The sequence below is a fragment of the Octopus bimaculoides genome, chromosome 19, assembly GCF_046866305.1.
Source record: "Octopus bimaculoides isolate indiv1 chromosome 19, ASM4686630v1, whole genome shotgun sequence".
In the NCBI taxonomy this organism is placed as follows: domain Eukaryota; kingdom Metazoa; phylum Mollusca; class Cephalopoda; order Octopoda; family Octopodidae; genus Octopus; species Octopus bimaculoides.
Genome location: NC_142946.1, coordinates 21830342 through 22071508, shown reverse-complemented (window position 1 = coordinate 22071508; position 241167 = coordinate 21830342). Strand labels below are relative to the sequence as shown.

Below are 241167 nucleotides of genomic sequence, written 5' to 3'. Positions count from 1 at the left end.
ATACTGCAAAAGCCTGCACAATCTCCAGATTTTTGAATCTGATAGAAAGTTTCAGAAATGAATCAACATGAGTATTCAATAAGAGAAATCTAGAAAGTAGAGTAAATTGTATGATAATGTGACTAAAAAATAGGAAGAAATTCCCAATAATATGACCATCAAACTTATAGTTCTGTTTCAAAAAATTTCAGGTTACTAAGTCTTAGTGCTACATAATTTTACTTATCTTGATCTTTAATGAACACATTCCATTTTGATGAAAAACATTCTATGATTTAAATGTTCTTAAATTAACTCATAATCATCTGTTTTGCATTATTGATAGTGTTGATGATTGCATGAAGCTGAAATTTATATTATTTAGGAAGTACAATAGAATAAAGTTGGACAGTTGTTAATGGCATCATATTCAAAAGAGTAAAAAAAAATTTCTTTTTATTCATATATATATGAGAGAGTTTGAATTGTGATTAAATAAAAGGAAATAACTTTTAATCATCAGCATACTTTTGTCTTTAAATGCTACCACTACACACACACACATGATGGACTTTCACTCAGTTTCTGTCTACAAAATTCCAAAGGCTACAGTAGAAGATGCTATATTGTGATTTCAGGCATAAACTCAAAATCACATGATTGTGAAGGGAGCTTCTTAACCACATGATCCTGCCTGCACCTATGTATCTACATGTTATGTACACACACACACATATATAAAGAATTATTAATGAGGGATTATCAATCTGGGCAAAATATTTCTTAAGCTCTCTGCTAATACAAATATACCAGGCTAACAAAAGGTTTTTTGATTGGTATAAAACTGCAGATAATCCTAAGGCGAAATCTATAGTTGAAGTCCATCACCAGTCAACTTTGTAAATCCATGGTTGCATTCCTCCTCTGTTAATATGCTTCTACAGACTGATGTAGAAGAAAAGGTATAAATAATGTATTTTACATATTTATTTGTGCATTGTAGACTTTCAGCTGTTTCTGATATGCATTTTATACACATTCATAACTTCATTTACTCAGTCGGCTGATTGGTCAAATGAAAAAGTTGAATCATCTTAACAAATTCTGTCATCTTCAGATAGCATTTAAGGTCATTTCAATCAATCAATCAACCAGTTGAGTAAACAGATTTATAAATGCACACAATATTCATATAAGAAACAGCTGTAAGTCTATGATGCACAAATAAATAAATATGAAAAGCCCATTATTTGTGCATTGTCATATATGTGTATGTGTGTGTGTATATGTCCTTCTGTTTGTACAATCAAAGTGAGAAGAATATAAAATTAATCATTGTAAATGAAATGAAAATTTTTCCCAACTAAGAAAGTTATAACAAGAAATACAGATAGAAACTGTATAAAAAGCCCATGTACTACTGAGAAAACTCTTAAGTGTTTTTTCACGTGTGTAATTTAATTAATTGTAATTAATTTGTGCTAGATTGTTATTGTTATTAGTACTTGAAGGCATAATTTATTTCAGTTTAATGTCTGTTTATTTGTTGTTATTACACTCTCTTCTTTAATTACAAGTGAAATAGTTACTAACATGTCAGCTCAGAAATTTCTGAACATTTCAGAGGTAAAAGACATATTGATAAAATCAATAAAAAAAATATCTAAACCTATTGTTGTACTATGTTTGATGATGGCCATGTGATTCTCAAAATGTATGGAAATGGAAAGTAAGAGCAGAAAGAACTCAGCAATACAGCTTAACCAGACTAGGAGAAATAAAAAGGTATACATTCACAATGTACCACTTAGAAAAAAAAAAAAAGTACTTAAAATAGGTGATGATTTTAATGAGTGAACTTAACTCAAAACATAGGATTGAAAAAGTCATTACCCTGATATTTTTGGTAGTATGATACAACTTGGATGTGATCAGGCATGACTTTATGGTAAGAAATTTACTTCTCGACCACATGGTTCTGGGTTCATTCCTACTGCATGGCACCATCTTCTACTATAGTCATGGGCCAACCAAATCCGTGTGAGTGGATTTAGTAGACAGAAACTGAAAGAAGCTCATCATGTGTGTCTGTCTGTCTCCCTTCCACTACACTTGACAACTGGTGTTGTGTTTATGTTCTCACAACATAGTGGTTGGCAAAAGAGACTGATTGAATAAGTACCAGGCTTAAAATGAAAATAAGTACTTAAAGCAATTTGTTTGACTAAAGTTCTTCAAAGCTGTGCCCCAGCATGGTCGCAGTCTAATGACTGAAATAAGTAAAAGATAAAAAGATAACTAAAAGTTACCAGAGATACAATAAAAATAAAACAAAAATATACCAGAAGGAAGCTATTAACATTCAAAATTTATCTGAAAGCCAATACACCTTATTTTATATTCCTAAACAGAACAGAGGAAGAGGTCTCGTACAGCCATAGATTGTCTTTAAAATCTCTGCAATTTGACAAGCTCTGTACAAAAGAATGACACCCTGTTACAAGCTGTCATATCAGGAAGCAAGCTGCATTCATTGCTCATAGAAACTCAAATAGTTACTCTAACAAATCACTTCAAAAACCACAAACGCACTTAGCTTTAAACACAATATAAAAAGTTAATACTTGAAAACTTGTTAAGTAAACCATTCAAATGAAATCCATATGACAGTGATCTAAAGATGTATCCGTGTTTTGTGAAAAAGTTTCAAGAGCAATTTGAAAAAAACAAAACAAATGTATAGCTTTAGTGTACAGAATGGCTTCAGAAGGATAGAGTATGCATAACTGCAAGATAACAGTAGTGATTATAGTTACTAATTAAATCAAATTTCATACTTCTGTTCTATATTTAAGAGATGAGGAATTATGTACATTATTTACAGTTGATGGATATTTGTCTTCATCTTGTTTGTTGTTAACACAACGTTTCGGCTGATATACCCTCCAGCCTTCTTCAGATGTCTTGGGGAAATTTTGAACCTGGGTTCTCATTCCTAAGGTATTTTTCGATGTTGTTATTATTATTATTATTATTATTCCGGTCACTGCCTGGAATCGAACTCGGAATCTTGGGGTTAGTAGCCCATGCTCTTAATCACTACGCCATATGCCCGTGGGCATATGGCATAGTGGTTAAGAGCACCTGATGAAGGCTGGAGGGTATATCAGCTGAAACATTGTGTTAGCAACAAACAAGATGAAGACAAATATCTGTCAATTGTAAATAATGTAAATAATGTAAATGTCATACTTGACTAGTACTTATTTCTCCAGTCCCAGAAGGCTGGAAGGAAATGATTGTGCTAAATAATAATAATGCTTTCTACTATAGGCACTAGGACTAAAAATTTGTGTGGAGGGGCTAGTTAATGACATCATCCCCAGTGTTTATTTTATCAACCCTGAAAGGATGAAAGGCACGGTCTACCTTGGCAACATTTGAACCCAGAACATAAAGCTGGAAGAAATGCTACTAAGCATTTTGTCTGACGTACTAATGATTCTGCCAGCTCACTGCTTTTATGATAATAATAACAACAGCAACATATATAAGGGTCTATGACTTCAAGAACCAAGAGTCATTGATATATGAACTCTGAGCCACACAGCTTCTATTGCTCATTGTCATTCACCCATTTTGCTCCTGAAAATAGATTTTTATTTTTTGCTTTTGTTTGGAGATTTTTATTTTTTGCCTTTGTTTGGAGCTCCTAATCCACATCACTATTGATTAAGAGCATTAAGTTCCACTTTTTGTTACTCAAAGCTTCGGCAACTGAATACTTAAGTGACATATATTTTCACCTCATCAGCCATGCTTAAATGAATTCAGTCCATACTCTAATATATTCAGACCATACTATTATTTTTTATTGCTATCAAAGCCAGGAAAAAAATTAGCTAAACTTTATAATCCACTGTACTGTTCAATCTAGCATTGAGTGAGTTTATTCTGTCTGCTAATTGTAAAAGTATAAAATCTTTCTAAATATCTTTGAAACAATTTTATCATCAACTTTCAGTTGTAATTGTATATACAAGACATATGCTGATATTGCTACATATTGTAAAAATATAAGAAAATTATCAGGTTTATTTATTACTATTTTGATAAACAGAAACTTATGGAAAGTTTGTATTTAATTTAGCTTAAACCTTCCTTTAATTGAAATAGAGTTGGAGATGTTGGCATATTTGTAGATGAGCACATATAAAGAGACATCTTTGTTTTATATACATTCACATTTCTATTAGTATTGGCTTATACATATGACTCATAAAACCAGTAGATTTCTATGTAACCAACTACTAACGCATCATTCTAAGTTCTACAACTCTTCACCCTTAAGGGTACACCCCCCCCCCACACACACACAAAGTGAAAGTGAAGGAGAGAAGTTGGATAACTCTTGATTTTTTTTGTTGTTTTTTTAGTATAAAACTGCATTAATTGTCTGTTGCCCAAACACTATTGAACGTTTTTCTCTTTGACTGTTGGAAATGTGTAAGGTGATGGGATGCATTATAACATTACTTGTGTTTCTGACAGCTTTTACTTCACACTCCAGTAAACATTTATAGCAATAGTTAGGATATAAATTATCTTTTGTTAAGAGAGTGTCTTGCTCTCAAGTTACTAGTTACCATTACGTGAAGAACTTGAAATCAATTTTTGGTTTCATTTTCTATGACTCATCTGAAGTCTTATTGACCTGGATTGTGATAATTATTTATGTTGTTTTGAAGCTATGCTTTTTAAAATTTGAGATTAGTGTTAGGGTAAAGGAATTCCAATCACATTTTTTCATAAATTGATTTACTGAGAAATGGAAATAGCATTTCATTAAATGTCTCATTTTAATTAATGTGATATTCACTCCTATGTACTCAGTAAATTAAAAATTAGAAGCCTGGAAACAAGTTCGATCCAAGCTTTTTAAGACAGTATGATTTGGAAACTATGATATTTGTTCAGCAAATATTGTCGGGACAGTTCTATTATTAAAGCAGTTCTAATTGTTAAAAAAGTACATCTACCACAACTGGTAGATATACTTGGTGTAGTGAAAGGTGTAATGGTGAAAAGGGAAGAAAGAGAGAAATGTTGCTTTTATTGTTGAGATATTGTATAATTTGTCCATTTTCTGCTTCGAAATTACTATGTCTATTAACCAATCCAATACTCATAAAGATTAGATTTATATGTCTAGTTCCTTAATCCAGTATTTTACACAGTGTTGTACTGAATGTACTAAAAGATTACATTAAAGTTACAAGTATCTTTAATATACTTGGCCTCTTCTGCTGAAATACAGTGCATAAGTAGTTCTTTTCTCTGAAACAAATAGAACCCTCATTCATGAAAAGCCATGTGGTAAGGAATCTGTTGTGCAAACACATAGTTTTAGGTTTGATTCAATAGTGTAGTTGGGTCTTTAGGCAAGTGGCATCTTCAGTCAACCAAGGCATTATAAGTGAAAGTTTATAGATGTCAACTGTACAGAAGCCCATCAGATTTATGTGCATTAATGCATGTTTATGTGTGTATACACACTCATTCACATAGACACACATACACATATATCAGTGAATGGGTAGCAGAATCACTTGAGCATTAGACAAAATATCTTGTGTTATTTGGTTAAATCCTAAGTTAAAATCCCACTTGGTTCTACTTTACAGTTCCTCCTTCCAAGGTCAATAAATAAGTACCAGATAAAGTACTAAAGTCTGTCAACATAATCTGCTAAATCCTTGGAGGTAGTTCCCCAACATGACCGCAGTCCAAAGACTGAAACCAGTACAAGAGTAGACTGTCTAATATATTATGTTTTCGATTTTTTTATGTTTTTTTTTTATTTCTTTACTTTTATAATGTTTCTTTTTAAACTTGTTGAAACTAGCCAAAATAGCTGTACCACTATAAGTTAGTATTGATGAGTCATAAACCAATAGGTCAGAAAATATTGTGAAATCTATAAATAGTTACATTTGTCGATTTCATTATCTAACTTTCTAGTGCATGGTGTTGCAGCATTAGAGATGAATAACTGCAATTGTGATCCAGTATCAGTTTTTTCCATCCATTTAAGCAGCTAATGTTTTTTGGAAAGACATAAATGTTTATAAGATTGTAATTTTTCAAACAATTAGCCTTATCTTTAGAAATGAATTTTTAAAAAAATTTATGATTTATATTGGAATGATCTCTGCTATCTTATTGGCTGTGTACATAATACCTGTCTGATAACTGTTCTTTTCTAAACTAAATAAAAATGTTTTTATCCACTTATGTGTGTGGATTTCAGGTAGTGGATATACATATTCAAACATTTGCTTATTTTGTTTTGCTTTCAACAAATCTTACATTTCTGCCAAATGTAATGGGACAAATTTTTTCAACTGATAGAAGCAATATGATATGATAAGATAGATTAATCATCTTTCTGCCACATTTGTTTAGGAAACATTTTTAAAAAAACAGTAGTGTCTACTTCACAATTGAAAATATTTTATCCAAAATAAGGAATTCCCCCAGAAATAAGAAGCTACTCAAGAAAGATTTCATGATACCATTTAGGTATTTTAGTGTTTTTCTCTATCAGTCAATGAGCCTTTTTTGTGTGGCCAAATTCTATTTTATTTCTAACTTAAATGGATCATATTTATTACCGCCAGCATCTTCAAATTGTTGTTGTTTTTTGTCTATGCTGTCATTCATTGGCTCCATTTGCTATACTGTATATATTATTTCATGTTGGGATCCTTTATAGTTTCATTCATGAAGATTCACACCCTGAGATCTGATGTCACAACTTATATCAGTATAAAGCACTTGTTCACTCCGCATCCATTCTCATCTTGGAGACATCTTAGCACAGTTGTCTTTTCTGTATATATTTGCTTATATCTTTAATATTTAACTATACTATCAACTCTTTTTGCTCTGTCTGGTTAACATTGCACATGCAAACCATACTCCACAGATCTTTAACATTAAATACCCATGTCTCACTCTCATGCAGTATCTTACTTCTTGCACATGCTCTATACAGCCTATTTTGCTTATGGAAAGAAACCCTCTGTTGATAAGATGGGTTACATCTCCTTAAAATTATTTTTCCCCTTCGTACTTTAACTACTATACTTTCATCACAAAACTACAGTTATTCATGGTCATAAAAGTTACCAAAAAACATTTATGACTCTTTTGAGCTCGTATGGTAAATATTTCGAGGTTTACCTTGTAGCATGCAGACCATTATAGAATGCTATATTTTTTTTAGTCCAGCTCTACCTGGCCTTGTTTGTATAGTATTATCCTTGGTATCAGAAATCTCTTTCTTTCTAAACAACTTAGAAAGCCATGCATTTCTTGTGTTTTATCTTATATGAACAATTCAGCACACCTAACACTATTAATACTATGACCACTAAAGGGTTAATTCATAACATTTTGAATAATTTTGTGTTGCTTTTTTTAATTTGCTTATAACTTCTCTTTCCAAGAATGTTGTCTGACTATTAAAACAAAATGCTCTTTACTGTAACAGAATTCTACCTCTTTATCTACTGGTCTGACTTAGTACTTACCATACCAATTCATGGTGGTACCATTTATAAGGCGGATCTACTTATTCATGCTGAAATAAATACTAATATGATAGTTTTTTTTTAATGTACATTCTAATAATTATTGTAATAAAAGGAACTTAAAGGTCATCTTAAAAGCTCTTTGTTACAAATCAAAATTAATAATAATCAAAATAATAATTTTTTTTATATTGGCAAAAGACCATAGATTCAAAGAGAAGGATTGTAGTTAAATGAACCACAGTACATGACTGGTATATCTTTTATAGATTGTGTAGAGATGAAAGTTGTAATAATCCCAGTAAGACTTTAATTTGGATTAAAGAGAAAAATACTGCAAAAACATTTTGTGTGCTATTTTGCTATATTTGCCTTTACATTGCCTTAATACTACTACCAATAATAATAATAATAATCCTTTCTACTCTAGGCACAAGGACTGAAATTTGAGGGGAGGGGGCTAGTCAATTACATCAACCCCCATGCTGCTGAACTGGTACTTATTTTCTCAACCCTGAAAGGTTGAAAGGTAAAGTCAACCGTAGCAGAATTTGAACTCAGGACATAATAATGGTTGAATTGTCACTAAGCATTCTGCCTGACATGCTAATTCTGCCAGCTCGCCACCTTAATGATGATATTCCTAAAACTACTACTCATAATAATAATAGTTTTGATAATACTGCTACTAATAATAATAATGATGATGATAATCTTGATAGTAATTTGCACTGCAGAAACCATGATTAACTCTTTAGCATTCAGATTATTCCATCAAATGTAATGCTTCTTTATTCATATTGTTTTACATTCATCATTATCATCATTTAACATCCACTTTCCATGGGTAGGGTGGTTTAACAGGGAATGTTAAGCTGCAAAGCTGTTTCATGCGTAAATGTCATTTTTGGCATGGTTTCTACATATGTACACTGAGTGCTTTTCTCGTGCCACTGGCACTAGTAAGGTTGCTCTGTAACTTGCAGAGCAGAAAAGAACAGTGAAGGAGAAGGAAAGAGAGGAAAAAGTTCCCACTACTTAAAAGAAGTATTTGGGAGGGGAAGGTGGAGATGAGTGGCTTTATGCCAAGTGTTGAAAGGCTAAAGTATGATGGAGGGACAATCACAGGTGTCTTGCTACAGAAGAGATGTATGATTGAATGAGATAAGAGGAAGGTAATAATGGGGTGCTAGAGCAAACTCTCAAGGAGCAAGGAATAAGAAGGTAAGTATAAGAGAGGAAAAGAAAAGTGGACCATGGGAGGGAATGAGAGAGTGGATGCTTTCATAAGAGTGTGAAGAGGGAATGAACAGGTGGAGGTAGAGGTTAATGTAGTGAGTAAAAAAACAAGATTGGGGGCACAGATGATTGGAAATACCAGTATACTGAGGGGAGTGAGGTGAGAGACATAGGAGTGGCTCAGGAAGGAGAATAGTACAGAAAGTAGAATGATGTGTAAACCTCATTGGTTTGGCCATGTGATACATATAGATGAGGACAGCTGCATAAAGAAGTGCCAGTCGCATAAAGTGGATGGAACTCCTGGAAGAGGTAGACCCAGGAAGACATGGGACGAGGTATTGAAGGCAGATTTCAACATATTGAACATTGCGGGAGATGACAAAGGACCAAGAAGATTGGCTTCTTGCTGTGCTCAAGAAGACCTGCCTGTTACTATAAAAAGGAAACCTTATAACATACAGATATGCCTGTACATGTGAGGCTATGCCCCTCCCCCACTATCTATAGTACTACACTAGTTGCTGTACTCACCTGCAAGCAATATCATACACTATCAAACACGCCACCCACCACCCCCAATCACCATTCCTACCCACACCATTTCTATCAATCACCTCCTTTCTGAATTAATCATGTATTATCTTTTAGCTTCAATATCATTTATCTTTAGAATGACATTGTAGGGTAGGTATGAGAGACTGGATCTTGCTGGGTTGAGCATAAAACAGGTAGAATATTTGGGCTGGATGTGGCTAGTTTAAATACTAAAGGGTTAATATTATTATGTAACAGAAATTGACTTGCAAGTTTGTAAAGAGGGACATGCATGTGAACTGTTTCTCAAACTATGTTATTATTCTGACTCTTCATGTAATGTAGACAGTAGGCAAGCATTCAATATATTTACCCTCTGGTAGACACTGTTTCTAGTGTTCAGATTACTCTGTCAAATGTAATACTTTTATATTCAAATTGTTTTGAATTAATCATGCTTTCTCTTATAGTTTTGAGGTTTCAATTATGTAATTGTTTATTTTTAGAATGTCAGTGTAGATTAGGAGAGGCTAGATATGACCAATTTGAATACCAAATATGTAGAACGTTTGGGCTGGATATGGCCAGTTTAAATGCTAAAGGATTAAAAGGCATCGATAATAGATCCAAGAAGTAGTGATTCATTACCTCTGAGTACTGAACAGAGATGTCTTATGTGTTTTATATAAAGGTTTTGCTTCTTTCTTAAAAAGCACAAACAATGCTTATGAGGACAGTTTGAATTCATGTATGTTGCCTTGAAGTTTAGTATTAACTTGGGTTTGCTATACTAAAGACAAGTAATATGATGTGAGTATAAGAATGTTTTGTGACTGGGAAATGAGCAGCAGATAAAGTAGATTTACATTCACAAGAGAGGAATCGGTTGCATGTGATCAAGTTAGAAGAAAAGCTGTTACAAGGGAATTCAGTGAGCAATTGAATATAAAATGCATTGGTTTGTGAATTCAAGCAGATTTACTGTATTGGTATGGAAGCAGATTATCCATTATGTGAAAAGAGTATTCTAAGTTAAATGGAAAATGGAGATGGATATATAATTCCTTTATTGGAGAAAAAAACTCCAAGGTAAAATTTGAAGCACATTCTTCAGAGATGGTCTATTCCATACATTGTACTAAAACGTGATGTAATAAATAACCTTTTAAGAGTCAAGGTGAACAAGTTGGGCTCATATGATGAGAAAACAAAAACAAACAAACAAAAAAGTTTTTTTTTTTTTTTTTGAAACAAAGAACTCATAATTGTAGCTATAGTCTCAAATTAACCATCAGTTCAGTGTTACCAAGCATAATTAAAATAAGTTTTATTTTAAAAGAGAGAAAACAGAGGAGACAGAAAGTTAGAGAGAATCAAAAACAAGAATTACTAGGTTCAGTGATTTAGGGAAAAGAAAGGAAGTAGGAAGAGAAGAAAATGGATAGTTCTGAATTATGGTACCACTGTTGATTTAACAAGCATTTGAGAAAATTTATTGATTTTATAATTATTTTTCTGCTAGTTTCTTTTCCATGTCATTCTTGGCTCATTGCATTTTAATTTTTCTTCTCTCTGTATGTATTTATTATTTTTTTTTGCTTTAGTTTTATTTTACTTTATAGCTTTACTTTTTTTTATATTTTACTTTTCTGTTTTCCAATCTTCATCTACTGTAACTGCTGTAATTCTAAGAATTGATTCTGGATGTGAGTCATTTTTTAAAATTTCAAATAGAAAGTTATTGGGAACCAGCTTGTCTTTAGTTTTATGACAACCAGTTCAGCTTGTCATGTTTAAACAGAAGCTTTTCATATTTATTTATCAAAAGTATCTTTTTTGTGGATAGAGAAGACAAAGATTGGTAACATTAAAAATAAAACAAAAACAATGTAATACCATAGAAATAGGATTCCAAAGGATTTATGTATAGCTGAATCAGTTCTATGCCATATTTTTGAACATCAGGATCATGTTCAGTTTCTCTTTGTTGTTCTTTCTGCGAGATTTGGATGAAGAAAATTACTTGTTTCTTATTGTTTTGAAACATTTGTAGTTAGGGAATGGTTCCTGGGATATAATTAATTATAATCTTTAGTTGTGGTTTATAATTTTGTAAAAGGACAAATTGAAAGTTTAGACATGTGATACGAAATAAAATTCTCTAACAAGACATATTAAATACAATGTATATAAGTATTTTACAGTCAGTGTTGTACTCATTTCTACTTAGTGAGTCTGCTGAACAAATTTCCTAATAAAATATATAAGTTCCATGTTGTTTAAGAAAGGAAAGCCTTGGGTTCTCTGTATGTAAATAGTGTCTGACTGAGATTAGTTGTTAATATGAAATTAATTTTGTTCACTAACAACCACATCTTTAGAGAAAATTTGTTTTCTAATATTCACACATAGACTATAATCAGGACAGTATAATTTCCAATTATCATCTGGTGTCTTATTCCTGGTTGTGTACACAGATCTGGACTTGCAGCTATGTACACATTCAAGAATGAGATATCTAATGGCAACCAAAACATAGTGTAGATGTAAATATTAAAACAGATGATGAGCTTAATAGTCCAAAATGATTTATAACCATATTAATTGCATGTTTGCCTAGTAAGACATGCATGGTTAATTCTTATGAATGGGCTCCTTAATATTTTCCTCAAATAAATTGTTGTTTATAAATATATGACATTTAGTATGAGAGTGCAGTTTTTACCCTGTCACTGGCTTTTCTTTGTAGCTGGAATGGTAGGGACAACACGTTGCTATGAGCAAAACTGTGAAGTTGGCAAGTGGTTTATTAACTAGCAGTGTTAAGTTCAACTCCATTACTAAGTTTTAGACTTGCCCAATTGTCTCAGTTCTCTTTGTCATTTGAACTAGATTGTTGTTTTGATTATTTAAGAAATTAACCCTGAAAAACTGTTCAAATCTGGAATCTCAACAACCATCTGATAATATTTACAGCATCTTTCCAACAAATTTTGTGACATACCTTAGAAATTATTCATGGACTACACCAAAGCTATGCAAGACATTTGTTGCATAGATTGAAGTTAATCATTCATATTACCCCTATGTTTGGATCCAGATGGGAATGTGTATGTGTATTTCTTTACATGTTAGAGTTATTAAATTATAGTTAGAAACAAGAACAAATTTGTCACCTACTTTATCTCCAAGCATTTTTTTTTTGCTTTGCTCAGTATGACTGATATAGTTTTGGTAAGTTTTAGCAATTTGACTTCATCAATTAAGGTATTTTTCTCAGGTGTTTATTCACTTATGTCTTTGTCATCAAACAGGTTGATACTTTGATTCTCTATGGCTGTCTACTTTTCTTCTGTTTACTTGATTGATTGCTTAATATTGAAGAGGTATCTATTGTAATATTAAGGCCTGTAAATATGTTTTACATTTTAAAATAGATAAGGAATTGATATTGACACTTTAATTTTATTTGAAGTGAAACTATCCAAATATATTATAAATAAAAATGAAAACATTCTTGAAAATCACGTGAGTTATTATAGCTGGAATAACTCATAAATGGAAAGTAAAGCTTAATGGCAGGCCACCATTTAATTGCATAATTATGTATTCAATGCCTACATTTACATGTGGTACACAGTGTCAGTAACATTGGGAAAATAACCTAGTATTATTTTAATTCAAATATGTCGTATTAGTTAGCCATTTATCACATCTGGATATATCTTCATAATTAGCTTATTTTCTTCACAGGAATTCTTGTAATGAGCCAGTATTCATTATGATGTTATTAGTAAAAGATCATGGACGGGCTCAAAAGATGATCATCTCTGTTCAGTTTCCTTTTGTGATTGGTTTTAATCTATTCAATACTGAAAAATATTGATTCTTTTTGACATGTCCATTTTGTAGAAAATAAAATACAGACAATTGAAATGTCTCCAATATTTTAGTTATTCTTACTTTGTTTATTTTGAAAGGATAATTTGTTCCAAATGAGATATAAAGTTAAAACATTGAGTTTAGGTTCAGTAAAGCTTCTAGGTTGATTCCTAACCCTTTGAACTACCTAAGTGTATAAAAATATTGATAACAAAGGCAATTGTTATTTAGAGAGGTCTTTAGGATATTTCTGATAATCTCCTGCAGTGAATAAGTTGCTATAGTATGCTTCTTCTGTGCATATTTGATAATGATGAATAATTTAGCAAATTAACGTGAATGCCATAGAGTCTGTTAAGTCTGTTAATGATGTTAGCTGCATTTCCTTTCTCTTGTTACACTCAGATATAAATTGAGGTCACTGATATTTCCTGCCAACATTCTAGACATGATTCTGAGAATCATAAAATATTACTATTGTGTTTTAACTCCAAATGTTACATCATTATCCTGAAATGTTTAAATTATATAGCAATGCTCAGTTTAATAAAACCCCAGAATATTATATTCATTTCTACAATTTACAAGTTTCTTTGTACAAAATGAATTTTAGTAATATCATTTGTGATATTAAATAACAAATTATATTATTACATTTCATAACTGGTATTGAACATCCAGTTTTTCAAGATTTTCTGCATTAGCAGTATGAAGCAGAAATTCTAGTTTTGGCTTCTTATTTTCGTAAAGACTGTGTATGTTATTGAAACTCTTTTTAAGACCACCTCAGCCAAAACTGCTATTTGCTCTATGATACAAACTTCCTGTTTAAAGTAATTTAAATTTAAACTCCCTATCAAAATTCCATGTCAATTTATGTTCCAAACACCAGTTTTAATACCAACAAAGCTGTTTTACTAAATACTTCATTATTTTCAAAATTAAGTCAAGCAGAGACAGTGGATTTCAGTAGAAATTTGGTAATGAAGTGGTAAAATTGATTGTGTTGATGGTGGTGACATATTAGATGATGATGACAGCAAAGAATGACATTGACAAAAAATATACAGACCAAAAATGAAATACTAAAAAAATAATAATCCTTTCTACAATAGGTACAAGGCCTGAAATTTGGGAGGTGGGGGGGGGGGGCTAGTCAATTATATTGATCCCAGAGTTGAACTGCTATTATTTTATTGATCCTAAAAGGATGAAAGGCAAAGTCGACATCTGTGGAATTTGAACTCAAAACATAAAGCCAGAAGGAATGCCATGGAACATTTTGTCCAGCATGCTTTTAGTCTACTTATTGTTATCGGAAGATTAGTTGTTAATATGAAATTAATTTTGTTCACAAACAACCACATCTTTAGAGAAAAATTGTTTTCTAATATTTAGTCTTTTAGTCTTCTTATTGTTATCAGAATCAAATTAGACTCAACATCAAACTCAAGAAATTTTTCCTTGATTGACATTCTCATTAATATTTTTACATATTTCCATATCTGACTCTGGTAATTATCAGTGATTCTGATTAATCCCTAGATTTATTTTCAACTGATGGCTATCTGATGTACTTTAAAATGTTTTCTATATGTTTTACATATATAAATCTTGCATGTTTTCTCAAATTGAAAATAGTCTAAGCCACTCATATTTATCAATCACCAACCTTAAGATTTCCTCTCCTGAAACTGAAAGAGCAACATTGTTATTTGCTACAAGGATATGCAAGATACAACTTGACACACTTAACTCCTTATCTCAAGGGCCTAACAAAATTTCTGTCAGCCAATCTTTGTTTCAATTTAAAAGGATATAATAAAGAGTTTTGTTTTTTATGTTAAAAATTTGAAGTTTTCCTCATTCACTAGCTATTGACTTACTTTCAACTAATGACAAAAGTGTCAACTCTACAAATGTAAAGTGTTATCTACTTGGTATATGTTAAGTTAGCTGGTAGCTGTTTTTATTTTGGCTTTTACTGTCATGGAAATTGTAGAACCTTATGTTTACAACTAAAATCAGAAATTTTATTGAGGCAACTTTATTACTTTGAATGATATTTTATCAGAATTTAAATAAAATATAGTATCCTTACAATTATTTGGGGTTAAGCTGCCTTTAGATATTGACACTACTTCAATGTTAAATACCATAACCAAACAATTTTTTCTAGATCTGAATGAACTAAATTCTGCAACATATTTTGATGTGCCTTTAACTCACACTCTTTCAACAATACTAACATAATGAATCTCTATATTTAAAGTTGTAACAGCATTGAGTAAAAGTGTTTATTGTCACTTATAGCAGTTCCTTTTAATTTTTCTCAGTCATATAGACAGTATGTCTCATATCTACAGTAAGGAATCCATTATGATATTAAGATGAGAAAAATAGTTTGTGATTAGTGTTCACAATTATGACTTAGCATTTAAGAAATTAAACTGATAATTGTTTTTCATTTTCCTCACTACCTTGCTCCATTGATTACAAAATTTAATAGAACTATTTCTTTATTGCTGATTGGTTGCGTAAATGTGCATAAAACTATGTACTTTACTGAATATTATTCTCACTATTCATTGTTTGATGTCTTATTTTACATGCTGGCATGGGTTGGCTGGTTTGCTAGGCTCTGACAAGCCAAGCACTACATTGAGCTGCTTTGGCATGGTGTCTATGTCTGATGTCCTTCCTTATGCCAGTCACTTTACAGAATTCTTGCAAGACAAGATGCCTCAGCTGAGTAGAGGTGTAATATTGAGGGAAGTAACTTTATGCCTGGTGGGAAAAGGTTAGAGTATGAGAGAGGAACAAGTGTCTTGATGTAGAGGAGTTACATGGCTACCCCAACTGGAAAAAGATAGATGGTGATGGTGATGAGGTATCAGGGTGTACTCTCAAGGTATTGGAAGGTGAATGCAAGAGAAATGGAGTGGAGGATCAGACAGAATAAGTTGTTAAGTTCACGAGAGTGTGAAAGGCAAGTAGCAGGTGGATAGAGATGGGGATAGAAGTGAATGCAGTGAATGTTGAACATAGTCATTCTTCAAAACTTATTTAACTTTTTAATATTCATTTGTCTTCTCCAAAAAAAAAAAATCTACTTTGTGCCCTCTGCATGTTAGTGAAACATCCCTGAGACAAGTGGAGAAATTTTATCTCAGTGCCTTGTTCACAAGTGATGGGAAGCAGGAGGCTGAATAGGACACTAGAATTGCAGGTGCTGGCACAGTAATGAGCCAGCTCTTGCATTTAGTCCCCAGAACTGCAGAGGTTGAAAAAAAATGCCAGACTTGCTATTTTCAGTGCACTTTTCATCTCTATCCTTACCTATGGTCATAAATGACTGAAATAATACAATCATGAGCACAAGTAGCTGAAATGGGGTTCCTCCAAAAGATCTCTGGAGTAATGTTACTTGACAGGGTGCGGAGCTCAGAGATCAGGGAGTCTCCTGAGGTCAAGCTGCTACCTTTCTGCATTGAGAGGTTACAGCTCCAGTACTAGAGTCATGTGATAAGAATATTGCTGGGAAGAATTGCAAAATAGATTCTTCAAGCTGTGCCAACCAGCTGGAGACCTAGGGTAGGCCAAGAGTGAGACAGATAATATCCATGGTTTCAGAAAGTGTAATGACAGTTACATCTGATAGGATCCTATGGAAGAGATGCCTAAGGACTCCAATCCCTCTCAGAAATAGTAGGTGGAGATGAAGGCTGGATAGATAAATAGAATATTCATTGTGATAATTTTGACATCACCTTTCCATACTGGCATGGATGGGATGAGTTCTCAGCAGATTAATTTCTTATTGTGAGCTGCTTACATGTGTCATTTGTTTTGGTTTCTACGGTGGGATGCCTTTCCTGTCACACACTTTAGTGTGTTCCAGGTACCTTTTTCATGGCACCAACACCAGAGAGGTTTCATAAAGGGACTGCAGAACCCTACACATTTTCTACTCATTAGCCAACCACTTTACAATGTGTACTGGATACATTTTATGATATCTATACTAGAGGGAGATTGTCCTGCTCACCAATCAGTTGTAGTCAAGGGATAAGATAAAGAGTGGTTGATAATTGGAAATAGAAATGGTCCTGAGGGCGAGCGTGTGAAGGCTGGTAGTAGATAAAGGCAAAACTAGTAAAGAAAATGAACTAAAGAGAAGGAATTGTTGAGGTATGAGGATGATCCAGTGCAGTTTCTTATACATAAGTAGAGTGAAGGGATAAGGGTGGACCAGTGCAGTTTTCTGATACATAGTCCTGAGGAATTGGGGTAGAGATGAATAGAGAGTGACTGACAACAACACAAGTGGAAAAAGATAAGGGAGAGTGATGGGATAAGTTAAAGAGTAGATGATGAGTGACAACAGAAGTGACCATGAAGTGAGGAGAAAGTAAAATCCTGGTTACTCTCTTTAACCTCTGTATGTTGTATGCATGTATTTCCATTACATCTTATATCTAAGTTTAGACAGTTATAATTTAAAGCAAATATCACTGAAATGCTTTACTGACACTATATCTCAGTTGACACTATTGATTGGTGTATTAGTTTACTTGACAATCTTACTAGAACTTGGTCATATGCTGACTCAGACATATGATAATGACTAACACAGACAAGTTAGTGGAATATTTAGTACAAATCATTCCATTATGATTTTTAATTATTCTCCTTTTTTTCTTCTTTTCCTTATATCTCATCATTTTCTTTATTTCACAACCTATTTCTACTTCTTATTTCTCACATGTAATAATTAAAACTATCATTAAAAGAAACAGAATAAACAAAAAATCAACATCTTGCATTCATTGGAGTAACAGAAAAGGGTGTTGTCATAAATAAATAAAGTGGTGGAGAAATTACTGAGCTCACTAAATTTCTCCTCACTTATGCTCACCATCTGCCTCCAATTCTGTCTCTTTTCTTTTTTATATGTTTTCATGGATTAGACATGTCTATTTTCTTGGAGTAGATATTTTTGCAGCTGCAAATTTCTCATATGAATATTTTCTTCAATGTAGTTAGTAGTTATTTTCTATGTGGGCTAACCTAGGAGAGCCAAAAGATCTTGTCAAAGAACTTTTTTATGGCTTTGCCAGAAGAGAAAGAGGCACTGCTTATGACCCCTGCAGGGTCTCCAAAACTAATGGAAGGAGAGTGGAAGAAATCAAAACTTATGGATTGTTGTAGTAGGAAGCAGCACATCAGGGTATCAAATTATCCTTAGACCAGAGACCCTATATGAATGTTTGCTACAGGATGAACACTACTAAAAGTAGCCAAAAGCCAGGTTGTGAGATTAAACCAAATAACAGACTACATCTTTCACTTAGGAACAGATACAACAGATCAAGAGATTTTGACATAGTTTCTACTTCACTCATAGAGGTTATTCAAGATTCCATACAAATGAAACAGGACTATGTGATTGTGAAACGAACATCTTGGCCACAGAGCAATGCTTGTGTCCATAGTAAAGTGTCCCATTACTGTTAGGTTTGAGTTTCAACTTCCAGTGTGACTTACTGTATGAAAATAAAAATATACTGGTCAATATCTAATACAAAGGAATTATTAATTACACACAATTTATCTTTCTCTGTAGATTTTTTTTTCTGTAACTTACATTTTATTCAAACACAATAGCTATTATGTCATCTCAAGATTAATGTTGATATCTGTAATGCTAGTATAAATATCTTTTAAAGCATTTGATGGATTTTAGGGTAAAGGGTGTGTCTTTGTGGGACATAATATTTCATTGAATTTCTGTTGTTTTTTTAATTAATTTATGTCCTAAGCATAATTTTGCCAGCTCTAATAGGTTGGACAGATATAGACTAGTTGAAAACTATCCTTGAAACCTGACAGTTGTTTATTTGTCTTATGTTGTCCCATATTGTTCCTATCTTTCTTTCCTTTGGTAGCTAATATAATATTGTTATTGTCTTCCAGTTTTTTCTTGTTTGATATTACTTTATCATAACAAACAAAATACCATAGATCTAACTCATCATCACCTGGTCATTGGGTACCACGAGAACACACTCTTGCTAACATTTGAACCAATTTCCTTTCCTTCCACTCCTCTCCTTGTTTGTAGTTCTCTCTTTGTAGATATTCAGGCTGGTCTCACCTGCATTAGTATCAGTTGCTTGATTAATAATTGCCAAATAAAGTGATTAAATATTTCTACACCTATTGTGAGATAAATATATAACTGAGAATTTGAATTGTTTTTAAACTACCAGCTGCTTTAAATATGTATATGTGCCAGAATGTATCATGAGGATTTATTTTTAAAATAGACTCTATGCTAATTACTTAACATGTTTAAGTAGTTTTTGTGTTCTTCATATGTGATTTGAATAATATCAAGACTTATTTCAATGTGTAAATAATAAACCAAACATACTAGTAACTTGTAAATACTCTCACTTTAAAGCTTCATTACTAATGTTGTGTGATTAAAATCTTGATAATCTATTCATTTTCTCTACTCTAATTGACACACCTGCATGTAAGGTTATCTGACATAACAGTACCTTGCACAGCTTGTTTTAGTAGTAGCAAATATTGTTCAACTGATCAATTGTTGATTGGTAAATTCCACACGCACAATCCTGCTATGACATTAGCACTGAAGATTTTGTTTTGTTGCTCTTTGTTTTGTTTTTTGTTTTTCTTATTGCTTCTAGTTAAAAAATACATTGAATGGTTATTTATGTTATTGCTGCTGCTATGCATTCATATCAGGTTGAAAATGTAGCAGTAGCAACAGCAGAAGCAGAAGGAACTAGGCAGCTTAGTTACTTCAAATTACTCAGTGTAGGTAGAAATCAGAAAATCAATAGATTGTTGTTTTCACCATTCAAGACTGGCCGCCAAATCTGTGTGTATTTGTAACTGTTTGACTGTCTGTCTGTGTATGTTGGCAAAGTGTGCATATGGAAGAAAAATAGAGGAAAGAGTAATAATAAGAAGATTTTAGTACTATTCATGCACACTTATACCCACACCCATGCACAATCATGCAAGACACACATGTTCATTCAAACACAAATGTAAGAAATATCTAACTTAAGAAGAAAATCAACAAGTGTAAACAAGGAAGCACGGAGTAATAAATGTTGTGTTAGGAATCATTTTCATCCTGATGTTTAAATACTCTTAATCCATTCACTGAGCTAAATAGTAAACATAAAGCTACAAGTACAGAGTGTGGGGTCAGTTTGACTTGTTAGTACTGACCACTCCAAATGCCAAGATAGCATCCAATGTTTTTTTCCTTTTTTGATCTATTTTGTTAGTCTCATATCGAAATTTCAAGATGCTGCAGCATGTAAAAATATTAAAATAATATAAAAACTACAGTGTTTCTAGCTACACAACCAAAGGTAACTGTTTTAAATAGGCAAATATATTTTATGGAGCTTTCTGTACCTTTTGCAGCTTGGGATGAAGGTTTAGATAGTTATGGTTTATATTGTTTGAATAGATGTTAACGTGGCCGTTGCCAGTACCGCCTGACTGGCTCCTGTAGGATTTTCGAGCGAGATCGTTGCCAGTGCCCCTGGACTGGCTTGTGCGGGTGGCACATAAAAGACACCATTTCGAGCGTGGCCGTTTTCGTGCGGGTGACACGTAAAAGCACCCACTACACTCTCTGAGTGGTTGGCGTTAGGAAGGGCATCCAGCTGTAGAAACTCTGCCAAATCAGACTGGAGCCTGGTGTTGCCATCCGGTTTCACCAGTCCTCAGTCAAATCGTCCAACCCATGCTAGCATGGAAAGCGGACGTTAAACGATGATGATGATGATGATGATGATGATGAATACAATATAATGAAGACAATATGCCTATTCCTTCCTATTGTAAAGAATCTACTGCTTATATTTAGTCCATAATTTTGGATTAGCAAAATAGGAGTGTTGACTCAGAAAATATGTAATTACGACTAGTTAGATTCAGTAGCAATTGAAACCTACTCTGAACACATAATCAGCGTTAATATTTGTGCCTCTCATGAAATGCTGAAAGTTTATGTATGTATGTATGTGTGTATATATATATATATATATATATATATATATATATATATATATATATTGAAGAATGTGGTTGTGTAAGGCCGGAACAATGCAAGAAGGTACAAAGTAAACTACAAAAAGAAAAGAAACAGAACAAAGTTGCAGTTTTACCTTGTATTTCTATATTTCAGGGTGAAAACCCCTTCTTCTGGACATTTGGAAAATGGCTGTTGGAAAAGGTTGTTACTCTGATGTAAGTGTATCTGAGCAATAACCTCTTCCAACTACCACTTTTCCTAATGTCCCAAAGAAGGAGTCTTCACCTCAAAGTATAGAAATACAAGGTAAAACTGCAACTTTGGTTTCTTTTATTTTGTACCTTCTCACATTGTTCCGGCCTTACACAACTACATTCTTTCAAGTTATTCCTCACAATGCTTCACCAAAACTTCCTCATTTTTTATATATATATATATATATATATATATATATATATACACACACACATACACAAGTTTCATTTTAATCTTTTCTGATTTATGATACTGGATTCAGTGCTACATAAGCATTTTAGTAACATTTTTATGTGAATTTTCTATGCTACAATGAATAGTACTAGTTATGTACACAACAAATTTTGATTTGCAAATTTCAATATTGCATAAATTACTGGAGCATATATTTTAAGGTGAAATGTTCTACCACACTCTATCCATTGAACCATAAAATAATTGTTATGCCTACTTTCAGCTTGACTGACAATAACGTGTGACTATGTGACCTGAGAACTAGTTAATGTATGTTTTGAACTATTTATTGCATGCCTAGAAATATCAGTAAAGATTGTTTACTTTTGTTCAGTGAAGAATAGTTTAGACTATTTTTGCTGGCTTACAGTGCACCGGGTTGTGATAGTTGCTATTGTAGTTGATGTTTCTGTTAAATAAGAGAAGCACATAAGTAGAAGACATATCATAGAAATTCAGTTGTGCAGGGAAAAGATTAATCTTACAATAGAGAATAGGATGTTTCACAGTCATATTTAGAAGTCTAGATTTTAATATATTGTGCAGTAATATATAGATGGAGCAGTCATGAAGAAGGTTGAATATTTGGTGAAACAAAAATCTTTGCATGATTGGATTCAGGCAAAACAATAACCAATGTGTTATTGGGAGGGGAAAAATCATTTTGGCATAATTTATCACTGTTCAGTCTTGCCAAATCTCATAGTCTTGAACTTTTTTGTCTTTTTTGTATAATTTGTTACTTAATACTGAACTGCTGTTCAACTTCCCTCTTCCCAAAATTAACTCTCTCTCTCTTTCTCTCTCTCTCTCTCTCTCTCTCTCTCTCTCTCTCAAATAGGTTTGGATTTTAAAGCAAATTGACTGTTAAAAAATTTATATCAGTTGGAAGTAGCACTAATATTAAAATCAAGGAACAAGATGTATAAAAGTAAAATCTTCAAGTAGGTAACTCCAGTGTATAAGATTTAAACATATATAATATGTTGAGATATTTTGAAATGATAACAAGTCTTAATATAGGTGAATCTCATCGTAAAATAAATGTATCTATAGCACTTGGTGTAAATTTAGCTTATGGAAGCACATCAGTTCATCATTCTTTGATTAAAAAAAAATATCTATATCATCTCCACCGTCCTTTCTCTCTTTCCTGTTCTATTATACTTCAGCCTCTCACTGGAGTCAATGTAATCGACTAGTCCCCTCCCGCATAATTTCAGGCCTTGTGCTTTTAGTGCAAAGGATTATTATTATTATTATTATTATTCAGTAGTTTTATTTTTATAACGTGCTTTCACTTCACTACCGAGCGCAGCTCTGTGCGCCTTGGGTATGTGCTGTGGTTTGCTGTGGTGCTCTTATGTTTACTGTATTGAAAGTGTTTTGCGTAGAATGTGTGCAGTACCCAGTAGTGCAATTTTCTGTGTTATATATATTTGTAAGTCCTGCTATTTTTGTTATGTATTTGTCTGAATATTTTTTTATTATACCTAAGGCACCTACTATGATAGGAATTGTTTCTGTTTTTAGATTCCACATTCGAGTTATCTCTATTTCCAGGTCTTTGTATTTTGAAAGTTTTTCCATTTCTTTTAGAGAAACGTTGTCATCTGCTGGTATTGATACATCAATTAGAAAGCATTTTTTTTCTTCATGATCTTTGACAACTATATCTGGTCTATTTGCCTTAATTTCTCTATCTGTGTGTATTGGCATATCCCAGAGTATGGTTGCTTTCTTGTTTTCTGTGACCTTTTCTGGCGTGTGTTTATACCATCTTTTTTCTGTTGTTATTCCATAATGTTGGCATAGCTTCCAGTGTATATAGGTCCCAGCTCTGTCGTGTCTGTGAATATATTCCTTCTTAGCCAGGACTGGGCAGCCAGAGATAATATGATTTATTGTTTCTTGTCGATCTCCACATATTCTACAGTTACTTGTTATATTTCTTTTCATTATGTGTTTTTGGTAATTTCTGGTGGGGAGGCTTTGGTCTTGTGCAGCAATTAAAAATCCTTCAGTCTCTGCTTTGAGTCCTGAGCTTCTCAGCCATTGCTGGGATTTTTCTCTGTCTATTTCTTTCGCATTTAGTTTAGCCCAGTATTTACCATGTAGGGGCTTTTCTTGCCATCGTTTTATCATGGTCCGTTGTTGTTCTAGTTTTAGTTTGGATTTCATTTGTTTTATAGCTTTTGTTGTTTCTTCTTCTTCTTCGTATTTGTTAGGTAGATTGATTTCTTGTTTGTATTTGTCAGCTTCCTTAAATACTGAAAACAGTTTTTTGTTTTGCTCGTGTTTTGTGGCTATTTGTATTAGTTTCCCTTGCTTCTGGAGTAGGTATTTTTGCAGTCCTATGGTGGTTATTTTTTGTAATAGTTTTCTAGCTGTATAAGACCCCTGCCACCTTCTGTGCGTTGTATCAAGGGAGGAACAGGACTAAGAAACACTTGAAATCTATTTGTTTGGGTCTTTGAACTCTTTGGCATTTGATTATCCGGGCATGTGTTTGCTTTGCAAGTCCACATACTTGTATGAATGTTATTGTACAGGTGGATGACGCTGAGAATAAGGTTTTTGGTACTGGCACAAAGCCATAAACTGGAATCAACCTTCAACATATGAAGTATTTTTGTATTTCCCCCACCACCACCACCCCCATCCCAAATGAAAGACAAATTTATACTGGCAGGATATGGGTCTCAGAGGTACACAGTTAAAAACTGAAGCATTTAATCTAAAATTCTGTAATATCTGACATCTTATTTCCTTTGGTTATCTTAACATTACCTACTCGAGAGCATTGGAGTTAATAGGTGGCAAAGTACAGATTTAATGCATTTTTATTTTGATATTTAATTTGTAATCTCTTATTTCCATATTCAGTCCCAAACAGAATTAATCTTATCTTACAATCCTCTAGTGTTAATAAAAGAAATCCGAATATTATATTAGAATCAAACCACTCAATAAGATCCCTCTCTTACAGAAATTGAATGTATGCATGGTCAAATGAAATAAATACTAACTACTCAGCCATGAAGTTGAGTGCTAGTCAGAGAAGTGTGTAAAGAATCTCTCTCCAATGCTTTCAGCTAAGATTGGATCCATGAGAGAAAAACATGTAATGAAATGATAATGATTTCTTAGACAAGAAAATAAGTGTGTGCGATCGCCATGCCTTTCTCAGGTATATTATCCATGCAAATGAAATAGCTTGAATCAAAAATCAAAGCCAGATCTCTGTAAAGTTGCAGGCTCTCAATTTTACCTGTTTCTTGATTCCCTTCAATTAAGTTAAATTTACCATTTCCAAGATATCATGCTTTTCTTTTCCTAGTCATTTCCTTCTGGTGACTAGGTGACTGGCAGGTTTCCTGAAGTTAGTATTGCAAACCATAAGATCATTTGCATCGCAGAACTCCAGCAGTCTGGTTCCCTCCTCATTGCGGGAACCAAAGCCATAGCCTCCATGTACGCCATGGAAGCCCCCTGCATGTTGTCCAACATGTCCATTGAAATCACCAGCCACAAAGAGAAGGTCCCTGTCATTCGTCAACGAGGTAGTCTGCAAGAGGGTGTCATAAAATCGGTCTTTCTATCCATCAAGTAGCCCCAGCCTAGGGGCATAGGCTGAGATAATGGTTACTAATCCATGATGAAGCACTAATCTAATCTTAAGTATTCTGTCGCATACTCTGACTACCTCTATTACCTTATCAACCTATTTCTCCGCAAGAAGTATACCCACACCCCCGACCCTGTCAGTGTTCCCTGCCCAGAAAATCTTGTACCTGTGTTCTTTGCCTGTGAGGAACTTAGCGGAACCTCCTCTCAACCTTACTTCTTGGAGGCAGTACAAATCGACACATCTCCATTCAAGCATCTCAACAATATCTCCAGACCTACCTTTCAGCGTGCCGATGTTGAGAGTGCCAACCCTGAGGGTGTGAGAGGTGTGGACCCATGAGACCCTGGGGTGGGGGACAGCAGCGTCATGTACCTGAAAAGAAAGCTTGCATTTGGCACAATTCATAAACAATAGCCTTCAATTCAACCTGCATACACTACACCATCATATTTCATTTCATTTCAAAGTTTCAGCTCAGAGCTGCGGCCATGCTGATGCACCACTATATGATCACTACTTCACATAGGAGATAAATCCTAAGTAGGGGTGGGGATGGCGTAAAGCCTTTAGAAGTGTTCATGGGAGACAACCAAAGGATGGGAGAGGTTAGGAACTTCCGGTGTAGATGGAAAGAAGAGGACAACCAAAGGATGGGAGAGGATAGGAACTTCCAGTACAGGTGGGAGGGTGGGCATACCGCGAACTAACAAATTTAGACGAGAGCATCTTCTGGATACGTATTCTTTTGGTGGAGTTATTAAAAATCGAGTTGGGGAATCCGAGTGCATGCGCTATTTTATATATGGGGAGGGGGGGAGGGCTAGAGGAGGAAGTCTTGGCGAAGCGAGTGGTAATCGAGAGAGGGAGAGAAAGAAAGACAGACAGACAGAGTGAGGCCAAGAGAGAGAGAGAGACAGACAGACAGAGTGGGGCCAAGAGAGAGAGAGAGGGGGGTGCCAGAGTTAAGGTGGTCAGAACACGAGGGAGAAAAATATTCTTTTGGGATTTGGGTAGCATAATTTAACGAAACAGCAAATGTTGATAATAGTAAAATAGAATTGAAAAATCTGAGAGATTTTGGTCAGCCAATCTAAGACAAAATTAGAGAAATAAGTGACTGTGATAAACTTGAATAAATGAATATGTGGTGGTTAAGGATATGTGTGAACTAAGGTTATCTTAAGGCAACAACGAGGGACAATGACTTACAGCTGTTTCAGTCTAGAGGTGACATGTCTCATTCTATCTATATAACTCCAGTAGGCTGAAGTAATTGATAGATAAAATTATACATATACATATATATATATATATATATATATATATATATATATATATATACACACACACACACACACACACACACACACACACACACACACACACACACACACACACACACATATATAATTAATAGCACAGAAGCAGTATTTATGCCAAAAGGTAATTTTGATCTCCAACTTAATGTGGAGGTTGTGTTAGAACATAGAATACTGCGTTAGTTACTTTGAGAGAATCTCTCATAAGGACTTGTGATACATAAAAGCACTCTTGTTTGTATCGCTGACAGATGACAATCATCTGCTACAGCTGCCAGAACTACCAGATCACATGATTTCACTCTACTATGGATTCTTTAGTGGCAGGTGTCCAGCAGCATGATACCAGCCAAATCTACTGTCAGTGATAGATAGAATTTCAGTGTCTATTCAAGCACTGGTGTCACAGATAGCCAATGGGCTTATTAAAAAAAGAATTAATAGCAACTGAAGGAACTCCTAGCAGGGTGAAATCACATGATCTGGCAGTTCTGGCAACCGTAGCAGATAATTTTCATCTGTCAATGATATATAGTTACAAGTGCTTTTATGCACCACGAGGCCATATGAGAGACCCTCTCAAGGTAAACAACACAGCATTCTGTGTTCTAACACAACCACCAAACTAAGCTGAAGATCAAGATGATTATCTTTTGGCAATAATACTGCTTCTGTTGTTATTTTTTGATAGCCCACTAGCTAACTGCAACACGGTGCCTGAATATACACTGAGATTCTATATATTGTTGACAGTAGATTTGGCTGTTATTGCTCTACTGGACAGCTGTCACTGAAGAACTGACAGCAGGGGAAGATCATGTGATTTGGCAGTTTCAGCTGCCATAGCAGATGATTCTGATCTGTCAGCAATATAATTATGAGTGCTTTTATGCATCACATGTCTTTATGAGAGATCTTCTTAGGGTAAATAATGCAGTATTCTGTGTTTTAGCACAACCGCCAAGTTAAATTGGTGATCAAGATTACCTTTTGGCATTAATATTGCTAATGTCACTATTAATTGTATATGTTAATATATGTATCTACATAAGGTAGAGTAAACTGTGGCATAAATGGTTCAATTTAGCCATCTATACACAGGTTATGAGATGAACTGAGAGATGAAGGAATGGAAAGTATGTGGGTCCTGCAACAACAGCAGCTCAAAAAACTTGAGGGCAGAATCAGAATAAGCGCAGTAGTATCCTTACTTACACTGGAAGCAATATATGATGAGCAGGAGAGATCTACTGCTATCCTCAGACACATCTGCAGCGCAGGACAGTGGGAATTGAGAAGGAGTGATTGGGAGATGGGTAATAGGTATGGGTGAAAGAATGCAATGCATGGTGAAGAGAAGATGAGCAATAAAGGCATACGTTAGAGAGTGCAATGTGTGATGCATACATGAGAGGAAACCTATGAATACACATGTGGCTGATTTAATTATTTTCCCATTTTTGTTAAAAAAAAATTACCCGAGTTAAGAATCACCAATTTTAGCTTAATATTTACTTTGTAATATGGTGGTGAGCTGGCAGAACCATTAGCATTCTGGGCAAAACACTTAGCGCCATTTAATCCATCTTCAAATTCTGCTGAAGTCAGCTTTGCTTTCATTCTTTTAGGGTCAATAAAATAAGTGCCAATTGAGTACTGGCGTTAATGTAATCAACTTACTCCCTCTCAAAATGACTGGCCCATGTGCAAAATTTGTGCATATTTAACAACTTAGCTAATTGTTAATTGCAAGACGAAGATTGTAAAAGCTTCATTTGAGCTTCTTGCTCAATGTGGTCTTAATAAATGTTGCTAATGTTATGGTAAGCTGATCAGTGTCAAGATAATTACATTCTTATAAAGTTCCACTTTGGACAAGTTTACATCAAGTCATTGTAGAAGTAAATCTGAACTACCTTGAAATGAGATTGACATTTTTAATTGTTATAATCTCACTGACTTGATATTACTGAACACTGTGATTATACATTATAATGATGCAACCTTCTTATGTAACATACTCTTGGTGTTGGATCATCAATGTTAGTTTGGTTGTCTGGCTTCCAATTTCTGGATGACAAATTATTTAAGAAATTTTTTTATCTAAAAGCACCATCCGAACGTGGTTGATGCCAGGTCCGTCTGACTGGCTCCTGTGCCGGTAGCACGTAAAAAGCACCAACTTATCGTAGCCGATGCCAGTACCCCCTGACTGGTACTTGTGCCGGTAGCATGTAAAAAGCACCATCCGAACGTGATCGATACCAGGCCCGTCTAACTGGCTCCCATGCCAGTGGTATGTAAAAAACACCCACTACACTCTCAGAATGGTTGGTGTTAGGAAGGGCATCCAGCTGTACAAACAGTGCCAGATCAGATTGGAGCCTGGTGCAGCCACTGGCTCTCCAGACCTCAGTCAAACCATCCAACCCATGCCAGCATGGAAAACAGATGTTAAACGATGATGGTGATGATGATAAGAAATGTACAATGTTACAGTTTCCCTATTATCTCATATAATACTTATTTTGTTCAAAATTTCTTCTGAGCTGTATCATTCATGTTTTTTTGTTGCAAATGATTACTGTTAATTTGGATGTTAACGGACAAAGGAAATGAATTCCTCTTGATAATTATATTGTGTGTTTTCCATTGTTCACAGCTTTCAGAACCTTTACAGGTTTTGTAGCATTCTTGCAGAAAAAGTAATATAATATATCCTATTAAATATTGCTTACTGCTACAAAAGAACTGCTCTACTGTACCATAGTAGGAACAATTTTTAACAATAATTTACTTTCCCCTTTAGGTTAAACATTGTGAAAATAATTTTCTAAAATTCAGTATAAAATACTACTTCTATCAGTTACTATTTTCTATATTTCAGTATTAAGCTGTTATCAGATCATTGCAGCTAAATAATCATTGATACTAATTTGACTGATCATTTAAGAGATCTTGTTAAGTACAAAGAGAGTCGAGGCAATTACCTGAAGAGAGAGACATGTTTTGCAAAAATGTAAAAAATAGACCCTAGACCAAAAGATACTCAGAGTAAAAGATGTTCTAACAATCTGAACCGTTTAAAGGACAAATCTATTTTCTATATCTGATATGAAATACCTCATTTAGGTATAAATATATTGATTACAGTATTCATTCTAAATTCCTTCACAAATAACACTACTCTTGTCTCTAACTTAATAGTATTATTTTGAAATGTAAAAAATAAAATTCCACTCTCATCTCAGAAAATTCTCTACAATTGCATCTTGTGTTTTTATTTCTGCTGAAGAACAAAAAATATTGTATTTCTAGTTGACTGATTTGTTGTTATCTATGCTGTCTGAAAGCTTTTGTAATCAGAATCCAAAAGATCTCTTTATTGGCTACAAATGAACATAAGGTTTTTATATTACCATATATGTTATCATTGGTTTAGCAGTGAAATGGTTATAAAGAATTATATTTTTAGCAATTTCTTTTCTTTCTTTTTTTTTTACTCGGGATTAAATCAAATGTTTTCCTTGAGAAAACAATTCCATGGAAGTCTATTTTATACATAGAAAGAATTTTAAGAATGCTACTGTATTTGTACCTTTATGATATTTACCTTATTAGGACAATTAAAGTATAGTACTTTATTGAAACTAAATGGATGTTGTGTAAAAAAAATTTGACCACGTTAAGAATATTATTGATAAAATTATGTAACAAGTAGAATATGTTGTCTAAAGACAGCATTTCAAAAGACATAATTCACAGATTGTATATACCTTCTGAAGCAGACATTGCCCTTCTTTATTATCCTTATTATATTTATTTACAGGTCATATATATTCATGTGTAATACACATTTTATTTCTCGATTTGTAAACCAAAAAGCTTCGAGCATTCATGATTTGTGAGAAGTAAACGTTACTGATTTTCCTTGTAAGTGCATGGCTATGATCAGGATGGTATAACTGGAAATTAGTTTTCTGTTTTGTCCAAGCTGACTGATGTGAAATGAAGAGTTTAAATCTCTACAATAGTATATATTTTCCTATGATAGTGATAATACATTAAACGTCCATTGTATTTCAAAGTACCCATATGATTGTATCACTGAAGTTTTGTTGACTATTTTACTAAATGCGCTAAAAATGATTGAAAAGTAAAATGTAAAACCAAAACGGAAACAGCAAAATTGTAAACATGTTTTCATAGGTACCCCAAGTGTGTCTATTCAGTCAATATATCATTTAGTACACATGCAATATCTATTAACAAATTTTATCATCATTTCTTTAACATCCATTTATCCATGCTCGCATGGGCTGGACAGAATTCTGTTGTGGCAGATTTTCTATGGCTATATGCTCTTCTTGTCACCAACCTTCACATGTTTCTGAGTAAGTGAATATTTCCCATGGCCAGACATGTTTTCATGGAAACTGAAAAAGAAAGATACCACTTGCATGATGGTGACACTTGTTTACACCTATCACACAATGTCAAGGCAACGAAACAACAACACACATGAACTTGCATATATATATATATATATATATATATATATATATATATACATATATATATATATATATATATATATATATATACATATATATATATATATATATATATATATCACATAATTGGCTTCTTTCAATTTATGTCCACCAAATCCATTCACAAAGTTTTTGACTATAATAGAAAACACTTGCCCGTGGTATCCTGCAATAGGACTGAACCTGGAACCATGTGGTTTGGAAGCAAGCTCCTCACCACTTGTACCTAATTTATATAAAAATAATTTCAACAACTTAAAAGAGGTTGCTATGTATCTAAAGAATCCCTTCTGTTGAGAAGAAGTATAGTGGAGTAGGAGGTAGCTTTATGTGAGATTAATTCATGATAGAAGAAACAAGAACAGGTTTGTTGTTGTAGAGGCTACCCAACATTATTTGAGGGTGGGTTGGAATAAATGAGGTGGAGCTAGAATGAGGGATAAAGATGGTAGTGACAAGGTATCAGAGTCTACCATAAAGAAAAAGTGATGTATATTAGACACAAGATATATTTTTTCTGGAATTCCATTGCCCATAAAATGTTGTACATTATATATGAATACAGTGTTTAAGTTGTAAATAGCTGCGTGTCCATATAATAAAGCAATGTCTTATACCATAGCTTCAAGTTAACCCAGCTATAAAATTTGAGTTAACTGTAGATGGAAACTGTTGTATGGACTCTACCTGTAATTTGAAGGCCTGATCTTGTCACTCATTGTCATGCCAAATCTGCCCGGAGATTACATTAAGAGTACAAATGACTGAAATGTTCAGCTACTTACACCATCATATTGCAAATAGATGACTCCATTGATTGAGCTGCTGGAATTTTCATTCGCTGAAACAGATGCAAGAACTATAGAATTCATTAATTTAAGTGCTCTAAAATTTTCTAAAGGAATTCCTTGGATTCTTTTCCCACTTACCAATTTTTATGATTCTTTAATACAAAACTTATTCAAGTTGTTTTCATATATATCATCACATTTTAATGCAATCATTTTGCATCTGATATATAATTTACAACTTAGTCATATTGATTTATTGGATTTGCAAATGGTTTTGAGAGTTACTAAAATTTATTGCTTCTTAGAAAAAAGTTCTACTCAGAAAGTCTGAATGTTCTATTGCATGTTGATATTGTATATGTTGGTAAACAGTAGCCAACATTGTGTAAATAGAAAAGATAGCCTATATATTATCAAATAAATTATCAAATATCATTCAATTGAGAAATGATAGTGTTAAAGGATTTTATTCCACTGACTTTAGGATCTGCTCAAGGAACAGTTGTTATGTCTCACTGAAAAGTCTGACAAAATTTTTAAGGTAACTAAATTACCATACAAAATAGAGAAATGGATCTTAGTTTCATATAGCTGTTAAGCAGAAAAACAGTGCCAGGAACCTCATAAAATGTCATAAAGAGTTCCTTAAATCCCTAGATCAAAGCTGGAAAGTAAACATGTTTATCAAAGATTATGTAAAACTAGTTCAAGAAAACTGATAATGGTCTGCATTGACAAAAATTATGCAGTGAATTTAATGAGTTTAGATAAGTTTATGTGCTGCAGAGAGAAAAGAAATCTGAGGTTTCAAGATTCATTGGAAACTTTCTGTCTTCCTGGAGAAGGGTCTGTACTAAAATATGAGACTCTTTTTTTCTCTTCACAACATATAAACTTATCTGAACTCATTAATTTCACTGTATTATATAATGGCATACTTCTAAAGATGATGCGTTTAATGGTACAAAAATTTAGCCAACAAAACTTCCAGATGCAATGCCAGTGTGTATATTGAAATATAATTGCTAAATTCAGTTGTAATAAGTTTTTTTGTTGAGATTTCATAGTACTAAGAATATGAAAGATACGAATTTCTAATTTCATTGTGTTTGTCTGAATAAAGCTAGTTATTGATAAGTTGATATTTCACAAGTAGACTTCAATTTCCATTTTGAAGGATATCAGGTTCATCATTTGACAGTATATTATTAGTAAATACTAACTAATCATTTGATAATAATAACAATCCTTTCTACTATAGGCACAAGGCCTGGATTTTTGTGGGGAGGGGGACAATCAATCATATCAACCCCAAAATGATGAATGGCAAAGTCACCCTCAGCGGAATTTGAACTCAGAACATAATGACAGATGAAATACCGCTAAGCATTTTGTCTGGCATACTAGCAATTCTGTTGCCTCACCATGATGCTGATAAGTTGGCTGAGTTAAGAGCAAGATGAATTCATTTTTGAACATTCAAAGTTGTCATTAGGAAGAGGAAAATTACTAACATTTTATGGCAGTACTCGTTAATGGAAAATAATAATTTCTGATAGTAATGAAGAGATATATTGTAGGGTAGTGAAAAAGAGAAAAAACAAGTGAAGAATAGTTGAGGTGGGGTTACAAGACAACAAAACTTGAACAATAATCAAAGAGAGAGGATAATCAACAAAACTGTTGGCAAATTTGGAAAATTAACAGGTAATGATTAGGGTAAGAGAAGACAACTGGGAAAAGATTGATAAGAACTGTAGCAACTCAAGAAGCAGGAGGCAATGAGTGAGAGTAACAAATTTGTAAAGCCAGAGAGGCAAACCATGAGAAAAGAAAATATAAATATATAAAATAGGAGTTTCCAAACTAAAGACCTGGAAATCATTTAGGAAACTGAATAGAGTTCATTAATACCTATGGACAAGGTGGATCCTAGAATGGTACTAAGGTATTTTTCTCTGTACTATGGGTGTAGAATAAGACATCTCATATTGTGACTTTACAAACCAAGAAGTGATTCATTGAATGGCCTTGCTACAAGTTTAGAGAGTGCTTGGGTATTACTATGAAAATTGAGTAGATGCTTTCAGAAATCATCACTTAGATGGCTGCCAGTTTCCTCCTTGTATAGAGATTTCCAGCATTTATAAGTGATGCAGTAAATAATATTTATAAAGGTAGAGACCATGGTATTAGTGACCTGGAATTGTACTTGGAAGTTGGTTAACCAAATACTGCTGGATTTGAAGGAACAAGTGTAACATATAGAGTGGGAGTCATTTGAAAGTTTTGGGATGTAAGTTACTCTTGCTACATTCAATTTATTCATTCAATAGCATCAAGAAACATCACTCTCTGATGAAGGGTTCTATCTGAAACATTACAGTTTTTTTTCTAACACTCATAGCAAACAAATTTATTCCATCTTTTTTAATTGTTCTTACTAATTGTTGATGCAGACTATCAAAAGTTTATTAATATTTATGTGAAAAATCAGTTTGTGCAGGAGAGCATTAGAAGTATATTGAAGAAACATTACAGAAAGTATATATTTTGATGATATAATTTAGGTTATAAAACAGCTAAAATGCGTTGAAGAATACTAGAATAGATGGGATTAGTTCAGGGATAGTGATGTCTAATGTAATTTGAATACCAACTGTTTTTAATAGCTCATTTGTTGATATATGATAAGGTATTGTGAAAGAGCAGATGATATTTATTGAGGCTCTATGCATCCTTGATTTATCAAATAAATACAGTAATAACGCTATGAGTTTCTAAATTACATGGTTGACCTTTGAATCTAGTGTCCTCCATATTGATATAATTGAATAGGAGCAACATTGAAACCCTGTGTAGTTAAAGATAACATCTACTAAAGTTGCTAAAAATTCTTTGTTTGAATAGTCAAAACATTATAATCCTAAGTCAGTAAAATTTGTTTATAAGATCATTAGAAACATTCTTATTAATGTCAGATATCTTTGTCTATGAAAAAATAATAATAAAAAGAGAGCGTTGACTATGCCTTCAATAAGAGATCTGGACAAGTTGAAAATTTGGTTTACAGCAGCAAGTAAAGATTACACATGTATACTTAACCTAATTTTTATAGATTAAATTGAACTTTTAGTGAAGAAAATTCTCTCCTATAATTTTTTTTTTTTACTTAAAATTTAAAAACAAAACTTTCTTTTGATCATCTAAATGAGGTTTTACAATTGATCTAACTGAAATTCATAATGCTTCACTTCTTGCCCTATCCTTTACTTTAAATTTGTTTTATGCAGCTGGCCTCCTTATCAATAAATAATTTATTCTATATTCTGGGCAATAAATATTTCCAAACACTGCCATTAATAATCAACATTCTTTCTCTTGTGAGTTTAATAATGAACATTTTTCTAATTTGTTCAGTTTAAATCACTACATTTTTTAGATTTATTCATTGGAATCAATCGGATTTAATGCATCGCTTGACTGATATGAAAAGTATGGGGAAAAATGCAAAAATAATTTTAAATTATTTCTTTCTCTTGTAACATAACACAGTTCTTTCTAGTGGCATCTCTCCCTGGCTAACTGTTGCAGGAGTAAAATGTTTTACTTTCACAACGTTTGAGGTTGTAACTCTGTATGATAACTTTTTATTTTAAATTCAGATTCATTTTTACATCTTAAAAACTTTCCTAATTATATATTTTGAAGTCATATAAATGTTAAGTGGCTGATTAGAGGATGATATCAGTTGTGATGATGTAAATAGTGATGATAATGTTGGATGTCACTACCACCACTATCATGTAAATTTTCTTCAATAAGAATTGTTTCAAATTATAATTGCTGCATTGTTTTCTTTAGCAGACAGTGAAAACAATTTTGCTTTCTACAATTCAGATAACATCTCATAAATATAGTACGTCAGTGACCATCATTTTAATCTATTAGATAGAACTACATGGTTTGGAAGTGAAGAGGTGTTGTACCCACTCTTAAGCTCTTGGTTTTCTTTCAAAATGTCAAGCATTGGTGGCTTAACGTACTGAACTAATGTACTCTTGAACAAACAGGCTCTACTCTTTCTTTAACTAAGTTGTTAGCTTCAGGAAGGATACCAGCTGTAAAAACAATTGCTAATATAAAATTTCACTCACGAATATGGAAAAATTTAATTAATCAGAAGTGGGCCTGTTTTGAAGAAACTGACATATTGCATTCAGAAATTTTTCAGTTTTCATTTATGTTTTGCAATTCTCAAATTTGAGAGGTTTGTATAAACCTATGAGAAGTAAACTAAACTTGTATCTGGCAATAGCTATAAATGTTCTTACAATAGTGACATGTGTTCATATTTTCATATTTACCTAAGATTTCCTGTACTTTCTTCTTCATTAAGACATTTCATTATCCTTAAGGTAATGAAAATGGAATTGATATATAAAGTATCCTGTCATGCTGTCTAAATGAAACCATCAGACTCAGTGTACACTAAATGAAAACTTCCACCAAAAAGTAAAGGTTTTACTTGTTCTAGTATGAGGAGCTATTAATCATTAATTCAGTTTGGAACTGATTTAATGTTATACAATTTCCTTAAGATTCATGTCATTCCCTTTGAAAATGAAAATAAAATAATTAGAAGACCTTAAAGGTTTCCCTTAAATTTATGATGATGTCTGTACTGCAATAAAGTGGTAACTTCTCAAAGAAACAGATTCATGACCAAAATTTCAACTCTCTTTACTTGTTCAACAGCCTTTTAAAACTGTTTTACATCCTGTTTTTTTTTTTTTCAATAGCTAACTTTTTTTTTTAATTTAAGACAATTATGTATTACTGAAATAATAGTGGACATCTTTGTAATCAGTTGTAATATAGCAATAGAATAAAGTTGTCAGATAATAATTGAATTATGTGCATTTCACACGAACACAGCATTGATAGTTATGAGGTTTGAACTCATGACCATATGATTAATAATCCTTTACCCTAACCTCATACCATGGATACTACATAATCATTACCACTTCTAAATGTCCCTCTTATAAAAGTTTCATGCTCTATGTCAAAGCCATATGCTTACAGCTACTTATATAGCCTTGCTTGAAATAAACCTACATACAATTCTATATTTAAGAGATGAGGAATTATGTACATTATTTACATTTGACAGATATTTGTCCTCATCTTGTTTGTTGTTAACACAATGTTTCGGCTGATATACCCTCCAGCCTTCATCAGGTGTCTTGGGGAAATTTCGAACCTGGGTTCTCATTCCTAAGGTATTTTTCGATGATGTTGTTGTCGTCGTTGTCGTCAGAATAATAATAATAATAACATCAAAAAAATACCTTAGGAATGAGAACCCATGGTTCGAAATTTCCCCAAGACACCTGATGAAGGCTGGAGGGTGTATCAGCCAAAATGTTGTGTTATCCTTCAAATGTAAATAATGTACAAACCTACATCTTTAGTAATGTTCACATTTCTGTCAGTTAAAAATGTTTGAAGATTTGGAGCTTTGCTTAAAAATCAATCTCAGTTAAGATGAATCAACAATATGAAATTAATACTTTTTATTTTTTGTTATTGCATATACTGTAACATACAAACAATTTCACTGCTAATCTCTATTTGACAAATCAAGAACAATTTCTCCTAAAATTACAAGATGAACACTTAGTTTAAACCTGGAATTTGTACTAATGTGTTTGTTGTCTTAAGCACTTCAAAGAATTTTCTCCAATTATAGAAAACTGGTATTCATTTGATTTCAGTTGCCATTATTAAATCAGAAATAATCACTGGATGTTTATATCATGTCCCACAGCAAGCTTTCTCCATCATAATGAATTATCCATCTGAGATAACAATAAAACATGATGTAAACAAAGAATCGCCAGCTTTGCATTCCTGTCTATACAAAACGGATCAAAATTAATAAAACTCTCACTTTGCTATTTTTGTTGCAAATAGATTTCTTTGAAATTCAAACAAACTAATACTACTGCAGAAATATCTTAAGAATAAACTGAGAAGTGAAGAATTTGGTCTCTATTTGCTAAAATTCTCAGTCTTACTAAATAACAACGCATATATCTATGCATTCATTATTGTATGTTATCTTCTGGAATTTTTGTGATATTTAGGTTGGTAAAAATATTATCAAGAACCTACTTTTTTGTTTGCACCATCTCTAGGAATAAATATTCCTTGAAAATATAATCTCTCAGTGAAGATTCACATGTGATTTTCTTTCGTTTTTTTGTTGGGTTTTTTTCCCATCATTTTTATTGTACATCCTTTTGGGGTTTTAATCATAATATAGTCAAGCTATTTTTAATGGCCAAAATAATGAAATAATTATTCAGTCTTCTCATTAAATTTGTTTAACTGGGTCATGTTTTGTTCACTTTTGTTTGATGTGCTTTATCAAAATAAGAAACAAGTTATATAATTAATATTTGTAAATAGTCTGTATCAGGTTGTGAAACACTTGCCCCAATGAAATTGTCTGAATTGAAAAGTATGTAATTTTATACAAAACAAATATTCATTTAATTTTTAAAGTAACAGCTTTGTTTTAAATTCCCACTATTTTCTTAAGCATATAAGTATTCTCAGAAACACATTTAATAGTGGAGAAGGCTAGCCACTGGATTTGGTTAAAAAGAGACGATGAGCGATGGCTAGAGAAATATTGAGCTTTGTTTTAATAATCAGTTGATCTAGCAAGCGGGGCCTCATATCAGTGAGGGGGGCCGGTGCGCATTGATGCCGTCGAGAGGTAGGCTCCGAAACGGCACGCATTCTCTCCTGATGACCCCATACACTTGCTGGCTTCTGGTATGTGGAGTTCTTGACTGGTAGCACTTGCATGTGCAAGTTGTTTGCTAGACACATAGATTCATTTAACCCTTTTGATACCAACTCACCTGAGACTGCTCCTAGTTCTGAGGTACAAACGTTTTGTTCTGAACACCAACTTAATAATGTGCTTATTTGTCAAATTCTTCATTCTTTTTAAAATTAATTGAAACTAAGGCAATATATTTCAGCCAAAACATAAACAAAAGGATTAAAAACGCTGTGCAATTTCATTAAAAAAATTTAATTCATTCTATCAAACATCCTAACTCAAGTGATTCACTTTGTATTGCACGTATGTAGGTACACACCAGCCACTCTTGGCAATGTGAAAAACATGGCTGTTTGACACTCACTCTGAAATATGTATCCATGTACTTGAGAAGTTTACTTTGCAGCCATGTGGTCCCTGGTTCATTTTCACTACATGACATATGAAGCATGTAGTATTGAGTTTACCAATAACTCAAAAATGGCATTTGGTTGATGGAGACAGTGTAGAGGCCTGTCTGTGTTTATGGTTTAGTTATTAACATATCTGTGTTATGTCAAAAAGTATAATTTAAAAATTCAATATAGCTCAGTAGAATAAGTAGCACACTTATGTAAATATTGTGTTCAATATACTCAACTAAAACTCTTGCAAGCAATACTCCTCATAGCCACAATCTAATAACTAAAACCATTACAAGGTATACATTTTCAAAGCAGTTTATCCTTCAGACATTGCATAACATTCTTAGTGCATTTATTTCCAAACTTTCAACAAAATATTCATCGTTTCTACAGTCATTGAATCTTTGCTCAGTTGCAAAATAAAATATAGTTGTTATATATGTATGAAACATTATGCAGCAAGTTATTTGCCTTTTATAATTTTGCATACTTTAGTAGCAAATGAACCTGTTGTCAGCATACATGTTATTAATTTTATTTCTAGCATCTGATAATTAACATCAAACTAATTTCCTGGAGTTTCATGTTACCAAATATTTTTGCATTGTCTTAATTTCACTTAATCTCTGAATGGTTACAGTCAGTTTCTCTGAATTTCAGTTCAGCACACCCTTCAATATTCTCTCATTATTAACTTGGAAATATATTTTGTACCAACTAAATACACTTCTACCACATTAAATTTTTTTTTTTTACCATACTATTGCATTGTCCATAACTATTCTTCCAGGTCTTGTTGAATATGTTTTGATTTAATATTCTGGAGTTGAATAATATCTACTTTAGTTAAATTTATCTAGAACTTTTGTGAAGACTAAAACATTTAGCAATCAACAGCTATTATCTCAGCTTGAAAAAGATAAGATGTTGTTGATATTAGTAACTAAATTGTTCAGTGTATTAAAGGAGATGATCTTAGATGAACATTGTGGTTGAACTCATTAAACTGATTTCTACTTCTGAGCTGGAGCTCAAGTGCTGTAAAATTATTTCACCTTTGTTAATGGCTATGATTTTACATCCTAAATACTTCAAGAGATATAATTTATATTATCTCCTGAACAAAATGCATTAATAATTTATAATACTTTACATTTAAGCAGCTCTTAGAATTTCCACTCATGTTTTGAACTTTTACTTCCTTTCAGTTCGTGATGGAGACACAGTCAAGCATTATAGAATTCGGCAACTTGATGAAGGAGGTTTCTTCATTGCACGAAGAGTCACATTTCGTACACTGTCAGAATTGGTGGATCACTACAGCCGGGATGCTGATGGCTTGTGTGTTAATCTCAGAAAGCCTTGTACACAAGTATGTATACTAATTTCCTTCAAGCCAACTTAACTACATAACTCCTTTTGTTTTGTTTCTGCAGATAATTCTTTTGAACAATTAATAATTTGTTTGACCATTATTTATGTTTTTTAATAATGAATTAATTGTTTTTCCTATTCAGATTGAGAAACCTGTCACAATGGGTCTTTCCCATAATACTACAGACCAATGGGAAATTGCTAAGCATTCTCTAAAACTTATCAAAAAAATTGGTCATGGTCAGTTTGGCGAAGTATGGGAAGGTTTGTGGAACAACACAACTTCAGTAGCTATCAAAACATTAAAACCTGGTAAGTTACTTATAGTCTTTTAGATTTTATATAAAGGATTTCATGAAACCATTTTTTAAAAATTGTTAAGTCCATTAATAACAGAGATAAGTATTTGAAAGTATTATTTGCATGCAAGGGAAAAAGACATTATTAACCTTTTAGCATTTAAACTGACCATATTTGGCCTAAATATTTCACTTGTTTTATACTCAAACCAACCAGATCTGGTCCCTCATACTTATCCAACAATGTCATTCAAAAATACGCAATCATAGTATCAAATTCCCAAAGCTACAAGATAATGCATGATTAATTTAAAACAGTGGGAATAAATGAACATTATATTTGACAGTAATCTGAATGCTAAAGGGTTAAAATATCAGGTTGAGTAAAAAAATAAGCAATGTTTTGAACCATGAAGAATTTGTACTGGATGTTTGCAGAGTTTTAATTTTTTTTAAACATTTTTTGCAGTTGTCTGATATTACAGACATAGACTTTCCCAAATGCATCAATAAATTAACATTGATATTTTTTTCATTGTTATTACAATCATCTGAAATGGAACTGTCAGAGTATGATATTCAAGCAATTTTGCTATTCAACTTCAAAAAAGGATGTAAAGCAGCTGAAACTGCTCGCGATGTCAACAAAATGTTTGGTGAGGAAATGACCATTGAATGGTCAGCTCGAAAATGGTTTAAACGATTTTGCACTGGAGACCTGAGCCTTGAAGATTGTGAGCATAGTGGACGCCCATCTGTCATTGATGACAGTCAATTAAAGACCGTCATTGAGAAAGATCCAAATAAAACTACTTGAGCGGTCAATAAAAGACCGTCATTGAGAAAGATCCAAATAAAACCACTCAAGAACTGGCAAAAGAACTTCAAGTTAGCCAAACAACTGCCTGCAACCATTTGCATATGACTGGAAAATGAAAAAAGCTCAACAAATGGGTATCACATGATTTGAATAAAAATCAGAAAATGTGCAGATATGAAATTTGCTCGTTGCTTCTTCTCCATACCAGATCAATCCATTTCTTGACTGTATTGTAATTTGCAATGAAAAGTGGATTCTGTACAATAATAAAGAATGTTCTTCGCAGTGGTTGGACCAAAAGGAAGCATTGAAAACCTTCCCTGAACCTGAGCTCTTCAAAAAGAAGGTTATGGTGATTGTTTGGTGGTGTACTGCTGGACTCATCCACTATAACTTCTTAAAACTTGGAAAAACCATTACTGCAGAAACATATTGCTATGAAATTGCCAAAATGAATGAAAAACTTCTACTCTTCTGTCCCAGACTTGTCTACAGAAGAGGGCCAATCATTCTTCATGACAATGCTCAACCACACATTTCACTAATGATGTTCCAGAAGTTGAGTGAACTTGGCTACGAAGTTCTTCCCCACCCAGCTTATTCCCCAAACCTTTTTCCTACCGACTAGCACTTTTTCAAGCACCTAGATGGTTTCCTGTGAGTGGAGTTAAAAAATCAAACCGATGTTGAAAGTGCATTCAAAGAGTTCATCAGCTCCAGAACTTCTGATTTTTATGTTACCAGAATAAACAAACTTGTAACTCATTGGTAAAAATGTGTTGATTGAAATGGTACTTACTTTAATGAATAAAATTTCCACATTCTTGGAATATATTGTGATGAATTTCATGTTTCAAAATGTTGCTTACTTTTCACTCAGCCTGATATATTTGATACAGTTGTTGATAGTGAAATAGATGCAGCAACTCTCTTAAAGAAATTCTTATAGTTTTTCATGATAGTTTAAAATTTTTGTAAGCTTTTATAACACTGCAAGTCTTATGTAAATACCTACTATTTAACAAATTCATAGTGTTTTTATTTAATAACTGGATAAATAACAATCTTAATTATCTAGCCTGATGATCATTACTTTTAATTTATAAAAGTGTAGTTTATTATGATAGATTTTTATTCTTTTTAAATAAAGATTCCTTCAACTGTGTCTCATCAATAGCATTATACCAGAATAGGTTAACAGTATCAATTTAACTCTAGTTACCACCTTTATTCATAGCCAAAATTGTAGTGGCTAATCAATTTTTTTTGTTTTGTTAGGTATTAGAGAATGTGTGATAGTATTTAGTCAGTGGAAAAAATGTGAATGAAGCAAGGAATTAATTATACTAAATTACTTAATTCATTGTGTCCTCATTTATTAATTTAGGGACAATGGATCCCAAAGACTTCTTACAAGAAGCTCAAATAATGAAGAAACTTCGACACAGCAAATTAATCCAATTGTATGCTGTGTGTACCCAGGATGAACCAATCTACATTGTAACTGAACTTATGAGAAATGGTAGTTTACTGGACTACTTACAAGGTAATTCTTGCACATTGTTATTATTATTTCCCAGAGGATTAAGTATATTTTGTACACACAATACACATATACACACTCAACTTCTGCTCATTTATATTAGGTACAGCACATCCACACATGAGAAACCTCCCACAAACATATATATGCAAACATTTTTTCCTAAATTACAAAGGGATTTGTGATCAAGCAACAGCAGATAAGAATTTATTCTTTCTATCTATTCATAGATAGTGTACTCCTTGTTACTATGGCCAAGTTTGAAGGACATGGTCCTGGGCTGGAAGTTTTTTTTTTTTTTTTTTTTTTTTTTTTTTCTTCATTTATCTTGTTGGTCAGGTTTTATTCGACCCATAAAAAGATTTGATTATCTATATTGCAAATGCACACTGATCAGTAACCCTTATAGCTTGAAAAACTCCTCCATCAGTGATGAATTGGCATCAGCTGAAATGCCTTATCTTATTTATTCCAGCTCCTTGCATTCTGAGTTCAGTTCCCATTGAATTTCCAAGTCTATCTTTCAGTTTTTCATAAATAAAAGAACCATTCTAAGGTAATGGAACAACAAAATCATTAAAAGTATCAAGCAGGAAGTCTTTTACATTCTGAGTTCAAATCCCAGTGTGGCCTATTTGAGTGCTACACTTAATCCATTACCCAGTTTAGCACCACTACCTGGCCCTCAGTTAACTTTACTAGATTCCACTCTGTTTGTTGCAAGTTTTCAGAAACTACAAATATTCCTGAGTGCTACACTTAGAAATACTTGAGTGCTGCACATAGTCTAGCCTTAACTTTTCTATCTATTGTCATGTGACTTGTTTCATTTCATAGAATTATGATCATTTGAACCAAGCTATATGTTTCCTGATTTAAAAACCTGGACATTTAACTTGAATCTACAAAGTTCAATTTTTCTACTGGTGTACTCAGATTTTCTCTTCAAAAATAAGTACACAAGGAATTAATCAAGAAAAGTTAGCTGCAGTAGTATCTTGAACAGATTATTAACAGATATGATATAATTCTATTCAAATATAGTAAAATATATAACAGGTTTAAGGAATGTAACCCAGTTCAATATTCGAAATATTTATGCCTAAATTCCATATTTGAGCTTTCTATATTAATTTGCATATTTAATTAGATATTGAGCTGATTTTTTTGTTCTGAAAGATAGGGCTTAACACAAGTAACTATCATACTGAGTTTGACCATTGAGCTACTTACAGAACTTTTTCTCATTTTCAAAGGGAATGACATGACTCTTAGGGAGAGGGTATAACAGTAAATCACAAAATTTCATTTATGCATACTAAGTGAATTTAGTCACTTTTTTTTTTACCATCTCTGGTTATGGATGAAATTTTTACTGTACACTACATTTCCAAATGTCTATTAAACAAATACACAATAAGTTGCATATCTGATTTGTTCATTAACTGAAAATTAGTAAAAAGGGTGCCACTCAATGCATGTTTCCATCAATTTATGTCCTAAATTTGAGGTTTAAAATTACAAAAAAAAGACCAGGTTGTATTTATTTACAATAAATCTAGAATTGGTGTTCAAAGTATACAAATTTTGACTGAATGAAACATGTTATCAAATTTTTGAAATGTGACCAGTTTTGTACATGTCTTACCTGTCTGAAATTTTGTTCTACTATATATATCGTTGTTGTTGGCACTCCATCGCTTACGACGTCGAGGGTTCCAGTTGATCGATCAACGGAACAGCCTGCTCGTGAAATTAACGTACAAGTGGCTGAGCACTCCACAGACACGTGTACCCTTAACGTAGTTCTCGGGGATATTCAGCGTGACACAGTGTGACAAGGCTGGCCCTTTGAATTATAGGTACAACAGAAACAGGAAGAAAGAATGAAAGTAAGTTGTTGTGAAAGAGTACAGCAGGGTTCACCACCATCCCCTGCCGGAGCCTCGTGGAGCTTTAGGTGTTTTCGCTCAATAAACACTCACAACGCCCGGTCTGGGAATCGAAACCGCGATCCTATGACCGCGAGTCCGCTGCCCTAAACACTGGGCCATTGCGCCTCCACTTATATATATCAATATCCATCTATATACACACACACAAATTTTACTTTATGCAGAACTCAAAATATAACTTTGTACCTAACATAATATTAGATATGCAACAAATATATGTATATAAGCACAACCATTTCATTTTTCTATACTGATTATATAATATAATATATTTTGATGTCTTTAATCTCATTGCGTCATTCATCCCCACCTTTCTTTTTTTTACATAAAAATACTGGGTTATTTTTTCCTTTTGTTTACGATTTGTTATGATGCAACATGAAACAATTTTTAAAATATAGCAAATTTTTACTGAAAGAAATTTATCTACATCCGATTGTTAATAAAATAATTTGGGGAAATTGTCTCTCAGTCTAATTAGCAACCAGCAGGATATCTATGGTAATTCAGATATTATTATTATTATATTATTACTGAAAGTAAATGTAAAATTAGAAAGTCTGGACTATTTCATGCATTAACTATTTTATGTTATTCATGATAGTGGATTCAGTTTGTTGTTTCAACAAAGCTGATAGAATGCTGATACTTCACAGTTTGAAGAAATTATTATTATTATTATTATTATTGGTGGTGAGCCAGCAGCATTTCATCCATCTTTACATTTTGAATTCAAATTCTGCTGAGGTGAACTTTGCTTTTCATCCTTTTGGGGATCAAGCCAGCATCCAGTACCCTCTGTAAAGTAGTTGACATTAGAAAGAGTATCCAGCTTTAGAAGTCAAACCAAAACAGATTATAGAATCTGATGCAGCTCTTGGCCTTGCCAGCTTGTGTCAAGCCATTCAACCCATTCCAGCATGGAAAACGGACATTAAATGATGATTGAACACTGAGATCAATGTAATCAACTATCCCCTCCACCAAAATTATTATTATTAAAGAATCTCTTCCTTGATCTTTTTTTTTTTTTTTTAATCTGTAGCTTTGCCCATTTAGCTTTAGTAGACCTCTGTCTAAAATTTTACACCTTCAAGAAAATCTTCAAAAGCATGTTGGAACATTGCCAAAAAGAATATGGTAAAAAGTACAGGAACTAAAACAGCCCTGTTTAGTTCCAGTGGAAACAGAAAATGCCTCTGAACATTGACTGCTAGATATCACTGTTGCCATCCTTCCTTCTTGCTAAGATACTATTACCCTTATCGTTTTATCAAGCAGACCAACTTTTGGCAAAATTTTCCAAAGCACCTCATGATTCACTGTATCAAACGTCTTGGTCAAGTCAATGAAGCCCATGTAAAAGTCAGTATTTTGCTCACACAGGTCATCTAGATCATTTAAAAAGTTCAGATGTCTAAATTCCATTATAAAGTCATAGGCAAGATTTCTGAGGATTTTTTTCTTTGTTAATATTGCAACTCTTGATTGAGGCATTTTTTTTTTTATATTCTACATCATTAAAAATGTTTTGTTCCATCATATTAACTCTCATAGCCATTTGATATTTATATTTTCTCTTTAAACAGAAACAAATACATTCTGCTTCATTTTTAAGCAACAAATTTAATAGGAACATATTTATTTGAACTTTAATTTTGACATAGCTTTCGTTTGAATTCCAGGCTTCCTATGGTAGTTTATTATATATATATACTCATTCTTTGTTGCACCTGCCTCTATCATGTTTTTGCCTAATAAGAGAAGTTTTCCTTTCACTAAATAGGAAATAAAGAATTCATTACCAGGATTGGCAAGACAGAATTTTCTCCTTAAGTCTAGTAACAACTGCTACTAATTAAATCACATATTTACTACACTCTCTGAGTGGTTGGCGTTAGGAAGGGCATCCAGCTGTAGAAACTCTGCCAAATTAGATTGGAGCCTGGTGTTGCCATCCGGTTTCACCAGTCCTCAGTCAAATCGTCCAACCCATGCTAGCATGGAAAGCGGACGTTAAATGATGATGATGATGATGATGATGATGATTTACTGGATAAACTACTAAATAACCAAATCTCTCACACCTATAGAACACTGTTGGATATCAATTTGATGTCACATAACTAGAGTTTAAGCTCTCCAGTTTACTATCACTGAAAAATGTTATCACAACATAAATTGTTGATAACATATATAATCAGAAGAGAAACATATATTATTCCATGTTTTCAGTTGATATTTAGCAGCTGAGAGAATAAAGGATCAACCTTTGAAATGTGGCACTGTGAGCTTGTATTATATCACTGGTATTGGGCTAAGCTATAGATAAATCAGTTAAGCAAAAATAAAGAAATAACTTCTATTATTTTTTATTCTACCTATTAGGAAATTATCTTTTATTCCCATTTCATAATCGATTGCATAATGACACAAAATGCATCATTTGTAAAAGGTGTCAAAAGTTCATGCAGATATCCAAAATTGCTGATTTATCTCAAATGAAAAAATATCTAGATGAAAGCATTTTATATCAGTCTTCAGTTTTGGTTTAGACTTTCTGAGGCAATAAAAAGCTATGCCTGTGATTTCGTTAGATTATCCTAGACTGAAGATATAAGTAAAACCCAAACAATTCAAATTCAATTTGAATTTTTATCAGGTTAATGATTGAGATACATAGATATGTAAGTTCTAGGACTAGAGACTGAGGGTTCTACATTAGATTACTTCATATAAAGAAACTAAATATTTATTAATCCAAACCAGTGAATGACAATATTTATGGTATAGTTCCACATCAAAGTAACAGTTCTCTTTAATAGTGCTTGTCTTCAATTGTTGATAAGAACAAACAATTTGGGATGTTAACTGTTAAAATTTGAGTCATTTTTCAAATTGATTTCATTATATATACTTGCGATACACCAATCATTAAGTGATTTTAAGTGTACAAATAAACTAAAATTTTAAGTCTAAACAGAAAGAATAACCTCTCACTAATTTCCTTGCATCACAAATTGGAAACATTCTACATTAGACATGTATCAAATACTTTAGTTATTTCATCAATTAATTGAATATGCTAAAGTTTTATTTATTCATGTAAACATGTAACGAATCTGCATATCCATAGACTCTTTTGTTCACTGCCATTGTGCTTCACTTCTCCCGCATCTCCCCAAATTCTCTCTCAACGATGTATCTTATTTCGATATCAATGTATCATTTTCGCTTTACTTTTCAGCTAAAATGATTTATAGCTGCAAAATTAGATATTTTGTGGTCTCCCTGTAAACTTAGATATATTAATTAATATTTGAAACTAATTTCAAATATTGTTCTTTGTTGAACTTATATCTTTAATATATTTATTTTTTCATCATCAAAATATTTCCAATATTTCAGGTTCAAGATTTCTTTCACTAAAAGATTTTATTAAAAATTTAAATATCCCTTATCATTCATTTAAAAAAAAAGGCATTTTTTAAAAAAATATTTTTCAAGTTCTATCCAATAAACTTAAACTGATGACTTATTTCTCATCTTTTCACAAACAGTCTATGAGACATATAAACACATATTATTTATGCCATTTTATTTCTTTTGTTTTGTAAAGTGTGGACAAGCCTTTTTAACTACATTCTCTTTTCTTTTTTTTTATTTTCTTTTAATTCTCTAATCACCCTGATTAATGACGTATGATGATGGTTACTCACCTAGTGTCGGCAGGTAAGTGACTGTAGAGGTGTGATAACACTAAAAAAGTACTTAGCGCAGAAGACCAGAATAAGATTCCTGCTTATGCTATGAAAATCTACTACACTATAAGGTTTTCTCATTAAGTTTTGCATTGGAATTTCATTCTTTCATGCACACATAACATTACTTACATGATCTATAGACATTGCACTGCATTATATGAACAAAATCTTTATGTATTCTATTACCTGATCCAAATTACATTATCTTTATCTATGACATTATATAACAAATATACATTGCTCAACATCTATAAATTAGAATATTCCTATATTTTGTTGCACTATATTGTCAACATACATGATCTACATGCATCAAATTACATATATAAGCTGGTAGAGATAAACCTCTTAATAGAAAACATGATGACATGCTGTTGAATATCAGTTTTAGTAACATCTTGATTACCTATACATGTATATATTTTATATAAGTGTACATTTTATAAATGTGTTTTGAGAATCTGTATGATTCAATTGATAAATACATCTCACAGATTTGAAATCTTATGCTTATGTGAAAATTTCTTTGAAACTATTTACTTTATTAAAATAGCTTTTCAGAATAAAATTATTAACATTTAAATATAAATAAACAGGAAAAAAGAGAGATAAGAAAGGTGGGGGTGGGGAAGAAGAAGAAAAGGGGGAGGTATAGCAGCAGAAGATGGGAGGGGGAAATTGGCCACATACCCCAGAACAAATTGTGTGCTCAGCCGTACCCGTGACAGCATTGCCTTGGAGAATGGACAGCAACACTCACTGCAGCGGCCACTTCCATCTCACAGAGCTCATTACTCCAACAGACTGGCATTATCCCTATTTGGTGGAGGAAGTCAGTAGTTCAGGGTCCTCAAACATCTGACATCTGGATAGCAACTGGCTCAATCTGTTAGTGGCTGGTCAGGCCCTTATATTTATTGATCAAAATTATTATTGTAAATAATACCGTACTGATGCTTATCAACCTATTATTCAAATCTTGCAAAGAACGGCATAGTATAATTCCGACTTTGAGCTGAGATTTAGATGTTCAATTAACCAAGGGAAACTTTCTAATGAATGCCAGTATACATTATATACATTCTCATTTTAGATATATTTCTATGTATGTTTGTCAGGCTAAAAACAAAAGAACCACAATTTGACACATAGCTTTGCCTTTTTTCAAGATTAATCTTAAAAATAAGAAGGAACTTTAATGTGTCATCATCCTGGAATTTTTGCTAAAAACTTACCTAAATTTCAGTTCTTACATTGACTTTCAATTACATACAGATAAATAAAACAAATATACAACTTAAATGGTGCAATTACACTCATATGTACATGCAACTACAAACAGATAAAGCAAGGAAAACATGCAAACACCCATAATCATGACTATACAGATTAGACCAACAAAGCAAACATCCATACTAATACAAAGAAGAAAAAAAAGAAATGCCTAACCTCATATACATACTTATCACACTAACAGTAGTTCAAATGATTGTGCTTGTCAGCAATCACTAGTAGAGCTTTGAAACTCTAGTATAATGAGGTGTGTTTGTGTTGTGATAAACAACTAACTCTCAATCTCTGTCTTTCTTATCCAGCAGACAAACATTCAGCACGTTTTTTTGCTTATCTTCTCTTGCCAAACACATCTCAATCTTTCTCTACTGCTCTCCTTGTCATTATCATCATCATAATTATCATTATCAGCAGCTGTATTAGTACCATTTACATTGCTTCTTTGATTATTAGATTAATTAAAACTAATACACTCCTCATAATTTTTGCCTTTGTGATAAGATTGCTGCCAAACGAGTTTCTCTTCACATATTCTGAGAGTTGATCTTAAGTTCTTGTTAGACTTGAAACTCACTGAAATCTAGTTTGGCACAAAAACTGGTATAGTGTAACGGGTCCTCTCCATTTTACTGACTACAATTACAGACTATTAGTAGTTAAGGTAAACAAATAACAATGTTGACAATATGGTTATTGCTTGCTATTGTTAACATTGCTCTTTAGTTCCTTGTTAGTTTGCTGAAAATGAGCATATATTGATGCTGTCATAACCATAATTACAATTACTCTTTATCATTATAATCATCTTCAATGTTACAATTAGTGCTATCTTTAACAGAAATTCCCTCTCTTTAATGTCATTACCACTACCATCATCATCATCATCATTATCATTACTACTATTGCTATTGCATATTTTTGACACTTTATTTTATTCTGCTGTATTTTTTCCTCTCTTTTTAATTCTATTTCCAAGTTTTTCCTTGTTTTGGTTCTTTTGTCCAGCTTTCTTTTTTTGGTGATGGAATATTTTGATGAAAAAAATTTTTTACTTTAAAAGCCTTTATTAATCTAAACTGAATATTTGAAAAAATACTCCAAACAAAATATTGCTCATTAATCAAGCATTTAAATGATTGTCCCCTTAGGTTTGTAGCTATAGAAAAAGAATTTAGTTTAATGATATCATATTTTTAAAAAGTGTTGCATCATCCACTATACTTTTTCTTTTCCATTTAAATATTTGTACGTGTAGTGATGAGTTTCTGATTAGATTAAAACTGAGGTGCCATTTTGTGAATTAATTCTCATATTTTTCTACAGATATATAGGCAATCAATTGTATTTAATAGTATTTATGTTATAGTATTGTCTATTTAGTTATAGAAAAAAGATTAAAGAGAGAGTGCACAGGACTGGAAAGTCCCCATGTCAGCATTGAAAATCACCAGCTGAAATACTTGGGCACTTGTATAAGAACTTCCCAATTCTATCACCATTCGTATCAGGTCCCAAAGGGTGCATTTTTTACCAGTGAGATTTGAACTCCAAGTGTAGAGAGCTAGAACAGTTACATAATTGGTCCATACAAACATGTTGTTTGTATGAAAAACGTTAGTCATTTATAATTTCATCATATTCTTCAAAATCCTTTAGACTAACTGAGATTACTGTCATGGTAACTATTCTAGTGTAGCAGATAAGTAATTTAAGGGGGAAAGTTCATAAACTTGTGGCATAGGTGTAAACATTAATAATACCCAGTAACTAAGGCACCCACATTGCTTATATTAAAATTCCTAAGTATTTATAAATTAGATATAAAACTTCTTCATGCTGTTATTCCACGTTTTTCTCTTCCTACTTTATATTTGAATCACATACAAATTTTTATTTCCCTCTCCTCTGATTTTACCCATGCAAAAACCACTAATATAGTACTTGTTCTTTAAAATAGGAAAATTATAACATTTCCATTTAGTTTAGATTCCATAGAAGGCTCATTTTCAATCATCTTTCCAAGATCACTGGATGCTATGGAGCAACATTAAAATAGCTTCGCACGTGCATGAAGTGTTCTGTGATGTGGTAACTGCTTCTTGGTTGATGAACAGAAATTATTAACCAGGCATTCTGTGAATATTCCAAAAAAACTTCCATTTTTCAGATCTTGTCATATAAAATATGGTTTCTATTTTCAACAAGGATATCTTGATTTTAGATTGTATTTCTGGCCTGATTTTTATCTTTTTTTTTCTTTTCTTTTTCAATTAATCAATTATTTTAGTAACTTATTTATTTCAGTCACTATACCTTTAAATAATTGCCATCAAGAAAAATTAATATTCATTTAATAAAATTAATTAATTTCAAATATAATTTTGAAAAATAAAAGAAAGATTTTCCAATATCTTTAACTTTTAAAAGTTAAGCTTCTAGTAAGCCTTATAATTTCAATACATTCTTTTATATAACTTGAACACCATCGTGAAAACCTGAGGTTAATAAACACCTCTGCAATTAATACAACTAAGTATTACTGGTATCTTTAATTGGGTTTATAACTGTGAGAACTGATATCAATATTAGTAGTGAGGATTGGCAATTGTTTCAGTCAATTGAATAACTAAAAATGAAATGTAAACTAATTACCTACCAGTACTAGGATATACCAACTTTACTATTTTTTACTGCTTTCAGTTATTAGGCTGCAGCTTAATAGGACACTAGTTTTTAGTCAATTGCATTATCCTAGACCGTCTGCCAGCAATTAGTCTGGTACTTATTTTATTGACTCCTTGTGAAAAAAGAAAAGTCAATCATGTTTGCATGGAAGATAACTCAGTTGAACATGAATACTACAATATGTTCCTATTCAATGCACTGTTTTTGTTCCCCTCATGGAACTGTTAAATGCAGTTTGAACAAAAAAAAAAAAAAAAGATGACTTGTTATTGTTTTGCTTCACCTTTTGTACAGTTTCCACTTACCAAATTTCATTTACAAAATATTGGTGAAACTGAGGCTATGGTAGAAGTCACTTACCCAAGGTGCTGTGTAGTGGAATCAAACCCAGAGCCATGCTGCTGCTCATTTAGTAACCCATCTCATATTCTTAATCGTGTGTTGTTTACTTACTATTACAGTGCATAATTACCCAGAGTTTTTTCTTCAGTTACCTACAAGTAACAAAGTAACAACAAATAAGAAAACTTTCAATTCAGTTGAAATGTCTCCTTCTCTCTCTGTAAATGTCATAATCATTTAACATCTGCTTTCAATGCTGATATGGGTTAGATGGCTTGACTGCTACTGGTAAGCTGAAGAGCTATACCAGGTTCTAGCCTGAATTTGGCTTGGTTTCTATGGCTGGATGCCCTTCCTAACACCAACCACTCTGTGAGTATAGTGGGTACCTTTTACGTGTTGCCTGCACTGCCCACAACTACGATTTCACTTGGCTTGACAAGTCTTCTCTAGCACAGCAAATTAACAAAGATCATGATCACTTGTCATCACCTCTGTGAGGCCCTACATTCGGAGATCATGCTTCACCACCACATCCCATGTCCTGTTGGGTCTACCTCTTCCACAGGTTCCCTCCACAGTTAGAGATCAGTACTTCTGTATGCAGCTGTCTTTGTTCATCTCTCTGTAAATATATGTATGTGCGTGTGTGTGTGTGTGTGTGTGTGTTTCTGTATCTGTATATATATATATATATATATATATATATATATGATGTTTTATTTTGGTTGAGTTAGTCTCTTGCTACTCTGAGTTTCACTTGTAGGTACACAGAATTATAATTTCATTTGCTTAAGATTAATACCTCAGTCATTTCTACCACTTTATTATTATTAAAATATAAAAAATATTAATGCCGGTATTATCATAAAAAGGGGGATGTAGTTAACGTTTTGCTACACAGACATGCCAACATGCCTTCAAAAGATATTAGTATTACTAGTTCTTTGTCATTTGTTATTTTTTTTTTTTTTTTTCCCAGTGATGATTCAAACATCTCACAATGGTCAAATTTGGGGATTTATTAAATAATGGTTTTCTTTTTTTTTTTTTAATCTTAATTTTTAGTTTATTTTTATCTTTTGTCCTGATTTTGCATATTTAATTGTTAGTTAACATTGCAGTTTATGATGGTAAGTGTGCTATTTTGTATTTGTTGAGAACTAATCTAAACTTCAACAAGTTATTATTATTATTATTGTTAAATGCAGTTTGAACAAAAAAAAAAAAAAAAGATGACTTGTTATTGTTTTGCTTCACCTTTTTCACTGGCTTTTTTTGAAAGTTTTTCACTTGTTGAAAAGATGTTGTAACATAAGTTTTTGTTATTCATGTTTTCATTAACTTTGTTTTCCTCCATCAATATTGAAAAGCTTGGAACTGGTTTACTAACTTTTAACTTTTGTTTATCTCTCTTAGTATGAAACACTGCTAGAATATTGTTTTAAAATGTTTGCTTACTCATGTACTAATATTATTATATTCACATTTCTAAATTGATAAAATGTTTGTGCTTATTACCTCCTCTTTAATTGTACTTATATAGCAACTGTTATTATCTTCCTGGTAATTATAGGATGGGTTAGATAGGTTCAACCACTTGTCAATTATATGGAGTGGTGACTTGTTAAAAAACAGCATTCTTTTGTAGTCAAACGGGTATTAACTATATATTAATCCTCAAATTAGATTTTTGGATTTGTTTATGCCAATTGCCTAACAATAAAGTATTAACTTCCTCTGGGGCCTTATTTAACATCAGAACTTATGACGTAAAAAGAGTGTTTTTCATTTGTTTTTCTGCTACTAAAACTTTTGCAAATAAAAGGAGTCAATTTTCTCAATTTCTCCATGTAACATTTTCAAATGTAAGCTTCCCTTTTGTAATAATGTTTAGTTGTTTCACATTGTTTAAAGAATAGATCACAGGCAGTGGCATGGTTATGTGCTAAGAAGTTTTGCTTCCCAGCCACATGGTTCCAGGTTCAGCACCATTGCATGATAACTTGCAAGTGTGTTCTGTAGCCCTAGCCAAGTGTCTTCTATAGCCCTAGGCCAACCAGAGCCTTCTGGGTGGGTTTGGTAGATGGAAACTGTTGTGTATGTGTTTATATATGTGTGTGTTTGTGTTTTTCCCCTCACTCCACCGCTTGACAACAGGTGCTTGCTTGTTTATGTCCCTATAACTTAGTGGTTAAGCAAAAGATATGAATAGAATAGGTAACAGGCTTCAAAAATAATAAGTACTGGGGTCAATTTGTTCAAATAAACCCTTCAAGGCAGAGCCCCAGTATGGCCACAGACGAATGACTGAAATAAATAACTGGAAGCCATAAGCAATTGCATATTGATCACAACACCTATGTAAGGTACAGAAACGAAATTAAAATAAATTAGTCAATACTAATTGTATAAGCCTTGTATTTATAATATACACACTGTCAACTCATTGGGGATTTAGAGCATCAATATAATCTGCATGTAGTATCCTTAGGATATGTCAACATGACAGAACTCATCCTATGCTAATAAATCAGTAACGTTAGTGCTGATGATCTCACAATGAAAATAGTAGTTATTGAATAATTTTACAGTGAAAATCTCTTTCAGTTGCAGTCTTTTGCATCCTCTGCTCTCCAGTTTGCTATGACTAAAGGTTTTTTTGTTTTTTTTTTAATGTTAAGGTTAAATATTTATTCCCTGCACCAGAATGTTACACAGAATCAATTGCTTAACCTTTTGCAATCAGACATATCGTTCACATCTCAGTGCATTGATTTATGGAGAGGAGAGAAATATTGTGATACACATGCCTCCTTTCCTTAGAGCATTAATTGCACAAGCGAAGAGAAATAGCTTACAGGTGGGAATCAAGAGCCAAGTCACAAAAGCCCTATCTCTATTTTGCTGAAGCTACTAACTTATTAAAAGGCAAACCCTGATATCGGATAAAGAACACAGTAGTAATAAGAAAATCAATAAATAAGGCTGCTTTATTTCTTCTTCCCTCCTTTCTTCAAAAAATTCAGAGAGTTTCAAGAATCTAGTTCTTAACACTGATTCTACTTTGATCCTTTATGTACTGGTTTCTATATTTGGTCCATCTTTCAATTACTTCTCAAAGAGAAACATTACTGTTGAGAAATGTAAGGTATGTTTTCTAAATAGTTTATACTGGGTTTGCTGTTTCCATTAACTCTCTTCATGCAACACTATTGAAGTATCAAGTTCTTGCTAATAAAAGGGTGTTGGAAATGGTTCTATATATCCCAAAGTGCAAAATTGCAACTCATTATTTTTTTTATATTCTCTATAACACATACACTCACAGACTCTCTCCCCTTCATTTGTGTGTGTGTGAAAAAAAACTCAATATGTAGTATTTTTTAGCTTTTTATTACACACACACACACACAGAGTTTTAATGATGCTAATGTGGGAGGTTGATTCTATTGATGTAATACAGTGAACATTGTACCTAAGTCCCACCAAGGAGATATGGGTTCAACTTCCACCAGCTTTCACATTTTTATTTTATCATGTTTGCACTCTTTGTAACTGCATATTTCATTTTAAAACTTAAACACGTAAAAATATATATATATAATTTTACTTCTCTCTGTCTCTGTCTCTCTCTCTCTCTCACACACACACATACACACGCACACACACACACACACACACACACACACTTTCTCTCTCCACACACAACACACAGATGTACATACTTTCTCTCTCATGAACAGTGAAAAATGTGTTATTCGACTGAATATGAGATCAGAGAATATGTTAATTTCCATAATGAGCCTGGTGAGTCAGTCACATCCTGTATGTATGTGAAAGCTTGATGTAAATCTCTTTCTTTGTTATTATTCATCCCCTCCTATAAAATGATGCAGTGCCTTTTGGCTTTCATTACTTCTCTCTTTCTCTCTCTCTCTCTCTCTCTCTCTCTCTTTGTGCCTTTTAGCTTTCATTACTTATCTCTTTCTCTCTCTCCCTCTCTCTCTCCTTCATGTTATGTTTTTAAATCTATATATTGAAGGCTCCCTTTCCTTTTTATTTATTTGTTAGGCCTCAGTACACTATGTAAGCTAGTTGTTATAACACCTACCACATAACAAAACAGACTTAAAACATGGCAGTTACTCTCTTGCCCAAACACCCTGGATGTTATACACACACACACATCATGTGTTTGTGTGTGTGTGTATACATATATATATATATATATGCACAAATGTACCTATACACATACATATGCACACATACACTAATACACGTATATATGGTACATTGAAATTCATTCCTGAACATATATGAATACTTGCACCTTTATCAACTCCAAATAAAAAGTATGAGTGTGTATTCTAAACAATTGAAAAGTTCCTGGCCATTTGTTCAAAACGGTAAAGGTAAAAAAGCAATAAAGTGTTGAGAACTCATTGGAGTTCAAGGGGTCTAGTACTTGGTTTATGTCAACACAAGGCAATTGAAAAACACCCCCACTTTTTTCTGATGAAGTTTTCAATATAAACTATTAATTTACATTTTGTACACACACACACACACACTATCTGGATAATTAACTATTAACTCTTTGAGAACAGCTGTGGTTGAATAAGCCATCTGACATATTTGTTTTGGGACCAAGTGAGAAATGAAACACTTCCATTTCTGTTGTAGATGGGTGAAATACTTACAACCATGAACAAATGTATCTAATATTAATGAAATTTCTCCCATCAAATTTTTCTTTGGGGAAATTCCTCTCTTTAAGTATTTCTGAATCACTTTTATCTCAGATATAATGAAGAGAAAATATTTGCTTCACCTGTTGAGTGTGATTTTCAAATTTCCCTTAACAAATTCCTTGTCCTAAAAATTGTTGCAAGTTGGGGGGGGGGGTTCTGGGTTTTTTGAGGTTTTTTTAAAAAAGCAACAGATCACCTCACGATGGTCCATATAATGAAGGCTAGAATGTTTTTTTTATAAGGAAGTTCAATCTAATCCAACCCAATATGCAAAGTTATCCTATATCGGAAAAACTGGGTGTGGAGTTTGATTCTGAATAATATGATACCAAAAAGAAGATTTTTTGGTCCTTACTTCCTATTTACTATCATATTTCTATTCATTTTTCAACCCAAGTCAGTCCTACTGAACAGATCCAAGACCAAAAGCATTCAGTGACAACTATCACAATTTTTGTATATACAGGAAGAAATTGTTCAATGTTTCCTTCAGTTTTTAAGACAGTAAGATATGATTTGAAGAGAATCTGGCTAATATTTTTTGCAGGTCAAGCAACAGTTGAGAGGATCCCTTATTAATTTTGGCCTTATAGCTACTTTCTCAGCATGAAAATGACTTCAATTTCTGCTCTAAACCTGAACTCACTGGCTTTTCTTGTCTTCCTTGTAAATTAAAAAATAGTTCTTATCACTTTTATCAGTGTTACCTCTAAAGGCGTTCATTTTACTGTTTCCTAGACCCAAGTCATTGTTTTGTTCTTCTTTGTTCACATTAGTTATTGTTCTCTTCCTGTTCACGTGAAGGTCTATTAGTATTTATTATTTTATAGTAATTAAAGTAATCATGAGCCCAGTGTGTCTGAAAATGTTTATTAATAAACATTCTAATACATATATTACATTCTATTGAAGACAGATTGTTTGCAAAATAATGGGAAAAAGAGTGTCAGAGTAACTAGCTTTAAAAAAATGCCTATGGGCTGTTTCATTTCACAAACCCACTAAACAAATAGTGCAATCATTTTTTTTTCAAAACAATAGTATTAATACTTAATGTTCTGTCTTGTGACCTCATCGTTAAAATTTACCAAAATTTACTGTTAATCACTTTTAAACAAAAAGTTGTCTTCCATTTTAATTTCATAGTCCTTTTTTTTTCTGTTAGTCAGTGATGTAATAGTTTTACATTTTCATTCAAATCCATCTGAAATCTTTGTTTAATTTTCTGAAAATGTTCACCTTACAATGCAACAATCTGGTAATTTATTCTGATTCTCTAGTTTGATAACTTATCAGTACAATATCTCTATTTCTCTCTTTACTTGATGTCAAGTCTTTCTGTTAAATATATCATCTATATTCTATGTGAAGTTTAAATTTGTACTGAAGCTGTCCAATGCTACACCACTCCACAATAATCATAAAATTTTACAATAAACACTTTTATAAAAGAGTGTCTCTTCCAAGTTATTTGACCATCATCACGTTCCCTAGATACAAAGCATTTCAGATGTTTTGACGCTCATGTCATTCTCAAGAACCTAATCAATGCAAATTTAAATAAATTCCCTAAGTTTGCCTTTATACATGATGCAAGTTTTGATGATATTAATTGGAATCAGTGAAAATAAGAAGCTAGATTAAAAAATTGATTATGAATTTAGTTTACTAGGAACTGAACTATACTTTATAGAACTATATGCCCATTTTATTTAGTCCTCAGTCATGTCCTCCAGTAGTGCTTACAGCCACCTTGGTCTTCCATGCATCTTACTAGCTCTCCAGTTTAATATATCCCTGAATGTTGGTGTAGAACACCTCTGCTGTTATGCCCATGTGGTGGCTTCCATAGTACCAGATCTGGTAAAGATCATCTGGTGTCTCCGGCAACAATAAACCAGCCTCATTCTTATGACTGCTATTTTCTCACTCATCCTTTGTAACCCCCTCTACAGATGATTGTTGCTAACATTTTCATTCAGTTTACTGTTAACTACTGCGTGCCACATCCTGATATGGCATCCGTTCAGAGACATCTGCAGGGTAATCATCAAGGTCCAGCTATCACAGATTCTACAATTGCACTGAGGCTGAACTTGATATGGCCATGTCATTCAGAGCCTTTTATGCTTTTACCTTCCTCGCTTTGATGAGTTTTTTTGTCTGATAAATTGGCCCATGATCTCAGGTATTTGAATTCTGACTTACTGCAAAGCAGTGCCTCTTGTTGGATGGTCTGGGAGAATATTGTTGGCAATGACCTTGTTTTCATGTCATTTAACCCTTTAGTATTTAAACCAGCCATATCCAGCCAAAGTATTCTACTTCCTTTATGTTCAAACTGACCAGATCCAACATCTCACACCTACCCTACATTGTCATTCTAAAGATAAACAATCACGTCATCAAAACCTTGAAGCCATATGATAATGCATGATTAATTCAAAACAATGTGAATAAACAAGCATTACACTTGACAGAATAATATGAATGCTAAAGGGTTAACTGAACACCAGCCTTGGCACACTCTTTCTCCACTCTGTTTAGGAGCTCCTTGCTTGCTATGCCTATCAGACAGCATGCTGATGGTGTCTACAGAGGCCAGGTCCATAAAGACTATAGCAGGGAGTTGTCTAGACCCCAAAGGTATAATAATAAAGCAAAGTTCCTTTTACCAGGACTGCAATGAAGAGAATGTCTCTTGTAATAACCCTGCCAGAATGTTGTTGTCATCTGGGGTCACTACTTTAGTTCTTGTAGGCCACTGTAGTTGTGATAGAGAGAGAAGAAAGCACATCAGATAACCTGAGTTGTAGTGTGTTGCTGAAAGATAAATAAATGATTCAAAATTACTTAAAGTATCAACAAATTGTTTTCTGTTTATAAGAATAAGATATATGATGGTGATGATGATTGTGTGTCTATGTGTGTGTTCAACTAGTTATGTGTTAAGGTGAGAACAATAACCTTTTTTTAGTTATTTTAACTATTCCCATTTGATTCATGATTGATACATAACATGATTAGTCATTTAAGTAAATTAAATATAGGACAAGCAAAAAAACTGATAATATGATAAACTTTGTCTTTCAACAATAAAAACTAGATAAATTTTCCAATTGATCTTAAATTTAACATTATTTTAATATATTTTATATATATATTTTAATATATATATAATATATATATAATGGAAGTAATTGTATTAAGATAGGTAATAGGCTGTAGTGCTCTGACTGCTATATTATTGAAAGCATTAATTTGCTGCCTCTAATACTCTTGATTATACTTGGGTATAGGCATGACTCTGTTTAAGTACTATAGTTTACAACCCTGTAGCTCTTGGTTCAGTTCTACCACACTACACTTTCGCAAGTCTCCAGGTCAACAAGTACTTTTTGAGTGGAATTTGGTAAATAGAAACTTGCATGACAATTCATCATATGTATTTAGGAGTGTCTGTGTACCATTTGTTGATTTATATTGGCAGAGAACATAAACAGCAGTGTAAAAGCAAAACTGAAAAACAATTCTTTTCCAACAAAGTCCCTTACCTTGGGTTAAACACTCTGTCAGTCTTACTGTTAGAAATACTGAAAATCAATGATCAACCAATGATGTTAGTGTTAAAAAATCACTATATAAAATAAATAAGCTTTACTACTATCTAAACCATTGTCCTTGTTGACTTTAATGCAAACAACAGATTACAACCACTTAATTACAAATGATCTGTATTTTGTCTCTTTTACCTGCAATGGTTCTGGCTCCCCTGGATTTCCTAATTATATAGCACCTAAACTGAAACCTACTTCTATTCTGACTGCTTAGGAACTATACTAGACTCACCAAATCTTTCCTCCTTGGTTTTGTATTCTCTGGAATTCCTTCTCATGCTTTTATCCCCCCCCCCAACACACACGCACCAACCGTCAATTGTAAAAGTTCAAATTCAATATTTTACTAAATCGCCTCCAATTCAGCTTCTCTTATTCCCACAGCTCATAGGATAAGAAGATCCTTATCAAATTAACTTGAGAAAAAAGATCTTTTTTAGTTTTCTACTACTGGTATTCACTCTGTGATTGGTTGGCATTCCATTGAAGAGGAATTCCACCTCTCATTTGTTCAATACTGCAATTAATACCCAATTAGTACCTTGTGCCAGCTCAACAGACAGTCTAGTCTCAACAGTACAAATATACACTCACTGCTCATACCAGGGAAACAGTCTTGTGTGTTATCCTTTCTAGTTACGGACAACACTCCACTAAAACCCTCAAAAGTCAATGCTTCAACTCTATTTGCTGATCATCTATGAAACTTAAGACCTACAATAGAGTATGGCTCCCACACAGCACATACGTATCCTAAACAATATTATAACAAAACCTATTCAACTGACTGGCAAAGAAACTCTCAGCAGCACATTAAAAATGTGCCCCACAGATGTGCTGTCTTCTCTGTCTTTGTTACAATAGACTGGTTCTCTGAAGTAATGAGTTGCATATCCTCTCCTGCCAGGATCTCCCATTTCTCCTCTTTGTATGCTACGGCAAATAGAATGGTCATGGCTGGAATACTTTTCAAAGAATGAAACACTAACATTTAAAAACAAATAGATCAGCACATAGGGGGAAAAATTCTGAGGTGATAACTGTGCACAAAACAAAGAGAATCTCAAGTTAATAACAAAAAGAGTCACCCCAGCACCATAAGTCTCGCACATTTACAAACAAGCAACACATAGCATCAAGAACAGAAATATACTTTCAATTGCAACAGAACACACCACAGAAGTGTTGATATTTTCATCCTGCTAAAGTCTCAAGTTCCAGCCACAACAACAGTAAAACTAACAAACATGCAAATGAGTCAATGTAGGAGCCTATATATGGTTGTTTGCTCGGCAAGCCCTCCTCAAATATTGCTCTATTATCTTGAAAATGACTACATTGGAAAATTAAGTGAAAGCTACGTTCACTATCATTTAATGTCTGTATTCCATGATGGCATGGATTGGATGGGTCAACAGGATCTGACTAGCCTTAGGGCTGTATTAGTCTCCAGTGTCTGCTTTGGCAAAGTTACTATGGCCCTTCCTAATGCCAATTTCTTTACAAAGTATACTAGATGCTTTTTTTTGTGACACCAAGTTTATAAGTGAAGAGAAAAAAACAAAACAAAATACTCAAAGCCTGGATTCTTTTGATCATAAGTTTGTTTGATTAGGTCCAACATAAAGTCACACAACAATAAAAATAACCGACCTACAAAAACCCAAGCACATCCACACATACAGAACCTTATCCACAGTAGCCAATGGAAAGCATAACACCATAACAGATAAAAAGCTAAAGACATTGTAGACCCAAAATATATCGCCTTTATGAAATTGAATATACTTTAACACTACACACAACATTCACATAGCAGCAATATAAAAGCTTGTGCTACAAATCCACTCCATTACTATACCTGACCGAAGAACCTACGACAGATTGACTCTTGGTGGAAATCTCATAAATATGTAAAATAATGCATCCAGAACATAAATACCATAAAAAAAATAATAATAAACACTCAGACACTGAAAGAACATGACAGGACACTATAAATGCAAAGTACTAATTATGAAACTCATCAATATAATAAACATATGTATATATATTTGTGTGTGTGTGTGTGTGTATTACCATCTCCAACAAAAATTGCAATTACATCATAACTAAGCATTTTTTTTTAAACTTTAGAAGCAACCCACACCATGTTTCACTGAGCTAACTACAAAGTCTCCAAATCAGACATCATTTTCTGCATCACAAACTATTTCTTTGGCCAACTTGCCTGTCATAACAACACACACTCACATATCTCTGAACAAAATAGGAAAAAAAATCCTTTACAAAATTGAAAAATAAAATGGAAACATTTTTTTATCAAGAATTAGTTCAAAGAATCTAACAACACTATAATCACTAAAGTTGACACTGCAGTACATACATTCAGCAGCACCACAATCATCAACATACACGTAACAGTCTTACATCAACACTACCATCCTATGTTGTATAGGATTCTGCAGTACAATACATTCAAGACCAACACAGTCACAAATGTAGACAATACAGTACACCGCTAAACTTAGCAGGTGTTTAAGTAATGCGTTTGTGGATAGTTGATGGGTTGGGTGTGGTGCTGATGAAAGAGCAATAATTCTTGAAATATGCACATACACCCATTTCCTATTGTTTTCTATCTTTGATCACATTGTTTACATAGACATATTTGTATATGAAACATTGTAACTTGCAGTGTTGGCTCTGAATTCTATTGAAAATCTATAGAGATAAACTTAAAAATGAGTATATAAATATATATTCAATAACACTACATAGACATGTCTCGTATATGCAACATCACAAGCACTAGCATAGACACTGCAGTACATACATTCAACAATACAATATCAATGATAACGAAGATAATGCAGTACATATAACAACACTACTATCAAAGTAGCTACTACCTGCTAAAAATAGCAGCCAAATCTTTCTTAAATTATATTCATGAAAGACATGTTGGATGATATGGTTCTTAGTCTGAAGTGTGTGTTAAAAAAGTGGGGTGGTCACAGCTAGAATGCTTTTGGTCATAATTCTCTTTGATCTAGACTGAATTGAGGGCCAAACGATGATATAAACACTGTAATATATACATTTAATAACACCACAATCATCATCATGGGTTATACAGTATATACATTTAACAGCATAGCTACCAACACAGACTGCACAGTATTCAACAACACCAAATAGATACCACAGTACATACATTGAACAGTCCCACCATTCCCAGCACAGAAAGGTGTGCCTTTGATTTATAGGTCTACTTGATCAGAACTGACCAGGGGCTAAACAACAGTAACAAGGATACTACTACATATATTCAACAACACCTCATAGAAACTACACTACATATCTTCAATAATATTACATACAAGTCAGTACCCAAAAGTAACCAAGAAATGTTCTGTGTTGGTCAAGCTTGTTGTAGTTCAGGCTTCTGCCACTAGAAGCCACCCTCAGGCATCAGTATGCAGACCAGTGTCATCAAGTGAAGTCTTACTGCCACTTCTTTTGCAGTGCTTCTCCCCTGTTTGTCGATTTTTTGCAATGGCTGAAACAAAGGAACAGCCTGCTTCCATGAAATTCTGTTTTCTGCTGGGGAAAATGGCAGCCAAAACAGTTGTCATGCTTCAGACAGCTTACAATGATGTTGTACCATGAACAAAACACAAGTTTACAAGTGGTTTTCACACTTTAGGAATGGTCACCTATCGCTTAAAGACCAACCTTGTTCAGAGTGTCTGTTAACCTCCCGAACGAGTGAAAACATCAGGAAAATTCATGAATTGATCTTGGAAGACCATCACCTAACAATTGATGAACTTATTGATATGACTGGCATGTCCTGGAGCTCCTGCCAACGAATTTTGAGCGAGGAATTGCACATGAAAAGAGTTGCAGCAAAATCTGTGCGTTGCTTCTTCACAGAAGATCAAAAGCAGTCACAACTGAATGTGTGTTGTGAACTGAAAGAACAGTGGGAAGTTGATCTGGAACTCTTTTCGAAAGACATCACTGGTGATGAAAACTGGTGCTGTAGAATTTGTTGATGTGGAACAGGTGAGGATAAAAACAACAGAGGTGTTAAAAGGCATCACTTTACAAGAGTTCCAGCACTGCTTTGAACAGTGGAAAATGTGTCTGGACGATGCATTGCTTCGAATGGAGAATACTTTGAAGGTGATAAAAGTGTAAACAATGTAAAACTAAGTGAATAAAATAATACTGCAAAATTCTGGTTTCTTTTGGGTACCCCCTCATACACACTACCTTACACACATTCATGACATAGATTATACACATCCAACACCACTGTCACCAACATAGATGCTGCATACATTCAATACACCACGATTATTAGACAACGCAATACATACATTACATTAGTTGAGAGGGGATTGTATCTGATAGAAGAAAAAGTGATGTAGTACTGCAGCTGTAATAGAAAATAAATTGTCAACTATTCAGACAGCAGGTGAGCTGTGATCATATATTACATGTGTAAATGTATATCACTATAGTTTACATTGTATTTAAGTTAATTATAGTTCTGAATAACACGTGATCTGCAAGTGAGAATTATATAATGCTTAAAAGATATGTTACTTAGTGTAAATCAAAAGTAGTATTCACTAGAGTCTGTGTTTGACTAATTCAAATAAGCTTAGTTTTAGTCACTAACCCTACCAAATTCTTGGCTTCCTGTTAACAGCAAGAATATATAAGCATTACTAAACAATATGTAAATGTGTTTATATATACATATATATATATATATATCATTGTTGATATTATCACTTCTGAGAATGAATTAAGTTGCTTTGTATTTCCCTCATTTACAATGCTTTCCTGTCTGACAGTTTTGCTTCATACTTGTATATTTTTGCTTTTAACACACATTTTTTCTTACATTGGTCAATGCTGTTTGCTGATTTAGATTTTGGAATTTGGTTTTGTGTATAAATTTTCTCTTTGGTAGCCTGCTCTATTGTTCTATCTGTTTATTCTGTTGTAGGAAAGGGTCGTACACTGAAGTTGCCGCAACTCATTGACATAGCTGCTCAAATTGCTAGCGGCATGTCTTACTTGGAATCCCAAAATTACATCCATAGGGATCTGGCTGCCAGAAATATTCTTGTCGGCGATAACAACACAGTAAAGATTGCTGATTTTGGTCTTGCTAGAGTAATAAAGGTTTGTAAAATATTTCTGATTCTATTTTTGTTGTCACTGTAACCAATGCAACTGTCTAAAATAAATTAATCTTTTGATCAAGTTTGTTGACTGTGGCATTGCTGCAAATGATAGGTAGCTGGCTTAATATTCTGCATTACTTACATTGTTGTCACATTTCTTTAAATTCAACTCTTATGTGTTATTAACAATTCCAGTGTCAATATAATGTGTAACTGATGTACTAGTGTCGATTCTTCCTTTACAAAAATTAATCTTGTTTATATAACACAAACATCATTGATAAACTAATTAAGAAATTGTTGTCAGCATCATCTTTTTGGTTGTCAAATAGAGTTTCATCTAGAAAAAGGAATTGTATACTTTACAAAACTATAAACAGTTTTAATGACATCTCTTTGGCACACTTTCTCCATGGTCACTCATCCTGCTACAGCTAGCAGCTAAATCTTCAAATAATATCCTATTGTCTTAAAAGTGAAAAATATTTACTGAGTATGTGTTAGAAAGAGACAGGATGATCATGGCTTAAATACCAGTTGTACAATGTAGTTTTTCCACATGTGCTACTTTGCTACCACCAGAAGCAGTAAACATACAGAAATAGGCTTAACAATGGAGAAAATGCAACATTACTAAAGCATTCAGCTGTGTCTAGCATACAAATCACCTTGCAAAACTGACTGCCTAATGACTCCTATCTCTTTGGCCAGTGGTTTTGTTTGATCATAGCATGTGGTGATGCAGTTGTCTCTGACCTTCATACTACCAATTTTGGTGTAGCCCAAGATTAAGTTTTGCCCTCGCATTCTATCTACTTGAACACTAACAATCTATTTGCGCTCACCACCAACAATGTCCACTCCAAAACAATTGATATCTACTCTCTGTTCCTCCATAACCTTCTACATCTAAATGTCATCCATGTGAAATCCAGACAACTAACAGGGCCCTTGAAAACATTCTTTAATGCAAATCATGTTTCCTTCAATATTACAAAAATATTGTCAATAACACAAATCAAGAAATATTACCCAACCTTAAATATAAACAGCATAAACTAGGACCCTCGAATTTACAACAAATACTTGACCTCACCATCACTAAGGATCTTGCCTGGTGAATACACACCCTCAACACAGCCAAAACTGCAGCACAACGAAGAGTCTTCATCTTTCAGAGCTAAAAAATACTTTTTGACCTAACAAATGCTATTATTGCTTTACAAAGCTCAGGAAAGACCTATCAAAGCATACAACACTTACATCTGGGACAGTACTGCTGTTACACATACAGACATCTAGAGCTAAATTCAAAGAAATTTCACTTGACTAATTGGTGTGAAGTTTCTTGCACACACCTCAACCTCTGGCCGACAGACTGGCTATTTCCTTTTTTTGTTTTTCTACCATTATTACAGCAGCAGTCTCTCTTCTAAGCTGGCTGGTCTTGTACCACCTCTACTTAAGTACTCCTGTTTCATTGTTTTCTCCTTTCATTACCCATATTGTGACCATTCCCTATTCTGCACTAAGTTTTATGGCTGGTCCCTTTTGTTCCAAAGCAGGGGTTCCCAACCTTTTTTTGCTGTGGACCACCAAAATAAGTAATTTTTTCCTATGGACTACTTCAAATTTTAAATTTATTATAAAAGAACTGCTACTCATAAATATTAGTATCATTTTCACTTTGCAATGAAAGTTCCTTTTTCGTTGTTGTAAGGGACATCACAGAGAACAAATAACTGAGAACACCAATAACAAAACCAATTTGCAAATGCACATGTTTCTCAAGAAAGCTTTATTTGATAGAATTGAATAGAAAAAGTTACTGAGTCGTGGAAAAAAAAAGCTGTACAGTTGAAATATAACAATGTGAAGGGTAAATTCAAAAAATGTGAGGAGTGAAGTTGGGATCAGTATAAAAGGTCATTTCACAAATGCAGGAACATACAGTGTTGTTCGAAAGTGGAATACTTGCTAAAACTGAGGCAGCGTTTGGCACATTAGCAACTTTATATGCTTCAAGTATGGAGGCCTAATTAGATCTTCGGCCATTTCACAAATGCAGGAACATACAGTGTTGTTCGAAAGTGGAAAACTTGCTAAAACTGAGGCAGCGTTTGGCACATTAGCAACTTTATATGCTTCAAGTATGGAGGCCTAATTAGATCTTCGGCCATTTCACAAATGCAGGAACATACAGTGTTGTTCGAAAGTGGAATACTTGCTAAAACTGAGGCAGCGTTTGGCACATTAGCAACTTTATATGCTTCAAGTATGGAGGCCTAATTAGATCTTCGGCCATTTCACAAATGCAGGAACATAGTGTTGTTCGAAAGTGGAATACTTGCTAAAACTGAGGCAGCGTTTGGCACATTAGCAACTTTATATGCTTCAAGTATGGAGGCCTAGTTAGATCTTCGCCAGTGGTATGTGGGCGACCCTGTTTTGCTATTATGTACGAAATGTTATAGGATGCCTACAGACCAGAATGGTTGTTAGTATGGACGAGGACATTTTTGAGCGATGAAGATGAGACTTTTTTTTTGCGATGGTATTCTTCAAAGTACTCCTTTCGTTTGCCAAATAAACCAGGATGGAATTTTTGTAGATGATACAACAATTTCAAGAGTTTCATTGAGTCGTTAGTTAATACTTTTGAGCAGATAATACACTGTGGTAAAAAAGGATCTTCTACACTGGATACAAAACCATATTTGATATAATCTTCATGATATTGTCTACAGGATCTTTTTTCCAAGTTGGTGGACGGAGAATTAAGGGAACATTTTTCCATATCACTGACAGCAAAATTTCTACAGATTGCAATTAGACTAACACTTACGTAAAAATGTACGTACCTGGAGAGATAATACGATATGTTGGATAAGCTGTAAGAACTATGGTTTCATTAGTAATCCTCAATTCAAGTCAGGTAGAAAACACAATCACGTTGACCAGCCGAGAACACGCAATTTTTTGTGTTTTCAATGTGCGCAAATGTGGATCCGATTGTACATGTCTGTACCTGTCTGGTATGTGTCCATGTATGATAGGATAGCTAATCGTCTAATAGGCAATGAGTGTACTTGTATGTGCTCACACATATGTGATGAGGCATATTTCGTTTGCACGACGTGTGTATATGGAAAAATTTTAATTCTTCAGGTGGACCACTGAAAATTTTACATGGACCATCTGAATTTTCCTGTGGACCACCAAGTGGTCCACATGGACCAGGTCGGGAACCCCTGTTCCAAAGTGTTAACCCTAATTCTCTCCCTCAATATGTTTTCCTGCAGCCATCAATTGACAATTTCAAAAAGAACATTAATCATGTTGATTTCACCAGTCTGAGAGGGCCTGCAAAAGCCATAGGCACAACTCCATCCTTAAGATCAGTCCAGCAATAAAAAAAAATGGGTAGAATGGTCTTGATCTCAGCAGAGTTATAACTTAACTAAAAAAAAAATGGATCTGTGGGTTATACCTAGTTATTCAGACAGCTACTTGGATGCCTTAAAACCACTTCATCAGATCTGGCCTTGGTTAAGCAATTGTAGTACTAATAATATTTCTGACTCGCCTCCGTGCAGGTGACACGTAAAAGCACCCACTACACTCTCTGAGTGGTTGGTGTTAGGAAGGGCATCCAGCTGTAGAAACTCTGCCAAATTTAGATTGGAGCCTGGTGTTGCCATCCGGTTTCACTAGTCCTCAGTAAAGTCGTCCAACCCATGCTAGCATGGAAAGCGGACGTTAAACGATGATGATGATGTTGGCTACCATTTTCTGTATTAAGAAATTTTTAGCTATCATTTGTCATATAAAAGTATACACAGTTTGATAAGAACAATGTAAATGCTTATTTTTTATGGAAGAGTGATGGCAATTTGATATCCAATCATCATTATTGTTGTTGTTGTTGGCGTCCTTTTGTCTCGGGAGACAATAGGGTTGTGCATAAACTAATCCAGTCTGGTTTTTACATATAATCATCATTATATATTACATTTATTATGAATCATGACTGAAAAAGTTGTACCAATGCTACTTAATTATTGCATCTGAAGTAACATCGCTTCAAGTTTTTGTCTTCTGTGGAAAATAAATGTTAATGACTTGATACAAAAAAATTTAATCAAACATTTAAATTTTTTCTTCTTTTTTTTTTAAGTGAAATGAATATTGTCTTGCTGTTTAAATCATAGTTTTTATTTAGATTAAACAAATTTTTGTTAATTTTGTAGGAGGATGAATATGAAGCTCGTGTTGGAGCAAGATTCCCCATCAAATGGACTGCCCCAGAAGCAGCAAATTTCAACCGGTTTACCATCAAATCCGATGTATGGTCATTTGGCATTTTACTTACAGAAATTGTCACCTATGGGCGTGTTCCTTATCCAGGTATGTCATTTGTGAAAATTAATTTTTTTTCATCATTAAAAGAATGAAAAATATTTCATAAACCAAATTGTCACTTGGATTTGTTTGTTTCTTCGTTTAACATCCATTTTTTTCATGCTTGTATGTGTTGGATAGGGACTTATTTGAAGCAGATTTTTACAACTCGATGTTCCTCTTGACACCAATCCTTATCTATTTTTCAAGTAAAGTGATATTTTTATTCTACTGGCTATGAGTTTTCAAAACTCATAGCTGATGGTTGTAATATCAACAAGGAATGTAGACATCATATCGCCATTTCACTTAGGCGTTGACAAACGAGGTCATGGAGTGTTAACATGCATACACATACATATACTTGTATATGGATATTTATTATAATTTTCTTTTTCAACAAATTATTATGGCACAAACATATCTGTGAGGCTAAGAACTTTGCTTCACATCAACATGAAGGTATGGCTGATAAATCGGTGCTTCAGAGAAAAGTAGCTTGTAGTACTTATTCCATGTGAGTTGCTTTCTTTTTATACTGATATCAGAACAAGCCATTCAGTAAGTAGATATAAATCAATAAAATCAGTACCAGGTAAAGTATTGGGGTTGATATAGTCATCTAAAACTCCTGATGGTGCCTCAGTATAGCTGCAGTAAAAAGACACAGCAGTCAAAGAATATTATAATAAAATGTCTTTTTCTTTATGTTTATGCTTAATGACTCATTGGACTAATTATCTGGTGGGAAACAAAACTATTAACACTACCCTATCCCACCAATCTTTCATTCCCTGAGTATACTCTCATTTTAGCAAACATTTGTTTTGGAAAGTGGATGCTTGATAAGTAAATACATGACAGTCAGTATTCAGCTAAATAGAATATAAATATAGTTGACAGCAGCTAAAAATTATCTCCCCTTTTAATTATAAGCAACTATTAAATCAAGACTTGAAATATACAGTACTTGGCCACAGGTAATCTCTTAGGTTCCCTTATATGGTACATAAAGATTTTGGAAATAATATTTATTTAAAACTTAAAGAGAATGGCTTTCTATGAATACAAATGCATAACTGAAATTCAAAATCATCTCCTCAAAAAACTTTTTGAGTTATATAGTTATTTAAAAATTCAATAGTTTTATTGAAAATTTTCTCACATAATTTTTGATCTAAGCAGTGTGGCCTAAAACTGTGTTCTGAATAGTACTCTACCCTACCCTTACTAAATTTCCTAGTGTAGAGAAAATGCATTTATATTGTAAATACTACCTCACATAGGCCAGAAATGCTCTCAGAACAGTAAGGTTGCTGGTGATGGGAAAGGCATCTGCCTGTAAAAACCATACCAAAAAGGAGAAGGAATGAATGGGCATTTGTGAACTCCACAAGTCACAATGCAAGTAGCACATCTAGGAAAACGGCCACTCTGAATAAAAATATCGACATAAGGAAAAAGGTCTTCTCTAGTCTTACTACTGATATCCTCTCTCATGTTCAAGGCACAGTTGGATTCACTGACTCCTTATTATAAAATGGTTGGTGATAGAAATGCCATCCAGCCATTAAAAAGATGGCTAGTTTCTTCTGAATGCCATATGATAACAGTTAGTGATGAAGAGTAAGATGCTCTAAGACCATATCTGCATGGGGTAGGGGCATAAAATGATTTTTGTTATCTCTGAAATACCTTAGTGATAAGTTTTTTACAGTGCATATGAAACTGTCAAGATACACTTTGTCTTTCATCATTCACAAGTCATAAAATAGGTACTCGTGACACAAAATTGTATGGCTTTCAGTTGGTTAGAATCCTTTTTGTAAAATAATCAAAAACCATTTGTAACAAATAGACTGAACTATTTTCTTGTGTCTGGGGAGAGTCATTCTTTTTTAGTGCCTTATTAATTTAACACACTCACTGGTCTCATTTCCACTCATTTACTTATTTTACTAAAATTTTCATTGCGTCTTTGCAACCTTTTCAGTAGTCGTTGACCCTGTCCATTATCAGGACTGCATTCTTTCTCTTTTCTTTCTGCACATGCATGTGTGTGTATGCATATATATATTGACCGAGACCTTTGGAAATGTGCTGTGCGTGAGAAGACCCGGCAAGCCAAGTAAGATCGTTGCCAGTGCCCCTGGACTGGCTCTTGTGCAGGTGGCACATGAGATGCACCATTTTGAGAGTGGCCGTTGCCAGTACCGCCTGACTGGCTCCCGTAGGATTTTCGAGTGAGATCGTTGCCAGTGCCCCTGGACTGGCTTGTGCGGGTGGCACATAAAAGACACCATTTCGAGCGTGGCCGTTTTCGTACGGGTGACACGTAAAAGCACCCACTACACTCTCTGAGTGGTTGGCGTTAGGAAGGGCATCCAGCTGTAGAAACTCTGCCAAATTAGATTGGAGCCTGGTGTTGCCATCCGGTTTCACCAGTCCTCAGTCAAATCGTCCAACCCATGCTAGCATGGAAAGCGGACGTTAAACGATGATGATGATGATGATGATGTGTGTATGTATGCTGTATGTGTTTGTGTGTGTATGCATATATACATGTGTGCATGTTTGTATGTATGTATTCTGCATAGCCATGTGCTTGTGTGTTTGTATGTGCGTCTGTGTATGTGTTTGTGTGACTGTGTATGTGCGTCTGTTATGTATGGTTGTATCTCCATATGTGTCCTTGTGAAGTGTGTGTGTGTGTGTGTATGGTCATGTATTTCAGTCCTCATTTGTACATATGCATTTATGTATGTATGTGTGCCCATTTGTCCATATTATCTATTTGTATATCTACCTGTCCACATATATGTATCCATTTACCTACATATACATATACACACATACATACATATAGACATACACACACACACCTCATAACGGCCTACTAACAATACTGTCTGTGTGAATTAAAATCTGTTGATTTTCATTTCCCAGTATTTTTACTTTAACCAAAATCTAAACAACCATATTTCATTACTTCTTTTAGTAGATGATTTAAACTGTTTGTTATATAAGCATTATTTTATTTTCACAACTGGAATGTCATTTTAAGATGTAAAACAAATTATTAATCACCTCTGTGTGTATGTGTGTGTGTGTGCATGCAGTTTGTACACAGAGATATACATATGTATGTATGTATATGCTTACATTATTCCTATTTTACAAATGATCATGATATCTGGAACTATAAAAATCTCCAGAACATTCTTTAGGATGTTGGTTAAAACAAGATGCTTCCCTTTGCAACCTTGTTACCAAGTACGTGGCTGGTAAAAATCTAATCTTATTTAAAAAGAAAGAGAACACACGCATTCACAGAGTACCAGACCAATTATCCAGTAAACCTGGGACCAAAAGTATCCCTAGTTTTCTATAGACAGTCTAAATATATATATTTAGAATGTAAAATAAACCATGAAAAGTAAAAAAATTGTATTAAACAGATTAATTTAGTACACTCCCAAAGCAAGTTCTGTTTGATATTTATTAACCCATTTAAAATACTTTACACACTGTAGCATGTATACGGTATAATTTTTATAAGATGAAAATTAAATGAAGAAAAGTAAAGTACATGATTTTATTTAACAGATAAAAATTACTGAAAATTACTGCTCACAACATCGAGTTACGTCCCTTGTTTCATGTCCGTTCCCAGTTTTGTTGACGTTAACTCTGAACAGGAGTCATGTTTAGGCTCGTTATCTTCAAGATTTGAGAGGCTTCTCTTCTCTCCCTCATATTTTCCCTTCCGTGTAACTTAATGTTTAAAGAAATTGTTTCGCCTATGTGATAAACCCTAATCACATTTTTCTTGTAGGTATGACCAATGCTGAAGTCCTGCACCAAGTAGAACATGGTTACCGCATGCCATGTCCACCTTGCTGTCCTAAAGCCCTCTACGATATTATGTTGGAATGTTGGCGTAAAGAGGAAATGGAACGTCCGACATTTGAAACCTTGCAATGGAAGCTTGAAGAATTCTTTACCATGGAGGGTACTGATTATAAAGAAGCCGCAGTGGTGCGATAAAAATAAACAATACTGGCGAACCTGTCTGAATTTATAAAACTGTTTAATATATATATATATATATATATATATATATATATATATATATACATACATATATGAAAAGAAACATAATTGCTAAGGACTTTTTTTTTAATGTGTCATCTAAAAATCGATCCCCTAATCCCCTCATGAACAGTATTTTTTTGGTGGCTGAAGTGAATGTAATTAAACAGCTGACTCCATGCATTGCTATGACCTAGAACAGAGTATGGCGAGACATTCTGCCTCTCCTTTATCTTTCACCGAAGATGAAGAATGTTATTGAGACCTCACTACGAAGAGATGCGGTGGGTAGAGCAGCTGCGAGTTGCGTCCCTTGTCTTAGGTCTACCCTGTTAGTTCGTTGTCTGCCAGCTTTGTTGTACCACATCACTGTCGAACTGATTGTTTCTCAGAGATGAAGGATATTATACGTGAGCTAGTTATTCCCATTGTCCTCTCTGTTTTATGTTTCCTTCCATTTAATTAAAAGAAAGAAAAAAAAGGAAAAGAATAACCAAATACTATTGTATCTGACACATTTGAATGCATCTCGTATTTTTCTCTCTGAATGACTGTGTGCATGTTGGTGCCAATACCTGTTCGGATATATATATATATATATATATATATATATATATATGTCAGACGGATGCTTGCACTTTTCAAATGTTTGAATAAGTGTAATTAAATAATAAAAATAACAGGAAATGTTTTAAAGTTGTACCCCCACCAATCCTAAATAACAAACCCTAACCAGTTTCTCATTTTCTGAGTTATATCTCTTTCAACATGAAACATTGTTGTTTTCGTATGTCTCTATAAATTCCTATTGTTTTCATTTTATTTTCCAATTTTTTTTTCCAGTCATTTTTAATTTATCATTTTTATCAGAAGCTGATTTATTGCTGGTAAAATGAGAAAAAAAAAGTCTTTATTAGAAAACAATGTAGGCCTCCCAATCAACACAATCTCCATTTCTGTTTCTCTGTCATTTGAGATCTATTATCAATTTTAATATATTTACCAAGTGTTTGTTTTAACTGTTCCTTGGCTGCATACCAATTCTTCATAGCTTGATTCACATATAAATGGGGGTGGAATAACTGTAAACACGCATCCATCTTATATACCCTAACTAGAATACACATTCTTACATGACTGTGTACTACATATTGCTCCAGGGATGTTTGATATACATATTTCTAATGAAGTTAAATGGCTGGTGCCCATAGAGCTTGATTGATGATGATATCTTCTCATTGGATTAAATTTGCTACGAAAGGTGAGTCTGTGTTGATAAAGATAAAAGTGCAGTTGTTTTGTTTAAAGCATTGGAAAAACAGTTTTGAGGCATCCAAAAGACCAAAAATTACTTCTGCATTGTTCTCACATGCACTTGCTTTCTCTCTCCCTCTCTCACATACACACATTTTCTCTCTCTTTCTCTATCACTCTCTCTCTCCTATTGTGTCTTTAGTTGTTTGCTTACATCAGAAAATAGCAGTGAATTAAGAGCAGTATGCTTTTGATGTTTCAAATAAGTATATTGTGTATGCAGCACTCATTTCGAAGCTGGTTGTTAATTGATTGGGTGACAGTTGTCACATGTGACCTTAGCTCTAGTTATTAATTTTTAATTTTATTTTTAATGTCTTTGTATCTAGTTGTGTTTTGCTCTAAAATTAATTTTATTGGTCTTCATCCACTATAAATTGTTTTAAATGAGAACTATTTGACATGGGTTGAGAAATCATTAAATAAGTTCCTATACTTCTAACCCTTCTCAAAATTGAATGGGGAATAATTACAAAAGAGTCAAAATGATTTCAAATCTTATGTTCTTCAAAATTTTAATAGTAACATTTAGATTTGATATCTTATGACTGATTTTATTAATTGCTAAATTGCAGTTGTTATGAATTGTATGAAAGAGACTTTATTGATAGCAGAAATAATATGAATATGAGGAATGTAATGTCAGGTACATCATGTTACATATATATTTCTGGGCAGCAACCTGTGCATGTTTCACCAATATATATTCATAATATTGACAAACAGTTATGTGAACAAACAACCCTGCTTGTAAGATAGTTATATATAAGTTATAAGGCAAATTACTTCTGGTAACACCATGCACACACAAAGTTATTGTAAAAAGGAAAAAAAAAAGCAAAGGTGGCTTTATAAATACTGTTTATGTCATAATTTCAAAAAAAAAACGCTTTTAAATGATTAAAACATATTCCTGGTGATCCAGTTTTGCATCTCAAGTCAGAAATTACATTGAAAGAGTAATGAGAAAATAAACAGTGAAAAGCTATTGTATATTTGATTTTTATCAGCGGTGTGTGAGTGTGTTTGCATACATATTGCATCCATATTCAATTTAATGACATTCTTTTCTTTTTTTTTTAATTTTATATATGTATATATATGTGTGTGTGTATATATATATATATATATAAAAATATATATATATATATATATATATATATATATAATATTCTGCTGCCAATCAAATTGCAGTTTCTGCAGTAAAGATAAAATATATAAAAGAAAATGTTTCATTATTTTTTTGAGATTGCTGCACTGAGAACTTTATCAAAGGTCAACACTGATATATTTCAATAGGGTATATAGAAAAGGAAATTGCTGTTATATTCCACAATATTTGTATACATTCATTTCAGTTCATATAGATAAACATTTTTAATGTTTCTTTTATATGTTTATTATATATTTTTTTTATTTGAGAGCCTTACCATCCTTACAGACTCAATATTGAATAAAGATCACGTGTATCATACCATCTAATTTTTGTATTGTCATATTAATTCCATTTGTTGTATGAATGTGTTCTTTGCTTATTTTTGAAAAAGTCTTGAAGTTTGGACTTAGCCATCTTGCAGTTTTAATTATTCCCACCTATTCATTTCTTTAAATATAATTAACATGGAAATGCTCATAAATGCAAACAGTGATGAGCATTGTTTATAAAGTATCTTAATCATGATAAAGCAGTTTTCTCACCATAATCGCTCATAATCTCTCCATAATAGCTCACAATTATTACATTCTCTCCATAGCTGTTCATCATCACATTCCCTACATAACAGCACATAAAGATGTGTGTCTTGATATCAATATATATTATATTTGTGTATTTAAAATGTTGGTAGATTCATAGGGAGGTTTTCTGTAAGTTTGTTTCAATTGTTTTCTTTCTTAACATTAACCATTTTAGTTTCAGAAGAGGAAAAAAAAAACTATTGGTTAATTTTCTAAGTAGAAATAATAATTAGCTGTTCTGATATTATTATTTATATCTTTTCTCCAACGCAGAACAAAAAAATTTAATTTGAGCTGACCTTACAGTGAAACAGAAGAAAAAATAATTAATATTTTATAAACTAATATTTTCACTTAATATTGAATATTCCTACTGCAATATTTACAATGTAGAATTTGTATAGAGAAAAAGGATACTTGTTTATCTTTTTATTAATTTCTCATTGTTTTGTTAAGCATTCTCAAACGCATCTGCTGATAAAAGACCCTGTAGCATGTAAACAGCTAATGAAAGAAATTGACACTTATTTGTACGGTTGTCATGTTTTTAATGAGGAGCATATTGTCATAAGATTTGATCCTCATTATCAAGTTGGTGGAGGTTATACTTTGGGAAAGTTAGTGATTACATTAATGAAGTCAACTATATAGATGCTTCCTGGATTACTCATAAGTCATTTGGAAATTATTACAGATGGTTAAAACAGTAGAGAGCCAGACTATATACTTCATATTGAAATTTATCCAGAACTTTTACTACTCTTAGTTTAAATCCCACTAAGATTGACATTGCCTTTCAGGCTGCTAGAGTTTGATTAAATCATCGTTATCAGTGTTTTCCATTCACTTTTCCATGCTGAGTGGGGTAATTTTTCTGAGGCAGAGTTTTACAGCTAAATGTTTTTTCTTTTCATTCAACTCTAATAACATGCAGTGAACCCATTCTAAAACCGGGATGCACACAGTAACTAGGGTTTGATTCAATGTATGATAATATATTGCTGTCATCTATTCCTCTCCTTTACAAAATTTGTCCTTGTGTCCTAGTCTTAAAACATGTATTAACTGCTGCAATATTAAACATTTGCATTTCACTTTTTCCTCCTTTCTTTTGCATATATTTTTTCTTTGTTTACCTGATCACAGCATTTTTGCTTTTATTATTATCATCATCATCCTTTTATGTCTACTTTTCTACTTTGGCTTAAATTGGACAGGTTTCACAGCATCTTTCCACTTGTCACACAGTCTTTCATCATGTGGAATACATATATATGTATATATACATGTGTATGTGTGTACAGTAACAAAAAAAAAAACTACTACTCTTTGTGTGTGAGACAGAGAGAGAAAGAGAATGACTGAAGTAGGAAATGAATACATGAGAGTGATTTCTTGTTATTTGTCTGTTTCTTATTGGATTTAATTTGAAAACCCTACACACATCTCATATAAGCATACACCTGCATCAGATATAGAGAGATAACAGGAATGAAAATTGAAAGCCCTATTCATATGCTTATATACATTACATTATGATTTTGTATATCTATTTATATATTTATGTGAAATCTTTGAGAATTACATTGCTTATTTACTGCTGATTAAAAAAATTTTTTTTTTTCTATTAGATAGTGCTTTGGTTTTGAAATCCATTCAACAAACTTTTATTTTTCCAGTTCAAAGAAACTGTTCCACAATTTCACATAAAATAATAGTAATTCTTGTATTCAAGATTAACTGATCTTGCTTTGGGTTGTGACATTTTGTAACACTTTGCATACAAATCTTTTTGATACTACAACTATACTTGCTAACAGCTACATTTACCTGTCTTGTTATCTCTTCAATCCATTGTTAGTTAAACAAATTACAGTTCTACAACTGAAGAAAACCGAATATAACTGATAATTCAGCATACAAACCTTAGCTATCTTGCTTATGTTTAACACAGCTTTCTGTCATCATTCTCTCATCAAATTAGTTAATTTCTACTTTCAGAGTCATGAATAAATATTGCTCTTTACAAAAACAGTCATTCCTTGAAAGTTTTTAACTGATCTATCAAGACAGCTTAAAATTAGTTGTTTCTCTTACAATGTTACAATCAATAAACTGGTTCTCTGTCTTTCAACAGAATAGAGATATCTTGCACACTTTAGCTATCTGAAAAAACTTTCTAAGATACCACTAATTGAAGGGATCCTCTATGCAGTATCTAGTAAATGGTTTGGTTTAATAACTATAGAGGTCTCATGCACTGCAACTATGTAAAGGTATCCTGCAAACAGTTAAATGAAGGGAATTTAGATTCCCTTTAGAACACCATTTAGGAGAGCCAGTTCAACTCATTATTAGAATAGACTGTCTGCTTTGTTCAAACTTAATATTGCAAGTTCTATAATTTTAAAAAATGTGCTAAGCACCATAAATTAATGTGAGAATCATTAACTCTAGTTCAATAATTGATAAATCATCTTTTACTCACCATGAATGTCACAGGATCTTATAAATCTAAAGTTATTGTTTAGCCTCAGGCCAACAATAATTGAGCAGACCTATAACCGAAGACATTCCTGTCATGACCATCACATCTTTTTTTTTTTTCTATGTGCAGGGAACACAGGACCACATTACCTAATGTGTCCTTTTTTTTTAACATGATAGTGTGAGATTTCGCTGCTATTTCTAGCAGATCAAGTGACCTATAAAGTCTCCTTCATTGGCTCGAGAAATCTGATGTATTTGATTTTGATGAAAAATTATTGCCTTCAATTATGTTGAAGCCCTGGTACTAAACATTGCTTCATTAACAGTGCTACTGAGTGAGCTTCTGATGTTTACAATAAATAACATTAATGTAAATGGATGAAATAATTCAATCTTCGTTTGTGCATTTCCAAAAGTTATGGATTTACCTTTGCTTATCTGTCAACACAAAATATTTATGTTTTTAATACTTATTCTCCATAATTTTACTTGTTGATGTGTTATACAATTCTTATGGGTTAACAAATATATACGTAAATAATACAGATGATCCATAAGATTTGGATCAAAAGACAAATCTCATTAGGCCAATTAGTTCACATTTCTTTATGTGTGTGTCTCAGTATAAATATATGTGTGTGTTTGTGTATTTACTATGTTGATAGACATATATCTGTGAGGATGTCCTATTTTTATGATTTATGTCTATTTGTGTATTAAACAAAATGTCTGAATAACAAGATGATTATTATCAAGACAAATATCCCCTTAAAGATTAAAAAAAGCCAACTGAGAAAGATATAATTCAGAAGTTATTAATCAGAATTATTTCATAATGGCTACTGACAATAACATCTTTTATTTTTTGGCCATGCTGGAGCACTGCCTTGAAGGGTTTAGTCGAACAAATCGACCCCAGGACTTATTTTTTAAAAGTCTGGTCCTTAATCTGTCAATCTCTTTTGCTGAACGCTAAGTTATGTAGATGTAAACAAACCAACAGTAGTTGTCAAGTGGTGGGAGGGAGCAAACACTGAGACACACACACACATAGTTTATAGATCTAATATAGGTAGAATCAACAAAACAAAGTACTCCAACCTGTGAGAGATAAATATCATTTTAATACACATGCCGAAAGAACTACTAATAGTTTCGTGCTTTTATGATACTTTAAATAGGCATATTTATAAAATTTGCCTTGTATCTCCAAGTGATTTTTCAGGTTCTGTTTATGTAGTAGATATATTTTAAAAACTAGGATGATGGACAGTGAGAAAATAAGAAAAACGCAAAGAAGGTTAATGCAAAAAATGGAAGGAAAGGAAAGAAATGTTATGCAAACATCTATCTTCTTTTCAGCATATCAACAACAGTAAAGCAACTAAGTTGGCTTGGCATCTGAAGACCAACTCCACACCACACGCAATCGAGTGGAGAATCATGGAGAAATCCAAGCCATATGTTAATGGATCTAAGAAATGCAATTTATGTTTAGCAGAAAGATCTCATATTCTTCTTAGATCCAAGAATTTCACCATGCTACTTAATGCCAGTTCTGAAATTTTTAGCAAGTGCAAACACAAGGACAGGTTTCTTTTGTCAAACTAGAGGATACCATCAGCTCCAGATTGAGTTGCTGTCTTGCAGGCTTTGACATATTTTCCTGTTATACCAGCTGCATTGTGTTTTCAGCAATCAGGGAAGACAGGGATCTTGGTTTTCTTGCTTTTGTTTCTTCTTGTCCATTTTTTTGTGTCAACCTTCTTCTAGTTTTTTTTTTTTTTTTTCTTATTCTCTTACTGTCCGTCATCCTAGTTTTTAAAATATATCTAATACATGAACAGAGCCAGAAAGATTGCTTGGAGATACATGGCATATTTTATAAATATACTTATTTAAAGTATCATAAAAGCATGAATGTATTAATGGCTCTTTTGTCATGTGTATTGATTATATAGATAGACAGATAGATAGATAGATAGATAGATAGATAGATAGATAGATAGATGACAGGCTTCCACACAGGTTCAGTCTACCAAATTCAATCAAATGGCATTGTTTGATACTTGCCCAAGGTGCTGCACAGTGGAAATAAACCTGGAATCACATTGTTACAAATGAGCTTCTCAACCACACAACCATGCTGTCTAAAATTATTTAATGACATTCATTAGATAATATAGGGAAGGCATGTGGCTAAGTAGTTCAGGTGCTGGGTTCGTGATCATTAGATTTGGGCTCAATTTTCAGACCAGGTAGTGCATTTTGAGTAAGGCAATTCATTTCATGTTGCTCTTTTCTACTCAGTTGAAAATATTGACAGTGGCTTCTGAGATTAATCCTGCAATGAACTGGTATCCTGTTCATGGGAAGTCTTTTACTCGGCTTCCAAAGAGTTGACTCAAGACAAACAGATATTTTAGTAGATGATGTACTTGCAATGGTGACATATTTACAATAGTGACATCATCCTTACAACGGCAGCTGACTCAGTCATGTATTAGATTAATATTTATGAACTCTGAGGACAAAATAACAAATAACAAAAAAAAGAAATAATATTTTGATAAGAGTTGGGTTATATTTCATCTTTGTTAAAGTTTTTTTAAATTAAATTTCTGTCCTGAAGAAGAAATGGCATGTTAGGGAATCAAAATGAAAAATAAATAGCACTGGCTTATCACAGTGGTATAGGAAGGGGAATCGCTATTGGAATCATCCTAAATGTCTAACTTATCTATTTTATTCACTATACAGTCTGAGTTCTAATCCTTCTAAAACAGTAGTTCCCCAACTTGGTTCCATATAAGATTTCTGGGTCCACACAAACAAAATAATAAATTGGGGACCCATAGTAATATATTAAAGATCCAAGAGAAAATTTTTACTTTAGATGTATTTATTGCAAGAAGCAGCAAGGTTTCTTTCTCTAATGTTTTGCATCGCTCAACCTACACAAGTTAATATGTGAAAAGCAAAATAGGAATTTTAAAAAAAAGTATCTATAAAACTAATTTTTAGACATTGAATGGCTTTGGGGGTCCACCAGAGTGAAATAGTAATCAATGGAGTCCAAAAAATGGTTAAGAATCACTGTTTTAAAAGAATCCCATCTAAATACCAGAAGGCAGTTTATCGCACATTCTATTTCCTCCCAAATTCTACACATACTGTAGAAGTTAGCCCAGTTATACATTTATGATGATTCCAGTAGTGATTCTTCTTCCCAAACCATTGTGATAAGTCAGTGCTATTTATTTTATTGATCTTCTGAAAGTATTAAAAATGCAAGTCAAATACCCATGGAATTTGAACTCTGAAAATAAAACTTTGATTATCCTTCTCTTTTCATTTGTTATGTCTTCCAACTTTTTAGTCTCATAAAAAAAGTCACCCACTTTCAGGAGGATTAATTCATCATATAAGATGTTCATATAAGATTTTGTTGTTAAAATTTATCTGCAATAAACTGGTTATACTTCTACAATACACAAGATATTTCAACAACTTTTTTTATATGCAATTACTAATAATATTATAAAAATGTTAGTTTTTTTTTTTTAACCTGGGGGGTCCAGTAGAGTTAAATAGGAGTCAAAAGGGTCCATAGGCAAAAAATGGTTGAGAACCACTGATCTATACAAACACTACTAACATGTTGGCTATTGTAAATATGCTGCTGTTTCATGTACATCAATTAGCAATCTCATCTGAATATATTTCGAAATATTTTGTTGCTTATAGTTGTTCTTGGTAGATATATTTAATAGTTCATATCATCATCAAGGTGATTATTTTGGGAGTTTGCTTGTTACTCTATGGAGATATTTATCTTGATGATAACCTAACAAGACTTAAACACTTTTAGCCTATAACAAAAGGAAAACTGCCATAATGAACTTGAAAAAGTTTCCTCTATAAGTTAGTGACAGCTACCAATAACATTTTTTAATTTCTCATAATCTTTTTCCCTTAAGTAAAAATGAAAACTTGTTTATTGATGAGATAAATTACATATTAAAAAAAATATTGTTCTTTCTTTCTTTGAAGCACACATTTCTTCTTCCTAATGTTATTATAGATTTTGTTTATTATTACTTTGTGTCAAAATCACAGGAGAATTTTCATTCTTCCAACAAAAAATTTCATTTTGTTTGTTGCAATGGAAAAATAAAATAAAATAAATATAATTTTCTCTTCTACTGAGGCTGTTAAATCTATCTTTTCTTTTCTTTAATTACATATATATATATATATATATATATATTAAAATTCTGTTACCTTAAAATGACTTATTAAAAATGAATCTGGGATGTGTCACATGCCTTGATATTAAGAATACATTTATTTTAAAATTGGACTATTTTTCACTTTTCTGACTATTTTCTCTGTCTTTAATTTAACTCTCAAAGTTCTGTTATTCTTCAAAATAAATTTACTTCTTTAAACTAATTCCTTTTTTTCTTTTTTTTTTTATTTTTCACTTGTCTCAATTCATAAAATATTGGCTATAATTATTTGGGTCCCCCCGCCTCTTTGCTTGTGTTCCAGTGCCTCTTCTGTTTGCATTTTTTTCATTTCTTCACTGCTGTCAGTCTGATCTCACTAACTTTATTTGTTAGAGAAAACTTTATTTCATCAGAACTACATTTGGAGTCCACAACCACTTATCTCTCTCTCTCTCTTTTTTTTTTTATAGTCAGAAAAGTCAATTACACATAGTCTAAAAATCTTGGTTCCCTCTTCATATCTTGCACATGTCCAGTAATATTTTGTTTCCTGACATACCCTCTTAAACATCCCTGTATAATAATGATATCCTTGTTAGCTACCACAAAGGTTTTGAAGAAATGATCCTTTTCATTCATATGATGCTACTAAAGAACTGTAAGTAATGTGTTATCTTCCTTTGAAAAAGTTTTTAGATTACAAGTCAAAGGACAAGAAAAGATGAACTTGCCTATTAAAATGTATAAAACCATATCAGCTGTAAATACTTAGCTATGGATGCAGTTTCAATGCACTGCTTTCTGTTTTTGCTCATATTAAAAAAAAATGTGTTTATTTCTTGGTAAAAATTCAGTTTCATTAGAGGTTAAGGAAAAGCATTAAAACTTATCTTTCCTAGATCTTGCTTACAATAAACCTACCAGTATCTTGGGCAGGCTTTTCTCATCATTTCATGAGTAGGCATGAAACATGTGCTTTTTACAGAAGAGAGTTGTGAAGTCATTTCCAAGATATTTAGAAATGAAAGTGGAATGGCAGATTACAGATTTCGTTAATGAATCTTACTTTTACTTTAACTTAAATCAGTTTTTAATTTACAAAGAAATATGCAATTATTTGCTATTCTTGAGATGTATAGAGATGCATCGATATTCCTTTTCATGTGTTTTGTTTAGCTAAACATCCAAATTGATGTGTTCCTTCCATCTATCTAGATGAAAGTTCTATGTAAATGTACCAACAATTAAAATGTTAGTGAGAAAAAGCATAATGCAAGTAAACATGTCTATTTGAGTAATTAAATAATAATTATTGCATGGTAATTATAATTGCTTCAGTAGTATTTTGTAACAAGAAAAAAAAAAGCCAATAATTGCTCTAACTACTTACCCTAAATATGTTGATAGCGTTTGTTTAGATTCCTCTATAATGAACAATTAATTGCTTTCTTGTGATACATAATATGATAATATACTTAGGATAAATCATCTGAAATTTTAGGAGAGGGGTGTAGTCAATTACATTGAACCCAGTACTCAACTGGTACGTATGTTATCAACCCTGAAAGGATGAAAGCCAAAGTTGACCTCAGTGGAATTTGAGTTCAAAACATTAAAGATGGATGAAATTCTGTTTTGTGTTTTGTCCAGTATGCTAACAAGTCATGTCACAATGACACATAAATGAAACAATCACCTTGTGTGTACTGGGATCTTGTATTGCAGGTAACTGGTGAGTTCACCAGTGCTGGTGTCATGTAAGAAGCACCCATTACACTCTGTAAAGTAGTTGGCATTTGGAAGGGCATCCAGCTGTAGAAACCATGCCAAAGCAGACACTGGAACTCAGCACAGCCCTCTGGCCCTTCAGTTCATGTTGAATTGTCCAACCTATACCAGTATTGGAAAAAAGTTGTTAAATGATGATGATATATACTAATCAAAGTATACATTATCATAAATCCATTACAGCTGATTTAATCCAATTAGGTAATCACCTAATTGTTTAATATCCTATGCAAAACTGATTGGTAATATTTGTAATAATGGATTTATAATACTGTATACTTTGATTAATGTAACCATTCTACTGACAAATATACATTTTCTGACTTGTGATACTTTGGAAAGTATCATAAGTGTATATATATATATATATATATATATATATATCATCATCATCATCATCGTTTAACGTCCGCTTTCCATGCTAGCATGGGTTGGACGATTTGACTGAGGACTGGTGAAACCGGATGGCAACACCAGGCTCCAATCTAATTTGGCAGAGTTTCTACAGCTGGATGCCCTTCCTAACGCCAACCACTCAGAGAGTGTAGTGGGTGCTTTTACGTGTCACCCTCATGAAAACGGCCACGCTCGAAATGGTGTCTTTTATGTGCCACCCGCACAAGCCAGTCCAGGGGGACTGGCAACGATCTCACTTGAAAATCCTACGGGAGCCAGTCAGGCGATACTGGCAACGGCCACGCTCAAAATGGCGCATCTCATGTGCCACCCGCACAAGAGCCAGTCCAGGGGCACTGGCAACGATCTTACTTGGCTTGCCGGGTCTTCTCACGCACAGCACATTTCCAAAGATACAGAGGTTTATCCTTAGCTAGGTATTTCTCCTGCAGCTGTCTCACTAGAAATAAGGCATCAGTAGTGCTTTTACCTGGCACGAACCCAAACTGCATCTCATCTAAATTGATTCGCTCCCTAATTAGTTGGGCTATGACCCTCTCTGTAACTTTCATAACCTGATCTAACAGCTTGATGCCTCTGTAATTATTTGTATCTAAAGTGTCACCTTTACCTTTGTAGCAGTTGACTATGATGCTGCTACACCAGTCATTGGGTATGACTCCTTCGTGTATCACCTGGTTTGTAATACGGGTGACTAGGCTATAGCCAACACTGCCAGATATTTTGAGCATCTCTGCAGTGATTCCTGATGGGCCGGGGGCTTTCCCTGTCTTCATACTCTTAATTGCCTTATCTACCCTAGTACTGTCAACTCGGATAGCTGGTCCCTCTATTGGGTCGACATACGGCAGGCTCTCTTCCTCCCATTCATTCTCTTTATTAAGCAATCTATCGTAGTGGCATCTCCAGACCTCTTTCTTTGCAGCCTCATTTAGTGCAAGCATACCATCATCCATGCGAACACATTTCTCTCCTACAACATCACTATTCTCTCTCCTACACTGTCTTGCAACACGAAATACCTCGAGTCTTTGGTCCTCACGGCGCAGAACATTGGCAAATCTTTCCTTATCTGCTTCCCCTCTGGCTAACTAAACCTGTCGCCTAGCCTCCCTTCTGGCACATTGGTACAATTCCCTGCTACCACCGTTCTTCCAGTCCTTCCAAGCCTGTTTCTTTTGTCTAATAGCCCTGTCTACCTCCTTGTTCCACCACCACGTTACTCTGGGTCGGGAGGGGACCTTACACCACCCACAAATCTGGTCGGTGGCTTTCAACAGGTTGTCCCGCAGAAATCTCCAATTGTCTTCCACGTTGTATGATGCTATATCCCCTTCTATTTCGTTAAATGCTTCAAGTAACTTGTCTCTATATATATACATACACACGTGTGTGTGTGTGTGTGTGTGAGACTAGGGTGTTAAAAACACCTGCATTGCTAGAAATAAGAGCTAAAATGGTCTAATGCTGTAGTTAACACACATGGATGAAAACATATACACTAACAGGGACCATAACTGTTTGAAAAATGCTGACCGAGAATTATTAAGATTGAGGTCAATTTCATTTACACCCTAGTCACATTTAGGGACAATTATAATTCTCATTTTTGGTGGAACATTGCAACCTGCTGTTTATATTAATTTTGTGTATACACATTAGTGAATCACTAAATCATTCATTAATTTGGATGACAAAAACAAATGTACTAATAGAGAAACAGGTCTAAAAAAGCCAAACACCAAGCTGACTTAACTGGTGGCGGCAACAGAGACTGACATCAGTCTTAAGAATTCTCAGTTGGCATTTTTCAGACAATTATGGTCCCTGTTAGTGTATATGTTTTCATTTATGTGTGTTAACTACAGCCTTAGAGCATTTTAGCTCTTATTTCTATCTATGTAGATGTTTTTAACACCCTAGTCACATTTAGTGACAATTATAATTCTCCCTTTTGATGAAACAGTGCAACCTATTGTTTATATATATTAATTTTATATATATGTATGTATACATGCATATATATATATATATATATATATATATATATATATAGATAGATAGATGTGTGTATATGTTTATATGTATCTCTGTATATGTGTGTGTGTATGTATGCATATATATGTTTGTATGTGTGTATGTATATATGTGTATTCACATACACACACACAAGAGAGGGTGAGAGAGAAATATAAAAGAATTAACAATAATATGAATTTTATATGAAGTAGCAGGGACTCTTCTAAGTTAAAAACTAATCAAAGAATCATTACAACAAAAACAAAAGCACCTGATTCATCAAAGACATCCTGAAAAGGAATAGGAATTGCCAACATAAAGAAAAACAGTTACCACCTTGAAATTCCATAATGAATCAATCATCAGCTTGTACTTTTGAAAAACATTGAAGGAAAAAACTCCAAAGACTTCTTAATTCTTAAGTTAAGGATGGACTCACATAAAAAGAATCAAATACTACAGAAACACACAACAGCAAAAAGAAAATATTTGACAGAATGTCAAAAGCAATATATTCCAGCAAATGAACAAAGCAGCTACACCTTTATAACCTTCATCATGAACAACTTCATTGTATTGTCATCCATCAGGAGGTAAATAGGTTTGTCCACCCACTGATAGGTGACTATGTATATATATATATATGTGTATATATTTTCTTTTGTTTCAGTCATTAGACTGCAGCACGACTTTGGAGAATTTTTAGTCGAATGAATCGGCCCCAGTACTTATTTTTTTCTTAAGGGCATATCCTTATCTTTCACAGGCTCACTGACACTGCTCGAATAGTTTTAAGATTACAGCAGCAAGAAAAACAGAGCCAAGGAGATATTCAACTGATTATTCACAAGTCTTCTTTGGGTTGATTTTCATATTACAGTTTTCCACCATCAGTTCATAGCACTTTTTCACTGAACATATATTTTTCATTTATATTTCATGTCCACATCAAGATCGTTTATCTTTTAATTGTTTCAGTCACTAACACTGCCTTGAAAGTTGAACAAATCAAACCCAGTGGGTCTCTCACGCTCTTTTTTTTAAAGCTTGGTATTTATTCAATCAATCTCTTTTCCCAAACTGCTAAACTACAGGGTTATAAACAAACCAACACTAGTTGTCAAACGGTAAGCGTTAAGCATTAAGACACACACACACACGCACGCATATGTATACGACAGGCATCCACACAATTTCTATCTATCAAATTCACTCACAAGAAATTGGTCAGTCTGGGGTTATAATAAAAGACACTTGGCGAAGGCACTATACAGTGGGACTGAACCTGAAACCACGTGGCTGCAAAGCAAAGTTCTGAATGACAGCCATGGCTGTACCAGAAATTTTTCATTATTTTCATGTAGTTAAGGCGGTGAGCTGGCAGAAATGTTAGCACACCCGGCAAAATGCTTAGCAGTATTTTGTCTGTCTTTACATTCTGAGTTCAAATTCTGCCGGGGTCAATTTTGCCTCTCATCTTTTTGGGGTTGATAAATCAAGTACCAGTTGCATACAGGGGTCGATCTAATCCGCTGGACCCCTCCCACAAAATTTTAGGCCTTGTGCCAAGAGTAGAAAAGATTCTTTTCATGTAGTTGGTGTACTAAATAAATTCCCTAATGGTTGTCATTAACCCTTACCATTTAAACTGGCCGTAACCAGTCCAAATATTCTATCTATTTTATGTTCAAACTGGCCAGATCCAGCCTTACACACCTATCCTAAAAGTTATTCTAAAAATATATAAACACACCATTGGAATCTTGAAGCTATGAGATAATGCATGATTAATTCAATACGTGAATAAATGAGCAATACATTTTAACAAAGAAATCTGAACGCTAACAGGTTAAAACAAACATTGAAGAATTTGCATTTATAAAGTCAGAAACTGGCCACTATAACAATTAGAAAATTAAAACAAAAATTCTATAATAGCTTTCAAAAGTATTTAAAACAATTAATTTAATAATTGCTACTACAGGTAAAAGGCCAACAATTTGCAAGGTGGGAAAATCAATTACATTAACTGCAGTGCTGAACTTAGATAGATGAAAGGCACAGTTGACCTTAGCAGCATTTGAACTCAGGATGTAAAGAACTGGAAGAAATGTTGCTAAGCATCTTGGCTGACTCACTAATGATTTTGCCCACTTGCCACCTCAGTTAATTTATTAATAACTGGTTATAATCATCATCATCATCATCATCATCGTTTAACGTCTGCTTTCCATGCTAGCATGGGTTGGACAATTTGACTGAGGACTGGTGAACCAGATGGCTACACCAGGCTCCAATGTGATTTGGCAGAGTTTCTACAGCTGGATGCCCTTCCTAACGTCAACCACTCCGAGAGTGTAGTGGGTGCTTTTACGTGCCACCTGCACAGGAGCCAGTCTAGCGGCACTGGCAATGATATTGCTCGAATGTCTTTACACGTGCCACTGGCACAAGTGCCAAGAAGGCGACGCTGGGCACAGGTGCCATCATGATTTCGCTTTCACTTGCCCCAACAGGTCTTCGCAAGCCAAGTTTCGTGTCCAATGAAGGAGACGACGTTGGCATGGGTGCCAGTCATCAAATTTAGTTCGATTTCAATTTCACTTGCCTCAACAGGTCTTTGCAAGTGGAGTTTAGTGTCCAATGAAGGAAGGTACACATAAGTGGGCTGGCTGAGGCCTTAGATTTAGATCTCACTTGGCTTGCCGAGTCTTCTCACGCACAACATATTTCCAAAGGTCTCGGTCAGAAGTCATCGCCTCGGTGAGGCCCAATCTTCGAAGGTCGTGCCTCACCACCTCATCCCAGGTCTTCCTGGGCCTACCTCTTCCACAGGTTCCGTCAACTGCTAGGGTGTGGCACTTTTTAACACAGCTATCCTCATCCATTCTCGCCACATGACCATACCAGCACAATCATCTCTCTTGCACACCACAACTGATGCTTCTTGGGTCTGACTTTTCTCTCAAGATACTAACATTCTGTTGAGTATGCACACTGACATTACACATCCATCGGAGCATACTGGCTTCATTCCACCATATTACTACCCCCTCTCTCTTCCCCATCACTTAGGCTCTATCTCTACATACCCGACACTCCTTTACTTTTTGCACTATTATACCTCTCTTTCTTTACTCTATCACCCACCCCCACACTCCTTTTATCTGACACTCCTTTACTCTTTACCCTATCATCTTTTTACAAACTAAGATCTTTCTCTCTTTATCACCCTCACCTCTCCATTCCCACTTTCAATTTATCTTGATTGACCACTAACTGGTACACTTTCCCTCTCTTCATCTCTTTATTATCTCTTTCCTTGCTTTTCTTTATTCCTCTCTTCCTGTTTTCAATTTGACCTTACAAATACATTCCCTACTTTTATGTCACTTTAAATAAAACCCTCGATTCAATAGCACTGTATACAAATTCTATACTTTGAATGACCAATTTTAAATACTACTGGAATTTACTCACAAGGTATTGTAAACTTATATGTATACCATTCTGCCTAAATAATGGATCTACAAATGCAATATCCCTGCATGTCTCATGTTTATTTTCATTCCTCCACTTCACTCTCTATTTCATATCTTATCTAAATTAACTATTGCTTAACCATTTTCTCACATTGTCTCCGATGAAGGGATACAAAAAACATCCCGGAAACAGCTGTAAGTCCTTTTATTTATAAATGTTCTAAAATCTTCACAGCCTTGGATTTTTATATCATTCTGAAAAAAATTTTTTTATATATACACATGCTAATATATGACCTACGTTGGACTCCTTATTTGCATAATCACCGAACCTGGACCTTAACTATGGTCTGTCCATAGCACTTACTCAGCATTACCTGACACCTTTGGGTCTTATTGACACCATTACCTCTCATAACCTCCATATACATATAGGCTATTTTAAATCTCTGAGCGAGATATAAACAGTAGCAATACGGAATCGTAACATAATTGCCAGCCAAGTGTGGCGTCTTATAAAGGACTATGCTACTGACGTTTATAGACCCAGGAAGACATCTCTTCCAGCTGGCTAATGACACACATTCTGTGTCCAATTAGTATTTTCAAAGGGAGGTAATTGCTCCCATCTCTAGCCTTACATGATGCACATGGACTCGAGTTTCTGAGTGGCTACCCATCCTCAGCATGTGCTAATCACCAGCTAGTGATGAAAACTCATTCCACTCGCAAAATACTATGTTTTTTCCTGCAACAAACTGTTGCTGATTTCGAAAAAGAAGAAATAAGCTATATTAAATCTCAGAGTGAGATATAAACAGTAGCAATATGGAATCATAACATATAATTGCTGACCAAGTGCGGCATCCCATAAAGGACTGTGCTACTGACGTTTATAGCCCCAGGAAGACATCTCTTATATATATATATATATATATATATATATATATATATACTAAACTACAAAAGAAATGTCGCACTGTAAAAGATTATTTGTTTTGCATACAATATTGAGATTATATGGATTTTATCACATTTCTTGGTAATTTGACATCAGGAAGATGTCACTGACCAGCAACACCACTCTCTTTTGAAAACACAAGGATTGCATGTAGGGTTCAAACTCGCTCGCTTTTCATGAACATGGTAATGCTCGTTAATGCATCTTTATGAAAAGCATGATGCACAAGAAAAACATTGATTTATTGGGTATAAAAGGCACCTAAATTTACCACCCTATCATTCATTTCCTGAATGCAGCAAGCATGCCAAGACTGACATGAAATCAGAGGCAGCAAGCCATTAGATGTCTCCATGCTGGTCATTGTCCATGGATTATTGCCAATGACTTTAACTGCAGTATTTGGACAGTTGAGCAGCTGAGGAAACAATACGTGCCACAAATAGTGGCCGACTAAGGGTTACAACAGCATGTCAAGATTGCCACCTGCACTGACAGCAGTTGCAGGACCAATTCCAGAGGGCAACAGAATTAGCTAGGCAAACCATACGGACTCACCTCAGACCCATTTGTGCAGAGACAGATTGCCACCATCTGAAATCTTTCAATCTGTCTTGTCGCCATCCAGCTAGAGGCCCCATCCTTACAGATCATCATCGATAGGCACATCTGCAGTAGGCTCAAAAATGTCAGAACTCGTGATACCAGCAGTGGAGGACTGTAATCTTCTCTGACAAAAGTCGATATTGCATTTTTGTGACAGGTGGCAGAGCTAGGGTTTGGAGAAGAAGAGATGAACACCATGTCGATAACTGTGTGGTAGCGAGAGACTCATGGGGAGAACAGAACATCATGGTATGGGGTGGGATTGCACTCAACTGGGAACTTGGACCAGTGGTGTCCCAAAATATCAGCCAAGGCTGGGGCAATGGAGTGACTGCTGCTCACTACATCGACCAGTGTTGAGGTCTCACATTGCACCATACTTTGCCCGTCATTGGAATCATGTGTTCCAACATGACAACGCCTGTACCCATACTACCAGGTTGAAAACAGGCTTCGGATCTTTTTTAAAACGGGGGCCACATTTTTCATTAACGAAACACTTTGAAACTTGGAACACTGGTAGAATGTGTCATATAAAACATCTTTTTCTCTTAGTCTTCTTAACAAAAAAAGAAATCCCTAAGTTATTCCATGTTAAAATTGTCGTATTTCTGTAATTTCAACCAATCACTGACGTCCATTCAGCCGATATACATTAAGTGCCGACTACATAAACAAACGATTCTGAAACAGTTCTATCGGTGATAGGGTTAGGGTTAGGGTAAAACAGCAAATTTAAAAAGAAAAAAGCAAATAAAACGAAGAAAAAAAAAAGAAAATGAAAAAAGCAAATAAAACGAAGCTACCGCTTAATCAGCCAAAGGAGTAAATATAAACAACTGAATACTTGTCAGGGATTGGTTGAAATTATCGAAATAAGACAATTTTTTACATGAAATAAATTCGAATACAAAAATATTTTTCTGTTCTATAACACAAAATAGATAAGTATACGAAGTTTGAAAGTCTTTCGGTACCAAAAACACTACGTAAAACATTAATGAAAAATGTGGCCCCCGTTTTATAAAAGATCCCAGGCTTCCTCCAACAGCACAACACCCAGACACTGCCATGGCCTGCCGAAAGTCCGAACTTGAACCCTATAGATGACCTGTGTGACGAAATCCAAAGAAAGCTAAATGATATCCGTTTGAGGCTGACAACTGCAGCACAGCTCACTGCAAGTTTTAACAGTTTGGGCTACTATCCTGTAGTGGCACGAATTTATAGCCGCCATTGAAGAAGTACAATCTGCGCATGCGCAAGGGACTTGCCTTTCCGGAAGCCCCTCGAGTGCGCATGCGTAGTAAAACTAGTACTTAAAGAGTTACTTTCGTTTTATAACTCTCTTGAGAGCGATACCTTCGACGTGACAACACCTTACCCCTCAACGAAGCACTCTTCACCACGACGCTTTCGATGTGATAGCTACTTGCTCCTCTGGCATGCATCAAGGAAGCTCTTAACCTTCCAATACCGATTACAAACTAATCAGCGGCTGCTAAGCTGAATGACACATGATTTGTAAAACCAAGCATCATCAAAAATAAAACTTATTTTTATTATGTTGTTAATTGTTCTACTGTTTCTTCATATATAACTATGTTGAAAGGTGATAGAGAGAGACTAATGTCTCTATTGCAACTATCAACCTTTTAAATCCCAATGGCCTTCTTCAATTTTAGTGCATTCAATGTACAGAAGATGCCTGGCGGTAATCAACACGAGATATTGAGTTCATCTCTTTGGATCCAGGACACTCCGTCATCACATGAAACCATGTAACGTCAAACATGTTCCAGTTAATGTTTTATAGTTAGGAAAGAACGGTTTCTTAATTAGCGCTTTTCAATCAATGCTATGGCAGTCAGTTAATAAACTGGTTTCTATCTAGTCCGTGCACGACATTATCTGTTGGTTACAACAAGCAAATAGCATGCATATTTCACATGATATGTCCTAATAAAAGCAATCAATTTTTGTAAATAAAGACGAACCAAGTTACGATTTCACACGGCTTAGACTGTCGTCACACTGTTGATTACCTAGATAGGTGGCAGCACAGGTGTAAAACCAACCACTTACCTTCCTATCCTTACCTGATCGAGAAAAACTGACCTAATTAAATGTAAAGATGGCGACATACCTGTTGGATTTACGATGGTTATTGCTTTTCTTATATATCTTCACTTCTTTAAGATGTAATGCAGGTAAGTGTTTTTTCTAATGAACGACAGAAAAAAAGCTGATAACTTGTAAATGAACTTCTTTCATCTGCTATCAATTGATTTATTTAACGTTGTTTACGGTTAAATCGTTGCTCCCATATAATTATTTCGTCAACTTGTTGAAATTCCTTCAGTATTTATAGATATATATTTTAGTTTTTCACAGTTCTTCATTGTTTACGTTGTTTAAATTTTATCAAAATATTTTATTTCATAATGAAACTTTTTAGGACTTTTATATCCTATTATATCAAATAAGGTGTGGGACGGTACGTTGTAGTTATATACGGTATATGTCTACTTTTCAGTGATTAGTTTATTTTTAAAGCTGTATGTCTTGTTTTTCCGAGTTTAAGGACACGTTTGTACATCTTGAAAATTGTTTTCATTTTATTTATAACAAATGGCTTTTCCAGCATCGAACTGAGAAATCCTACACCAAACAACAAAAGACAATTAGCGCGGATTTCCATTAACTCCTTTCCCTAGACACTCATTTCCAGTTCTGATTTTACATTTCTTTCCTTGATTTTAAAAATGTTGATTTATTCAACTAGTCTTAATATCTTCTCAAAATAACCTTCTTGTATATCAAAGATTGTCGTCATATGTTATATATATTTTCCAAACTGAATATTTTCATAATGAGTCATTTTATTTAGTCCGCGACATAGTTTCTCTTCTCGATTGTGGCCATTGCACTTCCTATCACTTATACTATTGTAAAAAGTAAGAAGGTCATATATTCTCATTCACTGCATCATACGCAAAGCTTTGTACCTCCTTGAGATTAAAAAAAAAAAAAAAAACGTTTTAATTGATCCACAGGATACCATGGTAGTAATGTTCAATGATCTGACCTTCATATTATACTTACAATCCACGCCAAGAATTCTTTTAGATTTAAAAGGAAAATGAATTTTAACCACAATTCGTCGAGATTTCACGTCAGCTTTTAAAAACAATAAGGAATTCTTTCGGTAGAATACCAACTGTAGTTTTAATTTGTTGACTCGCATTTAATTAGAATTAGTTGTTCGATGAACGGCTTTGGGTAAAACCCTGTAGTTATGCCGAATGTGGCTGTTGATATTTTTGTGTGCATGTTTTATGATCCCTCGAAGTAGGCAAGATTTTAGAATATTCTTAATATAGTAATATTATTATTACGTTATGCTGAACGTATCAGCATGTTTTTTAATTGTTATTTTATGTAATATGTTCGTCAAAAGAAGTCTTTCCAAACTGGAGAGGTTTGAGGTTAATGTTCATTTTAAATATTGGCGGTCGATGTTAGATAAGAACGTAAATACATGAACAGAACACAATATAGACCTAAACACTATATTCTCTTGACGTTTGCAGAAAGATGGGCTAGTTTAAAATTCCAGAGGTACATACATGAAGAGGAAGAGGCGGACTGGGTAAAATGGTTAAGATAGAATCTTTGAAGACAAACCAGTTGCCTAGGTGGGTTTTAGGTAGATAAGATGTACAGCTAACTAGTTCAGGAGAGAAGAAACTGTTGCAATTGGTAGAAATGGTAGTCTGAAGAAACAGCAAGGCAAACTTTTGCAATTCAATTGAAAAGTTTTCTTTTGGATATTGGTGTGTGCATAGAAACAGAATATTGTCTTCACATGTGAACAATATTCCAGTGGAGGTTCATAGATGAACTTTGATTGGGGTTGAAGGTTTTTTTTTTTGTGCTCTAAAAAGAGATTCCAGTTTATGTAGCAAGACATCTTGTAATGTGTCATTTATTGACCAGAATGTAGTCGATCTTTTGGTCTTTTGCATTTGATGCTATCCAGGCCCAGTTCTTCTCCATCTTCTTGAGTAGGCTGTGCCCAATGTACAGCCTTTTCACCTCTGCCATGGGCCAAATGCTCTCTTCTCTCATTCCACTCTCCGAGCCTGTCGTCCTTTGCTCACCTTTGCATTGAGGTCTCATCACAGCAGTGTATGTGGAATTACCGACTAGAACTTGTTCCAGCTCATCATAAAAATCTTCCACATTGCCATTGGTGGGACTGTAGGCTTTCATGATCTTCATGGTTGACTTTCTGGGGTTGAACATTTAGCACTCTTATCAGCCCATTCCTTGCTGACAATGGACCCGATGCCTCTGACTGCTTGAGGACCTTCTGCATATCTCAATCTCACAATGCGTCCATCCTTCCATTTTGCATTCAACTCATTTCTCTGACACATTTCACAAAGTCCTAACACATCACACTTGATCTTACCCTTCTCTTCCATTAGATGGTTCAGTCCAGTCCCTTGTACCAAAGTTCTACAGTTATAGGTACATATAAGCTTAGTCCTTTTCTGTGGCCGCTTCTGGGCACCAGAGACTTTTAGCATCCTCTCACTGTTTCATTGGTGCACAGGGGACTGTGGCCCATTTCCTCATGCTGTTTGAGCCATTAAATGATGCCACCCCACTGGCAAGGCAGGAAGGCCATTCACCTCTTCAGTTTAACTTACCTTCAGCCTCTACAGAATACTCTTTATACCCACTTTGTTAGTTTGGTGCCTTTGTGGCTAGGTTGGACTGCCAGGGTATATGTACATATACCCAACCACCACAGCCACACCGAGTCAATGAAGTACATGTAGTGAGCACTTAAGTGAATGGAAAGGAGGAAATGGAGATTTGCCAAACCTTCTACACCAATATCTTCAAATCTACTGTGGCAGTCATCCTCCATTGTCATACAGAGTACAAGAAGTACCATCTGTTTTGGTGTGACAGTTTGAAAAAGAGCAAAGCACTGGGCTAGGATGGTATAACATCTGAAACGTAGGCTGGCATAGAGCAGCTGTGGCAAGTCCTTGCTCTGTGTTTCAGTCACTACATAAGAGAAGGTCATATACCCTCACAATGGAAAGAACCGAACACCATCCTGTTGTACAAGAAGGGTGATTTCAGGAACTATCACCCAATATATCTCCTGTCTCACATATACAATCTGTTTATGATTTATAATTGTATGCTAATTATTGGAATTACCGACTAGAACTTGTTCCAGCTCATCATAAAAATCTTCCACATTGCCATTGGTGGGACTGTAGGCTTTCATGATCTTCATGGTTGACTTTCTGGGGTTGAACATTTAGCACTCTTATCAGCCCATTCCTTGCTGACAATGGACCCGATGCCTCTGACTGCTTGAGGACCTTCTGCATATCTCAATCTCACAATGCGTCCATCCTTCCATTTTGCATTCAACTCATTTCTCTGACACATTTCACAAAGTCCTAACACATCACACTTGATCTTACCCTTCTCTTCCATTAGATGGTTCAGTCCAGTCCCTTGTACCAAAGTTCTACAGTTATAGGTACATATAAGCTTAGTCCTTTTCTGTGGCCGCTTCTGGGCACCAGAGACTTTTAGCATCCTCTCACTGTTTCATTGGTGCACAGGGGACTGTGGCCCATTTCCTCATGCTGTTTGAGCCATTAAATGATGCCACCCCACTGGCAAGGCAGGAAGGCCATTCACCTCTTCAGTTTAACTTACCTTCAGCCTCTACAGAATACTCTTTATACCCACTTTGTTAGTTTGGTGCCTTTGTGGCTAGGTTGGACTGCCAGGGTATATGTACATATACCCAACCACCACAGCCACACCGAGTCAATGAAGTACATGTAGTGAGCACTTAAGTGAATGGAAAGGAGGAAATGGAGATTTGCCAAACCTTCTACACCAATATCTTCAAATCTACTGTGGCAGTCATCCTCCATTGTCATACAGAGTACAAGAAGTACCATCTGTTTTGGTGTGACAGTTTGAAAAAGAGCAAAGCACTGGGCTAGGATGGTATAACATCTGAAACGTAGGCTGGCATAGAGCAGCTGTGGCAAGTCCTTGCTCTGTGTTTCAGTCACTACATAAGAGAAGGTCATATACCCTCACAATGGAAAGAACCGAACACCATCCTGTTGTACAAGAAGGGTGATTTCAGGAACTATCACCCAATATATCTCCTGTCTCACATATACAATCTGTTTATGAATATAATTGTATGCTAATTATTGCAATAGTTTGATGAACAGGCAGGATTTAGAAAGAACTTCAGCACAATGGATTACACATTTATTCTGATACAGTTGTTTGAGCAAGTGAAAGAGCACTGGTTGCCTCTGTGTGTCATATTCATTGACTATAAAAAGATCTTCAGCTTCGTGAAGCAAGGTGTTGCAGCACAATACATGAACCTCCTTAGAGAGACAAATTCGGAGTGCCCTACAGCCATGGCCTTGTTATCATCACCTGTATGTGTCTCAGTTGAGAAGTGAGTCAGACAAAGAGATATCATCTCTAAAACTCATCGCAGCATGTTTTGAAATGATCATCAGAGAAATTGACTGGAACAGTGACATGCAAATCAATAGTGAGCTGCTCACCCATCTCTGGTTTGCAGATGATATTACATTCATCACATGGGCAGTTACAGATCATGCTGGACAAGCTGGATACCTGCAGTTTGGCAGTCAGCCTAAGGATCAATTGTGCAAAAACAAAGTACAAGCAGCCCAAGGACATGATACTCAGTCAAGTTGTGGTTGGAGATGAAATCAAGGAGGTGGAAAGTTATGTGTATCTTGACCAAGCTATAACCATGGGATACAACATGAATAATGAGATTTCACAGAGAATAAGATCAGGCTGGAGAGCGTTTTATTCAGTGAAGGATATGCTGAAAGCAAACCTCAACAAAGCCACTCATGCAAATCTCTTCAACAGCATGGTTCTACCTGCAATGCTCTATGCAAGTGAAATGTGGGTTACAATGAAGGAGGAGGAACAGTGGTTAATATCAGCACAAAGAGCTATCAAAAGGTTGATGCTGGGAATCTCCTTGAGAGATCACATCTGAAATGAGCAGATTTGTGAAAGAACTGGAGTGAAGGACATTCTCACCAAATACCATCTGAACAAGCTCAGATGGACCAGAAATGTTATAGAGTGTACTAATAATCAGTGGCCCCGTGCAGTTAAGTGGTACCTGAATAAGTGGAAACTACTACTTGGAAGGCCTCCACTCAGGTGGATTGATGATATAAAGAGAATAAGGGTACCATAATGGAGAAGGTGGGTGAGATCGAGAATGAAATGTTGTGGCTGGTAGATTGCAAATGACATTCAACAGTCTGGCTGGTCAAGGTAATATATAAGGTAGCCGTATGAAATTATCAAAGAATTGCTAACTATTGTATTTGTAATGACTCTGATGTGTTAGCTGGGTATTATGACTAGTGAGGGGGCAGAAGGTTAAGGAAGAGTGAATTGTTAATACACCAAAAGGAATACTAAGCTTTGGAATACTCCTGAGTTAATAGTATAGGTTGGGGAGAGCCAGGTTAGCACATAATGCAAGGTTGCAATTTGGTAAGGAGCTTATGATCAAAGAAATGAGGTACATAAAGTCCATTGGTGGGCAATTTGCCAAGTTCTTATTGCCAGACATGGTAAGCAGTTTTTGTTGATATAAAGTGAGTCAACTAGTGAATGACAATTTGTATTTTATGTTGTTGAGTAGGGTGTGATGTGTGTGTGTGTGAATACTCTGTGGTTGTACATTGTTTGGTTAAAATAGACGGTAGCTGTGATATTGTTTATTTGTAGATGAACAATATTTCAAAAGGGATCCATTATTGTAAGAGAGACTCTGTTCACATCATAAGAACACAAAGATGAAATAAAAACAGCCAATTCAAGTCATGCAGTTAAGGACAGGCTGGTGTTGAACAAAGAACTCACTTTGAAGAATCCAAATTCAGAACAATCCTTTGTGACAACAAATTGGTATAATTTTAGTAGTGGAAGTACAGTTTAATATTGTCTTTGTCCATGAACTGGAGTGAAGGACATAGACATCAAAGAAAGCATTTAAGTTGCAAGGAAGCACATTTTCATATACTGACAGGCGAGATAACTGCCTCATAAGCAAAGCTAGTTCACTAGACTAGACTAGTTTTGCCTGTAAAATTGCAGGCTTGTCAGTAGTGACTACTCCATTACTGAATGGTTTGGCTAAATCCAAACTGTCAGCATATATATTTATCATATAAATTTATGGCTGATTTAGTGAAATGTTAATGTGAAAGTTACAAAATAACGAAGGCAGCTATACTCAGAATAAAACCAAAAAGGAAAAATTCAGTTGTTACTAATTGTATCTGATGGTGCTAGGTAGTATTTATATTGCTAGAAATAAGAGTTAAAACTCTTAGAGCTGCAAGGAAGCACATGTTCATATACTGACAGGGGAGATAATCACCCCATAAGCAAAGCTAGTTCACTAGACTAGTTTCACCTGAAAATTTGCTGGCTTGTCAATGTGTGTGTGTGTGGCTTTGTGTTGTGTTTGACCCTCACACTGCTTGATAGCTGGTGTTGGATTGTTTACATCCCCATAACTTAGCAGTTCAGCAAAAAAGTTCAATAGAACAAGTACCAGGCTTATGAAATAAGCACTACTGTTGATTTTTTTTTTTTTTTTACTAAACTCTTCTAAAGAGTGCTCTAGATGGCCACAGTCCAATGATTGAATTCAGTAAAAAATAAGATATAGATTGTGGTTATAGTATTATTTTATTCTATATGCTTCTTGATGTTGTTAAATGGGTTCTGGAAATTTCCTTAACCAACAAGCTCTTTTCCCTTCTTACTCTACTTGAGTGCCTGTTCCACACATCTTCAATCCATAAATATCCTCCAGTTTCATTCACCCAAATTTTATCATTAAGGCAAACAAAAACTACTCGAAAGAATTTTATTTGAATTTAGGCCTAACGCAGAATTTTGAGCTAAAAATCACAAGATTGGCTTGTATTTTCTGAATATCAAATTGAGCAATGACAAGCTGAGATGGCATTTATTTTGATCAAAATTTTAAACTTGGGAATAAGAAATAGGTTTTTAGATATTTTAGGATATTGTTTCACTAAAATGCATTAAGCAAAATATGTTAGTGGCCTCCTACAACTTGGTCAACAGCAGGACTTTCAAAAGAAATTGTGGTATATTCAGAATGCAAGACTTTTGAGAACGTACTACTAAAATGGAAGTGGGGTATGAAATGATGTAGTTAATCTTTAAGAAGGTCATACATTCACTACTAAGGCAGCAAGCTAGTAAAAATGTTAGCACGCTGGGTGAAATGCTTAGCGGTATTTCATCTGTCTTTATGTTCTGACTTCAAATTCCGACAAGGTTGACTTTGCCTTTCATCCTTTTGGGGTCGATAAATTAAATACTAGTTGCATACTGGAGTCGATCTAATCAATTGGTCCCCTCCCTCAAAATTTCGAGCCTTGTGCCTAGAGTTGAAAAGCATATATTCACTACACTGTCCAAAATCTGAATCATTCAATCAACTCCAAGGATAGCTATTTATTTAGTTTGTTCAATTTATTGCACTCCTGAAGAAATCAGGAGCAGTGGGAGCATCATCCCACAATTAGTCTCATGAGTCGGGCCTTCAACAAAGTAAGAGATAGCATGTTATCGGAAGAGCTCAATAACCTTGATCTGCATAGGAAAGCCTGCTGAATCTTGTAGAGCCTGTATTGGAACCAATTGACATGCATAAAGGTGGCTGGAGAATGCAGTGAATACACTGGCATCAGGAGAGGGGTTAGACAAGGGTGTATGTCACCAGGTCTCTTCACTTACTATAATGAATTGAGCATAAGAGAACTGAAGAAGGAAAAAGGTCTTCGAGTTGGAGGCAGAAACATCACAAACATAAGATAAGCAGATGACACAGTTTTACTTGCAGAATTGGAAAAGGAGCTTCAGAGACTTCTGGATGTAGTGGTTAGAGAAAGTAAGATGAAGAGTCTGTTCATAAATTGCAAGAAAACAAAGAGTGTATGGTGATGACAAAGAAGGGAAACACAAAGTGTATGCTGAAAGGGAACAACTAAATCATTAAGCAGGTATCATCTTTCAACTACCTTCAAACTTTGATCACAAGAGATTCAAGATGTGTGAAAGAGATCAGAAGACAAATAGTGCTGGCAAAATCTGCTTTCTAAGTATTGTATAACATCTTGAGAAACCATACTCTGATCATCAATAACCAGGATCTACATATTAAATTGCTATGTCCACTCTGTGTCAATGTATGGAAGTGAGACAAAGTCTATAACATCAAGAATGAGAAAGTACTTGAAGAGCTGTGAAATGTGGTTCTTAAGGAGAATAATGAGGAGAACATGGACAGAAAAGGTGTCTAATGAAAAATTGATGACCCAAGCTGTGGTAAATAGGAAACTGCTTCATGAGATAGGAGCTATGCAATGGAGATTTCTTGGTCGTATGATTAGGAAAGAGAGCCTGGAGAATTTAGCAACGACCAGAAAGATTGAAGGGAAAAGAAGCAGAGGAAGGAGTAGGATGATATGGATGTCAAGCTTGACGAAGTGGCTGGATGAAAGAAGCATTAAACATCAGGAAGTGGAACTGTTACAGAAAGCAAGGAACAGAGAATCATGGCAAGACATGATTGTTTATGCCCTATATTCTGGACATGGTAGCTAAAATGAAGAAGAAAAATACATTATTATGTATCAATGTAAAATGAAATTAATGTAACAGTACATGTCAGTTTTAAAAGGCTAGCATGATTCCTCTATGATGTTTCACTTCTGACACATTTCACATCAAGTCAGTTACCAGACAATTACAACTCATAATCATTTCTTAGTATTATTGTTATGAAATTACCCATCCTTTCCTTCCTTCCTGATCCACAATCTATATTCTCCCTTATATTCACCTTCTAGCACCTTGAGAGTACGCTCTGGCACCATCATCTATGGTTAGCATTAGGAAGAGCATCGCTCTGTAGAAACAATGTCAACTGGGACCTGATGTAGCTCTGCAGCTCATCAAACTCTGTCAAACCATCCAACCCATACCATCATGGAAAATAGATATTAGATGATTTCGATAGTCCCAGGTCAACCCTAATTCAGCAATCTTATGGTTAAAAGTTTTTCCAGTTGTGACTGTCTTTTTGTATATCAAAGACTACATGAGCCAGTGTATCCTGACTTTTCTTTTCAAGATAATAGGGTGAGGTTTGAATGAATTTGGTTAGGATTTCTAGCAAGGTGATTGACTAGATAGTCTTTTTTATGCAATTAGTTATCAAAATTGATTGTTAACATACAAACTGGCTTTCATCATAAGAATACATAAATGGTTCTGGAATAAGCTATCTAATGACTACCGGAGTACTAATATAAAAGAACAAAATTTGTTAAATGTTTCAATTAGACCAGCAAGAACAATATTTCACTGAGGAAGGAATAGAGATCAGAACTGTTTCTGATAGTTATTCAAAATGTTATTTGAGAATAAAATGTTGGTGAATCAATCATTATAATGAGATTTTTATAAATAAGTATCTATTAAAATATGGAAACATTATAAACTAGCAGAAAGATCGCCCTTTGGGTGGTTTTCTGCTAACCCCTTGATAATATTTTCACATTTGATTCCCAATTCTAATAATTTTTATATTCTATGTCTAATTATTTCTTTGTATAATAATGCTCACTTGCTTAACAAGTATTTCTTTCGTTATTTTATCACAGTCATAATCTCTCGTTTTTAAACAGACATTACGGTAGTCCAACAACAGAGGGAGAAGCAGTTTGTCAAGTTTTACCTTCCCCTCAAAGCAACATAGAGATTTCAATTCAGCAGCCCATCTGTAAGCTTTGCAGTGTGTGTGTGTGAGAGAGAGAGAGAACATTGCATACAATGATTGAAATGAACATGAAATGAAAAAATCATATAAATAAAAGGGCATCATTACAGGTGTATATGCCCCCGACTTTGTTGCCTCATGACATCCAGAAAAATGGATACTTTTTAACAAAATTTTCTACAAATACTGCTTAGATGTTGTGGCTTCAGAGAATATAAAGATTTATGGGAAAGAATTTTTGTGAGGGGGTGGACAGGAGTTTCGGAAAATTCACACAATCTGACTTTTTTCCCTCACAACTTTCAGGAAGATGGGTAGCTTTTAATGAAAATTTATATAAATCCCTTTCAAACAGCATAGATTACGATTATAAAGAAATTTGTAGGGAAAAATTTTTTCAGAGATTTTCCTCATTCAAAATGATTGGGGGGGGGGGGGGCATCTTTTTATGAAAAAAGATTTGTAAGCTTTCTTTACACCCCCTCCTTCATCAGACCTATTTTGGCCAATTTTTTTGGCACTTCAAAACCATAGGAAGAGAATTTTTGGTAAAATTTTTTTTTTAAATTGATATTTTCAGAGTGATTTAAGGGCGATTTGGCTGTTGTTTCTAGCACATCCAATGACAACCCTCCTCGTTTCTATATCACTCTTGCATGTATCGATGTTTTTCAATATTTTTTCCCCATAAATACATTTATATGCTATAAAAAAGAAAATTTCAGAAATTATGAATTTTTTGCAACCCCACTTCCTGCTCCCAATTGTTTCTGTTTAGAAATTAAAATATTGGAGAGCTTGAGAAGGTCATTGTTTGGCATTTATCCACAGTGATTAAAAAAATTACGGAGATGTACTTGCATAGCTAGTGACTTGATCTGAGATCGTGTGCTGAAGCAAAAACAATTGCAGCGTAGATGTTTGTAAGCCATTCAAGAACACACAGAAACCATTAGTTTAATGGTACTACTAAAATACAAAGGTCCTGATGCATCTATGTAACGATATGAAGGGGAGGGTTAGTTTTTAGGGTTAAGGTTAGGGCTAGTTATAGAGTTAGTTAGGGTTAGGGTGTCATTACACGTCCACACAGCATACATTTAAAATGTTTTGTACACAACACCTGTATTTAAGTAGTACCAGTTTCACTTGAACATAAAATTTTCATTTGTGTCAAAATGTTTTCTTCACTTTGAAACCACGACCTGTTCACTGAGAAAACTTCACAAAAGTAATGCAGCACAAAGTTTTGTCAGTGAACAGCAAACACACACAGTCGCACACACACACATTCATTGCCTTTAATTTGTGTGTATGTGTATCTATGTGTGTGCGTGAGTGTGTCACTGTTGAAGTCGCTCATTCTACTTGTTCGTGTATATATTGGCTTAGTGGTACAGAGTGTTTGGAGAAGGTAATCCATAGAACTAGAGCAAAGTAACAGGAAGTTAATGTCATTTGGCTTGATCTGGCCCTGTGGATCAGTCTCACGCAAGATGACCCAGCTGGCTCCTGAGGTATAATAGACATTGTGGGAGAATGCATTCCAAAGAAGTCTCAGCTAGAATAACATGGCATGTGGTGGTTCCTTTTAGGATCAGCTTTGCCCTTAGATCTGTATATGACCTCCTGTCTTTGAATACAAACCTGGTGAAATGGTAGAAATCAGGTGTTCGTGTATACCTGTTCTGTCAAGGCAAATAGTGGAATATGTGCTGATCTCCTACAAGGCAACAATAGCCTAATGGAAACACACAGATTTGCACTGCAAGAGGAAAGACTATGCTAGCAGAAGCTCCACCAATGGTCTGCACATCACATGGAAAAAGTTTATGGCTTGAAACAGTTGTGCCAACTGGATAATGCTGGTGGAGTCTACTGGATGGAGTGGATAACTTCCAAAAGAGAATGAATAAGTCAACAAGAGTTGTTTGAGATCAGATACTGTACTCCACTTATTTTCCTCAAAACAAGTGATTCTCACTGAACTCATTGTTCCATATGAAAGCAGAATAGAGGAAGCCAAGATCTGCAAGGCTGTAAAACTTATCGGGTTAACTAACAACTTGAAATAATCTGATACCTTGCCATAGAAATGAGAGAAAACTGGTTTGTGGGCAAATCTGCTTATGATCTCATGAAACAGCTCTCAATATCTGGGAAAATAAGACCAGAGCCCAAAAAGCAATGGCAAAATCAATCATAAAGAATTCTAACTGGATCTGGTCAAGGAGTAACTTACATATAACTAGCATCAAAAACAAGGTGATTACAACATTCAAGGTATCTTATCTTTGGAGTACCTGACTACTTAGATGCTGGTTAGAAAACAAATAGTTGCACAAATGTAACAGTAGAAGGGCATGGAATTTATTATACTTGATAATAAGAAAGAACAAAAACTTTCTACATATTAAGTTCTAATGATGCACTCCTACTGTTTATATTTTACATTTCTTGTTGTATTTGTAAATATTGTATTCTGTTATTTACATCTCTGACACTTATTTTATTAATTGCAACTCTTGTTTACCTCCCTTCTGTATTAATAATGTTCATATTCTATTTCACAATATAAAATAATAGCCAATATAAAATAATATCTAGATAACCTTAACATGGACTTTATGTAGGAATACAATTTAAAATTTTGTTTTAAAAAATCTATTTCTTTTTATGTATTACAGCCTGTATTTTCCCGTCTTGGTATCATGGAGAATTCTATTCATATGAAGAGGGGAAAAATAAAATCACTAACATTAATGACAACAATTGGGGTGATTACACCTGTGAAGACATTCAAACTTTTAATGAAACCATCAATAAAGCTATAAATGCCAAAAATGCAATCATTTTAGTGAAATCAAAGTAAGTTATTTTTATTTATAATTTTGAAATCAACTTTGAATGTTTCTTAATTATAATCTAATGATGGCCTTATCACACTTAACTGTTCAGAAAGATAGATACTTTTATTTCCACCAAAGAAATTTGTTATTGTTCTGTTGTACTGTATCTGTGTGTGTTAGTCAAGGCCATAGTTAACTACGGCTATCGTGATAAATCTTTCTATAGTTGATAAAGTGTCGGGAAGTTGCTACTCCTACCCATGAAGGCTTCCCTTACATCAGATGCTAGCCTATCCCAAGGTTAACCCCAGTTGCAAATGTTACTCATTTTCAGCCAAGTGGTTGGAACAATGTGAAATGAAGTGCCTTGTTCAAGAGCTTCACATAAAGTCTGCTACAGAAAACAAACCCATTATTTTGCAATCATGAGGCCAACACTTTGGACATTTTTTTTTTTTTTCATTTGTTGGGCCCAGAGGAAGGAGTAGTGCCCATGTCCTTTACAGACCCTCTGAAATGGTGAGATCAATGTTGTTAATGGTTCTCTTAACCTGTTGCAGGTTAGCACCTGCAGGAGAGACAGAAGCAGGTTTAACTTCGAATTCTACCATTAAAAACGATTTATTTCATATATATAGATAGATAGATAGATAGGTATGACAGGCTTCTTTCAGTTTCTGTCTGCTAAATGTGCTCATATGACTATAGCCCTGCCCAGTGTACCAAAACCATGTAGTTAGTAAGAATCAAACAGCACCAAATTATAACTGTTAAAGAAAACTATGTTGCTAAACCATGCTCTATAACAATCCTCTTACTTCAGACTAGCTTAGGTAGAACATGCTGAGGCCTTCATCCTCCAGTGAACTGAACATAGGCAATTTAATTCAATCCAATGCAGAATAAGAATAAACATTTTATTAATTTTTTAAAAAAATATTTTAAATAAAAAATATCTCGTGTTTTGTTTTATTTAGAGAAACAGAGAAGAAGAAATATATGCTTTATTTTGTATCAATGTCTTTCAATGCATTTTGTTATATTAATATTTTATATTAATGTCTACCTAGCACTTTTTCAGAGTGAAAAATGTTTTATATTTTTTTTTCAATGAACTTTGGCTCAGCTTATTCAATATCAACTTTCCTGAAATCATTTTTATTGAAGTGTTCAAATTTACATTTAAATCTTAGCTAGACATAACATTATAAACATGAAAGATAGTTAAGATTTTAATATGTAAGAAGTTACCCTTTATTAACTTTATAACAGTAAACCTGATGGTTTCAAATTTTGCCACAAGGGCAGCAATTTTGGGGGAGGAGATGAGTCAATTGCATAAATCCCTGGAAATCCTTTGTGAAGGATCACAATCAGAAGTCACAGAAGTACTTTTTCAGCAATTTTTTGATGATGATTGAGGTATGATATACCTCAGGAGCCAGATGAGTCCTACTTCCCTCATTTCCTCATTCCCTCTTCTTCGTCTGGTAGGGCCTCACTCCCCTTTCCTTCCAGTTCACCTCATCCCCACAACAACAGCGGGATTTAATGAGTTAAACATCAGCTGGATCTATTGACTCAAGTGGTCAGTTCTTTGCTAAGGTCATCAGTCCTTGACAGCATTCTGCTTTGGTTATGGTTTTTTTCTTACCTGTGAATACAGTGATTAGGCAGTGAGTTGGTGTTTTGAACGTTGCTAAATATTCCTGCTGCAAGTTACTTCACAAATGTTTCATTATTCTTGATTATTCTGAGAATTAAATCACAAAGGCTGAATGTATTCTTATTAAAAATATTGTCACAGAAACGTTTAAAATATTGCACTTTATTGTTTGGACCAGTGTTTCAATAGTTAGCAAATTCATTCAATGCACTTGAAATATTTTGAAATCATTCAATTTTTTCCTAAAGTACTTATAATCACTACCCTATTGTTTTATTTTATAGGAATTGTTACAGCTGTATATATGTCATGTACAGAACAGTCAATATACTTCAATACAAAGTTACCTGTAAGTTACTAAAAATCTCTTTTAAACTTTAATGGTACAAAATGTATTAACATTCTGGTCAGCATCATAATTTGGATAAATTAAAGGGTGATGTAGTGAATGCTATATGCAAAAAGTCTCGATTGAATTTCTTGGTTGGAGAAAGTCCTCCAAACTGCAACTTACTATTTTAAAAAAGTACACATTGGTTAATGTAATCCATTATTCCTGAAAGAAACATGACATGATCATGGCTTAGATGCATTTGATCAGAGGCTGACTCAGTCAGGCTGGTGTGGTACTAAACAATTATGAGTAAAAATACATTCAATATTTACATAAATACAAAATGCTTTTTACAGTGCAGACTATATTAAAGTCAGCTATTTTGCCTGGACAACATTGCTTTCCAGATATCATGTTACAACAGAAAATTTATATCTAGCAGCCAACTTGCAATTGTCAAAATCCATCTGTTCACTCAAGGGATTCTGTCTTTCCAAAGAGAGTGTATATCAAGTATCCATACTGGATAATATCAACTGGAATTATATAAAGCTTATCACAAACACTTTCTAAGAGTAGCAGCACCTTAACACCATTAAGTCAAGGAACAGGAAAATCCCACATCTTTATCTCCTCTGAAACTCAGATAGAACATTGTCAATAGAACCATCCCTTTTTTCATCAGAGCGCAAAATTGTGGGTTGTACCCAACAGAAAAATTCCAAATATCAAAACAATCTGCAATATATCTGGACAGAAAATACAAAATATCAAATTGTCATCATTGGAGGAAAATTTCCAAGCATCTGCACATTCCAAACAAAATGAAACAAAATTGAAAGCTGCAAATCTTAATAGCTTTGCATTCCTTCCTTACTCGTAACTTTCCTCTGGTCTGCTATACATTTAATCATATGATCTGCTTTGACCAATCAGAATCAACATTACTATATCACTGAGTAAGAATTCAGTAAATAATCTAGTATTAACTTACATGCACATATGTGATGTATGTGTAAAGGTAAACTGATTGTAGAGGAAATTGCTGATAAACAAGTCCATTAAACAAAAATACCTTCTGGTATTTAATAAACAAGCCAAGAAGGGAGCTGCTATATAGTTGCTTGATCTGCTAGAAATAGTACTAAATCTTCTCCAAGCTGCATTCCTACCATCATTGGACAATGTAATTTGGAGTCCACTATTCCTGAAAGAAAAATGAAATGGTCATAATTTAGATTCTTTTGATTGTAGTTCTACTCCACCAAACCAACATGGAGTTGAATAACAGCATTCAATTATTCCCACCCAACCCAGTCACATTTTAGGAGCCTATTCCTCCTAATCTACTCAGACTAACAAAAAGGCACATACAATCATAAATAGTACCATCATCAACCAATGGTGCTTGGATGCACACTACCTGAGAGATGTGCAGAAGAGACTAATTGGCATGTGGTGAGTTCACCTTAACAGCTTTTGTTTTGTCATGGCTTGCTGATAAAGGAAGAGAATGTGCACAATGGAGAAAATGTTGCATGTCCACACATCATCTATTCCTGTTAGAATACCAGCATGCTAGAGTACTCTAGCTTACTAGAGTACTAGCATGCTAGAGAAATGAATTAGTGAATCACAATTACTCTGTTCTATAGCCCTCTTATGCTTGACCAGTGGTGATGGGGCCCACATACCAGCTAGTTGTGGTTTGGATGTAAGTGAATACAACTGCTTATTCTTGGTTTCATTTAACTAAATATAACTGTGTAGTTATGGTTTTGAGTATCAGAATACAACTGTTTGTTTATGATTTAGAATAACAATATTGAAGTCTATTCCTGGTTTGGAATAGCTAAGTATTGAAGTTTAGTCTTGGTCAGCAATTGTTTAATGCTGATTCAGATTGCTTTGATATGAACATTTATTACTGGTTTGGAGTAATTAACTGCTACTTGTCCTTCTTTTTCAGCTTGCACTGCCTCAGTTATTCAGATTGGAGATAGTGCTTTCTGTGAAATAAAAATGCCACAATTAGCATCACAGTTAACGACTATGTACTGTAAGTTTTATTCTTTTTTGTTGATACTTCTAAAAACACACTTTATGAAGATTATTGTTTAAAGCTATATTTAAATTTTTAATTTATCCTATTTCTTTTGAAGTATTTTTATTATATGCTTTGGTGAGGTTATGAGTCAAAAAACTTTTATGTGAAATTTAAGAAAATATCGACTATCCTAAAAATTTCCAGTTTATTTTGTGAAATTTTCTGTTATATTTTCATTGTGATCATAACCATTTTAATGTCCATTTGTCCATGTTGGCATAGATTTGATAGATCTGCTATACAGCTGATTGCCACTGTTTGTGGAGTTCACTATTCACAGACGTGACCTCACTATTTCTTCTAAAGACTTTATTAGGTATTCTGTGTCATAAGTACCTGACATTCTCTGCACACAAACATCTATCATCCAATTGTGTTACATATTCATGCTTTCGCAGTTGTGTCTCCTGCATACAGCTACATTTGTGCTCCACATTTCATAATTCCAGTTTGTCAGAGCATATAGATGGAATTAAGTTTTCTAGTGAAAACCTTCTCCCATGCGTAACACCTTGGGAGACTTCCTTATCAATTGATGCATTATAGTCCCATATCCTATTCTCTTCCAGTTTTTGAGTAGTGCCTCAGTGAGCACAAGATTTTGAGAGGCCATGGTCACTGAGATCTTGCTAAGCTACTTACAATGTAAGCAGAAACTCATGAGATCTGGTTGTCACTTCCTACTACTACTATCAAAACTACATCAAATGAACTGCAGATCATTGTCAATCTGCTAAACAGTTCTCCTCAATTACAAGGGTTTCAATCTCTTTGAGATCTCACTCTTCAAGTATTTCTAGCTCGCAAACCATACATCTTGTTCCTGATTGAGACAAAAATCTCTTATCCCTTTTCTCGAATCTATTTCTACTGTTTAGGCTACATTGTATATTCAGACTTCACCCTGAAAAGTGATACCTGTACCTATGTAGACTTCACTCTCTCTACCTCTCACCTAGATATTAATAGCAAAGATTTCAGGTTTCTCTGACTCAAACTCCTTTTCCTTCTTAATTCCTCTTTATTCATCTGCTACCTCTACCAATCTCCAAACACCACCAACCGCCTACAATTGTTCATTCCATATCAAGGACATCTATATTATTTCACCTCTCTGAAGTCATTAGCCTTATTGAATTCAAGATTCAGAACTCATCTTGACTCTCTCACTCTATTTACATGATACCTGCTGGACCAGAAGCCAAATCATTTACAATCCTTACCTCTCTACAACAGATCTCTTTTTCAGATCCAACCTAACCTTTACTAAACTTTACTGTCTCTCTGTCTATCAGATTATCTGACCACTGTCTAGTCATGGCTATCCAACACACTTTCATGTACTACACCTCCCAACCTTATGACACTTCAAAGCAACTAATTGCTTTGAAGTTAGTTCTGCTTATTATTATTGGCTATAACATTAGGGTTACCAAGCCATTTGAGACAGCTAAACAGGTTGTTAAAACTCTTTCCTTGGAATGTCTCTTTCTTTCCCTCATACAACCAAAGCCTTCAGCTGGTTCAAATGCAGATGTGGCAATGCAGGGTCAGAGTTTACAACATCTGGAAGAACTCATTCACTTCTTATTGAGTTGATTTTATCCACTAATGCAATATACCATCTAAATAACAAAAAATGCTTATATACAAAGTGCAACCATCAAGCTCATCAACCTTCCAAATTGCAACCTGTTCTTTGCATAATTTTCCTACCCACCAATTCTTAATCATGATAGCTTTGTAAGAAGTACTTCCATGATAAAGCTTCCACAATTTCTCTTAGTTTTGCTTCACCCAAGACACACATGCAAAACAGCTCATAAATTTTCCTTCTCCATTCCACAGTGCCAGCATCAAAGTGTAAAAGCACTTCTGATCGCATCAGATCAACAAGGTCACTAACCCTAACAATATTCTTGCATTACTCTTAATGTTGCACTCCAGAACAAGCCCTTATCCATGCCAAGCTCTCCAGTAGTCCTCTCTTTACAAGAATCTGTATAAATCTTTGGAAAACCTTTCTGATCCTTCTAACTAATGGCCAATTACTCTTGTTTCCAACATCTAAAATGTGAAATGGTCATTAACAACCACTTTCTGCTTTACCTTGAATTTTGCTTCCATAGAGCCTGGTTTATTGGGGTTTTGTTCTATTATATCACTCACCAGTAATTCTTTGACATTGGAATGTTCAGCAAAATTAATGTTGTATTTATCCTTGATAAAATCTTTGACTATATCCGATATAAGAAAGTGTTAGACAAGCTTCCCACCTGTGGGTTTCATCATTCTTTCATACCTCAGATTGTAAGCTTCCTGTCAAATCACCCCGGTGTAGTCTCTACTGATAGAGTTCTCTAACTTGCTTGATATTACTATTAATTAGGCTCACTCCTATGCAGCTGATGTAATTCTTTATTTCTTAACCTTCCTCACACAGAAGTTATCTACATGCAACCTATGTATTTCACGTCAAACATGCCTCCATGAACAAAGATCTTTGAAACCGGCTCCAAAGGAAACATGACAAACTAGTTTCTTCAACAATACAAATATACAATCACTACGCATATTGAGAAGACACTTGCTAATTTTGGCCAGCATGTAGCTAAAGCTCTCAAAGTCACTACAAATGGCAATTTTCGATTACCCTTACTGATGATCCCTCACACTTAAATCAAAAGCCGCAACCCAGCCACTATTTCGGATTCAGAAAATATTTGAGCTCTCTCACTTTCTGACTCTCTACAAACATCACATAAGTTCCATAATAGAATACTGTCCCTGCATATAGAACAGTGTTGCTGATATACACTTTACATATGAACATCTTAGAGTATATTGAAAAGAAAGCCATCAAGTAAATTAGAAAAGACTCATTGACAAACTGTAAACTCTGGGCCACTCATACACACACTCACAATGTCACTTCTACAACAGTCTCTGCTTCTCTTAACCAACTGGTTGCATACCATCCTTCAACCAACAACATACTGTGTCTCTTACACCCCTCCATGCCTGACTTAATCTCTTAATCCTGCACTTGCTCCTCAGAACATCAATACTTAGGAATTTCCCCCTGACCCATGTTTTCCCTACAGACATTGACTTGCAGAAGTCCAAGCTGAACATAAGCTGTATTGATTTCACAAGAGAACAAGACATCTGCCAATTTGCTGTACTTGAGAAGACATGTCAAGCTAAGTAAAATCAAGCCATCCATACATGCTAGCATGGAAAAGAGACATTAAATGACTACTACTACTATTGAGTGAGAGAGCAGTGCATGCCATCAAAGTGACACTGGGTTAAAATATACAAAGCCCAGTATACCCATTGTAACTACCCGTCTGATAAGGGTACATCAGGCACATGCATCACAACCATATGTGTGCGACATGTTGATCTCATATCAAGATAAACAGTGCATGACCTTGTAGGTGGGACCCAGTTAGAATTTTCTTCAGGTTGAGTAGCCCATCCCACTCAAAAATTTCCTGAATAAGGGTTGTTTAAGGATGTTGAATGAAACACTCATGTTTCCAGAAGTGAATTATTCAAACCCCCAATGAATTCCTCTCAACACATGGCTATTTTGCTCCCTTACTACTACTTCTTGTGATCAGAGATACACATATCATTAGCTACTAAGGGACATGCTCAACTGGTGAAGGCCAAACAACTGACAAGCAAATCTGTGGTATTGAGCAGAATATTTGCTGTGGCCCATCTTTTATACCAAGACAAAACAATGTACATGATAACACTTCCAATCAGTTAAGATCAGAAGCCATGAGAGCCACTGCCTGGTACTGCATCAGGGCATCTATTATTATTGTTATTATTATTATTATTATTATTTAAGATGTCGCACAGTATCCTATACCATGATGTTGTTGATTGAAAATATTGTTTCTACCAGAGGTTTGTACTGTCTGTCAAGCCACAACAAGGACCTCAGACAGACAATCTTTGGATTGTAGTTACTTATTGAGTTTCTGACACACAGCATATATTTATCTCTTTTTCAAATAAAATCTTGTGATATTATAAATGAATTTGTAGATCATGACATTATGCAGAATAACTAAAATTATTGAAATTGAGATGCAATGAAATAAGAAAACTTTTCATCTCTTTGTGAGTGTTTTTATTTTGTTTTCAAAACTATCATTTAAAATTTTTAACTTATTTTTGACAGCATTAAAACCCAAAACTGTTAGCTGCAAAACTACATTTGAAGGAATGTACCATTTCACTTATGAAAAGGAAGAAGGTGCTGGTGGTATTTGCAATTCACCAAAGAATGTAATTAAAGCTTGCCAAGAACCTGGTTCAGCCTATGTTGATAATGAGGTTTTTCTCATGAGCTATGGAAGATGTCAGGACAATATCTACACAGAAGATAAACGTAAATATCATTAATGATTTAGTTGAGCCCATATTAAGGAAGTTGGAAAATATAAAATCAGTAAAATGCTACACTGGATGCGTTAGTGTGATCTTGTTCAGTTCTATATTTAAGAGAGGAGGAATTATGTACATTATTTACATTTTGATGGATTTTGTCTTCATTTTGTTTGTTGTTAACACAACGTTTCGGCTGATATACCCTCCAGCCTTTACCAGATGTCTTGGGGAAATTTCAAACCTAGTTTCTCATTCCTAAGGTATTTTTTCCAATATTCAGGCATATGGCGTAGTGGTTAAGAGCGCAGGCTACTAACCCCAAGATTCTGAGTTCAATTCCAGACAGTGACCTGAATAATAATAATGATAATAACAATATCGAAAAAAATACCTTAGGGATGAGAAACTAGGTTTGAAATTTCCCCCAAGACACCTGATGAAGGCTGGAGGGTATATCAGCCGAAATGTTGTGTTAACAACAAACAAGATGAGGACAAAATCCGTCAAAATGTAAATAATGTTATCTTGTTATTTAGTCATTCAGTATCCTTAAGCCAAGTTTTACTGTATTTTTCATCCCTTCTGGTGAAATAAGAAAGGCATTATAAATTCAAGTAATATATTAAAGTCAGATTTAATCAACTCTTGTGTCTCCTACAAAATTTATCTCCTGACCAATCTTCAAAGTAATGCATGTATACTTATGTATTACACAACTGGAAAACAGAAGAAATAGATACAGGGTTCCAAAGTTTATATAATAACTCAATAAATTTAGTATATTGTTAATCACTATGTGGTACATTTGAGGTTAAATATCAATATATAGATATTTAATCTTGAGCAATTAAGAGAAATTAACATATAAATATTTAAGATTTTTTTGAGTATACAGCAAAATTATCTTTATGCCCAAATTTAGAGTAGGAGTAGGAGAAAGAGTAGTATAAATGAAGGGGGAGGAGAGAAAATAGTAATTCAGTGAAGGAGAAGTAGTGAGAGTGAGGGAAAGTAATAGCAATGGAGAAAGGAAGGGGTGAAAAAATAAATCAGCGTTTCAACTCTGTATGAGTACATGTGTATGTAAAGGGAGGTATGTGAATGTTTGTGTGTGTGTATGTAAAGGGAGGTATGTGAATGTTTGTGTGTGTGTATGTAAAGGGAGGTATGTGAATGTTTGTGTGTGTGTGTGTGCATGCGTGCAATGGAAATGGGATGGTGAACGTTCAACACTGAAAAGAAAATCAAACAGCGTTTCAACTCTGTATGAGTATATGTCTGTGCGTGTACAAGGGAAGTATGTGAATGTTTGTATCTGTGGTTATTATGTACCTTATTTTATACATTATTTATATATAAAATACTACAATTAGCCATCATTTTTGATGGCACAGGGGTCAGCTAGTTAAAAACTAAAATTGGCAGAGAGGAGTTGGTCACTAAGTAATGTTGGGTGTAAATAAACTGCTGAGTATTTTCCAGGTGAGTTAATAATGGTGTGGTAGGGTAATTAATAAGTCAATTATGCTATGATCCTATGAAAGGTACTTACATAACTCTGCTCACCTTAGTTGACATAATCACAAGTTATATTGCAAATTTGTTTAAAGGATTAACAGCTAATTGTTCTATTGTAAAACTAATTTCGACAAAAACCACCCTGCTTGTTTTAGTATTTAATTTTAAAAAAAAACAATGTAAGATGGTAAAGTTAGATAAATTCTCCTATGTTTTTTTTTTCTACTTGCTTAATTTTTTCCCTTATTACACATAATGAAATTATTTATGTATTTCAGAGATTCGTTACCAGTGCATGGGAAGTTGGGTTAATGAAGACGGCTACTTACTTGCTGGAATTTCTAACGTTGTTGCAAATGAGGAAAGAGAAAGATTCAAATGTCTGGTAAAAACAAATATCTTTTCTTGAACTGAAGACCCCCCCCCCCTCCAAAAAAAAAGAAGAAACACCACATACTTTTTATTCTGTTTCAGACTTCATGTTCTTTGAATTATTTATTCAATTATTTCTTCTGATTCAATTTACAAATGTCTAGAATGTCAGAGGTATTGATAATAGCACTGGACTTGAGATATTCAGGAAACAAGGTGAGAAAGAGAGGGCAGGGGAGGGATCATTGATTTACCATTATATAACGGTAGGTTTTTGCCTGCAGATTATTCTCTTTGTAGAAGAGAGGATTTGAACTCAATGCTTCTAGCTAATAAAATACATATCATTTGAAATGTTCCTGATGCCTAAAACACTACAACTCTTCCTGAAACCACATAAGTGACATTGTACAGTAAATAGGATAGAAGGAGAGTATCAGAGTCATGTAAGGACAACACATCTAATGCCATCCCTAGATACCCTTGTAGCATGGTACAATGAAAAGGAGATGTCCATTGCTATCCTTAATGACACTGGCAGCATAATACAGTGAACAGAAGAGGATGAGAGATCAATGCAAGATAGATAAGAGAGTGTCAAAGAAATAAAGAAAGCAGTATATGTAAATGTAATTGGAATATATCGGAGAGAGACCCAAATGTAGTTATATACATCACTGTAAATTACTAGTCATCTTGTTACTAACTTACTTTGGAATCTGGTAGGGATATGGTTTCATGCTGATGAATTTCAAAGTGATGTAACTGCCATATTTGTTTTAGACAAACTGCCCTAGTTTCTAGGTCCCTTGAATTCTGAAACTAAAAACATATTTAAATGAACTTTTATTGCTGTACTGAAAAAGGTGAGAGCTCTCTTAGTATCTTTTTGGTAATTTCATGCTGGAAGCTTTGGCAAACTAAAAGCAGACATCTGAAAGTAACTACAGTAGTGTAAATAAGTATAGGATTTATCAATCATTGTCTCAGAAAATAGGAAATCAAGTGGTGGAATGATTAGTTATGCTTTCCAGACTTCCATACCAATGGATAGAGAAATATTCAACTAATTACAAAGCTTTTGTAAGAAACCCCTTTGAATATTGAATATTTACATTGCCCATTGGGCAAAACATTACAGTCTTTCTATATGAACCAGCAACAGAGATGTGACTGCCTTCATTTGGCCCTCAACTCCAATGGAGTTGTAGAGCTGATGCTGTTGTTACATACGGCATGTTTTGAGCAGTTTCAACCTGACAAAACCTACCCATCTCTAGGTCTGAATGCAACCAATTTTTCCCAGAGATGAACTATGTGAAAGCTGCTTTCCAAATGTCAATCACTTTACAGGGTGGACTGAACGCTTTTTACATGGCACCTACACTGGTAGGGTCACAAAGTAACTCAACAAGACAAAGATCCTTTAAGAGGTGGAGTATTGTGCCATGTGATAGAGGGACAGAAACAGGTGTCTTTCTGTAGTTGAGATACAAAGTCACTACAGTCAGAGGGAGGGTATGAGAGTGCAAGGGTGAGAGAGATGGTGGTGATGTGCAAGGGCATGCTGTCAAGGTACAGGGATGAGAATATGGAATGGGATGATAGAATATTGCCAGGGGTGCATGAATAGGGAGTTCACTTGAATGCAAAGGGCATGGAGGAAAATGCAGTGACTGGTGAAACCTGGATATATAGAAGATGGAGGGGACAACAGGATAGCCAATAGTAGTGTGGGCAGGGCTGTGAGGACAGGATTGGGGAGGAAGAGATAAGCATGAAAAAGAGGAAATGCGAAGAAGAGGAGATATAGTTTGATTTATTAAGGTACGGTGTGAAAAATTTTCTTCAGATTGTATTTAAATATCCATGTTTTAACCCATGAAAATATAAAGTTTTTGCATAATTATTTTAATCATTTGATTCCAAGTTTTATTATTTTTTAAATATAATTTTAGCTCACCAATAAAGATCAGAATCCAAAAGACAATAAAAGGAAATGGGTGAAATCTCGTTTCTCTGAATGCAGAACATTAAAGAATATTTACAGTGGACATGAACGTTTGGAATTGGTACCTAGTAAGTTAACTTTAAGAATTTCATTGAGAAACTTTAATAGAAACACTTCTATGTAGTGAGTAGGGAATTTTTAATTTTTGTGCCCTAAGGATTATTAATATTGTGGGAAAATGCTTTAAATTTACCAAAATATACCTAAACAAATTGTTCTGTGACGTTCATATTACCACTATTTAACAGTGAGTCAGCTAAATATGTATATTCAACCAGAGCCAGATCTCAAGTAATCCAGTTACTCTTGTTGGAAGTAGAATTGTTTTCAATTTTCAAAGAAAAGATATTTTAAAATAACTTGGAGACAGGACAAAAGAACAGAGAATGGGTCACTAAGAAGGCAACACTTGCGCACACGCACACACATTCATGTATACGTTTACAAACATGTACACTCTCCCATGCAAGTATACATAAACATGTGTGTGTATATATATATATATATATATATATATATATATATATACACACACACACACACACACATACATCCACAACTGGTATAGAGAGACACCAATGTTTGTTATACGTAAACATACTCATAAAAATATATATATATACACTTATATATATATATATATATATATATATATATATATATATATATATATATATATATATATATATATATATATATATATATATATATATATATATATGTATATATATGTATATATATATATATACACACACACACGTACCACACACATATGCATCCATACAACTGCTTTTTTTTCATTTTCCGCATACTAGATACACTCACAAGACTTTAGTCAGCCAAGGGTTGTAGTAGAAAACACTTGCCCAAGGTGTCTTCTACTATCATGGGACTGAACCCAAACCCATGCAGTTAGGAAGCATGCTTCTTATCTACACAGCCATGCCTACACCTGTATGTGTATGTGTGCGTGTACACATACACATGCTCTCTCTCTCTCTCTCTCAAGTTGCATATTATTTATTAATTTTCTCATTCCTGTGGCTTTTCAGTACCTCCAGCTACCAAGTTAGTGCAACCATCTTGTAATTTACCCAGGAATCTGACAGGAACATGGTTTCACGTTGCTGAATTTCAAAGTGATGTGAGAATTAATGACACTCACATTTACTTTAAGACTCACATTGACAGGTTCACTTATGAAGAACAGTATTATTCATGTCAACAAACTCTTGGCACTAGATTTTTGATGTCAAAAATTGTTGTTGGAAAATGGTGAGTAGCTTTCAATTTATTATTCTACCCCACATTACTTCATGTGAAGTTGTAAGCTGGTATATCCAGTAGACTACTCTGCTCCAAACAAATTGTAAAATAATCATGAATACTGTAATGTATTTTTGTTGTTAAACTGAGTCCTTACATTTGACTTGTATTTCATTTCTTGCAATAACATTGGTTAATTCTCCCTAGGCCTTTCATAAACTACATTGAAATTTCATAATGTAAAATTTTTTTGTTACTGGGAAACAAGGAAGATATGAGTTCTAGATATTAGTTGTTAAGAAACAAATTGAGTGATGCATTAGGATCATCATCATCATCTGTTTTAATATCCATTTTTCCATGCTTGCATGGGTCAGAGAGAATTTATCATAAATTTTCTGTGGCCAGATGCACTTTCTGTCACTAGCCCTCACCTGTTTCCAAGCAAGGTAATATTTCTTATGGCTAGACATGTTTTCTCAGAATATTGGAAATATTGGACAAATCATAGGCTGTTTATTTAATTTTTTATTAAAAATAAAAAATATTTCTTTTTATATTACATTCACGTCTTTGAAAGTTTTAAAAATATTGACTTCCAGTTTTCTAGTGTCAGTGATGTAACATATCTCTTTATGTATATCTCCCTCTATCTATCTCTATCTCTCTATCTATATCTCTTGTTTTCACTTGCATTTTTCAGATGCTATTCTTTTTCACTTTTAATTTTCTTACGCCATTGTTTAACTTCAATGTTATTGTTTCCATTGTAAGTCTAAGCTTTCTATCGCTATTTACAAACAAACGACAAATTACTGACAGAAAGAAGTTCACAATTACTGATGTAAGTAATTTCATAATTTACTGACAGAAGTATCTTCATGAACTTCATTTCAATCCGTACAGTTTAGTGTTTCTCTGTTGTCGATGGTTTTTTTTCTGGTTACTTCAATACTAGCTCTTTAGCTCACTGAGTGACAAATTTCACTTCAACCCGTACAATACTTTATTTTCCGTTAAAATTTCATATTTACTTTCTAGCTGTCTTATTAAAAAAAAACAATTTCCGTTACCAATGTTTACTATCTTCTCCACTTGTGTATTTCTGGATACATATATAACAATGCCTAGTAGGGAAGTGTCAAATTTGTTGGCATAACTACAGATTTCTGTCCCACCCCGAATATACAAAATTTTGTGGGGTAAGTAGTTCAGGAGGGGGTAGGGAATTTCTGAAAATTCATTGGAGTCCATTTCGATTCGTCTTCACTTTCAAGAAAATGTATATTTTTTTATAAAATTCTCTACAAATATACCTCAGATTATGTAGATTCCGAGGACATAGAAATTGGGGAGGGGGAACAATTGGAGATTACTTTTGAGACCTGTTCCCCCCTCAGGGGTGTTTCTGAACAAGTCATCCATATTTGTTTCATTTTTCCGTTTTGTGCGTTTGTGCATCCGTAGATTTCTATTGAAGCAACAAACTGGCAATGAAGGCAAATGAAGCCCTCACCAGAAAATTCGTTATGCTAAAAATAACATCTAAAGGTCTGGTACACAAAAATATGTTATTAAGATGACTTATCAGTTGCATACAATTTCTTTTTCACTTTAATTAAATTCCTGAGTTTCTAATAGAAAGGCAGAAGATACCAGAAGCAAAAATAAGGAATATACATGCACAATTAAATAAAGAAGTATAAAGTATAATTTGTTACATAAGCTCTATAATAAACATGATACTGAATGGAATAAGTCCCCGTTTGAACTTTTTTTAGTTACGTGCGCGCGGTAGATATCTACGGATGCACAAACGCACAAAACAGAGAAAATGAAACAAATATGGATGACTTGTTCCGAAACAGCCCCGAGTTAGGAACAGTTCTCAAAAGTAACCCCCAATTGTTTTCCTCCAAAATTCCTTTGTCCTCGGAATCTACATAGTCTGAGGTATATTTGTAGAGAATTTCATTAAAAAAATATCCATTTGCTTGAAAGTTAAAATGAATTGAAGTGGACTCCGGTGAATTTTCAGAAATTACTCACCCCACCCCCTCTTAAAACAGTTATCCCGCAAATTTTCGTATATTCGGAATCTACATGATGTAACACATATTCATAGAATAGTTCATTAAAAAATATCCATTTTTCTGAAAGTTATGATCATCCAAAGTTGGGGTGGGGGTACAGAAATCTGTACTTATGCAAATTTTTCTACAATATCAAGGTCAGCCAAAAGAATGTTTCAGTATAGGGAAAGAGAGATAGCTGCAGAAAGGGAAGCATGCCAAGAAACGAATAGACTGCGCATTAACAAAGTCAGAGCATCTCAAAGTGATGAACAGCGATATGCATGACTGACAAGGAATGCAGAACAAAGAGCAGTTGCAATAGCTCAGAGAAGCAACTTCTATGAAGCAGCCTTCAATTATGGTCCAGCAGTTCATTATGCAGATGACACTAGAGTTTCCATTGGTGCAATGACAACTGAGTGCATATATTGTAAAGCCAAGTCTGGAGAGACACTTGCCCTGTGCTGCAGTGGTGGAAAGGTTAAACTCCCTGCAATTCCCCAACCTCCAGAGCCATTGAAGAAACTGTTGCCATCAACTGACCAAGATTCCAAGCACTTCCAAAACAAAATTAGACAGTACAATGCTGCACTACAGATGACATCATTTAGAGCCACAAGAGATATAACTGAGCCAGGTTTCATGCAAACCATGACGCAACCCAAGATAGAAAAGAAGAGGCACAGAATTAACTGTGAGATAAAAAATGTGTATCTGTCATAATCCAGGACACCTTCATTTGAGGGTGAGTAGGGTGGGTGGGTGAGTTTGCAAGAATGCAAAAGGAGAGATGGAGTGGAGGAGAGAATGTAGTGAGCAGGTAGAAGGAGGGGTTCATTAGGAGGGTATGTTGTGGGGGAATGATTTGGCAAATTGTGTGCAGGTAGATTCATGAGAGAGAGTGGGAGGGGGAATACAGTGGTTGTGGGGAAGGGATGAACTGTTATACGCGATTTATATATTTACAGAGTATATCAGGTACAAACAAATCGAATGTCATTTCTTGTACATGGCCTCAGGATGAGCCAGATTAATAAGTATGGTGATAATGGTGATTGGATATGTGTAGGTCCAATGCCATGTAAGTGACATTGCACAGTGAATAGGACAGAAAAGGAGTATCAGAGTCATGTAAAGGCAACACAGATCTAATACCATCCCTAGATACCTTTGTTGCATGGTACAGTGAATGGGAGATATCCTCCACCATCCTTAGTTATCTTGGCAACATAAGAGTGAACAAAAGAGGATGAATGGCAAGAGATGAATTAAAGAGAGAAAAGAGAGCATCAAAGAGATGTAAGAAGCAGCATATGTAAATGTAATTAGAACATATTAGGAGAGAGAGATCCAAATGTAAAGAGCTGGAAGAACTGCCACTAAGCATTTTGTTTGACATACTAACAATTCTGTCAACTTGTCTTAGATTCTACTATAAGAATAAGAACAAAGCCATCAGCATATAGAAGTTCCCATGGATAAGCCCGTCTTAAACACCACTATTGTAGCCAATAGAAAAGGACTGGGCCCTGCTGGATTCCTACCTGCATCCTAAATTTATTACTTTACTTATTGCTAACTCTTACTTTGCTGGTTGCACCTCTGTACATGGCTTGCACAGCTCTTGCCTTTAGTGTCTACCAATTTACAAAGACCCTGTCTACAAATGCTAGGTATGGCAATTTACTTTTAGCCAAGTACTTCTCCTGCCATTGTTTTACTTGAAAGAGGGCAATTGGTAGTATATCTTCCTTGCACAAGTGCAAATGCTTCACATATTGGACTAATTCTATTCCTAATTAGTTATGCTACAACTCTTTCAGTAACTTTCACAAACCAGTTCATCAGCTTGATGTTTCTGTAGTTCCCTGTCTCTAGTACTTATTCTTTGTCCTTGTAGTTGACCATGACATTGAGTATGACACCTTCCTCTAATACCTAACTGACTATGGGTCAATCACATCGATATCTACACAAATTAAATTGTGTTGTATCTTCATCACTGTATATGGCTTTATACATGTTTATGTGACTGGTTGTTGATTAACCCAACATCAGTACTGATTAAGAAAGCCAAGTCCAAATATCGTTCTTTCCATGACCATCATGTCTTTGTATTTCAAAAACATCCTTTCCATCATTCTCATCTTCTACATTAACTCCCTTTCTCATCTTGCTTTTAATTCAACCTTTTTTTCATTATTCTCTGATGAAAAGCAAAGTTCAGTATATAAAACTCTTACACAAATTAACCTTACCTATTTTGATCTTTCTGACTGATTGATCTTTGCCATCACAGACCATTACCAGTTTCCTTGAATTTTGAATTTTATCACACTTGAAAACTAATTGTTTCTTCTATTCTGTTCACTTACTGATTCTTCACCAACTGATTCTTCTATTCTGTTCACCTTAATTCCTGAAACTTTAACATGACAAAAAAAGAAAAAATGCTGTTGTAAAAAATTTGAAGTAACTACCTAGCAAAATTGAATAATTGGTTATGTATCTTCTCTTTTAGTGAAATTGATTTTGTTTGTTTTGATATTCAACCAAGACATCACAGTATTGTGAGATTTAGAGTTGGTAAGTTTGATATAACTTTCTATTTTTATTTCCCTAAATTGATTTTAAAATTGATTGTCATAAAGAAAATTATTTGTAACCCTTTAGGTTATGACACCATCAAAACCTTTGTCTACAAGGGAGGATAAACTAGTATGTTCTTCAATACTTTCTTCATTCCCATTGCCCTGCCAAGACATTTGTCTGTAGGTAAAAGACTGAGCCACGTCCAGTTTCTGAGCAATGCCAAAACCTTCCCTGGCGAAGAATGTACCCCTCAATTCAGCATTAGATTAAAATTCTAATATGATCTTGGAAGAAGAAATGGCTGTAGTATTTATTGGTCACATAGAAGCATCAAACCTTCCTACAATAGCTGTCTTTGAGCAAGGAACAGACCCTACCTAGCTTGACTAAGGTTTTCTTCATGAAATAACAGGTGTCAACTGTTATTGTTGAATGTCATGTTTTATAAAGGGCATCCAAATATTAAAATTTGTAAAAACCATCTAAACATAGAACTTATTCTAGTTTTATATAAATTGTGGGAGAATAAAAAAAAGCTCTAATAATTATATCCATGTTTAAACATTGAAGTATTAAAGCTACATCATGAAGCACATAATAAACTTTTTCTTACATTTATTTCTTGTATTTTGTATGTCTGTTGTTGGTGTTATTATTATTGTAATGCTATTGACTCTTATACTTGACTGAGGCTTTATTTCATCAACCACCAAATGGTAAAAAAGGTAAAGTTGACATCAGCAGGATTCTTACATTCTGAATTCAAATCCTGCTGTGGTCATCCTTTTTGGGGTTGATACAATAAAGTATCGGTCAGAGACAGGGTCAATTTAACCAACTAACTTCTCCCCTAAAATTGCAGGTATTGTACCAAAATTTGAAATAATTATTTTAATGTTATGAAGAGCATTGGAGTGATAGAAATGATACATAAGGCGGCGAGCTGGCAGAAACGTTAGCACGGCGGGCAAAATGCTTAGCGGTATTTCGTCTGCCGTTATGTTCTGAGTTCAAATTCCGCCGAGGTCGACTTTGCCTTTCATCCTTTCGAGGTCGATTAAATAAGTACCAGTTACGCTCTGGGGTCGATATAATCGACTTAATCCATTTGTCTGTCCTTGTTTGTCCCCTCTGTATATAGCCCCTTGTGGGCAGTAAAGAAATAAGAAATGATACATCATTCTTTGCAGTATTTATTGACTCTGTTTTCATTCAGTTTCAACTATGCCACTCCTCCTTCTTTCAATTAATAAAGTAAGAACCAGGTGTGTACTGGGACCACTTCAATCGAATATACTCTTCTTTTTCAAATATGTAATCTCGTGCCAATGTTTAAAGTCATTGCTTCAAATTTATTATTTATCGGGTTGTTGTTATCACTCTGTTTCTCTCCATCGTTAGGAAAACCAAACCGATTAACATCTAATGAAATGGACTCAAACTTCCTAATGAAGAAATTCCGTCAATCCTGCACATGGCAAGCATTTGTTATGAACAGAGATGATTTCAATTGGAAATATGACTACTTTATCTGTAAGTTCTACTCCTCTAACACATGATCATTGTTGCAGGTGTGTGGTAAAAAAATTGCTTTCCAGCCACAATTCCTGGTTCAGTCCCATTGTGTGATATCTTGGGCAGGTGTCTTCTACTATAGCCTTGGACCAACCAAAGCCTTGTAAGTGAATTTAGTAGACAGAAACTGAAAAGCCTGTTTTCTGTGTGTGTGTGTTTGCCTTTGCCTCTCCTTGTCTTGACATCACGTGATAGTTGTAAATGAGTGTTACTATCATACAAGCAGTGCCATTCATTTCCAATATTCTGGTCTAGGGGAAATGTTACCCTGCTTGGAAATAGGTGAGGTTTGGCAATGAGAAAGGCATACAGCCACAGAAAATCTGCCTCGATTAAACTTTATTCCAAGCATGGAAAAGTGGATGTTAAATGAAAATGATGGTGTCGTTAATATTTTGGAGCACAGTCCAGTTGAAGACATTTCACTTTACTTCAGTATGACAATAATACCATATGAAAAGGTATATATGCCAGAAATTTCAGTGACGATTATCCATTAACAGTAGGTTTCCTCAAATAAAAAAAATGACCACTTACATTATTCATATCTAACTAAATAAAATTAAAAAAATTTTTTTTGCTGCCCTATGATTTATTAATAATGATAAAATAATTCAGTTATATATTTGATGCAAATTATGTAATCAAATACTAGGACAAAAATATTATGGCTTTATTAGCATACTCTAACATTTTCATTTTCTATGCATTTTTTATGTGGTGCGATTTAAGTTAATGTTTAAGGATTTAGTCAACATTTGCATATTGTTCTTTGAATATGAAGATGCATGGCTCAGTGGTTAGAGCATCATGAGGTAGTGAGTTCAACTTCTGGACTGGGCTATGCATTGTGTTCTTGAGCAAGACACTTATTTTTCACCTTGCTCCAGTTCACTCATCTGTAAAAATGGGTTGCGATGTCATTAGTTCCAAGCTGTATTGGCCTTTGCCTTTCTCTTGGATAACATCAGTAGTAAAGCAATCCATAATGTTCTTTAAATGTATATTTTTCCATTCGATGTAAACATTAAATGTGCTTCTGTGTTTGATCATTTTCTTAGCAGATCTGAATGTAGAATTTTTTTTTAGTTTTGTTAAACGTATGACAATTTGTTTCTTTTCTTTCTATAATGAATTTTATAATACTTTCAGTTAACCCTCCTACTCCAGTTCCATGTCCTATTGGAGGACGCTACTCATTTATACAAACAGGTTTTCCTAATGAGTTTTATACAACCCGTATCAGAGGTATTACAGACAAACCCCGTGTGCAAGTGGATTGCCGAAATGTCCAGAGTGAAGCAAAGTCTTGCACCCAGGATATGACAAAATTTGAGATTGATGTTGAATATTGTGAAACAGTTGATTATCGTGGCAGGCCTATTGGAGAATATGGTGAGATTTCAATTAAAGAGTAAAATAAGTTGATTAAATCTAGAAATAGAATTTACTTCTAATTAAATTTTGAACTGTTTATTGAGATAAATGTAGAAAATACAGTTCCATGAAGAGAAATAAAAGTTTAGTTTTATTTATCTAGACATTTAAAATATTAACTTGAAGAAATTAAGTGCAAATATTAAAAGTATATCATCAAATTTTAAATTCACTTTTTCCAAGACCATTGCAATGAATGCAACTACAACTGTTTTAAATGTTAATTTCATTGCCAGGAAAATAAAGTAGAAATGTAAATAACTAGGCTCTAAGAATGTTTTCCGTAGAATGTTGCTCATTTAATTTGAAGAAATTTCATTTTTTGTGATGAAAATTAGTTTATCCTTTTCTGAATATTGAATGTAGATGAACCAGACAATATTCTGAAATGTGTCGGTTATTGGATGGAAGACTTAAGATCATATCTGATCACTTATGATGATGAAGATGCCATTTCTAATTTCAGATGCTGGGTTTGTATATAATCATTTATCTAAATTCTAAATCTAATTAACTTCAATATTTCTGTTTGATACCAGCTAGTCAGTTGTGAAGTGTGAACACTCCCTAATCTAATAAGAAATGTTACAATACATGTCACATAAATCAAACATCCAGCATCTTAATTATTCAATAATACTTCTAAATTCTTTTACTGTCATCATTGCCCTTCATTTAATTATTGCATGTAACATGCACAATCATCATACCCTAATCTGTATAGTGTAAAAGAAACCCATAAAGTATATGCTTTATATAAATATTTAGCATATGTTATTCATTTTTAAAGAAGTGAGACATTTGAAATCTTATATAAAATCTTCTTTCATATTTTAGGTTTATGAGCGTTTGTCTTGGACAAGTTTAATCATGTCACGAGCTGCAAATGCCAAATGTAAAAGAGAACAAACTGCTCATTCAGCCTTAGGTGATGGATCAACCCTGAGGGTGGAACTGGCGGAAAGTGAAAGACTTTGTAAGTTTGTTGTTTGTATATTTATTATTCCCTTTCAAAACAGATTTTGGATCCGAGTATAAGTAAAACATCTATACCAAATATTTAAGATAGTAAATATTTTCAAATTTCTGCAAATATATTTAAAAAGAAAAAAAGACATTGTGTCAAAAAGGTTTAATCATTTCATATCTATAAATTGGTAAAATAAGTAGTTGATTAAAATTAGTACTAGGTCTAAATGATTTACTAAAACTCACAAATCAGAACCCTCAGCATTCTCTGACTCCAAAAACTGAAACGAGGAAAAAGAATATCACTTATAATAGAATAGCTGAAAGTCATATATTAACATCTTTTAACCCATTAGCATTCAGATTACATTCTGGAAAGCTTATTTATTCACATTGTTTCATAGCTTCAAGATTTCAATGATGTAATTATTTATTTTTATAATGACATTGTAAGGTAGTAAGCTAAAGAAGTTCATAAGATAATAGTTTATTCCTTTGTCATCTCATTTTCTTAGTTTGAATTGCTTCAAACTGTAAATACAATAAATAATCTAAAAAATTTTTTTCCAGATGATGACTGTCCACAACGTTTTGATCATGGTTTTGACCCTTACAGAAAGCCAAACACCATCTATATTTTAAATAGAAGTGTTAAGAATGAAGCAACAGTCTTAGCTATTATTTTGGCTTTTTGCAGCTTCCTCACAAACTTTTCTATTTTCTGAAATAGTTTTTAGCTTTTTTTTTAATTGTAAAATAGATTCAAAAACATTTCTCTAAGAAAATCTCAAAACAGTACAACTTTACTTTCTTATCTAGAAGTCTACCATTATTATATCAATAAAATTTAAATAGTTTTTGTTATTTTTATAGAAACAAAACACACTTATGAAATAATGTTATTCATTCTCTTTTATATACAGAGTTTTAAGCCAGAGACTTTGGACATGCTAGGATGCTATTATTGGTGTGATTATATTGACATTATAATATCTAAGCATTTTTTAATCTACCTAAATAGTCTGAAAAACATGGTATTTTGTATCATGTTTTATAATAAGACCATTTTTTTTATATATCTATATGTGTGTGTTGTGTGAATACATATATAAACAAGTATGTATAATAATGTGTATATATAATAATGTGTGTGTGTGTAGATATATATGTGTTTGTGTACATATATAAGGTGAGGAAATAGGGATAAATTATCCTGGTGGGTACCGGAGTAGCTCTCAGGTTTGTTCCAGGTTACAGCTAACTGCATCAAGTGGTAACAAACATCAGTGATTGCTTAGTATGAGCAATCCCACTGTAACACTTCTGAGGGGTAACTCTAGGTTTGCTTCACTGGATTATGAATATTAATCAGGAGTGTAAATTTCAAACAATTACAAAGAATACAGAAATTGGTACATCGTCCAATTTTTCTTTTAATTTTATAGTTGGTCATACAGCAATGACCAATGTGTTTCTGCTGCATATGCAATCCAGCTTTATTTGCTGTGCACCTTCATTCAATTAAAAGAATAATTTGAAGATGTACCAATCTCTGTATTCGTTTGATATATACGATTAAGAAGTGTTTTATAAGAGTTATTCTCAATCTTTTTGACTTTGAGGCACAATGGAAATCAAATAAAAAAACATTACAAATACATCTTGCAGGAAAATTGACCTGTTCTAATGTAAAAATTCAGGAAAAAATTAAAAAGCTGTTGTATGCCTCGTTTTATTAATGATACTTGTGTACAAAATAACATGTTTTTTTAAGACGGTCATAATTTACTATAGGTTTTCTAAAGCCTTAAATTATATTTTTAGATATTTATGGTGCACTTAGATATCCTAAGCATTGCACTGTTTGAGAAACACTGGCTTATACATTCTTTCATTTAAAAAAAAAAAAAAAAAATTGTAAATGTTATTTTTATATTCCATGTAATCTAAGACTAATTTTTTAAAATAAAATTTCTACAATTATTTCTATAATGACTGCTTTTGACATTTGATTTATTTACTCGCATGCATCTACATACATGCATATAATTAATTCCTTAAATTTCAATTCTCAGAAATATTCACTTTAATAACAGTTGTCAGGCCAGACGTTTTATTCATCATTTATCAAAAGTTAATTAATAAACAATGTGTATATAATAATAATTAATAAGGTATATAAAAAGCTTTGTCCAAAAATAAGCTCAGTTTAACTACTTTTTTATAGAGAAAAAGTTAAATTAATAAAAACAAAATATTTTACTCAAAGGACAGTGTTGTTTGACCTCCTTTATCCTTTGGACTTCTTTTGAATGTCAATTTGTATATTTTGGCTTTAGAACATTCTTCATGAGCTGCAGTACCTAAGGAAAAGAAAATTCAGATTTAAATTTATTTACAATAATAAATGCAAAATTCTGTCTGTCCGTTCAGGACCCCTGTATCTCAGTCTAAGTTTGCTCTACATAAATATACTATACCTTTTTAGAATCAAGATGATCCTGGGATTGAAAAATCTGCCCTTTATTTGGTTCTTGAACACCCAGCATTGGGATTTGTTATATGCTAACAGGTGAAACTTTCAATTTTAAAAGAACTCCAAAAATTTTTGAGTTTACAAGTTTTTCATTTAAACTCAATTTAAAGTAATACCACATTGGTAGGGTACCAATAAATGCTTTATTATTATTATTATTATTATTATTGCTCTCTTTAGTTTTGAGCTGCAGGGCCCAATTAGCCCTCAGTATAAAAGTCTGCACGGAGTGTGACTTTTAATTTAAGCTAGTATAAAATAGAAAAGAAATCAGGTAGCAAAATATTTCAGTTTATGGACAAACTTATTTATCGTGAATATATATTCTACTAAAGTCATACATGTAATAATACTTTGGTTTTTCTTGTTAAAAAGAAAAAATAGTTGAAACAGTAGTACTCTTGAAAATATACATTAATTTGAAGTTCAAAGGAATAGCTCTAGGGTATAGAATTTTTTTTTTTTTCTTTTGAAAGAAAGGTACACATAAAAAAAAAAAAAGAGACCTAATGTTCGAAGGTCATGCCTCACCACCTCATCCCAGGTCTTCCTGGGGCTACCTCTTCCACAGGTTCTCTCAACCGCTAGGGTGACACTTTTTCACACAGCTGTCCCCATCCTCACCACAGCTGATGCTTCTTAGGTCTGACTTTTCTCTCAAGGTACTTACACTCTGTCGAGTATGTATACTGACATTACACATCCATCGGAGTATACTGGCTTCATTGCGAGCTTATGCATGTCCTCAGCAGTCGCGGCCTATGTTTCACTGCCATGTAGCATGGCTGTTCGTACACATGCGTCATACAGTCTACCTTTTACTCTGAGAGGCCCTTTGTCACCAGCAGAGGTAGGAGCTCTCTGAACTTTGCCCAGGCTATTCTTATTCTAGCAGCTACACTTTCAGAGCACCCTCCCCTGCTACTGACTTGGTCACCTAGGTAACGGAAGCTATCAACTACTTCTAGTTTTTCTCCTTGGAATGTGACAGAAGTTGTTCTCTGCACATCTTCAGTGTATATTGCTCCTGAGCATCTGCCACATACAAAAACTATCTTCCCAGTTAGCCTTCCTTATATACATATGTGTGTGTGTGTGTGTGCATACATCTGAAGCACAATTTAAATAATTTGAACTGCTTCATACTGTAAATACAACAAATAATTCAAACACTTTTTTTCAGATGGTGACTGCCCACATTTAAAATGTTGAAATAAAAGGGAAATTCTATACCCCAAAGCTATTCCTTTGAACTTCAAATTAATGTATATTTTCAAGAGTACTACTGTATCTGAGAGAAAGTTACTAGCTACCATAGTTTTAACACCATTATCTACATAACTTATATAAATGGTTTCATTCTAATGGCTGCACTTAGTGAAAAGGTGCTATGAACTCATGATCGAATGTGCGCTAAACCTGTTAAAAGTAAAAACAGTAGTTGTGTAGACTATAATATGCTAATGTGGTTTAATAGACTGAATCATGTCCATAGTTATAATTTGTTTAATAACAAAGGTCAGATTTCCTGTTAAGCATGTTGATTAACTTCGAAAATTAATTTCTTAAAATTACCTCCCTTCTTTCTAAGTTTCACTAATAACTGCTACAAGGTTTTTGTCTCTTTCCTCCAAATAAGTAAAGAAATTCAGATTTCGTTGGCTTTTTTTTTTTTTACATGCACTCAGCCAATACTCTTTAACTTATTTATAGTAATATGGCCATAGCTGGGATGCTGGGATTTATCTATGAGATGAATAAAGACCTATATTGCAAACACATTTAACCTCTTCGGTCACAACTCAACTGAAACTACTTCTAGCTCGATGATAAAGAATAACTCAGTGTAAATCATTCACATTGAAACTTTCCATCATAATCTCACATGTATGTGCAGGCATAGCCATGTGGTTAAGAAATTTGCTTCACTCTTGTATAATTCAAAGTTTGATCCCACTGTAGAGTAGTTTGGGCAAGTGTCTTTCTACTATAGCTTTGAGTTGCCCAATATTATCAATGAAATTAAGGTGGTGAGCTAGCAGGGTCGTTAGCACATCAGGCAAAACGCTTAGCAGTATTTTGTTTGTCTTTACATTCTGAGATCCATAACTTTGCTTCCTCTTCTATATTTTCTAAAATTATAGAAGTTTGATATAATAGCTGTCAATTCAGTGGTCAATATACAGTATAGTTAGAATCATTAGCATGCCGGGCAAAATTCTTAGTGGCATTTCATTTGTTTGTATGTTCTGAGTTCAAATTCCACCAAGGTCAACTTTGCCTTTCATCCTTTTGGGGTGGATAAAATAAGTACCAGCTGAACTCTGGGGTTGGCTACATTGACTTACCACCTCTCTCGAAATTGTTGGCCATGTACCAAAATTTGAAACCAATATATAGTATAGTTCAAGGTGGCAGAACTGTTAGCATGCATTTCATCTGTCTTTACATTCTGAGTTCAAATTCTGCCAAGGTTGACTTTACTTTTCAATCCTTTTGAGGTTGATAAAATAAGCAGCAGTTGAACACTGGGGTCAATATAATCAACTTACCTGAAAGTACTGACCATGTGCCAAAATTTAAAATCAATATCTAGTATAGCTTAAGAATCAGCTATAAAAATATCAAAAGTGTTTTTTTAAAAACTACATACCTATTTGAGTGTTACATTGAATATTGGCACCAGTTTTCCAGAATTGTATATTTCTAGGCTGAAAAATAGCAGAATTAATAATAATAATTGCTTGTTAGAGGAGTGATTGGCAAAATCATGAACTGTATTTAGTAATCTTTACATTTTCGAGTTCAAATCCCACCAATGTTGATAAAATGTAATTTAGTTTACTGTTCTTCTCTTCCACATCGTATCTCCTGTGCCATGCCAATGTGTGTGTGTGTGTGTGCATGCACACACATGATGTGTGTGTGTGTGTGTGTGTGCATGCACACACATGATGTATGTGTGTGTGATTTGGAGTGTGTGTATGCTTTTACTTCCTTTTCTGGACATCATGTGATGGTCATATATGAGTGTCACTGTTATACAAAAATGTCTACTCATGAAGAAATATTACTGTGCTTGGAAACAGGTGAGGGTTGGTGACAGAAAAGGCATCCAGCTGTATAAATTCTGCTTCAATAATCTCCTTCTGTCCCATGGAAAAGTGGACATTAAAATGAGGGTGAGGATTATGATGATGACACACCCACACACTCAGAGCAAGAGAGAGAGAGAGAAGAGTAGCATGAACTTATCAAATGATTTCAAATATGGTAAGTAGCAGTAAATATTGCTTTCAATAAAGATTAAATTCTAATGAAAATTAAGGAAATTAAGTCTTACTTGTTTTTCATAGTCTTTGAAATAGGGAGACTTTAGCTGAATATTTGAATCTCTTGGTAATTCCTGCTGCATTTCTAAGCATGAAAAAAGTAATATTTTATGAATAAGAAATAAACATTAAGTATTGTTATAAAGAGATGCAAATATAATTTACATTAATATCTTATATAGACATGAGTTCATATTTACTGAGAAATGCAGATGAGATTTTATGTAAGTTTATAAAATCTCTAACGATAATCAAAACAAATCTAATTACTAGTTGTTAACAGACAGCACAAATTCCATTGCAATCAGGAAAGGGGTCTTGACACTTTTGAAGGAAGGCAGCATGAAAAAAAATTGATATCTTTTCGTTTATCTTTCATTTATCTTTTACTTGGGATGAAAATTTACAAATGCAAAAAAAAAAAAAGAAACGAAATGAAAAAAAAATTGCAGATAAAGAAGACTCTTTTACTTTTTTACTCTTTTAACTGCGGCCATGCTGGAGCACTGCCTTTAGTCGAGCATATCGACCCCAGGACTTATTCTTTGTAAGCCTAGTACTTATTCTATCGGTCTCTATTGCCAAACCACTAAGTTACAGGGACGTAAACACGCCAGCATCGGTTGTCGAGTGATGTTGGGGGGACAAACACAGACACACAAACATATACACACACACACACACACATACATATATATATATATATATATATATATACGACGGGTTTCTTTCAGTTTCTGCCTACCAAATCCACTTACAAGGCTTTGGTCGGCCTGAGGCTATAGTAGAAGACACTTGCCCAAGGTGCCACACAGTGGGACTGAACCCAGAACCATGTGGTTGGTAAGCAAGCTACTTACCACACAGCCAGTTGAACAAATTTTCCTCAGTATTTATTTTTTTGAAGTCTGATACTTAGTCTATCAGTCTCGCTTGCTGAACTGCTATGTTACAGAGATCTAAACAAACCAACACTGGTTGTTAAGTGGTGGTGATGGTAGAGATAGACACAAACACAAAGACACACACATATAGATATATACATGTATTACACACACATATAGATATATATATGTATTACACACACACACACACACATGTATACAATGGGATGAAAATTTACAAATGCAAAAAAAAAAAAAAGAAACGAAATGAAAAAAAAATTGCAGATAAAGAAGACTCAACCTAAAACAATGGAAACAGGTGAGGAGAAACAATTTCTTCCAAATGACAATAAAATCACAGGAAATAATGAAAAGATAAAGACAATAAAGATGAACAAAGATGAGCTAAGATTCACATTCTTTGTAAATCAAACAAACAGTTAATTGACAAATTTACATATCTCTGGTGCCATGGACTTCCCAAAGGCACACACGTCTTTCCTCATATATATTTCCTCATGAGCAAACATTTTTGTATAACAGTCACACACACAACACACAAAACAGTAAAAGAAATAAGAAAAACAGTAAGGTTCAGAATATAAAAGACACAAAAAAGATAGATTATTAAATTTAAATTAAAACTAAGGCATTATAATGAACTTAAAAGAAACTACTCTCAAGATTTTGGAGCAAATCTCTCAAATAATGCTCACTGGAGCATTTGGTTACACTTGTACACAATTTGAGAAATGGTTAAGGGAACAGGATCTTAGAGTGTCCAGACTCAATCTAACCTGTAATCTTTCATGATATATTTCTTTGAATTATGTCTTGGTTTAATTATTGTATGTTTTATTGTACTTTTTAAATTATTTCTATATGTGAGTGTAAGAAAGCATATAGTGTATATTCATGTGTGCATGTAGGTATGTGCATATATATATGCATATATATGTGTATATGCATTTATATGTTTGTGTATGTGTGTGTGTGTTTGCGTGAGTGTGTGTGTGTGTGTACCTTTAAATTTTCAACATAGCCATTCATATATATCCCTTCATATTTATAAATGTGTTTTTGTCTCTTTTTTCTTTCTTTGTAATCCTGGTGAAAGTTCTGTATGTTTTGCATCTCTTTGAAACCTTGCGGTTAATAAAGATTATCATCATTATTATTCCTTCGTATCACAGTGTAGGTAAAAATGCACTGGAGTCTTTAGTCATCTGTCAAGTCGCAACAAGGACCTCAGACAGACAGATCACTAAAGACTTCGGTGCATTTTTACCTACACTGTTACAAAGGAATAATAATGATAATAATCTTTATTAACCTGAGTTTCGATATTATTATTATCATTGTTATTGTTGTTATTATTATTATTATTATTATTATTAAGGCAGTGAGCTGACAGAATCGTTAGCATGCCAGGCAAAATGCTTAGTGGCATTTCGTCTGACCTTACATTCTGAGTTCAAATTCCGCCAAGATCAACTTTGCCTTTCATCCTTTCAGGGTCAATGAAATAAGTGCCAGTTGAGTACTGGGATCAATGTAATCGACTAATCCCCTCCCCCAAGTTTCTGGCTTTGTGCCTATAGTACAAAAGATTATTATCATCATCATCATCATCATTATACTTTACTTCCCAGGGCTCTGGTTGATTCTGTGAGAGGGGACAGCAGCCTGTTGTCAGGGGTCTCACAGGGTCTCTTTCTGCAAATTACAAGACTTGGTACTTGGATGTTACGTATCATGGGAGACTTTCAACATCCAAGCACCAATCTCAAAATCCTAGCTGTCCCCAATAGACCAATTTTAGGGGCATACTCTGCTCTCACATCAATTACAGTTTCTCCAGCACATTTCTCAAACTTGGTTGTTAGTGCTCTGGGTGCCCCTACAACTACTAAGATATTATTATTATTATTATTATTGAGTGAGAGAGTAGTGCATGCCATCAAAGTGACACTGGGGTAAAATATACAAAGCCCAATATACCCATCATGACTACCCGTCTGATAAGGGTACACCAGGCACATGCATCACAACCATATGTGCGCGACATGGTGATCTCATATCAAGATAAACAGCACATGACCTCGCAGGTGGGGCCCACTCAAAAGGTCCCTGAATAAGGTTTGTTTAAGGATGTTGAGCAAAACACTCATGTTTCCAAAGGTGAATTATTCAAACCCCAAAGAACTCCTCTCAACACATGGCTATGATGCTCCCCCACTACTTCTGCTTGTGATCAGAGATGCACATATCGTCAGCCACCAAGGCACATGCTCAACTGGTTAAGGTCAAACAACTGACAAGCAAATCTGTGGTATTAAGCAGAATATTTGCTGTAGCCCATCTTTTATACTAAGACAAAACAACGAACATGATAACACTTCCAATCAATTAAGATCAGAAGCCATGAGAGCCACTGTCTGGTACTGCATCCAAGCATTTATTATTATTATTATTATTATGTTAGCTGGCAGAATCATTAGCATGCTAGATGAAATACTTTGCAGTATTTCACTTGTTTCAACATTCTGAGTTCAAATTCCGCTGAGGCTGACGTTGCCTTTCATCCTTTCAGAGTCAATAAATTAAGTACCAGTGAAACACTGGGGTCGATGTAATTGACTAGTCCCCTCCCCACAAATTTTAGGCCTTGTGCTTTTTGTAGAAAGGATTATTATTATTGTCATTATTATTATTATTATTATTAATTATTATTATTATTATTATTAATTATTATTATTATTAATAAGGTGGCAAGCTGGCAGAATCATTAGCATGCTGGACAAAATGCTTAGTGGTATTTTGCCTGTTGCTACATTCTGAATTCAAATTCTGCCAAGGTCAACTTGTCCTTTTGGGGTTGATAAATTAAATACCAGTGAAACACTGGGGTTGATGTAATTGACCAGTCTCCTCCCCACAAATTTCAAGCCTTATACTTTTAGTAGAAAGGATTATTATTATTATTATTATTATTACTACTATTATTATAATTATTTTGATGATGATATTTCTTGATTTATATGAAACATTGTCTCCCATGAGCTCTATATCAATAGCAAACCAAAACCACTAAACCATATATTAATCTAGACCTTGAAGACTGACAAATTGTATTTTTTTAAACTATCTGGTTAAATAAATTTCTCTAGAGAAAATCTTTGACTTAAGCTTAAAATTCAAACAGTGAAACATTATGTATACTAACCATTCTTTTGGGGAATATACTTCAAACGTTGAGCAAAATCATTAGTGACATATTTCACTCTTTGCTTTAAAGATTTGACTTGATCACAATGATAAGGTTTACAAGGAACATTATTAGGGAATTCAAAACACCTGTTATTATTTGTAGTCAATGAGTGGACATTTTCAAAACCTGAATCTATCTGAACTTCTTGATAAAATGGCTGGTGAAAACTGTTTTGATAAGAGTCAAGATTTTCAGAAGAATGTCTCTCTTCAGTGTGTAATATAGGTGTAAGTTTTGGCTTAGGATGAACTATATTAGCAGGATTAGACTTCTGAAACATGTTTTGCATCATTAAATCATAGTATTGGTTTGAAGAATCATTTGAAGGAGTGGGAGCAGTTTCTTGTGTATTTTGATGAGCAAAACTGTTTGGTTTGAGAAAAACACTATCAACTAATCTGTCTTTTTTAAACCATATTTGCTTTTGTTTTGGCATCATGGGTGGTTTCAAATCTGATTGAACATCAAGTAAAAGATTTAATTCTTTTGTATTCATATTAAGCATACCAGTTGGAGAGCTTTTCAGTTGAGAATGAAGAGGAGGAGGAGAAAAAGACCATGGCTTTGAGTATTTCCAACCATATTTCTGTTTTTCAGATGAAATTTCCTTTTGTCTTTTAGCTGTACTCAAAAGTTCATCAATCTCAGAATCTCGAGACCTTTTAATTGATGAAAATTCCCAAATATCATCATTAGTTTCTTTACTGTCATCACTTTCTTCAATAAAATGTAAATCTTTATAATGGCTGTTTGGATTTCGCACATGCATAGAGTCATTATTTTGTTGGCTGTTGTAATGATATGTTAAATATTCAGTTCTTGAAGGTAGTTCAGGAGATCTGAAGACTCTTTTATTTCCATATCTCAATTTGTTCTGATTATTCAAATAATTGTCAGTCAAATCATTATCTTTTCCTGTCATTTTATCAACAGATGTACAAGGATTAGAAACTGATCCCATCCATATATTTTTTATATTATCCTTCCAATTTATTTCAAAAGATCTGTTGTCCTTTGTCATCAGTTCAGGTAATAAACTGCTGTTTAAATCCTCATCGGGTTTTTGTAAAAAGTTGTTATAGCTTCCAAAATAATACTGCTCTTCATCTGGTTCTTCCTTTAGAGGTAATGTCATCAAAGAGTCAGGTTTGTCTATATATTGAGTATCTTCTTTTTGTTCTTGATTTGGTGACCAAAGATGCATCAAAGGCTTAGACTGGAGAATCTCAGGACTATCTTCAATAGAAATGATGTCATATTCTAATTTTATGTCATTATAATCAGGTGTTAATGACTTCTTTTGCATTGTTTGTTGGTTATAGTTATTTGATAATTGTAAGCTGTTGTCTTCATTTGCAATATTATGAAACATCTATTTAAAAAATAAAAAAGCATACTTCATCTTATGAAATAGGTAATTTTGTTCATCAGATAACTTTATTTAATGCAAATTCTGGGTAATTATTCTTATAAAAATATAGGAAGATATTAAGAACACTCTTATTACAATTTTAAGCCTTTATCTTTTATATACTAACATAAATTGAACAATCAACAAATTCTAGGATTTGCGTGAATTACCAAAGCAGATACATTTCCACTAAATACCTAGTGTATTGTCAACTGTGAAACGCTAGTGATGATTTAGGCTGATAGAGTAAAATACCTTGTATAATGGCAATGTCCTTTGGAAGACAGGAATATAGATTAATAGTCAAGCAAATTAACCAGGATATTGATTAATAGTCAAGTAAATTGATCACTTAATTGACTCTGATATTTTCACATATCATAACTAAAACTAAATGTTTTAAATGTCTATTGTTTATATATGTCACAGTTAATTTCTGAATTAATTCATGTTTGTCCTTAAAGTAATCTGCATTTAGAATAGTTTCAGTTATAACCAGTATTAATCCCTAGTTTCACAGCTTTTCATAATTCTAAGTTTTCATGTCTAAATAAGAAAGTATTCAATTATATATTTGAAAGTTTTTAGATAAGTTATTATTAATACAAATAGAATATCAGTTTATTTACATACACTTTATATATTTCCATTATATTGTCAGAGAGTAATCTGACAGTTTTTCAACCATTTTCTGCCAGCTGCCAAAGTTTCATCATTTGAAAAAGATTTATCCCATAAAATATTATTAAAATATGGTTTAAAATGGCAAAATAGCTCACTTCTAATGGGAAAAAATGTATAAAATATATATGGATACTCTTTTATACTATAACTTGCTTCAGACATTGGAGTGCAACCATGCTGGAGCACTATCATATAAGGTTAGTTAAACAAATAAGCCCCAGCATTTATTTTAAGTCTGGTACATATTTCTATCAGTCCTATTTGCTGAACCACTAAGTTACAAGGACATAGACAGACAATATGGGTTGTCAAATTGTGCCACGTAGAAAGCACTAAGTCCATTCTGCTGAGTGGTTGGTGTTAGGAAGGGCATCCAGCTGTAAAAATCCTGCCAAAACAGTTACAAAAGTCTGGTACAGGCTTCTGCATGGCCGGCTCTTGTGAAACTGCCCCACCCATGCTAGTGTGGAAGGTGGACATTAAACAATGATGATGATACACACACACACACACACATATATGGTTTCAAGTCCAGTTCCACTGAATGGCACCTTGGCCAAGTGTCTTCTGCTATAGCCTTGGGCTGACTAAAGCCTTGTGATTGAATTTGGTAGGTAGAAGTTCCTGTCATGTGTGTACATGTGTGTACAAGTGCCTGTGCCTGTGCCTCCCAACAGAGAGGAGGGAAATATCTGCACAAATGGGCCCTTTACCCAATTTCCTCAAGACATTCCCACCACCCATCACCTTTGTAACTGTAGTATTCTGCTGCGGTAAGTAAATGTGAGCAGAACTGCTTACTCCACCAGATTTTCTGTGATAACACTTTTTCACTACTCAGAACCATTTCACCTGATGCCCATCCATCCGTCCATCCATCTACCTATCTACCAATCTGCTTCCTTGTCTGCCTATCTGTCAATCTATTTAACTATCTATTAGGTTGCTAGAGTTGCCATAAAACCTAATAATTAAATCAAGTTATTGAAAGTTGTTTGGCTTAATAAAGTATAGTCACATTTTTTTATTTGTATCTAATCTTAAAACTTCTAAAATTGTTTCCACAGATAATTTATAATGTGATCTATACAGAACATACATATACATACACACACAGGCTTGCAAGCAAATGTACACATCATAAACAGGCAAGAAACAACATGCATAAAATTTTTTCTCAAGCACAAAGCCATCTTATTGTTAGAAATGAGGTGCTACACATAAACATTATCTACTTACATGAAAAATATTTGGAGATATGTTGGGGAATTTAACTTCAAAGTCTTCAGAGGACATTTCCACAAGCTCTTTGAGTGGACATGACTTAAAAAGTAACTGAGCACTGATGAAAAAAAGGTAATAAATATAATTTTAATACAATAGTAAAAACAAAAATCTGAACAAATAATTAGTTGTAAAGAAATAATTAGTTGAAAGAATTTATTTAAGTAGATTTTATTTATTATATAACATATCAGCATGTATTTAACAGTGCCACTTTAGCATGCAGTCTACCTGGTCATTTACACCTTAGCATGCAGTTTACTTGGCTATTTACACCTTAGCATGAAATCTGATCCTAATCCTAAACCAAATCCAAAACCTTAACCCAGATTAGGTAATTTCACAGCAGAGACTATGGATACTGCAGCAGATTGCACACTAAAGTAGTACCTATTTTACTAACAGAATAATATTCTAAGGCTTAATTTGAATGAAAGTGTTTGTTTCAACTTGCCACAAAACTTCATCATTTACCAAATATCATAACATTATTGCTGTAAACTCAACAACTGAACTGAATTTCAAGAGTAGTCTAAAAGTTTAATTAAACATTGCTTTTATTTTCCTGACTGATTCATGTCCATATTTTAAGATAGTAATAACTTTTTAAACTGGCCCCACCTATTAGTCAGTTTTTTATTGTTTTACATTAAAAAACTACATTAAAAAGTTATGATGACAAATCGTAGATCAATTAAAACTTTAAAGTTGTTTCTCCTACCTTCATTGACCAGAATTGATAATTAAGCAAATGATTCTTTTTTCCCACAATGGATGTAATTTTAATTAACCAGTATTTCTTGATTCACTGCATTAAGTATAAAGCACTGATCTTACAAAAAGATTTTAAGATTGTTTTTTTATATCCCAGTTCAATGCTAGAAACAAAATTAAGACTCCTAATATTTGTCTTTTCGATACAAAATCATTGTACTATCTATAAAGGAATGCCCTTAATTACATTTTAACTCTATATTTTAATCTATATTTCAAAACTTGAAATTAAAGAAAATAATAAGAAAATCTAAATAGTCAAAATTAATGAAACTGGTTTAACTTACTTGAAGAGGTTAATACATGGCCAACAAAGAAGATGCTTTTCTGGCTGTAATAATAATAATAATAATAATAATAATAATAATGATGATGATGATGGTGATGGTGATGGTGATGGTGATGGTGGTGGTGGTGGTGATGATGAAACATTCCATGAATAAATGGCAGACAATGCTACAGCTCGAGATAAAAGAGGGACTCATAAAAACCAAAGCTATCCCCATTAAAAGATGAATATTCCAGGGAGACACACTCTCTCCACTCCTTTTCTGCTTGGCACTGACACCTTTATCTGACATGCTAAACAGAACTGGATGTGGATACTGTTATGGCAAAACAATTAGCCACCTCTTATATAGGGATGATCAAAAAGTGTGTGCTACAAATAATAAACAGCTGGAAACATTACTACAGACAGTACATGGATTTACCAAAGAAATAAACATGAAATCTGGCTTACAACCTTGAAAAGAGGAAAACTAGTTAAAAGTAGCAACATCACATTAGATAAAGCAAATGAAATAAGAGAATTAGACCAAAGCCAGACATACAAACACTTAGGAATCAATGAACTAGATATGATACAACACACACAAATGAAAGAGAAGATAAGAAAAGAATATTACAGACAAGTTAGATTACTACTGAAAACAGACCTCAATGTAAAAAACAAGATAATAGGTATCAACACTCTAGCTGTACCAGTTATAAATTACAGCTACAATATTCTTAACTGGACTCAAAATGAACTAATCAAAATAGACAGGAAAACAAGAAAAATAATGACAGGATTTAGGATGCACCACCCAAAATCTGACAGAAAAGTTATATAGACAACATATGGAAGGTGGTAAAGGCCTTATACAGCTAGAAAACTATTACAAAATAACCACCATAGGACTACAGAAATACCTACTTCAGAAGCAAGGAAAACTAATACAAATAGCCACAAAATTTTAACAAAACAACTGTTTTCAGTTTTTAAGGAAGCTGACAAATACAAAAAAGAAGTCGTAGTACCTAACAACAATGAAGAAAAAGAAGAAACAACAAAAGCTGTAAAACAACTGAAATCCAAACTAAAACTGGAACAGCAATGAATCATGATAAAATGATGGCAAGAAAAGTCCCTTCATAGCAAATACTGGGTTAAACTAAACAGAAAAGAAATAGACAAAGCAAAATCCCAACAATGGCTGAGAAGCTCAGGACTCAAAGCAGAGACTGAAGGATTTTTAATTACAGCACAAAACCTCCCCACCAGAAATTACCAAAAACATGTAATGAAAAGAAATACAAGTAACTGCAGAATATGTGGAAATGGACAAGAAACAATAAATCATATTGTCTCTGGCTGCCCAGTTCTGGCTAAGAAGGAATATATTCACAGACATGACAGAGTTGAGATCAATATACACTGGAAGCTGTGCCAACACTCTGAAATAACAACAGAAAAACGATGGTATAGGCACATGCCAGAAAATGAGAAAGCAACCATACTCTATGATATAGAAAGAGGAATTAAAACCAATAGGCCGGCTATAGTTGTCAGAGATCATCAAGAAAAAAATGGTTTCTAATTGATGTATCAATACCTACAGATAACAATGTTTCTCTAAAAGAAATGGAGAAACTTTCAAAATACAAAGACCTGGAAATAGAGGTAACTCGAATGAGGAGTCTAAAGACAAACAATTCCTATCGTAGTAGGTGCATTAGGTATGATAAAAAAATATTCAGACTTATACGTAACAAAAACACCAGGACTAACAAGTATATATAACATAGAAAAAAATAGCACTACTAGGCAATGAATATATCCTACATAAAACACTTTCGATACAGTAACAATGAGAGCATCACAGCAAACCACAGTACATACCCAAGGCACGCAGAGCTGTGCTTGGTAGTGTGATAACAAATAATGTAACAAATCAATAATATTTTGATATTGAGTAAATGCATACAAAACAATTTTCATTATTCTGAACTCATCTTGGACAGGTCCATATGATGGCATTGTCATACCTGCAAAGTTTATCTTGAACTGGAAACACTCTCAGTAAAGCAATGGATAAAATACACCACTTTAACACCACCAGATAAAGGACCTTTAGAAATTGTCCATGAGATTTATCTGAAAGTTCTCCAGAAGAGATTATTTAGATTGTTCCTGTTGATACCCAGAATCGTTTCCAAGTCATCATCATTCATACTGATAATGAAGCTTCTATAGAAGGCAAATGTGAACATTCCACCAAGCGCATTTCCCTTTTTGGCAGTATGCACTAAGTACTTGACAATATTCCAAATACCAGGTACCAAACCTCATTCTGCACTTAACCAAGACTGCAGTGCAGTCAAAGAAACAATTTGCAGGAAGATATCTCACAAATGACAACCACACTTGTTTACTGCCATTGCTATTCAGAAATTTCTGAAAATGTCATAGAGTTAGTGTATGTATCATCAATCATGCCATCCTAAAGACTCCCACCTCCCTAATGGAATGGATATTAGAAGTAGATGGACCTCCTGACTAGTGGTCCATCTAGTAAAAGAGCATGTATTCCAATCTGATCAGATACTTTCAGTAAGAAGCAAATGATGTATGAGTGTGTGCATGCACATGTATATAAGTGTGCTTTCTTGCATGTGTGCATTCTGATATGTGCATGCATGTGTTTATTTCTAAACAATCATTGTTATATATACCTCTGAAATATCCTCCTTCAGCCAATCACGATTAAGCCATTCTTTCTGAGATTTTGTTGATCTCATTAGACAAAGTTCACAAATTTTTCGAATAAGTACTGCCGTGTGTTCAATACTGCTTGCAATTAAGACCTACAAGTATTAAAATATGAAGATGGTTATAATCATAATTAATATTATCACATTATTGTAAACATTAGTATTACGTTTTTAGAAAGTTTCATTCAAGCATCTATTGCTACATCAGGTACACCTCCATATTCCTGAGATGTGTGCAGCACATTGTCTCTTGAGAGAGTAACATAGTGTTTGCATGTTATATCTGATTAGCTTTGTTTTGAGGTTTTGATTTAGTGTTTAATGTTATTGTCTGTTCAAGTCAGAATATATACTATGTAAGTTGTGTTATTTTGTTGGATAGTGACTGTGTTTTGAATATGTTGGTGAGTTGTGATATGATGGCAATTAAGATTATTGCCTCTTTTTAGGCAGATTATTCTGCCCTTCTTAAGTCCAAATTCCATTCTAATAGCAGTACTAAAACAGTGGACTGTGTTCACCAAGGAACTCACTTGTGTCTCATCCTTGCCACACAGTTTCAAATCATCCATGAAGAGGAGGTGGTTGATTGTTTGGGATTTTTCTTTTAGTTGATACTCCAGGTTTATTTTCCTAAGTACCAAGGTCAGGGGTAACATGCAGAAAACAAAAAGCAACAGAGATAAGCGATCACCCTGGAAAATCCTCTTCCGATACCCAGGGTGCCCAAGCTTTTTCCATAAAATGTCATTCCAGTTTTCCACCCCACAGTATTTCTCTTCAGGAAACGCATTATATTCTTCACAATTCTAGACAGATCTAAGCACTCAATGATCCATGAATGAGGAATCATAACATAGGCTTTGCAATAGTCAATCCTGTGGTATGACGTCAGCAATTAGGGAGCTGACCGGAACCGTGAACTGACCGGAACGGTGAGCTGACTGGAAGAGGAAGAAGGGCAGAGGGAGCTTCGATCGGGATTTCATATCCTTTTCAAACGGGGTTGTTGTGAGGAGAGGACGTGCCAAGCGATCGTCTAGGTGTTGGGAAAAGCAGCTGCTCTTTCTAGTGTTCTTCAGGTCGGGCCAACCGCAAGGATCGGATACCGCAGGACAGACTCGTGCGAGGGAAGCCGATTACTTCTACTCTCACGCATACACCACAAATCCAGGCCATTCCTAGATTTGTTCTCCTTCGTTTACAATCTTGCAGTACCATTTTGTCTATGAATAATTGATCTTTGGTACCTCTGCATCTCCTTCTACAGTCTTTTTGTTCTGTTGGTAATATGTCATTCTCATCAAGAACTTTATAGTTCTTTTGTAGTTCATCCTGACAGTACCTTCCACATTAATGGAAAGCAAGAAATTGGTCTGTAATTGTCAGAAGCATTCCTTTTGATGCATCCTTCAGACACAACTTTTCGTCAACCAGCCCGGGATTTTTTCTTCTCCATTGATCAATGCATTAAATTGCTCTGTGATCAATTTATGGCAACTACTGAACATTTTTATCCAAATCCCCTGTACAATATCAGGTCCTGCTGCTTTCCAATAGCTTATCTTTTTACTCATATTTCTGATACTGCCTTCTTTGAAGTGGATCACCTCTTGCTGGGGATAAGAAGCTGTTTGCTTCAGGCTGCAGGGCCATTCAGCTGTAGTATTATGTTGTTCTTGCTTACTCCATATATTATTACTACTATAATAATAATTATTATTATTATTATTATTTCTATTGTTATTATTTTATTATTATTATGATTATCATTGTTATTGTTAATGAATAGATTGGCAAACCATTAAAGTATTGAACAAAATGTGTTGTGGTTTTTGTTCTAACTCTTTACATTCTGTTTCCAAATACAACTAATGTCAATTTAGTCTTTCATCTAACTAGAATCAATGTAAAATATACCTGTCAATTTCTGGGGGTTGATTTAATCAACTAACACCTCTCTTTCAAATTTGTAATCTTTCACCTATGTAAGAAATTATGATTATCATTTTTAGTAGGTCCTAAACAAAGAACATGTTCCAGGCATTTTGGATGGTGCAGATGGCAAGAAAGAACTGAAAGTTTTTTTCTGTTTGATTTTGCACCCAAGAGCAGGCATTTTATCTTCATTGACTTGGAAGTATAACTTAAGCATTTCTTTGTTAGTTGTTGACAAGTAAAATGCAAATGATAGCTCACATATCAACTAAAATATCATATCATGTGCTAAGGTTTTACTGGGAATAAGAAATGTGGCACCCATGCCAACGTCATCTCCTTCATTGGACACGAAACTCAGCTTGCGAAGACTTATTGAGGAAAGCGAAATCGGGATGGCACCTGTGCCCAGCGTCGCCTTTCTGGTACTTGTGCCCGCAGCATGTGTAAGGACTTTCGAGCGAGATTGTTGCCAGTGCCCCTGGACTGGCTCTTGTGTGGGTGGCACATAAAATACACCATTTTGAGCGTGGCCGTTGCCAGTACCTCCTGACTGGCCTTCGTGCGGGTGACATGTAAAAGCACCTACTACACTCTTGGAGTGGTTGGCATCAGGAAGGGCATCTAGCTGTAGAAACTCTGCCAAATCAGATTGGAGCCTGGTGTAGCTTTCGGGTTCCACCAGTCCTCAGTCAAATTGTCCAACCCATGCTAGCATGGAAAGCGGGCGTTAAACGATGATGATGATGATGATGATGATGAAAGGAAGGTAGCAAATACTAACTCTATGGGAATGTTTTAAGCAGTAACAACAAGATCAATGAATAGAACAGTTACTGTGTTATTGGTATTGCTGAAGAAAAAGCAACCAAAATAATGATAGCAACAGCAACAGTAAGAGGAAAGAAGCCCATATAAAAATTTGCTTACCATTCATTTGAATTTACTATGTGAGTTGAAGCTAAATTGACAATACTCTTATGCTCTACAATTGAATTTGAGCCAATATTTAGAAGGTTGTATGCATGCCTACATATATAATACAGGCAAGCATATATACTAGTACCCCTGTACACATGCACGCACGTGCACACACTGAGTCAAGTCTACATCTGCTGTCTCTCCTCCATCTCTGACATCTCATTTCCCTATCATTCAACTCCCAATAAACTTGTCTACTTATCACTCATCTTCATTATCTTCCTGCCATTCATCTCTATATCACTTATATTATTCACACAACAATGCATAGTATGAAATGCACATGTATTCAATTTCCAACCATTATTCTACTTTTCTTGTCTACCATGAATCCAATGTGTAAGAGACCACATTGAACCTGTTTATAAGCCATACACTTTACCTACACTCTTTTTTGTACTGTCAGTCATCACTCACTCTTCCCTGAGCCTCTTCTTATTGTTATCAATCACTTTCATTTACTACTGCCCTTCTCTTTTACCTCTTCTCGTGCTTATCACACTGTTTCTACCATTATTCTCTCTCCCTGTCTATTCTGGTTCTTCTGTCATTTCTCCTATTCACCTCATAGGTCACATTATCTTGAGTCAGTGCTCTAGTAAGACACAGGCACACTGGGAAGTTACCTGGGGACCTCCTGGGTCTAGGGGCCCAGTTCTGATCTCTGTATGTTGTAATTTGCTGTCAGTAAATAAATACTATAGGACCCAGTGCATTGATATATCCAGGGGACTATAATACTGCTAGATGACCCTGAATTGAGTGACATATCCCAGAGTAATGAATATTCTATTCTTACAGTGTATAAGGCAGTCCTTGTTGATGCTACAATAAAATACAACTACCACACTTTGTAAAGTGATTGACAAATAATCAGAGAAAGCAAAAACTGAGAGGTCTCTTTAGTTCTGCCTTGTGGAGGACATAGCATCATTTCTAGTATTGGCATTATGACAAAATGCAAAAAGTACACACTAAAATGGGGTTGTTTAATGAGTAAGTACAGTGTGGAGAAGAAAGTTTAGTCTTGTCTTGCTTTCTGGTGCTGGTGTCATGATAAAATGCTCCTGGGACCCTTTGTAAAACGGTTATTGAAAGAAAAAGGATCCAGCATTAGAAACTAAGTCAGCAATTAAAATGAATGAACAAAATGTAGTCTTCTGATTTGCTTGTTAGGGCAGTAGCTCTCAACAGAAACTGATTCAAACCATGTCAACCTGTCCAACCTATGCCAGCATGGAAAATTATGATGATGAGACCTGTACAATCCTAATATCATATATAAATGAAAACAAACTAATTAATGAATGACAAAAGAACAGGAGTCATACAATCACCTTCATTAGCAGTGCACTCAGAATAGTTCTAGTGCAACATCCTATACCTTCCATGAGTCATTAAAAGACACTCACACACACACACACACCTGTGGTTGTTTGGAACCTCTGCATTGGATGTTCTAAATGCAGTTGGATGCTTAGACACAATATATCATCTGGAAAACACTTTATTCTATTATGTTAGAACGATCAAACTTCTCATACACATGCTCTGATTATCAAAACTTGTAATATTACTAAGGGTAGTAGTAAATAAACCACTATACAGGAAGCAGACAGGATGAAGATACTCTATGTGGAGCTCTAAACTCAGCAGCAATCATAAATCTAACTGTACATACAAGATATACTATATATATATCCCATGCCAGCATGGAAAGCAAACGTTAAATGATGATGATGATGATAAAACTCTTACCTTAAACACACATTCTCCACTGACATTGAAATTGGTCAGGGTAGCAACCAGTTTGGAAATATTCTTGATGGCCGAATTTCTAAAATATTAGAAGAATATAGTTCCCAATTGTGTGTGTGTGTGTGTGTGTGTGTGTGTGTGTGTGTGTGTGTGTGTGTGTGTGTGTGTGTGTGTGTGTGTGTGTGTGTTTGTGTATGAACATATATACTTAATGCATTTAAATACAAAAACAAATTATAGTCATATATGTATTCAATATACTTACACATTCAAGACGGATACAATTTGCCAGCAACAAAAATGTTCCAAAGACCAGTAAAACTATGACACCAGAAAATTACATAGCAAATAAATGAACCATAAGTTTAACTTGGAAATAGAAGCTGAGAATAAAACCAAATGCATCAAGCTGAGATATTGCATCAAGTTTTGCCAAAAGCTTGGTGATACTAAAGCTTAAACCTTCCAGAAGATACAGCAGGCCTTTGGCAGTGATGCCTTGAGCAAAACTCAGATCAAAGCATGGTACAACCACTTCAAACATGGCTGCAACTCAGTTGAGAGTGAGGCATACTCAGGAAAGCTGTCCACAAGCTGATTGAAAAAATTCAGTGAATAGTCATGGAAGACTGCTGTGTAACAATTTAGGAAATTGCTCACAAAGTCAGAATATGCATAGAATCAGTGCATTCTATTTCAATTGAGGATCTGTGTCAGCAAAATTCATCCCCAAGATGCTGGCATAATATCATATATAAATGAACACACACTAATTAATGAATGACAAAAGAACAGGAGTCATATAATCACCTTCATTAGCAGTGCACTCAGAATAATTCTAGTGCAACATCCTATACCTTCCATGAGTCATTAAAAGACACTCACACACACACACACACACACCTGTGGTTGTTTGGAACCTCTGCATTGGATGTTCTAAATGCAGTTGGATGCTTAGACACAATATATCATCTGGAAAACACTTTATTCTATTATGTTAGAACGATCAAACTTCTCATACACATGCTCTGATTATCAAAACTTGTAATATTACTAAGCGTAGTAGTAAACAAACCACTATACAGGAAGCAGACAGGATGAAGATACTCTATGTGGAGCTCTAAACTCAGCAGCAATCATAAATCTAACTGTATTCTAAGCAAGATGCTGGCAGAGCATCAGAAGCAAACTCTGCATGGAAATTGCTCAGGACATGCTGGTCTGAGCAAACCATGACCCAGACCATCATCATTGGTGTTGAGACAATGAGACATATTTTGAAGGTCTTTGCTTGATGCATTCAGTCATCTTGTATGAAAACAAAAATTTGATGAGCATACACTACATGTATTCTAAGCAAAACAGCCAAGAATAGACGTGGCCTATCAGTGCAAAATTTTTTATGCATTCTAAAGAAGGGTGGCACCCCCCACCCAAAGGATTTTGACCACACAGCATTAGTTTTGGCAAGGAAAAAATAATTCGGATACTTTTTGAATGCACTTCATATATTGTAGCAGACAATATATATAGTCTGCTACATATATATTGATTAACCAAAGTCATGTCGCTGTACAAATTCATACAGGAGTATGACAGTGCTATCTGTAAAACACGTTTCTAACCATATAAATAACAAGTGTATGATGCATGTGTCTATTGTAATTGGAGACGAGGAAAATATAAAGGTCACATGGGAACCACTGATCTAGTGATTAATTGACTATTTTTAGGCTTATCAAAGTCATGCCTTTGTACAAATTCAGACAGTGGCGTTTGCCAGTGTTCGCCAATAGTACTGTCTGGGAAACATGTTTCTCACCATGTAAACAATGAGTGTATGACACATGTGTTTATTGTGCTTGAAGGTGTATGCAGGCTTGCAGCATATCCTGTGCATACATTTTAGTAATGGTGATGTAGCACCCATCAACAGATGTGTAGTGCTCACTATTAAATGGTGTTTTACTATAAGCACCCAGCATTCTATTATAAGCACCCAACATTCCACCTATAGAGCAGGCTACAGTAAAGTAACCAAACAATTTTATAACAGTATTATTTCTATGTACAGGATAATACGGTACCTTGACCCACTAATGTTGTCCTGTTGTTTGTGAAATACTAGGGTCAACTTTTATACAGGGTTTATGGAAAATTCCCAATATTTTGGCCAAAAATAGGGGGTTGATTTTTACATGAGATCAACTATTACTTGAGTATATATGGTAATTTATATTCTAGAGTGGTTTCCAGCTAAATATACAATATACGTATTAATACAAAACTCATTTATGATGTTTGATTAAATGTATATAGAGAATAGATTGAATTATAAACAGTAACAAGTTATCTTTTTATATTCTGACTTTATTTTCCTAATTTATGAATATTATACTTAATATTTAACGTTTGTTCGTGCAAAACATGGAATTACCCAGAAAATGGGACTTGACAATAGAAGTGTAAAGAAATATACATTTTCATAAGACTTTGAACTTTCAACCCTTATTTATTTTTCAGTGATGACTGCACCCTCCTCTCTTTTCTTTTCTTTCCCATCCTACTTCCTAAAATTGACAACTTGAAAGATCACCAGCCCTTGTGAGAAAATGTGTTTATTTACAAATACATTGATAGGTATACAATGAGAAGAAAAATGCTTTGTAATGAAATTTCAATGAACTGATCACATCAAATTGAAAAGAAATCTCTCTCTCTCCTTATTTATCTATTTGTATGTCTAGCTATTTATTTATCTATCCTTTCCCCATCCTTTATTATTTTTTACTTCTTTCTTGATTGTCCTAAAACTTCTCTCTCTATCTATTTTTCTTTCACCTCTTTGCTTTTCTATCTTTCTTTCTCCCTTTTTCCAAAACAACAGAAACATTTTCCTCCTCTTCAAAACAAAGCAAAAAAGCATTCCATTCATATAAATGAACAACAAAATGTTCTGTTTTTATCATTTTGATTTTGATTTTGTCTTGAGTTCGATAAACAAATGAAAGTGCCAATAAAGAATTATGCATCTGACTGACTCCTTTTTCTCAAGATATATATATATATATATATATATATATATATATAACCCATGCCAGCAAGGAAAACGGATGTTAAACAATGATGATGATGATGATATATATATATGTATATAATTAATGAGAGTGATAGAAGGTGGAATATACAAGAATCTTTATTGATCACTACAATTGTTTTGATCCATCTAACATCGATCACAGGTAGGATCCTATACAATTGATTGAGGTGCATCCTTTGTGGTAGGTATGTCTCCTCAGATGATGTTCAAGAGGTATCTTGCTAAAATAAATTATGTTTTGCACAACTTATTACTGCATGTTTACTTCTTGGGCTTCATAGATAGAAATGGTAAATTGATGGATGCTGCTTCATTCTTATAGAAGATCAATGACAAAGAGCAGATACAAAAAGAAACGAATATATAAAAAAGTGAAAAAATTATTATAAAAAACTGTCAGTAGATATGGATATACAAATACACATGCATGTACAAATGCACGTGCATGTACAAATGCACACACACGTGGTCTGGTGCACATACACATTTCACACATGCAATTAAGTAAGTGTTGTTAAAGTCAGTGCCAATTAATGGCCAGAGAGACCATACAGCTTGGTGAGTAGTCACACATGCTGTACTGTGCTCCACTGGGTCTGGCTCATGTATCTTTATGGCTCTTATACACTCATAAATACTGACAAAAAGAAAAACATACACTCATACATACTTGCACACACATATTCCCACAGCATATAAATGTGTATATATATGTATACATCTATATCTAATATATCTATATATATATATGGAGGTGGGGGGGTCACTATGTTTGTGTTTATCCCCCATCACCATCTGATAACTGGCATTAATTTGTTTATGTCCTCATAACTTACTGGTTTGGCAAAAGAGAGCAATAGTATAAAAACCAGGTTTTAAATTAAAAGTCAGTACCCGAGTGTGGTTAGAGTCCAATGACTGAATGTAAAACACAAAAGATAAAATCAAACAGAAAATTAAAGAATTCCAATGAATGTAACAACATATCCTTTTTTTTGTGAAATATTTCTCACAATGTTTCGTTCTCTATTATACAAACAATTAATTTTAAATATAAAATCTTCTTAACTGTATTCTATTTATTGAATAAAGAAGTACATATTAATTTTCTGCAGTTTAAATTATATTTATAGGATAAAATATATAAATTCATGTTTTAATGTCTATTTTTACTTTATGTTCTGTGCACAAAATATCTTTATTTGCTCCAAAGTGAGAAGTGAGTTAAAAATATTTGGGAACCACAGGTGAAATAAACATAACAAAAACAGTACATATTACCACTTACAAGTTTCCTGTAGTATCAGAAGATAAGACTGTGACAAGTACATAACATGAAGAATATTTCAAACTGATGCCCATCAGTCTGAACACTAAAAGCAATAATGCTTTTTCTTCTAGATGAGATGTAGTACAACATACAATAGAGGTCTTTTCATCAATAATGATATCGACAAATTCAAACATTTTAGATGGCAAAATCCGTTCAAACATCATTCCAATAGTGACAATATTATATCTGGATATAAGAATAAAAAAAAAACAAAAAAAAAACATCATTATAAATCATATAAAAGTGAGAAAAAAGTTAGTGAATTCATCTTCAGTTTTGACACAGAGTATTCCAGTCACATGACCAGCTGAATTATCAACAGACTGAATTATAACACAGGCAGTCAAGCCTTCCACAGACACATATTCCCTTAATGACAGAATCTGTGTGACACAGGGTGTGGCAACATATGCACATGCACACACACAAACATATATATATTGGGTTGTCCAGAAAGTTCATGTCGATTTCTAAGGGAAATTAAGACAAAACAAAATTATGCCATTAAATATTTATTCAAGTAAATATGAACCATTTTGTTGCACAACCTTTCTTTATCTTTCCTTCAACTTAAAGATTCCGTCTTCCCAGAATTTCTGTGATTTCTTGGCAAAAAACTCATTAAGGTGTTTTTTTTGTGTCCTCCAAAGAATTAAACTTTTTACCATTGAGATTATTTTGCAAAGACCTGAATAAATGAAAATCTGAAGGGGCAATGTCTGGTAAATATGGTGGGGTGGGGTAACACATCCCAGCCAAGCTGCAAAAATTTTTCACAAGTCACCAAAGAAACATGAGGTCTGGCATTATCCTGATGGAAAACAACACCTTCCCTGTTCGCCAATTCTGGGTGTTTTTCTTGAATAGCTGCCTTCAAATCATCCAGTTGCAAGCAGTACTTCTCAGAATTAATTGACTGGTTACTTGGCAGAAGCTCATAGTACAGGATTCCTTTCCAATCCCACCAGATGCAGAGCATGACTTTCTTAGGATGAACACCTGCTTTTGGGGTGGCTAATGGTGGCTCATGTTGCTTACTCCAAGACCTTTTTTACTGAACAGTTGTAAATGATCCATTTCTCATCACCCGTCACAATTTGCTTCAAAAAGGGTGCATTTTCATTGTGTTTACACAGCAAATCACAGATAGAAATGCAATTGAAAAGATTCTTTTCACTCAGATCATGTGGTACCCAAACATCATAGTGATTTGAGTACCCAAGCTTCACTAAGTGCTCATGGATAGTGGATTTTGAGCAATTTAGTATTTCTGCCAATTCCCGCATTGTGTAATGTGTGTTATTCTCAATCGATGTCTTGATTTGGTTGTCATCTGAAGTGGGGGAGGGGTCTGCCTGAGTGTTCTTCATCAATAAGACTACAATCACCAACTCTAAACTTAGCAAACCACTTCTGTACAGTTCTGTCAGCTAATGCACCTTCACCGTACACAGCACACATCTTTTTTGTTGCTTGTGAGGCACTTTTGCTTTTATGGTAATAAAAAAGCATCAAGTGTCTAAAATGCACTTTATAATCTTCCATTTTCATAGGGATGCAAAATTGACACAAATAAAGTAATTTTAAACATTCTTTCTCAAGAGATAGTTTGAAGTGAAAGTGTTAACCAGAAATGTAAGCATATTATATATGTTGATAAATTTGACGTGTTCTAACATATTGGAACATGAACAACTAAAAATTGGCAAGAACTTTCTGGCCAACCCAATATATATATATATATATATATATATATATCTCACTCTAAGGTTAACCATGATGTATCTAGTGAGTACATATATGTCGTTACCATGTTACTAGAAAGTTAATTCTGTGTTGAGCACTTTGTAGTAACCTTTTTCTCAAAAGATAGTTTCATAGATGGGTATAAAACATGTCTGTTTTTCAATACATTTATCCATTTTAGGCAATTTTATCTATAATCCAACTTTCACAAAAGTTTTCTATCTGATGAGAAATATAGTTGTTCAAACAAAATGTTCTATGATATATGACTTGTTACAAAGTAGGATCATGTATATTTTCTTTTATATCAGAAACTTTATTTCTTCTTTCACTTCATAGATTTTATGTTGTAGCCCCAAATATTCATGCTTTATATGAACATTTGTTGAGAAATTTGGCCAAAAATACCTTGCTATAACAAATTAAAATGCACTCTAGTGTGTACACGTAATTTTACTGAGTACACACACACACACACACACACACACACACACAGAGCATATGAATTTAAATGTTATAAAACTTCACTGAGAGAGTCTCCTGAGAGACCTTCTCACAGTTTGTGCAACACTTTCCAGAAGACATGGGTGAGGTGTAGTTCATTATTAATTCCTTATCAATTAATGTATTCCTTATTAACTTTCATTTATTAATGTAATTTCACCAAGAAATCATCAACATTAATGCAACACTTTCGCTTTTTCCAGGAGCTTTCAATTTCCGAACAGATTTTTTTTTTGTTTTTTGTTGGGGAGAAGTTGTATATTCAATGTACACATTAAACAACTTATATAATCTTATGAAATTAACTTACATTATTAACTACTTACCTTGTTTCTAATAATTGTAATAAAAGTTTATTGACTGTAAGACTTTCAGAAACAATAATTTTGATAGTTGTATTGCTCAGTCCTGGATTCTTGCTTGAAAAAACAGGAAAAGCTGCAGATGGGTAGAAGAACTTAATACTATTAAATTAAAAGCAGTGGAGTAGACTGACAGAATACAAAGGCAAACAAAATGCATTGTTGAATTTAGTTATTCTGAGTTCAAATCTTTTTCAGGTCAACTCTGTCTTCCTTCCTTCCATGCTTGACAAAGTAATGGGATTAAAATCACCAACTATACAACTTACACGAATTTAAGTCTTTTGCTTATGCTAGAAATCAATATTAACTAAAGGTCTACTTTTCAAAGAGCTGGTTTACTAAACTCAGCTGTCTTCTTTAGTATATCTTTTACAAAAGTAGCTGTAGGAGATGAGGAGAGAAGTGGTGGGTTGGGTAATTAGATGAGCTCTTAGGAAGATAAAAACTATAAATGAAAACATAAAAGATAAATGTTATAGACCACATGGTGCCAGTATGGAGAGAGATTAGGTGTTACACTGTTTACCTTACATCTTGTAAAGTAAACAAATGCTGCCTTGTGAATTAAACAATGGCACAGCTCTCAAAATAAAATATCACTGAGACATATGTAAAGTTTGAAACTATAGAAACCAAATGTTAATATTTTTAACAATAAAACTGAAAATATTCTGTTAAAATACATCATGTATTAATAAGAGCATCTAAGGTGGAAACTGGTAGAATCGTTACTTAGCAACATTTCCTCCAGCTTTACATTCTGAGTTCAAATGTTGTCAAGGTAGACTTTGCCTTTCGTTCTTTCAGGGTCAATATAAGTATCTGTGTTGAGCACTAGGGTTGATATAATCAATTAGCCTCTCCTCACAAAATTCCAGGCCTTGTAGCCATAGTAGAAAGAAAGAATAAGAGCCTCTCTACTGAAGAATGAGATGTGCTATCAAAGGTGACTTGATAGAGGGCATACTAAGAGGATATAAATTTAGAGAACTTCATCATCATCATTTAACATCTGCTCTCTATGCTGGCATATTCCCATTGAGGCATGAGATATGTAGTTTGTGGCTACAGCTATGTACAAAATGTCAATGAGGTGTGAAGTGTGGTGTCAGCTGCCTACAGGTTTTGATTGGCACATAAAAAGCTCCGTTCAAACATTGGTCCTCACAGAGGCAGTGACCAGTGACTGAGACCTTTGGTAATATACCATGCTTAACAAGATCTGTCAAGCCAAGTGAAATCATAGTCGTGGCCAATGCCAGTGTTATGTAACTGAGGTCTGCTTTGCCTTTCATTGTTTCAAGTTAATAAGAAAGTGCCAGATGAGGGTGCTGGATTGGAAGAACTGTCAGAGGGTTGGTCAAAAAAAATACCTTGCAGTATCTGATTTGGCTTTGTCCATTTTGAAAGCAACACGTGGGGAACACTAGTATTGAGCAGTATCATACCAAGTTGGCAGCTTTCTCTTGGATAAACATCAGTGGCACAAAGAGGGTAGACTTGAATTAGATGAGCAACTATCAGTTTTCTTCAAAAATTTTGCCCAGATCCACACATACTTTTATCTATCACTTGTTTCAGTCATTAGACTGCAGCCATGCTGGGGCACCACCTTGAAAAATTTTCGTTGAATGAATCGACCCTGGTATTTTTTATTTTTTTAAAGCCTGGTGCTTATTCTATCAATCTCTTTTGCCGAACCACTAAGTTACAGGGGACCTAAGCACACCAATACCAGTTGTCAAGTGGTGGTGGTGGTGGTGGTGGTGGTGGGGACAGACACAAACACACACATGATGGGCTTCTTTAAGTTTCCATCTACAAAATCCACTCACAAGGCTTTGATTGGCCCAAGGCTATAGAAGGCACCCAAGGTGCCACACAGTGGGTATGAACCCTGAATCATGTAACTGGGAGGCAAACTTCTTACCACATAGTCACTCCTGCATTTATACTTGTGCAAATACATGATGAACCATGACCAACAAAGGCCATACAAAATTGATGGGCAAATCAATAAAACTGGCACCAGTTGTTGCATTCGCCATAATCTGTAAGTTGATTGCTCTCTTTAAGATGAACAAAAACAGACACTCCCAAAAAGACATATAAACTAGCCAACTGTTTCTAGGTTTGGCCCTGCAGAAAGGAGGTTGTATTTTAACCACAGGATATATTTATAAAACTGGTGTTCCATCAGTTATGATGACAAGGGTTCCAGTTGATACAATCAATTGAACAGATTGCTCATGAAATAAATGTGCAAGTGGCAGAGCACTCCACAGACACACATAACCTTAACAAAGTTCTTGGAGAGATTCAGCATGACACAGAATGTGACAAAACTTACCCTTTAAGTTACACATACAACTCATTTTTGCTGGCTGAGTGGCCTGGAACTACATGAAATAAGGTGTCTTGCTCAAGGACATGATATGCAGCCAGGAACCAAACTCATGACCTGACAATCATGAGCCTAATAACCCTAACCAGCTGTCTCAGTACTTTACTTTAATTAGTAACTTACCACTAGTCTTCTTTAATTCATTACTTTGAGTTGTTTGGAGAGAAAAGAAAGTAATATTGTGAAGCTGGCATGTCTTCAAAAAGCTGTTTGAACTCTTGTTATATTCATATTGAATTATTAAAGAAAAAATCTGCCAGGGAAAGTCAAGTGATATCAAATCCTGTTCAATAATAATGATATCACTGTTTGTGTTTAGTAATCTAAAATAAAATATAATAAAATCAGAGTCACATGATATTTTTTTTTTTCAAATATAATAGATAATGGATTCTAAGATGAGTAATAATTCAGAAAAACAATTTCATTTAATTAATCTTAATTCAAATTTATTTCAAGTTATGATGAATAATTCTCATAGTATACATTTTTTTAATCAAAAGGAATATTTTTGATTTAAAACAACAGCAACAACAGTGCACACACACGGCTATAGGTGCAGGTGTGGCTATAGACACACACATAGCTTATAGGAGTGGGCATGACCATGGGGTTAAGAAACTTGGTTCCCAACCTTGTAGCCTTGGGTTCAGTTCCACTGTGTGACACCTTGGACAAGTGTCTTCTATACCTCTGGGTTGACAAAAGCCTTGTGAGTGCATTTAGTATACAGAAACTCAAAGAAGCCTGTCATGCATATATACATATATATGTATCATTCAACCAAAGTGGTGGTTGAATATATTCTTAAGTCCACCATTTCGTCAATTGCAGCAGCTTCCAAGTTTCACCACTAATTCAGTTCTCAACTAAATTGCAAACTGTTAACAGTTTTAAAGAGGACATCTCCTCAGCTACATTTTGACATAAATAGTTTGAGATTTGATTCAGTAGAAAAAAAGTTACATCAAAATATGTGAGACCTGAAGGTGGGCAGGTGTTCATTTTCAATTAACATAATTTTTTTTAATTAAAAAAAAAATATACTTTTCCTAGGCTTAAATGATAGAATTGTTAGTTGCATTCAACAAAAATTAGTAGAAAAAGTTAAGAGGTAGGCGTAGGAGTGGCTGTGTGGTAAGTAGCTTGCTTGCCAACCACATGGTCCCGGGTTCAGTCCCACTGTGTGGCATCTTGGGCAAGTGTCTTCTACTATAGCCTCGGGCCGACCAAAGCCTTGTGAGTGGATTTGGTAGACGGAAACTGAAAGAAGCCCGTCGTATATATGTATATATATATATGCATGTATGTGTATGTGTTTGTGTGTCTGTGTCCCCCCAACATCGCTTGACAACCGATGCTGGTGTGTTTATGTCCCCGTCACTTAGCGGTTCGGCAAAAGAGACCGATAGAATAAGTACTAGGCTTCTAAAGAAAAAGTCCTGGGGTCGATTTTCTTGACTAAAGGCGGTGCTCCAGCATGGCCACAGTCAAAAGACTGAAACAAGTAAAAGAGTAAAAGAGTAAAGAGGTAAAATGTCATGAAATGCAAAATAAGTAAATAAGGGAGTAATGCCCCAAGCAAAGCAATAGTTGTATTAATCCGTTGTTTGTTATAATTGCTCTTATTCTTCACTTCTCATTCTCTCTCCCTTCTTACTAGGCTTGTTGCTATAGTACGCTCTTAAAAATTTCTAAAAAGCTATTTTTATTTTGAAATTATTCTTTAATATTAGAATTACTTTTTTAATTAATTCTAATTAATTTTAAGAATATATTTCTAATATGAATGTTTACATTCTAGGGTGGCGAGCTGGCAGAAATGTTAGCATGCCGGGCAAAATGCTTAGCGGTATTTCGTCTGCTGTTACATTCTGAGTTCAAATTCCGCCAAGGTCGACTTTGCTTTCATCCTTTCGAGGTCGATAAATTAAGTACCAGTTACGCACTGGGGTTGATGTAATCGACTTAAACCCTTTGTCTGTCCTTGTTTGTCCCCTCTATGTCTAGCCCCTTGTGGGCAATAAAGAAATAAGAAACATTAGTGTGCCAGGCGAAATGTTTAGTGATATTTCGTCTGTCTTTATGTTTTGAGTTCAAATTCTGCTGAGGTCAACTTTGCCTTTCGTATATTTTTTTTAAAATTAAATATTTAATAAAGTTATTTTTAATATGCTGTTGAATTAGGATAAGTTTAACTTCTATTATTAATTTTCTCTTTCAGCTTTAATTAACTTGCTTTCTGCTTTTTTTGATTTTCCTTCTCTTTTTAGTTAATTATTTAATCAGTCTAGTACATTAATGTGTTACATGCTTCAGATATATGCATGGGAAAATGCAAGCCATGAAAAGTAATATTCTTAAGATTATAAACCTGGAAAAGTACAGGACAAGTTATTACACCTGAAAAAGTATAGGACAAGCTATTACTTCTAGTGAAGTAAAGAATAAGAAACTTTTCACTTAAAATACTGCAGCTAAAATTAAAATTTGAATATTAAAAATCATTTTATTATAGTTTACAAATAACACTATACTTATTTAAGTAGAATTTGGCTAATTTACTACCTTAAATACAGAAAAAAAAATGACTAATTAAACAAACTTACAAATTAGCTGAACAGTTTTGTACAATAAATTTAAAAGATGAGAACTGTAAAGAGTGACAAATTAGAAAAACTGACTAATAAGCTGATGATTAATTAACTGAATTTTATTATAATTACAAAAAGTAATTTTTAAAAATGAAAAATTAGGGGAACTGTTGATAATTAATTAACTGCACTCTATTGTAATAACAAAAGATACAAAAATTTATACCTTAGATTTTTAAAAAATAAAATCTAAAAGTATTACTTAATATAGATAAATTTTAATATATGTAAATTGGAATTGTACTTATAAATAGTAATCAAGTACTTTAGTAATAGCTTGAAAAAAAAGAAGTAATAGCTTGAATAAAATTCTATTTATTTAACGATTAATTATTTACTATATTTTGATAATATATAAAATTTTTAAAAAATTTAACCTTAATTATTTTATGAAGTACTTAATTATTTTATCATTATTTTATGATGTACAATGATTATTTTTAAAATTTTGTATTTTTTGCTTACAATTAATTATAATTTGTATAATTTTTAGTTTATAATATTTTCAAATTTTATTCTTTGCTGCAATATTTTGAGTAAAATGTTTCTTATTCTTTACTTTACTTGAAGTAATAGTTTGTCCTATACTTTTACAGGTGTAATAACTTGTCCTGTACTTTCCCGGGTTTATAATCTTAAGAATATTACTTTTCATGCTCGCATTTTTCCATGTAATATATTTATGTGTGTGTGTGTGTGTGTGTGTCTTTGTGTTTGTCCTCCACTACAACTTAACAACTGATGTTGGTTTGTTTAGTAGTTTGGCAAAGGAAACCAATAGAATAAGTTCTGCTCTAAATATCCTAGATCATATGATTGGGAAGCAGCCTTCTTAACCATACAATCACACCTGCATCTACGGATTTAAAATCAACATGCAATTTAAAAATTTTGTAAAACAGAATTGTATTTGATACTTACTTATGATAATTGTTCTCTTTAGAAGAAGAAGTTGCAATTTCTGCCTTCATATTTGTACCATATATAATTTGGTCTAAAATTATTAATATCAGCCCAGCAACGTTTATTTCAATGATGATAAGTATCTATGAAATGGTCAAAATATATAAATGTTTTTTGATCTTAAACACTCTACAATTCTGTGTGTGGAATTAATGGACATATACATGCATGCACGCACACACGCACGCACACACAAATGATTCATGTGAATTGCTACATTTCCTTGTTGTATTACAGAAAGCCTGTTGGCAAATTGGATTAAATGAAGTATCATGAGGGTTACATGCTATAAAAACAAACCTGGTAGCTTTTATTTAGTAAATCGCTGATAAAGGGGGACAAAGAACAGTAGTTTAATACTTTATAATGGTCTGGAATCAATATTAAAGAGTATAAAGAGTGTTTTGATATATTAAGATAATGTTTTGATTTATGATTCTTTTGAGAATACACTGAAGCCATGCGAAAGCATGATAATGTCTAAATTCAAGTAGGAAAATATCTCTTACTTGTGATAGTGTTATAACATGCTACAAACATTTATTTCCTCGAGGTGAACATATCAAAAGAATATATAGAAACCTTTTAAGTAATTAATATATAAAAAAAAGTTGTAGGTATTAGTTTTCCAAATTCACTTAAAGGTTTTGTAAGATATTTAGGCTTCATCAATTATGACCAAAGATAATGGCTTATTGTTCTCCTGAGTCAATGAATGAACCTCTATGTGGTTGCTTTAGCTACTGCAAATAGCAGCCAAATATCCTTCAGATCACATTCTACTGCCTTAACCCTTTAGTATTTAAACAAACTATATCTGGCCCAAACATTTTGCCTGTTTTATGTTCAAAATGGCCAGATCCATCCTCTCACACCTATCCTACAGTGGCATTCTAAAAATAAGCATCACATCATTGAAATCTAAAATCTACAAGATAATGCATCATTAATTCAAAACAATGTTAATAAATAAGCATTACAGTTAACAGAATATTCTGAATGCTAACAGGTTAAAAGAACAAAAGAACACATTGGATAATACCTAATTGCACTGGATGGTCACAATTAGATAGGTCTGCTCAAATAAGAGCAACTGGAGTTTAACAATAACTTATTAATGGTGGCTAAAAGTGGGACATTTTTAGAAAGAAATCTTGAGGACAAAACATTTGATCACACTAGAAAAAAGTGTGTTAAGAAATTTTCTTACAAGAGAGCAGACATGGCTAAGTGGAAGGAATTTGCTTCCCAACCACATGGTTCTTGGTTCAATCCACTCTGCAGCATCTTGGTCTTCTACTACAGCCTTGGGCCAACCAAAGCCTTGTGAATGGATTTGGTAGATAGAAATGGAAAGAAGCCTCTACCACACAGAGGTACATACATATATTTATACAACATGCTTCTTTCAATTTCCATTTGCCAAATCCACTTACAAGGCTTTGGTCAGCCTGGGACTATAATAGAAAATACTTGTCCAAGGTACCATGCAATGGAACTGAACCAGGAACCATGATGTTAGGAAGCAAACTTCTTACCACACAGTCGTATTTTGTACAAACATGACTTCTCTCTTTATGGTCATTTGTATTGGGTTGTTTGTAATATATTTAATTTATCATACATGACGTGAAGAAGATAATGGTAGTTACTATACTAACTGACTATTATGAGTCTCATAAAAGCACATGTAAATATTTAAAAGTCTTTGTATGTTTGATGAAAGTTCAGGTGGTCAAATCATTTAAGTAATGGAATTAGTCTATGAGTTGGCAATTCATATTCTATTACAGAAACTGTATTGTGTCTATGCTCAAAGCACTTAAATCTAAACAGTCCTGTCTACAAAGTTGTAAATAGATAAAACTAAGTAGAAACAATTTTTAACTGTTTGCAGTAGCAACACTGTAACATAGGTTTCAAATTTTGGCACAAGTCCAACAATTTCAGGGGAAGGCACAAGTTGATTACGTTGAGCCCAGGGCTTAGCTGATACTTATTTTATTGACCCTAAAAGGATGAGAGGCAAAGACAACCTTAGTGGAATTTGAACTCAGAACATAAAGATGGACAAAATGCCACTAAGCATTTTGCCTGCTGTGCTAATAATTACACCAGCTCACTGCCTTGCAACATTATAATATTTGCAAGTATCTCATTAACTTTCAATGCTGTATTCTACTTTTCTTATGAAACTGGGATAGATAGTGGGATAGAGAAGCCATCCTTACTCAACTTCAAACTAGAGTCTCTCAATAATCTCAAATTATTTTGATTTTGGATCAAAGTAGATTATGTATTTTGTGAATTAGCTGGTATGTAATAATCCATCTTACATTAAATTTATCACCCATCCAAAAATTAATATCTTACTCAACTATAATATTGTGTCTACAAATGATTATTTTAAATTCTTTGCATCAAAAAGCCATTTTATCACAAAGCCATATATATATATTGGCTAAACTGGCAATATGACCATCCCCAAGTACAACAACAATCATATATATATATATATATATATATATATATATATATATACATAACTAGAAAACATTTTATCAACTCCTAAAGAATGCTTTGTCAAATCTCTTTCCTTTCATCAGTTTGCAGTTCAATGGTTTGAAGAGCATCCAAAGTGAATAAAATTTAAATGTTGGTCCATTATCTTATTCCTTCTATTCCTTGATACTTACTATGTATGTCTAAAGTCTGTGTCAAGTATTGTACTGAAAGTGTAGTACATATCTTTTATTCCTGATAGGACATCCCTCAAGCCTACACTGCTTTAATGTAGTATAACAACATAATTTTAATCATACAATTACAAGCTACAGTATAAGATTTCTCAGAGCAATTGTTAGCCTTGGTCCATCAAAATATGGATATGGCTCAGTTATAATAAACAATATTAAAAAAAAAATGTTTTGTATCAAAAGGATAAAGAAACAACTACCTTACCTTTCCCTGTAAGAAATGCTGAAGCTGACATTTTTCAATTTCTTTGCAAATTGTAGTTATTTTAGGATGAGTTATATTCTGTTGCAGAAAATCTTTCTTAGCTTTGAAAAGTTTACTTCTGAGATTGTCCAAAGATTCTGTTGTAGAAGATATGGATGCAATAGATAACAACTGTGTACTAGCAGTAGAGTAGACCTCTACCAACCTAAAATAATTCAACATAGTTAAAAGATATGAGTTAATTACAGAAGTTCGTAAAGATAGGACTTGAATAATTGAGTATGTTATATAGAGAAAAGTAACTATATTTAATTACAAGTTATACTGAGAAAAATAATATTTAATTAATCATGAAAACGAGGTTGAGTCAAATGTATTTTAGGAGTTGTGACCAGCAGTCATTTGCACAGTATGTTGTTCCTTGCTGATCTCAATGCTTGCAGCATTACCCTGGTGAGTTGATGTTTCTGCTTCAGCAGGGCAGTGCACTTCATATGTATGTTATGTTGTTGTTGTTGGCACTCCGTTGGTTACGACGTCGAGGGTTCCAGTTGATCCGGTCGTGACACAGTGTGACAAGGCTGACCCTTTGAATTACAGTCACAACAGAAACAGGAAGTAAGAGTGAGAGAAAGTTGTGGTGAAAGAGTACAGCAGGGTTCGCCACCATCCCCTGCCGGAGCCTCATGGAGCTTTAGATGTTTTCGCTCAATAAACACTCACAACGCCCGGTCTGGGAATCGAAACTGCGATCCTATGACCGCGAGTCCGCTGCCCTAACCACTGGGCCATTGCGCCTCCACGTATGTTATGTATGCATCAGAAAAGCTGTGGACCCATTGGGAAGCTGCAACCAATCAAAAACTGTGATATGAAATGAAAAAAAGATAAACAGTATTTTGTGATCTGTAAATAACAAAAGATATTTACCTTTTACACACCTGTATATTTCTATCTGTTCATTAAGATGTACTATAGCTGATTCAAGAGAGCAGTTTAGTAAAACATTAGAAGCTGATACTAATATATAGATTACAGTCAATGCTTGAAGCTCATTATTGACATCTAGAATGAAACATAAAATAATATTATAAGCACAAGAGTATTCAAGTTTGTAGATGTAAAATTACTGTATTGTTATATTTAAGTTAACCATTATATGTAGTTGCAATATTTCTTATAAGAAAAAAATTCTCTTTCAAATTTTTTTTTTTTTAATATTTGTTTCAGTCATTAGACTGTGGCCATTCAGGGGCTCTGCCTTGAAGAATTTTAGTCAGATGAATCAGCCCCAGAGCTTTTTTTAATTTTGTAAAGCCAGATACTTATTCTATCAATCTCTTTTGCTGAAGTTATGGAGACTTGCTAAGTTATGGGAACATAAAGTTATGGGGGATGTAAACATACCAATACCAGTTGTCAAGTGGTACTGGGAGACACACACACACACACATGCACACACATACACACACATATAGACAGGCATGACAGAAGTAAATAGACACCCCATAAAACATTGTTTTATGTTTATTTCAATTTGAAAAGGCATATATATTTTTATTAATTGACATTTTTATGATTCAGCTTCTGTATGTGACAATTTAATCATACCACATAAAAAAGAAACCTTAGAACTGTCTGAATTTCAAAGAGGCCGAATTGTGGGTCAATCTGAAGGTGACGTAGTCAGCATAAAATCACAGAAAACCTTATGATCCAATTTTCTACAGTTAATAGAGTGATTGTGCAACTCAGCAGAAAAGGGAAGGAGTCCACATCACCTCACCCAGGCTGACCAAGGCCTTCTGACAAGATCCTTCACTCTGTTAAGAGAAGTGTGTAGGATAATCCTCATTGCAAGACCTCTGATATAGAAGAACAAGTTATTTTAGACCCAGAACTGCTGTCAGGTATCTCCACAAACTTGGCTACTATGGCAGAACAGTAAGAAGGAAACCACTTCTTCAACAAGCCAATAACAAGTGGAGAAGAGATTGGGCCAGTGAGATGGTGGAGAGGCCACTAGCATTTTGGTACACTGTCATATTCTCTGATGAGCCCAGATTTGCTGTATTTTCTGACAGTGATTGAGTGTGGGTCTGGAGACTCCATGGTCAAGAATCTGATGTGAAAAAATTGCAGCCAACAATGAAATGCAGCAGCTGTTTTGTGATGGTCTAGGGAGCAATTTGGAGTAATGGTTGATCAGAGCTGGTGGAGTGTGAGGGAAACATAAACTCAAAATAAATATGTGTCCATATTGTAGAAGGGATTCCTCCCAATCTTCTCCAGTGGTGAAATGATTAAAGACTCTTTATTTATGGAAGATGGGGCTCCTTGTCACACAGCTAAAAAGACCCAAGATTTGTTGGAAGAGAATGGCATTAAGAAGCTTCCATGGCCAAGCTAGTCACCAGATAGTCTATTGAACACCTCTGGGGCATAATGGATAGGATACTTCGTAAAAAGAACAAGAAAGCATTCTCAAAGCCAGACCTTTTGAGACTACTGCATGAAACTTGACAAGAAATTCCTGAAGAGAATATTTGTCATCTGATCAGTAGCATGCTTAATAGGGTCCTTGCATTGAAAATGAAAAGGGCATGTCTACTAAATATTAGACATTCACATTATAATAATAAATAAAACATTTGAATGTATAATTTCAGATTTAAAGAAATTTTAACGATTATAAGGGTGTATATTTACTTCTGTCATGCTTGTGTATATGATGGGCTTCTTTCAGTTTCCATCTACCAAATCCACTCACAAGGCTTTGGTTGGCCAAGGCTATAGTAGAAGATACTTGCCCAATGTGCCATGCAGTGGGACTAAACCTGGAATTATAAGGCTGGGAAGTAAACTTCTTACCATACTGCCAATCCTGCACCTATATGTAGATATAATAAATAATCAGGCATGACTGCGTGGTAAGAAGGTTGCTTCCCAACCACATGGTTCCAGGTTCAGTCTCACTACTTGGCACCTTGGGCAAGTAACTTCTATTACAGCCTTGGGTTAACTAAAACCTTGTGAGTGGATTTGGTAGACAAAAACTGAAAGAAGTGTGTGTGTGCATGCGTGTGCGTGTGTGTGTTTGCCCACCACCACCACCACCACCACTGCTTGACAACTGCTGCCGGTGTGTTTACGTCCCTGTAACTTAGCAGTTCAGCATAAGAGACTGATAGAATAAGTACTAGGCTTTAAAAAAATATAAGTACTGGGGTTGATTCATTTGACTAAAAAATTCTCCAAGTGTCCCAAGCATGGCCACAATCTGAAACAAGTAAGATAAAAGATAAAAGTAAAAAGTATTATTCCATCATCTCTAAATGGTTCTGTGAAAGAAATGAAAATTTCTTTGTACCTTTTTCCATCTTGTTTTCAATTTGTTTCTGTTTCAGTGAAAATGCAATCATATCTAGTTCAAGTTCTTCAAATGGTTTTTCAAAACAAATATTTCCTGATGTGTTTAAAACAGCCATAAAGGGTTTTGCAGCAATTGCCATTTCTTTAATCAACTGTTCAAATTCATCTTGTTCATAAAGAATTAGAGAATTAAAAAACTTTTTTGTTTGCTTTTAAATGGACAGATTAAGAACCCAAATGTATATTACAAAAAACAGATAAATTTAAGTACAATCTCAAGACACTGAGCCTTACAAAGGAGATGACAAGGAACTGAGATATCTGGCTCTTTGCTGTACTCAAGAAGACCTGTCCACCACAGCAGAATTAATACTGGTGCCAGTGTTACATAAAAAGCACTCATGTTGGTGCAATATTGAAAGTACAGGAGCTAGTACCACATAAAAAGTATCTTGTATACTCTGTGGAGTGGTTGGCATTAGGAAGGGCATCCAGCCATAAAAACCATGCCAGAACAAACAATGGAGACTACAGCATGGAAAACAGATGTTAAATGATGATGATGATGACAATGACAATGATGAAATAATTAAATAAAGAATGCTGATATAGAGAAATATGAAAAAAGGTGATGAAACTAATTTTGGAGGTATTATCTATATTATATACCAAAAAAGATTTACTTTCATATATTTATAGAAATAAATATATCCATCTCCAGTATTTGAGCCTCAGAAGAGGAGAGGTTAGTAAAATATCCAAACTCGTTAAGTTCAATGCAGCATTAATGCCTAACCTCATCTATGGTCGTGAATGTTGGGTAATGACTAAAAGAGTAAGATTGTGAGTTCAAGCAGCCAAAATGGGGTTCTCTGGAGAAATATTAGTCAATAGGATGTGCAGCTTGGAGATTAGAGAGTTTCTCCAGATAGAGCCACTACTTTTCCACATCAAGTGGTCACAGCTGCAGTACTACAGACATGTTATCAGAATGTCACAGGAAAAAATTGCAAGATGGATTTTTCAAGCTGAGCTAAATGGCAAGAGACCTAGAGGTATTCTAAGAATGAGATGTTTGGATAATATCCATAGTCTCAGTTGGTCATACTTGGGAATCCAGACAGAAAGTTTAATGACTGTTGACTGCAGTCTAATGACTGGAACAAGTAAAAGATAAAAGATGCATTCATCATCAACAATACTGTAGTCATAATTTCAATGTCCCCTTTTTCATGCTTGCATGAGTCAGATGGAATTCTGTGGAGCACATTTTCTACAGCCAGATGCCTTATTTGTCATCAGCATTCACCTGTCCCAAAGCTAGGTAATGTTTCTCTGATGCCATACATTTTTTCCATGTGAGATTAGAAATGGTCTACTCCCAGGAGACCTAGGAATAGACCAAAAATGAGGTGACTGGATAATGCCCACAGTCTCAATCAGCTACACTCGGGAATTCAGTTGCAAAGTGTTATAATAATGGTTGCTTTTGAAAGGGCTCCATGGAGAAGGTGCCTGAGGACTGTACCTCTATAACTTTCCCAAGAATAGTTGGCAAAGAAGATGGATGGATGGATGTACATGTTTATAGAAATAAGAAACGTAGTCTTTGCTAAACACATTTTGTTTTATTTCATTTATTTCTTTCAAGGAATCCTAATATTTCTTAATGAATTATTAAGTTCACCTTACTTTTATTAATATATTTTCATTTTACATTTTATCCAGTTTTAATTATACTTTACTTTAAAATTTAGAGAAAAAAATTACTTTTTTCAGTTGAGCAGACTTGGTCAAATTATGTTCAATAGATCTATGGCAAAAGAGTAATTAATTAATCACTTAATACAGACTTGAAGTTTCAATGGGCTTAACATAACTAATCCTGTTTACACATTTTCTCCTCTCTCCTTGCTCTCTAACATATAAGGCTTAATATTCCTAACAATTTCAACAAAAACATTCCACCTCATGACTTTATGATAATATTCAATTAAAATTCTATATGTAAACAAACTGAAGTTTTTGTTTACTAAAAAAATAATAATTACCAGTTAATGGAACAAATAGAATGGCTTCTTTAAGTTCATAATGCTTCACTGAATATTGATTTAATTCAGTTTTTCTAATTTTATTTTCCTTAGGACTAGATTCATTTTTTTCTGTAAAATGAGAATTGCATTTCAAATATTTAAAAAAACACCACTAGAAACTGAAAGTTTAAAGAAATATTACATTAGCTATTGTTCATGTTATCACATAGAATTTAAAACACAATTTTAACAAAATCAGGATGTGTTAATAATGAGAAAAAAAGAAAAAGGCTGGGGGAGGGATATGATAAAAAATAGATATGATGAGTTTTATTTCTTAATTTAGTTTATTTAATTTTCTATGCTTAGTTTTCTTCTTTTTTTCTTTTTTTTTTTTTTTTTTTGCAAACAACATAATATTCAATTCAATTCAGCAAGAGTTCTATAATTCTTATGAATTTTGTATATAAATTGAAGAGAATTAATAGATCCATCTGAAAAAACTCTATAAAATATAAAACATTTGTTTTGATCAAGTTAAAAATATTCTTCAAAATGATAAACTTTTGCATGAAATATTCTAAAATACTTGATAATATAAACAATATTCATTGTGATTTCATTCAAGAGTTTCAAAGGGTTCACCTACGTAGAGAAATAGATATAAACAATTGATAAAAAGATATTGCATTTCCAATCAAGATGAGTCAGTATTTGTCCAGCTGCCAATATTTGAGTTGGTGTAACGTGTATTTAAAATATTTTGATAGCTACCAATATTGCTCCACCTACTTCTCAAACTGGGACAAGTATAAATCAGAGTGTTCTAAGATATAATGTACTATCAATAAAAGATGTCACAGAGAAATACAATAAACATAAAATAAATATTAGAGCTGTGTTTGTAACAGAAAAAGTATTCCTATTTACACAATAGAATTTATCAAATATATAGTGTACTATATATTTTCCTTTTTTTTTCTTTTACTTGTTTCAGTCATTAGACTGCAGTGATGCTGGGGTACTGCATGAAAAATTTTTTAGTTGAATGAATCGACTCCAGTATTTAAAAAAAAATCTGGTACTTGTTCTATCATTCGCTTTTGCTGAACCACTAAGTTATGGGAACATAAACACACTAATGCTAGTTGTCAAGCAGTAGTAGAGGGACAAATACAGATGCAAACACATATGCACACACACATGCACGCATGCACACATGCACACACACGTAAGAAATCCTCGGAGAAAAACAATTAGTTAACATAGCTAATTGTTTTCTTATGGAAACTTTTTTTTAATTTATTGATCCAGACAAAATTGCTATGACAGAAGAGAGAGAAAATTTCAAATGGTTATCTGATCAGTTATTGGCAGAAGTTTAAGGGTAGGAAGGAATCCCAAAGGCAGGGAAATAATTTGTCTTACATTCCTTCTGAAGCTAGAAAAAGTATGGCTAATGAGAAATTAAACAAAAAACAGATTTGATTATGTTTGGGATATAGCTGAAAGCACTAACAAGAGCTGAAAATTGCTGGTTATAAGAAAATAAAGCAAGAAAATTAGAAATTTTTTGTTTAACCCTTTATCATTCAAAAAGGCCATATCTGGCCCAAATATTTCACCTCTTTCATGTTCAAACTGACCAGATTTGGCCTCTCACACCTTCCCTACAATGTCATTCTAAAAATAAAGAACCACATTTTCAGAATCTCAAAGCCATGAGATAATGCATGACTCATTTGAACAATGTGAATAAATAAGCATTACAGTTGATAGATTAATCTGAATGCTAAAGAGTTAAAGTTGTTTTCAGGATCCTATAAACTGTAGTAAGGAATATATGTACTTTGAAGAGAGCCGACTAATAATATTTACTACTCTAAATGTTTATGAATACATATCTTCATTGATAGTGCACTGTAAACAAAGATTATCAGTTGTTGAGTACATAAATCTGCCATACATGCTTCTGCAGACATCCAAAGCGAGTGCTGACTTTGGCAATATGATTGTCAATATTATTTTCAAAAATTGTGTCATTAGAAATGACACTCCCAAGTAGCTGAAGTGTTCAACTGTGTTAATAAGTCAAACATCCTAATCCTTCTTACTGCATAGCTAATAAATCTCTACATGTGAGTGTGCGTGTAAAACACACACACACATATGAAAGTTATGGAGAGAGCCATAGTCCAACTAATTAGGGAGAGAGTTAGTCTAGATGAGATACAGTTTGGTTTTATACCAGGTAGAAGCACCACTGCTGCTATATTTCTGATAAGGCAACTGCAAGAAAAATACCTAGCCAAAGATAAACCTCTGTACTTGGCTTTTGTTGACTTGGAGAAAGCTTTTGACAGAGTCCCCCGGTCCCTTACCTGGTGGTCAATGTGGAAACTACGGATAGAGGAGTGCTTGTTGAGAGCTGTACAAGCGTTGTACAGGGATGCTACCAGTAAGTTGAGGGTGGGCAACAAGTACAGCAAACAATTCAGGGTAGGGGTTCACCAAGGATCAGTACTTAGCCCCCTCTTGTTCATCATATTCCTCCAGGCAATAACAGCGGAATTCATGACAGGCTGCCCCTGAGAGTTCCTCTATGCTGATGACCTTGCTCTTATAGCTGAATCACTACCTGAACCAGAGAAGTTCCAGGTATGGAAGCAAGGTCTAGAATCAAAGGGCCTTATAGTTAACCTAGTAAAAACCAAAGTCACAGTAAATAGGAAGGCAGACAAATCACAAATCCCTTCAAGGAGATGGCCCTGATCAATCTGTAGAAAAGGTGTAGGAAGAAATTTCATAAGATGCACCCAGTGTAAGCTTTGGACAATAAAAGGTGCAGCAACATCAGAGGAAGGTTAACAGGGAAACTAACTTTTGTATGTGGAAGATGCACAAGTACAATAAATGCTGAAAATGTGCAGATAATAGACTCCATCAACTACCGGGGGATGGGGTGCAAACTAGAGATAGTAGATAGCTTCCGTTATCTAGGTGACCAAGTTAGTAGTGAAGGGAGATGCTCTATGAGAGTAGCTGTGTGAATAATATTAGGTTGGGCAAAGTTCAGAGAGCTCCTACCCCTGCTGGTAACAAAGGGCCTCTCTCTCAGAGTGAAAGGCAGATTGTTTGATGCTTGTGTGTGAACAGCTATGTTGTATAGCAGTGAAACATAGGCTGTGACAGCTGAGGGCATGCATAGGCTTGAAAGAAATGAAGCCAGTATGCTTTGCTGGATGTAAAATGTCAGTGTGCATGTTCGACAGAATGTAAGCATCTTAAGAGAAAAGTTAAACATAAGAGGAATCAGATGTGATGCGCAAGACTGTGCTGGTATGGTCATGTGATGTGTATGAACAAGGACAGCTCTGTAAAGAAGTGCCAATCTCTAACTGTGGAGGGAGTCTGTGGTAGAGGTAGACCCAGGAAGATATGGGATGAGGTGGTGAAGCATGATCTTCGAACTTTGAGCCTCATAGAAGCAATGATTAGTGACTGAGACCTTTGGTGATGTGCTGTGCTTGAGAAGATAGTAGATAGCTTCCATTATCTATGAGGCTCAAAGTTCAAAGATCATGCTTCACCACCTCATCTGATGTCTTTCTGGGTCTATTTCTACCACAGACTCCCTCCACAGTTAGAGATTGGCACTTCTTTACACAGCTGTTCTTGTTCATACACAGCACATGACCATACCAGCACAGTGTTGCACACCACAAAGTGGCTGAGTTCCTTTCGAGTGTTTGGCCACATGAAGGCAATGACCAAGACATTTGGCATTATGTCATGCTTCAGAAGACCCATCAAGCTAAGCAAAATCACAGTCATGGCAGATACTGGTGTTACACAAATTGCCACCCATGCCGGTGGCACGTAAATGCACCCTGGTGTCATGCAAATGGTAGTAAAGGCACTCATTACACTATCGGAGTTGTTGGTATTAGGAAGGGTATCCAGCAATAGAAACCATACCAAATCAGACTGGAGTCTGGTGCAGCCTTTCAGCATGCCAACCCAGCCAAACCACCCAACCCAATCCAGCATGGACAACAGATGTTAAATGATGATGATGATGATGATGATGATGATGATAACACATAGGTTCTGAGAAAGTCAACAAAAGTCTACATTGACAAAAATGATTAATGTTATTCTTAAAATAAGGTAAATGAAAAGAGTTCATTTCCCACATTTGTGATAAGACCATGATATTTTACAAACTTAACTCATTTTATGAATTTTAAATTTTACATTGGTAAAATGTGTTGCAATCCCATAATTAAGTAGTAAATATTCAACTAACTTTCTTCTTCAATGTTTTTAGATTTAGATCTCATCAGAAGGAAATTTTCCAAGGGATTTTTTCCAAACTTATCTTTAATATGTACATTAACTGAAAGTAAAATATAAGACACTTTTTAATGCAGAGAAATAAAAAATTACATAGATACAGTTTACAATTTGAGCACAAGAATGAAAATGAAAAATGTAAAATTTTACAAATAGTACTTATGAAAAGACAAAAAAAATGTTAACTTGTCCAGCTGGTAATCTTTATGGTATTATAGAATAACTAATGACAGAGATGAAACATTTCTTAAGTCTGGTAGAATTCACAATTTAAACAGAAGCAGCTTCAATTTTTATATACTTTTTACTTGCTTCAATAGAGAATAAGAAAAGCACATTCTATGAATAATATTCAAGTTATACTTAGTTGCAAATGAATGAATGTTCCAAAGCACAAGAAAATATATTCAATGCTATTTTACTTCCAAAAGAGATTAACTGCTATGTAATCATATGTCAGCAAAACTTTTCCAGAGAAAGTTCTAGAAGGAGAACAAAGTTGACATTACCTTTAGGATGTACTTGAGTCTTTTTCAAATAGTTTGGTGGTAAATACTTTTGTCTATGAAGTTCTGATGCTTCCAGAACAAAATCCATTTCATCTATTCCAGTTGAAATTATTCGATTAAATAAGCATGGATAAAGATAAAAAAAAACATTATATTGTGAAAGAGTGAGAGAGAGAGAGAGAGAAAGAAAGGAGAGAGAGAGAGAGAGAGAGAGAGAGAGAGAGAGAGAAAGAGAGAGAGAAAGAAAGAGAGAGAGAAAGAAAGAGAGAGAGAAAGAAAGAGAGAAAGAAAGAGAAAGAGAAAGAGAGAGAGAGAGAGAAACAGACAGACAGACATACAGAAAGAGCTTCTAAGAAATTACTCAACCTGTTCGATCATCATCATCATCATCATCATCGTTTAACGTCCGCTTTCCATGCTAGCATGGGTTGGACGATTTGACTGAGGACTGGTGAAACCGGATGGCAACACCAGGCTCCAGTCTGATTTGGCAGAGTTTCTACAGCTGGATGCCCTTCCTAACGCCAACCACTCAGAGAGTGTAGTGGGTGCTTTTACGTGTCACCCGCACGAAAACGGCCACGCTCGAAATGGTGTCTTTTATGTGCCACCCGCACAAGCCAGTCCAGGGGCACTGGCAACGATCTCGCTCGAAAATCCTACAGGAGCCAGTCAGGCGGTACTGGCAACGGCCACGCTCAAAATGGTGCATCTCATGTGCCACCCGCACAAGAACCAGTCCAGGGGCACTGGCAACGATCTTACTTGGCTTGCCGGGTCTTCTCACGCACAGCCCATTTCCAAAGGTCTCTGTCCGTAGTCATCGCCTCGGTGAGGCCCAATGTACGAAGGTCTTGCCTCACCACCTCAGCCCAGGTCTTCCTGGGCCTACCTCTTCCACGGGTTCCCTCAACTGTTAGGGTGTGGCACTTTTTCACGCAGCTATCCTCCTCCATTCTCACCACATGTCCATACCAGCGCAATCGTCTCTCTTGCACGCCACAACTGATGCTTCTAATGTTCAGCTTTTCTCTCAAGATACTTACACTCTGACGGGTATTCACATTGACATTACACATCCAACGGAGCATACTGGCTTCATTCCTTGCGAGCTTACGTATGTCCTCAGCAGTTACAGCCCATAAAATTCCTGCTTTATAGGAGCAAGCATGACTGTAGTTAAAATGCTCACTTTGCAACCATGTGGTTTTGAGTTCAGTCACACTGTTTGGCATCTTGAGCAAGTGTCTTCGACAATAGCCCTGTGCTAACCAATGCCTTGTGAATGAATGTGGTAAATGGAAACTGCATGGAAGCCTGTCATGTCTATATATAAGTAAAGAAATCTGTTCACCAACTAACCTTCCCACCTACTTGCATTCTGACTTAAAAGCTCAGTCACCTAACAGCATACTTCTCTAATTACAAAAGCTTAAACACTTGACTGAATTTTGAACTATAACCTTCACATTCCCCAAAACAAAAGGTTAAACAGGATAAAGGATATCCTAAGCATAGAATTGCATTTTAGATTTTAAACAACATACCCACAATAAAGATAAGGGACCCATGGCTGGAAGGTTGATTCAATAATTCTTAGATCAGTAATCAATGTGATACAGATCTGTAGTGAATCTTGCAAGCATGAAGTAGATTCGATCCACCACAGCCAAATTTAAATTAACAGTTGAACAGAACTTTTCTCATGGTAAAACAATAGTTTTTCTGTGACAGCAGTTTTACATTTGCCAGATTGCTTTAGCTAGGCTGAAATAATGTCTTCACCACTTGACCTTTCTAACCTCTTCTATTTCACCAAAAGCTAGAATTAAGATAACAAGACCACCAACTAAATCCATTGTTCTCAACGATATGTCTATTCTTCTGGATAGTTATAAAAGCAAGAACCCCAAGCAAAAATCAGTGAGTCACTTTGGTGACAACTCTTGAGTTGAGAGAAAGCTAACATCAGTTAATGAACCGACCACTAGAATCATGGAAGCAGGCAGACAAACGGCCAGAGGGGAAAAGAAAAACGTCCCACACTCTCCAGACTTCTTTCTTTGCAGCCTCATTTAGTGCAAGCGTACCATCATCCATGCGAACACATTTCTCTCCTACAACATCACTATTCTCTCTCCTACACTGTCTTGCAACACGAAATACCTCGAGTCTTTGGTCCTCACGGCGCAGAACATTGGCAAATCTTTTCTTATCTGCTTTCCCTCTGACTAAATAAACCTGTCGCCTAGCCTCCCTTCTGGCACATTGGTACAATTCCCTGCTACCACCGTTCTTCCAGTCCTTCCAAGCCTGTTTCTTTTGTCTAATAGCCCTGTCTACCTCCTTGTTCCACCACCACGTTACTCTGGGTCGAGAGGGGACCTTACACCAGCCACAGATCTGGTCGGTGGCTTTCAACAGGTTGTCCCGCAGAAATCTCCAATTGTCTTCCACTTTGTATGATGCTATATCCCCTTCTATTTCGTCAAATGCTTCAAGTAACTTGTCTCTAAGTCTCTGTCCATTTGCAGGGTCTTTAAGCTTCCACACCCTTCTCCTCCAAGCCGGTCTAATTCTGGGCACCCATTTTGCCTTGATCCCGAAGTCGCTAACTACTAATCTATGTTGTGGGGTACATTCTTCGCCAGGGTAGGTTTTGGCATTTATAAGCCGCCCTCTTTCCCTATTTCTGGCAAGGATGTAGTCGATTTGGCTAGAGTGTCTGCCGGAGCAGTAGGTGACTAGGTGACTGGCAGCTTTCCTGAAGTTGGTATTGCAGACCATAAGATCGGTTGCATCACAGAACTCCAGCAGTCTGGTTCCCTCCTCATTGCGGGAACCAAAGCCATAGCCTCCATGTATGCCATGGAAGCCTCCAGCACGACGTCCGACATGGCCATTGAAGTCTCCAGCCACAAAGAGAAGGTCCCTGTCACTTGTCGACGAGGTAGTTTGCAAGAGGGTGTCATAGAATTGGTCTTTCAGACCATCTGGTAGCTCCAGTTGAGGTGCATAGGCTGAGATGACAGTAGCTAATCTATGATGAAGCACTAGTCTAATCTTAAGTACTCTGTCACTTATTCTAACTACCTCGATTACCTTATCCACCCATTTCTCTGCTAGAAGTATTCCTACGCCCCTGACCCCATCAGTGTTCTCTGCCCAGAAAATCTTGTACCTGTGTTCTTTGCCTGTGAGGAACCTCGCAGAACCTCCTCTCCATCTTACTTCCTGGATGCAGCACATGTCTACGCGTCTCCATTCAAGCATCTCAACAATTTCACCAGATCTACCTTTCAGCGTGCCGACGTTGAGAGTGCCAATCCTAACAGTATGGGTGTTGGGGGTGTGGGCCTGTAGCCTGGGAAGGGGAAAAGCAGTGTCGTGTACCTGAAAAGAAAGCTTGCAATTGGCAGAATTCATAAGCAAAACAGTACCTACAACCTGCAAACATTACTCAAACTTTATGCGCTACCCAGAGGTAGGGGAGGAGATGGCCGAGGCCACTAGATGGGTTCCGGGAGACAGCCGAGGATGACAGAGGAATGAACTTCCGGTGGAGGGGGTGGGAGGGCGGGTGTACCACCAGCCAGGAGATAGACTTCTTAATCGTAGATTCTAAATATTTGAGAGACAACAATGCATAAATTGTAATTTTTAAAGGAGCAAGGAAAGATGGCTAAGCTTAGAAAATGAATAAGTATGAATTTAAGACAAAACTGAGTTCAATTGAATTTCATGGAGAGAAACAGATAAATAATAGAGGACAGACTAAAGCGCAAAAAGGTATGAGAAAATGTTGAGGCAGTAAATAAATAAAAATCTCTATCTTATCTGCAGCATAATCGTGGAGACTTCGTCATAGTATGTCAGCGGAGAAGAGATTTAAGACAATTTAGAAGGGATTTCTTATTTATATACCCGGAACCTGAAACCTTAAGGAAACTACGATAGAGAGAGAGAGAGAGAGACTGATTTAGAGTGAGAGGAATAGACGGAGGCATGGCGAGAGAAAGATACATATATATAAAGAGAGAGAGGGGGGGGGACCAGTCAAGCAGCAATAATTCAATTTCGATTTTAAAGGGAACAAGGAGTGTGATTGTTTATTTCATGCTTTTCACAAATACTTCTGCAATGTAAATAGGAGACTCCCTTTGGTCATGAATGACCATGGGATTGCACCTAGAAAGTTACCCTCTGAGGCACAAGTCCGGGCAAGCTTGTTTGTGGAAGGCCAGCAGTCGCCATGCATAACACCCACAATTTAGTCATTTTTCCTAAGCAAAGATGAAAACAGTTGTACTCTTGGAAGCTGTAGGATCACTCAAGCATAAAAGATGAGCGTTATTTGTAATTCAACAGTGTAAGACTTTGCATTGAGATATACTTAGATTGTGATTTCTGCAATGTGGTGCATAAATTGTCAAGTAAATGAGAGGTATCTTTGCCTCCATTGATTCAGTTGCAAAGTGTTGAGTAAAGTTATTTGATTGCAGACCTTTGAGTCTTTTTATTATCACTGGGTCAGAGATAGTCCCCAGATGGTAACATTGATTTCAAGGCCTTCCCAGATAAGTGACTGGTTATTCAAAGACATTTATAGATTGCAAATTTATTCTGTCCAGTAACCTATTGGCATAGTGATCATTGGCAAATTCCAGAGGTAACACTTTCGTTTCCCTTTAGCCTCACGTCACACAGTTGTTAATGTTTATTTGAGTTGGGTCATGCCCTTCCAATTGCTATACATCTGTAATGCATCTTACCTGTATGGTGAGGAATTCTACATTGGGGAGTGGTAATGACTAGGGTAGGGTAGCTGACTACTTATTGTGATCATTCGTCTTTTGGTTTCCTGTAGCTTTGCTCTCTTTTACAAACCCAGTGAACATACATATATTTCCTCTTTCAAAGAATTTTGAACAAAAGATATAAGACCCAAGTTAAAAAGGTTCCCAGCAATTCAACTTCTCTGGCTGACTTTAAGATCCCTTCCCCAAATAGGAGCCTTAACTCCCACATTTTAGAGCTCCATGAGTTCTATTTTTCAGGAGTAAAAACCTTTCAATAGGTTCCATAAGATTTGAATTTTGGAATCTGGGTATAATGATGAGTAGTATGGGATAAATGTGTCATGATTTGAATTTTTGTTAGGGTGTGTAAAGAGGGGAAAGAACACTCATTAAAATTCTTCATCTGCAATTTTGATGAAATTCGAATCATAGGTATTCCAGTTCATAAGAGAAAATATAAAAGAAAAGTCTAATTCTTCAATTCCATGTGACACGGGCAATGCCGGGTATCTCTACTAGTATATACATATATATATATGCATAGATACAAACACATACACACACACACACACTAATTTTAAGTGAAACTAATTACATTGACATTAAATACCTAAAACTCTTCAAAATAATACAAAGAAGTATACCTATGAACATTGTAAGTACCTAGTTTAGTTAGCTAAATATTTGACAAATGAAGTTAGCTTCAAAGGAAATTCTAATATCAGCTGACAATTTATATCCATTTAGTTTATATATAAGAAAGAAAATAATGGCACAGTACCACAAGTATATTGGCATTTTTCAGGGGATATGATGTCCAGGTCCTGTTGCAAGACAAGATTTTCTTCATCTTGTAAATATTCTATTTGATGAGGTTTTACAGATATCATTCGTGCAAATGGATCCCATGTTAAAATTAGTTCAAGTTCACTTGTAATGGTTTCCGGTAAAATTTCCATTAATTTCATTGCATTTGCAACATGGCACTGTTTAAAGCTTGCAGATTCCAGGATTGGTTCTGTAAAAAGTAAAAAAATAGTAGATGTTTGAAAAGACACAATTAGCAAAGGAGGTGGCTGCTCTGAAAATATAGTAGTCAAAAGAGAAACGGGTTGGAGAAAGTTCAGGAAGATTTTTCCTCTCAGAATGAAAAGCAGAATATATGATGCGTGTGCTAGAACTGCAATGCTGCATGGTAGTGAAATATGAGCCTAGAATACAGAGGACTTGAGAAGACTGGAAAGAAATAAAGTGAGCATGATCCACTGGAGATGCAATGTGAGTGTGTATGAATGACAGTACAAATGTGCAAAGAGAAAAACTGAGTGTAAGAGGAGGGTGCAAGAAAGAAAACTGCACTGGTATGAACATGTAATGCATATAAGGACAGTTATATAAAGGAGTTCTGATCACTTAATGTGGATGGAGTTTATTGAAAGAGGGAGCCCCAGGAAGACATGGGATGAAATGGTGAAGGTTGCTCTCAGGATCTGCACTTTCACAAAAAAGATTACAAAGGACCAGGGTGACTGGCAATTTGTGGTTCTTGAGAAGGCCTGCCCACCTCAGCAAAACCCTCCAGCCTTACCCAATCTTTACACTTCTCACCAAATTCTTCACCCCTCACTCATTTCCCCATTTCTCATTCACTTATTTACTCTTGCAATCTCCATCCACTGACACTGATTTTCTGTTCCCATTCACTTCTACCCATCTCATGCTTTGAGGGTCTAACTGAATACCTCATCACCACTATACTATTTCTTTTCAGCTCCAACCAAACATTTCATCCTCTTTTCTAAATGTGAATAGTCATATAGCTCCTCCACAGCGAGAAACCTGTTCCTCCTATTTCTCTCATCTTCTAAGCACCCCCTCAACTCATAAAACGCTCCACCCTCGTACTATTGTTCACAACTGCAATATAAAATGATAATAAATAAAACAATAAAAAAAAATTCAAAACAAGAACTAACAATGGTATAGATCAATCTATGATTTTGTAAACTGAGCTTAAGTTGGTTTCAGAGTGTACTGGTTATTATCTCTGATTCTTATTGGCCATATGGATCAAGATCTTTGTTTTGTTATACAGAAATATTCAACCCTTTAACATCAATGACAGGATGTAGATAACATAGCAGCTGTTATCAAAAGTATTGAATTTATATCCTGCTACCAACATGCTTATCAATGATAGTATTCTAGTTTTCCTTTCTAAATCATCACAAAATATTTTTTATATTGGTCCAAAGCATGAAGATTACAGTGATAGGGAAATGAAACTAGGTGTTATATGTGCATTTCTCAGCAGCTTAAAATAACGTACGTGAAAGGAAACATTTACAACCAGAAATTAAACCAGATTTGATTAGCTACACATTAATAAAAGATTTTATATGTACATTTTGCAGAGGTGCACTTGCCAGGCAAATGAGTTCATCTGAGACTGTGTCTGGAAACTAAAATGATTGCAGTGTGGAAGGTGGTGTCCATATCACCAGGTCACAGTATCAAGCAATGAAATCTTTGACATCATATTGCAAACAATAAATGTTTAAGTGAAGGTAGCAATCTGTGTGTGCTTCTAAATGGCTAACATGGGTCATCCATGTTGCAGCTTTGTATAATTTTTCTTTTAAATATTGCAATACTATATTGCACTGATGTATTTTTCATTATACGCATTGCTGTCTTACAGTACTCCAATTCAAACCTGTACTTCACAAGCTTTGTGAGAACATAGACTGTTTAACTACCTTGAATTATAGTACTATTAGGACTGAGGGGAACTCTACCTTCTGATAGTATGTGGAAAATATTTTTTAAAAACTCCACAATGACAGGTATCTCATATACTAAGGCAGCACAACAACAGCAATAAACCTTTTTTTTGGCAGCCACATGTTTTCACACTCTATACTCTCTTTTACTCTTTTACTTGTTTCAGTCATTTGACTGCGGCCATGCTGGAGCACCGCCTTTAGTCGAGCAAATCGACCCCAGGACTTATTCTTTGTAAGCCTAGTACTTATTCTATCAGTCTCTTTTGCCGAACCGCTAAGTTATGGGGACATAAACACACCAGCATCGGTTGTCAAGCGATGTTGTGGGGACAAACACAGACAGAAACACACACACAGACAGACATATATATACATATACATATATACGACAAGCTTCTTTCAGTTTCCGTCTACCAAATCCACTCACAAGGCTTTGGTCGGCCCGAGGCTATAGTAGAAGACACTTGCCCAAGGTGCCATGCAGTGGGACTGAACCCTGAACCATGTGGTTGGTAAACGAGCTACTTACCATGCAGCCTACAACAAAATGTTTTACTTTACTTCCCAGTTAGTTTACACTTACAGAACATAGTGTCCTGAAATATAAATCTTATATATATATATCTTTTATCTTTTACTTGTTTCAGTCATTGGACTGCAGGCATGCTGGGGCATCACTTCATAGGGTTTTAGTCAAATGAATCGACCCCAGTACTTATTTTTTATTTTAAACCTGATGTTCTATCGTTCTCTTATAATGAACTGTTAAGCCACAGGGATGTAAACAAATGAACACTGATCATCAAGCCATGGTATGAAACAACCACAAACACACACACATAGATATATACATTTGTATATATCCCAGCTAATATTGGCAATGTCAAGACTGGTCTTTAATGAATCACAGTGCTGAATGAGTAGAGTAGACATATTGCTAGGAGAGTAAAGTAAAGATGAAGTAATTGACATATTCAGAGAGTATGTAAAAGAATAATTAAGTTTAAAAACAGCCATGGTCAACATGACAGTAAGAGTTATTTCTGCACATGCACCACAATCTGCACATGCACCACTGCACATGCACCACAATAGATGAACAAAAAGACTATTTCTACAAAGCCTTTTTGCAGACAACATCTGTAACAAATGACAAAGATCTTGTTATGGCTGGTGACTTTAATGGACATAACTATATTGTACAAAACATTCTTCCAATTCTACTTCTTCCAGTTCTATCACCCACTGATTAAGTTCCATTCAGTCATTATGCAGCATTTCATATTCATATGCAGAGCAACTTCAAATATGTGACAACTTTACTTACCAGGAAGTAGTAAGATAGCCATTTCAGAACAATATTTTTCTTCTTGCCAGATTACCTTTACAATTTTCTCAACACTTCTTGGGCTAACAGCACTGTAATTGAGATGATTGTATGGACTTATTAATATAATTATTATAAGGAATTCCAGGAGTTTAACACATATATTCCAAACAAGATTGAATTTTACCTATTTGCAGTTATTTTATTGTATGATGAATAAATATAGGATGGAATATTTCATCTAAGGTCATTTCCATTAATTGTAAATTAATTTTATTCTATTTAGATGGATACTTCAAAGTTAAATTTTTTGTGGGGTGGTAAAATTTGATACAATTTAAATAATTGAATAACAGAATATTTTCCAGAACTTTGCTTTGTCTTTCAGAACACTGAATCAAACTTTACAAGCATTCTACAGTTATGTAAAAACCCTCAGAAAAACAGGCCTTACACCTAAGAAAGATCTATCAACAACATTATCCCTTTAGCATTTAAGGGATAATGCTAAAGGGATAATGCTAACGGGACAATTTATTTAAGCCAAATATTTTACCTGTTTTATGCTCACCAGATCCTATCTCTCATACCTACTCTACAATGTCATTCTAAAAATATACACTCATATCATCAATATCTTGAGGCCAAAAGATAATACATGATTGATTCAAAACAATGTGAATAAATAAGCGTTACAGTTGACAGAGTAATCTGAATGCTAAAGGGTTAAAAGAAAATATTTAGAATGAAAATTAAACAAAGAATCAATTTCTTGCTTTAGAAATAAAACTACTTGTTACAGCATTTAAAATCCTTTGTCAATTAAATGTTATTTCATGTCATGAGACACCTTCTTTTATGACTTATCAAACTTGTATGTATGCAATTCATTTAAAATTTGTTAAAAACATTTTCGTTTTTATCTTTTATGAATAAGACAGAGTAGCAAGTGTATATAACCCTTTAACAGGGCCTCTGAAACTGGTGGGAGAAAGAAAGAAAAAACAATTCATAGATTGCTGCAAAAGGAAGTCATGCATCAGGACACCAAGTTATTCTCAGATAACTAGAATTTATTACTGAAGTAGTGACACACATAAATTTTTTCTTCCTTATCCTTTATTTTTGAGAGTTGTTAGTGACTTCAGAAACCAGATTGCTACAAAACATCCTTAGATTTGTGGAGAGTAGGGAAAAAAGGTTTGTATTTCATTTATGTATTTTTCAAAGGCAATAGTAATATAAATAAAGGGAAATATCTACAGTTGGGAATTGTAACTAGTTTGACTACTATCAAACTACAAAGCTTTTCTTTAAGTCTTTGTAAACTAAAATGTTGTACTAATTATATTAGCTAGATACCTAAACTGCATTATTGATTATTCTTAATATTATAACATAATCTATGTTCTAGATACTTATACCATCATCATGTGCAGTAAAAAAAAATAACTTACTAATCTTGAGCTTCTTGGATTTTACTGGGAATAGCATTTAAGGAATGAATTAGTTTAGTGAAATCAACTTGTTCTTTTTCCATGGAAACATGAGGGATAAGTGGAACCTCTAATGTCTTAATTACATGTTCTTCTTTCTCTAAAAGGTAAACAATTAAACAACAAAAATTACTCTAGGTTAATAAATTCAATATGATAACCTCAAAACACTTTCAATATTTGTCGACAAATTCAAATAAAGATATTTAAGCTTAAGAGTGAAAAAGAATATCAGTTTGTAAACTCTGCCTTTAATCCTTTTGTTACCATATTTCTGTTGAAATACACTGCCTTTGTTTCAATTGATTTTGTAAATAACTGTCATTAAGCTGGTATTCAGAATATAAATTAGTGTGAAATTTTGATGCAAGGTTATAATTTAAATGACATTAAAACAAAGAATTTGCATCATAGAACTAAGGTCAGTTTCAGGCAGGTTAGTATAAAAAGGATTAATTGCATAACTGTGTGGAGGAAATAGAAATATGTGTTAAATCATACAGATATTATCTGTTCACTAAAAAGATGAAAGGTATGAAGAATATACACATTAACAATATCATAATCTGTGTGACTGTGAATTTCACAGGAAATAATATTTTGATAATATTTCTGTATGCCTTTTTTGTAAGAGAGAGAATTATACAGTTTTATACTAATGTCCTCTGAGATGTGTAGCAGTGGGGATTTAGTTATGGTGTAGGCTGGATTATTAAAGTGATGTATTATCCTCAGCATAATTTCCTGTACCATATTGATTTCAAATTTTGGCACAAGGCCAGTAATTTCAGGGAAGGGGTAAGTTGAGGACATCAGTCCCAGTGCTCATTTTAGCAATTCCAAAAGGATGAAAGGCTAAGTCAACCTTGGTAGAATTTGAGCTCAGAACATAAAGACAAATAGAATACTGCTAAGCATTTTGCCTGGTATGCTAATGATTCTGCAAGCTTGCCACTTTAGTTTACTGTCAAATTAAAAAACCTTACCTTATAGATTTTAATTGTTTGAAAATAGATTAAGGTGTGCAGAGTTGTGTAACTTAATGCAGAATAAACATCAATGAGAGAATTTTTTTGAAGATCACCAATTTTTCACTTGTGTTGCTGATATTTGCATCCTTCATCTATATACATTGGTGAAAGATGTAGACATATATATGTGAGCATGTGTGTATAACAAACAAAAGATTGGAGCTACTGGCATCACATTTATTTCTTGGTTATGGTCATTTGAACAACATCATTTATACTCCACAACTAAAGATTTTTATAAAAATAGAAATAATACATTTCTAAATCTCTCAGAGAGATTTATGCAGTAGTGATGTGATAAAGTAGTTGTATGCTGTCAACCTAATGTGACAGTCCCATGAAGGGAATAATACTACTGCTATTTAGCCCTAGGAAGCAGCACCGCTTCCTGTCGGCCTTGACACATTCCCATTAGAGATACAGAATCAAAATATGCTGCTAAGTATGGAAATGGAAACTACACGAATGAATGACAAACCTATCAGGATATATAATGAAAAGGAATTGCAATAATATCTGAATTTGTACTAAGATAGAAGGGAAGGTACAAAGTAGAAAATAAGGATAAATAGTTTTGTTTTAATTTATAAATTCATTTTTATTATATTTCAAATTAATGGATTTTTTTGTTGATTGAGAATAGTAATTAATTGTTAACTGCTGTTACATACCTGGATAAAACAGTTGCATAGGCTGAGTTTCAGTACAAGGTGCAGTTGAAAATTTTTCAAAAATATCAAAGTCTTTTAATAGTAGATTTTCTATAACTATCAAAAAAAGTAAGAATTCAGTAAATCTATATTTGAAAAGGGAGGTTCTAGAAAAGGTGAACCAAAAATTACCTGTCTTTCTATATCTGGTCAGTTTAGCACGACTGACAGATGTCCACCCTGCACTCAAAAAACAAAGAGACTTTTATTTACAAAATCTGGATGAAACTCGAACATTTCATGTTGGAATATGCACGCTCTGTTGGATAACAAGAATGATTGTAGGTCTGAAAGATGCACTGCACTTGTTGCTCACGAACTGAACCACTATAACATTGATATAGCTGCAGTTTCAGGGACTCGTACAGAAGATGATGGTGAGCTTCAGGAAGTAAGAGGTGGATACACCTTTTTTTAGAATAGGAGGCAGAAGGAGGAGTGCAGAGAGGCTGATGTTGGCTTTGCAGTTCGATCTGACATCCTTAAGAAGTTAGAGGAGCTTCCTTTAAATGAACATCTAATGACTCTACGATTGCACCTGAAAGGTAGGCTACTTTGACTAGTTGTGATGAAGATAAAACTATTTTTTATACCCAGCTGAGAGCCATACTTAGGAAAATCCCCAATTCTGATAAAGTCATTCTACTGGGCGATTTCAATGCCAGGGCTGGAACAGACTGGCAAACATGGAACTCTTGACGCATTCTGAATGTTGGCTGGACCTTAAAAACTCCAGACACACAGGTTCTGAGAACAGCTGATATCTTGAGTATTGAGGCAATGGTGCACAAGCACTGGTTACATTGGACTGGACACCTTATTAGAATGAAGGATAGCAGGATCCCTAAGCAGATGCTATATGGGGAACTTGTTAATGGAAAGAGACTCCTGCAGAAACCAAGGCTGTGATTTAAGGACTGTGTCAAGTCCTCATTAAAGGCCTGTGATATGCAGGAAACTGACTGGGTGAGCAATGCCTGTCATTACCACAGATGGAGGAAGCAGGTTAAGGAGAGGGTCGACACCTTTGAGAGAGCATGTATTCTGCATGAAGAACTTAAGTGTGCTGCTTGAAAGCGTACTGCTGGTGTAGTGAATGGGGAAAGCTTGGTTTGCAATGTTTGCAGTTGTGTATGCTTGTCAAGAGCAGGGCTCATTAGCCACCAACGGAGCAACAAATGCAAAATATAACACACACGTCTGCAAACCATTAGTGACCATGATTTTTGTTTTAGCTTTATGTAAACAAGTTATTTCAACTGATATATCCCCTACAAGTTTATTTACAAACCAATCTGAACAAGCCTCTATTTTTTAAACCACAAGAAAATGATACAAACTTTTCTTGAATCACTACATCAACTTTGGGCAGTCATTGACAATTTTCAGAAAGTCAACAAGATTGTCCATTTTTATGATTGCTGAATATCTATAAATCTCTTTTTTATTATTCATTAAACTATAGAAAACATTCTCCTAAAAATATATATGTGTGCAAACTAATGAAAGATGTATAATAAGATGAAAATATCAATGCAAGAAAAATCAATATCAAAGCAGTTAAAAAGTTATGAAGCAATAAATTCAAGTAAGAAACAATAATTGCATCATACCATCATTCTCAAAGTTTATTTCTTCTGCTTTCAAAGGGAATAAGTCTTTTACTTGATCAAATATTGATTCATTTTGTTCTGTATGTTCAGAGTGCAACACTGGAGTCATTATCATTTCCAAGTAATTCTGCAAGTATAATATTTATGTGTGTGTATATATATATATATATATATATATATATATATATATATATATATAAATATACGTTGTTTTATGTTCTCGTAGTCTATTTCAGTCATTAGACTGCGGCCATGCTGGGGCACTGGTTTGAAAAGTTTAGTCAGACAAATTGACCCCAGTATTTACTTTTTGTAAAACACCTGGTAGTTATTTATTTAGTCTCTTTTTGCTAAACTGCTAAGTTACACGGACATAAACAAACCAACACCCATTATCAAGCAATGGTGGGGGGGGGGTAAACATAAACATGAGCACACACACACATGTACACACACACACACAAACACACACGCACATATGCATTCACACAGACAAACAGATACATACATATATAAATATATATATATATATATATATATATATATACACACACACACACAACAGGCTTCTTTCAGTTTCTGTTTACCAAATTCACTCACAAGGTTTTGATCAGCCCGGGGCTGTAGTAGAAGACACTTGCGCAAGGTGCTATGCAGTTGAACTAAACCCAGAACCATGTGGTTGGGAAGCAAACTTCTTACCACATAACCATGCACATGGCATCTATTGCTAACTAAGATACAAAAGAACCCTATCAGCAAATATGTACAACACTATTGTCATAGTGTTGAACACTAAACATATCAAAGCAGTGACAGGAACAAAAATCAATCATAAAAAGTCAGTGGACCCACAGTTTTGCACCTAGAGTGGCAAGTCTATGCTGTGCAACAGCATCGTAGGATACTTGATGGATGGGCTGGTTAAATAGTTTAGTGTCTAGTTTGGATGAGACCTCCAGGTGGAGAAGAACTGGAATGAGGAAGTTTGTAAGGTAACCAATCTCACATATTGCCTCCATCATATATTATGACTTGACCAGTGTGCCTTGTACCAGTTCCACTGGTCAAGTGCTCTATTTGCTGTCATCGTCTGCTAAGTAAAGAATTAGGCATGGCCTGGTTGATGGTGTGCAGATATGCATTGAGGCTACATGATATCTCCAGCAGTTTCTTGACAGTGAACAGGTGTGGTAGTTGTTTATCACACAGATCATCTCTTTGACAGAGCTGCAGTTCTGGATCAAGCAAAGACCAAGACAAAGTGCTTGGCATCTGGAATATTATCAGGTATTTACAACCCTTTACCAGTTGGGCAATGCAATCAGTGCAAGTTCCACCATGGCAAGGGTTAATAGCAGACAGGAACAATGAGAATTCCCAGGATGACTCTGGATGTCAACAAAAATCAACTTACTAGTCTGTTCTGGAAGACTTTCAGACTGGGACAACTTCCAGAAATCCCTAGTCTAACAATCTACAAAGGGACACTGCTGGTTCAAGATAAACTCTACATGCTCAGAAGTGTCATCAGCTGAGCCTGTCCAAGATGCACACAGAACAATGAAGTTTCTGCCTAAGTATTGCTAACTCATGGAGTTATGTCGAACACCTGCTGTCAGATGTAGGATGGGTCCAGCAATCAACTGAGTCCATTGTGAAGACTGTCCAGCCACTTTTATTTTGCTGGGAAGAACAGGTAGTATTTATGTGTCTAGTAGCCTTAGTGAAAGAAGTAGTGTAATGGACCAAATATGAAGGGCTGATGCAATTGACTTACCTCCTCCCCCAAAATTGCTGGCCTAGTGCCAAAATTTGAAACCACTATTATTATTATTATTATTATTATTATTTATTATCATTTACAAAAGTCAGTGTTTGCAACATGATGTGAAACAGGGAAATCAATTTCATTTACAAGCCCAAAAGAAGATAGATTAATTATAAAAGTAAGTAAATGAAAAAATGAAGAGAACTCACAGAATTATCTTCTCGAACACTGGAAATGGAATCGAATGTTTCTTTTATTTCTTCTTCTGATACTTCATAAACAAATGTTTCAAAATTACATCTAAAATATTTACAAAAATAAAAATAAGAAAACGTTTGTCAAATGATCCTCGTTTTGAAAGATTCGTTTGGAAACATGTATAACTATTAAACATCACCTATAACATTTTATAATACATGGCATCAAAGCAAAGCTGACTCTTGCTGATTATGCTAGCAAAGTATCTAATAGATTTTCATACAAAGAATAAGAGGTATTACCATTTGTTTGTATGTTTAAATCTTAAGAATGTACAAAAACATCTGATACCTAACCCTAATTGAAAGTTAAAAATACATGATTAGAAGTTTAAAATAAATGCAGTGAAGTAGAATAAGAAAATAGACATGAAATTCAAAACATTTTGTCTTTACAACGGGTAATGAATATAAAAGCAGATGTGAACATGATAAATTACTTGAGATCAAAAAATTGCTCTTCTGAAAATTCCATTCTCTCAGGTAGTAATAATGGATCCATTATTGGAATCATCCACAAATGGTTTAGAAATGTTGAGATGCCAGGCAAATTTAGAAGATATTCTTTGAAAGGTGTGCAGGAAAGTACTTCTTCTAAGTACAATTGGTATTCTATGAAAAGAGAAAAAAAAATAAATATTGACTCTATGATAATAACTTGCTATTTTAAAGTCTTCTAAATGAAAATCTTCCCTCAAAATTCCATATTAATTTATGCTTCAAACAGCTTAATAATGACAAAGTTATTTTAATGAATTCTTCATTATTTTAAAAATTAATTGAAACAAAGGCATTGAATTTTAATAGAAATATGGTAATGAAAGGATTAGAAAAAAATATCTTTTTGTTACAAAAACTGTTAAGTAATTAATAAATAATTGTATATCTAAAAAGAAAATTTGTATCTTATCTTTTACTTGTTTCAGCCATTAAACTGTGGCCATGCTGGGACAATACCTTGAAGGGTTTTAGTTGAACAAATCAACTCCAGTACTTTTTTTAAGCCTAGTATTATTCTATCAGTCTTTTTGCCAAACTGCTAAGTTACAGGGACATAAGCAAACCAACACCTGTTGTTAAGCAGCTGTATAGTGGGGGAGAAACACAAGCATAAAGACATGCAAAGATATACACAAAGACACACACAAATGGTGTATATATACACACACACACACAGACAGACTTTCAGATTCTGTCTACCAAATCCACTCACAAGACTTTGGTCAGCCAAGAGTTATAATAAGCTATAGTAAAATAAACCTGCCCTAGGTGTTACACAGTGGAACTGAACCCATAACCATGTGGTTGGGAAGCAAATTCCTTACCCAACAGCCACACCTGTCCTATAAGGTATTCATCCCTGGTGGGACTCAAACTCACAGGCTCTGAATTAGAAGTCCAGCGTGCTATCGACTGAACTACAGGAAGAATGGAAATTTATATTTCATTATTTGTGTTTATGTCTATTTAGGCAAACTACCTACTCTTCTGCTCCCAGTTACATGACAGCAGAAAAAACAAGAAAAAAGAGAAAATGCTTTAGTGCTAAAGTATATAACAGGAAATCATACGAACCTTTGTTAACTGATGCTTTCATCTCAAACTGGCTTTTTATAACTTCTTTTTCAAGATCTTGTGTTTCACATAAATCAAAAGGAGATACTTGTGGAATACATATGATTTCATTGGAACTTGTTGAACTACAGGAGTTGTAAATTATATCAGTAGCATGTATTGAAGGCTCTGTACTGCTGAAACATAGTCGTTGTCATTATTACAACAGTGAATGGACAAGAACAGTAAAGCACTAAACTAAATGTCTTATAGTTTTTAGCTGTAACCTTCTACATCTGATTTTCAAATCCCACCGATCTATATAACAGTTCTTCTATCTAGAATTGATAAAATAAGTAGTAGTATTGAGCTAAAGTCCAAATAGATTTATGGCTTTGTCTCAGTACTGAAAATCATTATTATCATTATCATTATTATTATTATACTTTACTTCTCATCCATCTTTATGTTCTGAGTTCAAATTCTGCTGCAGTTGACTTTGCCTTTCATCCTTTCAGGGTTGATAAAATAAGTACCAGTTGAGCACTGGGGTTGATGCAATCATCTTACCCCCTGCTGGCCTTGAGCCAAAATCTGAAACCATTATTATTATTACTAAAATTATTATTATTATTATTGGTGAGCTGGCAGAATTGTTAGTACACTGGGCGAAATCCTTAGTGGCATGTCATCTGTATGGGTGCCTTTTATGTGGCACCAGCACTCATGAGCTCATAAGATTAGCAGAGTTCAGCTGGAGAGGGATGCAGGGGACAGGCCTGTATGCAAGAACACCCATGCTTTTACTCAGCTTCACATGTCTTTTCAAGCACAGAAAACCACCAGGAGTTTCAGTCCTGGTCATCTCCTCTGTGAGTAAAAGTACAGAATGCTTCACGAATTTGTGTCATCCTTGTGAAGGGGCCATGCTAATCTCTGTATTGTTCCAATTTTAGTATACGTACTGCCATATATATGTATGACATGCTTTTTCTTTTTTCTGTCTACCAAATTCCCCTCACATGGTTTTAGTCAAATCAAGGTGATAATGGAAAATATTTACCCCAGGTACCACACAGTAGGGTTGAACCTGGAATTGCATAGAAAACTTCCCAGTCATGCAGCCACAACTCAGTTCTTTTATATGTTACTTTTTCATTGTAATGTTAATAATGCTAATTAAAAAAAAAAAAAAAAACTGGAATCTTTTTCTTTTTTATTAGTCAAAGGAAGGAGAGGTTGTGTTCTTGATTCTGAAGACCTTCGTAAATTTGTGGGTTCAATTGATGCAGTTGATATTCAGCTTGAACTTCTGTACATTGATCAAGAAAGAGATGGTTATTTTCAGTCTATATCACTTTCGCTTTTATTTAAATCTATTTATATTTTTACATTGATTAAATCTAAAGTCTAAGTACATGTATGGTAATACAATTCCTACTGTCATTTAACCCCTGATCAGTTTAATAGAGCAAACTTGAGACTGAATATCCTTTATCTTTTTCAAGCTTATCAAGGACTACATTATTCAATTTGTTCTTTTTTTTTTACTTGAGATGATAGCATGTCTATGACGGAGATTTGGTTGCTTTGCTAATAGGTCAAGCAATACTGTATAAATTTCCTGAGTTTTTTCTATTTTTTATTTTGGTGACAGTTGCAGTAGCATAAATATGGATAAAGCATTCAATAGTATCTGATAAATGAAGGAAAAATATTTTTTTATTGTCAATAAAGGGAAGCTTTCACTCAAAATAAAGAAATATGATATTTCTGGCATAATGTTTCTTTACAATGCTTAGTTACTTCAGCAAATAAGCTCTTGGCTTATCTTGCAAATTATCACATTCATTTAGACATCTATATAATTTATTTACATATTATATTTCTTTATTGGTATCAAGAGGAAACAGAGGTCTTTCTTATTAATATTATTTAACTTTTTTTTTCTTTTTTTTAGTTGTCCATTTTATTTCCCTTCAAGGTTTATGCCTTTATCATTCAAGAAACAGTTGATTGGGATAATATCATCCTCATCACCATCATTTGGCATCTGCTTTCCATGCTGGTATGGGCTGGACAGTTTGACTGGAACTGGCAAGCCAGAGAGCTGCACTAACTTCCAGTCTGATCTGGCGTGGTTTCTATGGTTGGATGCCCTTCCTAACACCAACCACTCCAAGAGTGTAATGGGTGCTTTGAATGTGCCAACCGGCACAGATGCTTTTACGTACCAGTCATGTGGCACCAGCATCAGCCATGACTACAATTTCACTTGGCTTGACAAGTTTTCTCAAGCACAGCATATCACCAATCACTTGTTATCAACTATATAAAAACTAAAACATTGATAATTATTTTTATATTTTAGGAAGTTGTTGAGATGGCCAAGGTTAGCCCTGATCAACCAGACCTACAATCAAAAAGCATTCTAGCTGAGATGATCACATCCTTTTTTCCAGGTATAACATATTTAGGACTACATTATTCAATATGTCCTTCCACTTCATAAGACTGCAGGTGTGACAGGGAGAATATTATGATATTATTTTTAGCAGAGTGAGCAGCTGTACTAATGCTCTTTTCTAGGCTCATATTTTTAGAAATTTATGAAGACTAATAGATGTAAGGTGAATAATTGCTTAACTCTGAATAGAAAGGAGTAAGTAGGTAGGTTTGTTAATAGCTAAACACACCTGTGCATTATAAAACTGAAGAAAAAATCCTTCATAGTGGAATGATTTTTCAGAGAAGAATTTAAGATGATATTGAAATAATCAATATAGGTGCAAATGTGGCTGTGTGGTAAGAAGTTTGCTTCCCAACCACATAGCTCCAGGTTCACTTCCACTGCATGGCACTTTTGGCAAGTTTCCTATAGCCCTGAGTCAACCAAAGCCTTGTAAGTGGATTTGATAGATGGAAACTGAAAGAAACCCATTGAGTCTACTACATATGTAACAGATATACATACATATGTATGTATATCTATGCATTTATCTTTGTGTTTGTGTTTGTCCCCTGTTATCAGTTGACAACCACTGTTGGCTTGTTTATGCCTGGTAACTTAGTGGTTTGGCATAAGAGATTGATAGAGTAAGTACCAGGCTTAAAAACTTAAGTATTGGAGTCGACTTGTTCAACTAAAACCCTTCAAGGTTGTGACCCAGAATAGCTGCAGTCCAAAGACTGAAACAAGTAAAAGATAAAAGATATAGTTTTTTCCAAATTGTTGCTGAATCTTCTGCACCTTTACCAAATAGGTCTCCACCAATTTTTGCAGAAGCTTTCAACTTCATAATTCTTTTTTTCCCCACTCCATGTGTCTCTTCACTGCTTCTTCTCCACTCCACCTATCTCATCATCTCATTTATTGTGGCCGAGTGCCAAAACTTCTCTGATCGTTCTAAATTAAGGCAACCACTTCTCACAATATTCCTTCCTTTACCCTCAAACTATGTGCTCTACAGAGAGTTTCATTCCTCATTAGACTCTCTCTCTCTCTTTTCAGAGATCTACCATAATGGACTGCATCATGTTCTAGAGTCTGCTTTGGCATGGTTTCTACAGCTGGATTCCCTTTCTAACGTCAACCACTTTACAGTGTGTATTGGGTGCTTTTCTTATATCATTGGCACTAATGAGGTTGCTATGCAGCTTACAAGCCTACAAAACCTAAGGGGAAGGATTTTATACTAGCAGATGTGGGTTAAGGTATGACAGAAAGGAGCAGGGGCAGAGTAGAATCTTGTTGTAAGGGAGTTACAGGGCTACTCACATTTAACCCTTTAACATTCAAACCAGCCATATCAAGCAAAAATATTTAAATATTTAATTTTAAATATCTGAAACTGGCCAGATCCGGCCTCTCACCTCAACCCTACAATGTCATTCTAAAACTAAACAGTTGCATCATAGAAGTCTCTAAACCTCAAGATAATGCATGATTAATTCAGAACAATATAAATAAACCAACATTATATTTGACAGAGTAATCTGAATACTGAAGGGTTAAAAGAGTTGGGAATGAGCCAATAGTAGCTGAAAAGAAATCAATAAATTGTGATGAGGTGTCCAGATGACACCGCAAGGCAAAAGGTGAACAGAAGTGAGTGGGATAGAGAAACAAGAAGTAGGTGGGGGTTTGCAAACATATATGGTGGGGAAGAGATGGAAGGAAATGGAAAAGGGGAGGTACGCAACATCTGTAAGGATTGAGCTGGGTTGGGTTGAAGGGTGGCTGTGGGGGTGGGAATTGCCAATGGTGCCTGAATTGAGGAAGTAGAGAGATGTAAGAAGAGAAGAGCAACAGGATAGCAATGACGAAACAGTTGACATGGGGAGGAGAAGAGAGAGATGACATGTTTGGATAAGGTAAAGGAAAGCAGGAAAGAGAGAGAGAGAGAGAGAGAGAGAGAGACAAGCGTAGGTGCATGAGGACAGAAACTGATGGCCCAGTGAGGGGATGGGAGAGATAATATTATGTATACTCACACACACATACACACACATGCATGATTTCAATTAATATTTGTATCAATAATTTTCAAAGTATACTTACAAATTTAATTGTTCCAGGTGATTATTTAAAGTATCATTTCTTAAAAAATTTAAATTTCTCTGAATGTCTCCATTAATATTCATGTCAGAATATAATTCTAGAGGTAGGAAGCCTAAACATTAAACAAAAGCAACAATTTGTGAATAAAGAAACTAAATATTTTTTTTAATATTAAAGCATGTGTGCTGTATTTTGAGATAGAATATATGACTATGGAGAGCAAGAGAAATTTATTCACAAATGCACACACACACAGGTATGTATGTACATACATATATACATAAATACATACATATATATGTATGTACATACATATATACATAAATGCATACATATATACATGATGACAGTGATTAAATATGTGTGTGTGTGTGAAACTGGAAGGATATATTATCCAAGCGGATACCCTCAGTTAACCTCACTCACCTCACTCACACAAACACATGCATGCACTCAGACACACATGCAGAGACACACACACACACACATACACACACCTGTCAACTAATTTCACTCACAACTCTAACATAGAACATCCATTAGCTGACAATGTTCTCACAGTGAGACCAAACCCACTCCATGATGTCATCTATAATGATAAAAGCGAAATTCTGTCTGTCTGGGACCCCTGTATCTCAGTCTACACTTGCTCTATATAGACATATGTCTTTTAGGAATCAGGATGATCCCAAAATTGAAAATCTGCTCTTCATTTAGTTCTTGAACATCCAGCATTGGAATCTGATTTAAAAGCATTTGGGTTGCTATTTTTAGCAGGTAAAACTTGGCTGATTCATACCACCTCGGTTGACATTTGTCAGATGGGGGTCAGAGATCAAGGGGGAGATAAATGATATTCACTTAATTAATTTTACATCAAGTTAAGAACTTTGAACAAATTGGCCAACAGTTGGGATTCCACTTGGGACTGGAACAATATAATGATTGCATTATAGAGTTAATTCTCATCTGTCCTTAACCTCTGATCAAGCACCACCAGGATATATAATCATTATATACATACTATAGTCATGCTATTTGGCTCTCATCAGTTTTGGGCTGCAGACCCAATTAGCCCTCCATAGAAGCTAGCTTAAAAATCTGCACAGAGTGCGACTTTTAAACTCATGTATAATAAATGATAAAAGCAGAGTTACAGTAATCATTAAGAAGTTTAAGATAGAGATGAATGTCTGTTAGTGATCAATTCTCAACTATCTCTCTTATCTTTACTACTAAGGTCATTACAAATAAGTTCAGGAACATATACTTATGAGAGTGTCAACATGCAAATGATGTTGTTCTCATTACAGAATTCATTTAAAACCTAAAAGTCAAAAATCTGATCAAAATGGAGTTATAAACTTTGCTGATGTTGTGATAGAAAGGAGCATTTTTGTTGTTTAAACCATCACTTGTTAGGTTTGTAAGTAGAATAGTGATTGAGTGTGGTGTTCTAAATCTGTTCTGTGGTTTAGAGAAGTGGGGGTGCTGGTTAGTAATGTCAAAGATCAGACTTTTCTAAAACATTTGAGGGAGTACAGAGGAAAGTATGGATCTACATGATACTACTGCACTTGGTTTTCAGAATTGTTATTTTCCTTCAGTTTTCAGACTTTAGTAACTTAGGCAAATGTAATGTGAACAGATGATGCATGGTGGCAGAAGAGCTTCCTTGACTTAATAACATAGTACATAGAGTAATTAAAACTTGGTATAAATAAGCTAAGCAAGACATAAGAAATGTAGTCTTCTCAAACAGATTAACATATGATACACATATATGTGTATGTTATCTTAGGAAATCAGTCTAACCCATGCCATTATGCTAAGGTAGGTATTAAATCCTAAATAATTACGTTAATGATAAACCATACATTTTAGTACATAAAATCAGTATTTATAATAATACTTGATGTAAAATAACTTTAATTACCTTCTTTCCATGGTTCCCGTATCTCATGTGTTAAAGGTATGCCTTTGTGAGGATAGAAACTAACTTCTTCAAGATGGTGAGGAATAGGCAATAATGAGATACTAAAAAACACAGACTGTTTTTCTTGTGCCTATAGGATGATAAAAACAACTGAAATTCCTCAGTTTATTAAACTTCTCTATTATACTGAGTGAAACAATTTTTGTTTGTGGGTAGCAATTGTTATTTCCACTTTGCTTACCCCTAGAAAGTAAGAAAAAGGGCTAATATTTCCTTCAAACTTTGCTTTTGTTACATTTATTCAACTTAAAATCTGTAATTGAAACAAATTCATTTTATGGGACTCAATAAACAAACTATTTGACTATTTCAGTATTTACATCCACAAAACATTTTGATCAGTTTAAACTCTGACCATTAAGATTATTATTACTGGATGTGCACAAGCAGGGGTGGACTGAGAGTAATAAGGGCCCTCGAGCATAACTGTTTACCTGGCCCCTTAGCATTGATATCAGTAGAGTTAACATGTAGGGTGTGGGCCTCTCTGAGTTCTGGACCCTAGGGCAGTACCCGATTGACCAATGGCTCACTCCACCCCTGTACACAAGATACAAATGTGAACTAAGAATCAAAATTACTAAACTAATAGTAACACCATTCTTATCCACTACGGCATTGATGCAAGCAATTAGAATACAGTGCAGATGCAAATATCAAATAATTTTTCATCATTACAGATAAGTTTGAGAAATGATAGTCTTATTAATAACAACTCATTTAAAATATTTGGACAAATTTATAGAACTTTTTCCCCCAATTATTTCATTTACAATAGATGATGGCACAAATATAACTATTTTAAAGAGTGTGACAGAATAAAAAGAAAGATGTAAAATGCAAAACTTAAAATCAAAATACAATATCAAGGTATGCAGTATATAAATACTTATATTACTTGATTTCTCTGGTGGTCACTACATTACCTAAATATAACATTTACAAAAACAATATTTTAATTATAATATCCTCAAGAACTTTTATAATTTGCTTTGATTATTAACTATCCAGTATTCAGTCAAATCATAATGCTGTAAATATTTCTTTCCTTAAATAGTATAATATATTGTTGGGAGGTGACTCTCGTTAGAAAATAAGCTTCTGAGAAATTTATATAACTAACTGTACTGGCCACAGTTTGTCTTATCAGATTCCATATTTGCTTCATAGTTGGTAATAGGGCACGCTGCCAGCTGCAAAAATAATTGCTCTGACAATATGCAAATGCCTAAATCTTTAAAATAATGTCCTGTTCATAAAGAAAAAGGACACAAAACAAAAATATAAGAAACACAAAATATTGAAGATTATGAGGTAAGTTTCCTTCAATATTGATCAATTGAGAAAGTGTGCTTGTTTTCATTTAAAACATATTGTCTAAATATATCAAAACCTAAGACCTCAATACATGATTCAGCAGGATGTTTCAGATTAAACAATAAACTGTTTTGAAAGTATAAGATTTCAAATTAAACCCATACAAATATCTATTTCATTTGAGTGTTTCATATTCTGAAAAACAAGCAATTACTCCTTCTTCAATAAAAATCAATAAATTATTGTTAAGAACTTAATTTGAGTTTCACTATCGCCTACAGTTGTAATGTAAAGAGCAATCACATCTAAGATATTTTTCACTTCTTTCATGATATATGAACAATAATTATAAATTATTTAGATTAATTTATTAGAAAAAAAAATTTACTTACATGTTGAAAATAATCAATTCCTAAGAATTGAGGCATAATAGTTGTCAGTCAGAAAATAGTAAGTACAATTATCATAAAATGTCAGTTCATTAGCAGGTCTTTCAAATCGATTGCTAGTTTTCAACACATGTTCAAGTCTAGAATTCAAAAGAATTGTATAATTATGATTCCCAGGCTTTTTCAAAATTTGAAAATTATAATATTTTACATGTTAAAAATTAAGTAGATCAGGAGCATTAAAAATAAAGACTTTTTAAAAAATTATTTTACTTTAGCTCAAAGAAAATTTTCGACTTAGATAACTGAAAAAATATTTCTATAATAGTTTTTATTTATTCTAATTTAAAAAATTCATTTTGCTTGCATTGTCATCATCATTGACATTTTAACATCTGTTTTTAATATTCAAATGGTTAGATCAGGGGTTTTCAAACTTTTTGACTTGCGGACCCCTTTATATTTCAGGCTTTACCTTAGGGACCCCCTTATAAACGCTTATGAAATTTACACATAATTATTTGCTTAAAATAACATATATTTTTACATTTATTTATTTAACAGTATTTAACAAATAGGTTTATTGTCAATTAAAAGATTTCGATTAAAAAACATATATAAAATCAAATTGCCCATAAAAAGTATTTGCTGTCCATGGACCCCCTGTCTTGTCCTTGCGGACCCCCTGTGGTCCGCGGACCACAGTTTGAAAACCCATGGCTTAGATAGGAATTCATGTAGCAAGTAACTACTTGCTCTGGCTACATGTAATGTCCTGTGAATCCCATGATCCTACATGTTTCCCACATCTTCCTTTCCTAGAGATACTTACCACTGATATTGCTCACTACCATGTTACACATTAACCTTTCATCCATTTGCATCTCATGTTGATATCATCACTGGTAACTCACCAACACACTATGAATAATGTGTTTCATCTCTGACAGCTTTCTTGGCTCACTTATGCTTTGTCTTTTTCATTCATGTTAAAATTTCCCTTCCAGCATGCCATTTCTCTCCATCTTCCACAAACCTTCATTCAGTGCTTATGTCCCACCATTCTGTAACATTACACTTTTCTCACATTCTTCATAATACCTTGTCTTTTACTTGAAAAGAGACAACTTTCATTACAAATAGAAACAACAGTTCCAAGCACTTCAACCTCTCTTACTCAGGCAATATTTTCACCACAACTACTTCAAGCACTAATTAGATAATCTTCAAAACAGAAATTATAAATGTTTTATAAACCATCTGAGGAGTTCAGGGACACATTTTTATTTGTAGTTCTACAGCTGACTACCTACTGTGCATCTAACACATCTGAAGTCCTGTTTTACTGCCAGCTTGACAGAGAGCCCATAGCATCTGTTGAACATCCTTATTTTCACTGAGTGTTTAGTATTGAGTTCCTACCTATTCCTTTCCTACATATAAAGCAATTGTACTATGAAAACCAGAAGAGTTCAGGAAACAGAAACCCAATGAAAACCTGGATACTCATTATATACTTCATTGAACTAGCTCCCAAACCTAACTTTGCTACAGTCACCCTCATATATGACCTGCAAGGCTCTGATAGAGCATTCATCTTTATTTAGTTTCTTTAGTGCTGAAATGACTTGAGAGTGCAAAAGGCCTTCTGTAGATCTATAAATGCAAAGTAGTGTAGTTTGTTCTCAAATTAAAGTTTCTTTTGTTGTTGTTGTATGTCTAGAAAATGGCATCTGCAACATAACACAATACTGAATTCAATTTTATACATGCAAATTTCATATATGTGAAAAATGCAAGCAAAAATTACTAAAGCTCTCTCGGCAAATTTAAAGACTTGGCCCGTCAGAGGTCTCCGTAATTGCAGGTCTTCTTTTACTTATTTCAATCATTGGACTGCAGTCATGCTGGAGCACTGCCTTAAAGAGTTTTAGTCATACAGATCACACCCCACCACTAGTATTTACTTTTTAAATTTGTTTCTTATTCCATCAGTCTGCATTGATGAACAGCGAAGTTACAGGGATGTAAATGACCCAATACCAAGTAATGGGGGAGGGGTGCAAACACAGATACAAAGATAAACATGAACACACACACATAGATATATACAATGAGCCTCCTCACAGTTTTCACTGACCAAATCCACTCACAAGGCATAGGTTGGACTGGGGCTATGGAGCCATGCAGTGAAATCACATGGTTGCAGAGTGAACTTCTTAACCGCACACTGCTTCCAAGACTCATATGGTTATTGACACAATATGAGATTCCAATGACAAGGGTGGAAAGGAAGGTAAATAAATACCACCGAAGGTGGTTAGGTGTTCCTGAAGCTTCACTTCAATAAGCATAACAACTAGACAGCTACAACTCACCCTGTAATCCATAGTGGAAGAATTCAAAGTCACAAAATGTAAAGTTGTAATGATGTACAGGAACTTGCAGGATGAGCTTGTCAGACATGTAGGTATTACAATAAGGTCCAGGCGAAAGTGGGTAGCTAGTACCACAGTCCCTGTGGCTGAAGGCATGCTGGAGCTACATAACATCATTGGAGTTACATGCAGAGGTCACATGTAGGGTTTCAGTTCTTTCCGTTTCCAACAATGGAAGAAGGCAGACATCAGGGAAAGGAGGGCCATGATCCAGGCAGAAGTATAGAACCAGGAGGAAGAAAGAAGGTCAAGAGCTGTGGAGCTGATATCTCAGGATGCCTGGACTAAATGGGACCTCCCTAAGAAGATCACATGAACAGACCTGTGGAAACTGGAACCTTTCTGCATCTCACTCCTGCTGCAGATGGTATATGACACACTCCCAACACCAACAAACCTGCATGGGTGAAGATTGAGGGAAGACCAGCTGTGTAGACTTTACGTAGAAAGGGGCAAGCTGGCACACACCTTGCCAGGGTGCAGAATAGCACTTTTTCAAAGAAGATATAAGTGGCACCATGGTAGAGTGCTTGCAACACTTGCTTACATCTTGAAGCAGGAGTGGATCAAGAAACATCATTGTGAAGTTCAATGAATTCATGAAAAAGGAGAGAGGCCAATCATAGGTTATGAAAGTGGGCCTAGGAGAGAGACTGCAGTTTCCCCAAATTATCCATACAACACTGAGGCCAGATGTGGTTCTATGGGGAAAACGGCAGCTGAAACAGTTGTCATGTCTCAAACAGCTTACAAGGATGCTGCCATAAGCAAAACACAAGTTTACGAGTGGTTTTCACGCTTTAGGAATGGGTATTAGTTGCTTGAAGACCAACCCCATTCAAGGTAACTGTTGACCTCCTGAATCAATGAAAACATCACAAAAATTCATGAACTGATCTTGGAGGACTGTTGCTGAACAATTGAAGACCTTGTTGATATGACTACTGTGTCCTGGAGCTCCTGCCAATGAATTTTGAGTCAAGAATTGTGAATGAAAAAAGTTGCAGCAAAATTTGTGCCTCACTTGCTCACAGAAGATCAAAAGCATTCACAACTGAATGCATGTCATGAACTGAAAGAATAGTTGGAAGTTGATCTAGACCTTTCTTCGAAGGTCATCACTGGTGGCAAAAGCTGGTGCTATGGCTACAACCTGGAAACGAAATAGCAATCAAGTTAATGGAAGCATTCAATGTTACCACGCCCCAAAAAAGCATGTCAAGTGTAGTCCAATGTCAAGATGATGATGATCTGTTTCATCGATGCAAAAAAAATTGTCCAGTGATAAAGTGGAGTGGGATGGTTTCATCACGACAATGCGCCTGTGCCCACCGCCTTGAGTGCGAGACAGTTTTTGACCAAGAATGGCATGACCCCCCCCCCCCCCCCCAATTACCCCCCTCCTTATTCACTCGGTCTTGCTCCCTGCGACATTTTTTGTTCCCTCGAATGAAAAAAGCCCTTAATGGAAAAACGTTTCGCAGATGTGGAAGAGAAGAAGAAAAAAAACGACAGACGTTAAATGGCACAGGACTGCTTCAAACAGTGGAAAACGCGTCTGGACCGATGCATTGCTTCAAATGGAGAATACTTTGAAGGCGGTAAAAGTATAAACATAGGGGTAGTTTATCCTGTTCAGGCTATATTTTTGGCTACTTCCATCATGCCACACGAGGGGCATATTTTTTAGGTATTTAAAAGTCTATGTCTCTTAAGCCAATTAATACTATCTGCTGTTGCGGCGGTGGCGATGGCAATATCGCGGTGATTAATTCCATTAACACTGCGATATGCAGAAGTCATAGTAAAAATCCGAAAGTGAAAAACCTTCAACTAAATTTTTCACGTGTTGATTTCAAAGTGAAGAACTTTGACTTACGCGCAGTGGTGGGGCTGATGGGTGTATGTGATTTGTTTTTAAAAACAAATAATGAATAATGCAAAAATATATTTATTTATAAAGTTTAAACTCAACATGGAATGAAATATATTTATTTATAAAGTTTAAACTCAATATGGAATGAAATATATTTATTTATAAACTTTAAACTGAACTTCATTTGTTTAAATTCTACGGAAACAAGCGAAGTTGGGCGAGTGAAAGATAGACAGAGGCAGACAGACAGACAGACAGATAGCTCCGGCCAGTCAGGCAGACAGACAGAAAGATAGCTCCGGCCAGTCAGGCAGACAGACAGAAAGATAGCTCCGGCCAGTCAGTAGCCAAAGAATCAACTCAAACCAGCAGTAACGTTCCTTGTCAGATTTTTCTACTTTCACTTCTGACAGCTAATACCATGACAGTGCGATTGAGAATTTAAAATCACTTCTTTAAAATCACATCTCAACGCTTCTAAAAGCAAACTTCATTTGTTTGTTTACGTTTATCGTAATTTGAATTTAATATAAAACTAAGTGAATAAAATAATATTGCAAAATTCCGGTTTCTTCTGGGTCCCCCCTTGTATATACACACGACGTATTCCATCCATTAAATCCTTCTCACAGGGTTTTGATTAGCCCAGGAGCATAGTAGATGACACTTGCCCAAGATATCATGCTGTAGGACTGAAACGTAACCATGTGGTTGGGAAGCAAACTTATTACACAGCCATTCCTAACTTTTAACGATTTATTCTTTATAAAAGAAACAAACTTGCTTGGCTTTGAGAATGTTTGTTTGCGTGTGTGCGCAAGCGAATGAGTGTGTCTGCGTATGTGTGTATAAATATGTATGAATGTGTGTATAAATATGTATGAATATGTGTGTATATGAATGTATGTGGGCTAATGTTGCTATCGTCTGCTAAAAATATTTCAGAAATGGAAGACATTTGAAATTCCAAATACGCATGTATCACGTACGTTCCTGCCCATTTATGGTATAAAATAAAATTAGATATAATTCAAAGAGTAACCATAACAATAACAAACAATATATCATTATATTTTCTATTTGTAGATTAGGAGAAAAAGTAAGAAGCTCACTTCATCCGTTAGCTCGATTTTATTTCCTCGTAACTTTCAGAAAAAATTCATGCTTTTGATAAAATTTTGATAAAATTTTGCTCAAATTGCGAAATGGAATTTAATGTAAAACAAAAAAAAAATGGTAAGCACACACACATAAGGAGACTCACGTCAAATATTCTTTTCAAAATTTCAACTTTCATTTTGTAAATATTTGTGGTCAGTATTTTTTTTTTTTTTTTCAAATAAAATCTCTAAATTCCAATATAATCTGAAAAGTATCAGTAAAAAATTTCACCAAAAAGTATCCATTCTTAAAAAAGTTATGTAGTAACAAAGTCGGGAGGGGGAACACACTTTTGTAGGTATGCACACATAAATAGAATATTTTGTAGGTATGCCCCACATAAATAGGATATTTTGTAGGTATGCCCACATAAATAGAATATTTTGTAGGTATGCCCACTTTTGTAGGTATGCCCACATAAATAGGATATTTTGTAGGTATGCCTACTTTTGTAGGTATGCCCACATAAATAGGATAAAATCAAATGTAGTGTAATTTAAAAATTTATCATTATAATAGGAAACAATATATCATTATATTTTCTACTTGTAGACTGAAAAATATCAAAGGGGTGACTCACTCTCTGTTAGATATAACAGAGTAATTTACCTCAAATTACAATCGTGCTGTCATTAAAAACAAAGGAAGAAGACATTGGATAATGATCATAGATCAGTCAATGGTAAACTGTGGTCCGAGGAACTTTCTGAATGCCACGCCTAACAAAATATTTTCTTGGATTTTTATAGTAGTGTGGCTCGCTAGATGATGAAGCATGTCCCATCCCATGCGACCCGCTTCTCGAATAAGGTTGCCTATGTCTGTTCGAGATATACAAGATGATGTGGTCAGGGCTGGAACGCCTTTGATCAATAAACCTGCTCGATCAGAACTGGTCAAGAAATAACAATAACAACAAGCCATAGATTTAAACCTATTTTGATTATTTGCCAGTTTATTTTGCCCAGATTTTCTATTAAACGTTTTTATGTCTTTCCTCTTTAAAACATTGCGAATATCAGAGAGAAAAAAATAAAATCATCTTTTAAATCTTGATTTCTTTTAAACTTAACATTATGGGATCATTTATCATCGCATCTAACTTTTGTCTTTCATGTGTGCTGTCTTTCAAGAATCCATAATGAAATAATTAGTAAAATTGGTGAAACATTATTATCTGAAAATCATGCAGCGAAACGAAAATAAAAAGGCAATCAGTGTATAAATGTTATTGAGATCGTTCGCCAACATTCTCGGATCATTAATAATTTACATAAATGCTCAAACCTGGTTCGCTATTGTTAGAAAGATGCCACTTGTTTACATCGTCTGCTTTTTGAAACACGCACGCACATGTACGCACACGCACACGCACACGCACACTCGCGCGCGCAAACACATTCATACGCATTCACGCATCTTCTGTAACTAGTTTCTGTCTTTGCACTGCGGCAATGCTGGAGCACCGACATGATGAGTTAAATCAAACAAATCGCCTCGAGTACTCTTAATTTTTTTAGCTGATACTTTTTCTATCAGTCTCTTTTAGCCGAACTGCTAAGTTACGGAGTTGTAAACAAACCTATACCTGTTGCTAAGCAGTGGTTGCTGGACAAAACACGCGCACACACACGTACTCCCATTGTCTTTCATGTCCATGAGCAAGTTGAACAGAGAAACACTCAAACACACATTCACACACACACTCACACATGCACACAAACATACATATGCATATACATACATAAATACAAATACACCCTTTATATTTTCAAAAATTACTTATGTTTATGCATTTTTTGTGTATGTATGTGTGTAGGTATGTATGTATATTTGTGTATGTAAGTATATTTATGCATGTGTTTATGAGCATGCATGCATATTTGTGTATGTGAGAGCTGAAAAGATATTAAAGTAATGTAAAATTTTTGCAGAAATTGCTGAATAGTTTCATTTTGGTGATACAATCTCCTAAGTATAGCCATATATATATATATCAAGTCATTAAGAATGAAATGTCTGACTTTGAACTGAAAGTTTATTTTACTTAAAGTTTATTTTACTTTTGAGAGAAAAGTTGGGTATAAGAGGAATCAACTGTAGCATGCAAGAGAGAAGACCACATTGGTTTGGACATGTGATGTGTATGAATGAGGACAGCTGCATAAAGAAGTGCTGATCACTGAAAGTGGATGGTACCCACAGAAGAGGGAGACCCAAGAAGACATGGGATGAAGTGGTAAGGACCGATTTCAGGATGTTGGGCTTCACAGAGGAAATGGTACTGGACTGAGATGTCTGGCGATATGAAGTTCTAGAGACCTGCCCACATCAGCGAAACTGAATTCTAGAAGCATTGTGTGTCCCACCCACACTTAACAAGAAAATTTCTCACACACTCTACCACAACAAACCAAACTATGTCTCTACATCTCTTCTCTTCCTCACATTTCCCCTTTGTGCACTATGCTTACCTCCCACTCCCCAATCCTGTCCTCTTGGTCTAGTGCCACGGTATCATTGCTCTCCGCTAGCCCCTGAACTCTGTCTTCCACCCACCTGACCTGTGTGCTCAACCCACATGTAACAAGAAAACTTTTCACTCACCCTACCCCAACAGACCAATCTACATCTCCCCATTTGTTCTCTTCCTTACATTTTCTCCTTCATACACTATGCCTAGCTCTCACTCTCCAATCCTGTTCCTCAGTATCATTGCTATTCAGTAGCCCCTAGACTATATATACCCAAGTTTTCACCACTCACTTACCCCTTGACACTCTTTAATCACACCACACTTCCTTTGCAATATCCTGCCACTTATATTATGGCATTCGAACCTCAAGGGTATGCCCTGGCACTTGCCACCATCTATATCTCTCTTTTCCTTTACTCAAGCATCCCATTTATATTCCGATCCCCATCCCTTGTGAGTATGCCTAACATTTTGCCACCATCTCCATCCTGCTGTCTCCCACTCTCTCTCTCCTTCTCCTGGACTTCCCTCAGGTTGGGTAACCATGTATTTCTTTTGTGGTAGCACACCTGTTTCTGTCTTCATTCCTGATCTCATTCTCTCTCCAGCCAGGTAACCTTGTACTTCCTCCACAGTAAGACACCTGTTTCTGTCTCTCTGTCTCACTATAACCATTCATCATCTGACACAAGATCAACTTCTCCAATGTCCCCCTCCTCTCTTGAAAGTTTTTTTTTTTTAGCCTTGCAAGTATTTGGTGACCCTGTCAATGCAGGTGTCACTTAAAAGCACCCAGTCCACACTGTAAAGTGGTTGGTGTTTAGAATTGACCTCACCTGTGCTTGTGCCACACAAAAAGCACTAAGTCCACTCTGCTGAGTGATTGTTGTTAGGAAGGGCATCCAGCTGTAAAAATTCTGCCGAAACAGTCACAGAAGTCTGGTACAGGCTTCTGCCCAGCCATCTCTTGTGGAACCGTCCCACCCATGATAGCATGGAAGGTAGATGTTAAACGATGATAATGATGATGATCGTAACAAAAAGCAATGCAATTAATCAAAGTATGCACCTAAATTATCAACACAATTTTGCCATTTTATCGGTTGCTTATTTATGCCGGCAGCGAAGAATTCTGGAGAGCAAGAGGTGATGAAATCACAAAAGGCTGTTTTTGCATCTTCTTCAAATTTTCAATTTTTTCCTTGCAAAAAGTTGTCTAATGCTTGGAAAATGTGATAGTCAGTTGGTGCAAATCAGGTGAATAAGGTAGATGACAGAGTACTTTCAAGTTCAGTTCCTGTAACTTGAGTAGCATTGTTTGTGTAACACGTGGTCAAGCATTGTCTCACAAGAAAATTGGTCTGCCTCTATTGACCAATCTCAGTTGTTTAATTGTAAGTTCATTTATCATTTCATCTATTTGGTTGATGTACACATTCGTTGCAACTGATTTACCAGGTCTCATGAAGCTGTAGAAGATGACACCAGTGTTGGATCACCAAACAGACACCATTAGCTTTTTTTGGTGAATATTCTTTTTTGGATTGTATTTTGGCGCTTTGTTTCTATCCAGCCACTGTGCAGAATACTTGCTATTGTTGAAAAGAATCCATTTTTCCTCACACGTAACAATACAATGTGAAAATGGTTTGTTTTTATGTCGTGACAGCAAAGAACAAGTTTCAAGATGACATGTTATTTCATGCTTGTTCAGTTCATGTGGTACCCACCTGTACAGCTTCTTTACCTTGCCAATTTGTTTCAGATGGTCCAATACAGTTGGAATTGAAAGATCAAACCTTGTTGCTCACTCATGTGTAGTTTGAAATGTATCCACTTCCACTAGTTTCCAGCTCATCATTATTCACTTTGGTCTCAGGTCTACCACGGGGCTGATTTTCAAGAGTAAAGTCACAAGGCTGGAATTTCTGAAACCATCGACGTACAGTGCACTCATTTGCCACATCTTCACCAAACACCTCATTGATGCTTTGAGCTGTCTGGGATGCATTGGTTCCAGGACGGAACTCATATTCATAAACAACACAAATTTTTTATCTATCCATGGATTCACAAAAATTGATTAACAAGAGAAAACTCACTATATAATCAGATGCCATGCATTGCATTTTGAAAAAGTGAGGATGTAACTCTTCAATGTTGTAAAAGAAAGAATTGTCAGGATAAAACATTAGAGTTAATGACTATCAAACTTGGTATTTAAGAAAATCGAACATTTCATTCTTGACGATCTGATACATGTATATATGTATGTATGTATGTATTCTTTTATTCTTTTACTTGTTTCAGTAATTTAACTGCGGCCATGCTGGAGCATAGCCTTTAGTCGAACAAATTGACACCAGGACTTATTTTTTTAAAGCCTAGTACTTATTCTATCAGACTGTTTTGCCAAACCGCTAAGTTATAGGTATGTAAACACACTGACATTGGTTGTCAAGCGATGATGTGGGGACAAACACACACACACACACACACACATGACAGGCTTCTTTCAGTTTCTGTCTACCAAATCCACTCGCAAGGCTTTGGTCAGCCCAAGGCTATAGTAGCAGACCATGTGGTTAAGAAGCAAGCTTCTTTTCACACAGCCGTGCCAACAACTGTACACACACACACACACACACATATACACACTTTGTTTTTGTATCTGGTTTGCAAGATTCCTTATGTGAATTCATGTGTTGAAACAATTTTTGTTGTGTCTGGGAGAGGCATTGTGCCTTAATATAGCACATTTCCATTCATTCATTTATTTATTCCTTCTATTTATTCCAGAAAGCTTTTTCGTCACTGCATATAGTTTTATTGAAGCTGAATAACTTCTCACAAAGTGTTTTTTCAGCTTCAATATATTTTACTCAAGCTTGGGCATTCAAGTACTATATTATTCACCTTATGAACACAATGCTTCCACCTGGTTCAGGAATCACAATGATGATCTTCTGAGCAACACCTAAACCACTAAGCCACACATCTTCACAATATCACTAAATCCAAATTAATGTTCCCCTTATAGGGTTTCAGAATAAGCATGCACTGCCACCACCGCCGCCACCACCACCACCACCACCGCCGCCACCACCACCACCATCACCTCCACCACCACCACCACCGCCACCACCACCACCACCATACAAATTTTATGCAGTGAAGAATAAAATTCTATGAACATCTCTTTTCATGAAATTTCAACTTAATTTTTTTTTTTTTATGGCTGTTAAGCTCTTACTTTCTTTGTTTTGGAATATGTAACTAATTGTATCTTTTTCATTTTGCACTTATTTTCAAATTCTAAACATAGGTGGTTAAAAACTTCTAGATTTAATCTCCATTTCAAACTCTGCAACTGGCTGTAATTTTATGATTTGTTTTTTTTTTTTCTGAATAACATGTGTACTTTGAATGTAGACAATAATTCTGAAAATAATAGATAAATAAATAAATAAAATAAAATCACAAATCAATTTTCCATGACACATTATTGCTAGCTCTGAAGCTCCATCATTCTTTTGATGCAAGCACTTAATTTTGTGACAGATGTCTATAATTAAAAGGATTTTTGTTAGAATCAACAATCGTATTTTTTTGTTAGGTCACAAGTCATCAATTTATAATTGTTCATATTTGATTGGCAAATTTTAAGCAGATCATAAAATTTGTCACATATTCAATCTGTCAATAATTTTTTAACTCTTGTCTTGATTCCAAATTTACTCATCATTTACCTTTAAAAAAGCAAAAACAAATAAAATTGACAGACCTCTCTTATAGAAATAAATCTAAAATATCAGTTCTCTGACATTTTTCAATCATCTCAACATTTATTCAATATGTAAGATATCACATATCTACTCTGGGATGTATGGAAGCGCAATGGCCCAGTGGTTAGGGCAGCGGACTCACGGTCATAGGATCGCGGTTTTGATTCCCAGACCGGGCGTTGTGAGTGTTTATTGAGCGAAAACACCTAAAGCTCCATGAGGCTCTGGCAGGGGATGGTGGCGAACCCTGCTGTACTCTTTCACCACAACTTTCTCTCACTCTTACTTCCTGTTTCTGTTGTGCCTGTAATTCAAAGGGCCAGCCTTGTCACGCTGAATATCCCCCGAAAACTACGTTAGGGGTACATGTGTCTGTGGAGTGCTCAGCCACTTGCATGTTAATTTCACAAGCAGACTGTTCTGTTGATTGGATCAACTGGAACCCTTGTGTTGAGGGATTAAAAGGCATCAACATTACAAATAGTATTAGGCCTAACAAGATGCCCATTCTAATACCATCATCTGGTTTGTGGATACCTTTAGCAGAGTTTATCATGTTGCAAGCACTTTCATTAGGCTTTTGGTTTGAAAATAACATGGTGTCTTCACGCATATCTCCCAACTGCATTTTCCTTTATGTTTTGCTAGTCTGCTAAAAATAGTAAACAAATCTCCCACAAATCATACTTACTGTGTTGAAAAAGGAAAGAACATTGGATAATGTAGTTCTAAATACTCCTCAGAAGGCAGATGGTTGTGGCTGAAATGCTTTTTATCATAGATTTACTTGAAATTCATCTGAGGTAAACAACATATGAACTACAAATTCTGTCCTACATTTGAAACATAAATTTCTCATCCCTTATTTCTGACTCATTTTTGATCTCTAAATAACACTGTAAACTTTGCTCCAAACATTATGCATACAGGATCCACTCTTTCTTAAACTCTCTCAGTAATACAGCTTCAAGTTATTCTTCCCAATTTCTTTAAATTCATCTGTTGACTCTACTTATCTTCAAACTCCTCTGTTCGCTATCAACTATTGAACTAGTTCACTTCCTGATGATATCTATCTAATCTTATCTCTCTCTTGCCTTCAAACACCAACATACACTTCCTCCTGGCTGTTACACACCTCTCATATTGGGGACAAAGCATGTTTTTACCATTCAACGTTTGCACAAATTAGCATCCAGTTCTATTCTTATCCATTTCCCTGGCAGATACAATGATACAGGGTGTTTGGGCTAAATTTGATGATTTTTTAATGCTTCCTTTTTCAAGAACAACTCAATTATATTGGTGAACAGTTAACAGTGTTGGGGAGCATAAATATTAAAGTGATATTAGATAAAAGTTACTTGTATCATGATGATTCATACCAGGCATCAAAATGCCGACATGACTGCTACTCAATGCTTTGTGCACACTAATGGCTGTAAGACAGACATGGACAGCTGCAACAGAGACTACAAAGCCATGGCCAGTAAGAAGGAACACAGCTGGTGTTCTGACTGAGTCCACATGCTGGAATTCATCCCTACATCTTTGAACAGGGCCTTAGGCTCAATTCAGATGACGATGTGAAGCTGCTGGAGACTGTGGTCAAGTCCTGGATGGAGAGGGTTGTTGCTGGAGACTAGTCAATCTTTGGCTGGAGAAAGTTGCTGCTGGAAGGTCATATGTGTGGTTGCATGATTCGGCTCCTTTCCACCTCTCTTCATCTTTTATGCATCTCTGAAGCAACCTTTAACCAGCTATTGCCATTCTGCACTAATTAGAGCCTTTGTTCATTATCTAAAAGCAATGACCCTCATAATCACTAACCACACTACTCTACTCACTCTTAAATCATTATGTTACTTCAAGTCAGCTACTTGCTCAAACATCTGCATTTCTTGGTAGGAAATAAGTTACACCACTGAACCATATGATTCAGCTAGGCAAATGACCAAAACCTAGACCTGACTTCATAGCAGGTAAATTCTATCAAAATTACAACCCTACCTTCTTAAAAAAAAGAAAGCAGCATTGGATAATACTCTTATATACACTCTGTTGTAAAAATAAAGATGGCATGGTTGCAATTGGAATATCTTTCATTATCAGTCTGCTTGATTAGGGCCAACCTGGAGATAGATACAAAACTTTGTGAACATTCTTTAATGGGGATAGGGTAACTTTGTTTCTCTGAACACTACAAACATACAACAACTACATATACCAACTAAATGGACTTGTACATCATTCTCTCTTTCTAGTCATGAGCAACACATTACTAAAACCTTCAGAATTGTTATAAATTATATATCTCCCAATCTCTGATAATCTTGTACACCAATGCTAGGAGTCTTCTGTTGAGCCAGAAATATACTGGCCGTATTTAGTTGCAGATCTTCTACTAGGCTGAAGTAAGACTTGTATTATAGTACTACTGTTGTACACATAAGTGTCTTATACCAAATCTAAAAGAAAGTTATTTTATTAATTGATAATGATTTATTCACTAACATGCTAGCAGGAATTGAAACTTTATTAATTTGATTTACCAAGATTCTATAGGCATAGGTGAGGCTGTGTGGTAAGAAGTTTGCTTCCCAACCACATGGTTCCAAGTTCAGTCCCACAACATGGCACCTTAGGCAAGTGTCTTCTACTATAACCTTGGGCCAACCAAAGCCTTGTGAGTAAATTTGATGGAAAGAAACTTGTATGTGTGTGCACACGTGCATGTGTGTCTGTGTTTTTCCCCTTACCACTACTTGACAACTGGTGTTGGTTTGTTTATGCCTCTATAATTTAGCTGTTCAGCAAAACTGACTGGAAGAATAAGTACCAGGCTTTGGAGCTACTTTGTTCAACTAAATCAGTATTTCTGTTTTTATCTATAGGCTATTTTTTGCTCTTATTTTACTCAGATGGATTCTCCCAGCCATTCAATGTTTAAAAAATCCAATTATATTTATATAATTAAATATTATTAGGAATTGTATAAAAATATTTAGTGTACAGCAAGAAGGATAACCAATTTATTGCAGATAAATTTTAACAACTAAATCTTATATGGATCCCCAAGGGCCATAGTGACCCAGGTTGAGAACCACTGAACTAAACCCTTCAAAGTGGTGCCCCAGTGAAAGTAAAAGGTAAAAGATACTATGTCTTTGCTCAAGCTGTTGTAAGGCAACACATCCACCCAAAATCTCCTTAGGCCATTGATACACAAAAATGTTTCAATAGACATGAATCTGGTGATACTTATCTTTATTCTAGGTATGGTTGGCCACTAGCTTCTCAGGGAGAGGCTTCCCACCCTTTGACCAGTTATATTTTTAATTCTGCTATGCACCCATGTAAAATCCTTACGCAGTTAATTTACAGTGTACTCAATGACCAACATGCATGAAGGTGCATAGCTCAGTGGTTAGAGTGCTGGGCTCACAATCATGAGGTAGTGAGTTTGGTTGCCAGACCAGGCTGTGTATTGTGCTCTTGAGCAAAACACTTTATTCCATGTTGCTCCAGTACACTCTGCAGCAGAAATGAGTTGTGACACCACTGGTGTCAAGCTGTATCAGCTTTTGCCTTTCCCTTGGACAACATTGGTGGTATGGAGAGGAGAGGCTGGGATGGAGGGGCAACTGCTAGTCTTCCATTAAACAACCTTGCCTTGACTTGTGCTTTGGAGGGAAACTTTCTAGGTGCAATCGCATGGTCATCCATGACCAACATACAAGACATACAAATTTCATCTGATCTAAAATCATACCACACAATCTTGTCATACGATACTTAGCTGAATCAGATGCAACACAGCTTTCAGAGCATTGCTATCAAGCAGATGTGTTGACTGAGTATCTAACAATGGTCTGAAGTGATTGATGGCTTTATTTAGACCTTTAACCACATCTAAATGATTTCTGAGTAACTAGGATGAAAACAAGATTGATTTTCTTTTCTGTTTTTGAAATTGTTTACATTTAATATCATTATTGATTTCTTACTTAAATACATGACCAGATTTCTGCAGAGGAAGTGGGAATAATTACTTGAATGAATCTCATTGTATCACATTACTCATTTTATTGAATCTGATAATATGGAAGCAAATCTTTCCTTAGATCTTATTTTGATTGATTTTTAGAATTTATAAGGTTGCAACTTAATACTGACACTACATTGTGTCTACAAACTTGCAGCTATTAGTGTCTTCCTAGTGGCTTATTACATTAGCACAAGGCCATAAATTTGCAGTGGTAGGGTTAAGTCATTTGAATCAACCGAAGTACATTTATGCTGAGAAATAAAAGACAAAGTCAACAATAGCAGGTTTTGGACTCCTGATATAGAAGAACATTAAAAAAAATTTAAAAAACACAAGTGCCTGATTTATCACTACCATTTCTGTCATTTGACCATTTTTCTGTTGCTGCTTTTTATAATAAATAATAGGGTAACAAGTTGGAAGAAAAGATAAAACTTCTGAATAATTTAGTTTCATCCTTCTGTTGAAATTGTGAAAATACTAAATGAAGTATTAGTAACATACTGAATTAATATATTGAATTGAATTTGATTGATTATATGATGTTCAGTATACTGAATGGTATCACTTGAATTTTTGTAGAAGAGCCACAGCTTCTTCAAAAAATAAGCTTTGCACCAACTCTAAAAAGACCAATAATGAAAGAGAATCAGGTTTTAAAGTTTCAGACAAATAAGTTTTTTTTAGAAATAATACATTTCTAAATCTCTCAGAGATTTATGCAGTAGTGATACAATGAAGTAGTTGTATGCTGTCAACTTAAAGTAACAGTCCCCTGTTTCCTTATGTTTACAAGGGGGAGACAAGCTACTCCAGACTGATGACGAGCAAAGACTCAGAAACATGTCTCTAGATGCAGGCTTAGCTGGGTGGAGGTGCTTGTCTCCCCCTTGTAAACATAAGGACACAGGAAATGTGTCAAGGCCGACAGGAAGCAGTGCAGCTTCCTGGGTCTAACCAACAGTAGTATTATTCCCTTCAGGGGACTGTCACCTTAAGTCGACAGCATACAACTAAATAAGTTTTTGTTTTAGTTTTGATATGGCAAAAGAGAATTAAATTTTTCTTTAAAGGTTATTTCTTTATTACTATATCCTGCTGTATGACGAGGAATTGAAACCCAAATGTATTTGACTTTTTTTTTTTATCTTGTGTTTCATTTAAATTAGCATCTAAACAATCAAGTCTTCTTTTGTGTGAAATGTCAAATCTTACATCAGAGCAATAACTATAATTAAGTACAAATGAAAACAAAAAAAATCAGTTACATTGATATATCTAACTTTATGATGAGCAAGTCACTTCAACCGTACATTAAACTTGAATTAACTTTTTAGCATTTCAATTGGCCATATGTAACCCAAATATTCTACTTACTTTATGTTTAAACCAGCCAGATCTTCACATCTGAGAGACCCAAATGACTGAAAGACACTGCAGCAAATTCTAACATCAGTTCTATATTCTGTGCTTCCATTGCTGCAGTGTTTTTCAGTTGGGTTATGGAAAAATGCAGCAGTGATTCAAAGCTCTTGAAGAGGAATAAGCTGATTCTTCTTTTGGAGGATGCAATAACAGGGTGTTGGTCCTCTACAGAATAGCCAGATGATGGGGCTACTATCTTGGTGATGAGCCAACATGTCATGGGTCACCATTAGTCTGGAATTTTCCTGGGAGAGCATCCTGCCTAAGGTCACCTTACCAGGAGCAATGCTTCAGATGGTAATGGTCTCTCAGATCTATGGAACATGTAAGACCTTTCACCTCAACAAGGCCAAACCTAGGAGGGGTATAAGTTGATTAAGCTCTTGTAATTTCAAATTTAAATCATTGACTAAAAATACTGAATCATTTAATCCTTTTTGACTTTCTAATTCTATAACTGGAAGTTTAATTTCATCTTGTTCTGCTTCAAGGGCATTCAAAATTTCTTAAAATTCTGTTGTGTAATCCATTCTGATGAGAATACATTTTGGTATCACTTTCATCCCATCATTCATTATTAGAGAATGTGTGCATAAATTTTGCTGATGACTATGACTATAACACTAAGCTATTAGAGTTACTGTTGAAGCTTCTCCAATTCTTTTACAATAAAAGTTAAAAAAAGCATTTTGGAACTTCACTATAGATAGTATATCATCCCTAATTATGCCACTAAGTTTTTGATATGGGTAACTGAAATCACTTATTGTTGATTAGATATTAGAAAAAAAAAAAATCTTTGCCTCTGGCAGTTCCATGCAACAACTTTAAAGTAAGTCTTTTACTATAAAAGTTAGCTGTTATCGCATGTGGAAATATAGCCAACTGTTACATTTACTATATATTGCTTTTTACTTGTTTCAGTCATTAGAGTGACCTTGCCAAGGCAGTCTTGAAAGGTTTAGTAGAACAAATTAACCCCAGCACTTATTTTTAAAGCTTGGTACTTATTCTGTTGGTCTATTTTGCTGAACAACTAAATTAGAGGGCTGCAAACAAACCAACGCTGGTTGTCAAATGATGATGGGAGACAAACACACACACATATATATATATAAATATATATATACACACATAATGGGTTTCCAAACAGTTTCAGTTTACCAAATTCTTTTACAAGGCACCACTAGTTGGTCTAGGGCTATAGTAGAAGACACTTGCCCAAGGTGCAGCAAAGTGGGACTGAACCTGAAACTACATGGCTGCAAAGTAAGCTTCTTAACCACACAGATATGCTTGTGCTTATATATATATATACATATATATATAATCTCATCTACAACCATTGAATAAAACACTAATTCTGATGCTTCTTGTTTCAAGGATACATCAATAACAATATTGAAATTGTCCACCATGATAAAATTCTCAAGCAACCTGATTATTTCCTGAGCTCTGATAAAACATTCTTGAACAATGTTTTTTTCTTTAATATAGGCAGAAATGATCATCCATGATACAAATAAATTTCAAACTGACTCTTCCTTGATGACAGTAACTATACGCTCTTTCACACACTCAACTTTGATAAGCTGGTTCAATTACTTTGCAATTTGCTCTCACACAACCTAACTTGCTTGAATTACAGAAGCATTTTATTAATGTCTTTTGAAAAATGACTGCTGTTTGTATAAAGATTCTTTTAACAATACTAGCTTATATAACAAATTTTCCTGTGCTTTATGTTTGATCAAACAGTGGTGTTCTATATTTTAGCTTTTAGAAACTCCAATCAAATCTTTTTTTTAAATAAGATACTTCTTATGTATTTATATGTTAAAAAAAAGAAAAAAAATCCCATTTTTCACTGAATATAGCTGGCAATTTGTTTGCTTTTATTAGTACAAGCCATTAGAGAAAAGAGTTATTTCTATGCACTTAATATTGATTTTAAATCTTTTTAAAAATAGGCAAATGAACCATAAACGTTGCCTGTATTCAAAATTATAGTATTAAATTTGAAATGATGCACTGGCATGCTATCATAAATAGTGCCTCTTTTAAAAAAATTTGGATATTTGCATATGATTTATAGAACAATTTATTTTTAACATTTGGATACTGATTTTCTTGCTAATGACTCACTAATAAAGTGGAAATTACACTTATTTCAGAACAATGCACTTTGCCAAGTGACAGAAAACCATGGCATAGCAGCTTCATGCTTACTTTTTCTATTCTGGCTTGAGTTGGATGAGACTTATTGAGACAGTATTCTGCTGTTGAATGTTCTTCCCATCACCAACTCTGTATTGTTTCTCAAGAAAGGTAATATATTAGTGCAGGTGTGGCTGTGTGGTAAGAAGCTTGCTTCTCAATGACATGTTTCTGGGTTTGGTCCCACTGTGTGACACCTTAGCTAAGTGCCTTCTACTATAGCCTATGGCTGACCAAAACCTTGTCAATGGATTTGGTAGACAGAAACTGAAGGAAGCTTGTTGTGTGTGTGTGTGTGTGTGTGTGTGTGTGTGTATATATATATATTGTTGTACTTGGGGATGGTCATATTGCCAGTTTAGCCAATAAAAACACACGCACTGTATATTTGGTGTTAATTTTTTTTTTTTTTTTTTTTTTTTTCAGCTTTATATTACCTTAATCTTATTTCGGCCAGAGTTCTTTCGTCACACTTCTGTGACCTCATCAGTGGTCCTTTGTTTCCTTCTTTCTTATGTGTGTCTCACCTTGCTAACTATCAGCCATTTTGTATTTTGTATTCCTATTGTATGTGTCTACGCATGCGTGTCCTTCAATGTGTCTGTGTCTTTTGTAAGTGCATGTGTGTATGGGGAGTGTCTGTGTCTTTTGTAAGTGCATGTGTGTATGGGGAGTGTCTGTATCACCTATATTCTCTGTTAATACGTGTTCGTTTGTATTAGTTTTTATTTATTTATATGTTCATGTGTGTGTGTGTGTGTGTGTTTTTTTTTTTGTGTTTAATTAAATTTTGTTAACGTATGTAGTATTTAATTCCATTTGTTTATCTATGTATTGTATTATACTTTGTTCCTATTATTGGTTTATGGGTAACATGTTGTCACATGCTGTGGTTTGTTAGTGGCGTATGTTAGTGTTCCATTCTAGTTTCCTATTCAGGCTAGGTTTCCCTTCTATTATGTGTGTAGCTTCAGTAATTTGTCTAAGTGCTGCATCACTGCTATGTGTAGATAAGATTTTAATTTCTATGTTGTTGATTGAGCCTCTATGTTCTTGCTCAGCGTGCTGGTACAGAACTGATGAGTTCTTCCCTTCCTTAACCAAAAATATATATATATATATATGGGAGAATGTACGAAAAAACAACAACAGACGAGGACAGGTGGTGTAAACAACAAAAGGATGTATTAGTATGACGCTCGGGAATACAGAAAGTCTTTAACGTTTCGAGCTACGCTCTTCAACAGAAAGAATACGGAGACAAGGAGAAAAACACGGAGAAAAAAAATTGAATAGTGTTCGGTCAATGGTCAATCATAGCTATGGCTGACCGGAAGTTAGAAATTTTACACAGGAGAGCTAAGAAAAGGGGGAGAAAGAACGGTGATCGAAGAACGAGGGGCTGTGTGTGTGAGAGATAGAATGCTGGTGATCTTGACATATGCATGTGTGAAAATGGGGAGGGGAGAAAGGAGTTGGTTAGTTGTAGTGTGTGCATGGTGTGATGTGAGGGTGTTGGGAGGTGGGGAAGGCATGGGTGGAATGTGGGTTAGGCTGAGGGTGGAGGTAGAGGTAGGGGTATGTGGGTAGGGGTGTAAGGAATTGGATGGGGTGGAGTGGGAAGGTAGAGTAGGAGTGTGTTGGGGTGGGGTGGGATGAGCTTATGAGGGGGGGTTGATGATGAAGGAGGAAGGGGAAGGTGGATGTAAGAGAGGGGGAAGGTGGGTATGGGAGGGGGGAGAAAGAGAGTGAGAGAGAGGGAAAGAGAGAAGAGAGGGAAAGAGAGAAGAGAGAGTAAGAGTGAGAGAGGGGAGAGTAAGAGAGAAGAGAGTGAGAGAGAGTAAGAGAGAGGAGAGAAAGAGTAGGGGTGAAGAGAAGTGGGAGTGAAGTAGGAACAATAAACTCTAAGTTGTTGTTGTTGTTGGCACTCCGTCGAGGGTTCCAGTTGATCCGATCAACGGAACAGCCTGCTCGTGAAATTAACGTGCAAGTGGCTGAGCACTCCACAGACACGTGTACCCTTAATGTAGTTCTCGGGGATATTCAACGTGACAGTGTGACAAGGCCGACCCTTTGAATTACAGGCACAACAGAAACAGGAAGTAAGAGTGAGAGAAGGTTGTGGTGAAAGAGTACAGCAGGGTTCGCCACCATCCCCTGCCGGAGCCTTGTGGAGCTTTAGGTGTTTTCGCTCAATAAACACTCACAACGCCCGGTCTGGGAATCGAAACTGTGATCCTATGACCGCGAGGCCGCTGCCCTAACCACTGGGCCATTGCGCCTCCACTCAAAGAGAAAGTAGATAGTATCTGTTAGCTAAATTTTTCCCCCACCACTCATCTTTCAAACACCCACTCCTCCTATAACTTTTCTTCCTAGCCTCTCCTTCCATCATGTTTAGCACTCACTGCATTCCCTTCTATTCTCCACCTCTATCCATCTGCCACTGTTTCATATTCACACAAACTTTTTACCTATCCACTCACTCTGTCCAATCTTCTGTACTACTTCTCTTATATTCACCTCCCTGTAACATGAGAGGACACCTCTTTCTTTGCCAGCTGGGGCAGCTAAGTAATCTCCTCCACAGCAAGACACCCTTTTCAATCCCTCTAATGTACCTTAATCTCTTGTCACCAGGGCATCCAGCTGTGGAAACTATAAAAAAGCAGATATTGGAACTTGGTGCAGTCCAACCCAAGCCAGCATGGACAATGGATGTTAAATGATGATGATGATGATGATGATGATGATGGTGTGTGTGTGTGTGTGTGTGTGTATGCATATGCACATGCACATCATCATTTAACATCCATTGTCCATGCTGGCACTTCCTAATGCCAACCACTTTACAGAATGTGCTCTTATGTGACACCACCAGAGGAACTGGTCTTAACACTTCTGCTGCAGAATATGAGTCTTCTTGAATACAGCAAGGCACCAGGTATCTTGGTCCTTATACACATATACATATATATACAGAGTTGAGCCTAAGTCCGTTAACCATTAATTAATGAAGTTAACATTTTCATTAACAATTTAACTTTTAAGTTAACTTTGAAAATCATTATTGGATTAATTAACTTCTGTTACATTTAGCTTCCATTAGCTCAAGTCTCTTAACCCCAAAATTTCATAAAAACTGGTAAATATTTAAAAGTCTCTACTGTTTTCAGATTATCTTAGCATATTTAATATTATATACATCATTCTTTCAACCCCGATATAATGCCACTTGTCATAATAAATGACTTGTAGGACCTCGTTTGGCCTTGCCTGGATCTGAAACCAAATCCACCTGCTTGTTGCTTGCAAAGACAGTGGGAAATTTCTTCGTTCTGTCAAGAGGGAAGTCCCCACCACCCTTCCCACCTTTCTTTTCTGGAAAAAATTATTCCAGCCATAGGGAAATATTATTTTGCTTAGAAACAGACATGGCTTGGTGACAAGAAAGGTATGAGTGTAGAGAATCTGCCTCAATGAATTCTATTTCACCCATGCAGACATGGAAAAGTGTACATTTAAACAATGATGAAATAAAAAGCAACAATTCAGTTTATTGTAATCATATAAAAATAAATAATATACAAAATACATTTCTCTGTAGAAGAACCTAAACCTGTGATAACTGAAAAAGGGAGTTGTATGACTCTTTTGTAAAATGATGTGGATCAACAATTTGCATGTGCCTCTTGGAATTTTCAAACTGGTGACTAACTTCATAAAATCCTTTGTCTCCAGACAATATTGTGAATTTGATGTGCACAGGTAAACGTTCGTCCATCTTTCCAACCTGTTAATTAGATTGAGTTATAGCAATAGTATTACTAGTGTTAAATAGTTATATAATTATAGAAATTTTGAAAGAGGGATATAATTGAATGTTTATATCATCAATTTTATAAGGATGAAAGTAAGCTATAGAAGGATTTGAATGCGGAGCATATCAAGCATAGAACTAGAAACTCTCTGATGTTCTAGTCTTGCCATTCTGGTTAATCTGTTAATAATAATAAAAATAAATAAATTCCTAAGAAAAAATTGTTAACAGAATAATAATATTAAAAACTAGTGGTTTGCTGTGCTTGAGAAAACACATCAAGTTAAGTAAATATGCAGTTATCTTTGCATACAGGCATATTCCCTGCATGCCTCTTCAACTGAGTGTTCCTAATCTTGCAGGCTTATGGATGCTCATGCCACCCATGTCAGTGCCATGTAAAAGCACCCATGCATGTGTTGCATAAATGCACCCAGTACACTGTGTAAAGTGGAAGGCATTAGGAAGGGCATCCAGCCATAGAAGCCATGCTAAAACAGACATGGAGCCCAAGTAGTTCTCCAGCTCCTGCCAAACTGTCCAACCTATGCCAGCATGGAAAACAGACATATGATGATGATTTTGATAAAACATCTACTCATCACAGGTACTTAAGCATGTTGCCATACCTGTAATTCAAAATATTAACTGGAGCACCAAAAATATCTTAAGCTAGCTTGCAAAAAATTGAACATTTGCCTGATTCCATCTGTAGTCAAATGTTACATGGACACAGTAGAACAACAGTTGGATGTCAGGATTTAAAACCTGTTGTTAATAGAAACTCAATCAGTTTCCCCACCCCATCACACCCCACTTCCTTGCTATTGCTTTCAATAATCAATAGAATTACACTGTCGATGACAAAGTACAGGAGATCCCAAATGATACAGTCATGTATGCTGGTAGTGCTGAAGCACAAAGGGAACCATTCCAGCCATTGACTGGATCTGAAACCTCAATAAAAAAATATACAGATAACTAAACAATAGTCAGATATCCAGAGTAATAACCAACTGAAAATAACGTGCACCAGCATCAGGGAATGTAACAGTATAAAGAAAGGGTTACCTTCAACAATGCTGAAAGAGAATGTTTGTATTGAGATAATATTTCAAAAACCACTGAGGTAATTGAAATTATTTACATTTCTGCAGTAGGAATGTAAATAATTTTTTTTCCCTACAGAAAACCAACAAGAACTGCAGCAGTGAACAATTGGCATAGAAACAAGACTTTATAGACAGATTGAAGCCCACAGAAAGAACTTTCCATAATTAGTGAGCTAAAAATAAAAGATTCTCCATAATGAACACAAAAGAACACAAAATTTGGAAAGCACATAAAATATAAAAGAATGGTAAAAACCAACACAGCAGATGAAGGTGCAGGTAAAGGCCAAGGATTCAGAAAGTGAATAAATTGCTACTTCTAAAAAAAAGAAAAGAAAACGGATACAAAACAATGGATGAAGAATAGCAAAATAGACCTTTCAAAAATTAATATCAAAAGATTAAATTAATTTTTCAGTGAATAAGTTTAAGGGATCAGGAAACTGCTAAGTGGAAATCATCATTAAGACCAAAAGCTTTTGGTTGAAACAGCAACAGCTCTGTATATTAAATAACCCAGGCAGACTTACAAGAATCTTCTCTGGCCCACCTTGCTTCTCATAGTTTAACCTCCTCATCACCTAGTATGAAGCTTCCCTCCCACCCTCCAGTGATTCATAGTCCTGCAAGCTGCATACCAACATCAATGGTGCAGGTAGCACAAAAAGCACCCAGTAGGTGCACTAGCATGACTTCTTAAGATTGGTGTTGTTGAGGGAGTACATAAAAGTTAGGTTTTTCTTCCCAAAATGCATGATGGCACACTTGACCACAGTCAGCAATCTGTTGCTGCAGTATGTCTGGGTCTGATTGCATGAAAAATAAGGTGCAGTTTGATGTCATCTGCATATTTCAACACTGTAACATTCTTCAAGCTGGCATTTGTCATTAATATATGCAACAAACAACAGGGCTCCAAGAACAGATCCCAGAGGTATCATCTCATAGGGTGAAGAATGATATCCTGAAACTATGACTACCTGTTTTTGACTGAGAATAAGAGAGTTCAACCAGTTATGAAGACCATCTTTCACACTTCATTGCAGAGTTTTGCCATAAGTCGTTTATGAGGCACAGAATTGGAAGCTACCATGAGCTACCATCAGCGATTTGAGTGATATTTTCAAGAAACTCAATGAGTTGACCACAGCAGCTGGAGTTGAGGATAAATCCAAATTGTGAGGGTCAAATAAGGCTGTGAGAGTTCCAGAAGTTCCAAAGTGCTTCTCTGACAAGACTATCAGTTTGGCAATGCAGCTAGTAAGACTGACTGGGCGGTAGTTGACAAGTGATGTGCAATCACCCTTTTTGAACAGGGGAATGACAGGCAATATTCTACTGCTCTGGGGGGACAGATATTAAAACAGAATTGGAAGAAGAACGAAAACTAGTGCAAAAAAAAGAACCTGCTGCATTTTAGAAGCAGATAAGTAACACCACCAAAACCAGGAGAGGCACAGTTGTGCTTATTCTTGAGGTGGTGTTACAGTATTGCAGGTGTATATTTCACAGACATTATAGAATTTGATGTCAGAGGGGATGAAGATAGTGCATATGGATTTTCAACAGTGAAAATGCCAGCAAGTTCTGCATATTCTTTGTGATCATCAGTAATCTGATGTGTGGGGATTGCAAAGAGAGCCAACAGAAGAATAAGGCCTCTGCTTCAAACATCCATATTTCCAGAACACTTTACTGTCAGGGTTGGTTGCTATATGTTGTTCAAATTTAAGCACTGCCTCTTTTGTCAACTGCTTGAGATGGTTAAATGATCTATTGTACCTTCTTCTATACATACTCTGTATTCCTGTTCAACATCATGATGTTCTTTCCTGACTGCTGCATCTCCCAAATTGCACTTTTGGGATGCTTCACATGTGGCCCAGATCGAATTGAGGGTGTTCTGAAGTGCAGTACTGACATCTCCAGAATTGTAAAATTCAAGGAAGTTTGGGCATTGTAGCTCAGTGCAGTAAGAGTTCCAGTCTCCTTTGTTCCAGTCAAAGCAAGCAGTTTGGAGGTGGTGATGGTTTTTGTTTCTGCCCATAAGAGACAGATTGGCAATGATCATAGCATGGTCAAAGTTGCCTAAAGATTTCTTAGTAGTGACACTGATAACCGTTTCAGGGGTAGTGGTAAAGAGCAGATCCAAAGTGTTGCTACTTCTTATGGGGGAAAGGATTACTTGTGACCAGCACAAATTCACCACTAAATCAAGACCACTTGCACTTTGCAGCTGACAGGGTAATTGAAGTCACTAACAATGTAAACACAAATAGCTGCTTCCCTAGTTGCAGCTCTGAGGATGTCAAAAAGCTGTGTGTCTTGATGGTGGTCTGAGGAGTGGTAAGCAACTCCAAGTAGAAGTGTCAACATGTTTATATGTATAGCACAGAAAAATAACTTTTATTGTGGTTGGTTCAAATCATCACAAGGAATTGCTGAAAAGTTTGAACAAATGTAGACCATCACATCACCCCCACAATGATTAATGTGATTTTATGAAACAAGTTGTAGCCAACCATGCTAAAAACACCATCACAGTATAAAGAGTGTGCCATGTTTTTGTGACTGTAATGAAACCAGGGTTGACACTTTTGAAGTAAGAGTCAAAAAGGTGGGTCTTATTGCACAAATATTAGACATGTGCAGATAGTAATTTGTACCTGGCTATAAACCTATCATGAAGATATATAGGGGATGGCAGATTGCTGTTGTTTAATTTCCTGGAGTTTTTTCATTGCTGTCTATTGAAGGTACAGTGTTCTCAGACTAGCTAGTTTTTCTTTTCCATGTCTCATTAGATTTAACAAATTTCCATGTCTGCCTGTCATCATGTAGGTTAAAACTTTCATTTGGTGCCAAGCCACAATTCAAGACCTTTCAAAATAAGCCATTTGCAAGTTGAAAGTAGAGTTACTTACATGAAGAACAAGAGCAAAATCAGCTGCTTGTTTTGTATAACCACTCTTAGGATTCAGAAAGAAGCAACCATCTTGAACTAGTTTCTTATAAACATCACTGAAAATAAGACAGAACATAGTCAGAAGATAGCCAAGACAGAAATGTTAATGGGCAAATAAAGGTAATAATAATGACCGCTGCACTACTAACTTACCATCAATTTTGACTTCAATTTTTGTTCAAACATAAGTAACAATATTGATTCTCTTTAATTTTTAAAAAACTCTTTAGTGTTCATATTAAAATTATGAAGTTATAAAGCTAAGAAAAAATATATTTGGTAGGTGTTTTTTTTCTTGCTACCAAAGTATGTTTGAATGATAATAGGTGAATTAATAGGCAGTAAATTAGCTGAATTGTGAGAGTACTGGATGAAATGTTTTGCAAATGTTTATTCTGGCATCTGCTAATGTTGAGTTTGCCTTTCATCCTTTCAGGGTTGATAAAATAAGTACCAGTTGAGTAGTGGGGTCACCGTAACTGACTTACCTCAATCCCCGAAATTGCTGGCCTTGTGCCAGAATTTGAATCCAATATTTATTCTGGTATTGTGAGTTCTGAGTTAAATCCTACCAAGGTCAAGTAATTTATATGAACCCAGAAGTGGCTTATGGCATTTTGCAAGATAGCACCATTAGACATATGTGCCACGATAACAAAAGATGTACAGAATTTGTGCATGGGAAAACCAAAAATAGCTAGGTTAGAATTTATTTTGAAAATAATGAAATTGCTTGATTGACTGAAATAAAATCAATAAATTTCTTGGTTGAGAGCAGAGCAGGAAAAAATGTGTCAAACTGCAATTATTAATAAAAACCTAACTAAGTGATAAACTGATGAGTCATTTCACTGGTAAATTTATATATAGGGGTGGGCATGGCAGTGTGGTTGAGAAGGTTGCCCCAACTATGTAGCCTTGACTTTGGTCCCACTGTAAGGCACCTTGAACAAGTGTCTTCTACAATAACCCTTGACCGACAAATGCCTTATGAGTGGATTTAGTAGTCAGAAACTGAAAGAAGCCAGTGATGTATGTATGCCTTGTGTGTGTGTGTGTGTACCCTAGTCCAAACATAGTTGTGATTGATCACCATCATCCTACAGATGAGTTGGTTCATTTCCAATCTTCTGTAAAAACATGTCAAGCGATGGGAAAATATTACCTTGCTTGGAAACAGGTAAGGATTGGCAATAAGAAGGGTGTCCAACCATAGAAAATCTGTCTCAACAAATTCCATGTGACCCATGCAAACATGGAAAAGTGGACATATGATGATGATGATGATGACTGAATAGAATAACTTAAGAGAGAAATACTGTAACACATCTTCTGTTGAACTGAAAGGATATACTACCATGGGAAATTAACCCTTTAGCATTCATACTACTATGTCAAATGTAATTCTTGTTTATTCACATAGTTTTGAATTAGTCTTGCATTATCTCATACCTTCAAGATTTCAATGACATGATTCTTTTACTCTTTTACTTGTTTCAGGCATCCGACTGCGGACATGCTGGAGCACCGCCTTTAGTCAAGCATATCGACCCCCGGACTTATTCTTTGTAAGCCCAGTGCTTATTCTATCAGTCTCTTTTGCCGAACCACTAAGTTACGGGGACGTAAACACACCAGCATCGGTTGTCAATTGATGTTGGGGGGACAAACACAGACACACAAACATACACATGCACATACACACACACACACACACTTATATCTGCTATTATCCATTTTGGTATTAATCTAGCATGGAATTTCTACTTTGATGACAATAGAAATATTTGAGATCAAGAAATTCCAAAGAAGCTCCAGTGTTGTTGTTAATACTGGTGTGGAATCAACCATCACTTTCCTTTTTACATTGATGCTGGCATGGGTTAGACAGTTTGACTGAAACTAGTAAGCTGGAGAACTGCACTAGGTTCCAATCTGATTGGAACTTGCTGCAGCCCTCCAGCTTACCAGTTTCAGTCAAAGCATCTAACCCATGCCAGCATGGAAAGCAGAGACACTAATAAAGTAAATAAAAAAGAATAACACTATTGTCACTGTTATCCTTTGTTCATCATCAGTTAGCATCCACTTTTCCATGCTTGTATGAATCAGTCTGAATTTGTTGAGGCAGATTTTCTATGGACATATGCCCTTCCTGTCACCAACCCTTACCTGTTTCCAAGCAAGGTAATATTTTCCCATAGTTAGACATGTTTTTCACAGAAGACTGGAAAAAAACTCGCTTGTATAACAATGATGCTCATTTACAACAAGCACATGATGTCTAGATAAGGGTACATGCAAACATACACAGACGACAGCCTTCTTTCAATTTCCATCAACCAAATCCACTTACAAGGCTTTGGTAAGCCCGGGGATATAGCAGAAGACACATGCCCAAAGTGCTGCACAGTGGGACTGAACCTGAAACCACATGGTTGGGAAGCAAGCTTCTCAATCACAAAGCCATGCCTGCACCTTTGTTGTATTTATTATTTTTGTTATTGTTGTTGCAAAAGATATAGCTGATGCTTCTAATGGTATTATTGCTAATATTACAGTTTACTATCAGTGATGCTTATTTTCGTATAATTAATGCAAACCTTTTTTTAATAGATGTCTTCTAAAGTTCGCTACCATAATTCTCAGTGCCATTAATAGTTTACTATTTTTGAATTTAATATCAACAAACATTGTTTCATGTTTTTTGTTTGTTTCAGTAAAAAAAAAATGTCTGATACATTTTCAAGAAGAAGAATTTCCCCACAAAACTTCAGTTTCAGAACATATAAAAATAAACACATTGGATGTTGACAAAATATTGATGTTAATAAAATCATCTTATGTAGTTCAGAGCTTTTATCAGAAATGGGGATTCTTGCTAATTGCTTAAAACCTAAGTTAGATGCTCCCATACTTGAAGACCCTAAATGCCACTTCTATAGAGATTGAAGAAAAAAAATCAAGTATACAAAAGTATATTTCTATGCTTAAAACATACTAGAAGTACACTTGGAAGTTCCACAATCCATTTTGTGGTGGTGCTGACCATAACACCCCCCCCCCCACTCAGTAATATCATCCTGTCATTCCCTTCATAATTCTTTAATTAAATTCTAGGGAATCTTGTCTATTCTCTCTGGTCATGTTTTCTTTTCTAGCCTGCTTCCTCATTCTGCTTTTTTAAAAAAAATATTGTCTGTCGTCATTTTTCTTTCTTGATTAATAATTCTCATTCCTTTCCTTATTAGCTTCAGCTTCAACATTCTTCATATGACACCTTCCAGCTACATTTCTTGCATTAATTTCATTCCTTTTCTTCCAAGTTAATGCTTTTCACCATTACTGATTCTCCTCTCTTTATTCCTAATTCTTATTTCTTTTCTTTGGACTTCACCCAGTCTTTCCCACTATCTTTTCTGCCTGTCTCCATTCAATTCTTGCTGTCATGCCCTATGATCATTGTCTGTTGTAACAGACAAAATACCATTTCAATAAGAAAAATAATTTGAGAAGCACTTGATCATTATATGGTTGGCACATATAAACACTTATGGCATGTGCATACCTTACCCCTTTCTTATATACCCACAGCTAATTATCATCTGAGTGTATGCCATATATACACATCCCCGACTCTCTCATACCTACAGCTTGTTGTTATCTGTATGCATGCTGAAGCATTCATTCAAATCTCTATCTTTCTCTTGCACACGCACCCTTACCATCCTCTTTCTATTGTGTAACAGATTTTTTTTAATACTCAGGAATCTGTTGTTAGTACTTTAATGTAATAGATATTGTATTATGGAATGAAACATGTGGAAGATTGAACAGTGAATCACTTAGTTGCTCTGTTGAGGCAAGTGAAATCGAAATCAAACTAAATTTGTAGACTGGCACCCATACCAACGTCTCTTCATTGAACACTAAACTCAGCTTGCGAAGACCTGTTGGGGCAAGCGAAAGCGAAATCGTGATGGCACCTGTACCAGGAAATCACTAAGAGCACCGTCCGAGCATGATCGTTGCCAGAGCACCAGCAGTCTGGCTTCCGTGCTGGTGGCACGTAAATAGCACCATTTGAGCGTGATCGTTACCAACGTTGCCTCCCTGGCACTTGTGCCAGTGGCACGTGAAAAGACATTCGAGCAAGTTCATTGCCAGTACCGCTGGACTGGCTCCTGTGCAGGTAGCACGTAAAATACACCATTTCGAGCGTGGCCATTGCCAGCACCTCCTGACTGGCCTTCGTGCCAGTGGCACATAAAAGCACCCACTACACTCTCAGAGTGGTTGGTGTTAGGAAGGACATCCAGCTGTAGAAACTCTGCCAAATCAGATTGGAGCCTGGTATAGCCATCTGGTTCACCAGTCCTCAGTCAAATCATTCAACTCATGCTAGCATGGAAAGCGGACGTTAAATGATGATGATGATTTGTTTGTATATAAAAAACAATAAAGGTAGAATAATATTTTACATTGGCACAAAGTCATAAATTCATAAAGGCAGGTTATAGTAATGATCTCTCATAGCTGCAACATATTGATAACATAGCTAAAACTTAATCTTAAAGGCTGAGCTTTCTTATCAAATCAGGAACTACTTTAGCTTTGAACAGCTGTTGAGCCTCTACATCAGTAGTTCTTAACCTATTTTTTGCTTGCCCCATTTTAAGTAGCTGTTATGTCTAGTACCTACCAACATGGCAAGTGAGATACATGACTAAACTATCTTAACATAGATGATAAGTTATATATCTTATTCAAAAAAATGGACTGTATATTACAATTCATTTTTAACAGTGAAATGATAAAAAATTAATAAAGACAAAAGTTTGCAAGTTAATGATTTTTCTGTGCCTAATGAGAGCTAGCTAAATTTTCTATTTCAGGTTCAATGTTAGTCAAAAGAAGTTGTAAGTCTCCTCTGACTTATTGCTAATTTCTTTCATTGCTTAGTTAGAAATTGTGACACCACACTGAATCCTTTCTCTACTAAGTATGAAGAAAGAAAAGCAATGAACAGTAATTTAATTTCTTGCCAAATTTGAGTATACTTGCTTTGCATTTTAGGCCAGAATGATTCCTAACCAAGCTGTTGAAAATATATTAAGCTTCAAAATCATTTTTTAAGATGCTGATTTTTTCATGTAAACTTGGTTGACATCAAAAAGGGATTTAAGACCCAATCATGTACTTTAAAATCAGTAAAATCTTTAAACCTTATCATTAAATATTCTTTCAGTGTCTGCAGATGAGAACAATAGCAATTTATATCTGTATCTAATATCAAGTTGCTATCATTGTTTTCTTTTATGTGTAGGCTTGGAAAATATAGAAAATTTTTTCTCAATAATTTGCTGATAAATGCATTTATATTTATCTTTGCTTTAATTAAATTCATATTTCCTTGTAACTTAATGTTATGTTAACCTCATTTAATTTAGTGAAAATATCAGAAAGATATGCAACATCAACTCTTTCATTGCTTAATTTATTACACATGTCATCATATGAATCGAGAAATTCTAAAACAGTATTAGACCGCTCATAACACTTTAAACAGTTTTCATTCAAAAACAACTATTGCACTTCAGTATGAAACAACAGGTGCTTAAATTTTTCTTCTTTATCATGGCAAAGCTTCTGAAAGGTACAGTCATTTAGTGAATGGGCCTTGATTTTATTTACTGTTTTAATTACATCATTCAATGTGTTATGAAGTCTACCACTAAGATGTTTTGCAGCCAAGTGGTCTCATGAACAACACAATGAACTACAAATATATGTGGAACTGCGTCCTTTAAACGTGCTATAAATCTACAATAATGGCCTATCATAACTGGTGCTCCATCTGTTGCAAATGCAATAATATTTGTGAGAGGAATATTCTTAACATTAAAAAAAATCTTTAACAACCTAAAAAATTGTAGAACTTTTTGTCAAGTACCACTTTTTCAGCAAACAGAAGTTCTTCGATAATTTTCTGATTTGAATTTACATAATGGATGTAGGCCATTACCAAAGATTTATTGTTGCATAAAGTCGACTCATTACATTGTAAAAAAAAATTATTTGTTTTTTAAAGCATCACATAATTTACTTTCTGTATCTTTTGCCATGTCATCTGTTCTTGCCACTACAGTACTATTACCGAGAGGAACTGATGCTGTTACAGCACTTTAACCTAGGAAATTCATAGTATCCAAACTTCATTTGTAGCTGGTAAGAGAAGAGTTTCACAAATAGTATGTGGTTTTCCACACTTTGCAAAGTTTAAAGGACAACCAACCCCTTCTATTTGTTTAGCTTGTTTGGTAAACAACCCTTTGAGAGTAAGACAACTTTTAAAATTATTGTTCATTTTGCGAAAGTAGTCCTCATCTCTGGCTTTATCTGGGTGCCTTTCTTTGTTGCAGCTGATTGTTTTTCTTTACATATGTAATTGACATGCTAGTTATAATATTTCTTGTTCTTTGTCTTCAGACAATAGCTACAAATGGTGAACACAAACAAAGAACATCAATACCAACAACAAAATTTAGAACAACCTAATTAGGAGCTTCTATGTGGTTGCTTGGCCCATTAGAAATAATGGCTAAATCATACTCAAGTTACACAATATTATCTTAAAAAAAGAAAGACACAAGAATAATGCAGTCCTAGATATACTATGTCTTAATGTAAAAATAGGATGGCCACAATTGGAGCATCTTTGAACATAAAGCTTGCTCAATGAGGCTAACCAAGGATTAAACAAGAAAAACATTTGTAAAAGAAATCCAAAATAACTAACCTCTTTGGTGGAAACCATTTTGTTTTAGCCCCATAAAATGCCCAAAGAAAAGTTTCATTAGGGAAGTAATGATGAACATGTTTGAAAATGCCTGTCCAGTTATCCAGGTCAAGGAAAATTATATGTTTCATTTGTGTCAGTTTATTTATCAACTCGCTCTTCTCTCTGTAACAATCAAGATCCTGAGTACTCCAAATAGTTGGTGGGTTAAACTGTTTTGAACTAAATGGAAATTGTGTTGATGATTTATTGTTGCAGGTAAAATTACTCAAACTCACAGAGGCTTTAACTCTGCGTCGTTTTGAAGGTACTTTCAAATTTGTTTTTAAATTGTTGTGGTGGCAATTGGCCTTGGGGTTCTGTAATACTAAATCAGCAGATGTAATGAGCAAATTTAGAAAATGTAAACTTAAACTGCTTCGCAAAACAAATTCTCGAAAAGATTTGCAATTGTTTTTCAAAAGAATACCACTTTTATCGAAAGTACACTGATGTTTCATGCCAATAATTCTATTGGTACTTTTATGGAATATTTGCTGGCAACTAGAACAGGTTATATCTCCTAGATAATTTGAGAATATGTCTTTCTGCAAAATAAAATAAAATTCATATTCTTACATTTTAAACAAAGCAAAACATGTAGATATGAAGCATGAATGAAAATATGAAAAGCCATAGGGTATGTTTTTAGGACTAAACCCAAGGTTTAACCAAAAACAGATTTTTGAATAAAAAATTATATCTGAAGATAAGAAAAATAAATGTTCATGAGCATGTGGGTATGTTCTACTACCAAAGTACTGCTACAGAGTATGTTATGTAATGTAATTAATTGCACAATACTAATGAAAATTAAGAGTTGCCAAGGTTAAAATTAAAAGAACATGGTCAAGTGGTTAAGAAGCACATTTTAAAATCAACAGTTTCCAAGTTTGATTCCATCTGTCATAGCTTTCTGTTGACTCAAGATTTGTAAATAAAACTGGATAGATGGAAAACAGAATAAGTCCACTAAAATGTCTTTATTTGTGATTTGAGGGCTCAGTCTTCACTTGCAGTGTCATACCTATTCTGCTTAATTATTTGTGTCAAGAGTTGAAGTGTTTTGGAAATACTCAGCTACTTAAACTGTAATTCAGTAGATAGTTCTTTACACTTAAGAACCACTTTTGGAATGAAATTGAAAGACTCCAAGATATACACACCACATGTCCACTTGACAGACTTGTACTTTGTCATTCATGTGCACTTACAATCACACATCTAATGCAGCATGCTAACTTCATTTCTTTTCAGTTTTCTGAAGTTCTCAGCATTCAAGGCTCATTGCAGATCTAATACAAGGGTCATACAATCTGCCCTTCACTCTAAGGAGAAAAGATGTTACCAGCAGCGATAGTAGCTCTCTGAACTTTCTCCAACCCATTCTTACCTTGGCTACCATACGTTGAGAGCAACCACCTAACTTGCTACTTACACTTCCTAGGTAACAAAAGCTATTGACTGCTAGTAAGCCATCCAGATATTTAAGAGAATCT

At 34.7% G+C, this 241167-nt stretch overlaps 5 protein-coding genes and 1 non-coding gene across 9 annotated transcripts in view; 2 read left to right on the top strand and 4 right to left on the bottom strand.

Moving 5' to 3' along the window:
* Nucleotides 1-38730: 38730 nt before the first annotated feature.
* Nucleotides 38731-78312, top strand: LOC106872948 (tyrosine-protein kinase Src42A). Of its 3 annotated transcripts, XM_089366589.1 has the most exons (7): nucleotides 38731-40742; nucleotides 40888-41056; nucleotides 43251-43409; nucleotides 49085-49093; nucleotides 66843-67021; nucleotides 71274-71430; nucleotides 75260-78312. In XM_089366589.1, the coding sequence occupies exons 2-7, from the start codon at nucleotides 40906-40908 to the stop codon at nucleotides 75469-75471; spliced, it is 867 nt and encodes a 288-aa protein (XP_089222715.1). In that variant the 5' UTR covers nucleotides 38731-40742; nucleotides 40888-40905; the 3' UTR covers nucleotides 75472-78312. The 3 variants fall into 3 exon arrangements, with proteins under 3 accessions (XP_089222715.1, XP_052830636.2, XP_052830635.2); XM_052974676.2 differs by lacking the exon at nucleotides 49085-49093; XM_052974675.2 differs by lacking the exon at nucleotides 49085-49093 and having other exon boundaries at nucleotides 66837-67021.
* Nucleotides 78313-96677: 18365 nt separating this feature from the next.
* LOC106872953 (uncharacterized) lies at nucleotides 96678-133703 on the top strand. Its single transcript, XM_014920133.3, has 14 exons — nucleotides 96678-96772; nucleotides 109215-109395; nucleotides 111327-111391; nucleotides 113346-113435; nucleotides 117688-117897; nucleotides 119693-119799; nucleotides 121745-121865; nucleotides 122850-123072; nucleotides 127660-127724; nucleotides 129132-129263; nucleotides 130458-130700; nucleotides 131109-131215; nucleotides 131580-131718; nucleotides 132282-133703. Exons 1-14 carry the CDS (start codon nucleotides 96697-96699, stop codon nucleotides 132434-132436), a joined length of 1914 nt encoding a protein of 637 aa, XP_014775619.1. The 5' UTR covers nucleotides 96678-96696; the 3' UTR covers nucleotides 132437-133703.
* LOC106872952 (uncharacterized) lies at nucleotides 133416-173239 on the bottom strand. The gene is made up of 15 exons (XM_014920132.3): nucleotides 173001-173239; nucleotides 170561-170695; nucleotides 169631-169767; nucleotides 166628-166752; nucleotides 163176-163375; nucleotides 160610-160721; nucleotides 157989-158219; nucleotides 153601-153679; nucleotides 148885-149016; nucleotides 146175-146218; nucleotides 145069-145171; nucleotides 141690-143106; nucleotides 137591-137664; nucleotides 136901-136958; nucleotides 133416-134074 (listed from the first exon to the last, which is right to left on the bottom strand). The coding sequence occupies exons 1-15, from the start codon at nucleotides 173140-173142 to the stop codon at nucleotides 133971-133973; spliced, it is 3093 nt and encodes a 1030-aa protein (XP_014775618.3). The 5' UTR covers nucleotides 173143-173239; the 3' UTR covers nucleotides 133416-133970.
* Nucleotides 173240-174025: 786 nt separating this feature from the next.
* On the bottom strand, nucleotides 174026-193782 carry LOC106872941 (uncharacterized). Its single transcript, XM_089337823.1, has 9 exons — nucleotides 193663-193782; nucleotides 192011-192106; nucleotides 190270-190408; nucleotides 188813-188904; nucleotides 185481-185717; nucleotides 179901-179993; nucleotides 179345-179434; nucleotides 175054-175164; nucleotides 174026-174159 (listed from the first exon to the last, which is right to left on the bottom strand). Exons 1-9 carry the CDS (start codon nucleotides 193775-193777, stop codon nucleotides 174026-174028), a joined length of 1107 nt encoding a protein of 368 aa, XP_089193949.1. The 5' UTR covers nucleotides 193778-193782.
* A 4340-nt stretch (nucleotides 193783-198122) lies between these two features.
* On the bottom strand, nucleotides 198123-198225 carry LOC128250186 (U6 spliceosomal RNA). The gene has a single exon (XR_016237460.1). It is a non-coding gene; the product is annotated as a U6 spliceosomal RNA (small nuclear RNA).
* A 30245-nt stretch (nucleotides 198226-228470) lies between these two features.
* Nucleotides 228471-241167, bottom strand: part of LOC106872950 (E3 SUMO-protein ligase ZNF451) — a 52153-nt gene continuing 39456 nt past the window's right edge. For both annotated transcript variants that reach the window (XM_014920130.3, XM_089366588.1), the window contains exons 7-9: nucleotides 239630-240216; nucleotides 232790-232886; nucleotides 228471-228726 (exon numbers count right to left, since the gene is read on the bottom strand). In XM_014920130.3, the coding sequence (XP_014775616.1) occupies nucleotides 228547-228726; nucleotides 232790-232886; nucleotides 239630-240216 (864 nt within the window). In that variant the 3' untranslated portion in view covers nucleotides 228471-228546. The remainder of the gene's footprint in view (nucleotides 228727-232789; nucleotides 232887-239629; nucleotides 240217-241167) is intronic.

Coding starts and splice junctions, on each gene's coding strand:
- LOC106872941 (XM_089337823.1), bottom strand. CDS start 193,777: ATGATAATGACTCCAGTGTTGCACTCTGAACATACAGAACAAAATGAA. Junction 188,905..190,269: donor ATCCAAGAAGCTCAAGATTA/GTAAGTTATTTT, acceptor TCTCAATTACAG/TGCTGTTAGCCCAAGAAGTG. Junction 185,718..188,812: donor GGCTATCTTACTACTTCCTG/GTAAGTAAAGTT, acceptor TACTTTTTACAG/AACCAATCCTGGAATCTGCA.
- LOC106872953 (XM_014920133.3), top strand. CDS start 96,697: ATGGCGACATACCTGTTGGATTTACGATGGTTATTGCTTTTCTTATAT. Junction 119,800..121,744: donor GAGAAAGATTCAAATGTCTG/GTAAAAACAAAT, acceptor ATATAATTTTAG/CTCACCAATAAAGATCAGAA. Junction 123,073..127,659: donor AAAATTGTTGTTGGAAAATG/GTGAGTAGCTTT, acceptor CTTCTCTTTTAG/TGAAATTGATTTTGTTTGTT.
- LOC106872952 (XM_014920132.3), bottom strand. CDS start 173,142: ATGGCAATTGCTGCAAAACCCTTTATGGCTGTTTTAAACACATCAGGA. Junction 153,680..157,988: donor TCTGATACTACAGGAAACTT/GTAAGTGGTAAT, acceptor CTAATATTTTAG/AAATTCGGCCATCAAGAATA. Junction 145,172..146,174: donor CCATGTATTAACCTCTTCAA/GTAAGTTAAACC, acceptor TTTTTTCATCAG/TGCTCAGTTACTTTTTAAGT.
- LOC106872948 (XM_089366589.1), top strand. CDS start 40,906: ATGGGTCTTTCCCATAATACTACAGACCAATGGGAAATTGCTAAGCAT. Junction 41,057..43,250: donor TATCAAAACATTAAAACCTG/GTAAGTTACTTA, acceptor TTATTAATTTAG/GGACAATGGATCCCAAAGAC. Junction 71,431..75,259: donor TGGGCGTGTTCCTTATCCAG/GTATGTCATTTG, acceptor TTTTTCTTGTAG/GTATGACCAATGCTGAAGTC.